The following is a 239,287-nucleotide window of genomic DNA, read 5'->3' as shown; positions in this document are numbered from 1 at the left end:
TTCGTTGTACCCAAAAAATGGCCATACAGATTGGGGTCAACCCAGTACCTTTTAAGAGACAGTGGTTTAAAATCCTTTTGCTTAACATAGTAAGTTGCAGCTAGAGTCAGACCCAGAGGAACTGACTCATCAAATCTTCACTGATTCAATGGCCTGTTTCTTCAAAGGTACAGGGTGGTTTGGCCCAATCTATGTGCCTTTTATTTGGGTACAGACCAGGTTTTAGGGCTTCTGCACACTCCTCATGTGCACGTATCATGGGTAACACAAGATGACACACACTGCCCCTGGGTCTGTAACATTATCTGTGTAATTCCTGGTCTCTGTTTTGAAGCAAAGGAAACACACGTCTATGACTGGGGGTGGGGAGCATATTTTGTGCCCTTATTGTGAGAGCAGTTGAGAGCATCCTTCCACACTCTCGCACACATACGTACGCAAACCTAATTGTGTAATAATAACAGTTCAGTTACCTTTAGTAAACTAAGTGGCCTGAGAGAATTCTGAAAACAAATACTCCAGAATACAAAAAGGAGCTCTATACGTCATTAGAATTGTTCTCTTCAGCCTATAGTTCTACAACATGGTTGGCAGAACAGCCACAAGTACACAAATACACACAAGTTTTGGAGTCATCAGACTGAGCCTTCTCTGGTACCTCCATGATTAGAGTGTCCAGGAATACCTGGGACTTCAATGAGAGTTCATCTTTCATTCATACCTTTGATTCTGCCACCAACAGCTCACTCTTTTCCCTCAGTTCAAATCACTGACCATCTTCCTAACCCTATGAATGGCTAACAGGGTATATAAAGGATCTGGTGTGTTGCTCCACCACAAGGTAAAGAACATCTCATTGTTCCATCCTGTAGTAACTCAGGAATTGCACAAATACAGTGGTGCCTCGCACAACGATTGCTTCATACAACGATGAATTCACACAGCAATGGGTTTCTTTGAGGAATTTCCCCCATCGTTTAACGATGTTCTCTATGGGGGAATTTCACTTAACGATGTCCCTTTTTCGCTCCTGTAAAAGTGTCTTAAACTGTTAGAAACCTGTTTTAAATGCTTGCAATCGTTAGCCCACCTCCCAAACCCTATGCAAACTTAATTTGGTGTTGTTCTGAGTCATCGTTAATGTTTGGTGATTTTTTGTTTTTCCCTCATTGAACTCTATTGAACTGTCCATCCAATGCATTTCAATGAGAGAGAAAACAAAAAATCACCAAAAATTAACGACGACTCAGAACAACAACAAATTAAGTTTGCATAGGTTTCAGGAGGTGGGCTAATGATTGCAAGCATTAATCTGTTCCAATTGGAACAGATTAACCGGTTTTCAATGCATTCCTATGGGAAATGGTGTTTCACTTAACAATGTTTTCACATAACTATTTTTTTTATGGAACCAATTAACATCGTTAAGCGAGGCACCACTGTACTCCTGACTTCATCTGGTTTTGCAGATTTTTCCAAAGACGGTGCATGTTTCTCAAAATTTCGCATTTTAATGAGCTTTTTTTCAGAATAGTTAATGGTTAATACTTGATGTTATGTTTCCAGAAAGTTTAACTGGTTTACAGCAAGTTGCTATAGAAGCTTACTGAAAAGCAAATAGTGCCTTACTCTTAGGGCAAATGTGCATAGGATTGTTACTCTAATTTTAACCATTCATCTCATTTCCTTGTGGCAGCCATTACTTTTAACATTAATCTTGGGCATTGGGGAACCGGAAAACAACATCCCCACCCCACCTTATGCACAAGATGGCTTTAAATTGTTAAATTTAAATTAAATGGCTTTAATTGATTTCCATTTTATGTTTATTTTGTCCTGGACACACACACATGCCCGCTTTTTGTGTGTTTGCACACACATGTCTGCACCTTCCATCATCACTATGAGTATAGCAATATGGGGGAGGTAAATAATCCCAATTTTATTGAGCAGCTATCTGAAGGTTTCAGAAAATGAAGCACTACAAAAAATGTTGGCAAAATTGGCAAAGAGTTAGCAACGTTTTTTACAAAATAACTCTTCCTTGTTCTGTTTTTCCCCCAGTGCCAGTCCCCACTCTACCCCCAGAGTATCTGAGTTTGTGTAAGAAGTTATGTGGATTCTTATTATAGTATTCTAATTTAATTGCTGTTTTTTTTTAAAAAAAAAGATTCCTAATAAGCAGTAATCCACAAATCCACATGGGGCAGGCATGTTTTTTTCCATAGTGTTTTCTAAGTCACACTAGGCTGTAAAGCAGAATTTTGCTTCTGAATATCCTCATTTTATTCATGCTTTTTCTTTATTGTAGTAGAACTAATTGTTACTAAACCAAAGAGTCATTCAAGTAACAAAACAAAATAAAACCCTTACTATTCCAAAAGTAAAAGCATTTCTCTAAGGAATGCTCAGCAGACTTATATAATTGACATTAACTACTTCTTCAATTGCAGTTGTTACTAGAATCGAAATACCTGATTCTGTACAATGATGAAGAAAATATAGAGTAGGAGTTGGTTCCTGGAGGAAATACTTCTATATACTGTATGTGTATTCCCAGATTTCATCAGAATTCATTTGTTCCGATTTTAAGAGCTTGAGGAAGTAGCAATTTTTTGGGGGGGGGGTATGTGTTTTTTTCATTTCAGTTTCTACTCACTATGTAGTACTTTATCCAGAAATCAAAACCTACCCAAACCCTCTTTTCTACTAGAAACTGACATTTTCACATTACTTTTACCTGCATCTGTATGTTAGGCTGGGGATAGTCAAAGAAGAGGAAATTGAGATAATGTACCCGTATTTTTCGCTCCATAAGACGCACCGGACGTTAAGACGCACTTAATTTTTAAATACTGAAAATTAAAATAAAATAAAAATATATAAACAGAGCAAGTCCCACACTGGGACTGCCAAAAAAAAATCACCAAAAAACAAAGCAACATAGAAACATGCCCCCCAGCCCAAATCTACCCTCCAAAACCCACCCAAAACATTTTTAAAAAAGTAAAAAGAAGCAACTAATTTTTAAATACCAAAAAATGAAGTAAAAATAAATAAACAGAGCAAGTCTCATGCTGGGACTGCAAAAAAATCACCAAAACACAAAGCAACATAGAAACATACCCCCAGCCCAAATCTACCCTCCAAAACCCACCCAGAACATTTTTTAAAAAGTAAAAAGCAGCACCTTACCGGTCAAAAGCCTCCTGGAGGTCCTCAGAAGCCAGCGATGGTGGTGGTGGGGGACTCCCCACGGGGCCTGCTGAGGCCTCCGGAGGCCTGGGAAGCCAGCGATGGTGCCTGGGGGAGGCCCCCACGGGGCCTGCTGAGGCCTCCGGAGGCCTGGGAAGCCAGCGATGGTGCTTGGGGGAGGCCCCCACGGGGCCTGCTGAGGCCTCCGGAGGCCTGGGAAGCCAGCGATGGTGGCATGGAGGGGACAGTATTCGCTCCATAAGACTCATGCACTTTCCCCCCCAGTTTTTTGGGAGAAAAAGTGCGTCTTATGGTGCAAAAAATACGGTAATCTGAAAGCCTGCAGCTGCAGAGAGGATGGAATTAAAAACTGTACTGTAGGCTGGCCACTGGAGTGGAAAGAACAGAAGACGGGCTTTATAAAGGAAACTTGGGATGCAGTAAATTGAAAATATCTATTTTAATACACTAAGGAAGTGGAGTTCTTGGGGCTGCAGCTCTCAAAACCCTGGGCAGCACAGCTGGTGGTGAAGACTTCTGGGAATTGCAGTCCAAGAACGCCTGGATTCCCAAGGTCAGGAACCACTGCACTAAGAGATTAAGGAGATGAGACCGTTAAATTCCATGGGCTGCCATGCATTTTGCAGGCAAACATGCCAGACCGAGACAGAGCACACACCTCTTTGTCTCTTATTAGCTTGTTCCACAGGAGTTCCTTATAAAGGCAGGCTGAAGGGGAGGTTCAGCATGCATGTCACACTATGCCCACACATTTTCCAACAAGATGAGGCCGGAGCAGTCGGGGAGGCAGCAAGTTCACTTACAATAATAATACATTAGTGGCACTAGATACCAGTATTGTGCTGATCTGCATAATAAAATGCTCCACAAAGAAAATCAGTATTGTCCCAGGAACAAAGGTGGGTGAATCAAGCACTACATTACAGATCCAATCCAAAATCTGGGTGAATAAATAAGCCTCCAGCTGACACCAAATTTTAAGACTCACTGCCAACTGTACAGTACCTGAAAGAGTTCTTTCTCATCTTTACTTTTTACGCTATAATTGGTGCCAATCACTTCAACTGGAAAAAAATTAAAAGTGAGTGTTCGCATCTAATTTTGAGCCTAGAGAGGCATTACTCATCCTTTCCCAAGATCACTTCGTCACCTGCAGACTGGCATACCTGGCACTTGGGCGACTAGCAGGGCAGCAAAGAAGCAAGTTCTAACACAATGGACCTCAGAGCCAGGTATAAACTCAGTAACACAGGAAGCAATTCAGACTACTGGTCCTCGGTTATATGGCAGCAGTCATTCAGGTTTTGAGAACGGGCTTTCCCACCCCTCAATGCTAGCTGGAGATGCTAGAGGTCGAGCCTTGGAAATTCTGCATGCCATAGACAGGCTCTGTCACTGAGGAAGCCTAGGAAAATACGTAAGGCTACATAATCAAGTCATTCATGTGTTGGAAGCAGGAAAAAGAATCATTAATATACTAGAGTGGTATTTGGCCCTCTTCCCAAGTTGCCTCTATAACAAAAAGGTTTCGAGCCTGATCCATAATTCAGTGATAGAAAATGTTCTTCTTCAGGGCCTCTGTTAAGCAGACCCTGGGTGATTCGCGCCTGCGAGGAGCCTCATCGGAAGATTCTACAGCTTCTGTGGTAGCAATGAACACATTAGAATATGCCCCTCCCCACCTGTACCTTGGCGCCAAGCGTCCCCTTTCAGTTTCTTTCAACCGCTGCGTTGAGACTCATATTTCTGCTTCTGTGAGTAAAAGAGAAAGAAAGCTTATTCTTGATTCCTTCCTGTTACCATTTTTTTCTTTTAGACTATTAGATCAAACTCTTTATCATCAGAGAATTTTCCTTTCCCCTCACTCGGCCTCCAGCCACAACACACACACCCTCCAGTTTTTCTCCTCAAATTATTTTCCTCAAATTATTTGGGGCAGTTTAAGCACTGCATTGTCTGTGATAATAAGATTCCACTTTCCGAGAGATACACTAAGTTCCTTTTCTGCTTGGGAGAACATCAAACTTCCTCCTGTACCCATTGCAAAAATTTTAAGCTCAGAGTTCTTCGATCTCGCCTCTCGAGGCTAAAACTCCGACTTTAGGAACAATTCTTACAACCAGCTCAAATGGCCCAACCTCCCTGTAGGGCCACTTCCCAAAGCAATGGAGAAAGCCGTTACTGAATCATCGAAACAACGCCCATTGGCTACACCAACTAATTCCAATTCTCCATCTGCCTTGTCTAAGACCTCGAAGACACACAAATCGAAACCTTCCATACTGAAGTCCTTGACTTCGAAAACAACCTCTAAACGTCAGAGACTGATTGAAGCTGCTCCAGCTCTGGAGCCTGTTCCTCCTAATCAAGCTAAACAGTCTAAGCCTACAGACATCCCACCATAACCACAACTCTCTGAATCAATTTTGGTTGGATCTTCCTCACATTATGACAGACTTCTGTCTCATCATCCCTATTCTCAGTCTCCAGAATGGGATGATAGAGTCGACTAACTAATGTCCTCTCCTCCCAGTCCACAACCTTCCATTCCTTCCAGCAATCCTTCGGTTATTCCATAGTCCAAGGATTCCCATCCTAAATGGCTTGACACCATTCCATATTTGATGCCCTCGGATCGCCCACCAATTCCTAACCAGGACCGTTGACATCAACAATCTTGACAGCTTGCTTCATCGCATGTGGTTCAAATCCACGCTCAGCACTTGCATTGCATTGCCATTTGCCCCAACCAGTGCTCTGCTTGACAAACTGCGCTAACTAGTCGACCAGATGTTTTACCCAGTTCGATAATGCCATCTAATAGTTGCCATACCTCTCGACAACCATCAGTATTGAAGCAGCCACATCACCAAGAGGTGACTATACGTCAACTTGCTTCCCATTTGGTATTTTAAAAAAAATAAACGGTTGAACAGATTTCATCTACACGTGAGGCTTTTGAAGCCCCAGCCTCCCGATACTTTCCTACTACAATAGATGACGGAAATCACTCTTCACGCTTGGTATCGACAGCCTCAATTTATTCTACTGCTATGCCATCACATCAGCAACCTCCATTCCAACATCACAGAGACACAGGCTCTGATATCGACGATCCTCGATATTCATGGATACTCGCTCCATCCTGTTACATCAACACAGTTCACGTCCGCCGGTAAATCCAAGTCATTGACCCTGGCACCATTATGACACCAAGCTCAGCACTGAGGTCCAGCCCTATCAATCGAGGTCCGTCAACGCTCAACCACCATCTTTCTATGTAGACGATCCTCGAGATTGACAGATGCCCATGGACATGCCGCCTCCATCTTTTCCAACTCATAACCGGCAATACTATGAGACCCAGCCTCTTGACACCAAAGTTGATCGACAGTCTGTCGACTCCAGACACGACTTTGATGGCTCTGACCGTGGATCTCGGCTGCAGACTCCATCGCTGTTACTTACCTCTCCAGAGTCGGACACTGTTGATACCAACCCACTGTCACCGGCAGAGGATTTCCAGACCTAAACCCAGCTTATTATTCACATGGCTAATTATGATTCCCTTGATCTGCAAGTACACCGACCATCGCCAGAACCAGCCGATCATCTACATGATCCAATCTCTAAAAAATACAATCACTCCAGTGCACATATTGATGTTACCATCTCTCCTTAGTACTGCACAGAGATCCTGGACAAAACCAGTTTCCTCCCATACCATGTCTAAGCGGATTGATAACCTCTATAGAATCCATGACCCAGGACCCATTTTCCTCCAAAAACAAACAGCTCCAAATTCTATATTTGTCGAAGCCTCTCAATTGAGATCTCGACACCGACAATCTCTCATACCATCAAATAAAGACACCTGATGAATAGATTCCATGGGTAGATGGCTCTACTCTACTGGAGCCTTCACCATGCAAGTCACTAATTATCAAGGAGCCATGGGAGCTTACCAACACTTCCTCTGGGACAACATGTCCACCTTTATTGAATCCCTGCCAGAGGATAAAAAGATACTAGCTCAAATCTTCCAATAAGAAGGTATCTTCGTTGCTAAACAACAAATGCTTTCCGCCCGCCACACCGTAGATACTACAGCCAAGTCCATGGCCATTTCAGTAGCCCTTCACCGTTTTTCCTGGATCAGAACGGCCAGCTTAGCCAAAGATGCTTGGGCACATATCGATGACCTCCCCTTCGATGGAGCAGGTACTTTTCATGCTGAAAGTGACAATATACCAGAGAACGTACAAAAGAAACATTCAGCAGCTAGGCGTTAAGAAGTTTACCCTTCCTACCAGCAATGTCCTCAGCAAAATCAATGGAAACGAACCTATAACTCGTACCAGAGGTTCCAACGAGACCCTCCACGACAAACCTCTTACAATCCATACAGTGGTGTCCCGCTGGACAATGATAATCCATTCCAGGAAAATCACTGTTAAGCAAAATCGTTGTCAAGCAAAAAAAAAAAAACCATTGGAATGCGCTGAATGTGTTCCAGTGGGGGAAATAACTCATCGTCCAGCGAAGATCCTCCATAGGGGAAGCCATTTTTGATCGCTGTCTTGTGAAAATAGGTCTGGAAAACAGCAAGGAGCCATTTTGCGAACTGCCGATCAGCTGTTTTTAATCGTCATCTTGTGAACAATTGGTTCGCGAACTAGGGACCTAGTTATCGTAAAGCTAAAAAAACCATAGGAATCATCGTTTTGTGATTGCTATAGCGATTGCAAAAAACTCGTCATCAAGTGGGGTTGTCATCAAGCGGGGCACCACTGTACTTCAAAAACGAAAGAGCCAAAACCCGGCAACAGTCTGCCACTAGGCGGAATGACCGGAAACCCAAACACCATGTTTGACATTCCTCTGACCGAGATCACCACTTACTCCACCAACCCTGCTCTCTGGAAACACTTGCCTGCATGGGAATCCATCACCACAGATCCCTGGGTACTCTCCATCATCAAAAACAGCTACCGCATCCACTTTGAACTTCCTCCGACAACACACGTCATTACTCCACCGTCACAACCCCTACAAGAAGAAATAACAAATTTACTTATCAAAGATGCCAAAGAATCCATCTATCAAAACGACACTGGGTTTTTCTCTCACTATTTCTCCATCCCCAAGAAAGACGGGGGTCTTCACCCTATTCTAGATTTAAGATTATTAAACAACTACATCGTCAGGGACACGACTTAACGACTAAACAACAATTGTCTCCTAGAAAGAGAGTCTCTAAAGAAAAACTGGCCTGAAGAGAAAGGTCTTTGCCTGACTGCAGAAGGATGAGAAAGATCGGGCTAGTCTGGCCTCCTCTGGAAAGGAGTTCCAGAGTCCAGTAGCAGTCACAGTACAAAATTTATTTCATCTCAAAAATATCATGCTGTGCACCTATGTCATGGTTCTTTCAAATAATGTATACTCGATGTAAAAATTTTGAAAACAGTAATATATTTTACAGTTACAAATGTTTGAGGGTGGTTTGGTCTTGAATGAGCAAACTGAATCTGTAATCAAAAATTTGCTTGTTCGTTTTTGACTACTGATCTACCTGCCTGCATTTTGGACTCTCCTTTAAGGAAGGACCTGCTGCAGAGCCCATCATAACCCTCTGCACACTTCCAAGTTTAGCACTGCATCACTGATGATAATACAGTTACAAGATCCTCTGTTCAACCTCTGTTGAATACAATAGTACTGTTTCCCTGAAAATAAGACCTAACTTGAAAAGAAGCCCTATTATGATTTTTCAGGATGCTCGTAATATAAGCTCTACCCCCCAAAATAAGCCCGTTAAGTGAAACCCTGCCCTCCATCGTTGTACAGCAACCAGATGACACAACTGAATAAATTGCTGTACATGAAAAAAATAAAAAAGCCTGAAAATAAGCCCTAATGCTTTTTTTGGTGCAAACGTCACCCCATGTTGGTGCAAACAAGATCCTGTCTTATTTTCGGGGAAACACGGTAGTTGTTTGGGGATTTTTTATGTGTGTGCATGTGGGTCTGGTCTCTGGGTGTCTGTGTAAATTTCGTTGTATGGGTATACTATGTATATACTCACAATGACCATAAATTTATTTGATTTTTGATTTATCACATGCTGTCTAGTAATTTCTAGTAACTTCTAGCGACCCTATGAAAGAACAATCTTCAATACGTCCTGCCCTCAACACTCTTGCTCAGCTCTTGTAAAGTCAAGGCTGTGGCTTCCTGGGGGGGGGGGGGGAGGCAGACCATCTCATATTTGGTCTTCCTCTTTTCCTGCTGCCTTCAGCTTTTCGCATCTTCAATGTCTTTTCCACAGAAACTTGCTTTCTCATAATGTGCCCTAAGTACAGTAGGACAACTTCCGTTCCAATGTTTTTGCCTCCAAAGATAGTTCAGGCATGATTTGCCCCTGGACCCACTTGTTTTGTCTTTCTGGCAGTCCAGAGTAATGTACCGTATCTGCAAAGCTCTCCTCTAGCGCCGTCTTTCAAACAAATCGTTTTTTCCCCCCTGTCAGCTATCTTCACTGTCAAGCATTCACATTCTACATAGTAATCGGGAAACGTGAATGATCTTGGCCTTGGTCTCCGTTGGTAACCCCCTACACTTAATAATCTTTTCTAATTCCTTCCTTGCTTCCCTTCCCAACCTCTATCTTGTTCTAATCCCTCATAGTCAACAGCAGTAGTTCTCTCTTATTAACAGCGGCTCCTCGAGGCCATTCAGTGCAGGACCTGCCCACGTCTCTCGAAAGGAAAGAGGCAAAGCAACCCGTCTCCCCGCGCCCGCGAAGGCGTTTGAAGGGCGAGCCGCGGCGCGTTGCCTTCTGGGCCTTGTAGTCTTCGAGCGGGTCGGAGGGGAAGTTCTGCGCAGTCACGGCCACCTTTGCTGCCGCTCCTCTCCTCCGCGAAGCAGCGCCGCCATTTTCTCTGGCGGACCATCGTGCGTGTTCGTGCGGCCGCGCACCCGGGGGAGCGAGTGGAGTTCAGCGATAGCCCTGTCGGTGAGTGTTTGTCTCTTGGCGGGGCGGGCGGGAAAGGCCGGGCGGAGTCAAGGGGGAGCCGAAGCCTCGAGAGGAGGGAACGGGCGTTATTTCTCCGTTGCGGCCGTCGGACCGCAGCCTTCGCGAGGCCCTGCGTGGTGCCTCCTTCCCTTCATTTGCTGCCGGGTGAGGAGGTCGCCATCACCTCCGCGGCGCTTCTTTTTCCCCCTCAGTCGTTTGCCGTTAACCGCCTCGTTCTCCCTCCCCCCAACCACCTCTCCCGCTTCTCTCCAGGTCCCACAGGGCAGGCCTCGGAGGCGCCGCCGCCGAACAGTTTAAAAGTCCCCTTCGTTCCCCTTCGTTTACAAGGTAAATAACCGGGAAGGCAGCGGAGCGAAAAGAACTATGTGTTCCTCCAGTTTTGCGTGCCGCCTTTTTTTGCCAGTGCTGTTGTAGACGTCTCTCTTCCTGGAGGAAAGAGAAATCACATCTATCTGCCTCCGTAGGAGATGCCTTTTATTTTGGCCTTCTGTTTCCTGCAAGCTTGGGAGGTATTTCGCGTGTGTGCGTTTGGCTCGTCACGACCACTAGGGCTGTACTTCTCTTGTACGGAGGGCATTATCATTCTCTGAGCCCCCCCCCCCCTTTTTGGAGGAGTTTGCCAATCTTTGAATTACACAACGCTTCCATATTTCTCACTCCTACACCAGCGGAGAGGGTATAAGGAATGGCATCAGGCTTAATTAGTTATTTCAGTAGGGTTGGTATTTGGCTATTTCTCCTGATGGTACATTGTATGCAGTCTTGTAAATGTAGATTCTTTATTTGCAACCCTATCAATGTGAATTTTCACAACCACGTTAAAAAATAACCCTGATGAGAGGGAGTATTGTAGAAAATTCATGTTTCATTACTTCTCTTGCCTAGCCTGCCTTAAGATCATTTGGTTTTTGGTATAAGTGATAAAACTAATAATGAGCACTACCAGTCTTCATTTTTTGCAGGTTGGACCAAGATGAGTGGCTGTCGTGTTTTCGTTGGACGCCTGAGTCCACACGCTCGAGAGCGAGATGTGGAGAAATTTTTCAAGGGATATGGCCGTATACGTGAGATAAATCTGAAAAATGGCTTTGGATTTGTGGTAGGTATATCTGATTTTAAAGATGTTTCCTTTTACCCAAGCAGTAGGATGGTACACATTTATTTTTATGTTAAATAATTGGAAATTTGATTAGATAAAAGCACAAGGAATGTTACACTTGCACTTTTTTCTGGATTTTTCAGTAAACAGTGCATGACACTTGCTAATTCGCTATTAGGAAAAGGAATTCCCAGGAAAAGCTTGCAGGTATTTCTTGTAGTGAAATACATTTGAAGGATAAATTAGGCTCTTCCCAGTGTTTCTCTTTACTCCTAAAAGCAAGGGAACAATTTCTGTAGACTTTCTCCTCTTTGTAAAAATACAAAGCAAGACAGTGTACTCTTTAATCATCTTTAATGTAGATTAAGTTATCCTAAATATGCACACATGAAAAATGAGAAATGCCCTATTGTCTTTCTTTCCTTCTGAAGTGATCCTCCAGTGGGCCATAGTTATTTATTTATTTATTTGATTTTTACCCCGCCCCTCTAGACAGTGTCTACTCGGGGCGGCTTACATAGGTTAAAACACATCAAAATAACATATATAAAAGTACAATTCTTACAATAAATTCTAAACAACACATTTCCAAGATGGCAAGACTCAAGAAGGGGGGGGGATCACTTAATTGGCTGGAGGGAAGGCCTGTTTAAATAACCAAATTTTTAACTGGCTTTTGAAAACGCTCAGCGAGAGTGCCAGCTGAATTTCAGTAGGGAGAGTGTTCCACAGCCGAGAGGCCACCACCGAGAAGGCCTGGTTTCTTGTTTTTTTCCTTCCGGGCCTCCCTCAGCGTCAGGTCCTTCAGCCATCCCTGCTGGCTATGTCGGGTGATTCGGGTAGATCTGGGTGGGAGAAGACAATCTGCCATATATTGAGGTCCCAAACCGTTTAGGACTTTATATGTAATCATTTAAACTTTGAAGTCAATGCGGAAACAGATGGGCAACCAGTGCAAGGCAGCCAGAGTGGGGGAGATGTGTTGATATTTTCTCACCCCACTAAGAAGCCTGGCTGCCGCATTCTGGACTACCTGAAGTTTCCGCATCAGCCTCAAAGGCAGCCCCACGTAGAGTGCATTACAATGGTCTAATCTCGAGATTACAAGCGCATGGACTAGAGTAGTGAGGGCCCCCCATCAAGATATGGTCGCAGCTGGGCAATCCACCGTAGATGAAAATAGGTGGAGTGGACCACGGACGCCACCTGGGTTTCCATGGTAAGCGCCGGGTCCAGATGCACCCCCAAGCTGCGGACCTCACTCTTTGCAGCAAGGGTTGTCCCCCCCAAAAGAAAAGGAATCACCTCTACCGCTAATGGAAGGGCCACCCACCTACAAGACATCTGTCTTGTCCGGGTGCAGTTATATTTTTTTGCACATTTCAATGCCATAAGGTAACTGTGGAAGTAATGCACTGGAGGCAAAGAAGCCAGCCAACTCTGCCTGGCTGATAAACAAGGTAGAGCTGTGGAACACATGTCCTATTCTTTTGAAATAGAAGAGGAGGGGAGGGGGAAAGGGAAAACTAGATTCTCTGCATTTGCTCATACAAGGAAATTCAGTGGAGCTTTTTAGTCTTGCTCTTCTATCCCACTACTAGAGAAAGAAGCTAGGGAATATGGCCAATTCTGTTTGACCAATTTGGCAAAGAAGGGGGGATCGGCTTATGGGCTAGAAGACTTCCTGCCTCCCCCCCCCCGTTCATATAGAAACTTATCATATTGTTCCATCTATATGACCCCCCCAATGTATATGACGACCCCCTAATTTTGTCCCTTGCCAGAGGCGCAGTCAATGTGCAGCTGCGAGGACAGCTCCATCTCCTTCTGCCTCCACCACCTGATTGCCGCCTTGTCCCCTGCCTGAAGAGCCCGTGAACGCTGGAGGAGGCAGTCTGGCGGCAGAGGCAGCAGGAGGAGGAGATGGAGGCAAAGGAGCAGCCATACTTGGCCGGCTCTCGCTGCTGCCACTGCTGTCAGATCACCTCCTCCAGCGCCCCTTGCAGGCTCCTGTCAGGCAGGGCACAAGGTGGTGACGTGAGATGGGGTGAGCCCTGGCAGGAGGAGGAGGCAATTGGAGGATGGCAGCAGTCAATGGGCAGCCACAAGAAGCTGCTGAGCGCAGCTGCTCCTTTGCCTCTGCCTCCTTCCATGTACAAAACGACCCTCAATTTTTCTTCTAATGGTTTTAGGGCAGGGGTGGGCAAAATGCGGCTCTCCAGATGTTGCTGAACTGCAACTCCCATAATTCCTAGCCCATACAGCCAATAGTGAGGAGATTTGGGCCTAGCCCACATAGCCAATAGTGTGAGGAGAGTTGGGCCTAGCCCACACAGTGAGGAATGTTGGGATTTGCAGTTCAGGAACATATGGAAGCCCGGGAGGCTGAGCCCAGCCAGGATGATCCGGTGGCTCGCCTCCCAGCGGCGGTAGCAGCGGCGGTGGAAGTCCAGGAGGCTGAGCCTCCCTTTTCCTAACCATTGGGGCGAAAGAGCTACAAAGAAGCAGCCTCTTCGCCAGTAATGGTTAGCAAATGTAAATTTCCTGCCCTTTTTGCCTGCCTTTTTTCATTCGTACGCTGAAGCTCCATTCGCAAGTAGAGGCAAAATTTTACAGATGGAGCTGATCGTAAGTTGAAATGTTCGTAGGTAGGGACGTTCGTAAGTAGAGGTTCCACTGTAATTGTACTGCATATGATGCATGGTCCTGTTCTTTCTCTTAGTGTATATTTCCTCCAACCTGGCAGATTTTCTGTATGTTCTATTTAAACATGAGATGGTGATTTTTTAGCCTTTAGGTTTTTTCACGAGGTCTTGTTTTCTGTTTATATGGTGGTATATTATTGAGCTCCACCTTCCACATGCAATGCAGTTGTAAGCAACAACTACCTTTTGAAGTTTTCAGGATCCACTTTCCTGTACATTGGAGTCTCGACTTATGGTCAGCTCCACTTACGGACTTTTCGACATCCGGACTTCCCTGGCCGCAAGCTTTCCAGTCTACTTGCGGCCAGAGAATCGACCTACGGACCAGAAAAGGGAGGCGGGGAAAGCGCCAAATTCAAATTTGGCGCTTTCCCCGCCCCCCCTTCCAGTTCGTAGGCCGCAAATCTGCCTCCGGATGCCTTCCAGGGCTTCTCCGCCACCGGATGCCTTCCAGGGCTTCTCCGCCCGGCTCGGCTCCCAGCAGTGGCGGCGGGGGACCTCAGGAGGCCTTTCCCGCTGCCATCTGAGGCCTCTCGGAGGTTCCCCCCCCCACACCTCTGAGAGTGCTTCGGAGGCACGATCAGCAGTGGCGGGGGACCTCCGAGAGGCCTCCCATGGCAGCGGGGAAGGCCTCTGGAGGTCCCCTCTCCCGCCGATGCAGGCTTTCCCAGGGTCGACGGGCCTACCAGGGGAGGGCTTCGCCTGGTAGGCCTGGTCTATCCGGCTTTCCCGGGTAGTAGACCGGGCCTACCGGGGGAAGCCCTTCCCTGGTAGGCCTGTCGACCCTGGGAAAGCCTGCATCGGCGGGGATGGGGGAGCTCCGAGAGGCCTCCGGCAGCAGCGCCAAAGCCCTTGGAGTCCGCTAGCAGCGGCAATGGCGGCAGCGGGGGACCCCTGGAAGGCTTCAGAAAGGTAAGGTTTTATTTTTAAATTTTTAATTTTGGGGGGGGATGAGGGTTTCTTCGGTGGGTTACGGATTAATGGTTTTCAGTGCATTTCTACGGGGAATGCATTTTTGACTTAGGGGTTTTTCGACCTACGGACCCAATTCCAATACGGATTAATTCCGTAGGTCGAGACCCCACTGTACTTAAAAGAAAGGACTTGAGAAAGCCAGAATATTCCAGGCATCACTTAACTAAAGAAAGGATGTGTTACACATATGTTATCTGCTTTATAACTGTGAATATCATAGATTATTATAGAAAGTAAACCCAGAGTTCAGATGTAAATAATGACAATTCTTTAAGGTAGACTGTTCACTGTTTCTCTGCATGCTTGAGAAATCTTGATAAATGCAAACTAGATATATTTTGGTTTCCCAGTTACAGTTTAGACTCTGGCAGTATACTTTTCAAGTCTGACCTTGCTTGGCTGGGAGTGATGGGAATGGAAGTTCAAGGCAGCAAGGGGACTGTATTGGGGAAGGCAGCCCTCCAGGGTTCTTCCCCAACAAGGTATAGAATGAAAAGTGAAAAATAACATTAAGAGCCCTTTTAAGAATTGGGAGAACAAGGGCGAATCATTGGCAACTATTTGAGCGACTTCAGTAAATGAAAGAATGCTGCTTTCTTGTATTGAGTGGGTTCAGTGTGTTGGCACAGAAGCCCCTGGAGTTAACTGCTCTTTCTCTGTCTTTCAATTCTGTCTTCTTTAGTACATGTTGGTATTTGTTGTTTTGCTACTTTGTTGTTTTATGTTAATGTTAATTGTAAACCGCCCAGCGTGGCCTTGGCTGCCAGATGGGTGATATATAAATCAAATAAATAAAATATAAGATGGTCTGTGATTTTAGTCAAAGTTATGTGGAAGGTATCAGTCTGAAAGGATTGAAGGGGAGGTGATTGCTAATGGGCAATTAAAATCTCATTGTTAAAGATTTGATTACATAACTATTTTTTTTTCTTTTCTAGGAATTTGAGGATCATAGAGATGCAGATGATGCAGTTTATGAACTGAATGGTAAAGAACTGTGTAATGAAAGGTAATTTTTAAAAATTAGTTCACAGATTGTGATTCAGTCTTGCTTTTACTTGCTTCCACCTGGTTTGCACTGATACAGATACAACTGTAAAGGTAAAGGTTCCCCTTGACATTTAGTCCAGTCGTGTCTGACTCTAGGGCACGGTGCTCATCTCCATTTCAAAGCCATAGAACCAGCATTTGTCCAAAGACAGTTTTGGTGGTCACATGGCCAGCGCGACTAGACTTGGAATGCCATTACCTTCCCACCAAGATGGTACCTATTTATCAACTCACATTTTTACATGCTTTTGAACTGCTAGGTTGGTAGGAGCTGGGGCAAGCAACGGGAGCTCACTTCGTTGTGTGGATTCGATCTTACAACTGCTGGTCTTCTGACCTTGCGGCACAGGTGGCGCTGCGGTTTAACCGGCAGCGCCACCACTTAGATGCAACTGTAAATGTCATTAAATCCAGCAAGTAGAAATTCTCTTTGCAAGAATCTTTTCACGGGTTTTAGTTGTAACTGCATAATGTTTTAGTTGTTTCCTATGAGAATGAAGAACAGAAAGTTCGCCCATTCTTGTTAACAGATTATTGCTCATTAGAAGTAGGCCAAAATTCTAAAAATTGATTTCTTATATTGAATAGCGTATTCTGACTCACCTTGCTTCTATAGGTAGGCATTAATGAATGTACAGCATGTTCTTTATGTCATCTTCCCATTTTCCAGTTTGGTGGGGAACATGTGGCCTCCAGATGATAATGGCTACCATCATCACTGACCATTGTCTATGTTTGCCTGAACAGACAGGTGCAGGTGTCAGTGGCTGAAATCCAGTAATAAGTAGCAAATAGAGTAGAATTCCATAGAATCAGTGTAATTAATGGAAGAGTTGACTCACCAAACCCTTGGTTTGGTGAGCCTAATCTAATTGAAACTACTTGGTTTCATCCAATATCTGGAGAGATACATGAATACTTTTATGAAACCAGAATTGTGTGTTTCATTTCTGTAGAGTGGAAAGGAGTAAGATTGATATTAAATAAATAAACTACCCCTATCCTGTCAAATTTTCAACAGGGAACTGTTTGTGTGTGTGTGTGCGCACACACGTGTAGTTTCGCTGCTGTTATCTCAGTCTTTTTTGTTTCATGTTTGCATACTGAAATGCCTGGAGAGATTGAGAAAGAGGAGAAATTCTACCTAATTTGTGGAAAAATATGGATAAACCGAAGAACATCAGGAGTCCCTCCTCCTTTCTTGCCTTTTCTCTTCCTGCCTTTCTCTTAAGCCATCTGTTCCTTCTCAAAGTCTTGGTGGTATTAATGACAAGCAAAATACCAAATTGGCTTTCTAATTACAGTGGTGCCCCGCATGACAATGATAATTCCGTTCTGTTAAAATCGCTGTAAAGCGAAATCGTTGTCATGTGAAAGTAAAAACCCATTGGAATGCATTGAACACCAGTTATGCGTTCCAATGGGGGGAAATACCTGCTCATTTTGCGAAGATCCTCCATAGGCGAAGCCATTTTCGATCGCTGTCTTCCGGAAATAGGTCCGAAAAACAGCGGGGAACCATTTTGAGAACCGCCAATCAGCTGTTTCTAATCGTCGTCCAGCAAAAAAAAACAGTTCCTGAAGCAGGGAACTATTCATCGTTAAGCGAAAAACCCCATAGGAATCATCATTTTGCGATCACTATAGTGATTGAAAAAAACTCATCTTTAAGAGATTTCTTTGTGAAGTGGGGTCATCATCAAGCAGGACACCACTGTAGCTTCACAGTCAGGTCCTGAATGAATACAGTTAATAAATTCCGAACTCTCAAGGAGGGATCTTTTAAGTTGTCTTCCACAGCTGTGTATGTCTGAAGAAGTTAAGGTTTATTGAAGAGGAGGATATATCTCATTAACGCTGATCTGAATAGCCAAGTATATGCTTTCATTTTCTTTTGTTTGAATGATTTAGAGGGGACATGCCTGTTTTCACTACATTCATTCCCACCAGACAAAGATCGAAGTACTAAACCAGTTGTTTTATCCTCCCTTCAATTAAAGGGTTACAATTGAACATGCCAGAGCCCGAAGAGGAGGTAGGGGGAGATATCCACAGCGATTCAATTATTACCAGTCCTATGGGGGTGGATCTAGGTAAGAACTCTTTTCTGTTGGCTTGTGAAATAAGTATATTATAATATTTATATTTTATCAGAGTGTTTGTTGGAATATTTTACATACTGAAAAACTGTTAGATATTTCACCTTCTTAATGCAGGTGTATCAGATTTCATTGTGATCAGCAGCTAGGTTTTTTCCAGCCCTCTTTAAAATTTTGTGTAGTGTCACTCCACATTTGTGTAATTATTGTCACAAGATTCTGAGCAATCTTCATTATTTGAATTACTGAGTTAAGCCATTTTAGTTTACAGTGTTATGTAGTATAGTTTCATAAAGCTTAAACTTTATAACTGATTTTTTCTAAATGTTTATAATACCCCAAATTTAGTAGAGCCTATAACAAAACAAAAATTGTTTTTGCAAACAGTGTCCTATAAGGTTGAGATTCTTTTAGAATCTACAGTAATTTCAGAATGAATGATATAGAATATATGTTTGTGGTGTTTATTTGATAGCAGAATGATATTGCTTGAAAAATGTTTCTTAAACTGTTAAAGTAGTTACTTAGAGCTAAATCTATTTGGTAGTCCCAGTTAAAGCAAACCCAAGGAGTCAGTGGGATTTGTTAGTCACCACTAATTTAAGTCCCTTTGAGTCAATGGATCTACTCTAATTGGAACTAACAGTTGGATTTAGCCCCGTAAATTACAAAACATTTGATTTATCTATTGCAACCTGCTATTTAGAATCATCAGTCCATGAGATTCTGAGTGTATTAATTATTGATTTGAAATACTTAGCATTTTTGTGTTTTGTTCAGAGGCAGCCTTCTTGTCATCCCTATGTTTAAGAAAAACATGGGGAACAGTATATTTTGCATATTGGAAGTATGCTGTTTAGATTCTCTTTTCTTTAGTGCAGTGATGTTGCTGCAGTAAGAGTGATCCAAGGTCCAGGCTAAAAGTGAACTTTTAAAGTAGGATATGTGACTGACGTTCATGGGCATCTGGCGTGGTAGTCACGTTCATGACATCAGGCACATGGTGCCAGACAAGAAGAGACTACTCTTTCCGGTAGTGAAAAGTGGGACCCAGCCTGCCATTTGGGGGATTCTGGAACTTCTGTTTAAATGCTGTGAAGATCTGGATATTCTGAAAATGTGGGGCATTCAGAGGTATGCAAATGAGATGAAGTTGCCTCTGCTTCAGTATCCAAAAAGAGATACATGTTGGTTTTTGCATTTTTATGATATAAAAGAGCTATCACTTGAAGTGGATTTTAACAGCCAGACTGAAAAAACTAAAGTGCTGTTCTTTTGTTCTTCATACTGTGCTTTATAATACTTGGGGTTTTGATGACAGGAAGCCAGATGTACTAATAGAAAATAGACTAGGTAGTATCTTTTCTCACTATAGCTTGTTTAAATAGCACAGTATTGTAAAGTATACACTTCACAACCTGATTCTTTTCTAGATTTGATTCACACATGCGTGTTCATAGCTTGATGTAGGTCTGCAGGTTGTATGAACTTCACTTTAAAAGTCTAACATCAGGTGATACTCTCAATTATGAAAGTTTTCTGTACTGGTGTTGCATACAGGAACATCATCAGCTGATGAGTAGCCTTGTGTGAGCTGACCCCTTTTTGCCCTTGCTTTGATGATTATGCGTATACTTAGCTTGCTTTTCCCAGGCTAAACAGCAAGCAACTGCCTGTTAGCTTTGCCCACATTTAGTTAGAGGATGGTCAGTTTTTTTAAAATGTATTGTAGATTTTTGAGCAGACAGCAGTCTTTCAAAGCAGAATGCAGTTAAATTTCTGCAGAGAGTGGAAATAAACAATAATGGGAATGTGTTTCTCTTGTAGCCAGTATGGTCCACCTCTTCGTACTGAACACAGACTTATAGTTGAGAATCTTTCTTCACGTGTTAGTTGGCAGGTGAGTTGTATCTGTTGTTAAATATCATGAGTTTAATGCAAAACATGTTTTTTGTTTGGTTTCTTGAAGGGTGCAGGAAAACTCAAAATAGAATATCTATTAGAACCAAACAGTTCCTGAAGTTCTTCAGTCTATACACCAATATATAAGTAGTATGCTTAATTTTTTTAAACTGAAGAGCTGATTAGTGTTTCTTGAACAACTATAATCCTCATCTAGTAAGACTTATGAAGAGTCAATTTAGACACCTAATCTTTTTAAATAAAATAAAGGTCTCACTCAATTGTAAGGTCTGCAGCTTTTTTCCAGTTTGTATCTGGCTTCAATAGAATGAACAGAATGGCCACATGATTGAATTATAGGATGTAGTCCTCATGCAAGAAATTTAATGAATTGTTTTATTTGAATTCTGGAGGGGGCTGTGGGTTATGTTTAGTAGTTAACATGTATTTGAAACAGTAATGAAGTTGTATATAAATTTAGGCATATGTAGTGGCACTGAAAGCTGTCAGCCGAGTCCAGTCTCTGAAACAGAAGGAGAAATGAAAATACTGAATGGGTCAGCTAATTGTGTTTTATGTTACACTTTGCAACTTTTCAAAAATGGATTAGGGGAAACTATACAGTTTTGTTTATATAATAACTTCTATATTTAGATGAACTAGTTAAAGAGCACTGGAATATGTTTGTGCTGTTTTTGTTTTTTTAAAAACAGTATAAAATAAAAAGCTGTACATACCTGTGAAGGGGACACCACCGACCCATCTACGAAGGACTGCAGTTATCCTTTGGGTTATCATAGGACAATGATATGCCAACTGATATCCTTACAGTATTTTGGATTACTGCTGTCATAAGGCCTGACTAACATTGCTAATAGGTAGAGATTATAAGAAGTGTAGTGCAAAATATCTGAGTGATACTAGATTCCCTGCCATAAGAAATAATTTGGGTCCAACTCATCTTGACTCAGGTTAACATAGTAAAAATGTACAATGTTGACTTTTCTTTGTAATCTTCTTTAAAGAAAATATGTTCCTGTTTAGGCTGCGTCTCTTCTATTGTGTCTCTTCTATTATTTATCCTAAATTTATTAATCTGCCTAAACATTTTTATTTCTGTTTTGCCCTTTTTTCCTGTTATTATTCTAGAATAATACAGTGGTGCCTCGCAAGACGAACACCTTGCGGGACGAAAAACCTGCAAGACGAATGGTTTTTGCTATCGCTTTGGTGCTTCGCAAGACTTTTTTTCGCAAGACCAATGCCTCGCAAGACAAAAATAATTCATTCGTCTTGCGAGGTTCCCATTGGAATGCATTGCAATACATTCCTATGGAAAACTGTTTTTTGCAAGACGAAAATTTCGCAAGACAGCGCTACTTGCGGAACGAATTACTTTCGTCTTGCAAGGCACCACTGTAATTATCTCAGTAGTTAAGTTGATTTTTTAAAATATGTTACACCAGTCACCCTTTTTTCCTGATAAGCTGGAACCATTTTCAGATTTTAGAATGGGAGATGTCTTGTATTTTCTGTATATGAGTAAATATTGTCAAATAGTATTTTCTCTAGCAACTGAAGGAAACAGTTGATAAGAGATTGGCCTAATTGCAGGATTCAAGAGCAGGAGAGCTATTGAGAGAGTAATTGGGGCAGTTTATTTAGCTTAGTGCACACTAATCTTACCTGGAAGTAAAAAAGCTGGGTGTGCCAGTATGAGAAGGAGAGAAACTAAAACAAAAAGGAGCAATGATTGACTGGCATAAAAATGATGGGTTTGTGCTGAGATGATGTTTATTTTTATTTAAAACATTTACCTCCACCTTTCTCAAGAAGGACCCAAGGTGATTTAAATTATTAAAAGGCAATATTTAAAACCTGAAAACAGTACATATACAAATATTTGAAAAGAATCAAAATACCACACTAGAAATAGTAAACAAAATCAACACCAAAAACAGATTGAATGCAACAGACTGAAATTGCAAGTAAGTGCTGTATGATAGTTTGCCCAGTCCTGGTAATTCACCTTGGGAAGGTGTATTCATGGAGGTACTGGTCCCATGGATACAGCAGTTCTACTGTACTGGGGAGCCATGGCCAGTGGCCAGTAAATCAAGGGAGCCACAGGTCAAGAAAGTTTGGGAACCACTGCCCTTATCTATGCTCACATGGGGATGCAGGGAAGCTTGGCAGAGTATCAGTGATAGAGTGTGGTACTAACTGAAACCTATCTGTTGTAGTCCACCAGTTTCAAGAATTCCCCCAATCCAGTGAGCTTCCAGTAGCATATATGCATTTTCTCCCCATGGTGGTTAAGCCCTTGCATGGAATTCACAGACAAAATGTAATTTGCAGCCATTATACTCTTGATTTATTGATTATTGCAGATTTCAGTAACAGTAGCTGTTCCACAACTGGACCTGTCAAATTTATAGCAGTTTCCTATGTATGTAAACTTATTAGGTATAATTTTTCATTGTGTGCTCCAAAATTACACCATGTGTGGCATGTCTTTCCAACACCTCTTCCAGATCTCTGATCAGTCTTGTTGGATGGTTTTGTGGAATAGTTTTCAGCAATAGGTTTTGTGGAAGAAGTTTTGTTTTGTTTTATCCATGTTGTTTTTGTAAACTTTAATATGATACTTTATAACCATAGGAACATACATATCCTTCCCCAGAGAAATGGTTTAAACTTAAAATATGCAAAAGTTGTGTATAGTCCATTGCAGGGACACATGAAGTTTTTCTTTAAAAGCACTGGTGATTGTAGTTGTTAGAAGATTGTGTGTGTTAAACTGTGCTTTTACCTTTGGAGCAGTATGTACAGTATGTCTGCCCAAGACCTTAGGTATAGTTTGCAAGTGATAAGATACTCTAAACACAGGATGATCGTTTGCTTTAGTCAGGTTTAGACTCGTGAATTGATTAAAGACACACCAAATCAAATTATCATGTAGTTGAGGAACAGTTGATTGGGCCTTTTTAAAAAAAAATATTATTCTTCAGTATATGTCTATAATTGCTATTCAACAACAAGAGTTTTTAGGGACAGCAGAAAAATCTCAATTGTATGTTTCAGCTATAGGGCCAGATAGGTTGCAATTAAGTGGCTTGTACTTGACATGTCTAGATGTCAGTTTTGAGACAACGTTGAACAAAATAGGCATGAAGTATATCGATCCTTATTCAATGCCCTCTGTTTTTGTCTGTGCATAGTCATTAAACCCCATATGGAAATAGCAATTTTTACTGAACCATATATTGAACCATATGCTTGATTTTGAAAAAGCGCACTTAAAGGTAGCCAGAATTGCTTATTAACCTACTTTGTGTGTCAGCATTGCACAGAGCAATCCCCAAGTGCTTCTGTTTTCAGTATCTATTGTGCTGTTCCTGTGTAAGTGAACTTAAGGAGGGCACATATAATATGACTTAATTTTCTGAGCAACATAAAAGCAGTGATATTTTCCTTGAATATTTTAAATACTCGTCTCTCTTATGGTTTTTGTGCGTTTTCGGGCTCTTTGGCCATGTTCTGAAGGTGGTTCTTCCTAACGTTTCGCCAGTCTCTGTGGCCGGCATCTTCAGAGGACAGCACTGAGTGCTGTCCTCTGAAGATGCTGGCCACAGAGACTGGCGAAAAGTTAAGAACAACAACCTTCAGAACATGGCCAAAGAGCCCGAAAAACCCACAACAACCATTAGATTCCGGCCGTGAAAGCCTTCGCAAATACTCTGTCTCTTAATTACTGCCTAGTGTAATGGCCCCGTGATTATACTTGCATGTCACCAATATAAAAATGCATGTACTTCTGCCTTAATACAGCTTGACATTGGTGCTGCAGCAACTTCAGCTGTTTTGTACACTGTTCTCCGTTTAAATTTTTATAATGTAGGCAAGAAAACACTGTATAAGAAGGCATCCATTGCACAAATTTACCAGTTTGTGACTTGCTTATGTCTCCTCTGACAATTCTATTGGACTGGATCTAGTATAACTATATTGTGGCCTGATATACATATACATAGTGGTGTGGAGTCCTCAGTTTGCAGTAAAGTGTAGTTCTCCTGTGCAACAGTAGAGGCTGCTCGTTATGCTTTTATGACATTGCTTACGTGGCAGTTTTCACGGGCATGTTTTGTACTTTGCCTGGCTGAAAAAAAGTGCATATAAACATAGCTTGATTAATTTATTAAACTAATTTGCATAGTGTCTTGCTCCATAGAGTAATGTCCAGGCAGCTTGATTTATAGTGATGTTCTTGAACAAGTGATTCCATCCTTAAAGCAACTCAGGGAAGGATATGCAATATGGCTTTCTGTTCTGAACAACATGCAGACAATGGTATTTTTAAATAAATTTTAAAAATGGCAAAGTAAAAATTTTCTGTTCAAATCTGTTTGGTTGCCATGATACAAACAACTAGCTGTTTTTATGGAAAAGTCAAGTACACTTTTGGTGTAGGTGAGATTACCAATTGTATGAGAAACACTAAATTGCAGCCATTGGCTTATCTGAGAGGTTATTTGGTGCTTGTAAAGTTTACAATATGCATGGAAAAAGCTGTGTTTAACTTTATGAGACTCTAGAAGATGTTGATGTCTGCCTTTTCCAAGTAGGCATGTATGTATGTATGTATGTATGTATTTATTTATTTATTTATTTATTGCTCTACTGCATCTGTATCTTTTTCTTTTATATATACTAATTTGTGCATAATGTATGATCATTTTCCCTTGCAATAGAAAAAGCTTAACAGGAACTGCAGAAATTTTTAACACTACTTTTCCCATTTTAACTTAACTAAATAAAGCATCTGCTCAAGCTTTTGTCCTGTAATATGTATTTGGGTTGTATGATGTATCTACTATAATTGAAGCCCTTTGGTGTTAGAGCTAGAGGAGGAGCAACAAAAGCTTTCTGGGGCATGGCATTGGCTACAGCTAAGCTCAGAAGTTCATTGGATTGTGTGTCCTGATGTTCAAGACTCTCTAATAGCATCCCATGAACCTAACATGTAGCTAAACAAGCTTTAAGATGAAACTATCTACATCTGCTTTTCAAAGATGGCACATTCTGATTTTTAAGGATCCTATTGATTTCAGACCCTTAAAATCTAGAATCCCAGTAACCCCTGATAGAGCATATCTGTTACTGCTGATTCTGTCTCCCTTGCAAGTTTTCCATGTGCCTATGATGGGGAAATCGAAAATGTTGGCTTTTTGTATTAATGCATATGTAATTATTTCGGTCCTCTGAAATGATTCTGACTGAATTCTACAAAAATAAATTTAAGCTGTTAACTTCAGTAGGGACATATTTTCCTGTATGCGTGTAACAGTAAACTTGCAGCAAGACAGTCAGATTCCAGATTTTAATAATCGGATTAAAAAATTTAGACATTGACAATCCAAGTGTACATTTTCTTATCCTGTCAGAACTAAACAGTTGTGAATTATACAGTGCTTGATGGGGATGATCTCCTGGTTTTGTCTGTTATTTGCTGTGGATATAATCAATGTGAAGTGTTTTTAACATCATTTTACATTATGTATTGTAACATTTGTATTGGGAGGATTCAGTCTTACAGATGCTAAGTACCCCAGTCTAGACTATAGAGAGCTCTTGTGCTAGCTGTGTGTTATAAGGAACTTCACAACCACTAGATCTTGTTATGAATTTGAGATGTACATATATAAATAAATATTCTTAAAACTTTTAGCTGGGGTGCTGTGTATATTGTAAAATTGATTCCTTCCATGAAGAAATAATCTGTTCTTAAGGCTTGTTTCATGTTAGGATACAGGTTCAGATTTTCAGATTGTTTGATTCACGTACTAATTTGTAAAGACTAAACTGAACTTTATTATATACACTAGATAAATTGAGGCATCCTGTATCTGTAGTTCAGTTTTAGGTTTTTTTGTTTGTATTTTTTTTCACAAATATATCTCTAACCAAGTTCATTTTGAACCTCTTTTAACAGCCTTGCTTTGGGTTAGCCCTCGTTTCTCTTGTGTGGAGGAGAAAGAACCCAAGAGGTTGGGGTTCCTAGTGGCTGAATTTCTAGGGCTTGGCCTGTTCAGAATTTTCCTTTTGGTACCCATGACACACCTATCTTGGCGATGTAGATCTTGGTTGACCCACAGCTCGATTGGCTAGCACAGGTCAACCTCAGGTTCTAGAGCTGCTTCCGGAGACTGTGTTCAGTGCTTTCAGGGTCTCTGGTACATCCCCCTGAAGCACATTGCTATGATCCATTCCTCTGCCCCTCCCATGTAAGGGAGATCCTCTTGGTCTGCTAGGCAATTATTGGACAAGCGACTCTTTGCTTAAGGTACCTGCTTATTTCATCTGACCTCTTGGGGTATATTGTGGTAAGTAGCCTATGGCTATAAAATGTCAGCTATTATTTGGGGCACTTTGTAAAGGTTAATAACTCATAAGCAACTGGTTTTTTAAAATGTATAGCAACTAGTTGTATAGTGTTGCAACATAGACTGAGTCTCAATTACATTAAATGCAAGTCTCTGTTAAAATAACACTGAGGTTGTGACATGGACTGACAAAAGCCAAGAAGCTTGTTACTACTTCCTTTTGGCAGCTTGTGACAGAATCTTAGCATTAACTTAATAAAGACATTTGTGTTTAATTTGTATGGAGGAAGAAGAAAGGAAAATGTTTGTAAGCAAACAGTTAATTGTATAAGTCAAATGAGACTTCAGTTTTGATCAAATGCTTGCATTTAATAACACATGTATGATGCAGTTAAAATATAAGTGGTAATCCTTTAAATGGTACTTTATATTGCCATATCTCAGCTATGTGATTAGCTTAATTTTGCTCATTATAGATGTAATATATGGGATTTTAATGTAATTTTTTAACCATAACAAGGAGGCCTGTTTAACACCATATTGTAAGTCTGCCTTCACATTGTAAGCTGAACTGTAACATTTACTGCAGGATTTGAAAGACTTCATGAGAAAGGCTGGAGAGGTTACTTTTGTTGATGCCCACAGAAACAATCCAAATGAAGGGTAAGATAATGTTTTGTATCCAGTGTAGTGAATGGTTCCAAACCTGTTTGAAACACATTTAGTGGTGGGTGGGTATATAGACCCGATGGCATAGAACAACCAGCTTTTAAACGCTGTTACAGCAAGGATGGGCAAAATGTGGCCAACACATCTGGGGTCTCCAGCTTTCTCCCCCCCCCCCAAAAAAAACACATTTTAATCGTTTTCCTGGGAAAAGAAAGCTTTGTCCAGAAGCTCCATTTAGGCATTGAGGGACTTTCTGTATTTTGAGTGTGATCCTGGCACTGTGGAGAGCACCATACTCCCAATATAATTTTTTTAATTATTTCTCGAGGGGCACTAAAAACTTTTTTCCATTTCAAGAAACCATTTTTAAACAAAAACCTACTTTATTAACATTTTTCAAAAAAAAACCTGCAATGCAAATTAGCCTCTTTGAAAGACATCTCTCAGCTCTTCTGAAGTGTCCTTGCCCTCTGCTATACAGCAGAGTGTGCTGCTGCTGAAATTCAGAATCCCAATATTTTAGGTGCAGAAACGTATTCCTATCATTCATATTGAGTGATCCAAACAACATAAGAGGGTTATCTGTTGTTGCAATATATAAAAGCTCCAAAGAAAGAAAAGTTGCTTACTTTTGTGTCTTTATGTTTTAAATTGAGTTCTCTAGAGAATGATGTCAAACTTTTTTACTAGAAATACAGAGCTTATGTGGAATTTTTAAAGGAAGAAAGAGCATATTTGCTGTTCTCTCAACACTTCAAGCCATACTCTGGCATTCTTAATGTAATATTGCAACTTGTGAGCATTGGGAAAAAAAGTAGGATCACTCCTAGTCTAATTAGTAAAATAAGCTCTTTATAATTTTTGAAACTTTAGTCAATGCAAAATATTTCTGTTAATATAAAAAATCTTTAATGGCTGTAGTGTTGTGGAGTTTGCGTCATCCAGTGACATGAAGAGTGCATTGGACAAGTTGGATGGCAGCGAGTTGAATGGGCGCAGAATTAAACTAATTGAAGATCGCAAAAGACGCAGGTATGTTGTCAGACAGCAACATTTTACAGCTGAGAAATAAAATGTGAGCATATCACAGGGAAAATGTTAAATATTTGAGAAATATTGTTGCCCGTCCGAAAGGATGATCTGAATAAATGTCAGCTACAGATTATCTGTATCCCTCTTCAGGCATTATCTAATCTAGTGTGCTGTCAAAATTGGGGGGGGGGGGTGACTACCCCACCCTGCACTTCCTCTGCATTAGCAGCAATAAGTTTGAACAGGAGAGGTTCTTGCTGAGGTTTGTTTTGTGGTCAAGCATTATTTTTTCATAGAGCTGGTCTAGAGTATTACCAGTATTAACAAATGTTTCCTGACACTGGGAAGATGCAGAAGAGAGGAGCGTAGGCATAGGCTGTAAGAAGGGTGAAAAATACTACCTTTGAAAATCAAAGCATCAAATATGAAGCATCTGTGCAGTTACATATAATCATTGTCCAAAAAGCTATTGGATTATTTTCTCACACAGTCTTTCATCCAGCCCTCTCTCCAACATTTCGCTAATGTGTGTGGTTATGACACCATTCTGTGTATCTTATAACTCTTGCAGAGTGGTAGTTACCCCCAGTGTGATACACCATGAACTTAGTTTTTTAATTGATTCTGCCTATGAGAATGTACAGCAGGACAAGAAATATGTAATAAATTGGAAACTTTTCAGAGGCAACTAAACAAATTTGTACCTTGCTGAATGAGAAATTAAGCTTCACAGAAGGTTTAAACATAGAAATGGTTGCATAATTTTTCCCTTCACTCCAGTTTTGATTTGGGAGAAAGACTTCATTTCCATCCTTGCTCACAGGAAACCAGCAGTATGTGCAGCTAGCTATACAAAAGACACACAGTCCAGCAGTCAGTCATTCAACAGAAAAATCCATGATGCTCAATTAACCCTCTCATGATGCTTTTGTTTTTTCCCCTAGCACGTCCCTCTGGGATAGAGATGGGAGTGGGGGAAATAGGGCTACCTGGCTCAGTGGAAGGGAGAAGTGGGATTTTCAAGAATTAAGCTTGCTCACTCATCCTGGAAGCACTTGTAAGATATCATACAGAGATCAGCTGCATTTCACACCTTCTCTTGAGAGGCTCCACTCAGTTCTGCAGGCAGCACAGTTTGCCCATCTGTGGCTGCGGCTAGTGTAGCAGTGCAAACAGCAGGAGGCACCAGCAAAAGCAAAGGGGATCTTTCAGGTGATGCGTGGGAACAAGCACATAAGTTCTTGCCTGAGAGAAAGATCCAAATATTGGCTTCTTCATGACAAGATGGTCTCATTAAAACAGACCAGCTAAGTAACTCAATGGAAGTTGAATCAGCAATAGTTAGATCTGTGGTTTTTAAAGTGCAGTAGATAACAGGAGCTAATGCTAGATAGCTGCACTTTGAAGGTCCAGTTTGAGACACTTACTGTGCTTAGTACTGATGAAGTTACAAGTGACAATGAGGGCAGGTTCTGCACACTCAGCTGTGTTTTTTTTTTAGTACCCAGCGAACAGTCTACAGGTCCCTTCAAAAGCTCAAATTAACAGCAGGTTATATCAGAGAGTCACTCTTTAAGCGTCGTTCTTTGCTCTTGAAGGTGCACATGGATTAAAGCAATAGTTGGGTTGTCGTCCCCAGATGTTCTTGAACTACAGCTACTAGTGAAGGCTTCTGGGAGATTTAGTCCAGGAACATCTTAGGACCCAAGGTTGGGAAGCACTGCACTAAAAGATCACTTTGAATCCAAGCTCTAATTCTTCCTGTGGCTAGAGCAAGAAATGGGAAGAGTGGAAATGGAGGAGTCTGTCTCTTTGTGCCTACTTCTTTTTTTCCAAAGATTTGCACGCCAGCAAGCAATAAGTACAAGGAAGGGTACGAAAGAGACACCTGTGTTCTCAATATTTTCAGTAAAGATGGGGTACTAGAAATGTAGCTCAACTGAAATGATCAATGTAGGCGCTTACTTAATCTGTTGGGATAGGTGTTAATAGTTTAGTAGACGTTTATCAAAACATTTAGTGAATGTGATGCTGGATATAGACTGTCACATAATGGTTACTTTTTAAATTTGTTCAATCTGTATTAGGAGCAGATCTCGTTCCCGAAGCTATTCAAGATCTCGCAGCAAGTCAAGATCTGCAAGGTCTTCTAAATCAAGCAGCAAATCTCGTTCTCGAAGTCGAAGCCGTACTCCTGAGAAAAGGCGCTCTCGAAGCCGCTCAGCTGAAAGAAAGTCCAGTGAGAAAAATCAACAGTCTGGCCCACAGAATTCCTCTCCATCTCCACCCCCAGTCAAGAAGAGGTCTCGTTCTAGGTCAAATTCTGCTGAAAGCCGTAGTTAAGGTATTTTGAGAAGTGTATAAATACTTCATTTCTAAGTCAGATTTTCTACAAGCTTGAGTATGTTGCAAAAGGGGGAGGGTTAAATTGTTAGGTGGATATAAATTTGCCCTCCCTCCACTCTCAACAAGCAAATTGTAACCAATAATAATTGATGAATATAAAAAATTAAAGTGGCAAATTATCATTGCCCAGATGCACTGTGTACTACTGTAGGTGAAGCATCGCTGACTAAAGCAGCACACATTGGAGTTTTGTTTTTGAACATGATGATGAACTGAAAAATGTAGAGTGTGGTACCACTTTTCCAAGTCCTTTGGCTGTGCTTCTTGACTGGATATAGATTTCCTTCTATTTGGCAGTAAACAACCATAATGATCTGGCTGTTAATACATAGATTTGAGAATCTCCACATAGCATTCCCAATACAACTACAATAGTATCAGGAGCAGGTTTTTATTTTGAATGAACAATTTTGCTTATTCTAAACTAATATTTAGATGAAAAGTAGCATTCAAAATACAGACAGGGAAGCTGTATAATATTTTTCTGATTAAATGTTAGTTTAGAATAAGCCATAGTCAATAAGTGTGCCTCTGATTGGAGTTTAATCAAATGGTGTACCTCTGATTGGAGTTTAATTCAAATGGTTCACAGTGTTTTTCACAACTCTGTTCCTGTCACAAATTATATGAACAGAAGAATACGTTCAGTGCAGTAGATTATTTAACCTGTTACCAGGGAAGGCCTCATTTTATAGAGGAGGCCCTTCAGAAATTATAAAGATGTCACCTTTACTGAAATTTCAGGTTTTATTTTAACATTGCAAACAGCATCGTTATATATAGCCATCGGAGTGTGACACTAAAAATTTCAGGTACTGTACATGGGGTAGCAGAAGCAGTAAATTTTCAAATTTAATAGGCAAGGATTATTTCCAAACTGTCAAGACAGTTATCCAGTAATAGTTTAATGTGATGTGAATTTATTAATGCTAAAGCGCAAAAGGGCATTTCCTTTAGGTTTACCAAACATGTTTTAGTTTTATTAGTATGTAGTATTTTCCTAATCCTTTGTGATCATTAGACCATCTGGCTTCCACATACCTGAAATGAGGGAATTTGCTTAAATTTTTTGTAAACAGCCGAAAATGTCTAAATGTTATTGATGTGATACAGTAAGTACAATAAATGTTTCTCCGCTGCTTACTGCAGCTTCAGCTATCTTTCTGTGTTGCATATTAAAGCTTAAGTTTGTAAACTTATTTCTTGTTAGCTAGTTTTTATTTTCAATAAAATTGATACATAATTAAATCCTAAGTGGTTGATCATTGTTCATTCACTAAAAACAGAACTCCTGGCCGGCTCTAAAGCAGCTCTAACAATGACAAGTTTCACACTAGGGGGTTCATGCGGGGGAGGGGGAATCAAAAATAAAACTATTACTACCTACTATCATCATATTGTTACATAAATCTGTAGTACAGCCACATCTCAAATATTTTTATAAATATTATCCCTTCAAAAAGGGATTACTTTCTCCCCATATAAGCACCACAAAATCTCTGAAATCTTCAGGGGAAGGCCTTCTCTCAGTCCCTTGCCATTGGAGGCACATTTGATGAAGACCTGAGAAAGGGCATTTTCAGTGGCTGCTCCCAGTCTATGAAATTCCCTCTCACAAAAGGCTAGGTTGGCTCCTCCTTAAAGCCCTTCCACCAACATATGAAAGCCTTCCTTCTTCATCGTGGTCTTCTGTGAATGCACACAAAAGGGTCAAGTCAGCGCCAGCATCAGTCCCTTCAGAATGTTCTCGAGCTCTGTAGAAAAAGCAACATAGTTTAATACTGCCTATACTGCGCATGCTCCGCCCGCTCAAGCCTCAGTTCCATTTCTCCGCCGTGCGAAGTGGTTCCTTTCGGCTTTAGCTCTTCTAAATTCTATTCACTGTTTGTTTTACTGGGTTTTTTCGATCTTGGCGTGCTTGTGACTACTCTTTCTGCCTTACGGACTCTGTTTGGGTGTTCCGTTTTTTTCCCCCGTTGCTCTGGTGGGGGTTTACCCTTTTCCCACCATTTTTACCGGCTGAGTCTTGGTTCTTCGGTCTCTGCCTATGCCCCTCCCACTATCTGGCCCCTTTAGCCGGTGCGTGGTTTGCTCTGGAAAAATCCCCTACCACAACGGACACGACACCTGCCTTTTTTGCCTTGGGGAATCGCATTTATCTCAAAATTGCAAGCACTGCAAGGCTTTTACTAAAGCTGCTTCAAAGGCACGGCAGCAAAGGCTAAAGTTGCACTTGTGGGATTCTGCTCTCTGAGCTTCCAAACCATCCGCTATGGAGCTCCCGTCTCCCACGCCTACCCCCCCGTGCTAAAGGTAGTCCTCACCAGTTACCTGCAGTTAATCCTCCTGAGGCATCTGTTGCCAAACCATCTAAGAAAGCTGTGGCTAAGAAGACGTCTTCTTCTAAGGCTGCTTCAGTCCCAAAGTCTGCAAAACAAACGAAGACCAAGCAGTCAGTCAAAAGTAAAGATTCTGCCCAGCAGCTTGCTCCCATTTCCTCATCTCTCCCTTCGCCAATTTTGGAGGACTCATCTAGGGACAAGGATTCCATGTCGGAGGCAGCCCCTTCGCTCCCTCCAAGGCAAGCAGAGCCAGTGATAACCCTTGGCACTCCCTCTCCGACGCCAAGCCAGCTTGTCCAGGTTACGGCAAGCTTGGGTTGAGCCCTTGAGCCCTGTTTCCACTGGGCGGTCATCTTTGGCTCACTCTGTGTCACCAACTCCCTCCCGTCCAACCTCGCCTCCGCGAAAGAAAGCGGAGAAAAGGAAGCATGTCTCTGGCGATCGACATTGATCACCTTGCAGGGACGGCAAAGGGAAACATCGTTCTCGACGTCGACATAGATCCTCTTCGGATGATTCATCCACCTCGGGATCAAGGCACAGGAGGCACAGACAACGTCGTAGAAGGAATTCTTCTACTTCCTCTTCAACATCATCAGACCATGGTCGACGTCGACATCATGTTAAATACATATATGTCTCATCTTCATCTGCATCGACCCCCCCCCTCCGCAAAAGCATCAACGTTGATGCCAGGAGGAAGCTGAGAAATTCCCTCATATAGCCCCAGTTGGGGTTAAACTAGTGAATCCCCCTATTGTTTCTGCTTCGATGTCAACAGCACTGCCACCTCCACAGTGTGCTACTACTGCGGCGCTCGACGTCAAGCCTCAACATCAGAATAGGAGCCATGAGGTCTGAAGATGAAGTACCATTCTCTTCTCAAGCCTCTGATTCTGATGGTGACCTGCCTCAACAGCCAAAGACTGATGAGTTGCCTGTGGGAGAGACGGTCGAATCTGACACTGGTCATCCGCATGATTCCTCGCCATCTGAGGATTTTTCTTCCTACTCCCAGATGTTATCGAGACTAGCGAAGACTCTTTAAGTTGCATGTGGACGAGCCCCCACTTCCGGAGGAGGATCTTATATTTGGGGACATTAATAAGGAACGCTCCCCACCTCCTAGTTTATCCTATTTACCAGCTTTGTTGGGACTTATTAAGGAATTCTGGGACCATCCCTCGGTCTACCTAGACGCACTGAGAATATGTACAAGATCATTGGTGTTGATGCTAAATTTCTTCTGAAGCATCCAATTCTGAACTCCCTGATAGTTGAGACCAGCTGTACCAAACCGACTGGGAGAGCTCATGTTATTCCAACGAATAAGGAAGGGAAGAAGCTAGAGATGATAGGCAGACAGCTCTACTCCCTTATTTCCTTCATCCTGCAAGTGGCTAATTACCAGACTGCCTTAGGTGCTTACCAGAAGCAGCTATGGCTGAAAATTCTCCCAGGTTTAAAGTTGTTGCCTGAAGATGTTAGGCAAGGGTACCTCAAGACCTATGAGGAGGCCCAAACTGTTTCCAAGCATCAGAGAATCGCCACCAGACATTCGGTGGAGGCGGCTGCTAGGATTCTTGTATCTGCTGTCACTCTTCGCAGACATGCATGGCTTTGGTCTGCGAATATTCTTGATGACGTGAAGACCAAGGTGGAGGACTTACCTTTCGATGCCTCGGGTCTTTTTAATGAAAAAACTGATGGTCATCTTGAAGAGCTGCACAAGGCCAAAAAGATGGCTAAATCCTATTATATTCAACCTCAACCCAGATTCAATAGATATCAGTGGAAGAAGCCCTCTGGCCAATATAATCAGCCTTCTCAGCAATACAGGCAATTTAAAGGGCAGTCTCAGTTCAGGTCTTCACAAGGTACCTCTTCAACCTCTACTTACCATGCTCAGCCTTCCCAGCGACGTCAGTCATACAAGCCTCCTGCCAAGAAACACAAGCAATATCTTTGACTTGGTAGCAATACTGCCACTCCCATGACAAGACTACAACCATTTATTCAAAATTGGTCCGCCATCACAAGAGACTCATGGGTTCTAGACATCATCCACTCCGGCTACCGGCTAGAATTTATAGAATATCCTCCTCTAGGTCAGGTAGAACACACATCATTTGACCCTGCCCTAGAGGAGGAGGTTCACTCTTTGTTGGAAAAACACGCTGTTCAGAAAGTGCCAAAAAGAGACATTGCAAACGGTTTCTACTCAAGGTACTTCGCTGTTCCCAAAAAAGATGGAGGAAGAAGACCTATCATGGACCTAAGAACCCTAAATACTTACCTTTGACCACGCCGGTTCCGCATGGTGACGCTGGAGTCTATCATCCATCTGCTGAAAAGAAAAGATTGGTTCGTCGTCATAGACCTGAAAGACGCGTACTTTCACATAACGATTCATTCCTCACACCACAAATTCCTCAGGTTTGTCTTTCAGGACGTGATCTACCAGTTCCTGGCTCTTCCGTTTGGCCTGGCGACGGTCCCCCAGACGTTTACGAAGTGCATGGCACCTGTTGCTGCTTACCTGAGGTTAAACGGTGTCCATGTTTTTCCGTACATCAACGACTGGTTGGTGGTCTCCCCGTCCAGACCTAGAGCCCTGAAAGACACAAAATTTATTCTACATGTGCTTCGGAACCTAGGTCTCAAGGTAAATTACAAAAAATCTCATTTGGTTCCCTCAAGAGTCGTAGAATACATTGGTGCCACAATAGATGCTATCAAAGGCCGCATCTTCCTTCCACAAGAACAGATCCAAAAAATTCTGAAATCTGTACAGAAGTTCAGGGCATGAGCTACAGTGTCCGTGCTACATTCTCAGCATCTCCTGGGTCTCATGGCGTTGACAACTCCAGGCTTGGCTGATGCTCGACTCAAACTCAGGTCTCTACAGGTGTGACTTCTTTCCCTCTTCATCTTTGAGTCACACCAGAGCTGGCACAACAGCTACAATGGTGGAGTTTTGTGCCGCACCTACAAGTAGGACGTCCATTTCAATCTCTTCACTTGACTGTCCAAGTCACCACAGACGCAAGCCCCACAGGTTGGGGGGCGCATTGCGGCCAACATTGCATACACGCCCGGTGGTCAGCTCAAGAACAGATTCTCCACATCAACCACCCGAAGATTCTGGCTGTCGTCAAAGCACTCAAAGCTTTTTTCCCCCTAGTACATGGTCGTGGGGTACAAATAGTCACGGACAATACCACGACCATGTACTATATAAACAAACAAGGGGGCACACACACTCACTCCCTGCTGTTTCTAACGGTAACGCTTTGGGAATGGTGTTACTGCCATCACATCTTTCTAGCAGCAGTTCATGTGTCGACGGAAGACAATGTGATAGCCGACGAACTGAGTCGACGCATGAGTCAGATGCACAAGTGGGAACTGAATACCGAGATGTTCGACAATCTGCCGTTGTTGGGGCACCCCTGCCGTGGACATTTTTGCCACTCGAACCAACAAGAAATGTCCGATTTATGCCTCCAGGGCAGGTTGGGGACAGGGTTCTATGGGGGATGCCTTCATGATATCATGGACTATGGGTCTTCTCTACCTGTTCCCACCGTTTCCTCTAGTCCAGAGGACGCTAGTCAAACTTCGGCAGGACTCTGCAGAGGCGATTCTGGTGGCACCTTTCTGGTTGCGTCAGTCGTGGTTTCCGACCTTGGAATAAATGGCAATAGACTCGGTGACACTCCCGCTTTTCCCTGCTCTACTCACTCAGGATGTGGGCAAGGTGTTCCACCTGGACCTCAAGACAATACATCTCACTGCGTGGAGCATATCCCCGAGATTAAGGAAGTCCTAGATAAGTCTAAAAGGGTGTCAGCTTCTCGGCTATATGGGTATAAATGGAGAAGTTTTCTCAGGTTTACTGAATCTAAAGGTCTCACTTCACGTCCAGTCACCCTTTCTACTTTGTTGCAGTTTCTGCGTTATCTGTTTGATTTCAACTTATCAATTTCTACTTTGAAAGTTTATATTGCAGCTATCGTTTCCTTCCAACCTCAAGGATCACCTGCATCTTGCTTGTTTTCTCATCCTACGGTTAAGGCTTCCTTAAGGGACTTACACATTTGCCGCAATGGTCACTTCATCTGGTGTTGCACTCCTTGATGCGTCCACCCTTTGAACCGATGGCCACACGTGATCTCAAAATGTTATCAATTTGGTGGCTATAACTTCAGCCCACAGGGCCAGCGAGCTGGCCGCCTTTCAAGCTGATCAACCCTTCTTACAGTTTTTTCGGGACAAGGTTGTGTTGCACACTGATGTCTCATTTCTTCCCAAAGTGGCCTCTGAGTTTCATTTGAGTCAACCTCTTGTACTGCCTACTTTGTTTTCTGAACCTGTCAATGACACGGAGCGCATGCTCCACACCTTGGATGTCAAAAGAGTGCTTGCCTTTTATGTTTCATGGACTAAGGAATTCAGGTTATCTCCTAAACGTTTTTGTGTTATTTTGGACAAAAGAAAGGTCTCCCTGCTTCGCCTTCATCACTTTCGACATGGCTTGTTTCTACAATACCGTTGGCTTATGAACTCCAACAGAAGGAACCGCCTGAAGGTTTACGTGCTTACTCCACCAGAGCAGTTGCCTCTTCTACAGCCCTCTTACGTGGCGTCGATTTGCCTGACATCTGCAGGACTGCCACTTGGTCTCAAGCCTCCACCTTTATCACTCATTACAGATTGGACCTGAGGGCTAAGAGAGAGACAGGGTTCGGAAGAGCTGTGTTGGCATCCGACCTTCAGTGACGGCCCGCCTTCCAGTGAGTTAGCTTGCTAGTCACCCTTTTGTGTGCATTCACAGAAGACCACGATGAAGAAAGAGAGGTTACTTACCTGTAACCATGGTTCTTCAAGTGGTCATTCTGTGAATTCACACAATCCCGCCCGGCCTCCCCACTTTCCGTCACTGAATATATATAGCTCATGCTTACTTATCTGTGGCGGATAAATGGAACTGAGGCTTGGGCGGGTGGAGCAGTATTAAACTATGTTGCTTTTTCTACAGAGCTCGAGAACATTCCGAAGGGACCGACGCTGAGATGGTTATTTTCACAATATTTCCATTTCATAGTATTTTAATATTAATATTTTAATTTACTGTGATACTAAGCTTATGTAGATTTTAACTGTTCTTCACTGTCTTGAGCCCCTTCTTTGGAAAAAAAACAGGATTAAATAAAGTACATTAATAAAAAGTATACTGTAGAATTGAAAAATATGGAAGAAAGCCAGCTAGATGATCAGAAGACTGAAACACTTCTTATACCATCAAAAGAGACACATTTTGGACTTTTTAGTCCATTAAAAAAGGCAAAAGGGGAGGGATCAGCATAGAGCATGAAGTCACATGATGTAAGAGTGGACAGAGGTGCAGGCAAGATGAGATGGTAAAAGAATGTATTATTAGGTGGGCACAAATATAGAACATAATATTGATATTGGTCAATGGTTGCAAATATGGAAAAATAACATAAAGCTCACAAAATCGGTAAATTTCAAGGAGAACATATATGTTTTATAGGTGGCATATGACTCCGAAAAAAATGTCAAAGATTTATACAGAGGTATCAAATGTTTGTTGGAAGTGTAAAGCACAAGGGGAAGCTTTTACCATACGTGGTGGACTTGTAGAGTAGCGAAGCAATATTGGATACTAGTACATACTGTACTCTGTTTCAAAAAAATACTGCTTTGTAACACCTTTGACTCTTTGTCATATTTAGCAAATCATTCCTGAGTGGTTTTTTCAGTGTGGCAGGGTGCACTCTCCTGATGAAAGACCACTGACATCAGGAACACTGTTGGCGTGAAGGGGTGTACATGGTCTGCAACAGTCTCTAGGTAGATGGCATGTGTCTAAATAACATCCACATGAATGCCAGGACCCACGGTTTTCCAGCAGAACATTGCCCAAATCATAAAACTGCCTCCACTAGCTGGCCTTCCCATAGTGCATTCTGCTGCCATCTTTTCCCCATCAGGTGGATGGCTGGGCGAACACACCCATACATCCACCTGATGTCAAAGAAAATGTGACTCATCAGACCAGGTTACCTTCTTCCATTGCTCCATGGTCCAATTCGGATCCTCACATCCCCACTGTAGGGACTTTTGGTGCTGGACAGGGAATAACATCTTGGACACTGACTGGTCTGCAGCTACACAGCCCCAAATGCAGCAAACAGTAATGCACTGTGTGTTCTGATACCTTTCTATCATAGGCAGCATTGTTTTTCAGCAATGTGAGCTAGAGTAGCTCTTCCATGTGATCAGTTGGGCTAGCCTTTCCCCACATGAATCAATTAGTTTTGGATGCCCACAACCCTGACACCAGTTCACTGGTTGTCCTTCCCTACATCACTTTTGGTAGGTACTTGTCATTGGGTTCTTCTAATTCTTTAGGCAACTCCACATTTTTGGCAGGAAATACAACCGGAGACGTTTTAACAGTACTCATGATGTGTTCTTTATTCTTTTCACAACTCTCAATTATATTACTTAACAGGCTGAAACATGTCAATTCTGGTAACAAGCCATAACTTGGAGATACAAACTCCCTCCCAAAGTCCAGAGAATTCACTGGGGTGCTCGGCCAAACTGTTCCTGGTTGGTAGGTTTCCGGAGAGGGGCACTCCAGACCACACAGATTGTGCCGCAACATGGGTGCCTCGCCCAATCACCTTCCTTAGGTAGTGTGTTGACTCTTTCGTCTGGCCAGATCACCTTTCTTCCTCTTCCTTGTCCCCGAGGGAATACAATGACGGTCCACTCCTGTGTCTCAAGCACTGATTCTTTCTCCCTGATCACAGGATCAGGTAACAGTCCTCCCACTCTTAAGTTAGGAAAGTTTTTCAATAATTCTTGTATCTTTCTATATTCTTGTTCTTTATGTTTCATCTCCTCTTTCCTCCCCCTTTCCAGTTCTGTCCCAAACCAACGTTCCCCTTGTTCATTTATACACTCCTCCGAAACACAGTTGTTGCTCCTCCCCTTTTCCCTTTGCACTGTCTACCAAACTAATCTCCACCTTCCCTCTTTTCTCCTCAGCCACCATCCCCTTTTGTTCCGCCCCCCCGTCATCATCTTTCCTTCAGTCTCTTCCACCTTACTGTCCTCTATTTCTGTTACCACGGATTCTATTACCACGGACGGCTCAGTCTCACTCCTTTCTCTTTCACAGTACTCAACACTGCATACCAGGAACATCCCATTTTGGAGATGCTCTGACCCATTCATCTAGCCATCTCTATTTTGCCATTGTCAAAGTCACTCAGATCTTTTGGCTTGGCCAAATTTCCTACTTCCAGCACATGAAATTCAAGAACTGCCTGTTCACTTGCTGCCTAATATATCCCATTCCTTGACAAGTGCCACTGTAATTATATAATCAATGCTATTCACTTCAGCTGTCAGTGATTTTAATGTTGCAGCTGATAAGTTTATATTGGTGCTTTTGTTCTCTTTTACCTACCTCTTTACTGCATCAGGAAAGATGCAGACTGCATTGGAGGTGTGATTTTAAACTTATAGCTGAGGAATGTGTTGATTGGATATCACTGGATATCACACACCAGTTTTTCAAACAATGAAGAAAGACAGGTTACTTACCTGTAACCATGGTTCTTCATCGTGGTCTTCTGTGAATGCACACATAAAGGGTTAATCCCAGCGCTAGCGTTGGTCCTCTCGGAATCTTCTCGAGCTGCAAGAGAAAAGTTACAATGTTTAGGACTACCCGTATCGCGCATGCTTCGCCCAACCGTCCCTCAGTTCCATTTTTCCGCCTGGCGGTTCGGAACCTCTCGTTTTGAGCTGCGTCTATTTTCTATATTTTGGCAATTTTCGGACTGATTATCGTCTTTTTGACTCGGATTGCCTCACGGACTACCCTCGCTTACTCCCTTTCACTTCAGTAACTTCTGACTCAAACTACAACCGCTTCAGATTTTCCCGCCTTTTTTTACCTATACGCGACTGTACTTTTCCACCTTTAGCTTTATGTCCCCCTCAGGACCATTCAGCAGATGCGTAGTGTGCGATAGAAAGATCCCCCATCAGGACGGACACGATAAATGTCTGTACTGTTTAGGAGAATCGCACATCGCTAAGTCTTGCCCGCACTGCAAAGCCTTCACGAAAGCGGCTCTTAAGGCTCGACAACAACGCCTAAAGTTACATCTCTGGGAGTCAACTCTAGCTTCTACAGAGCCCTCTGAGGGAGAGATGGCTTCGACTTCAAGATCGGGTCCAGTACAATCAGTCGTGTCGAAGGTGTCCAAGCCGGTGAAAAAATCGTCCTCCGCTAAGCCTTCAACTTCAACTTCGACGTCCGCTTTGCCTGCTCCTGCTCCTTCGGGGTCAAAGTCCTCCAAGCGCCCTAAGGGCAGGGCTTCCGCGAAATCGAAACAGGCTCCTCTTCACTTGTCTCCTATTTCGGAGTCGATCCCTTCCCCGATGCTCGATGAGTCTTCGAGGGATTTGGAGACTTTGTCGGAGGTGGCCGCTTCGCTTCCTCCTCGACAACTTGAGCCTGCGCTGCCGGCGGGAATACCTTCCCCGACGCCGAGCCAGCTGCTTGGAGTCACCACAGGCTTGGTTTCTGCCCCACATAGCCCAGTTCCTTCGGGCCAGGGGTCTTCTGCTCGGTCGCCCGCGTCGGCACGCTCGAGATCGAAATCTCCTCGAGACGACTGCCCTTCTAAGGAGAGACACCGCTCCTCGAGTCGGTCACCTTCCACCGACCGCTCGAGATCGAGATCGCCTCGGCGAAAGCGGTCCTCCAAAAAGAAACGTCGAACATCGACTCGTTCTGACTCCTCACACCGCTCGGGCTCGAGAGTGTCCAAACGTAAACGCTTGTCGAGGAAGAAGCACAGGTCGTCTCGGCGTCGAGGAAAACATCGACACCGATCATCTTCCTCCTGCTCTGCAGACTCGGAAAGACCGAGGGGCCGCAAACGTCATCGACATCGACGCGACTACTCCCCGTCTGATTCTTCGTCCTCTACATCTTTTTCCCGAGGTCGACACTATAAGAAGATCAGATACGTTTATGTTTCTTCGTCTTCTGAGTCGCCACGCCCTCGGCGTCGACGTCGAACTCGACATGTCGGAGTCGAATGCCCAACCTTGCCGATGGCTCCTCCGATGCAGCCGTTACCGGTGACACCGCCAACACAGCCGGTTCCGTCGACGTCGGCTTCGACGATCCCTCCACAACAACCTCCTCCAGCACCAGTAGAGGCCACAAAATTGCCTCCCAAGAAAAAGAGGGATGTCTTCTCTTCCGACCCTGATGGGGTGTCTTCTGATGTTTCCTCTGACTCTGATCAGGAGCAACCTACTCCTACTCCTCCGAGTGCGCTACCACAGGGAGATGTTGTCGGCTCTGATACAGGGGACACACACGCTTCCTCTCCTTCCAAAGACTTCTCCTCCTACTCCCAAATGCTCACTAGACTAGCTAAGACTCTCAAATTGGATCTTGACCTGCCACCCCCTCCTGGGGAAGACCTCATATTTGGAGACATTAAGAAGGACAGAACTGCTCCTCCTAGCATGGCTTTGGTTTCCGTTGTCATGGAGGCTATTAAGGAGTTCTGGGAACAACCCTCAAACACTCCTCCTGTCCCTCGCCGTACAGAACATTTCTACCGTGTTCATGGACCTGACACTAAGTTCTTGCTAAAACACCCCATTCCAAATTCCTTGATAGTGGAGACAAGTTGCTCCAGACCATCGGCTAAATCCCATGTCACACCAGTAGACAAAGAAGGGAAGAAACTTGAAATCATTGGGAGAAAGATATACTCTCTCATTACCCTTCTGCTACGGGTCATTAACTATCAGACAGCCCTAGGGGCGTACCAGAAGCAACTTTGGTTAAAAACATTACCGGGACTCAAACTTATACCAGAGGAATTTCGGCAGAGTTTCCTCAATACATATGAGGAGGCTCAGTTTCCAAGCATGAGCGCCTGTCTACTCGCCACGCTGCTGAAATTGCCTCCAGAGTACTTATATCTGCAGTCACATTGAGAAGACATGCCTGGTTACGGTCAGCAGACATCCTAGAAGATGTCAAGGCTAAGGTGGAGAACCTCGCATTTGATGCAACGGGCCTGTTTAATGAGAAAACTGACTCACACTTGGAGGATCTCCATAAGGCAAAGAAAACTGCCAAATCCTATTCGATCCAGGCCCAACCTCGACAAAAGAGGTACCAGTGGAGGAGATCTTACTCTCAATATCAGCAGTCCTCCCAACAATACCGACCTTACAAAAACTTACCACAGCAACGCTCCGGTCATTCTTCCTCTTCTGCTCCCAGCTTCAGAACTCGGCAGGCACAACGTCGCCAGTCCTTTAAAGCTCCTGGAAGGAAAGCAAAACAGTACCTTTGACTTCAGGCCACCCGCCTTACCCCATATCTCACCCACCACCCGCCTCCAACCGTACTTACACAATTGGTCCGCTATCACAAAGGACACTTGGGTTCTCAAGATCATCCAATTCGGTTACCAACTGGAGTTTATAAAATCTCCTCCATTAGGTTTTGTAAGTCACACAGCTTTCGATCCCATACTAGAAGACAAAGTCCTATCCCTCTTACAAAAGGACGCTATCCATTCAGTCTCACCACACGACATAAAGAACGGGTTCTATTCCCGATACTTCGCCGTGGACAAAAGAGGCGGCGGCATAAGACCTATACTAGACCTGAGGCTCTTGAACACTTACCTGCGTTCCAGACGGTTTCGAATGGTGACCTTAGAATCCATCCTCCACTTGTTGAGTACAGACAACTGGTTCGTCCTCGTAGACCTGAAGGACGCATACTTCCATGTTTCCATCCATCCCGATCACCGCAAATATCTTCGGTTCATCTTTCAGGACACGATTTACCAGTTTCAAGCTCTGCCATTCGGCCTTTCCACAGCTCCCAGGACCTTTACCAAGGTGATGGCTCCAGTAGCTGCCTATCTTCGCCTCAACGGCATCCATGTCTATCCATATATCGACGATTGGCTAGTGGTTTCTCCCTCGAAGGCGCGAGCCCTGAAAGACACAAAGTTCATTCTGCGTCTCCTGCCAAACCTGGGTCTCACAGTCAACAAAGAAAAATCACACCTTGCTCCGTCCAAGACAATTCAGTACATAGGAGCATGCCTAGACGCCAACTTGGGCCGTGTCTTCCTTCCCATCGAGAGGATCCACAAAATAAAAAGAGCCATCGCAAAGTTCCACCCCCACGGACGTGTCACGGCACATCATGTACAACACCTCCTCGGCCTTATGTCATCCACTACTCCAGCCCTCGCACACGCACGGCTCAAGCTACGGTCACTCCAGTCATGGTATCTGTCTCTCTTCAATCCTCTACTACACTCCCAGAACAAGCGCCTTCGTGTCACCCCAGAATTGGTCAAGCAACTCCAGTGGTGGACTTACACCCCTCATCTTATGGTGGGTCGTCCCTTCTGTCCGCTCAGACTGTCTGTCCAAGTAACGACAGATGCCAGCCCATCAGGATGGGGGGCGCACTGCGAACAACACGACATTCATGCCCTTTGGACACCACAGGAGGCGAACCTTCACATAAACCACTTGGAGTTGCTAGCTGTCATCAAGGCCTTCCGATCCTTTCTCCCCCTAGTGCAGGGCCGTGGCGTCCAGCTAGTCACGGACAACACCACCACGATGCACTATGTCAACAAACAAGGGGGAACCAGATCCCAGTCACTTCTGTATCTTACCATTCACCTCTGGGAATGGTGTTACCAACATCATGTTTACCCGGTTGCCATCCATGTGGCCACGGAAGACAACTTTCTAGCAGACACCTTGAGTTGTCTCCAATACCAAACACACGAATGGGAACTGAACCCTCTTGTCTTCCAGAATCTTTGTCGCAAATGGGGTCAACCGGTACTGGACGTTTTTGCATCTCCTCAAAATGCGAAGTGTGCCAGGTACGCGTCGACAGCCGGCAGGGGTCGGAATTCCCTCGGAGACGCCTTCATGATTCCTTGGAATCAGGGATTGCTCTACATGTTTCCACCTCTTCCCTTGATTCAGAGATCCTTGGTAAGACTCCGTCGTGCTCCAGTGGGAGCAATTTTCATAGCACCATTCTGGCCTCGACAAGTATGGTTTCCCACATTGGTCAAGATAGCTACAGCGTACGAGAGGCTTCCTTTGTGGCCCACTCTACTAACCCAGGACGACGGCAAGATCCTCCATCCAGACCTGGAGACACTCCATCTAACAGCGTGGAGGATCTCCCCGGGGTCAAAGAGATCTTGGATAATGCAGTAAAGCCTTCTACATCTCGGCTATACAGCTATAAGTGGAGAAGTTTTTTGAATTTCACTCAACAAAGGGAGTTGCTACCTTCCCCAGCCTCTCTGTCTACACTGTTGCAGTTTCTTCGCTACCTTTTTGATTTTGGACTTTCCCTCTCCACCATCAAAGTTTATCTGGCGGCTGTTGTTTTCTTCCAGCCAAAGGATTCCCCTTCCTCACGTTTGTTCTCACACCCTGCAGTTAGAGCCTTCTTGAAGGGACTCTCTCACCTGCGGCCACCCACTCGTCCTCCGATTCCACAATGGTCGTTAAATTTGGTTCTACATACTCTTTCTAGGCCCCCCTTCGAACCAATGGCCACCTGTGATCTCAAGGTGCTTTCTCTCAAAACCTTGTTCTTGGTGGCCATAACATCTGCCAGGAGGGCTAGCGAACTGGCTGCACTTCGCTCCGACCAGCCTTTCCTTCAATTTTTCAAGGACAAGGTCATGCTTTATTTGGATGTTTCCTTCCTCCCCAAGGTGGTATCGGACTTTCACGTGAACCAGCCGCTCATACTTCCTACGTTATTCCCATCTCCGACTAACGACATCGAGCGCATGCTCCACATGCTTGATGTTCGAAGATCCTTGGCCTTCTATGTCTCCAGAACCAAGGACTTTAGGAAGGCTAACAGACTTTTCCTCTGTTTCTTCGGAACCAAAAAGGGTTCTCCAGCATCGCCTTCAACGCTCTCTCGTTGGCTCGTCTCTACCATTACACTTTCCTATGAGTTGAATCATAGAGAACCTCCAGAAGGACTCAGAGCCCATTCTACCCGGGCAATAGCCTCATCCACTGCCCTACTCCGTGGCGTCGACCTTCCAGACATCTGTCGGTCCGCTACGTGGTCCAACGCCTCCACCTTTATCACCCACTATAGGCTGGACCTGAGAGCTAAGGAAGAGACGAGATTTGGGAGAGCGGTGTTGACGTCTGTCCTTCAGTGACAGCCCACCGTCCGGTGAGTAAGCGTGCTAATCACCCTTTATGTGTGCATTCACAGAAGACCACAATGAAGAAAGTGAGGTTACTTACCTGTAACCAGGGTTCTTCGAGTGGTCATTCTGTGAATTCACACATTCCCGCCCGACCTCCCCTCTGTCTGTCACTGGTATGGCCTAGCTCATGCTCAGGTACCTGTGGCGGATAAATGGAACTGAGGGACGGTTGGGCGAAGCATGCGCGATACGGGTAGTCCTAAACATTGTAACTTTTCTCTTGCAGCTCGAGAAGATTCCGAGAGGACCAACGCTAGCGCTGGGATTAACCCTTTATGTGTGAATTCACAGAATGACCACTCGAAGAACCCTGGTTACAGGTAAGTAACCTCACTTTCTTCAAGTGGACCTCTGTGAATTCACACAGCCTGCCCAGCCTCCCCACCGTCCATCACTGACTAGTCTAGGCCAGTGGTTCTTAACCTTGGGTTACCCAGGTGTTTTTGGACTGCAACTCCCAGAAGACTTCAGCACCAGCTGTGCTGGCTGGGGTTTCTGGGAGTTCCAGTTCAAAAACACCTGAGTAACCCAAGGTTAAGAACCACTGGTCTAGGCAAGCTCAGGCTATTGTGGCGGATAATACGAATTGTCATATTGACCAGATAGGCAGGGTATAAATGAATGAATGAATGAATGAATGAATGAATGAATGAATGAATGAATGAATGAATGGAACTGAGGGCTGAGGCGGGCGGAACATGTGCTATAGGGGCAACCTAAACTTTGTTACCTTTCTCCTAAAAGCTCTAGAAGATTCCGAGAGGACCAGCACAGGCGCTGTTTAACCCAAAAATCTAAATTGTATAAAGACCCATGAGTCTTTTGTAATGAAGGTGCAGGATGGTGGTGGTGCTGTTTCCTGGTATCTTCATAGTTCTGTTCAAATAAAAGAGCCTTGTGTGGTCATTGCACACAGTACAAATGCAGGGGTACTTTAAAACATTACTGAAGAATTCATATAGTTCGCTAGCTTTCATGAATCAGGGTCCACTTCATCAGGCTTGCACTGTAGTCTTGTTAATACAAAGAACTTGGAATTCCAAAAGCTCACGGCAGACGTATTTTGCCAGGTAAGTTTCTTAGATTACTTTAAAACACACCTCCAATTCAGCCTGCATCTTTCCTAACTTACATCTAAGAAACATGCCTGGCAAAATCCATCTGCTATGAACTTTCGGGACTCCTAAGTTCTTTGCACTAACAACATCCTCATCCTGAAAGCTATCAGACTGTATGATTTATTTATTGATCCATAAAGGTATTGCCTACTCCTGCATTTGTATTGTGTGCAATGACCACACAAGGCTCTCTTGTGTAAATAAAAGAGAGCAATATCTTTTTTATTTCAATGAAACAGAAAAGAGATTCTCACATAGTCATCCTGCAAGAAGCCCACTGGGGGGGGGGGGGGGCTTCAGTAAGTACAGTTGAAGGTCTGCCGTTTTTTTCAGTCTTCCATGCAGTATCTCTCAAACTTTTGATAACAGATACATTTTCTGTTTGACTGAAATAGAAGGAATTTTATGATCAGAAGTGCACACATATATTTCTGGGTAATTCTGTAGAACAAATGGATATGCTTCCTCCTTGCAAATAATCCTGACTAACTGAGACAGGCTCCTTCCCTGATAACTCAGGAGACTGATTTTCTGACTATGGTAGCATAGCAGCAATTCCTGCATGTTTATCAATACTAACAGAGGCTGCCACACAGAATGCCAGGACTTTTTATTTCCTTCCCTGCAGTCATATCATTGGAGATACTCTGGCAGACAAGATGACACATCAGTGCTGAGGAAAAGTCTCCCTGATCAGAGAAAGCTAAAGTGCTGACTTGATGGGATGACAAAATTTTCAACACACAGCAGAACCTTTAGCAGCAGTGGTAGTTTGACCTAATTTTCTCCAGACCCTGCTCTATTGCAATAGATGTGAATGGTCACAATTTGCATTCCACTCATGTAGATGTGGCCTGGATATAAAGGAGTACTGAGTACAATTCAGAGATCAGTCCCTGCTCACACCAGTATTGGTCCTCTTTGGATAGGTTTCAGGAACTGAAAAATCCTTTCTCCCATCCAACCCATCTCACTAAATTTCCACAAATAGTAATTTTTAGACCCAGTGTTATTTTTTGTTTGTTTGTTTTGGTGCAAGGAAGCCTTGTGCTTTTTGCTGAAAGAGACTGTTCTAATGCAGTTAGTGCCTACATTTCAAAAGCTACACATGAATGAATGGTAGGTAACATCCACCTTCAGCTTATTGCTCTCAGTTGACTTCATTACGCCACTAGAGGATGCCCTTGGTCTTTTCAAGTCAGAACATGGCCCAGTTGTTTACATATGCTAATCAGAGCTAGAATGTGCTGAATTCCAAAGACTGACCTGAAGTATATATATTATAGTCAACAACTGGTTTCAGAAGGAAAGAAGATGCACATGTCTTTGTAGGGCACTTCCATCTCCTGAAATCAAATTGCCAGTCATAGCACAGGAGGCCATTAACACTGGGAACCAGAGGTTGTAGCTACTACAGCTTTGCATTTTAAATGGAAGTCAGCTGAAGTTAAGAGCTTTTCAAAGACAGTCTGTGAAACAGAGCAGACTACAAATACCTTTTATAGGGGGACCTTGAGACACATAGCTGTGCCACCTATTCAACCTATTCATGGATGACTTTCACATCTTCACAGTTTTTTCACATCTTCACTCATTTTTGCGAATATAAACACCCCACTCCACACACACACACACACACACACAGAGAGAGAGAGAGAGAGAGAGAGAGAGTATTCTTATCCATCATGCACCTCAGCATAGACGAACATACGTTTTGTCTCTCAACCCATCTGCACAGCCTTCTCTTAACATAAGGTTTTCATCATAGTGTTTTCACCACACCCCGGCTACTACTAAATCATGTTGAAAAGCATATATTAGCCACAAGATGGCACCCATACTGCAACTGAAGGACTGGCTACTTTGCTAAGGGGGGAAAACCCTTAAAACTTTTAAAAATAGAACACAGGATATAAAGTTCACCTTCAGACAGCCATAATTGACAAGAAACAGATTTGGGTTTCGGGGGGGAGGGGAATAAAAACACATGCATCAGTTTTGACTGTGTGTCCCTCTGTGAATTAATATTCTCCTGCAATTTCAAAGATAAAACAGATTCTAATGTGTATTTGTGTGCTGGTACCTTCTAGACCAGACTTCCCCAATCTGGTGAGCTCCAGATGTCTGAAGTGATAATTTTCTTTGCACCTACTCACTGGTCCTGCTGTCTGGAACTGATGGGAGTTGTAGTCCAAAACATCTAAACTCTAGAAGATAGCAAGCTGAAAAAAGTGTGCCCAGGTAATAACATTTGTAGATTCGTAGCCTACTAACAGGCATGTCTCATTATGTTTAATCCTGTTAACAATTCTACCAAATAAAGGAAAGTCCCTTGGTATAAGCAAGTTGGGACAGGTGCCATGAGCATCATGTGGTGAATAGTGGGCTACAGCCAAGTAGTTCCAAGGACAAAACAGCATACCTAGTACTGATGGGGTGGGCAAAAAAATAAGGACATCTTAGAGGAGTTTCACAATATGAAGACTGAGTACATGACTGAGAAAATGCAACCAGTATCCAGTCTAGTAAGTGCTGTTTGTTTCTGAAGTTTACATCAGTACTGTAGATCATATCATCATGGCTCATTGGGTGAGCAAAGCCTCATATGTGGATAGTCTCAGGTTCAATTTCTGACCAATGTTAAAATAGAGAATTGTAATAGGGAATGTGAAAGGCCTCTTTTAGGGAGACTGGACAGAGAGGGTATGGCTCAATAAGAAGCTGACAGCATAAACTGTACCAAGATCCAGGTCTATAGAGCCTGTGTCCTGAGCACACTCCTGTACTGCAGTGAGTCCTGGACCATTTCTGCACGGCAGGAGAGGAAGCTGAACACATTCCATATGTGTCATCTCCGACGCATTTTTGGCATCATCTGGCAGGACAGAGTTCCAAATAGAGTAGTCCTAGCTGGAATTTTTAGCATGTATACATTACTGAAACAGCAATTCTAGGTTGGCTCAGGCATGTCGTGATAATGGCTGATGGTCGGATTCCAAAAGATCTCCTGTATGGAGAATTAGTGCAGGGAAATCGCCCCAGAGGGAGACCACAGCTGTGATACAAGGATATCTGCAAGCGGGATCTGAAGGCCTTAGGAATGGACCTCAACAGATGGGAAACCCTGGCATCTGAGCATTCAGCCTGAAGGCAGGCGGTGCATCACGGCCTCTCCCAATTTGAAGAGACACTTGTCCAGCAGACTGAGGCCAAGAGGCAGTCCCGAAAGCAACAAAATCAGGGGGCTGGACAGGTGACAGATTGCATTTGTCTGCAATGTGGAAGGGATTGTCACTCTTGAATTGGCCTTCTCAGCCACACTAGACAGTGTTCCAAGTCATCCATACAGAGCATGTTACCATAGTCTCTCGAGACTGAAGGATGCCTAAACTAAAACTAAACTAACATAAGGATCTACTTGCAGATTTCTTGAGGGATCTGTAGTGGATCTGCAAGAGTTTCTGTTCATAACAAGTAAGCCTGAAAGTGTTTTATAAAATCTTAGCCTGGCTGGCCTTGTGCTGATCACTGACCAGCCTTCCTTCCCAGTAAAGCATGGGTATTAAATAATTCAATATATTTTTGCCCAGCTCCATGGGCTACTTTGCATATGAATCACTAATCTCTAGTAAGTTAGTATCACATATATGTAGTGTTTAGCTGTTGGGCTGCAGAAAGTGATTCCACCATCTACTCCCAACCATTTTGCATCTGACTCTGAACTGTGGGGCAAAAAACATTATGTAACAAACTTTGCCACTTTGGACAGCAATCCCCAGTAGCTGGCTCAAGGTTCACTCAGTCTTCCACCCTTCCAAAGTTGGTAAAATGAGTACCTAGCTAGCTGCTGGGGGGCAATGTGTAGCCTGCAGAATTTACTTGTAAACAGCTTAGAGAGTGCTTCAAACATTATTGGTTGGTATATAAGCAGCACACTTTGATTTTCAGTTTGCATCCTTATGCTTGATCTTTTCTTGTTCCTTCCTTCCAAGTCTCAGTTTTCTGACTGGTTTCTTGGCTGCAGTCTTCATTTGGATTGATGACTGAATCGAGGTGTACAAAATCTTTCACAATTTCAATTTCTTAATTGTCAACATTAAAATCTTGTAGTTGTCCTGCATTCGTGACTTTTGTCTTTTTAATGTTCAACATCTGCCATTATGTGCCAAATAGTGTAACTTGGCGTGCAACAAAAATGCCAATACTAACTTTTTGCAACAACTCATCAGCAAGATTTATTCCAATTGCATTACACCAATAAGGTAAAGGTAAAGGTTCCCCTTGACCATTTTTGTCCTGTCGTGTTCGACTCTAGGGGGCGGTGCTCATCCCTGTTTCCAAGCCATAGAGCCAGCGTTTTGTCCGAAGACAATCTTCCGTGGTCACATGGCCAGTGCGACTTAGACACGGAACGCTGTTACCTTCCCATCAAGGTGGTCCCTATTGATCTACTTGCATTTGCACACTTTCGAACCGCTAGGTTGGCGGGAGCTGGGACAAGCGACGGGAGCTCACTTCGTCGCGTGGATTCGATCTTACGACTGCTTGGTCTTCTAACCCTGCAGCACAGGCTTCTGTGGTTTAGCCCACAGCGCCACCACGTCCCTTGTTACACCAATAGGTGCAACTAATTTAAAAGATTTTAGCTACATAGTCTTTTGTAAGAAATAAACTAACATAGGTCCTGTAAAAGTTGATGTAATAGCAAAGGGAGGGAAAGTGAATGTAATCATTGCTACTCTTCATCAAATGGCTTTTGGTACATATTAAATCTATCATTCATGACTGTCTCAGCAACTGTAGTTAGTAATTAACCACAGCTGAAGTCTCTCCCCCACCATCCAACCTTCCAACCCCCAATTTAACTCCTCAATTATTGGAAGAGACTAGGTCTTATCAAATGGTAAATAACAATGTGAATAGCATTCTATTACAACAGATTACTGGACTGTTAGAATACTGAAAGGAATCTATATGCAGAACGGGGATGAGCACAGAGCATATTTGTAATCTGGCAAGGTTACAGGAACATAGCTAGAAAAATATTTGGGTACTTGGCCCACTACACAGATCTCACACATGCAGAGCTGGGTGTTTTTTTTACTTTGTTTTGAAATAACAAAAACGGTATTAGATCATCTCCCCTTCCCCCATAAAACAACTTGTATTGGTAATCTAAAACATGAATGGGACTAAGCAAGTCATCCTTTTATCCCTTTTCCCCCTTGTACAGAAGGCTTTGGTGTATCTTCACCTGGGCATTTCACTTTTGTTTTAGAATAAATTGGTCATGATCTCTCTGAGGAATTTATGACAGCCTCATAAGATTGTCATAAAGCCAAGCATAGCAAGGTATTGCCAAACTAAAGCACTTGTAAGATCTATAAAAACAGCAGCAGGAACATCATTGTCAACAACACTGAGAGCCAGGCCAAGCCCTAACTCTTCAATACTCAGTGCAAGCACCAACATTTGAATGCATAATTAAGGCTGGTGCTTTTTTTAAATGCAGTGCTGGGAACTATGGTGTAAAAATGCCCCACCTTCATTCCAGATTGCTTTGTGCAGGTTGTTGCCCGGTTGGTTGTTTTGGCTCGTATTTGCTAGGGTTCTGCAAACACATTTCTTATCAAGTGTTGCACACAAAACATTGGGGTGGATTGAACCTTGTCATTTGCTGTCTTCAGATTTGTGTCCTATTAACTGTACCCAACTTTAAACTTAAGCGCTTTTTGTCACAGAGTCTAGAGTGGCCATATATCCTCCTTTAGGAACAGCTGTTCCCATTTGAAACTGTTCTCCATCTTCATGATGCATGTCCTTTTTGCTAACATGTAAGCAGCCACTCTGTCCATCCCTTCACCCCAATGCGCAGGTAGAGTAGAAGCTTCAAGCTTCCCTAATTTTTTAAGTAAAATGGTTCGCAGTGCATGTGTAGGATTTTGCAAGACAAGATATGAACCACACACACTGATAGAACTGCTGATGAACAGAAGGAATGATATCTTATGGCACATACATTCTGTATGAACTTCAGATGAGAGGTCAGTCTCAGGAATGGGCATTCCGAAAACCCTGTTCAGACCATTCCTCTGAAATAACGGATTGATATTTCAACAAGGTACAATGACCTCTATTTACTTTCTCTATACTGTATTGATTTTCAGTAAGCTGCAGAGAATACAAGGCACAAGCAAGTTCAGAGAATTATTAAGCACTACATCTGGTTAATTTTTTATTTATATCCCATTTTTCTCTCATATTTATTACAGTTATACCCTGTTTTCCACTAAAAAGCAGCTTAGAAACTTTTCAAAAGAATAGGAACAAGTAAAAACACATTTAGCTAAGTAAATACATTAAAATATTCTTCAATACTCTTCTGATTAGGTGACATTTCCATGCAGAGCCAGTAGCGTTAGACATCCCCCCCACAAGATAATGTGGGGGGGGGATGTCTAACGCTAGATAATACGGTTGGGAAACAATCTAAGGTAGGCTTTCCTTTAGTGACTGGCCGTCCAAGAGGATTTTTTAAAAAATAGATTGTTGTACTTTGTTGCTTTTAATTGTGTTTTTAGTATTGCTTTTATTAACCATTTTAAATATAATATTTTTAGCTTTTAAATATTATCTTTTTAATGATGTAAGCTGCTTTGGGTCCTTTTAATGAAGAAAGTTGGGGTTAAAATATCTGTAATCAAATGTTTAAAAGAGGTAAAATTGGGCTAAACCATGTACTGTAGTGCACTTATCTAATTTCAACATACCACAAAGTGGGAAGAAAACAAGGAGAAAACAGACAGGAAAAGCATGCTACCTGGATTTAGAGGACTTCATCAGAGCCCTGTAAATGATTTGTGATTATAAAAACGACACTGAAATGTTTGAAAAGCAGTCCAACACACTCACTTCCAACAGATAGTGTTGAACACATGGATGCCAGCTTTCAAACTGGAGTGAAACATTTCCTAAATGCAAAAAGGGCCACCTCTGTCCCTGATCATTGCTATCCTGTTTCCCATCAAGCTGGCAGCGGGGGTGGGGGGTGGGGAGGTGGCGAGGGACAAAGTTGGACTACTACTCCCATCAGCCTCATCTAGCATACTCAACAGTGAGGCATGCTGGTAGCTGCCGTTCAACATCTGGAGGACCACTCTTTGCTCACCAGAACTCTTGACAGAAATAATTGGCAAGGCTACCATATACAGCATGTAAACAGTGCCATCTTAGCACGTGAGACAATGGTCTGGAATAGCAACAGGGAGACCAAATCAGTACTTTGCAAGGGTGGAGGGGAGAGAAGGGATCAGCCTACCTCTTTTGTGATGTCTTTTGTTAGCTATTGTATATAGAAGGCCCATATTTGACTACACTAAGATGTGTGCTAGAAGTATGTGGGTTTACAGGCAGCCTCCCATGTACCCTCAACCCACCTGTTATTTGAGCACCAAGCTAAATTCTGAGTCTTCTCACCAATACCTGTTTCAAATCTAAAACACAGACTTTTTATGTTAGAAAATGTATAATTTGTTACGAAAGAGAAGAAAATTAATATCTGTGAAAGAAATCCTGTAGTAAGAAAGCTTAGCTTTGGAGTTAGAAAAACTGAGTATTTTCACATACACTCCCCTGACGTCAGGAGCTACAGTCTCTGGGCTATACAGAGCTCACCAAGAGCAACAATATGAATATAGTACACTCTAAAGTTTTTTAAAAGTCAGTCACCTATATACCTAGCACCAGTTAAGTCCATGCCTTGCCCCAAGGATGTCATGTGTCACAGGGTTAAATCTGCTATTTCCATTGTCATTTAGCCATCAGAGAGGCTGACTACACAGGCATTTAGCCCACTGTTTGCTCCACAGCAGGAATGGGCTGGTTTGCTCTTAAAGATGTCAACCAGACATCTTTGTTGGAGTGAACCAGCCAGTCCCCAGAGTGGTTCTATTGGCACCTTTCTGAGCCCGTCAGGGGTTTGTACTTTTAAGGTGCGGGAAGGATTGCTCTGGTTTCGACCAATTCCAGTGCATGTGATCACTGGAACCAATCCAAAGCAAGCTTTCTGGTTTGAATTTGCCAATAACATGAAGTGGCTTAATAAGCAAGCCCCTTCAGGATATTGGCAAATAAATTACTTCCTCTACTGTTTGGTGGGGGGGAGGGGGCAGGAGAAGTTAATTTTTTTATTTTTTATTTTTTGCATTTGGACTATTGCTGACACACAGCATCAGTTATTTTAAAAATTGAAAATATTTTCTTTGCCTTCTGTTAAAGGGCTGGTTGAGACACTCTTCCTGTTGTCAAATCAACGGTGGTGGCTTTGGCCAAGGATGACTTGAGCAAAATGGCCCTTCATTAGTACTCTATTCCCACTGCTTGGTCCCTAGAAGTCTTATGAATACTGAGGAGCCCTACCTAATATTCTAAAGCATTACAGTGCCACCTCAAAACCATAACAGCAGTCCAAGAGACTTTGAAAAATGATGTCCAATTATTATGTGAATACAGGTTTAAGAAATTAAGATAATTGGGGCATGCTGTCTGCCATTGGGAAGTTGACACATTAATAATCTGTCTGCTTCCATCCAGTAAGAATTACAGCATGTGAGTTATCTCTGGTGGCAGAGCACTGTTTGCCAGTTGAACTCTTTACTCCCTAATGACCTAAGAATTAATTAAGCTGCTGGCTTGGCACTACCTATTAATATATGTGCACAAGTGACACTTAGACACAACAATAATTAATGACATTCAATTTTTTTTAAAGGACAGCTTTTGCATTTCTTAAAACTGAAGATTTCCTGTGTATGGATATTCAGACAGCTTTTCACAATCCAAAAAAGTGCCTTTCACACCATTCCAGCCACATGGAGCAGGTAATCATCATGCTCAATATTACTAAAAGAATTATGTTTGAATTAATGCAACCAATCATTAAATTTGATTATCTTACTACCACAGGCATTGCAGCAGAGGTGCAGTTTTCTCTCTGTGTGCATCTCTCTTTTTATAGTTCTGACTGGTGCTTTCTTTTATCAGGGTCATTCTCCAAGAAAGGCAGCCCTCCCTCTCACAGAAACCTTTCTGCTGGATCATCTGTTGCAAATTCTTTGCCCTGGCATAATGTTAGATGGCATCCCTTGCCCTGCTCAGGACTTCATTTGTCTCCCTCATAACTTCCAAGCCCTGCTCTATTCTTGACCATTCATTTCAGGCAGCGATGGGCACTGAGTGACCCTCCAGATGTTGTTAGAATGCAACTCCTGACAACCTTAGTCAATCTACTTTATGGGGAAGAATACCAGGAGTCGCAAGGCTTATGACGGCTGTGTTTTGTCCACCCTGACCTACAGTGTCTCTGCCAAAACTCCTGAATGAGACTGTAATACTTACCTCTTGTCCCACTCCATTTTAAGCAAGTGCTTAGCTTATTTCTTGCATAGACATTCTCTTCACTCAGTTGTCTCTCGACCAGGGTGGCTGGTGTATGTCTGTCTCCATGTTAACTTAATTGTATGGTAGTGTTTACAGACACCATAAATGTATTTTGAATATGCAATAAAGTTGGGAGGAACCAAGGCTGCTTGAAGATGGGTGGCTCCTGGTGCTAATAAGTAATTGTTCTTTCACTGTAAGAGTTGCACTTGATTTTCCACACCTACTGGAGAAACTGCACTTTGTACATCAGCTTTCTATATTCTATTGAAAACATGGGCATAACACAGCTGCTATGAGAGAAGTAGAAGTTTGCCATAGCAGCCATTTGAAACAAATGAGTGATTTTTTTAAAAGATCATTGAACACTGATTGCTTATTACTGTAAGTGTCTAGGAACAAATTGTTTAATGCTTGCTTTAAACTGGAATGGTAGACTGTATTCTGCAAACAGTATTCTGTTTGCCCTCTTTCTGCATACAACTGTCCCTTGCATGGGTGGTTGGGCTTTTTCTGACTTTCCACATGTCCACTTCCACAGTATGGCCAGCAGTAGGGACAATGCCAAGTCTTGGGGTCTTCAGGGCCATGGCATTGTGGGACATATGCTACCTTTAAGGAGAAAAACACACTGTTGTTGCCATCTTCTCCCTCCCATGACTGTTGATGGGTGGCAGCAGGGAGGAGGCCTTAGGCAGTGTGAGTAAATTATGTGGAATATAAAATTGCTGAGTCCAGTAATGATAATTAATGACCAACCCCAAGGATTAAAGTAATGATAATGACCAGCTTCGTGGTGCAGTGGCTACACTGCAGTACTACAGCTAAGATTCTGCTCACAACCTGAGTTCAGTCCTGATGAGCTGAGGTAACTGCTCAGGGTTTACTCGGCCTTCCATCCTTCTGAGGTTCGTAAATTGTGTACCCAGCTTGTGAGTTGTGTGTGCGAAGTGTAGCGTGCACAATTAAAACTGTAAACTGCCAGGAGAGTGCTTTAAGCATTATGGAGTGGTATGTAAGCAGCACATTTTGTTTTGCTTTAAACAGAAGACAGCAGGATGAATCCTTTTTTGCAAGAACATTCCAGACTCTGATTTTGGCCTTCCCTCAGACAGCAGCTGCTGCTTGAACAGCTTGACAGACTCCCTAGGGTTCTCTTGTCTACCGTGCCCCTCCACATTAAAACAAGAACAGAACAGAATACTGTACATTGGATCAGGGAAGAAGATTCAAATACATCAAACCTGGCTCAGATTCTGGGCATGAGTCCTGTGTGGCAAACTTTAGAGACCCTCATGCTTCTAACACTTAAAAGTTCCCTACTCACTCTAGCCTTGATTTATATATCTTCTATTTTCCCCCTTTGCCCCATCTCCTTCAATCAAAACCATGTCCTTCTAAATGTCTTTTCTGGACAGATCATTCTATATAGCATATGTGCCATCTTTAGATTACCTCTATTCCTGTTGTCTCCATTATCTGGAACTCTCTTCAACATTCTATTGAACATGATTTTCTTTGGCCTCCTTTTCTTCAGAAATAGTTCCCCCATAACCGTTTTAACTATCCAAATCTAGTCCACCTGCCCCTGGCTTTCTTCACACTTACCATGCCTTATACTATCTTGCCATGTGCTTTCATGTCACAGGCCCTATGAGAATGAATCACAAAACTCTCCACTGCCCGGGCCTTTGGGTTAATGATAAATAATAATAATAAAAAAAACCCCACACAGTAATGTTTCAGATAGCTATATAAAGTTCATTGGCTGAGAGTGTTTCTTGAGAGTGTTTCCCAATGTAAAATGTTCTAACACCACCACTTAATACTACAGTGGCACATGGAGTGTACAGTGGGTGTAGCAGGATTATCATGAAATGATAGCCATCATCACATTCTGCGTTTTCCTCTCTTAAAAGGAAGACAATACACAGTAGTCTTCTATTCCTATTCTCGACTGAAGCACCACTAGATAGCTTCTGGACATTTACTTAAACTTTTCCTCAGGCCCACACAATCTGCACTGCTGCCGTGTGGTAACTCACCTGCAAATTAGTCCTCCCAAGGCAGCTAATGAAAAAAATGACTTTATTAGTCTGCTCCACCCATTTCTCTGAATTACAAATGTAATTGCTTACCCAGCTTTGGTTTCCTTCAAATAGAGGTCACTAGAGGCTTATCACACTTGGTTCTATTTATCTTTATTTACAAATATATAGATTGAGCACAGACTTAGGCACAAGGAATACTTCAACAAATAACCATACTCAGTGCTACATATCAGGGACCCAGATGCACATAACTTATAAAGCACCCCTCTTAACAAAACAAACAAAAACTGGGGGAGAAGCCCTTTTTAAGGGGCTTTCTGCCTTTCCTCCAAACTGCAGGGTTTTTTTTTTATGTCAAAAAATTACATTATCCTTAGCTGAGAGGAGTGGTGGGAATTTTTGGCCCCTTTTACAGGACATCAGCTAATAATTAGTTCACACTGAAATGCCTCAGCTATAATATCTATGAAAAAGAGGTGTTTGGTAACTTTGCCTTGGACCATTAAGGAGTATTTAGAATAAATATGAACCATTAATACTCTCTTGTGCAAACCCCTGAATTTATAGCATTATACTAGTTCCATCTAATCGACATACCATACATTGCCCTTCACTGCTGTTCTGGGACAGAAATATTAGCACATACACTCATCTGAGATATTCTGTGATTATCTTGTTCTGCCAAAGACTACTGTTTTACAGTCACTCCCTCTAACCGACTCATAGTGCAGCTGTCAGTGGCTTCACAGAGTTAATGCCCACAGATCCTTATGTCCACTTTCACTTCTAGCCCTTACCATGAGGTGGCCTCTTGTTTGTTGCACCAAAGGTCGTAATCAAAGATGCAGTTTGCATCTTTGTACACAGGGCATACCAGAGGTCACTACACACCTCCTTAAGCAAACAGAGATCCACGCCAGTGGATAAATCATTGACAGGCAGAAGTCAGAAACGAAGAGCTAGAGATTAACCAGGTCACTAGGTGTCCTGGGCAAATGACACGTTGGAAGAGCTGAAACAGCAGATCGAAAGATTGTAACTAATGTGATCCTCATGGACGGACTGAAATGCATGTGAAAGGAAAACACATTTCAGAGATTGATATAATAATTACTGCTAGAATGAATTAGCAACTTAAGTATGCAGTTTTCGAAGACCAAAGTTTGGAGACCAAAGTTCAGATCTTTGACTTGAAAGGAAATCACTAATGATTTTGTTGCCCTGTTTCGCAGCCTCTGTTTCTGATATACAGATTAAAATATCTATCATTATAATGGGAGGAAGATGCATTCACAAGGAATCCTGTATGTCAAAAGCCCCGAAATAATGGTGGAGACGCTACATGACACGTGCTGAGTTAAGAGGAACTCTTCACCTTGGGGTAACTTTTCAAGCTAAGTACAATCAGGAGTGGACAGATGCTTCTCACCCAGTTGCATTCCAATGCCATAACAACCTTGCTTAGATCCTCTAACCTGTGGCTAAGTATGACTAACATCCATGACTACTGCAAAATAATGAATCAAAGTTTTTATTAAGGTGAATCAGACAGCTGCAGGAGTAGTTGCCAGCAGAGGGAGAAAAACCTATCCATTTTTCTCTCTGTTGTTTCTTTGATGTAATTATAATTTACTACTGTATCCTTGGCTTCTGCTTCCCCATTTAGAGCCACATCAGCACACCACGAGTGGACACAATGTAACTGGAGAAATGCTTACCACCAGCTTTAAAAGAGAGCACTGTACTAAGAACTGAATATTTGTGGAAGAGCTGTAGAATACAGGCTCAAATTTTAGAACATTTGCACAGAAAGTGCTTCATTGCTTCAAAAGAGACCTTGCAAAAGCTCTGGATTAGAGATGGGGGTCTTTGTATACAAATACCCCTGCACAGGTGGCGTTAACGAGGGTCGAGCCCCATGGAGCCGGGCAGCCCACTAACCAATCCGCCGCGGCCACGGACAGCACAATTCTATGAATGGCTCTGCAGCACACAATCTGCTCACCACTCTTTGACTTTGCAGTGAGGCTTGTCCTCCCACTTCCTGCCAGGAGTGGCGAGTGGATTGCGCACTGCGAAGACATTCATAGAATCACACTGTCCACGTCGGATCAGTGAGTGGACTGTCCGGCTCCATGAAGCTGGACCCTCGTTAACGCCTCTTCTGTGGGGATATTTGCATACGAATACCCCCATCTCTACACTGGATTTGAAAACGCTATTGGGTTAAATACATAGTATTTATAATACAAATGCAGGAATAGGTGATACCTTTATTAAACCATTAAGAAAATAAAGCAAAAAAAAGCAAGCTTTGATGACAATTCATTTTCCTCAGGCTGTGCATCAACTTCTCATGGGTAGTTCCCAAATTATATGCCTTTCTAATATATATCTTAGACATAATAGTTATACTTCCTCCACACCACTTTAGAAAAGACAACCATAAAATATGATAAGACCAACTTATTAAATTACTTTGATTCTTGCCATATAAACTTTTATTATGATATATCCCCCAGCCACCATGATTAGTCCCAAACTTATTGGGAGATCTATGTTTTCTGCAGATTCACCTGGAGGAGATGTAGATTTCATCACATGAGCATAAGACAGCATTAATAGTACTGTTGTTGTTACCATCATCGTTGTTGTTGTTGGCATTCTCATACATTTAGTGCAAACAATATGCACAGAGCTTAATCTTCTGAAGTTTATACTATAACAGAGACAGTTACTGCCTTGCACCATGACGAGCAACGTCTAGGAACCCAAACCTACTCCAGCTCCTAAGGACCAAAGGATGCTATTGGGATCCTAGAGGAAACTGAAGTGCCCAAGATATATTAAAGCAGCCCAAAATCTGTAGATAGGAAACACAGTCATTTGGAGGTATTTTTCCCCTCATCTTGAGGCACAAATACAGTATGACATAAGAGCTAAAATACGAATCTAGAGGCCGCCAGTGGAAGGAGAGAGAGAATACCATCTTTTGCCTTTCTGAGGGTAAGGAGCCTTTTGCTTTATTTTGCTGTTTTAGCTGGTTGTTTTTTATTTTGGTGGATTGAGGCACTTTGCTGTTTTTATAGGTACACACTGCCCAAAATAGTGTTGTTCACTAATGAGGTGATATACAAATACATTTTATGTTAATAGCTTATGAAACAGATACTCTGGTCAGCAACATTGAGTCAACCAAATACAGTATTGGCTGAAATTCTGTTGCTTAGCGTAGTAAATTGCAACTATAACAGTAGGCCCATTGAGTCAAGGGAATGGAGGAGCTGACTTACCAAATTCTCACTAATTCAATGGGCCTACTCTAGTTGCAACTTATTATGCTAAGGAACAGGATTTCAGCCACAGTGTATCTGTTGTGTTTTCAGCAACGCAGACAGTACTTTGCTGTCAAGTACTGTCTGCTGCAAAGCAGATACTCTGGTCAGCAACTGTGAGCCAGAGAAACAAAAGAGTATTTGTTGTTCACCTAAGGTAATGCCCAGTCTCCTAGTTAAAGAGTTACTGGACTTTACCTGTTTTTATCCTCTTGCAGTGCAAGGAGCAAAGGGCTTAATAGGTTACCTGGCTTGTGTCCAATTGCAATTGAAGCGGCCCACTCAAGAAACATAACTGAACTTTTCTTTTAGATCTTTGTCCAAACTCTTTTAACTCTAAAAAAAATTGCTACCATGCTCTTTTAATTAAACTAGAAAACAATAAATCTTTCACAGCCTAACTTTTGTCAAAGGGACTGAATTAGCCTTGCACAATTTTTCCTAAAATGACGAACAACTGGTGGGCAGCCTTTCCCTCAAATGTCTGGCCCACACTTACTTCTACTGCCATATATTGATGTGTTTGTGCCAAAATATAGGGGGAGGTGAAGAGAGACACACTACTGAGCTACACATTTAATAATTAGATTTATTTTATTTTATTTTAAAAAGCTAAAATATCCTATCAGGAAACTGGAAGAAAAGCAAACAAAATTCTCTAGTCCAGCATGTGCCTGTATACTAGGGCTGAGCAAAGTGTAGGCAGATCTATACGTATAACAGCTGCCAGAGACATTTTTTGGTCAGGGAGTATTTTTTCAGAGTGGGCTTCAAAAGAAGAAAAAGGAGAACAATAATCCCTGGCATTAAAAAAATGTTAATTGTGGAAGTCCTCCAATAGGTCACAGACCACCCTTTAACCAGGCCACACAAAATCCCCACCATACCATTATTACAAAAATGGAGGGAAACTGGGGGGAAAAACCTGGCTCATCTACACAGGCTCATTTGGAGGGAGCTGTGGCAGGCTAAATAGGGTCACTAGAGGGTGTGAAGAGATCCAGGATTGCCATCTGGTACAATTCTAGCATCCAAATGGCATATGGATCTCAAGCAACCCTAATTTGGTCTGGCTCCTTCCACTGGTAATTTATGGTAACGTGAAGTGACTTTAAAAGAGAGCCACCACTTCAGGGTACATGCAAATTAAACACAATCTTATCTTTAAAAAAAAAACAGATTGCATTAGGTGATTGCTGATGCACTGTATCACTTATTAAAAAAATGCTCTCTGTCTATTTTAAGCAACTTCATGATATTGGAAATTCCCAGCAGAAGGCAATCTGAAAGCCGAAAGCTCACCTTGCTTCGCTTCTAGCAGTCAGATGTGCTGGAACCAAACTTAAGTAAAGCCATCCCACCTGCAACAAAAAAAGTATAAGGCCCTGGCATGATCCCAGAAAGGTGCAGATAGAACTTATTTCACAAAATATAGCAAAACAGCACACATTTCTGTACCACCGCCAAAGCTACTAATGAATTTATTATGACATACCATATTTTTCTGTTTATAAGACCCACACTTTTCAACCCCCAAATTAAGAAAACTTAGCTTTGAGTAGTCAGCCTCTGGGCTCAGAACACTCAGACATTAGGAATCCCCGTTGCATCTGAGCCTATAGGCTCCACCTCCAACGAGGTGTGTTCCAATTGGTTTGTTCAGCATCAGCTGACATGAGTTCCATAAAGCTCATGATTGGAGGAAGCTAAGTCTCCTGACTATAGGAAGCTAAGCTTTGTGATTGAAGGAAGCCTGTTTACAGAGGCAAGGTGCGGGTTGTTTTGTTCTCTCCTCAGCTTACTTCTGTGTGTAAGATGCCCCTGAATTTTTAGTGTAATGATTTTAGGAAAAAAGTAGTATCTTATACAAAGAAAAATACAGTAATTTTTGTCAGATGTAGTAAGTGCTCTGGGAAGGCTACTGCATCTGTGTTATGAATTTGTGGGGTTTCAGCCTATGAAAGATTATACCACAATCAATTTGCCAAACTTTAGAGATCTATAGGACAGTAATGTTTAACTGGGCCATAACTATGAATGCCAAAGCTAAGGGTTATGACTCTTCCCCCAGACTTATATGATTGGCTCAGCAATGTGGTCAACTGGCATAGGAGAGGTAGAACAGGCCTCTGAATTTGATTAAATGATTTTCAGCAAGGCACGCAGCCTGTAGTCCAGACTGGTGGGGAGAACAGTGGAAAGGTGATCAGTATAACGGGCACCAACAAAGGAGCAGCAGGCAGATCTATCCAGGGTTTGGTAGACCAAGACTCTGGCCTGGAAGAGGTTTTATTTATTTATTATTGGATTTATATCCCGCTCTTCTGGACAGGAGTCTACTCAAGGTGGCTCACAATATATTGTGGACAAACAATAAAAACAACAATTAAAATCTACAATAATAATAATATGATCAAGATGGGAGGATAAACAACAAAAGCAAGAAACTACAATCAAGAATTGACAGGAGGGAAGGCCTGCCTAAAGAGCCAAGTTTTTAATTGACTCTTAAAAACACTCAGCGAGGGTGCCAGGCAGATCTCTTGTGGCAAGCTGTTCCAAAGTCGAGGGGCCACCACCGAGAAGGTCCGGTTTCTTGTTCTTTCGTTTCAGGCCTCTCTCGGCATCAGGCCCCTCAGCCGTCTTTCCTGGCTCTGGTGAGTGATTCGAGTAGATCTAGGTGGGAGAAGGCGTTCTGCCAGGTATCGAGGTCCTAAACCATTTAGGGCTTTATAAGTCATTAACACTTTGAAGTCAATGCAGAAACAAATGGGCAGCCAGTGCAAAACAGTCAGAATGGGAGAGATATGCTGGAATTTTCTCACTCCACTAAGTAATCTAGCTGCCACGTTCTGCACCATTTGAAGCTTTCCGAAAAATCAAACCTGTACCAAGGTTAGCCTAATTAATATATGCACTGCTTTGGCAAGATGATTATTCAGATGGTGGGCTGATCTACCTAGATTATGTGGGAAGACCAGGTCTCCATTGTCAAAAAAAGTAAGGCCACCCAGGGCTTCACAGATCTTTGGGCGAGACAGTGAAGGAAGTCAGCTTATTAAATACTACTACTACTACTACTACTACTACTACTACTACTACTACTACTACTACTACTACTACTACTACTACATGTCATCAAGTCAACTCTGACTTATCACAATCCTTTTCAGGGTTTTCTAGGTACAGAATACTCAAAAGTAGTGTACCATTAACCTCTTCAGGGGTGCCTTGGGATCATGTAGCTGCCCAAGGCCACACAGGCTAGTTCTTCTCCTACGAGGGTCAGTGGGGAATCAAACTCCTTAATCCTATCTCTGCAACCAAATGCTCTGAGCTACCCAGCGAACTTATTAATATTCATGGTTGATTAGCACACTATATATGCTAAGCTAGATAGTTACAGATATAGATATATATATGTATATAGATAGATAGATAGATAGATAGATAGATAGATAGATAGATAGATAGATAGATAGATAGATAGATAGATAGATAGATAGATAGATAGATAGATAGATAGATAGATAGATAGATAGATAGATAGATAGATAGATAGATAGATAGATAGATATATGTAGCTCTGGCAGTGCTGCTGATCCCCCTGTGGAGATGGGAAGATGCTGGCTGAGTGTTCAGTGATGTAATTACTTCTTGTATTACTTTTACATCATGGATTGCAAAGTTGATTCAGGGGACATTTTGCACTGCTTGCCCTGGGTACCAAAACTGCTAGTTAGGTCTCTGGTTTGTAATATGTAAGAACCTCATAGAAATATCTTAAATATAAGGATGCTATAGTTGTAAACATAAAAATTTTAAATGATAAATATTGAACTTATTTTGTCTCTTCAAACTGTCCTTAAAGCACAGTCACCAGATTGGATCCAGACTTAGTTGTACTGAAATCAGTATGACAAATTTAAGACTTATGAAATGTCCAGAAGTCTACTCTAACTACAGCTAGATCTGGTTTCAAACACTGCACATTTTCCTTAATGTATAATACACATTTACAATACAATTATAACAATACAATTCATGTTTATATAATTTTTTCTACATATTTGAAATCTTGTAGGAACATGTTTTCAATTATCCCTCTTCTGTTGAGAAAAATCAAACCTGTACCAAGGTTAGCCTAATTAATATTGCTTTGGCAAGATGATTATTCAGCACAAGTGAAAATAAATAATCATGGACCATGTAATCTGCCCAGAGTAGTCCCTCGGCACCAATGGGTGTGGTATATAAACACACAAACTTCAACCTCTCTCTCTCATTTATATCCCACATTTTCTTCAACAAGCTCATGGCAACACACATAGATTTTTCTCTCCCCATTATTCTTATAAGAACTCTCTCAGATAGGTTAGGCTCAGAATGAAAGACCAGCCCATGACCTAGGGGGAATTAGAACTCAGATCGCCCAGGTCAGTGAGCTCAGCAAGTTGTGTAGCTGGCTGCAAACCCAGAGGCTGAGAGTTTGATTCTCCACAGTGCCTTGCATGAGAAGTGTTGGTCTGTGTAGCCTTGGGTAAGCTGCACAATCCCAAAGGGATGGCAGAAGAAAGAATTGGTAAAATAAATTCTGTATACTTAGAACATCATGGAAGAGTTGACATATATCACAGTCAACTTGATTATGTGCAGCTGTAACTAATTATAGTGTGCCACCTGTCAAGGGCCCATACTCTTAAGGGACCAAGGAAAGGGGCCTCCTGTACTCCTCATTTTCATCACTGTACCCAGATTGTTTATCTGCCTCTCGCTCTAGCACTGACAAAGCTGAAAGGAAAAAAAGGATCAGTATATGCCCTTGCCTGATTCTCATTGACTCTCCACCCATCAAGCAAGTAATGGCAATGATGAGAAGGTGGAGCAATAACAGCATCTGATGGCCATGGAAGTAAGAACCCCCTGGAAGAAGGCGCAGTGGTTAAAACGCTGTACTGCAGCTAAAACTGTGCTCACGACCTGGGGTTCAAATCCCAGGTAGCCGGCTCAAGGTTGACTCAGCCTTCCATCCTTCCGAGGTCGGTAAAATGAGTACCCAGCTTGCTGGGGGGGCAATGTGTAGCCTGTATAATTAAAAAATTGTAAACCGCCCGGAGAGTGCTTGTAGCGCTATGGGGCGGTATATAAGTCCAATAAATAAATAAATAAATAATAAAATAAGAAGGGAGGCTCACTGAGCGAGCCCATTGAATGGGCCTTGTCCAAGGGGCAGCACGGATCCCTCTCACATATAGGCATCCATGATACTGATGGTAATGAAACACATTAACTCTGGTCATGAATGTGCTGAAACATCTGAAAAGCAAAATATGCATTTAAAGTGACCCTATTGTGCCAATCCTCTACACACTGAACTGATCGCAGATAGCAGCTCAGTGCAAAGCCATTTTTGTTTGTATAATTTTTGAAAATCAGACTTCTGTTATTTTGCTACCATAATATAAGGCATTTGCACTACCCCAGATCGCACAAAGTTACTTCATTTGATGAATTCTGAGACATTTAAACAGGGCACCATGAGTTCATGTTTTCACTTCCTGAAAGGGAAACCAAACAGAGAAGTGAACACTTCTGAAATAAGACTCACGTTTATAATGGAAACAGCAGAGGTGCAAGCCACATCCTGCCTCACTGTGCTGTTTATAGCTAGTAAAAGTCCCTCTCAAATTAACCTTTCACAGTACTCACTTTACCCAAACAGGAACACCGTTACCTCTCTATCATTAATAATTGCTGCCTCTGCTCCATCAATCCCTGTGGCTCAGTGTCACCATGTCCCATGGGCACAGACTGCTTGTTCCAACCACAGAGGGAATATGGAGCCAGTAGAGGCTTCCCCCCTGGAAGAAGGCAGAAGAATAGTGGTTCCCTTTCCCTGTACAGCACCCAGCATCGTCTCCATCACTGTTCCTGGAAGACCTTGTCCCCCACCCCCACCCCACTTCAGAACAATGTTTCAGGAGTCACATCACTGTTGCAGGGGGAGCAGGGAATCATTAGCAATGCCCTCATCCTCTGGCATTAAAGGAACTTAACTGAGGGAAATTTGGATCCAATTCAATCTGTTAAGTAAAAAGTAATATATTCTCCCACTTGGTCAGTTGCTGTTATTCTTGCATAAATTATGTGGGTTTTAGGCGCTATGTAATAAGAGGACATCAATCTCCACCTGTACAGAGCTTTATGCCACTGACACACACTTGGATAGAGGTCTATGATTAATTTCATATACCTTTTGGAAACAAAACACTCTAAATACTTTTAAACAATAAAAAATTACAAGGAGCTTACCAAACGTCAGTATTCTGCATTTTACAAAGTTCTGAACGTTATGAGATATGGTAAAATTGGTTGTCAGTTATTTTGTTTAAAGCAAAGCAAATTGTGCCACTTGTCTACTGCCTCATAGTGCTTGAAGTCTCTCTGGGTGATTTACAATTTAATTATGTAGGCTACACATTGCTCCCACCCCCCAGCAAGCTGGGTACTCAGTTTACCAACCTCAGAAGAATGGAAGGTTGAGTCCAGCTCGGACTGGTCACCTGAGCCCAGGATCGAACTTAGGTTGTGAACAGAGTCTCCACTGCAGTTTTAACCAGTGCGCCACAAAGCTCCTTTAAGCCAGTGTTAATCTCAAGGCACAGGCATACATGCTCATGCCACCCAATCCTACTCAAGGCCTGTCTTCCTGCCCTGTTCTGGATCATCTGGAGTTCCCAGACCATTTCCAAAAGCAGCTTCACTTACAATGTGATCTAGTGATCCAGCTTAAAGGTTACCAGAGAATGAACAACTGCCACAAAGATCTGTCTTAGAGAGGTCACAGTTGGAATTCTTCGAACTCTGAAGGGTTGTAACCTTTTATGCCAGTCATTGTCCCCAGGCCTCCATCTGTCTTACTTTTCCCCTCTAAAAATATTCAACAGCTCCTCTTTCTAGGGGATGCAATAGGTCACAAGCTCTGACTTGCTTTAACTCAGGGAAGTCTTTATTGAAAATGGGAAGTGACTTGTCATCACTTCTGGTTTTGGGAAAATCTCTCTTCCCAGTCCTAAAACACGCAAGGCCTGCAAATGGCCTGCAATAGCCATTTGCTCCTCCACAGGCTGTTTTTATTGACCAAGTTTGTTTTTTGGGAGATCAGAAAGGTAAATCGAGGCTGCTGGGGTGTGTGTCACATTTTGCCCATCTCGATTTCGAAGCATCTGCAAACTGCATATCTGATACTTCGTGTTTTTTTCTAAACCAGCTGAAAAAGCACTTAACACCTGTCAACAGCTGTGCCATCTTGTTCAGTTTGAATTTGAGTTTATTGTCTCTCATTCAGTTCACCACTGCAGCCCAGACACAAATTTAAAACATCTGCTCTCTCACCTGAATTAGCCAACAAAGGGACAGCTGAGTTTGCTGAAAACCCAACTCAGTTGAAGTATCCAGTTTGGATCAGTAGATCTTTTTAACCTCAATACAGAGGTTAAACAGATCTGAGACAAGGCCTAGATGCCACAAGTAAGACTATCCTTTTCTGACGCCTTGAACAACACAACTCTTCCCCATCCCCTAAGTGGGACACATGTAGACAAATGTACCCTACATGTAAGCACTTTCAGATCAATTTCTACCCTTCACAAAATTAGAAAAATGTCTGCCCTTCACAAAATCACAAAAATGTTGCCCCTATCTTCAAAAAGGGCAAAAAGGAGGAATCCGGGAACTACAAATCAGTCAGCCTGACATCAATCCCAGGGAAAATTCTGGAACAGGTTATAAAGCAGTCACTATACAACCACCTAGAGTACAATGCAGTCATAACTAGAAGCCAACACAAATTTGTCAAGAACAAATCCTGCCAGATTAAACTAATCTGATTTTTTGATCAGAAAACCTCTCTGATAGACAGAGGGAATGTTGTAGACATAGTATATCTTGAGTTCAGCAAAGCTTTTGAGAAAGTGCCCCATGATATCCTGATTAGCAAGCTAACCAGGTGTGGGCTGGATAGATCAACCATCAGGTGGATACAGAATTATACTCAGAGGGCGATGATTAATGGCTCCTTTTTAAACTGGAAGAAGGTAACAAGTGGGGTACCCCAGGGCTCAGTCGTGGGCCTTGTGCTCTTCAACATTTTTTATTAATGACCAGGATCAAGAAACACAGGGAATGCTAATCAAATTTGCTGATGACACAAAATTGGGTGGAACAGCTAATACCCTAGAAAACAGAAACAAAATTCAAAGCAATCTGTATAGGCTTGAACACTGAAAACAACAGAATGAAATTCAACAGGGATAAGTGCAAAGTACTGCACCTAGGAAAAAGAAATCAAATACACAGTTACAAGATGGGAGATACTTGGATCAGCAATACTTCAAGTGAGAAGGATCTTGGAATCATCACAGATAACAGGCTGAATGTGAGCCAACAGTGTGATTTGGCTACAAAAGAGGCAAATGCTATTTTAGGCTGTATTAAGAGAAGTATGGTCTCCAAATCCCATGAGATACTAGTTCCTGTCTATTCGGCACTGGTTAGGCCTCTTTTTGAGTACTGTGCCCAGTTCTGGACACTGCACTTCAAGAAGGATGTTGACAAACTGGAACAAATTCAGAGGTAGGCAACAAGGATGATCAGGGAGCTGAGGAAAGACTGAAAAAATTGGGCATGTTTAGGCTTGAGGAAAGAAGACCGAGGGGAGACATGATAGCACTTTTCAAATACTTGAAAAGCTGTCAGAGGGGCAGGATCTGTTCCCAATCATCTGAGAGTGCATGACACACAAGAATGGGCTCAACTTATAGGAAGCCAGATTTCAGTTGCATATCAGGAAAAACTTCCTGTTTGGAGCAGTATGGCAATGGAATCAATTACCTCAAGAGGCGGTGAATGCTCCAGCACTGGAGATATTCAAGAGAAATTTAGACAACCACCTGGCAGACATCCGTTGATTTGTATTCCTACACTAAGCTGGTGGGGGTTGGACTTGATGGCCCCTTCCAACTTCATGATTCTATGATTAACAGGATAAGTACCTAGCAAGGGGGAAGAAGCAACCTTAGTCTCAGATCAGCATTATTTACATAGCTGTCAATACGTCTCACCCACTTCATCCTACACCTGCTAAACTGAAGAAATGAGAGAGAAGCATAGCAATTTTAAAGGATGGATGAACTCCTTGCTAGTTTGGTCAAGATTTAATCAGAAATGTCCCACCTATTCCATCCTAACAGCTTAAATCATAACTTAATGGGCTAATTACTCTATGAAGGCTTGGGACTCTCCCAGTGAACACATAGTCAAGTTTCAAAAATTATGAAAATCTCTGCCTCACAGAGAAAGACAACATGAAAAGAAAACTGGCCACAGGGGATTGAGGTTTATTTCTCTGCAAATGAGAAAGGAAATATTATGTACCAACTGTGACCTCGACGAGGAAGTCTAAACCAAATTCTATGGCAAACAATCATCCATTGTGAAGGCTGAATATCTGAAATTAACTCTGTGAATCATAAGTTATTCAGCTGCTTTTTCAAGCTTCGAGAGAGAACTCTTTTCACTACTTTTCAACATGTCATTAAAAAGAGAGACTAAACAGGTCCAACCTGGCCTATCTTTGTGTGATCTGTGTGAGTCATTCTTGCAAATCTTATTAGTGTGCTTCAAAGACTTTAAAGATGTAATAATCAGCTAGAAGGGGGGGTTGGGAGGTGCAAGTTGTACAAAACACTATTTCCTTTTCTCTTCTTTAGCATCACTTCATTTCATCTTGGTTACCAACTATACCACACCAGGTTTGGCAGCCTCTATCTAACTTGATTTAGCTTTCTTAAAGTGAATCTGTAGCATTCATTGCTTATCCGTAGTCTAATTTGACAACAACTTTCCAGCAAAGAAAACATGCCCTTCCTAAGTAACACACTTCTGTGGATCGAAGTGCACCTGGTTTTTTCCCCTTCAGTCAGCTTATCGAGAAAATTATGAGGTACTGTTATGTGCCTTCTCCCTTTACTTCCACAAGTAACCCTGCTAGCAGACATACAACTATATGGTCAGGGGACTGTTCAGTATATGAAGATGATGCTGTAGCCTTCCAGGATGAGGAAGTAAAGTTGCCAAACTGCAAATAAGGCTTCCTGCCTGCCTTACCAGGTTGCAGCCCTGAAATTTCACCTGCCACAGCCACTGAAAAGGATGCAGCTGTGCTTTCTCTTCCTCAAATCCCACTGCACCTGTTAAGAGCCCACAGAACTTACATTAAAGGTGCCGGAAATAACGGAGACCAATATGAAAACGGATGAGTGGAATCTCCAGTTTGTGACCTGTCAACCCCACAAGGATTTCATCCTTCCATCAATGACCCTTGGAGGTTACTCCGTAGAAAACAAAAAGAGCTCTGATAAGACCATCTGAGTTTTTGCTATCCTGCTTTTCAAAACAGTTGCCATTTTCAGGCTGTGAGAAGGCAACTTGGCTTTTCAGAGGTACATAGAAGGAAGCCATTCTGCTGCATGCAGCCTCTCCAAACAACCCAGTAGTGTGATGGGAAATTATACACTGGCGATAACTTTCTTCTCTTGGCAGTTAGCCAGCTTGGAGTCTAGAGTCAGCCATGACCATAAATGCAAGTCATGTGATACACATGGTACACTGTGAGTTCACACTATTCCCTATGCATTTTTCCCTTTTTATTAGCAATTTATACTGGCATTTGAAAAAGGAAAACAAAGTTCTCTCTCTGAATTTTCATACACTACCAATTCTATGGTTCTTTCATTGGCTTCTGTATTTACTTATTTTACTGAACATAAAGAATGCAGCAAAGCCCTGCTATACTGAGGTCACAATATAATCCTGCACAGTGTATGGCTTACAAAATTAAATGTGCCACAACATTTGGTAAATGCTATGTTGTAGCTGCGTCCTAGCACCAAAAATCAGAGGAGAGAAAACCATTAAGCACCTAGCAGGTCACACGCAATGCTTAATAGCTTGATTACATCTGCTTTATTAGTGAGTCAGAGCAGGCCTTGGTTTTCCTCTTTCCTTGTTGGCTCCCCCCCCCCTTTCACATATCTTCTTCTTTTGAGTGCATTGTTGCTTCATTGTGCAAGATGAATCCAGGTTGATATATTTTACCTTGCAAAATCAAGAATTTTGAATTTGCAAGGCCATAACACAGAATGGAAACAAAGACCACAGGGAGAAATGGAAAATGTACAGAAACAGGCCTACATCAATGTGAAGCAAGTAACCCATTTTAAGCACAGCAATAAATTGTGTATAATCTGAAATATGACAGAGGAAAATGTTCACAGAAAATTTCTTAAAGAGATACCTGTGTTAGTCTGTTTTAGCAGACTAAAAAAACAGGACCCCAACAGAATTCTAGAACATAGCTTCAAAACTAACTGATTTATTTCAGTGCAAGCTTTCGTGAATTATAACCCACTTCAGTCTGTAAAGGTTGCACAGAAATAATTCTGTTAGTCTTAAAAGATGTCAAATACTTTGGTTTTTGCTTTTGGTATTATTTTCTAAATTCCTTGTCTATAAAATTCCTTCCTTTACTTTTGATTTTATTGTTGTTTGCTCTCTAGGAATGTTTACGGAACGGCAGGGTACAAATGTAACAATGAACACATAATAAAACATTCCTGCTGAGACACTTCATACCGAAATTCTCACCCCAAAAGCCTGCACAAGCATTCAAAAGCAATTCCTGTCAAAGCAAAAGAAAAACATTACTGTATTTTGTGTGTTCTGAGGTGTGATATCAGTCAGTCCAACTTCCTATACTTTCTGCAATGTGTGTTGCCAAACACACACACCTTTTCCCTTCTTGGCTGAGCTACCAGTGACAACAGGCAGACAAGACATGGCCCCATAAATCCAACAGCCAGTTCCTGCAGCGGAGCAGAATCTTTCACAGATTATTACCCATCCAAATCCCATACAGTATATCCAGAAAATAAGCATTCAAAGGGCCCATGTCTCAAGACATGTGAAACAGAGCATAAGAACATAAGATGAGCCCTACTGGATCAGGCCAAGGGTCCATCTACAGTAGTCCAGCTTCCTGTATCTCACAGTAGCCCCTCCAGATGCCTCTGGGAGCACACAACACAACTAGATACCTGTCTCCTGATACCCCTCCCCTGCATCTGGCATTTTTAAGTACCTTCCTTTTAAGCCTCGAGATTATACATCTCCAGCATGGCTTGTACCATGCAATAGACTTTTCCTCCAGGAATCTGTCCAATCCCCTTTTAAAGGCATCCAGGCCAGATGCCGCCACCTCATCCTATGGCAAGGAGTTCCACAGATTAACAACACCCTGGGTAAAGCAGTATTTTCTTTTGTTTGTTCTCACTCTTCTAACATTCAATTTGAGTGGATGTCCCCAACAGAATAGAGCCCAAATGTGCTCTGAAGATATTTATTATCTTCCCATCATTTATGTGAACTGATCACTCATTAGAGAGGGAAGTAAAAACCCAGGTTCTTGACATCATTGCAGAGCAAACACATGCTGGCACAAGTACAAACCTGTGTGCTCCAATGGCTCTTTCTATGTGGCAGAGATAGCCACAGGTAATGTCCTTCTGAACTCCATCCATCACTTTAACTAACCCATGCTCTAAAGCTATTGTGGTGTAGGGAACAGAGTGTTACACTATGACTTAGAGATCTGGATCCAAACTCCCCATGATTATGAAATTACTTGGACCAGTCAAAACTCTCTCAGGCTGACACACCTCACAAGGCTGTTGTGAGGATAAAATAGGGAGGAGAAAAGCAGGATGGAATAAATTACACAATTTTTTTTGTGTAATTTAGTGTAATTTATCTGTCTGTCTATCTATCTATAAAATTATTGTTTATCTATTTATTATATATAAACAAAAATTAATATATTTCTGAGGTCATCCATCCATTGTGTTGCCATAATTCAGAAATGAATTAGTGGCATATAGCAACAACAACAACAACAGACTGAACTTAGAAAAAGTAATGTTTTGGACTATAACTTCCACAAACTTTGTGGGGATTCTGCGAGCTATCATCCAAATGAAGCAAAAGTTTTAAAGCTTTGGACATTGGTGCAGCAATTCCAGTGGCTGGGCCTGCTCTGGTTTAGGGTCGGGAACTGGTTTCCATGTCTGCAGAAACAAAGGAGTCTGACACGTGACTGTTCTGGGAGCTGGATTCTCTGCTCTGTTGCAGACTATCAACAGAGCACAGAGACAGCGTGTATGCCAACTTCAATTAATTGTTCAGCTTAACCTACATACACCTGAACAGAACGGTGCATAGTTGGTGCACTGCCAGTGTTCTGTTCTGGCCATGGATATTATTGTCATATGTACATAACTATTACTAAACAAACCAGGCTGAGGTTATTGACAGACACCTTTTTCTCAGATAGTCACCCAGCCCTTATTACAATAACAGTAATTATTATTATATACTCCCTTATTATGCTCCAGTACAGGTAGCCTTTTTCCCACACATCCGTTGCTCTGCTTGGCTCCTATGATTCACCCACACTTGTTTCCCAATGTTCCAGGAATAATCCCATATGTCCTCATGAAGGTTGTAGCTACTTTTAAGTAAAAGATACAGAGATAGTACGTCACTTTCATATCTCTATCATTTTAATGTGGTTCATATCTGAGTTAGTCGCTCATCTGCTATAGGCTACACAACCAGAAAAACAGGGGCAATGTAGCAGTCTATCCCCCCCCCCCAAATAACCAAATATTGAAATAAAAATTTATACCCATTTCTGGGCTATTTTGCCAGTGCATAAAGAGTTTGTCCCTCAGCAAAATTTTCAAAGTAGGATCAGTTTGGTTTAACACATACATACAGGATTTTACAGGACTAACAAAAGACCCCTCTCTCTCGCTTCCAAATTCTTCGATGCCATGTGTCAAAATCCTGCTCTAAGCTCTGAAGGCAGCACTAAACATAGTTAAGCATGCACAGGCCAGTGTCCTTTTGCCAGTCAACTCAGGTAGCCCTGAGATTAATAGATACGATTAATATGAGTATTGCTTTACCACTGAGCAATTGATTCAGTGAGCCTACTCTTAGTTGGCGCTAGCAATAGGATATTGACCATAAAGTTCAAAGGTATATAAAGACTGACAAAACTAACCTGTGTTTTTTGAAATCGATGCAGCACTCTTGCTGAAATATTTCAAAACTCATGTTACTGGTGAATATGTCTAGTATGGCCAATTCTAACACAATTAGGATAACATTTTGCAAGATGGAAGGTCCTACATGACCACCACCAAGTCTCTGTGGCATTGCAAGTTCATGACCATAGCTCACATTTATATCTCAGCACATTTTTGTGGCCTTCCAACACCAAAATATAAACTTCTTTTAAAAAATAGTGCTGAAATAATATCCTCCTGAACCTAGAAGGCATGGGGGCAATTTGATTATTTTGGCAGGTCCCCAGTATACGTGTAGCCCCCATCCTCCCATAATTTTGTTTAAATAAAGAAATTGGCCACTAGAGTAAGACTTTTTTTCCAGTTTAGAACAATTTATGCTAAATCAACTTTTCAGGTAAATAACACCTATTGCAGCAGCAACCTTAAGGTATTTTCTTTAAAATATGCAAATTAGGCTCTTAGGTTGAACTCCCTCCTCTTTTTACCACTTGCCTTTCAAGTTCAACTCTTGGACTGCCAACAGATCTGAAAAACAGCCCTTGGCTCTGCTGAGGTTGCCCACCCCACTCTATGTAGATAGAGACACCAGCTGAAATCTTATTCCTGAGCGTGATGAGTCAGAGTGGTCCTGTTTGACTCAATGGAACTTATAGAGGAGTTGGCTCAATGGGCCTACTCTAATGGGACTTACTATGCTAAGCAACAGGTTTCCAGACACCAATGACTTTCCTTGGTTAGCAGCACCTGCTTTTCAGTTTTCAGGTTTTGCATTGAAACTTCCATATCCAAGAGAAGGAACTAGTACTGTACTGCATTTCTAGTACTGTAATTAATAAAAGGGAGTCAAGCATGCAGAATTACAAGATTATTTATTAAAAATATAATATCCTATCTTTCAAGGTTGACAAATGTCCAAAGCTGGCTTGCTTGATAATGCCATCATCATAATAAAACAATACCACTATTTTTGAAATAATATTTTTAAAATACCATTATATTTGAAATAATTCTCACAGATGCATTCTGCAAGGTGGCTGATGGTGGAAAGCTTTTAGAGGGTGGGGAAGGAAATTGACCTGCTAAAAACTCTTCCCAGAAAGCAGCTGTTGGCACTGAGATGGAAGGAACGGTACAATTCAAGTAGGCTCTGGAGCAATCTTGGCCTAACATACTTTTTATCTTTTGGAATCTTTCCATCAGGGGGTGTCAACTGATGAGCTGGAAAGCAGCACGATGTATTGATGAGAAGACAGTGTTCACCATGAAGATTTTGGCTTAAAGCAAGTGGCAGCTTCTGGACTGAGGGGAAGCTTTTCATCTTGACATGGTGAAGAGAGTCACTTTCCCTGTTTAAGTCTACAAGCTGCTGATGTTTCAGTTACCAGCTGCACCTTTACAAGTCAGAAGGACTCACTGTGACTTGCAAGGATGCATGGCAGAATGAGTCCTGGCAAAGCCTGCTGCCATACACTCTTTATGGATGCAGCATCTGTCAGAACGTGTTCTTCCATGCACCCTTGCAAGTTGCAAGGAATCCTTGTGACTTACAAAGGTGCAGCTGGATGTTTTTCAGAGGGTGCGAAGAAGCGGTGCAGAAACAGCATGGAAATAAGAGGGCTGCTCTACCTCCTGCTGTTTGAAGGCTCCCAGTCCCATACTGAGTGGTAAAATATACCAGATGGGCGGGATATAAATCGAATGAATGAATGAATGAATGAATGAATGAATGAATGAATGAATGAATGAATGAATGAATGAATGAATGAATAAATAAATAAATAAATAAATAAATAAATAAATAAATAAATAAATAAATAATTCAGCAGGGGTGGTATTTTTTTCTAAAAAATCCTACCCCCATTCCCCATCACTGCCTATGTAATATCCTAGAAATGCTGGTCCATAAGTCCTTGGTTAGGTAGATTGCTGATCCACAACAAGGAGGAGAAGGTCTGAGCTGAGGAACCGCCGATTCCTACACATTCCATCTAGTGCTACTTTGGTGTCTCAAAGGATATAATATGTTGGTATGACACAGGACAAGTTACAACACCAATCCTTTGTAAGAATCTCATACTAGAAGGAACCCACAAATTTAGCTGACAACACATTAAGTGAAGAACACACGAAAGAGCTCAAAGCTACAGTTACTGGCTTTCTGCACTCCTGACACATTTACCCAGCAAGCTATTACAAGCCAGACCACCTTGTCCTTCCAGTTTTCCTTCAGGTTTTGAGACCTAAGAGAGAGCTTTTCCAAACATTATGTGGCAAGTGGTCTACAAGCTGCTTTTTATCATGCTCAAACACAACAGGCCCAAGGGGATCATGATGTGAAGAAGGATTTGTAGAACCTACAAAAGCAGCAAGGCTGTGCAGGGAGGGGCCAAAAGCTCTCTTATTGACAACAGCTCTGCTTCCAGGACCAGAAATGATCACACTCTTCTTATACATCTCCTGGAGGAAAACAACAACAACAGAAGGTGGCCTGAAGGAATTGAGCCCATAGTCACACTTTCCTGCAGTTAACTGGTTTCTTTTTCTGAGATGACCTATTTTATTGTTGCTATTTATTATCAAAAGCACTTATACAGCCCCATGAACTTGCACAGGGCTTGACTAACAGGAGATAAAGCAAGCTCCCTGCCCTGAAGCCTTTAAGGTTTAAATAAGAGCAAAACAAACACAAGATAACACAGGAGGACAATAATACCAGCAGAGCAGGGTGTGGGGATTATTAGCAATGAGGAAAAGGGTGTGTTCTCTGGGGAGCCCTCTGGGGAGGGGAAAGGTATGAGATTGAGATAACAGAACTGTTAAAGGCACAGAGCCTGATTCTTCAGAGATGTCTGAAGAACAGGTCAGAATCAGTACAGGAAGTATAAGAGCTCACGAAAGCAGTGCATTTTGTACTGTATTTACATGAACATGAACTGGTATTCATGGTAATTTAGAGTTTCGCAAATATTTTTTACAAAAGATCTCTCCTCCAAAGGAGAGTACTATCTAAATGCTGACAGCACTGAAGACAAGGAGGAAGGACAGTGTAACAAACGTAATTAGTTTTAGTTAATACTTGCATTACAGTTTTGGGCAAAAATTAAGTGGTTAGTCCAAAGACTTAATACAGTGGTGCCTCGCAAGACAATGTTAATTCGTTCCGCGAAAAATGTTGTCTTGTGAAAACATTGTCTTGTGAAATCTAATTAATGCATTCCAATGGGGGGAAAATCGTCGTCTTGCGAAAAAAAATTCTTGCGAAACGCGTTTTCCCATAGAAATGCATTGGAATCTAATTAATGCGTTCCTATGGGCAAAAAAAGTCAGAACAAAGTCAAATCAAAAGACGTTATAAATATCATAGAAAAACATTCGCCCCACAGAACTACATTGCATTACTAGATATACAATTATAAATACCTTTCTAAGGGATAGAAACAAAGCTTGTAAAAATTATGTTTTGATTACAACTCCCAGAACACTCAAACCAACAAGGCCCACTGGCCATGGTAGTAAGAGGATTCTGGGAACTGTCCAATCCCTGGTTCAAGGATCACAAATACTGGGCTGCTAATTGTCAAAAGGTTATTGTGAAGTCTTAGGCAGTCCCAAAAGTGGCACAGAAATTGAAACAGACAACTTGTTCAAACTATTAACAGATTTATTCATTTTTAACAGGGGAGTATCAATAACAACTTCAGTGGCGTAAACTTGATCCCAATCATTCAATTGTCATCCAAATTGCGTAACACTGTTATAACCAACGTCCTTTCTTATACTGGGGAGCCGGTGAAAGAGTTCTTTGTCCACAGGCTTCCTCAATGGGGCACTCCTTACCACGCAAATGGTGCCACAGCATGGGTGGCGAGCCCAATCCTCCTCCAGAGGTGGTTTGCTGTAGATGGGATCTGCCCCCTCGGGAAGACCACCACTGTCCATTCTGAAGTCTCTTTTATGGTCACTCCCTCTCTCGGGTATTGGGTCCGGCAACAAGCCTCCCACTTTCAGATTAGGAAAGTCTTTTAGTAGTTTGCTTACATGATCACGTTTCTTCTCCTCTCTCTCCTTCTTATTTGTCAATATCCAAAAATCCTACACGCCCATTCCTACTTTTATATCCTCTTCCCACACGTTAATTATTTGCTCCTCCTCCTTTCCCTTCCCTTCTTTTGTAAGACAAACCTCTATTTTAACCCTTTCTTCACCATCCCTCAGCTTTAACACATCCCTCTCCCTTTCCTTGACCACCACATCCTTGTTATCTGGAGGAGACGGCGCACTCTCATCCACCTTGCCTTCACAGTAATCAAGTTACATCTGTATTTACCTCGCAATACCCTTGAAGCTGGTTTTTGAAAAAAACTGGCAGATAATATAAAGAAATTGGCTACTCAGTGTGGTATAGTGCAGTGGTCCCCAACCTTGGGCCTCCAGATGTTCTTGGACTACGACTCCCAGAAGCCTTCAGCACCCCCTCTGCTGGCCAGGATTTCTGGGAGTTGAAGTCCAAGAACATCTGGAGGCCCAAGCTTGGGGACCACTGGTATAGTGGATAGAGTAATAGACTAAGAGTCAAGGGACTTGAGTTCGAGTCCCGAGCTCTGCCATGGAAACTCAACAGAGGGTGGAATTAGTAAAAATACTTAAAATATCTTAAATACTTCACTAACCTTAAAAACCCTATTAGGGTTGCTACAAGTCAGTTCTGACTTGATGACATATAATAAGAAAAGCACAAAACTGGATCATTACTGGAGGAACCCTGGGTCATATTTTTGTCAAGTTGCTCTCGGATGTAAATATGAGGCACAATGCCACAGTAGGACAGATCAAGAGGAACGCCAGCCATAGCCACAACTGAGTCAATAAAGAGAAGCATGCATAAGACAGTAAATTCTTCCTGAGTTAACTAGCAGTTTCAGCCAATCTCCTAGCAATCCAAACTACAAGGACAGTGTTGGCAATACAGGCAACACCAATGTCTTACTCAGTTTCTTTTGCAGGAGTGGGGTGGGGGTGATTTTTGGACCACAATACCAACAATCCCCTAGGCATCATGGCCAGTATCTGTATTTGCTAGAGATTTCAGAGAATGGAGTCTAAAAAGTAATTTTCCCAAGCTTTGAGTCTATCAAAAGCAAGATTTACAACAAAAAGTATGGAAAGTGTTTGTTCGGTAACAGAATTTTGTACAAATCTTGGAAATGTTTACTAGTCTAAAGGTTCCAAAATTTCCTTTCTGATAAGAATTAGGTACTGGCAAGTTAATTCTGACATAGCAGATTGTGCCAATTTTTTAGGGTATAAAGGACTCAGAACTGGTTCACCAATCTCTTCTTCTAGAGATGCTCTAGAACTGTGCAGCTTGTTCGAGGCTACATAGGCTGGCTCTTTTCGCAAGAGGCAATGTTAGAAATCAAAATTCTAACTCTGGCTCCACAGGCAGGTATTCCAAATCACTGAGTTACTATCCATTATCATATCATATAGTATCATATTACATTCTTTATATCATTATTTTTTCTTTTTAAAAAAGTCTTCATTTATAAGAATTACAAACATATAAACTGCAACACATTTAAAAAAACACAATGTTGACATACAGTACATCTGTTAAAAATAAAACACACACAAACAAACACTGAAATCCTAAAACCTTAAATCACAAATGTTGTAAAAATAATGGAAATGTTTTTTAGTTATTTAACGTTGCCTACTTGCTTGGGTTCTAATTTTAAGGTACATTTGAGTAGCCATAACGCTGTAAAACATTTACATGTGTTGCAGGTCATTTTATCCTTGGGTTAGCATTCTTGTTTATAAACTAATAAAGGTAGAACAAGTATTAATAAGTTTTCAACAAGAAAAATAAAACAAAACAAAAGCATCTTAAAAACTTACTGTTATATTTTCATGTATGCTTCATGGAACATGTCCACTTCATCAAACCTAAGAGTCAGCATACAGCAACCACATGGCAAGACATTCATGTAAGGTTCTAAGATAAAGGGAGAGTGCTGTTTGGTACTTCACACCTAGTAATGATTTAAGACCCCTGTTTGGTATTCAGTTCTTTTGAAGCTTGGATCTGTAAACACCAACAACAATTAAAGAAACAACTAGAGAATGACATACTTTATTTTTTGAGCCTGAAAAGGTGGGGTCTGATTAGTTGGGATGGAATGGGAAAATAACAGCAGACAACATTATTATCAATATTAAATAAACTTGTCAGTGTATGTTTGGTCCTTACTTAATTCTAGCTTCATGTGTTAATTTTCTGCCAAGAGCTAAAATTCATACCATTTCATATCAACCATTAATAGACACTAGGGTGTCAATCTTCCACCTTTTAGCTACAGTGATGCCTTGCAAGACGAATGTCTCGCACAATGAAAAACTCGCAAGACGAAAGTGTTTTGTGATTTTTTTTGGTGACTCGCAAGACAAATTTTTCTATGGCCATGCTTCGCAAGGCAAATAGGAACACATTAATTAAATTTCAATGTATTCCTATGGGAAACTGTGCTTCACAAGAAATTTTTGCAATAAAAAACGACTTGCGGAATGAATTGTTTTCGTCTTGCAAGGCATCACTGTATTTCCATTTTGGCAGCTATTAATAAAAAAAATTCTTATGAGAGTGGTCATCTTTTCATTTGTAAAAATATTTAAAAGGGGTTATTTCCAATTTAAAAACTAAATTTATGTTTGGTATGCTCTACTCTAAACTTGGTAAAGCATATATTACCTGAGGAATTTTATAGCCATGCACTGTATGTACGATTTTGGCCAGAATTACATACTAACCTAAAAAAACAGGGTGGCCAAAGGGAAAGGAAGACGAGGCTCCTGTATCTTTAATGACTGTATGGGAAAAGGCATTTCAGCTAATGTAGCTTACATAACTAAAAAGAGGCCTGAGGGACTAAATTTTAGAAATTATTATGCATTCTTAAACTATTATTTAAAAGGCAAATAACCCTGTCTTAGGAGGACAGTAACAGCCACCTGATGTTACTAATAAAAGCAAAATGCAATACAAATGTTGTAATATATTCAAACCTATTAACTGCATTAATAGTTCCAGTGGAATGGATAAGGCACCATCTAAGTTACATTTTTTAAAATTTGTAACATATCCTACTTTTCTTCCAGTGAGCTCAGGGCAGCATTCACAGCTCTCCTTCTCCCCTCCTCACTTAAACCTCACAAGAACCCTATTTTATAGACCAGATTATGCCTACATTAGAGTGGGTAATATATTTTATTGATTACTAAAAATCAAACAAATTGCAAGCTTTCATGGAGAATATTCCACTTCTTCAGACTTACCATAATCCCTTCATGGGTAGTGCAGAAAAACTGTAGACAAGAGTCGAAAAGTTGTCTGTGAGAGTTGATGTCAGTCCTCGGTCTCAAACCTCTTTGCAGCATGGTATGGAATTTTTACATCCTTCTGTTAGGATCAAAAGGCTACAGATTATGTCTCTGTATCTTCCAGCTGTACAGCTGCCACCATGCCATCACCATCACAAAGTGTTTCATAATACTGCTCTGTTCGGTTCTTTTCCAAGAAATCAAAATCTTCAGTTTGTGTCATTGTGTAGCAGCATAAGACAACCTAATATCTATACATATGCCATAATTCCAAAGGAGTAGTAAGTGGGTGATCTGTGTACTTTCCCTGAACTAAAAAGATTGATCCAAGATAAGATGGAAACTCTTTCTGGTGCCAGTTATCTGCCTGGAGCACAAAAGGGTAACCAGAACCAACCTTCCACTCTCTACACAGTTGGTGTTACTAAGAGGGCCAACCCATGCACTTCAACATGTGGACTGGATGGAAATACAGTGGTGCCTCGCATTACGAGCGCTCCGTTTTACGACGAAATCGCTTTATGTTGAAGGTTTTGCGACTGCAAAACGATGTTTCCTATGGGGGAATTTCGCTTTGCAATGATCGGTTCCCTGCTTCGGGAACTGATTCTCGCAAAGCGATGATTTTCGGCCAGCTGATCGGTGGTTTCAAAATGGCCGCCGGGTAAAAAACATGGCTCCCCGCTCTTTTCTGGGACGGATTCCTCACTGCACAGGCAGCAAAAATGGCCGCCCTATGGAGGATCTTCGCTGGACGGTGACTTCCAAGCCCCTAGGAACGCATTCATCAGGTTTTAATGCGTTTCTATGGGCTTTTTAATTTGGCATTACGTTTTTGTTCTACAGCGATTTCACTGGAACGAATTAACGTTGTAATGCGAGGCACCACTGTATGTCCATCTTGCTCCCTCACCATCAGTTAGAGCAATCACCATTCCAAAAATCCAGCAAAATGGGCCAGCATTATTACTCACATTTTTAGATGGAGCAGGGAAAGGTGGCTGAGACTTATCTAATTCCACTTTGTGAACCCTTAAAAGAGCCTTATGCCACAAAAAAGCCTAACTATGGAAATCCATGACATAAAAATTCTGGCCAAAAGTGCTAGGGAGGTATTTGTTGTTCTTTTCTGCAACAGACCAACTTGCAGGCCATAGTCCAGGATTGGGCAATTTATGCTACCCCATCTTGAGCTACAGAATATGAGCTGTCCCTGCCAACATGGCTACCCTTTAGAAACTCCAAAATTGTGACCTGGATTCCATTTAAACAAGGAACTCCTCAGCTCCTTTGGTCAGTCATTACTTAATCCTACATTACAGAAATACATTAATACAAATAAGAGACCGGGCTTTGCTGTTTCTGAGAAACTGTGAACCCTCTTGCAAGCAGTTGTCTTAGGAACATTACCTGTTAAGAATTTACGTAATCTTGTCTCATTCTAGATACTCTTGTATTATTCATCAGTGCGAAGCTAAGAGACTTCATAATGTTTGTCAGCTACTGTATGGAAGGATTCCTGCAAAGTAATGATACAAGTTACTCAAGTTCTGCAATGTGTACAAGCACATGCTCTCTCTCCTATTGCTTCATTTTTGGGTCTTTATAAATATCCTTTCATCTGCCTAGTGCTTGTTTATACTGTATTCTCTTTTTCTTCCCATAAAAAATAAGCACTTTTGCATCCTGAAAACAATGCAGTAACAACTAGAAGCCACCACGGATTTGTCAAGAACAAATCCTGACAGACAAATCTTATATAATTTTTTGATCAGGTAACCTCCTGGATAGATAGTGGGAATGGTGTAGACATAATATATGTTGACTTCAGCAAAGCCTTTGACAAAGTTCCCCATGATATTCTGATTAGCAAGCTAACGAGGTTTGGGCTGGATAGAACAACAATCAGGTACGTTACAGAATCATATTCAGAGAATTCTTATCAATAGCTCCCTCTGAAACTGGGAGGAGGTAACAAGTGTGGCACCACAAGGTTCAGTCCTGAGCCCAATGTCCTTCAACAGTTTAAAAATGACTTGGATGAGGAGGTACACAGAATAATTACCAAATTTGCAGATGACACAGAATTGAGTGTAATGGCTAATACCTTGGAGGAGAAGAACAAAATTCAAAAAGATCTTGATAGTCTTGAGCACTGGGCTGAAAATAACATAATGAAGTTTAACAGGGATATGTGCAAACAAATACACAGTTACAAGATGGAGGAAAAAAACAAATACACAGTTACAAGATGGAGGATACTTGGCTTACTAATACTATGAGCCAGAAAGTTATTGGAATTGTAGATCACAAGCTGAATATGAGCCAACAGTGTGATGTGGCTGCAAAAGAGGCAAATGCTATTTTGGGATGCATTAACTCTCAAAATCCTATCAGATACTAATTGCCCTCTATTTGGTACTGGGTAGGCCTCATCTAGAATACTGTGTCCAGTTGTGGACACTGAACATTAAGAAGGATGTAGACAAACTGGAACAAGTTCAGAGGAGGGCAACAAGAATGATCAGTGGACTGGAAAAGAAGCCCTATGAGAAAAGGCTGAAAGAACTGGACAAGTTTAGCTTTGAGATAAGAAGATTGAGTGGAGATATGATACCACTTCTGAAATACTTGGAAAATAGTACAGAGGAGGGGCAGGATCTGTTCTCAATAATTCCAGAGTACAGGAAAATAATAATGGGCTCAAGTTAGAAGAAACCAGATTTAGGCTGAATATCAGGAAAATCTTTTTTTTAACTGATAGAGTAGTACGACAATGGAACCAATTACCTTGGGAGGTGGTGAGCACTCCAATGCTGAAAGCATTAAAGAGAAAGTTGGACAACCATCTGTCAGATCTGCTTTGATTTGGATTCCTGCATTCAGGAGGGGGTTAAACCTGATGCCCCATTCCAACTCAATTACTCTCTAATTGTTAAAAAAAAACAAAAAACCCAGACCTTAGAAACTTTGTTTTTTGGGATGACAAAATTCAAAATCTCCCAATCAGTGTGATCAATGAACATGTTGGCTGGCTGATTCAAGGAGTTGCAGTAGACATTTCCAGGTTCTATAAAAATATAGAGCCTTTAAAAACTATTTAAGATCGTAAATAAGAGTTGTGCCTTCTAGCTTTACTTGAAACATACTTGCTGCCTAATTCATGAGAGTGTGACATTGTATTCTCGAAGGCTTTCACTGCTGGGATCTGATGGTTGTTGTGGGTTTTTTGGGTTCTTTGGTCGTGTTCTGAAGGTTGTTCTTCCTGACGTTTCGCTCATCTCCGTGGCCGGCATCTTCAGAACTGGCAAAACGTCAGGAAGAACAACCTTCAGAACACGGCCAAAGAACCCAAAAAACCCACAACAATCATCAGAGCGTGACATTATTTGACAAGTTGTATCTAAACATTTTGAACTTATGATCAGAGATGGGAAATCTTTTTCAGGAACAGAGTTACATTCTCTTCTAAAGATTCATGCTAGGGATAGGCAGTGCTATCCCGCCCCCCCGTGTCTTTGATGCAGACACATATCACAAACACATTCATTCTCATACCAAACACATACATTTCCATCATAAACAAGAACTTCCTTTCTCACACACAGAGAATCCCTCACATAACAAATCAGTCTTCTTAGAGGCCTCCAATTGTGCCAAAGTAGTTTTTAAAAGGCTAATTGAAATCTACTATAAATTAGTAGTGGTTAACAAGAAGGGATAAATAAAAACACAGGCCCAGATCATCTTAACGGGGAAATGATTTTCTGGTTTCCTCCTTTGAACTAGGCAACCTTTGGAAAGTCCCTGAAATGATGGTTTCAACAGACCACTAAAAAGGCCTTTGAAAGGCATTGATGCAGAAAGAAAAAAGAAAAAGCATTGGCCACAAATTCAGAAAACAGCTGTAGTGTTCTCCAATACTCTCACTTTTGGCAACAGAATAGTAGCTCTTTCTTTTTTTAAAAAAAAAGTCCAGAAGAGGAAAATAAGAAAAAGCCATTTTTGTTGGATTGGACTGTTGCATTATCGGTATGGATTGCAATAAGATTATGGGTTACAAAGATTAGGCGATGTTCTATTATTTTGGGTAAGTCCTGCTCCTGAGTCAGTGCAGACACCCAGCCTATTAATACAGATAATTACATGTAAGAATTGCCAACTGGTTATAATGCAATATTAAAATTCAATTTTCATCCATTGGCCAACTGTACAGGGCAAACGTTACAGAAGTCTCTAGGACATGGAGCCGAAAAACAGTACTTTACACTTTAGTCGTAGCTTCTTTTAATGCCATCTCTGGTGCAGCGTTAGCTCCGCGGCTGTTAAAATTTCCTAAGCCATTGCGAGCCTTTGAAATACTGCATTTCAATACAGTACTTTAACAGTATGCAAAGCCGCCCCAGAAAAGCCAGACTCACTGAGAAGATCCACTGAATCCAACTTCATGTTTGCGAAACTCAAGAGATAAAGTAATTACATTTTAACTCAGGGATCTCAGGCTAGAATACGCAGCTCTTATACTGGAATTACACTCTTTCTCTCGCTTTCCTTTTTCATGATTTAAAATAAATGACCAACTTCAGAAAACAAGTTACACCAAAGAGGGAGGTTCCAAGCACTTCCGGAGACAGAACGAGCTCCTCATTGGCTGGCGGCTTTTGGGGCGGTGCTAATAAAAAGGGGAGGGGCCACGACCGATATTCTTTCTAGCCTCCTTGACCTCCCCCCCGCCCGCTTCCGAAGTGCAGCGCAACCCTTTTTTTTTCTTCAGCTATTTCCTTCCTTTACGAGTTTTGTCTGGCGGAACGAGAAGGCGGCTGCCTCACCATTTTTGCAAAGCTTTCCAGCACACGCGCAAGTTAGAGTGAAATGAACGATTTCCGCGTCCTTCTTGTTGTTTTGTGTGGGGTTTTTTTTGCACTAACTTCTGGTTTTTAGTACGCAGAAGAAAATAGCACCAGCAAAGTTTCAGTGGGCTAACCCCGAAAGAGTTCGGCTGCTGTGGGTGGGCGACGGCAGGCAAACGTCCTTTTATCATAACCTAGGAGCACGTTTTTCGTCCCAATGCAGCCTGTTTCCAATGGTAGACTCGTACCAGTTGACAACAAAACGGGGGGGGGGGGAGCAGCAAGGCGGGGAGCGGAGGAAGAGGCTGTGAAGCAACAAGGCAAGCGAGTCAGCTTGCAAAAATGCCCAGGCAGAAAAAAAATGGAGGCAAGAATCCCATTTCCAGCCGGGAGCCTTTGCCCAAAACAATGAGCCCGGCTACGTTGTTTTCAGCAGCAGCGCGAAGGGAAAGAGACAAGGCAAAAGCCGGGGGTCGGTTGCGGCGGGGGGTTGTAAGCGGTTGCAAAGAGGAACCTCTCGCCCCGTCGCCCGCCAGCGGCCTCGTTTCTTCGCAATGGAAAAATGCAGGCGAGGCGCTCGGTTTCGTAACCGCCAGAAGCCTCCGTTGTCCCATAAACATCTGTGAGGGTTTGTGAGGGGGGGGAGCGAGAGCAACACGGAAACAGGGAGGAAAGCGTGTTATGTTTCCACTTCAGGCTAACTTTGCCTTCCACAACATAAAAAGGCAGCGGAGGCTGCCACGAGCAATCGCCTTTCTCCTCGGAATGCAAAGTACTGTCATGCGTGGGGGCCGCCGAAGCTCGTCTCGAAAGAAGCGAAGGACGAGGCCGCGAGACGTGTCACGTTCCGATGCATGTGACGCGGCGCTCTCCTCGCGTCCCGCCAAAACACCGAAATCGAGCTGGAGCAAATCGGGAAACCATCTGCTAAAATAAATGCAAAGACGAGCTGCGCCCGGCGGAGAGGGGGAAGGGAGGGGAGGGCGGGGGAGGGAGAGAGACAAAAGAGATAAATCCTAAAAATAAAAGCCCATCGTTTCAACACATACACTTCTTATCTTTAATCCCGTCGCTTTTGCTTGGATGCTATAGGAAACATCAGCGCCTGTTACAAAAAAAAAAAAGGCTGCAAACTAGTTCCTGAAAGCGGGGGGGGGGGGGGGGAAGGACTCAACCCCGAAAACCCCTACGAGGCTCGTTCTCTGGCAGGCTTGGGGAGGAAAAGAACAAGTCGCAGAACTTCCTTCGGGGTTGCGCCCCGTCTCCCTCCGCTTCTTTTAAGACTCGTCTGCAGCAAGTTTTACAGATCCTCTTATTGGGCCCAATGTCGTTGAATTTTATTTATTTTTTTGCCAAGGCGAACTGGATTATTTCTAAGGGGGAAATGAACTGGTGTTCAGAGTAAGGGCGACCCTACATGCCGTCCCTAACGTATATGCAATATTTTAGGATTCCCAAGTAATTCTCATATAACGTTTGCAAAATCTTCATACCACGGAAGCGTCCTTCGAGTTAAGCCACTTCCTGGTCATTGTGTCGGTAACGCAACCTATTCCTATTCTCGTCGTCTGTAATCAAGTAACTTCTGCTGAGTTGAGTTGGGTTTATTTCCAAGTAAGCGTCCCTAAACCTTCAACCCTGGCGAGCAACGATGCGCCCGCTCCCTCCTACGTGCTCGGAATGAACTAAAAATTAAGCTTACACGCTGCTTTATCTTCCTCCCCGCAACGTAAACAAAATAAATGACATAAGACCAAAGACAGAGAGGAAGAACAACTACGCGGGGTAAAACTGGCTCAGAGGAAGACATGCCACCATGACTTCACCCTCTCCAAGCCAGTTTCCCGCCCTCCGTTTTTTGAGAACATCCCAGAAGTGGAGCTCATTGATATGCTTTCCAAAGTTTGCAGACATTTTTTCGGCTCTTCTGGCTGGCCTAGCAAACATGACCCTTATCTAGATTTTAGATTTTTTAAAGAAATGGTCTTCACCTCTGGTTTTTGCACGGAAACAGTTGATCCCGCATTTAATTCGAAAAAAAAGGGGGGGTTAGGAAAAGGGAAGCAGGCCGGAGTGGGTGAAGCGAATAGCGTCACATGTTGCATTCAATCCCGACAAAAGAATCTTAAGCAAGCCCGTCCCTCGTTTTTTTCAGTAGAGGTAACTTCCAGAAACGCTGCGCTCCTAAAAATTCCTCCTTCTTCCCCCCCCCGCTTGCCCGCTCCACATTTCCAAACAATTGATTCGACCAGGGATTGCCTTTAAAGTTAGTGCCCCCCCCTTCTGTTCCGCTTTCTTCGCCCTCCTTGAAAGTTTTTTTTCTCCCGGAGGTGCGACCGCCTGCGTGATTCACTCCTCGCGTCAGGCAGCGCCCTCCTCTTCTTCTTCTTCCTCCTCCTTCCTCATTTAAATGAAGTTCCAGCTCCTCCCCTGGGGGCTCAGGGCTAAAACTTATAAATTGAGTTTACGGAAAGTTTTTCTGGAAGGAGCTGGACAGGAGAGTTGTTGGAGCTGGAGGGGGTCAAAGGAGTCTATCCCAGGGAAACTGGAGGCTGTGCCTTACAACACTGTGATCTATTTTATTTTATTTTTTTTCTTACTAGAATTATTTCCACTCGTTTCATCTCTCTTGCTTGCTAGCTGAAGATGTCTACCGCTCTCGTGTCTCCAACCATCTTCGAGCTCAGTGAAGTTTTATGCAAAGTAAGTGCCGTGCTACGTTCTTTGCGAAAACTTTTGAAAACTTTCTTTCCTGTGCGGGAAAACTAAAGCGGCTTCCTTCTCGGCCTCCGTCTGATCCGTTCTTGCCTTGTTTAGTTTTTTTAATCTCCCTAAGCACTTATGGAGTTGAAAGATTTGTTTGTTTTTTGTAGGGAGGACTATTAGGTGACACAAGGTTTCTGAAGGGTTTGGGGAAAAAAATTAGCCGATATTTTAGGGAGGGAAATCTATTTAGGAAGTGCTTAAGTCTTGCTCGTGGCGCGAAGTTTAGCAAAGGCGGTTCCCGAATTCAAGAGGGTTTTTTTTTCCTTTTAAATCGCCTTGACTCTTGCTTATCTTTATAAATTTGTTCGATTTTCTTAAGAGAATCTTGAAACAAGGCGGTTGTTTCTAGATTCTTAGAAACGGGCGCCATGGAGGGAAAAGGGGTAAAGTTTAGAAGATGGTTTCAGTGATTTGCTGGGGTTGCATGGCAGCCGAGCTGGAATGCTTTTTTTGTAATCCAGCTTCGAGTGGTTGCGTCTTCCTGTTCTTAAAGATTAGTAGCTATTCAAATGTTTGTGGAGCTGCTGTGTGTTTAAATCCGGAGAAGGGACTGCTCTCCCTTTTGCATGGTGTATGAAGTCTGTATTGGATTGCAGCTCTCTTGAGGACGTCGCCCTTCATGTTAGATTCTGTACTTTGCGTATGGCGTGTTCTTCTTCCTGCCCCCCCCCCCTTTGTCTTGGAATGCAAATAACTTGCGTTTCGGAGAACAAAATTAAACTTTAGAAATCACTGCAGCTCCTGAAACGTGTTGTCGAAAGTTTTCGGCTTACGATGACTAGCTGGGCCCTACATCTAACAGACTACTTTGGGGTGGGGAAAGATGGCTGTTTTCCACGACTTCTGGCAAGTGTGATCCGTTGCTGCTCCCTCCGCATTTATGGGTCTCTAACTCGAAGGGGGGGGGAATTGTGTGCGTGCCCGGGCGCGCGCGCATTTGTGTCTAGAGGGGGCGGAGGCGACCCGAGGCTTGAGGCTTCTGCAAAATAACGTTTGTAGGCGCACTCCCCGCCCCTCTTTGCTTCTGGTTTCGCAGTCTGAAGTTCCTTTACAGTTTGCTTTTTTTTCCCCCTTTTCTGCATTTTGACTTCGTTATCTCTCATCCCACTCATGTGGTTTAGTTTTTCTCCTTCTCGCCAGCTTATCTTTGTTTAGCCAAAGTTTGTGTGCGTTTTCATAAATTAAGCTTTGTTGGAGGAGAGGAACCGATTGGATAAAGCCGAACGTGGTGGGAAAGCCACGAATTAGATTCCAAGACAGTTCCTTACCAAGAAACAATAAAACAGTGAAGTTGGACTTTAGTTTCTGCATTTTTTCCCAAAACTGATAATAATTTTCACAAAAAAGAGACAATCAGGGTACATTTTAAGTTCAAGTGATCTGAATGTGGGCAAACAAGAGCCTCAAAAGGTCTCCTAGTATAAGCATGAAATACACCAAGTTTTGTGTCTTGGTTCTTTCCTCTTTTCTTGCTCTTTCTCTGATATTTTTAAAGTAGTCTAAAGGTGAGGCTGCAAAAAGCTGTTCTTTACAGCCAAAAGGCTAATTGCAAAAGAATACTTTCATGTGGTTTTGGATGAAATCTGCTGGGGATCACATGAAATGCAACTTCTGTGCGGGAGGGTGGGGCAAAAGGGGATGGGATTATTGTGGATTAGTAACTAGGACTGTTTCCCAAAGCCTTGCTCTTCTTTTCAGTTTGAGTCTTATACACTCCCCATCCCAACACAAAACTTCTGGGCTCCAGAAAGAGATTTGTTATAGACAAGAGACTGAGAATAATAGCTAATATGCCTGTCTTCTTTTGTTCCTCCAGCTTCAAAATGTTTAATTCTTTTAGGCTGAAAGAGTATTGGAGTTATACTTTGAATAATGTGCTGAGAGTTTTTGGAAGGAATTTTGCTAGGCCCTTGGGCGTACATTTTTATGGAAGTCGAAAATTGGGAAAGTAGTGCTTTGGAATATGGCTGATAGGTTGGTTAATGTTGTTTTTGAAGACTGGAATTGCAGTGGAAACTATTGAGTAGGACCAGGAGCATTTTGATGTACAGCTGTTCCATAACAGGCATAACCCTATGTTTGGGAGTTGTTCCTTCTGCTTTTAGAATCTTAGAACTGCAGAATTGGAAGAGGGACCCTGTGGATCACTGGATCCAGCCCCTCTCAGGGAGGCACAGTATTGAACTCCCATCTTTTGGCTCTGCAACCAGATACACTGAGCTATCCAAAATTTGCCCCTGGGTGGCAAGTTAAAAGTTCTTGGGAAAGTGAGGTTTGCTGACTCTTTTCTTCCTTGCTCCTTGCAGGGTAACAAGATGCTGAACTACAACCCCTCAGCTGTGGGGGGCTGTCTCTTGGACAGAAAGGCAGTGGGAACTCCAGCTGGCGGGGGCTTTCCCAGGAGGCATTCTGTCACCTTGCCAAACTCAAAGTTCCACCAGACCCATCTCCTCAGCACCCTCAAGGGGGAGCCAGCCCCGACACTGGGGCCTAGGGAGAATCGCTTTCGAGACCGCTCCTTCTCAGAAGGGGGTGAGCGCCTTCTTCAGCAAAAACAGCCTGGCGGCCAAGTCAACTCGAGCCGCTACAAGACGGAGCTGTGCCGCCCCTTTGAGGAGAACGGGGCCTGCAAGTACGGAGACAAGTGTCAGTTCGCCCACGGCATCCACGAGCTGCGAAGCCTGACCCGCCACCCCAAATACAAGACGGAGCTCTGCCGCACTTTCCACACCATCGGCTTCTGCCCTTACGGGCCGCGCTGCCACTTCATCCACAATGCGGAGGAGCGCCGGGCTGTAGCTGGTGGTCGAGAGCCTGCCATCAGCGAAAGACCCCGCCTCCAACACAGTTTCAGCTTCGCTGGTTTCCCAAGCGCGGTGGCTGCCAATGGGCTGCTGGACAGCCCCACTTCGATAACTCCTCCGCCCATCATGAGTGCCGATGACCTTCTGGGCTCTCCGACTCTGCCAGACTGTGCCAGCAACCCTTTCACTTTCTCCAGCCAGGAGCTGACCAACCTCTTTGCTCCCAGCATGGGAGTGCAGGTATCCGGTGGGGGGTCGCCCACTGCTTTTCTTCTGAGACCTATGTCTGAGTCCCCCAACATGTTTGACTCTCCCCCAAGTCCTCAGGACTCCCTCTCTGATCAGGAAGGCTATCTGAGCAGCTCCAGCAGCAGTCACAGTGGCTCAGATTCGCCCATCCTGGACACCTCGAGACGTCTTCCCATCTTTAGCAGACTCTCCATCTCTGACGAGTAACCTGGTGTTGCCTCTTGCCCTCTTCCCATTTTCCCTCTTTTACAATGTTAAGCTTGTAATCTCTCTCTCTGTTTTTCTCTCTGTCCTTCCCACCCCCAGATCTTAACATCTCTGGGTTAGATGTTAACACAAAGGTGGTCCACCTGCTCAGAGGCTACCCACTGGCTCAAAATCATATGTGCCAAATTACAGCAAAAAGTGATAATCGTTTACAAAAGTAGTGCCTTTTCAACATGTTCACTGTGACTGCGTTACCTCTCTAGCTGCAGAAGGCACCAGCAGCCTCCACAGACGTCTGCACATTTCCACATGTGTAGGGAATATCCAGACCCAACAGCTCTTATTCCTGGGCATGATACAGGATCTTCCTCTTCCTTTCCTAGCTCCCTTTCCTTTGGCCAGTGTTCTGTAGACAAGGCATGTGGACACCTGTTAACATCCAGCCCTTTCCACCTCTCAAAAAGACTAATCTTGCCTGAATCTTCTCAGGTCAGCCAGAAGAACAGCTCAGAATGGACAGTAACTGTAATATATACATGGGGGACTTGATGACTGGAGAGGAAAGCCAGATGGACAATGAAAGACTTGCTTTTGGTGCTACAGGTTCCCCGTGTGTACATGTGACATCTTCAGCAACAAAAATTTGGGGAGGGGGGGTGTCTTTAACGGTGTTCATTCCACACATGCAAGTTCTGTGTAAACAAAGTTCCAGTAGTCATAGCTTTAATGGTTTTGCTCTAGAGTACAATAGACCTATCCATAGAGCACTCACGCCAAGCTTTTTTATTTTTTTTTCCTGGGGTTTTTAATTTTGTATAACTTTTCAGAAATTGGAAAGCAAATTTTGCTTGTCACTGCACAACAATATAAAGCTTATTTAACTTATCAAAACGTATTTATTGCTGAAACCTATGCTTTTTTTGTTAATTTTGTTCATATTTATCTGGATGATGAATTCATAGAATATATTCTTTTATGTTTAAATTATGATCTTCCATATTAATCTTAAGATTGTGAAGTCTTTCTTTTCCCCTCCCCCACAGTTTAATATATTATACTACAATGACATTTTTGTAACTTTACACTTTTTTTGTTATTTTATTTTAAAAAAATGAAAAATTAATTTAAAAAAAATGCAACAGCTGTGTTTGGATTATTTATTTTAGATCGTTACCCTTTTTGTGTCAGACTGCAAATTGAGTTTAATGTGCTTCTTTGCCTCTTTTTGCCCCAACACGGCCTGTCCCAGATGGGATCTAATTCTGACCATGCTGATGTCATTGTAAGCTTTGTCATTGACTTCAGCAGGGTTAGGATTTTACTGCAGGCCTCTAGAATGTATGTGCACAAGCTGTGCTCTGAGATGATAAAAAGGAAGGTTACTTCCTTTTTTTTCCTTGTAAGTATTTAAAGGAGAAAAAAAATCTGCCCTTGGATTTCAAGTGCCTGTCTTAAAGACATTCCAAATCAGTTTGTCTTTGCATTTCTGTATTCCAAGAATGGAGTGTTTCCTCTTTTAAGGTAAACATTACTGGCACAAAGAACACATTGAATGTAATTTTTCCCATTACTGTTCACTACATTGTTTTTCTCTCTTTTCTTTGTGTGAGTTTATTTAAAAGAATCTTTTGTAACAACTGTTTGCAGTTTAAATCAATAAATCCCAAGTGTTTTTTCAAGAATTTGACAGTGAAACTGGTTTTACTTGGAAAAAAAAGCTGTTCAGAACAAAATCCTCCTGCAGTGAAACAAAACCTAATTTGCATACCCTAACTTCTTTAGTCTACTTGCACACAGTAACTTCTGAGATCTACGTGAGATTAAGTTGGGTTTATATTTGGCTTGCTCTTAAGAGGGACTATTTTAGTAAGTGCTTTTAGTATCTGAACTAGTACTTACTTGAGCATATTTGATTCTTGCTCTGACAGCATGTTGTACTGAGTTAGAGCAAATTAAAAAAGATTGTCAAAATGCCAAATAATTCATCTGGTTGTGCAGCAAAAGCACTAGGTGGGTTGGCCTGCAATCCAAACTTTATCTTTAGCTTCCAGGAATTGTTGAAAGCATGTCATTGCTTTGCTGAACTTTCTTCCTCTGCCAAACATTCAAGAGCCCCTGACTAAGAACTGTAATCTACCAATCGCCCCTCCCTACCAGCCCCAGGCACTGCACTCTCTTTTGTAGACTTCAATTACAATTTTTAGTTGCATGTCCTGAGAAAAAATTTACACTAACCTTATTCAGACAAAAACAACAATACACCCCCTTATTTCATTATGTATAAGTCCTGAATTGTATTAAATCTTCTTAAGCTGCTGGGAACCCTGCATTTCTAATGCAGTTAGAAAGGCTGCAGTCTTTCTTTGGCTAGGAGCGCGAAGGGCTGTATACAATACAAAGCAAACGTCGTACACTCACACTGATCTCTCCAGTAGCCGTGTGTCAAAGAGGCTGTTCCTGCCACAGTTAGCTTGGTTACTTTGACTTGGCTCAATACATGTAACTTGAATCTGGGCTAAACTCTACATTGAAGGTCTGTTGGTACATGTGATGGTACAACCCTCTTTGTGCATGGTTGAGGAAGCAGGGTTGTACCTGCTGAGTACGACTTCCTAGCCAAGGTACTCTGGCCAATGCTTCTGGTTGCTTTTGAGTATCTCATTGTGAAGAGAAGAGCCTATACCAAGCACAGTCGCCCTTTTTGTGTAGACTTGTGCATACCCGGAGTTATTCCACATGCTTAAATATCTGGCTGACGGGTTATGGTGGTGCAGCTACCACCATTTTATTCCTGCCCTGGCTGCCTAAGGTGGTAACATGTTACAATTATCAACACTCAATTAGAGAATTAGCACAAAAGGTGTGCAATTGTGGTGTATAAGGACAGGAGAAAGCCCATTTGGTGGGGACCAAAAGGCTTAATAAACCCCCAAGTACAGAGGAAGCTCAAACAGAGAGAGACTTACAGCTAAAAAACTCACCTAAGGACACATCATAAGAGATACTAGTCTGGACTCTGCAGGAATTGGGCGCCTTGAAAGGAGGTAAGCAATACAGGAAGGTACTAGAGAAATGAGAGGAAAGCCTGAGAAAAAAGGACAACATTAAGGAAAGTGGTATGAAGAAAGAAAACCCTTAAAACTTTCAGTGGGTTCTATATGTGACTGGTGGACAGGGTCAAGAGATAGGAAGAAGCTTCCTGGAGTCACTTAGGGAAGTGGCAAGAGAGTAGGAGGATGTGGGTTTAAAATCAGGAGATCTAAGAGAAAGGGAAGGGGGTACATGAAACTGAAGAAAGTGTTCAGCCAAAACAACCCACCTGCCCAGGGATTTGACTTGTACAAGTATTTGAGGCTGTTCTGTGGGTCATGGTGTAGTCAAGGGGCATCAGGTTGCTTTTAGGAGTTGTTGAAGGAAGCACCATGTTAATTACAATCTCTGCAGGCTGGCAAGCCTTAGGTGGGTGGCAACAGGCCACAGAGTGGACTCCAAGCAGGAGCCCTACAGGAACCTATTGAGAAGTGGATCTTTGGCACAGTTGGAAGCAAGCTCCAATTGAGTTCAATAGCATATGAGATGCCATCCTAAAGCAACCTGAAGTGAAAGCAAACCATTTACCCTTGGAAATGTTAAGTTGCAGTTCCTATCAGCCCTTGCTAGCACATACAGTGAGAAAGGATGATGGGAGTTGTAGTCCAGACCAGGTAGGGTGGTGGTCCCCAACCTTGGGCCTCCAGATGTTCTTGGACTTCAGCTTCCAGAAATCCTGGCCAGCAGAGGTAGTGGTGAAGGCTTCTGGGAGTTGTAGTCCAAGAACATCTGGAGGCCCAAGTTTGGGGCCACTGATGTAGAGGGCCAGACATTATCTACCCTTTTCCTAAATGTTACCAGCCTTGCTTTGCCTGAATATTAAGGGCATACTTGCTATTGATTTATAACTTTCCCTTCAAAACCAAAAAAGGAACCCTTGGGAGTATTTAAACATAGCCAAAGTGGTGGAGGGGTAGTTCTGCAACAGTTAAGAGAGGAAACAGGACTGTGGGTCCGTTGCCGCCAGCATGATGTGGTTCATTATGTTTCCTCATGGGTATAACAGAATTATTATTTGCTGTTTCTGTTTTAGAAGCCAGCCTAGAATGCACTGTATTAATTTCACTGCAAATGTTTTCAATTCCACCATTGGTTTTCATGTCCTCTTCTTAGTCAACCTTCCTGGAGCTACTATTACCAGCCAGTCTCTTGGAAATGGGCTTGTTCATTGCTCCTGCTTTGTAAAAGAACACTATGGAGAAGCATGAAAGCTCTTGCAACTTTGATACCTGTTGCAAATTAATCTATCAAAAATAGTTTAATTGCCTTTACCCTACTCCCACCACCACCACCTTGCTCAACACACAGAAGTGAAACCTCCACTCAACTGTCTCCAGATTTTCCAACTATCTATTTAACGTGTTGCTGACAATCTTCAGAACCACCACAGCAGTTACAGTGTGCATCAGCAATGGATGTTTTCTCATTTTCCAAATGCTAAGGAAATAATTGGAATTATTAAAGACATTGTGGGGGGGGGGGAGAGAAATCCCAGGCACCCCAATTTGCTCTCATCCTCAAAAGCATACATATTTTATGATGTAATTTTAGAAGAGGTAGTCATGGTAGTCTGTGCAAGTATATCAGACAAAACCAAAATGAAAAACGCAAAAACGTGGTGGCACTGTAAAGACTCCTATATTTTAATGTAAGTGTTTGTGGAACATCAACCACTTCTTCAGATATATCAGGTGGAAAATAGGGATCACACTAAAGTATTAAGGCTGGCTCTGGGAGACAGTGGGGCACGGTTGCATTTCACATGTGCAATGATTTGAGACTTCAGTTTGGTATTCAGTTCTTTTATGATGAGCTCTCTTAAGGCAATTTCCTTCTATAGCAGTTCTAGCTGTGGGCAATGTGCTAGCAATCTTTTTCAGCCATCTTCCATCATGCATGGAGATCAAATGTAACTTCTTGCTGAGAATTTCATGCAAGTTGAAGCTCCATGTTTTCTCTGCATAATTTCCTGCCTCCTCCTTACAGCATGCCTTATTCAACTAGAATATTATGTTAAAAATAAGGTACATACATACATCTTGCTCAGGTACTATGTTTGGAAGGACTGCCCATTTGTGTGGGGTATTTGGCCTTGATTCTAGGGCAACAAGACAGGAGCAATGTAGATCCCTCCATTTTTCCAAGTAACGTTATTTCAGATTTCCATGTGGTTCTTCAATCTGCAGTGCCTAGGCACAAGGCAACTGTTAAGGACCACAGCAGTCTTTGGATGTAACCAAATTTTTTTAAAAAGTCTCTTTTACAATTGAATTGCTTGGAAAAAGATTCATCATGTGTTGGCATAAGACCAAGGAATAGTTTAGAAGCCCTGTCCACCTCTCTGCTAACCCCACGCCCATCTTCCATCTCAGGTCCACAGGAAATATTTGCTTTGCAAGTGGTTATGACTCAGAGGAATTCATGTCAGCACTGGTTCACGAGGCAAAGCTGTGTTGCCAAAGCCAGAGATGCATTAGTACTGTGCAGCTAGGAAGCTGTTGTGCTTTCTGGAGGAGAAACTCTTACATATGTAAAACAGAAGATATATTATTTTTAACTATGCTTGTTTTATTTGCTTTAAGGCATCCATTTTAGCAGACATATTTGGGAGTTCCTTGTTTTCAGTTTTGTGGATGGGAAGCGTTCAGCAATTTTTTAAATTTAAACAACAGTGGCCTGGTTTTCCTAAGTTCCCTTCTGCTCCCAGTGACTACAGCAAAATAAAAACTTACCCTTTAAAAAATAAGGGGGAGCACTATATGTATTTGTGGAGTTGCCAACATACTGAAATGTCATACGCTTACATTATGAACTAATATGATCGCCAAGAGCTCTGTGTAGTGAATTAAAACCAAGAGGATGAATTGGGAGGAAGAGCTTATCTCAATCACGTGTTGTCAATTTGGCATCTCCACCCCAGTCTGTGAAATGTGGGATAATACCACTGGCTACTCTTAAAACTGGGAAGAGGAACTTTGGAAGACTATGTCTGCTGTTCAGTGGGGGGGGGAGCTGGGGGAAGGGGTATAGCATGCCATTCCCATCATCCCTGGCTACTGGATTTGTTATCTAGGACAATCCAACAGCATTTGGAGGGACACCTGTCCCTTTTACCTTCCACAGCAATTGCAAGGATTACAGAAAGAATGCATTGAAGCCCATTCAGCACTAGTGAAAAGAACTATATAAGTAGTAGATCATACCATACCACAGGCCTTTATTTTTATGCAGCTCTCCAATCATATCATATGCTCTAGGAAGTAGAAGGAGAGTCCCCTTTCCATTCTAACCGTGTGCCAGATCCTATTTCAGCTATTTAGTTATCATCACAAAACCCCTTACTTATCGTAAGCTTTCCTGGCAAGGAGTCTATCATATTCTCCCTGGCGCACTCATTTTCTGTGAACAAGGTAGATTTTTTAAAAATCTGTGAGACATTAAAATACATGATTTCAATTCCTCACATTCCTTTCCCAGGATGTTATACTACAGTTTGTTTGTTCCAGAAAAGTTTTTATAGTTTGGTATGTCCTCTGTTTTGCATTTTTACAACATCTAAATTTTGTTATTTTGTGCCATGAAATGTATAGCATAGACGACACACTCATTATGCCTTCTGCTACTTTATTTGCCAAAAAATCTCAAAAGTGAACTGTGATGACAAGTTGTTGACAGTTGTGAATGCTGGGGGGGGAGGGGAAGCACACCCAGCTTCAAAATGAGATAGTTTGCCTCTATGAAGCAAATTGTATCAAAATTTGTTTTTTCCTCATAATTACTGCCACTCTTCCTGCGTCTCACTTCCACCATTTTTGAATAATGCAATAATGCTAGTGCAGATATAATATTGCTACAAAATAAGATTTTAATCTATTGAATTAGGTAACAGCTCCACCTAGGACTGGAACAAAAAAATCATCTAGTGACTAGAATAAACTATGTAAAAGAACTGTGCCTTTATAATTCAGAAAACCATTGTCATTGTTGCAGGCAGCGACTAGAAGAGAATTTGACAAAGTCTTGGATTCACAACAAGGGTGTTTTTAAGATCTATGTTCAAACTCAGCATGAACCTTCTAAGCTCCAAATGTCCTCTTCTGAGTGAGCATTTGGCAGAGACAGTCCCATAATACCCTCTCCTGCCTCTGCATCCTCCCATGACGCCAAAAGCCATCTCTGCTTCTCCTTAGCAGGAGCAATGCAATAAGAAGATTGATCCAAAAGGGATTTCCCCCCTCTCTTCCCCTTCCATTGTCACCAGGCATCATTCAAAGCATGGTAGACTCAACTAATGTCTTACACGTGCAAGAAACAGCAGCCATTAACCAAACACTAAGGAGAGAACTTTCATACCACATCAGACAAAACATGGTCAGCTGAGATAATTCACACATTCAGTTGTGAGTCACTGGGTGACACATTCCATAGCTGGTCTGTTACAACAGAAACATGAAAGAACCCTGCAGTACACTAAAGATGGACAGATAGATTTATTGTAGCATTTTGTTGTCTGTTGTTGACCTCAGTCATTGCAGGACTTCGGCAACAACAAAGTGTAAGCTTGTCACGCCTTGTGTATTTTTGGGTTTGGTACAGAAATGTCATGGCTTTAGTGAGCCCCTCTCGTTTCATAGCCCTTTAAACTCTGCTGTTTGGATTTATTCCACCGTCTGCAGGTATCTATCTACGTATGTGTGCATATATGCATGCAGGTGTTTATGTGTTGGGGTGGGAGTATGTATGTATGTATGTATCTATGTATCTATTTATTATATACAGAGAGATGCACATGCATACTACCAGCTGAAGATAACAAAGAGATCTCAGTCTATACATGCTTATGCCATAATGAACCTCCTGATATTCAAGGTGTCACAGGATACTTTATTGAGTGATGAAATACCAAGCCATGAAGATGTGAATCAGCTCTTGGTGTTCTCATAACACAGACAAAGAAATGACTTGTGATAAACGTGAAGGCAAGTATCATGTTCCCAAGCATAACCACCAGGAATGCATCAAGTATTCATACTCCTTCTGGCTCACCTGAATACTAATGATGCCCATACAGCAGAACCCTTCTTCTACTTAGTAAAATGTGCATTGATCAGAAGGAAAGAGGAGAAATGACAGCAGTGAAAAGGAAAGTAAGAAAAGTAAGGGGTGGGAATAGTACAAAGTTAGTTCTTAGAAGGGCAGGCTCCTTTCAGCCAGTAATGCCCTACATGGGATTAATCTGTTTGCTGGATGTACTGGTGCTTCAGCACCAGATGGGGCATGCAAACATCTGCCTGCGCTGGCATATGTCCTGTTCCCACAGGTTAACCTCACCCTCTTTCCCATACAACACAGAAGCTGAAGCCCCTAACCCCCCCCTCCCGAAGTCACACAGAACTGCATGTTCTCCCGGGTGTTTTTAACCGCACACTTCCTCTAACCCGTTTATTTTGTTTCTGCACCAGAGTTGAGGCTTGACTGGTGCAGGAGGGTGTGGAGCTTGTGGCACTAGGACTGACTAAACACACCACCTCTTGAGGCCGAGTGCTGCTTCAGCAATCACATATTTTCAGTTGTTTTTCCTTGTAACCCAAGATGCAGCTGTCCCAGGGACAAATCTTGAGGGTAGCTACCCAAAGGCATTACAGACTAAGGCAAACACACACACATACACACACAAATAAAAAAACTGTTAGCCATTGTCTTTAATCTTCAGGCAATCATAGATAAGTGTAAATTGCTTACTCCCTGAAAATTAAACAAAAAAGAGAGCAATTGTGCAATGTTATTCTGTGGAAAAGGAAAAGAAAGGAATTATTTAGCCTGCAGAGAAAAAGATTTACCTAACGCAAAGTTTATTATAGTTAATTGCAGCTTTGGTTATAGGAAAATTGTAACTGGATTGAGATAGTCAGATGACCAAACGTTAATATATTTTCCCTCTTTAGAATAATTACTGAACAGTCGGTTAGGCTGGTAACCAATCCCTGGCCACAAGTGCCCTTATTTTATTTATTTTATTTATTTATTTATTCGATTTTTACCCCGCCCCTCTAGACAACGTCTACTCTACTACAAGTTAAAAAACATATAAAATGCATTTATACTAATTAGTTCTAAACAAAAGGTTTCCAAGATGGTGGTATACAAAAAAAAAAAAAAAAAGACAGAGAAAGAGAAAAGGAAAATGACTTAATTGACTGGGGGGTAGGCCTGTTTAAACAACCAAGTTTTTAATTGGCTTTTGAAAACCCCCAGCGAGGGTGCCAGCCGGATTTCAGTGGGGAGTGTGTTCCACAGCCGAGGGGCAACCGCCGAGAAGGCCTGGTTTCTTGTTTTCTCCTTCCGGGCCTCCCTCGGCGTCAGTCCCCTCAGCTGTCCCTGCTGGCTATGTCGGGTGACTCGGGTAGATCTGGGTGGGAGGAGGCGATCTGCCAAATATTGAGGTCCCAAACCTTAGAATTTGAATATGTTCATTTTCAGGAATTGTTGTAATACTAGTGTGCATCACTTCACAGACCAAAAGTTCTAGTTCAGGCATGGGGAATCCTCTGACCCTTGTCAAACTGGTCGTTTTTTTTTTTTTTTTTAAGGGCAAATCCCTCTCTGCTTATGCATTTCCCTCTAGCGCATCTTCCTTAGAGAGACTCTTAAGACTGGATAGAGTAGCCATGATAGAAAGGCAGCTTTCCGCCTCTGCCCCTGCTGACTCCTACCACATTGCCGGGAAAGCTACAGTGATTTCAACCATGGAAATCAGTAAAGACTGAATCCGAAAAACTTTGAATCAAAGCTAGTTTTCTTTGCTGTGTAGTCACACCCTGGGCTGGTATCCTATTTAAATTTAGATATCCTGGCCATCCTTTAAAAAAGTTAACAATTTACAACTTGCCTTTGGCATATATGGCATTTGACTGCTTCTCCAGCTGTTTTCCAAGTGTTTAATATAATGATTACTGCTGGTGCTGTTGAATAATTTCCATACTGCAAAGCCGTAGGTCTTGGAAATCCATTTAAAGCAGCTTTTCATGGCCTGTGCAGGTTTGAGAACTGGTTTGGTATATGAGAACCAGCCATTTTAGTTCTAGTACCATTTCCCCGAAAATAAGACCTAACCTGAAAATAAGCCCTAGTATCCTCGTAATATAAGCCCTACCCCAAAAATAAGCCCCAGTTAAGTGCAACCCCGCCCTCCACCATTGTGCAGCAACCAGAAGATGACATGACTGTAAAATAAAACATCCCCTGAAAACAAGCCCCAATGCACTTTTTGGAGCAAAAATTAATATAAGATCCTGTCTTATTTTCGGGGAAACACAGTATTCATAGGGAAATTTGTGACAGCGTGATATTTCTACAGCTGGATGGTTAAACATATGAGACCAAAACTTGTAAACCTTGTACTGGAATTGTGGAGGAAGAGAACAGAGGTGGAAGAAGGCAAATGGAGGACGAGATCACAGACGGGCTATCATTTAGCCAGACTTCAGCATTAGAAATAGCAACTGTGGAACTGATGTTTTTCTATTGGAACAAATAAGAGGAAATGTAAAGGTTTATATTCAAAGGAAATGTTACAGCTGCTTTTAGTTCAAGTCACTACCCTACCTTTATTATTGCCTTTTGGAGTCTGACCATGGGAAATTTCCTACACTAGGACGAACCATTCGCCATAGATGTGATCTACCATTCAAGGAACTTATTGCTTAGTAAACTATGAGTAAGCTGACCAATAGATCAATCACCCCGAAGAGAAAAGAAAAAAACAGGCCTCAACAACAATAATAAAAGATACAGAGACTGAGTAGACACTGTAGCACCTAAAACTGAGGAGGATGTCACACAGGAATATTGAGTGACATTCAGGAAAAACTTACGCTTTTGGACTATAACTAGGAGAACCAGGGAGTTGCAGCCCAAAAGAGGGACATTTCCAAGCTCTGCCTCCCTCCCTCTTCTATCCACTGATGGCTGTTTTTATAGCGCCCCCCCCTCCCGTGGCTTGCATTCTTAAAACAGCAGGCCTTCACCCTGCTGTTTTACAGTCTCTCGATGAGGCGAGCAGCACACAGTATCCTGAACAAACCTAAAATGTATTTTTAAAAGTCATCTCAGACAACGCATTTTATGTAAGCCTACTGGATAAATCTGTGTTCATTGTTATTTACAGACATTGTTTCCATGCATAATGTGAAGACTGGAAGGCAAACTAGATTCTCTGCCTCCACAATCATGAGATCCTAAAATGTGAGTCCAGTTCCACTAGCAATAAAACCAAATCAATTTAAATTTCAGTGAACATACAAGATGTGCACACACAGAGTAATGTGACAGAGGAGTTAATTTTTCTATTCCCACTCCAGAGAGGTGTGATGTGGAATTGATTCACTGAAATCAATTCCACATATGTGAAGGCTTGTTAGTCTATGTTATTTTTTTAAAATTCCTGCTGTCTGATACAGTTCTATACCAGATAGCAATAATTTTTTTAAAAAATGAAAACATCACAGTCTGCTTCCTGAAGACCTGATCAGCTGATTGGCCTTGTCTGGACACTGGGAAGAAAGCAGAGGTGGTGGTGACGAGGAACACATTGATCCAAAAGCCACATGAGAACCACATGATTTTACACCAAATTTGAAAAGAACAATCCCTCTCCCGATTTATTTCATTAGTGGAACCAAGTTCTGTGTTTGCTGAGATAATGTGGAATGGCAGAAGAGAGATGAAGGAGAACTTACAGTGGAGAATTGACACATGGCATGCACAGTGATGCTGTCCTGCACCCACCAATTCTCCTCCATGAATGCCTCTCTGAGGCCATTTCTCTCCCTTCCCAATGTGAGCTAATATGGTTGTGGAGGTGGCCTTTAGGGCAAATATTTTTAATTGACTGCATGAGTAAAACTGAGCAGTGGAAATGCTTGTGTGGAAGGAGAATTTAACCATTCCCTTCCACCCTCTCATCACTCTCTCATTCTTTCCTACAAATGTTTCCATGCCCCTCCATTAGGAATAGAAATAAATGATGGGGTCATGTTCCTCTCTGTAGTTTGACCCAAAATGTGTACGTTCTGTGATAAATCACCTGGCAGATGCTTTAATCACTGTTGCACATGTTGTCTAGATCTGGAAGCTATGGTTGCCAGCTTTGGAACACACCAATCAGGGTATAAAAATCATAGTTTGAACTTGGTTTAATATACTGGCTTTATTCCAAAGCTGGACATCATAGCATCGCAGTTTGGGTAAAATTGGAAACTGTGGTTAGTTAGGGATGCCATTTGATTGCTTGTACCACAAAAGAGGGAGTGGAAAGGCTCTTTGCATTTCAAAAACTGATTCCTAACTTGGATTATTAAACTGAGATATGATCAGCTGAATGTGGCTACTGTTAATCAGTCTGAGCTATTTACTGGTTTTAATGTCTGAAACTAGGTTTGAACTCGGGCGTCTATAGATTATTTAATATTAATTGTCCTGGTCTCATCTCTAACCCAACAAACACGCAACCTACCCTCAAAAACTACAGCTGTTTCAATTGTTCTGTTTCATCACTCCATAACTAAAAACAAACCTTTCAAATAAAATATAATAAAATGACTCAGAAACCAAAGAATTTGGCAGATGGAAAAAAAAATTGAAACAACGCCACTGAATTAGACTTTGCTCACATGTCATTTTATCCTCTAACACTCAGACCTCTTTACTAGACAATACTCTTTGTAGTATGACATTCTTATACATTTGGAGCTTCTCGGAAGTTTCCTCTAGAGCAGCCGGACTCAACCTTTTTTTTTTTTTTTTTTTTTGCCACAGCCATAAACAAAATATGAAAGAAATATAGGCTGACTCAGGATTGTATAAGTCGCATAATGAACCTTATAAGATGGTTTGTGAATAACTGTTTCCAGCATTTGTCCCCCTTAAAATGTGCCAGGAGCCCCCAAGGGGCCATATGGCCCCTGTTCAGAATGATTGCTCTAGAGTCTAGGAGGTAGATCCACCTGCTAAGTACTAAGAAGGTGTATTGTACTCACTCTGCACAGCAAGAAAGTGGTGGGGCCTCTGATGTATGACCCATTGCTTCAAATACCCTGCAATGGGCAGGAAAAACAGGATCGTAGCTCTGATGTCACTCTGCAGAGGGCAGGAAGGGTGAGATGATATCACATGGCCTGTTTCCTCTTCTTACAGCATGATTCCTCCAGGCTTGCAAGGCATCAGACCTGGAAACAACGCCATGCTCTCTCCCAACTGATTAGCTGAAGAACAAAATCAAACTGATTTCCAAATACTGTACAGGCTGAAGCCACCTCCCATTAGAATAATCAGACAATCTCACTTAAGGATGGGTACACTGCTGCTAGATGCTGAATCAGCATCTTGTCCAGTGAGCGGTCAGGTATTAAGAGAATAGCAGGAAATGCAGCAATAAACAGTGGATGTAGGCACACAGGGTCATAGTGTCTGGAGCAGAGCTTTTTTTTGGATTACATTTCCCAGAATCTCCCAGACATCTGGGAGGTGCAGCCCTAAAAATTACTTTTCAAAACTGTCCTCTGGAGCAGGCAGCCATGAACTTGAACTTAGTGGGATTTTTACAAAGCAAGTTTTAAAAAGCTTCTCATCGGTGCTTGTCCTCCACTGAGATTTAGAGTTAGACTTGTAGTAGATAACCAGTCTTACTGCTGCCGTTCGTCTTTCAGCATAACAAGGCAAGGCATCATCAGGCAAGAAGGAAGCGCTGCCTGCTTTCTAAAGACGTCTAGCCCCATGTGGCATTAATTAATTCCTTGAGGGATTCAAAAGTTGGAAATAATTTGTGTTGCAACAATGTGCTCATCCTGTGAGTGACTGAATTCTCTTTGTGGCAATTTGAACACTCACATTTCGAGCACATAGTTGCAACACAAAGTGTTTCCAATGTGTGGATATAGAATCAACATCAGGCATCTAGCAGCTAAGTCATCCGATTGTGGTCCTCACTTCAGCCCCTTTTATGGCCAGTGTGCCTGCAGTGAATTTACTTTTCTGTTTAGCTCTCTTTCTAAGAGGTGATGGGGCTGCAGAACAAGGCACTCCTAACAGGGATCTCTTAGTGTGCAAGAATGTTCTCAAGGCTTGTATGGCAATGCAGCACAATCATTCCACTCCCGGGTTGAAGGAGACCATATGATTGAATTAGTTCCAGCCCCTGCCATACTTAATCTTTTGGATTACAATAATTTGTTGTTTAGGATATGGTGGCAACTACTGCATGAATGGTACTAAGGTTCAGGTAATAGTGGTTTTACTTGCAGGGAAGAAAACAGTGGGGCCTGGACTATTGTACAACAGATGAAAAATGTATATATTCACGAAGGCTTTCACGACCGGGATTTAATGGTTGTTGTGGGTTTTTCAGGCTCTTTGGCCGTGTTCTGAAGGTTGTTCTTCCTAACGTTTTGCCAGTCTCTGTGGCCAGCATCTTCAGAGGACAGCACTCTGTGCTCTCCTCTGTGCTGTCCTCTGAAGATGCCGGCCACAGAGACTGGCAAAATGTTAGGAAGAACAACCTTCAGAACACGGCCAAAGAGCCCAAAAAATCCACAACAACCATCAGATGAAAAATGATTAATTTTATTCCAGAAGGATCAAACTGCTTATTAAAGAATAAATAACTCTTTAAATATAGTGTTTTAGATATACACCACAAACATAATGGGAACATGTGCAAAGTAGAATGCAGAAGATTCCGGAAACCTTTAGTCCATATAAACACAACAGGCTAAAGAACCCAGAACGAGGGAGTGAGGTTCATTTTCAACAATGTGTTAAAAATCTGCTGAGCACAAACAAAGGCCATTTTAATGCAATAATTTTCTAATTGCAGAATTTTTAATAGATTACTCATGTACATGACATTTCAGAGAAGCAATAATAGATATGTAAAAATGAGTATTACCATAAGAATGTTTTGCAAACATGTAATCCTAACATAGCTACATTTCTGAAATAGATGTAAAAATTATACTTTTGTTGGATTAATTATGTAGCTTTCGGAATTAACAATGATATGAAGGATAGATACAACTCTGAGAAATCTCATTTTATTATGAAATGAGAATTCCAGTATCTAATCATAAGTTAGCACAAACAAGAGCAAAATCATGTCATTCTGTATACTTGGCACTAGACTATCACAATCTGCAATGTTAAGGTTTCTGAACAGGTCTGTGCGCTTCCTGTGTTTCCATGCATTTTGTTAGCCAGGACACAAATCTTGATAACTATTTTAACAGCTTTCAGCATAAGCTGGAACAACAAAGCCTAACCCAATTTTTGCTAACAGGCAAAGGTTTACTTTGAATCAACTGCAATGCAGAGCACTCTGCCTATAAATAACATGTTTGCATCAAATTAAGAAAGCTGCATTCTCCCATCTTATAGAGCTCATTAAAGTTTTTCTGTAAGCTAAACTGCATTAAGATGCCCAGATCTAGTCAAAATTCAAAACATTCTATTCAAAGTGTGTTGGAATATGTCTTTCAAAGCTCTGCTGATCATAGTCAGGAGGAAACTGTTCACAACACATTGGACACACCTTCCAGTAACTTTCAACGTGTTCTTCAAACTTGCTCTGATCGTAGTTAGGAGGAAATTTCACATGACAAATGGGACACTTCTTGATGGGCACAAAACTGGAATCAAAACAAAATCCAGATCCATGTCTATGCAAGTGGAGGTTTGGTGGATCAGGAGCAGAAGGTGCAGTTGCCTCATCATCATTGCTATCCTCTGGATCTTCTAAACCATCAGGTCGACTAAGGTTGCGAGCTGGCTGGCTGCACACTACATTGTCTTCAAATTCCCAAGAGCCTGCTCTTACAGGTGGCCTCTGGATCTGATCAGGGTAAAAAGCACCATCTCTAGTTTCCTGGGTTGTACAGGTATTTCCATACTGCAGTATAAGTAGTCTGCTTGGCACAGCAGGAACTGGTTGATCATCTTCAGAACCGAGAACTGGATTGAGAAAGTATAATGCTTGCTGAGATGACTGTCCTTCAGTGATTCTTTCTGTGTTACTTCCTGGTCTCCTTCCAGGATTCTTCTCACTGGTGAAGATTCCCACATGGGATGTCAGTTCATTTATCTGTCTGTCCTTTTCAGCCAACTGAACTAAATATTGGTCTTCCATAGCAACTAGCTGTTGTTTCACAGTCTCATTGAGTTTCACTTGCTCCTTCCACTTCAGCTCCAGCTTGGCCAGTTCATCAGCTTAGGTGCTACATTTCCACTTTTCATCTGACTGTGCCTGCTTGTGTTTCTTATATTTCTCTGCTTCCTTATTCTTTTCACAATGTTGTTCCTTTTCTGAAAACTCCAGAACTGTATCAGGTGAAATGGGGCTAACGGGAGATGTAGACAACTTTTTTTATCTTTCACTTTTTAAGCCATCTGTCAGATTCTGCTGATTCCCTGCAACTGTTGTCTGCTCCATAAGTTTATTGACTTCTTTTTGCAGGTCTTGGCACTCCTTGAATTTCTCCTTGTAATGATCAACAGCCATTTGTAGATGGAGCTTCAGATCTTCAACATCCCTGTACAATTCTTTTTTTTACTATATTTGATGCTTCCTGTTCATTATGCACCAAAGTCATTTTTTTAAAGTTCAGACAGAGCATCAACAAGTTGCTTCTTTATCTTCTCATTTTCTAATTGAGCATCTTGAAGATCTGCCATGGTTTTATCATGAGCATTTACTGCATCACGTAGCTCTTTTGACATCAATAAAGCTTCCTATCTACTGGCTTGTAACTGATCCTCAGCTTTTCAAAGCTGTTCCTTTAAAATGCTTGCCTCTTCCTTGTTTGCAGAAGTCAACAAAAAGCTTTCTTCAGTTTGTCTGTCTCAGTCACGCACAGCTGTAATCGTCCAATCTCTTTCTTATAATAAGCTATCAAATTCTGTTTGTTTCCATCCAAATTTTTTAATGTCTGCATCTCCGATGCTGGCTTGGCATTTTCAATTTCTGTGTTCTTCAAATGTATCTTGTAGCGTTCCATGTACCGTCTCTGTCTTCAACTGGCATTCAAGCTGTTCTTTTTCAAGGCCTACTTTCTTAAGTTTGTCTTTTAAGCTGTCTAACTCTGTTTCTTTTGCAATAGCCTTCTGAGTAACAGCCGTGATATCTTCTTCCAGCTGGAGAACTTTGGAAGTAGTTTCATCATATTTTTTTTCTTGAGCTCTTCTCTTTCAGCTTCAAGAGCTTGTGTAGTTTTCAAGTTATCATTCTGCTTTATTTCAAGCTGATTAAATCTTTCTTTTTCATAATTAAGTTCTTTTTCCAGTCTCTCAACTTGATCTCTGAGCTGAATAGTTTCCTTTTCAAGAGAAGCAGTTACTTTTAATAGTTCTTTTTCTTTCATGTTTTTTTTTCCAATTTTGAACTCAAGAAGTCCAGCCTCAATGGTCACCACCAACATATCAGAATTTCCTTCGTCTTCCATTGCTAACAATTCTTCCACTGGAAATGATGTTCAAAATTGGAAAGGTGTGCTTGCTCCATGGATCTCACCCTTACGTATCACATAACAGAACTGGTAAAATTCACCATCATCATTTGGAAGATAATATCCTTGAAAAGACAGCACACAGTTAACTGTTGATCCTTCTATATAATTCTCAGGCATAGGTGACCAAAGAAAGGTGTAATAATCTCGTGCAGTACTCCATCCAGCCTTGAAAATACCAACCCAGTCTTTATGGTGGGGATGTATATGAGGAGTCAAAGTATAATGGCATTCAAGGTGCACATTAGGCAGGTAACCTTTTGTGATATTTTGAAAGATAGCATGGGCAAAATTTAAAAATCAAGTGCACTACTTGAAGATGGGACTTCTTGAAAAGATGTCATAGTTGCTCTCATAAGACGCTAAACGCTTCCACTCAAAGCCACAGCCGCCATTAAGGCCTCAGAGCCCCATCCCGTGCGTCACTTCCAGCCCCTGTGCACAGACCTTGGGGCCTGGCCTGCTGGAGTTGCCTCTGCCAGACTAGTTCCATTCTCACCACCATGTACTAGAGTGTGGCCTTCCAGGACACTTTCACAGAACCTCAAGACCCTGCAATGGGCCATCATGAAAAAAACAACAAATAAGCAGAGAGAAAAAGAGTAAACATTCCAGGATTTTCTGCTCCTGGGGGCTTCCATCATTAGAAGAACTGTACCAGAACAGACCCAGGGCAAATCTGGGCCCAACACTCAGTTTCCACAGTGGCCAGCCAGAGTTTCTCAGGAAGCCCACAAGCAGAGTATGATTGTGTTAGCTCCCTCTGACTTATGTTATCAAATTGCTGGTGTTGAGCTGCATGTGGATGGGCACTGTTGGAAACAGGATGTTGGATTTACTCTAGAGTTTGCATAAGGTAGGTTTTAGGACTACAGCTCCCCAAATCTTTCAGTCAGCTTGGCTACCACAATGCTGACTGAAGAATGATATGAATTGTAGCCCAAAGCATTAACTTTTCCAAGGTCTGATGAAGCCTTTGACCTGCTCTATTGGGGCTCTTTAACATTCTTAAGTTCTTCCTTGTGATTTTCATGGGGAGAGAGAATGCATGAAAAAAAGGGACAGCATTGTGAGCAAGACCATGTGCCAGGAAGTCCAGAGTTCTAATATACCCTCAGCCAGATGTGATTCCTTGCTTAACTTAAAGGTCTCTTATAAAGATGGCTGAGATAAGACACATAAAGCATTTTGACCACTATATACGGTAGATGTCATATGTGTATGTTATGCAATATAATATTTTCTTTGTTTCTGTAGCCTGTTAGACTAAGCCGCCTCTAGCTAGATCTCATCCTCCAAGAAGAGGTATCGCCTCTTGCTGGTTATTGAAGGTGTCTTGCACATTTCAGACTGAAGTATCTGTAGGGCAAGAACCCAGATCATTTTCTGTCAGGTGTACCTCGCATACAGTGTCAAGCGATCATGAAAGAAGCAAAACAGGGGTGGCAAGGCATGTGATGAAACAAATCTTTACATATATATTCTAAAGCAGGCTGCACCCAGCTGCGCAAGGCTGCTGTACAAAAACGTACATCCAAGACATATAGCTCAACTGTGGTAAGACAGTCCCATTCGATTATTCTGTGATGCAGAATCATTAGAGGTACGATTCTAGCCCTGACCCCTTATTTGTTGTTCTGCTCATGTGAGCAATGATGAGTCTGAAGAGGAGAGGCTTCTGCTCACTGTATAGATTTTCCAGTGTTCTTGTTTGATCAGTGGAGTCCCATTTCCAGAGATTTCACCTGAAACCAGACTTGACTTCTGATGGTGTCAAAGGAGCAGAGTGGGCCAGCGTTGGGAGGGGCGGTCAGAACAATTTCAGGGATAGCTGACTGTGGAAAGTAGCTCAAGACCCTCAACTCCCTGATTTCCTCCAAATTCCATGATAGGATGAAGTATGCTTACTCATTGGTTCTCTCCCCCCAGTGTTCTTCCTTGCTCTTGGGTTTTTGATATGCCAGTGTTGCCAAATCCCAAGACACGTGGAAATGTGTTTGCACTGAGTCAGTCAGCCCTGGTGACAGTTGAGAATTGAAAAGATGCCTTAAAGCTGCTCTCTCCAAACCAACTTTCTTTTCTTCCATTATTGTTTGCTTTGTGATCTGTCTTGCCACCTGGAGACTCAATAAAGCACAGCCATCCCCTGAGACTTTGCCCAGACTCCTGAGACCTGGCAAACATATCTAAGATTAACACGGCTCACCTGGAGGTGTGCACACGTACTGCTGCTATACTGGCTTTTTGTATCTCCAAGTTACTGGCAAAAAGCAAGAGGTTTCTTTAACCTCTGATGGGCTACCATACACAGCAGGTGGCCATGGGTCTGTATCAGTCACTGACGTACAGAGGGTAGCCAAAGGAGAAAGAACCCATTTTAGCGATGGGTCCCTGGTTGTAGAACTATCTTGCTGGTTAAGCTCGCCTTGTGCATATATTAGCATCTTTCTGGTACCAGGCAAAGACCTTGTAAGGCTTCCAGGCATCTTAACATTTTTAATATTACTGTTATTTGTCTCTACTTTTGACTGTTTTCAATATTAACTCCTATGAAGCGGCTTTTAGCTCTCTTTGTGATTTGACTATAGTTGGCACCTGTTTTGCACTCTGTATTCCTTCTGCAGCAGTGCTGAAATTGCTGTGTGTTGTGTTTTCACTTTATTTCAAAGTTATTGTAATCACCTAGACTAGCACTCTCAATATCGCACAACTATGGATAGAAAACATTCTTTCAGTCTTTCTCCATCTGAATTCTTGTTATGTTCTTCTACTGCAACATTAGTGTGTGCAGTAGTCATTACTGAGGAAGTGTCTGCCAAAAAAGAAAAGAAAAAGATCCAATACAAGGAATGAGGGAAAATGGAAAGAATGAACAATATAAACCAAGTGACAAAAAGGAAAGTTGGGAGGAGTGGTGGCAGCAGTGGCAATGATCTCACATGCATTAGTACTGCTTGCATGATATTGAATCCACAGTGGCTTTGAAAACAAACAAGGAAATGAACTTTTACCAAAAAAAAAAAGTTTTTCAAACACACTTCCCAAAATGGCATGGTGGGAAATGTGAGGGGTTTTTTTTGTAAATAAACATTTTAAATCTAACTATTTTGAAATGAAGCCACAATCCTATAACAATAAAAATAACTAAACAATAACAGTGATATGACAAAAGAAATTTGATAATCCTTTGTTAAATTACAGTTATAATGTCTCTTTATTGTTGGAAAGGGGAATTAATTGCAAGTAAATTACAAAAGATTACAAATGTACACATACCATGGTGCCATGTTCTTTTTAGAAAGAAGAGGCTTTCTCCTGGCAACCCTTCCAAACAAACCATACTTGTTCAATCTCTTTCTGATTGTACTGTCATGAACTTCTCAGTTTTGGCTTTATTTTTGTTAAGTAAATCATGACACAGTGTAATATGTCATGTGTTGTTCACCTCTGGTTGTTATCTGCCTGGTTTTCGGACATGCTGGGGACCAGGGGATTTTTGTTATGTTATGGTACTTAAAACCATAGAATTCAAAAAGAGTGTACTTCATATTCTCGAAGGCTTTTGTAGGGTTTTTTTTGGCTGTTTGGCTGTGTTTTGGAGTTTTTTCTTCCTAATGTTTTACCAGTCTCTCTGGCCGGCATCTCCAGAGGACAGGAGCTAGAACATGGTCAAACAGCCCGAAAAACCTACAACAACCAGAATGTACTTTTTTTTTCACATTACTATATATTGTGGTAAATGAATGTTTCCCAGAACCATTTTTCTAAGCTGGTGTTTGTTTTTATTCTCCCCATCCTTTGTGGTATGGCAAATGACAAAGGTTAATTTACCTCTGTGCAGAAACTGGTTTTTCCCCCCTTTATTTATTTATATATATTTTTGGACCATAGCTTCCTGCTGGCTAGAGGATGCTAGAAGTTATACTCCGAAAAGAGTAACTGTTTTCTGCAGTTGTGCATCCCCAAATTAACTTTCTTAAGCTCTACAGCAAATCTGATATTTTTAAATCGTCAGTGGTTTGGGGAACTCCCTCTCTTTTTTTGGGGGGGTGACTCTCACCACAAAGAATTTGGTTCACAGTCTGGGGGTCCATCTTGACCTGGCGCTTACCATGGAGACTCAGGAAGCATCCATGATTCGGTCTGCCCACTTGCACCTTTGGTGGATCACCCAGCTGCGTCCCTGTCTAGACACAGGGGCGCTCACCACACTGGTCCATGTGCTCGTAGTCTCAAGAATAGACTACTGTAACACTCTCTATGTGGGGCTTCCTTTGAGACTGATGTGGAAGCTTCAGATGGTCCATAACACAGCGACCATGATTTCACCATATTTCCCCCACTTTCAGCACCTTACACTGGCTACCTATCCACTTCTGCATTGATTTCAAGGTGCTAACTATTACATATAAAGCCCTTAACAGTTTAGGATCTTGATACCTGGCAGAGAGCTGCCTTCTGCCCAGTTCTACCTGTATCACCCGCTCCAGTCAAGCGGGGTGGCTAAGGGGCCTAACGCCAAGAGAGGCCCAGTGGGGAAAAAACTAGAAATCAGACATTCTCAGCAGTGGCCCCTCGCCTTTGGAACAATTACCTGTAGAAATCCGCCTGGCTCCCTCACTGTGTGCCTTCAATACTGACTTGAAGATATGGCTATACAGGCAGGCCTTCCCTACAGCCATTACCTATCCTATCGCCCCTTTTCTTTTTCTTTTCTCCTTCTTTTTCTTCTTTTTTTCTTTCCCATCTTGGACTAATTTGGATTTTATCTTAGTTTATTTTTATATTATACATAAACCACCCAGAGTAGACACATTCTAGATGGACAGTTTATAAATCTAATGAATAAATAAATACTTTGTTGTTGTTTAGTCGTTAAGTCATGTCCGACTCTTCATGACCCCATGGACCAGAGCACATCAGGCCCTCCTGTCTTCCGCTGCCTCCCGGAGTTTGGTAAAATCCATGTTGGTAGCTTTGATGACACTGTCCAACCATCTCATCCTCTGACGTCCCCTTCTCCTCTTGCCTTCACACTTTCCTAACATCAAGGTCTTTTCCAGGGAGTCTTCTCTTCTCATGAGATGGCCAAAGTATTAGAGCCTCAGCTTCAGGATCTGTCCTTCCAGTGAGCACTCGGGGTTGATTTCCTTTAGAATTGATAGGTTTGTTCTCCTTGCAGTCCAGGGGACTCTCAAGAGTCTCCTCCAGCACCACAATCCAAAAGCATCAGTTCTTCAGCAGCCGGCTTTCTTTATCGTCCAGCAACAGATAACAGCAACAGTATCTCAAAGGATGCTCACTGTATGGCAAGTGTGCATTTCGCACATTTAGAGACTATGATCTAAAAGCTTTAAGAAGAGAGAGATATTGACTAGAAATGGGTCCCTTCATCCAATATTTCTGAATGGCAGCATAACTGCCTTGCGAACCCTCCTCTCTCTCCCCCCCAGACCACCTGGTCCACTTACCTTGCATTGTGCACTGCCTCCTGCTCCAGTGGCATGCCAATCCAGGCAGGAACTCAGCTGGCCCATCCTCACCTCCCCCAGCACCTGACCACTCTGAAGAGGAGGTGGGAAAGGGATTCTCCTCACACAGTCGATGAGTAGTTGGCTGCTAGGGGAGGCTGGGACAGGTTGACTGAGCTCCTGCCCAGACTGGTGCATCACTAGAACAGAAGGGAACACAGTAGCATGCAACGAAATGCAAGTGGACCAGCCTGTCTGTGGGGAGGGGCAAAGGTCCACATGACAGCACAGAGATATTCAAATGAAGTGACCTGAACTGATTCTGCTCCCATCTCTAATACTGCCCAAAATCTTATTAGTTATGCCTGCCGACGTAAATAAAATAAGCATAATGCAACTGATGTAAATCTCACCAGTAAATTGCTGCAAGTTAGGAAGTCGATGTAGCTAGATCAGCAACTTCCCATTCCCTAAGTTTTCCCAGTGAAAAGCTGTGCTACGAACAGCATCAGGTTCAATTTAGGACATTGGGTCCAATTTGTGCTAATGTATGAGGGATCCATGTCCTTCTCAATTCTCACTTGTTGTGGGCAAAATGCATGGAAATTTTGTTTTACATTATTTAAAGACCACCCATTCTTAAAAATAATGGCCACAAAAATCACACTCCTTCACTGGTGCCAATATCAGATGCGAAACTCTAGTTTTTAACCAGCTTCTTAATTATTCTGAATTACACTACAATTCCTTCAAGGGATTAACACTAATCTACTTCCTCTTCTTTTCCTAATCCTTTTCTGACTTTTAAGAAAGGTTCTGCAGAGGCCCACAAATGGGAACTTCCCTTCCAGTAAGTTTCTTCTGCCATTCTCCCTGCAACTAATATCATCCCTGCTTCTTCATAAAAAGAAAGCTTCACCCTCACCTGCAGATCCAGAGCTTGGAAGTCTCCAATTACAGATATTAACTAGTGGTGGTGATAAGTTACTTCTTTAGTTTTTTAAAAAATTAAAGCACAACAAAGTTACATTGTACAAGTAATGTTGAAAAGCAGGAGTAAAATGGATTAGTTGGTGGAAGAAGTAACTTTTGCAGTAATTTTTAAATGACTTCTTTACAGGCATTTTAGGCATGTTTTTTGGGTTTTATGCCTCTGGTTGGCTGGTGTGTTTTAAGTAACACCAGAAAAAAAACAGCAGTGGAATAAGCATTGCAGTAAATTATATACAGATATTTTTTATGACAGTTTTAAAACACTGTAATAATTGGAACAAATTACTGTAGTTTAAAGTGTTGTGTAGGCACTGTATGTCCAAGTCTCCTATGTCACACCAATTTCTTTTTGGAAATAAATCAGTGCAACTTTCCAAGAATTTGGGAATTGTATTCTCGAAGGCTTTCATGGCCGGGATCTGATGGTTATTGTGAACATGGGCCGTGTTCTGAAGGTTGTTCTTCCTGACATTTCACCAGTCTCTGTAGCCGGCATCTTCAGAGGACTGGAGTAGGAACTCTGTCCATGCTCTGTTGCTGTTTGTTGGAGAGTTGAGTATTTATAGCTGTGGGAACAGCTTTCGTCCTTTTCAGGAGATAGGGTGATCAGCGTTTTTTTGGTTGTGAATGTATTGTTGTGATAAGTGGGAGAGATTATCCGTCACTGTGGTTGATGGGTGTCTTTAGCTGGTCTCTTTTGTGCAATGATCCCTGGTCCTTGTAGCTGGGTAGAGTTTGTTGACCTTCTGCAGGCTGTATTTTCCAGTGATGGAAGCTAGGCCTTGTTCAGTTTCAGACTTTCCTCTTTTTTGTTGAAGCTATGCTGATGTTTATGGATTTCAATGGCTTCCCTGAGCAGTCTAACATAATGATTGCTGGTGTTGTCCAGTACTTCAGTATTTTGAAATAGAATTTCATGTCCACCTTGTTTTAGGGCATGTTCAGCTACTGATGATTTTTCTGGTTGTTTTAGTTTGCAGTGTCTCTCATGTTCTTTGATTCTGGTCTGAATGCTGCGTTTTGTGGTTCCAATATATACCTGGCCACAACTGCAAGGTATCCGGTATATTTCTGCAATGGTGAGGGGGTCCCTTTCGTCCTTTGCTGACCATAACATTTGTTGTATTTTTGTGGTGGGTTTGAATACTGTTTGTAGGTTGTGTTTTCTCAAAAGTTTTCCCATGCAGTCCATGACCCCTTTGATGTACAGCAGAAATACTTTATTTGCGGGTGGCTGTTTTTCCTCTTCAGTTTGGTGTTGTTTTCTTGGTTTGATGGCTCTTGTGATTTCATTCTTGGAATAGCCATTCGCCAATAGGGCCCAATTCAGATGGTTGAGTTTGGTGCTGAGAAACTGAGCTTCACAGTTCCAATTTGCCCGGTCTACCAGTGTTTTGATTATGCCTCTTTTTTGTCATGGGTGGTGGTTGGAGTTTTGTGTAGGTACCGGTCTGTGTGGGTGGGTTTTCTGTAGACCTTGTGTCCCTGTCGGAGGTCAGTTTTGCATAGGACCATGACATCTATGAAAGGGAGTTGGCCCTCTATTTCTTTTTCCATGATGAATTGTATATTTGGGTGGATGCTGTTAAGATGGTTTGGAAATTCTTTCAGTTTTTCTTCACCGTGGTTCCAAATTGCGAAGGTGTCGTCCACGTATCGGAACCAGACTGTGGGTGTGAAGGGTGCCAAAGCGAGGGCCTGTTTTTCGAAATGTTCCATGTAGAAGTTGGCTATAACCAGGCTGAGGGGGCTCCCCATGGCCACTCCATCTGTCTGTTCGTAGAACTTGTTATCCCACTGAAAGCAGCTGGTCGTTAGGCAGTGTTGGAAAAGGGCCTTGATGTCTTCTGGGAATTCTGGGAATTTGGGAATCATTTTCAAACTCTGAATCAGTTTCAGTAAGCGGCCTTCCAGCATTTCAGGTAATGCAAAAGTATAACTTATTGTTTATTGAACAGAGAATTCATTTACACTGGGAGGAAAAACACATAAACCTTGTTACAGAAAGCCCTAGAGCAGATTTCTCTGCTTGTGCTTAAGACAGATGAGCAAGAAGAGACAGGAAATGACAGAGGAAGAAACCCCAGGAATACCAATGCAAACACAGATCTAGAAGAACAAAAGGGGAAAAGATATCTGCAGATCTCTCTTGTCTATTTGTCTTCACCACCACCATCCCCGTTTCCTTTATTCAGATCTTTTGCTTCATCTGAGCTGATGCACTGTTCCAGAAAGTGACTGGGCACATATTTATGAAAAGCCCTACTAATCTATGTGACAAACAGCTTTCTCCTGCCTGGCAGAGCAGGTGCTCCTCTCTCTCTCTCTCTTACCAAGGGAGAGAGAGAGAGAGAGAGAGAGGGAGGGAGAGTATATACCAGTGCCAAGCTTCAAATACAGGACCCAGCTTGTTTTTCAGATAAAGTAGATATAATAATTGGGAAACGTGTTTTATCTTGTGGATCATCATTTTATAAACTCCAGGCCCTTGTAGTTCAACATTTGCTCAACTTTCCTTGCATCCATGGTATCTGTGCTGCATCCTGGTGTCAACACAAGGTATGGTTTACACTAGTGACAACTCCTTGCTTTCTGAGTTTTTTACACTGCTGTGGGGTGAATATTTGTTCTGTGTCCCTCTGATTACCATTAGTGCACAGTATCTTTGTGTGAACCCCAGTACTATGTTCATGCATGCTAATCTGTCACTGTCAGTCACAACCACAACTTGATAAGGTTACCTTTTAACTACAGCTGCCAGAATCCAAGGGTTCTCTGATATACAGTACAGAAAAACAACTTTTCCATGAACAGACGCTACTACTGTAGTATGAAAGGTATCTGTTACTGAATACCTTCCCTCATCTCTGAAACTGCTTTTCTCCTGCAAAAAAGATTAACAAGCTACCATTCACATATAAGTAGTGTTTGGTTTGGTCTTGCTTACTTTAAAGCAGGGGTAAGAAATATACAGTTCTCCCAATGCAGATATACAGTTCTCCCAGCTCCCATCAGCCCTCACCAGTATAGACAACAAGTCATCTTTGACCTGATCCAAAAGAACTCTTCTGTTCTTATGAGGGATTGTATGTGGGACAGTTCAAAACTTTGAGTCCATGCTGTAGTCGTCAACATGCCCAGTTCCTGGATTGGCTTCAGTTGTTTCATCTGCATTTTTGTTTTTCCTTCCCAATTAAACTACTTTGATCAAGGGACAAGTCTGTTTAGCCATTCCAAAATTAGCCCGCAAGGCTGCATTTAGTGAGGAAGGGCTTCACCTTCAGAGGATTTCAAGAAAAACTATACTGCTGCTCAAGCTTTGTATGATCAAATGATATTAGCCTCTTGCAGAGCTTGGGAGAGGGCTGGGGAATTCTGGGAGCTGTAGTGCAAAAAAGTAACTTCAACAAGCTCTGATTTATTACGATGGTAGACGTGCTGGCTGCTGTAACTATTTGTTGGAAAGAGATCTAGAAGGAGAGAGATTGCGATGCATCTTGTTGTTGTTAAGTCGTTAAGTCGTGTCCAACTCTTCATGACCCCATGGATCAGAGCATGCCAGGCATCTTCGACATTCACAATTAGCATCTTAGACATTCACAATTTAGACAAGGATGTCAGCAGGGTATAACAGCAAGGTCTATGGGAAACCTGTAGAAAGCACTGCCAAGGATTTTGAACGTATCGCAGCTTATGAGGGTGTTTCAGAAGTAACAGCTGTTTCTTAAAAAATGACTGTTGCTTTGCAAAATACTCTTCTGCAGTCCATCGTGTGCCTGAGTTCCCTTTTCATATTTTGCAGGAAGTGGTGGAAAACAGATAGGGGCCTCTCAAGCGCTGGTTCTTCATTGCTTCTTGTTCTGTGTTCAGGAAGCCAAAGGCATTTGCCTTTTCCTCCTTCTTCATGAGAAGGCTAGACACATCATAGCTATTCTGGCTTTGCTTCAGCACTGTAGCCCCATGAAGGAACTTACTCCAAACTCTGGAAGAGTCTAGACTCGCCATTTTCAGCTACAGAAGCATTTCATATACTGGGGAATGATCCATCACTGCCTGATGAATCTGTCTTAAATTTTTAACATATTTTGGGTGATTTTGCAAGCCCATCTATACAGAGTTTCTTGCCTATTCAAGTCTAGATAGTTGGCTTGTTCACACCTGGGTGGAGAGACAGACAAACAAATATGTTCCAGTGGCTTTGTGTTAAAAAATCCAGTTTACAGGAATACATGTTGTGGTATTTCTAGTGAAATAATTCCTTGACCATAATAAATACCATTAAAGAAAACAGAAACAAATAAAGAGGAAGCTGTTTTCTCAAATTTCCAATGGGAAGGATCAACTTCTTACAACTCGGTATTTTAAATGAATTAATAGGAGCCTGAAATAATAGTTTTTATGGTTTGCTAATCACCTTTAGTTCTTTCTCTGGATTTTTAGATCTGTGAAGTTGATCCTAGCAGACTTTTATTTTCTCATTGTTTGTTTATGTCTTGTGGCTATTGACTTTACACACATTGAGTGTCCACTAGGCAGTTTGGTGGGTGGATATCTCCTTATGGTTTCTTTGTTTTTAATTGTGATTCTTAAGTCCTGCTGAAGTGTTCCTAAGTGTGTACAGCAAACTTGTAAGGAGGGAGGTTGCACTTGTCCTTCCCCCTCCATCCCTGGTTCTGTTCTCCCATACATGTGGATGAGGGACAAGTCTACAGACGAAAGACCTCTGCATCACCAGTGGCTCTAATTCATGTGGAAAGCTCCCACAGTCTTTCCTTGAAGGTTCATAGCTGTCCCTTGGTAAGGAGGTAAGAGAAGTGATACAGGAGGGGCGTGATGAGTCCAATCCTCTTTCTCTTACATTGTTCAACACAAGAAAAACACTTGAATATGGCTTTCATCTACATTTTGGCTCTAATCTTGGTGGCACTTGCTAGATCCTTTGGGAAAGAAAGCAGTGTTAAATCTCCACTGCTCTTTCTGCTAAAGGAAATCAGTCCAGGCAGCCCTGAAATGTTTTGCCATTTGAAGAAATGGGGGTAGCGCAACCGTATAAAGCAAGGTGGGCAATTTTGGCAGATTCTAGGGCTAATTCCTCCCAATAGGCTGCATCCCAACTACTGATATTCAGCATCAAACTGTACTGCCAGTTTCTTTGATTTGTTTGACCAAATGCAGCTGGGACAAAAAATTGGCCCATCAAATCTGTTGCATGTTGCCACTGAGATAATGGTTTGTCCCAGGCAATGTAAGGTATTGGGGGGGCGGGGGAGTCTCATGACATTGTTCAGCAAACCATGGTGCTATGAAGCAGAAATCGCACACTACTTATCAGTAGGTTGGCCTCATTCAGGAGGGACAATGCTGTTCTAAAGAAATACTAGTTGTCTGCATTGTTTCCCAAGCTGAGCCACATTCCTATTGGAACTAGAATTCTTTAGAGCCAGATAGGACTCCACAACTCACTCAGCTGCAGTTTTTAATAATCCTGATGGATGAGGGTTAAAGGGATGTATAGAGTTTGCCAGTGAACATTGGTAACGCTAGGATCTCATTTTCAGAGACATTACTATCAACAATGGGGGTTCCCCTGAGTCCTAATCAGACATTCACTGCAATAGCTTTGTGTCTTCTCCAAAACCCAAGAGTCAGCAAATGAAGTTTAGAATGATAAAGGGTGAGCTGTCAACATTTCTGGTAGTTCCTCCACTTACAAGTTTCTCTGTAGAAGTATCTCTTCTGACAGTTCAGCAATTTCACTTCCCTTTAAAGGCCAAACCGAGAAGGTGCAGTGCTGTGAAATGAAATTTAAAGTGCAGCAGTATATCTTCACACTTCAGAGAGCACTAGAAGCTGTAATTCAGAGATGTTTCAATGTGGCAAGGAACAAATGGCCAGGGAGAGTTTTAGTGGGAGGGTGTGTAGAAAAGCAACCTTAAGCATTTTGGAAACGTCTAAGGAAGGTAATTAATGTATTCTCGAAGGCTTTCACAGCTGGCATCTGATGGTTGTTGTGGGTTTTTCGGGATCTTTGGCTGTGTTCTGAAGGTTGTTCTTCCTAACATTTCACCAGCCTCTGTGGCCGGCATCTTCAGAGGAAGGTAATTAACCTACATTTAGATTCAAGCTACACCTGACTTGGGAATGCTGATTATTTCAGAAGAAAAATCATAGAATAATAGAATCATCGTAAGGTAGGAAGGAACCTTGAAGGTCTTCTAGTCCAGTGGTTCTTAACCTTTGTTACTCGGATGCTTTTGAACTGCAACTCCCAGAAACCCCAGTCAGGACAGCTGGTGGTGAAGGCTTCTGGGAGTTGCAGTCCAAAACGCCTGAGTAACCCAAGGTTAAGAACCAGTGTTCTAGTCCAACCCCCTGCCTAAGGCAGGAGAGCTCATACCATCCCGGACAGATGGCGGTCCAATCTTTTCTTGAAAACCTCCAGCAATGGGGGACCCACAACATCCGGAGGCAAGCTGTTCCACTGCTTAATGGTTCTCAACATCAGGAAATTCCTCCTCACTGTATTTCCAGATTGGAACTGGAACAAGTGGGGAAGAGGGCAGCTTTGGATTAAGAGAACAACAGAAGGAGTTCTTCCCCCGCCTCCAGTTCCCTGGCTCACCCTCTGTGGGAACACTTATATCTGTAGCCCTGCCTCCCAGCGGGTAATAGCAGCTTTGATGGACTATTTTGAGGCATTCTCAGCATATAACTCAGTGGGTTGGAGAGCCTGAGCCAGGAGTTCAAGTCCCCATTGTATCTTCCAAGAGAGGAGCTCCTGGAGTATGTGTGGCTGATGTTGTTGTGTGTCATGGCCTTTGTGCAGCTTTGAGAAAACTAAACAGTCCTAGAGCACTGTCAGGAGGAGGGATTGGTAAACCACTTGTGAGCAGTTTGTACCCGGAAAACCGTAAGAGGGTTACTGTAAGTCAGCACATACTTTCTGTTAGTGGGGACAAATTAAACTGCAAACCATTGTTATATCTAGTTAAACAAAACTCATACAATGGCAAAAAATCAGATCTGTCCTATTGGGTCACATAGCAAAAGCCAAGATGTCAATTCTGCCTAGATCTCTTTGCCTACGGGGATATCAGATCTCACCCTTAAATACTGGCAGACCATGTATGAATTTTATCTATACCTCCAAGAAATGTAGAATATCCCATGTAGTGAATTTCCCTAATAAACAAACCAGAAGCTTGAGGGTCCCAAATCTGAAAAACTATCATGTAGAATTCCAGTTAAAACAATTGTTTCATATAATTGTTGACCCTCAACCTCCCATATGGCTGTCACTGAGGAATCAGAAAGACCAAAAGGTTTTTTTAAACATCTCTCTATACAATTTAATGCCATGTCATTGATAACCAGCCCATTCACTGGGAATATGGTAAGAATTTGGAAGGACTGTCTAAATAAATTATTTTCTGCCCATCCCCACTGACCCATTTCCCTACTTATCCATATTTTATGAAGTTGACAAACTGGCTCAATTTAACTTTTGGAAAGAGGGTAATTTATATTTATGAAAAGATTTGTATAGCCATGGTTCCAAATTGGGGAGACAACTGCTGAATCAAGCAAGTTTATTATCTCACCCTCCTGTTTCAAATATTTCAGGTTGTTCATTTTTCTTCCTTTCAAGTATTGAAAGTACAGGCTGCTAGACTATGAACTTTATTTGAAACATTGCTGCTAGCCTCAGAAAATAACCAGTGGAGACTGGCTTCAAAACTGTATAAAATATTATAAAATATGTAAAGCTGTAAATCCGGTCCCAGACTGGTTTGGGAAAGTGATCTGGGGATGTCCATATCTGAAGAAAAATGGCATATACTATGGACCAAGGCTCCACTCAGTTCAATTTCAAGCATTCCATAAAATTTTTGCAGAAGGTGGTATTATATGCCATGTAAGCTACATCAATAAAGAAGCTAGTCTGCCCTGTTAAGGGGACATGAGGGAATATCAGTATGCATTATTACATGTGGTGGGTGTGCTTTTCAACCCAGTTGTGCTGCTTCAGGGTCTTTACAGAAATAGAATTAACCACACACACAAAAAAGGAAGGTCATTAGATCTAGTTCTTCTGTTCTTCTTTTCAGGCAACAACAAACAGCTAATTCATAAGTGATTGTCTTTCTCTGCATGGCATTATGTTTGGAAATTGCCACAATCTTGAAGGGAACTTGTGATTTAATTTTACATGCATGAAGAAATAGAATATGGCATAGTGCCCTAATGGAAAAATTAACTCACCAGATTATTTCAGCAACCACACTCTCAGAACACATGGTTTTCTTTTATTGACTATGTTAATAAGAATAACAAGAGTTATTTCCCCATTAATGGGCATAAAGTATTAGAACTCCACTCCACTCGCTCCAAACTTGAATTTCCGTTCAGAATCCAAGTCAGCCATTCTAGCTAGTTTTTATAGAATAGAAAGACAGGTTGGGAATTGCAGGATATATAAGTTATAGTTTGATCCTTCTTCACAGTAGTTTAATGGAACCACATATTGTGGGTTTAAAGTGTTATCACTTTTAGATTAGCAAGGGGAATGACAGTACCCCCCCACACACACACACTAAGCCTTCTTTCTTGCTCATCTGCAATCCTCATAGTAGCTAGGTTTTATTATTAATGATTGTTTATATATTAATTTTATTGTAGTAGTATTTTTGTTGTTAGCCGCCTAGAGTGGTCCTGACCCGACCAGATAGGCGGGATATAAATAAAATAAAATAAAATAAAATAAAATAAAATAGATAGATAGATAGATAGATAGATAGATAGATAGATAGATAGATAGATAGATAGATAGATAGATAGATAGATAGATAGATAGATAGATAGATAGATAGATAGATAGATAGATAGATAGATAGATAGATAGATAGATAGATAGATAGATAGATAGATGGGGTGGGGCTAATGTGTCTCCTATGGTGTGCTATGAAAAGAAAATCCTGGCGCACCTTGGGTTTGTTTAGGTTTTATTTATATTTATATATACTCATCCCTCTTCATGGATTTCTGCCTTGTTGTGGCGAAGGGGCTTGAGTAACTCAGAGAAGCTATGGGCTATGCCGTGCAGGGACACCCAACACGGACAGGTCATAGTGCAGAGTTCTTACTAAACGCAATCCACCTGGAGTAGGAAATGGCAAGCCACTCCAGTATCTTTGCCAATAATACCCAATGAACAGAAACAAAAGGCTAAAAGATATGATGCTAGAAGATGGGCCCCTCAGGTTGGAAGGCGTCCAACATGTTACTGAGGAAGGGTGGAGGACAAGGACAAGTAGCTTCACAGCTAATGAAGTGGTTGGGTCAAAGCCGAAAGGACACTCAGATGCAAACGTGCCTGGAAGTGAAAGGAAAGTCCGATGCTGCAAAGAAAAATACTGCATAGAACCTGGAGTGGAATATCTATGAACCTTGGGAAGCTGGATGTGGTCAAAGAGTGATGGCAAGAATAAACATTGACATCCTGGGCAAAATGGACATTGACAAAATGGACATTGACAAAATGGACGGGAATGGGCGAATTCAATTCAGACGATTATCATACCTACTATTGTGGGCAAGAATCCCGTAGAAGGAATGGAGTAGCCCTCATAGTCAACAAAAGAGTGGGAAAAGCTGTAATGGGATATAATCTCAAAAATGATAGAATGATGTCAATACGAATCCAAGGCAGACTTTTTAACATCACAGTAATCCAAGTTATGCACCAACCATCGATGCTGAAGAGGCTGAAATTAATCAATTCTATGAAGACTTACAACACCTTCTAGAACTGACACCAAAGAAAGATGTTCTTCTCATTATAGGGGATTGGAATGCTAAAGTCGGGAGTCAAGAGATAAAAGGAACAACAGGAAAGTTTGGTCTGGGAGTTCAAAATGAAGCAGGGCAACGGCTAATAGAGTTTTGTCAAGAGAACAAGCTGGTCATCACAAACACTCTTTTCCAACAACACAAGAGGCGACTCTACACATGGACATCACCAGATGGGCAATATTGAAATCAGATTGATTATATTCTCTGCAGCCAATGATGGAGAAGCTCTATACAGTCAGCAAAAATAAGACCTGGAGCTGATTGTGGCTCTGATCATCAGCTTCTCATAGCAAAATTCAAGCTTAAACTGAAGAGAGTAGGAAAAACCACTGGGCTAGTCAGGTATAATCTAAACCAAATCCCTTATGAATACACAGTGGAAGTGAAGAACAGATTTAAGGAACTCGATTTGGTGGACAGAGTACCTGAAGAACTTTGGATAGAGGCACGTAACATTGTACAGGAGGCAGCAGCAAAAACCATCCCAAAGAAAAGGAAATGCAAGAAAGCAAAGTGGCTGTCCAACGAGGCCTTAGAAATAGCAGAGAGGAGAAGGGAAACAAAATGCAAGGGAGATAGGGAAAGTTACAGAAAACTGAATGCAGACTTCCAAAGAATAGCAAGGAGAGAAGAGGGCCTTCTTAAATGAACAATGCAAAGAAATAGAGGAAAATACTGTAATAGAAAAGGAAAAACCAGAGATCTGTTCAGGAAAATTGGAGATATTAGAGGAACATTTTGTGCAAAGATGGACATGATAAAGGACAGAAATGGTAGGGACCTAACAGAAGCAGAAGACATCAAGAAGAGGTGGCAAGAATACACGGAGGAATTATACCAGAAAGATTTGGATATCCCGGACTACCCAGATAACGTGGTTGCTGACTTTGAGCCAGACATCCTGGAAAGTGAAGTCAAGTGGGCCATAGAAAGCTTGGCTAACAACAAGGCCAGTGGAGGTGATGGCATTCCAATTGAACTATTTAAAATCTTAAAAGATGACGCTGTTAAGGTGCTACATTCAATATGCCAGCAAGTTTGGAAAACTCAACAGTGGCCAGAGTACTGGAAAAGATCAGTTTACATCCCAATCCCTAACAAGGGCAGTGCCAAAGAATGCTCCAACTACTGTACAATTGCACTCATTTCACACGCTAGCAAGGTTATGCTCAAAATCCTCCAAGGCAGGCTTCAGCAGTATGTGGACCGAGAACTCCCAGAAATACAAGCTGTATGTCAAAGGGGCAGAGGAACTAGGGACCAAATTGCTAATATGTGGTGGATTATGGAGAAACCCAGAGAGTTTCAGCAAAACATCTACTGTACTTCTGCTTCATTCACTATGAAAAACCTTTGAATGTGTGGACCACAGCAAACTATGGCAAATCCTTAAAGAAATGGGAGTGCCTGACCACCTTATCTATCTCGTGAGAAGTCTATATGTGGGACAGGAAGCAACAGTTAGAACTGGATATGGAACAACTGATTGGTTCAAAATTGGGAAAGGAGTATGACAAGGCTGTATATTGCCTCCCTGCTTATTTAACTTATATGCAGAATACATCATGTGAAAGGCCGGACTGGAGGAATCCCAAAATGGAATTAAGGTTGCCAGAAGAAATATCAACAACTTCAAACATGCAGATGATACCACTCTGATGGCAGAAAGTGAGAAGGAATTAAAGAACCTCTTAATGGGAGTGAAAGAGGAGAGCACCTAAAATGGTCTGAAGCTCAACATAAAAAAAAAACCAAGATCATGGCCTCTGGTCCCATCACCTCCTGGCAAATAGAAGGGGAAGATATGGAGACTGTGACAGATTTTACTTTCTTGGGCTCCATGATCACTGCAGATGGTGACAGCACGAAACTGACTAGATATATTGACTAGGCTTGGGAAGGAGGGACACAGACACACACACATACATACACACTAGGTGAAGACAGAGAAGAGCACAGAAGGCATACCAGTGAGTGGTAAACCCCACAGACACAATTTGCACCAACAGAAGTGTTCAAATATGTCAAATAGATTCAAATTAAATCAATGTGACATATAAGTTAAAGTAAATTACCCTCTGGCGGAAGAGTAAAACATCTTGTTTCTGATCAAAACAACACGATTCCCTGTCAAAACAATCTATGCTTCTATGTAGATCACATAGTCACCTATTTAAAAAATCAATTTAAAACATGTTAAACATAATTCAAATACATTTTTCCCTAGTGTAATGACCATAGAAACTGTCTATGGACAAACGCTGGCTCTACGGTTTGGAAACAGGGATGAGCACCGCACCTTAGAGTCGGACACGACTGGACTAAATGTCAAGGGGAACCTTTACCTTACGTATTCTCTTTTCAGTGATTACATAAAATAATGGAAATGGAAACTCTAGTAAAATAGATAATTAGCGTAAATGTCCATGCTGGTCTTGTCTATCACAAATTAAAATGAAACAATAATGGCTAACTGTATAAAGCACAGGGAAAAATCTGTGGTAGCTGGTGCTAGTCTTAATCTTATAACTCTTTCTCCCATCCTTTGGCCATTTTTATTAAGCATGATGAAAGAACATTAGGACTACAGATTTTCACCATGTCATGTGATCTTCCCCTCTTGGTCAAGTTTTTCAGATAGTTTTTCAAACAATTCATGAAGAAAACACTAAAGGAATAATCAAGCACCAAGCTTCTATCTCTGACCTCTTAATCTGAAAAACAGTGGATGAGTCATTGATACAACAGGTAAAGTCAGTGTTAAGAAAATAAGTACAGTATAAGAATGTAAGTCTTCTAGTTTAGGAATCTGCCTACACATACCACTGAGCTATGTAGCAGTTCTTTTAATAATCATCTTAGAACTGCATAGCTGGAAAGGACCTTATGGATCATTGAGTCCAGTCCTTTTATTGTCATTGTCTGATGCCCTCCTCCAAGTGCCTCTGCCACACAGATAGAGTGAGTGGCTATAAGGTACAGGCAGGGTTGTATTTAGGCTGGAGTGACTGGGCCGTTTCCCCCAAGGCACCATAATCTCAAGGTGAATCAACTGAGCAATGTTAGGAAAATGAACAACAACAACACCTGATCATATTCACTTTCTCTTTCCCCCCATTAAAAGCATAACTTTTCCCTCTAGTGAGGGTTGCCACATTCTTGATTTCCTTTTCCTTTGTGGGGTGGTGCCTTATGTGCAGGTATCAGACAGAGTAGATGGGAGATGGTTCCCGGTACCTTGGGTGCCAAAATTGCTAGTGATGGCTCTGGAGAGAGATCCTTTTCTATGGCATCACTCCTTCTGTGGAATCCCCCCCCCCTCCTGTTACCTGGGTCATCATGATCTTTTTAACCAGGCAGAAAGCTTTCTTTTCTCCCTGTTGTTCTAAGAACTGTTTTAGTGCCTTTAGTATGTTGTTTTGATCTTTGCTGCTGGTTTTATTCTGGTTTTACTGATGTCAACTTTACCTAGCCCTTTGTGATTTTTTATTTTAGGTTATTTAACATACTTGGAAATCTGCTCAAAGAACAGTGGCTACTGGGCAGTCTAAAAGTGCACTAAATAAATAACTGTGCATATCCTTTTTTAATAGCGAGGATTGCTCTGGCTAGAGCTGCTATTACTTTCAGATGTGTTGGACTAAGGAAATGAGTCCTAAAATATACTTCCATTCTTGCCATAGGAATGACAGACTAATAAAGGCACTTAAAACTATGCAAATGGACAAATTAATAGATATGGCTTGTTAATGAAATTGACAAAGTAACTTTTGGCAGCTTTTAATTATTAAAAATTGCAGCCCTTCTTTATGTATTAGAATCAGCAATATAAATTAGAAAGACTTAAATTCCTTGGGAATGTTGTAATTCACTCAATAATAATTCAGTGTTTGGGGACTTCAGATGGTAGCATTCAGCACTCCTTTTGTCTTCTAGTGCTTTTTTAAAAAAATATTTTTCCGTGTTGCAGTAAATCTGTTAAGGGAAAAAGAGATGCAATAACTGCTTGTTTTCTTTTTGTGTACAGAGAATCTCTGTTTCCAAATACATTTTGACACCTTTTGTAATAAGTGCTTAAAAGTGATGCAGTATTGAAAAGAATATCAAGAAATACCATGTTCTAATTCACTGTTTCTCTTAGTACTACTGGGCTACCCTGTGTGTTGTAGTGGACAGAGTGATGGTTTAGAATTTAGGGGACTTGGGTTTGAATCCTTGATTGGCTATGGAAATTCACTGATAGGGGATGGAACTGGTAAAACCACTCCTTAAAAATCTTACTTGCCTTGAAAGCCCTATTAGGGTCATTATAGTTAAGTTCCAATTTGAACAACACATAACATATTGCTACTGCTGTTACGGAGTGGAGCAAGGCTCATTCCATGCGGCTCTAGCAGCCATCTGAGTAAACTTTATCCCATAGACCTGTTCTGAAGACAAAGTGGGGAGGGGGAATGATATGTACATCGTCTTGAACTCATTGGAGGAAATGCAGGATATTTACTAAGAAATAATACATTTTAAAAATGCAGCTACTAGGATAAACAGTGGATTTGACATGACTCTATACTTTGAAAGATGAATTCTTCTTTCTCTTAAAAATTGTTTCTCCCACGTTGTAGCAGAAGTAATCTCACGCCAGAACCTAGTACTGAAGCTAATGTAGTATAAGATCACAGGGCATCATTTTTTAGGCCTAAGTGTTTAGCTATTGCTTTCTCACTGGGATAATTTCCATGTTAATCTGCATGAGAAAAAAACCCCAAACACACAGGATTGGAACCGCAATCCTGCTTTTGTTGCTGTTCTTTCTCACCCATTTCTATCCACAGCTAATTAATGAGCCCCTGCCAACTTGTTGTCCAGAGTTAGGAGTTCACTCCCTGTTGCTAGGGCACACTGACATGCACCAGCAGCACTAGTTTCAGACTGATGCGGGGGATTGGAGAGAGAAAAAAGGCAGATCAAACACTGTGTGTGTATGTATGTTGTTTTTAAATCTTAACCTTTTTGGCAAGGCTCAAAAGTTCACAATAGGGGGAAAACCTGGGTAAACCTCAAAAAGCTCATTAATTTGAGACCAGATGAGCTATATAGGCAACTTATCTTATCTTCACTCAACATGGAAGACTTTCATCGAAGTGGGAGAGCATCCTTCCTTCATGCTCAAAAGACTTGCACCTCAAATTGTAATTACCTCCTGGGATTTAAATATACACAGAGAGAGGCTTCCCTGTTTCCTGTTTATTTTAAAAAATGGAAGCTGGAGGCTGTTGAAAGCGTTATACCAACAGTCTTAGGCTTGGCTTTAACTGCACAAGAATGAATAATAATTATTACATGCCGTCAAGTTGATTCCAATTTACAATGATATTTTCCAGGGTTTTCTAGGTAGAGAGTACCCAGAAGTGCTTTATCTTTCCCTTCTTCTATGGTCACTTTGAGATCACATGGTTTAACCAAGCCTATATAGGCTGGCTGTACTCCTGAAAGGCACAGTGGGGAACTGAACTCCCCATCTCTGACTGTCTAGTCAGATAGCTAACTCAATGTGTTCTTGGAAAAGGCCCATACAAGCATTTCAGAAATCTTTCATTAAAAGAGAGAATTCCTTAAGTGCTAAAAACATCAGATTCTCACAACAAAAACTGTTCACACCTCATGTAATTTACAAATCAACTTGCTTTATTTTGTGATTGGTCTTTGGGAGATAAGCACAGGCTTTGTTTGCAAATATAGTTGGTCAGTCATGAAGTTTTTTCCGAATCAGTTCTCTAAAGGCCAATGGATTTCAATGTCTAATTGTGCATTTTCTGTAATGTATAATTTGGTCCCTAAATAGGATTGTTTCAGGCATCCCTGTTTGTCAGATTACTTTTTACAATGGCATCACCTGCTTCTCAGTAACAAGAACGGGTCAGGTAGCTGTCATAGAAAACTTAACAACCACCTTTCTCTCTTCAGAATCTACTTGTTTGTACTCAGCACATCCATTCATTTGCATTTACACATGAGTTGCTGGGAGAAGCCACTCCAAACCTGTCTCTACATGGGGGTCTAGTCCACTCTCAAGTTCCCAAAGAATTCTGTTTTTGAACATAACAGAAAAGCTACATGTGCAGCTGAAATGCAGAAGTGCCTGACTTCTCTTTGAATGCATTTTACTTACTTTCAAGAAGTAAACTGAAATAAGTTTTCAGAGTTCAAATCTTTAGCTGTGCAACCCCTCCCTTTTTGTGATAATCCTGTCTTCCTCCCTTGCTCTTAAGAGTTTACCCCAAAGCCATAGGAACAAACAGCATCCCCTTGTTGCATGAGGAGGACAGGATTTTCCACATGACAGCTCAGCCTGAGAACAGCGCCTGACTGTTTGATCTTATTCAGGTATCACCAGACATCCCCTTGCAGGCTGGTGTAAAGCAATCCGTTCCAGCTGAAGGCTTTGCTCTGAAGGAGGATCAGTTGTTCGAAGGGACAAGCTGAAGCAGGGAGCTGGAAATAGCCAGGAGGTAAAGAATCCACTGGCATATGTGTATGCACGTGAGTGCATGCATGTGCTTTATGGGTATGCATATAAACACATGCAAGCAGACACACTTTCTCTAATCCACGCAGTTGTTCTCATAATTGTTCGTAGACTAATTAGGCTACCATTGTATTTTCTTTCTTCCTTTCTCAAGAGATTTCTCTTACACTTCAGAGGCAAACTTTAGGTTACAGTCACTTTTCAGTCCGCCTGTGCTTTTTGAGGTGTTTTTTTGTTTTTTTTAAACGTATCAATGGTGGCTGCTCAGAAGAACAAGAGAAGGAAAAGGCTTTTTTCTTTGGCAGGTGATTTTCCCTGTTAAACTCAAATCCCAAATATATATTTTCCTCATAAAATAAAAAGATCCCGATTGTTGCCTAATCTCTTTCCCTAGTCAAGTATCATTTGAATAATACGTGCCATGAGGTAATTTCATGGTGGGTCTTTTGCCATCAGTAACAGTGAAGTGGAATTGGAAGATAAATGCTCCTGAAGAAAGGAGCCACCCCCCCCCCCCCTTATGCCTTAGAAATTAAAGGAAAAGAGAAACAAGTTGCTCTGGAGCTGCTTAGTTTGGCTTGGTTGTTAGATGCACATTCTACTCTTTTTTATGCCTGTAGAACGAGGTAGTACGAATGTGGGGCTCATTAGTGTAAACTGTGAGATTTATAACTCTAGTGGTGTTATTTAGATAAGGGGATGAGATGTGTGTCCTGTCATCATGGTCCAATTTCAAATGCTGAGCAATTTAACAAGGTGAAATGTGTGTGTGTGTGTGGGGAACAAGCAGTAAAATGTAGTGGCACTCACAGATTTGTTTCATGGTGAGCTTTCATGAACTACATACACCAGTAAATGGGAATGAGTAGCTATTTTCAGGTCTTGCTGGGAGGCTTCTCAGAGGCCTGGGGCTCAAAAGAGAAAAATGTTGGAGTTTGTACTAATTATGAACCAATACGTTATGTCTCAGTACACACTTTTGTTTGTGGGCCCCAAATAACTCATAATTAGCCTGGATGTTTAGAAAACTTTAGAGAAGATATGAGATGGGGCAGGTTAACACACTTCATCCCCTTCACGGATTGCTGCCTTGTTGTGGTGAAGGGGCTTGAATAACTCAAGGAAGCTATGGGCTATGCCGTGCAGGGACACCCAAGACGGACAGGACATAGTGGAGAGTTCCGACTAAACGCAGTCCATCTGGAGCAGGAACTGGCAAGCCACTCCAGTATCTTTGCCAAGAATGCCCCGTGATCAGAAACAAAAGGCTAAAAGATATGACTCTAGAAGATGGGCCCCTCAGGTCGGAAGGCGTCCAAAATGTTACTGAGGAAGAGCGGAGGACAAGTACAAGTAGCTCCACAGCTAATGAAGCGGCTGGGCCAAAGCCGAAAAGACATTCAGCAGTGGACGTGCCAGGGAGTGAAAGGAAAGTCCGATGCTGCAAAGAAAAATACTGCATAGGAACCTGCAATGTAAGATCTGTGAACCTTGGGAAGCTGGATGTGGTCAAAGAGAGATGGCAAGAATAAACATTGACATCCTGGGCATCAGTGAACTAAAATGGACAGGAATGGGTGAATTCAATTCAGATGATTATCATATCTACTATTGTGGGCAAGAATCCCGTAGACGGAATGGAGTAGCCCTAATAGTCAACAAAAGAGTGGGAAAAGCTGTAATGAGATATAATCTCAAAAATGATAGAATGATGTCAATACGAATCCAAGGCAGACCTTTCAACATCACAGTAATCCAAGTTTATGCTCCAACTACCAATGCTGAGGAGACTGAAATTGAACAATTTTATGAAGATTTACAACACCTTCTAGAAGTGACACCAAAGAAAGATGTTCTTCTCATTATAGGGGATTGGAATGCTAAAGTCGGGAGTCAAGAGATAAAAGGAACAACAGGAAAGTTTGGTCTGGGAGTTCAAAATGAAGCAGGGCAACGGCTAATAGAGTTTTGTCAAGAGAACAAGCTGGTCATCACAAACACTCTTTTCCAACAACACAAGAGGCGACTCTACACATGGACATCACCAGATGGGCAATATTGAAATCAGATTGATTATATTCTCTGCAGCCAATGATGGAGAAGCTCTATACAGTCAGCAAAAATAAGACCTGGAGCTGATTGTGGCTCTGATCATCAGCTTCTCATAGCAAAATTCAAGCTTAAACTGAAGAGAGTAGGAAAAACCACTGGGCTAGTCAGGTATAATCTAAACCAAATCCCTTATGAATACACAGTGGAAGTGAAGAACAGATTTAAGGAACTCGATTTGGTGGACAGAGTACCTGAAGAACTTTGGATAGAGGCACGTAACATTGTACAGGAGGCAGCAGCAAAAACCATCCCAAAGAAAAGGAAATGCAAGAAAGCAAAGTGGCTGTCCAACGAGGCCTTAGAAATAGCAGAGAGGAGAAGGGAAACAAAATGCAAGGGAGATAGGGAAAGTTACAGAAAACTGAATGCAGACTTCCAAAGAATAGCAAGGAGAGAAGAGGGCCTTCTTAAATGAACAATGCAAAGATATAGAGGAAAATAATAGAAAAGGTAAAACCAGAGATCTGTTCAGGAAAATTGGAGATATTAGAGGAACATTTTGTGCAAAGATGGACATGATAAAGGACAGAAATGGTAGGGACCTAACAGAAGCAGAAGACATCAAGAAGAGGTGGCAAGAATACACAGAGGAATTATACCAGAAAGATTTGGATATCCTGGACAACCCAGATAATGTGGTTGCTGACCTTGAGCCAGACATCCTGGAGAGTGAAGTCAAGTGGGCCATAGAAAGCTTGGCTAACAACAAGGCCAGTGGAGGTGATGGCATTCCAGTTGAACTATTAAAAATCTTAAAAGATGACGCTGTTAAGGTGCTACATTCAATATGCCAGCAAGTTTGGAAAACTCAACAGTGGCCAGAGGACTGGAAAAGATCAGTTTACATCCCAATCCCTAACAAGGGCAGTGCCAAAGAATGCTCCAACTACTGTACAATTGCACTCATTTCACACGCTAGCAAGGTTATGCTCAAAATCCTCCAAGGCAGGCTTCAGCAGTATGTGGACCGAGAACTCCCAGAAATACAATCTATATGTCAAAGGGGCAGAGGAACTAGGGACCAAATTGCTAATACTGTATGTGGTGGATTATGGAGAAACCCAGAGAGTTCCAGCAAAACATCTACTGTACTTCTGCTTCATTCACTATGAAAAACCTTTGAATGTGTGGACCACAGCAAACTATGGCAAGTCCTTAAAGAAATGGGAGTGCCTGACCACCTTATCTATCTCATGAGAAATCTATATGTGGGACAGGAAGCAACAGTTAGAACTGGATATGGAACAACTGATTGGTTCAAAATTGGGAAAGGAGTATGACAAGGCTGTATATTGTCTCCCTGCTTATTTAACTTATATGCAAAATACATCATGCAAAAGGCCGGACTGGAGGAATCCCAAAATGGAATTAAGATTACCAGAAGAAATATCAAGAACCTCAGATATGCAGATGATACCACTCTGATGGCAGAAAGTGAGGAGGAATTAAAGAACCTCTTAATGGGAGTGAAAGAGGAGAGCGCCAAAAATGTTCTGAAGGTCAGCATCAAAAAAACCAAGATCATGGCCACTGGTCCCATCACCTCCTGGCAAATAAAAGGGGAAGATATGGAGGCAGTGACAGATTTTACTTTCTTGGGCTCCATGATCACTGCAGATGGAGACAGCAGCCCCGAAATTAAAAGACGCCTGCTTCTTGGGAGGAATGCGATGACAAACCTTGACAGCATCTTAAAAAGCTGAGACATCACCTGGCCAATGAAAGTCTGAATAGTCAAAGCTATGGTTTTTCCTGTAGTAATGTATGGAAGTGAGAACTGGACCATAAAGAAAGCTGACCGCCGAAGAATTGATGCTTTTGAACTGTGGTGCTGGAACAGGATCTTGAGAGTCCCATGGACTGCAAGGAGAACAAACCTATCAATTCTAAAGGAAATCAACCCTGAGTGCTCACTGGAAGGACAGATCCTGAAGCTGAGGCTCCAATACTTTGGCCATCTCATGAGAAGAGAAGACTCCCTGGAAAAGACCTTGATGGGGAAAGTGTGATGGCAAGAGGAAAAGGGGACAACAGAGGATGAGATGGCTGGACAGTGTCATCGAAGCAACCAATATGAATTTGACACAACTCCGGGAGGCAGTGGAAGACAGGAGGGCCTGGCATGCTCTGGTCCATGGGGTCACAAAGCGTCAAACAGAACTAAACAACAAACACACTTAGAGAAGGAAGCATAATCCATTATTGTAGAATAATGGAGATGCAAGGGGACTATAAAGCCATTGAGTCCAATTCCTCTATTATATACTGTATAACAAAGTATATAGGTGGAGATATCAAGAAAGAAAGGAGACAGAGTATATAAAACTTGATAGACTTGCAACAGATAAAATTATTGCTGATCTGAACAGTATTTTTTTTCACTTCTTAAAGTAAGGAAGTAAGGCTTAGCCAAGCATGGCATACACACAGCTGTGTTTATTCACAACTCTTCTTGCGTAGTCTGTCTCTCATTTTGCCATGCCACAACATCCCTTTCTTGCTTCCCTTATTGATGGGTGTACACTTCTTGAACATTTGGAGCTGCTTCATTTTAAGTATTTGTTATTACTTATTGCTTATAAATTATCCCAAAGAATAAAAATATTGAAAGGCAAGAGATGAATTGAAAACAAAGAGACAAGCAAATGTGGGATAAGACAATCATCCCTTTGATATAATAGTGCAAATTATGAAAAGAGTTGGGTCTACTTTTTTGGACCACAGTTCCCAAAATATTCTAGGTCAGCATGGCCACTGACCATGGTGGCTGGAAGTGGGTGGGTGCCAGAAGTGGTTCAAAAGGCACTGTTTCCAATTCATATGGAGCAGCTACTCTGCAAAGTTTCAGGCAGGTCCTTCCAAGATTTGACACCTCAGGGCATCTCAGCTAGTGATGTCAGAGATAAGATTTGAATCGAGAAGTTAGATTTTTTAAAACTGATCAGATAGAATTGGAGCTGGGGAGAAGGTTGGGCTAAGGCTGCAAAAAGCCACAATAAAATGGTAAGAAATCAAGGCTGGCCTGGGATGCTGTGTCATCTCCAAGCAGTTGTCACATCACCAGATCTGCAGCCCCAATGTCCTCACTGATATTTGGTTGCAAGGGTTCCTGGACAGGGAAGCATCCCTCAGGTCAAATCCTGCTTCACTGCCAGCCTACAACAACTGCCAATCAAGTAGTCACTTGTGCAGTCAGACCAGCTTCTAGGTAAGCCTCTTTATAGGATGCCAGGAACGATTACGACTAACCAACGGGTGGCTTTGCGAAGACGCTTAATATGGTCATGGCTCTGCTGGAAAGGTAAATAACAAAGGGGTGATTCACACAAAAGTTCTTAATGTGGTGAAGTCGTCCCATTAATTTACTTTTTGGCATGAAGTGAAGACTTGGTCTGGTATTAAGGGACATTCAGGAGAAGCCATTGTTTTATTTGCTTTATTCCAAACATAGAAGCTCATGTTTATATGAAAACAACATGCTTTGTAAGGTTCCAAAAATAGTCTTTGCTTTCAGCTGAAGAGAATGTATCAAAACTATTCCCTAGAAAGGGGGTGTGATCAGAGTTGTTTTTCTAATGATTCTTGGTGTGGCTGAGAAACTGGAACAGAGTTGTGGCTAGGCAGCGACGTGTTTTGCCTATCTCTTCACAAACTGTATTCATTTCATAGCAATGTTATCCTAGATAAGGATATTTTGTTAAAAAAATATATATGCCACACTGAAGTCTGCACTTAACCCATCACTACATCCATTATGGTGCTTTCCTGTCATCACCCCTTCCCTTCATAAAGAGTTGCAGTTCTTTTGTGGAGAAGATTTGCAAAGAAGATGCCACCTGGGCTTCAGGGGGAAAAACAGCAACCAAGCTATTTGGTACTGCAGGCCAAATCAGCAGGAATGCAATTGTTTAGTGACAAAGCTCCTGCCTTCCATGCAGAAGGTTTAATTCCTGGCATCTCCAGGAAGGGCTGGGATGAAATCCTCCCTGAAACCAAGGGAGCTGCTAATGCTAACGAGAGTTTATAATATGGAGTTGCATGGAGCCAATGGACTGACTCCTTATAAGGTAGCTTCCTAAGATTAAAAAAAAAAAAACATAAAAACAGGATGACCAATTTTATATCAGCCTTTGGTTCCCCCAGTTTGTATTTTACCCTTAGCAACACTTTCCTGGTCATTTCCCCTGTGATACAATAGAAAGGAGCACCCCCATATGTTCTGTTGCTTTTAAATGTGTTTTTAGTATTGATTTTAATTACTGCTTTTAATATGATACTTGTCTAATTATTTGTTAATATTTATATTCTTATTGCTTTTAAATATTGTCCTTTTAATGATATAAGCCGCCTTGGATTCTTTAAGGAGAAAGCTGAGGTAAAATGTTTTAAATAAATAGGTAGGAAGACAGGCAAGCATAAAGAGAGCTAAAATAGTACTCTTAGAAGGTGCATCAGTTTCTCCAAGACAACAGTGTGCCTTCAGAGATCCCCAAATGTCTATTCTTAGCAGGAGTAAAACAGTCTCTTTTTCTTCTTTACTTATGCAGGGGATGGATAAAGTGGACAGAGGGAAGCTGTTTTCCCTCTCACGCAATACCAGAACCAGGGGACATCCACTCCAAATGAGTGTTGGGAGAGTGAGAACAGATAAAACAAAATATTTCTTGACGCAGCGTATTGTTAGTCTGCGGAACTCCTTGCCACAGGATGTGGCGATGGCATCTGGCCTAGATGCCTTTAAAAGGGGATTGGACAGATTTCTGGAGGAAAAGCTCATCACAAGTTACAACTCATGGTGGGGATGTGTAATCTCCAGGCTTAGAAGGAAGGTACCTCAAAATGCCAGATGGAGGGGAGGGGTATCAGGAGACAGGAATCTAGTTGTCTTGTGTGCTCCCAGAGGCATCTGGTGGGGCCACTGTGAACACAGGAAGCTGGACTAGATGGGGCCTTGGCCTGATCCAGCAGGGCTTTTCTTATGTTCTTATGAAGTACTACTGGTATCATCTGCCAGTTACCATAAACCTCTCTACTAAGTTTCAGATTGTAAATGAAACAAAAGATTACAGCCATTTCATCTACAAAAATATTACTGACACAGTAAAATTGCACAACAAGAACAAAAAAAATAGAAGAGTTTGCATTGCAAGGACATGTACTCAGAACCAGTCAAGAATAGGCCTCTTTGTTCCTGAGGATGTTCTAGGAAAATGTGATTTATGGTCTCCTCCATGACCCCAACAGCTGATGAATCATGCCTCAATTGTATGAGCTGCAATGTCAGCTGAAATGTACTTCCTCTTTATTAAGGATGGGGATGACTAACACTTTAACAACTCAGTGGACCTCATAAACAGAACTTAGAAGCATTATGATTGGTTGCATTTTACCCCAATTATTAAGCCTTGCTGCTGACAAAATCTACCATATGCAAGAAGGGGATGGTTGATTTTGTTCCTTTTCACTACATAACACTAATTGCTCCTGTAAAATAGCTGGTATCTTTGAGGAAGGGGCCATAACTCAATGGTAGGGCATATGTTTTGCTTATAGAAGATGCCAGGTTGAGCATCCAGGGCAGGAAAATATCTTTCTCTATCTGGGGCCTATGGGGAGCTGTTGCCAATCAGAATAAGCAACCCTGGCCATAGCTTTAGGCTGGCATTTTCACCGTCCAGAAATTATTTCTTCCCCTCCCCACCTAAGGTCTGATAGATGGACATGGTGTAAGACAACTTCTGATACACCCAGGTCCTACCACATGTTTTTGTTATCAGTGTCTATGGAAAATGGCCAGGTTCCACAGAGCTACTATATACAGGGCTAAATTATTTTGACTTCAGCCTTGCCATGCTCCATCATAAAGTGCGTTTTGGAAGTTTCCTCAATTTCAAAACAAGCTTGGCTACTGTTTGAAAAAAGACCAGTTCAAAGCACTGGTGAGCAGGCAGAACTAGTTGTGTAGTTCTTTGGATCCAGGCCAGTAATAATAGTAACCCGGCCTGAAGACCTTGGAATTATTACTGAATGAGCATGAGTTTAAAAATAACCACCTTGTTCATGTTCAGTAAATGTCATAAAGAATTGAAGCAGAACTTCTCAAATAAGTTGAGCCTGTGGATTTGCCTTAGCACCTCACTGGTTCTTGTTAAACCCAGAGGAGCCAAAAACAACAACAGCAACAACCACCCAGAGAACACAAACCAAACCAAACCATGAGCCTTAATCAGGCGTTATTATCAGTGCAGAAAGATTGTGTGAAGAGGGAAGAACTCTAATCCTGCCTTCTCTGTGACACTTCCATCAACCATCTAACTCAGGGGGTAAGTCTACAGTGGTACAGTTACTTGCACCTATGTGGGCTCTCCCCAAGAACTTGAACCCTAAAAGATCAGGGCTCCAGCTTACAAACGGTGCATGCACAGAAGGTAGAAGATCTCTGTTTTCAAGTTGTCATGCACACGTTGTATAAGCTTTCTACAAAGTAAAAGTAAAAAAAAAGAGAAAAAAGCTTGGAGAGGAAATCTCTCTGAAGCTGGTTGTTTCAAAGAAGACTCTTTGAAATCTATTGTATACAAATTAGTGATGGCATCAGGTCAACAGGCCTACTGAATTTTTATAGACCACCATATTCTGTCATTCTTAGTTGCATCCAGTGTGCAAATCAGATGTGAGCTCACATTAGCCTTTTCCTCCCATTTGTTTCAATGTCAGCTCCTCGAAATACAAATTGCATTATTTGGGAATAATGTCAGAATCACTGAGAGGTAAAAAGGTTGAAGCTGCTCCTGTCTCTCATGCAAGGGATTGTGTTCCCATTCTGCAATTAGCCCTCCTGCCTGCAATTAGCTTTGTATTCCTGTTAGGGTTAAAATGCGACCCTTTGTTTGCAGCCATTGTAGGTCCAAGAAAGAGAGGCTGTGGGACAGATGAGAATCTGACGAAGACTACTCATCTGACCAAAGCAACTTGACTATTTCCTCATATGTTGTAGCATTTGGGCAATGACCAACATCACCCTGTGGCTTGTCCTCACAGCACCTCTGAGAACCATCTATGCGACGTGTTTTATGAGATTTTCTTGCCAATGAGGAAAGAATAGATGAGATGAAAGAAGACAATGAGAAATATGGTATGCATGTTATGCTTCAGTTTGTTGGTCTTGAACTCTCTATTCAAGCACCGGTTGAAACATTGACATCTCAGCTGGGTTAGATGAAAAGGAGAGGAAAAAACTGGGCATAATTCATTGATGAAACATCAGTCAACATCCCCAGATAACTTTGGTTTAACCATTGGTCTCTTTAGATTTCTAGTTTTTACAAGTTCCTGAGCTGTTTGCGTCAATAAGTATCTGGGACACTGAGATAAATAACAAGATTTGATTAGACACCTTCAGAAGATGGTTCTGGAGAACAAAATCACATGTGGGTTAATTTCTTTCTTGATGTTCCTGAGCTTCCTAACAGAATCTCCTTCCTTCCTTCCTTCCTTCCTTCCTTCCTTCCTTCCTTCCTTCCTTCCTTCCTTCCTTCCTTCCTTCCTTCCTTCCTTCCTTCCTTCCTTCCTTCCTTCCTTCCTTCCTTCCTTCCTTCCTTCCTTCTCTTTTTCTTTCTTTTTTCTCTTATTGACAAAGACAAGACTGAAACTAGAATTCCATTCAGCCAACAATACCAAGTATTGCAAGACCCTTTTCCAGCAATTCAGCCTTATTCCTTTGCACCAGCAGAAGCTGCTTTTAGGAAGGCAGTGGACAATGGGTGACGGATACCAAAGGGGAAATGAAGGTCAAGGATATTCCCCATGTGACCTTCTAGAACCATGTGTAAATTCTAATGTTTCAGCACTGTACTGGAATTGGCTAATCAAAGCAGCCAAGCCAAAAACAACAGAATGGGCCACAGCAATAATAAATGGGTCTTTCCTTGAGGGCAGGTTTCCCTCTGCCCTCAAGGAGACACTCATTAGGCCCATAAGGAAGAAACCTAGTTTGGCGGTGTACAAAATTGGCAATTATAGGCCCGTCGCCAATGTTTCTTCCATGAGCAAAGTGGTCAAGAGAGTGGTCGCTGACCAGCTTCAGGCCCACTTGGAGGAAACAGATGCCCTGGACCCATTTCAGTCAGGCTTCAGGCCGCGCCACGGTACAGAGATGGCATTGGTCGCCCTGTATGATAACCTGTTGAGGGAGGCCAACAGGGATAACCTGTTGGTCCTCCTCGACATCTCGGCGGCCTTTGATACTGTCGACCACGGTATCCTCCTGGGGAGGCTATCTGAGTTGGGTATCGGTGGCTTGGCTCTGGCCTGGTTCCGTTCCTTCTTGGAGGACTGCCCCCAGAGAGTGCAGCTTGGGGAGAGTATTTCGGCCCCGTGGAGTCTCAAATGTGGGGTTCCACAGGGGTCGATTATCTCCCCAATGCTGTTTAACATCTATATGAGGCCACTGGGTGGGGTCATCAGGGGGTGTGGAGCATTTTGTCATCAGTATGCTGATGACACTCAGCTTTACATCTCCTTTTCACCAGCTGCAGGTGATGCCATCCTGTACCTCCAGTGCTGCCTGGGGGCTGTACTGCAATAGATGCAGGAAAATGGGCTGAGGCTGAATCCGGACAAGACGGAAGTTCTGAGGGTGGGTGGCCCTGTGGATGGCGGCTTGGGTGAGTCCCTCATGTTTTGGGGGGGTAACCCTGGCCGCGAAGAGTGGGGTTTTCAGCTTGAGGGTACACCTGGACCCGATGCCCACCATGGAAACGCAGGTGGCGTCGGTAGTCCGCACCACCTTCATCCATCTTTGGCAGATTGCCTGGCTGCGACCCTACCTCAACACGGGAGCGCTCACTACCTTAGTACATGCGCTTGTAATCTCAAGATTAGACCACTGTAACGCGCTCTACATGGGGCTGCCTTTGAAGCTGATGTGGAAACTTCAGGTGGTGCGGAATGCAGCGGCCAGACTCCTTACTGGAGTGAGAAAATACCAACATATTTCTCCTACCCTGGCCATGATGCACTGGCTGTCCATCCGTTTCCACATTGACTTCAAAGTTTTAATGCTTACCTATAAAGCCCTAAACGGTTTAGGACCTCGATACCTGGCGGAACGCCTGCTCCCACCAAGATCTACCCGGATCATCAGCATGAGTCAGGAGGTGAGGCTGAGGAGCCTAATGCCGAGGGAGGCCCGGAAGGAAAAGACACAAAATCGGGCCTTCTCGGCGGTCGCTCTTTGCCTCTGGAATAACCTTTCTCCGTAGATTCATGCGGCCCCTACGCTGGGCACCTTTCAGAGACAACTAAAAATATGGATGTAGACTAAGGCCTTCCCTCCTGTCAATACTTAATCTTCCTTTATTCTTTCTTTCTTTCATTTTTATTTGTTTTTAGTACTGTATTTGTTATGGATTGTTTATGTAAAATCTCTGTGTTTTTATTGTATATATGTTCATTGGAAGCCACCCAGAGTGGTCGATAGACCAGATGGGCAGGATATTAAATAAATAAATAAATAAATAAATAAATAAATAAATAAATAAATAAATAAATAAATAAATAAATAAATAAATAAATAAATAAATAAATAAATAAATAAATAAATAAATAAATAAATAAATAAATAAACAAACTTCTTTTTCTTGCTCATGAAAGGAAAAAGTACAGAGAAAGAAATAAGAAATTTGGAGCTCTACTGAACCACTACCAAAGGATGTTGTCAAGTGATTCAAAGACCGCTGCATTAATTTTGAATGGATCAATAGATTGTGCTTCAATCCCAGGCCATAAACAGATTTTGGGCATAACCCATGACTGAAAGAGGAAAATTCTTAACTAATGTTAATGTCTAAATGTCATAGCATGAGCTTCTTTTACTCTTGTGAATATGCAAATTAGCTTGCTTTGGTTGGTAATTGGCCTTCAAAATTTAAGCACAAAATTCATTTGAAGTCTGATTTCACAAACTAAAAAAGGTTGCCTCACTCACCTCTTTGCAACATTAAAGTACTTTTGGCTCTAATTATATACTATATCTAATACCTGTTTCTAACCCCAAAAAAGGAGAGGGAACTTGCCTGTCTCACCTTTTATGCCTTTCTCCTCTTGCTACAGACTTCATACAAGGCTACAGAAGAGGGATTTTGGCTAAAATGGGTAAGAGCTGAAGATGGAGGTTGCAGAGGGTTTTTTAAAAGTCTTTAGTCTTGTTTCTATCCTCTTTCCAGAATAAAAACAGATTGTTGTTTCTAATTTCGAATGATTGCCAAATCCCACATTATTCCCAAGACCAAGCACCCTACCACACACAGAGCTATTTAGCGCTGTCCTTTGATACCTATAAAATCTATATATGTCACTGGAAATTCTAGTTTGGCCCTCAAAAAACATACCACACATGGAAATAGGCCATGTGCAGGAGAAAGCACTATATATTTGCAGATTCTGACATGGGCCTATATGAGCAACGTGCTAAATGTAGACAGTCTGCGTGCTGCAGAGAGCAAGAGATGATCCAGTGTCCTTTCAAGAGGAACACAAGAAGCTCAGAGAGGAGCTTGTTGATCTCATGTCAGTATCTGCTGCAGATTCCAGATTGTGAAATCTCCTCACAATGTGGGACAGATGTTGTGGCAAAGGAAATAAAAACAGACTTCAGGCTGGGACAGTGAAACGACACCGCTTGATAATCCCCTCCCTTCAGCTTTCGAAGTGGCTGGACCCGTGAGCAATTGCAGACTGAACCAGTCACATCACAAGGGCAATTGGAGGATCTGCAATCAATTCTTTCGAACGTTGACAGTGAGCAGCAGTGGCCAAAGGCAGGGGAGGGGAAAGGAAGGACTTTGTTCATTGCTCAGTCTTGAAAATGATCCTGACAATTTTCTGTCCAGAGCTCTGTGCAACAAAAAGGACTTGTGCGGATTTTTTAAACATGGCTTTACCGTGTTCACTCCAGTTCCTAAGGCAGGCAGTAAAGCAACAGAAGAAATAACTCTCTTTTGCTAAGGAAGTGATTCAAGATAAACGTAAGATAAGAACAGGGATCTATCAAAGAAAAAGAAGTGGAGACTATTTTCTTCCCCCCAGAAGATGCTTAAAGAAAATGGTAATAAGATGATCCACACATAAACTTCTATAAAAAGCTCTCAAATGTATTCATGCAACTATTATAATGGAAACTCTATTTCTATTGTGTGGCCTCCTCCCTCTCCTGGTTTGTTCTTATGCTTTAAGCATAGTAAAATGTATTCATTCATTCATTCATTCATCTAGGAAAAAAAGAGGCGTAGAGAACAATCAGTTGGGGATGAGGGAATATACCCCTGGAGGATGTTGGCTTTGGGAAGGCTGAACGAGGCTCTTTCTCAAGCAGTCCACCATGTTTTCCTGACTGGTTTGAAGCTGCTGCTAAGAGCAGTTTGGAGCTTTTCCTTTCCATGAAGAGCAGAGCCACAAAAGCACTGGACGCAGCTATGGAAAATTATGAAACAGAGGATTTGAGAGGATATGCAGGAAAGTTATTATTTTACCTGAGCTTGTTATTTCATCTCCCACAACAGCTTGTAAAAGCTCAACCGAAGGGTGATTAACTCACATGAGGGGAAAAAAAAACCTCAAACCATTCTTGCTTAACCTTTAGTATTACATAAAATATGTAATATTGAGAAACAAGAGACTTCAGTTCAAAACCAAAAGTATTTGGTTAAAATGATCCAATGTAGCCAGTGTATTCTGGGCATATTCTGTTTACGGCCCAATTAAGCAACGATCATTTCCTCACTGAGTAGGTTGTGACATACCACAATTTGTTTCGTTAATTGATTTTTCATCTTGGCTGCATTTCTGGCTTGATTGTTTAGTGTCCTCTATGGTCCTATCCACGTGAACACCACCAAGCTCCTTCCTCCAACATGGTTAATATATGCACACACACACACTCAATTTCAGCAGGCCCTCTGCCAGTCTTCCCCTACCATTCCAAGCTACCCCAACCAACTGACAACAAACAGACCAGTGGTTCCCAATGTCTGGCCTTCAAGATATTTTAGAGTTCGAACTCCCTGAAGCCCTTTTAATTGGCTTCAGGGACGTGAAGTCCAAAGCATCTGAAGGACCAAAGGTTAAGAACCACAGTCATATGCCATGCACAAGCATTTCCCCCCTTTTTTCTTCACCCCATGAGTTTTATTGTGTGGTGGCAGTGGAGAATGACTAGGTCCTCTGGAAATGGTCCGGCACTTGCATATTTAATTTAATTTAATTCTATTTAATTCTATTTTATATTTCACGTAGAATTGCAAGACAGTCCACATGTAGTTGCTGGGTTGCGCTGTTCAAGATACTCTGGATTATATTATAAATGCAATCAGCATTTTTAAGAGAAGAATTTCCTTTGTCAACAAAAAGACACAATGCTAAACAGGAAATCTTCAGCATTTGCTCAGTCACTGAGCAGACTGATCAAACAAAATTAGTTCTGGATTTTTTTAAAAAAATATATCTGTAGCACTACAGAGGCATTGGGCAAAATTGCATGATTCGTGGTATGAGTCTGGATAATTTCAGAGCATGTTGAGAATGGAGTTACCCAAAACCCTGCTCAGCTCTTGCCAGCATTTTGGAAAGGATGCAGTAGTATTTTGTTTGCCTTTTCTTCCTTTAGTATTATCACTCCATTGCTAACATAGTTGTGCTATGGTGTGGAAGATGGGGTGTTTCAGACCCAAGATCTCTGCTGATGTGGCCATGTCATTTCTTCTGTCCTCTTCCACAGTCTTTCTTTGTGCTATAGATTTGAAGAGAGGAAGCGTAGAAGAGTGTATGTGTGAGATCCAAGACTGGATCTCTCCTGTGGAGCTCTATCTTCCACCTTGGAGGGAAATACTAAGTCTTTCTTAGAGCCCCTGAGATACCATCCGAGAGCCCAGAAGGTTGTTTTTTTTTAATTGCCGCCTATCAGGGATGGGGATGCGAGTTGCGGGACTTGCTGTCAAGTCAGACTTAAGTTGCACCAGTGGCTTGACCTTGACTCTTTTTTTATGACTCAGCAATGTGTAGCCTGTATAATTAAAATTGTAAACCGCCCGGAGAGTGCTTGTAGCGCTATGGGGCGGTATATAAGTCCAATAAATAAATAAATAAATAATAAATAAACTTGGAACCAACCCACTCCTCCCTTTTTGGGGAGAAATAAAGCTTGTTTGCATAGGGACTTAGAGTTAGGACTTGGGACTCCAAACTTGGGACCAACAACTTGGATCTAGACTTCGGACTTGGTACCAAAGACATGCACATGTACTTGGGACTTGGACCTAAAGTCTTAACAACATCCCTGCCAGCTATACAAAATAAAACTTCTCATGGACAAAACACCAGCATGCCAGCAGAGACAAACCATTAAAAGCTACTGTTCAAAGTGGTTGGTTTTGTTGATAGCATGGGTTCCCAGCCTGGAAACCGTGGTTGTGAAGTGTTTTCTGGAGACAGGCTCACCATGGTCATTTTTAGTTTAAATTATTTCTTATATTTCTTATATTATATATGGTACACTCAATGCTGCTTTATTTTAATCCCCTTGGCCCAAAGATAGATAGCTTTAATCTAAATCATAATTGCAAGCAACCTAGAGTTCTTAGTTATTTTTGTGCTCCTTTGGGGAGATTTTCTTTTTATGCATGTGCATCACTCCTACCCCTTCTGAAAGAGCCACTCTTGCTTGTTTATTCCTGCTCCTCTGCATCCACCTTTGGAGAACTGACGTCAGCCCTTTGGACCCATTCATTAGCCCAGCCCAAAGATGCCTGAATAAGGTGAGCGCATATGCACACAAGAAACACTGGTGTCCAAGATGGCAGGAGTGGTGCATGTCACTCTACCTGAGTCTCCCGCTCTTCCGGGAGCAGCAATGGCAGCACAGTGAAGGGAGAGGGGACCTGTGAGGTGAGGTGCCTCCAGACCCCACCTAAGTCATGGAGGAGGAATGCAAGAAAAGCAAAAAGTTGAGGGAAGACAACCAGAGGGGTGGGTGGGGCATGAGGCAAGGCCTTTGGGTTTGACGTGTTTATTTAGGCTGAAGGGGGAGGAGATCCTCACTGAGGGGGCTTTTTTTGCCCAAAAATGTAAATTACATTCAAAGTATATTGGCATTTTTCCTTTTCACATTTTATCCAGTATAGGTAGGTTTACAGCCCCTCTGCCATAATGATATATGATTATATTAATATTAATATATTAGGTTAGAGTTATATTATGAAACATCTATTTTAATGTGCTTTCTTTAATCCATTAAAAAGCCTTTTTATGCAAGGGTGGTGGGGGTAGCAGGTTACTTGGCTATTATAAAAGGGGATTGCAACTTGAAAAAGGATGGGAAACACTGGCATATAGGAAGAGAAAGATAGAAATAAAGCATTTGAACACACAATTTCTCATCTGCATTTTGAAATGCTAAAGTCCCATGAGCTTGCTCTGAGAATGTAAATCATTTATCAGAATTACAGCACTGCCATAATAGGACTTGGAAAATATCTCAGGAGAATTTAGTTCAAATGTGAAGCAATGTTTGCAACACTTAAACCATTGGTGTTTATTTTCTCATCAGTGCCAATCTATAGCTTAAGAACTTCCCTAAGCAACACACACACCACCACACCCATTTCCATGTGCCAGTTGTTCCAAGTTCCTCTTTTACTCAGGAATGTTTATCTTTTTATCATGTTTTCTATTGTCCACTTTGTGTTTTTCTTAAGAAATAAAGCCTGAATATTATGTCTGAAGAATACAAAAAGTTAATTGTTTCTTAGTAAGTCCTAGATCTTATGTGTCTCTTAAAGCAGAGGTCCCCAACCCCCTGTCCGTGGGCCGGCGCCAGTCCATGGCCTGAGCCTGACCGGGCGCAGAGAAAGACCTCCCTCCACCTCCACACAAACTCCCCCACACACAGCCTGTTTGCACCTGTGTGCAAGCACGCACCTGCCTGCACGAGTGCTGTGCCACCTTTTGCGCATGTGCACAAGCATGCGCACGCACCCACACAAGTGCCACACTGCCCTTTGAGCATGCGCAAATGCGTGCACACATGCATGAGTGCTGCACCACCCCGCACACATGCATACAAGTGCGCACATGCACCTTTGCACATGCGCACGAGCGCAGGGGTGTGCCCTGCCTTCCCCAGCCGGTCCTCAGGGCTAAAAAGGTTGGGGACCACTGTGGGATCCAATATCACCTTTGTGCTTAAGGGGTTGTTTCTAATCATGAAGATGTCTCTGCCTTGTTGTTTATAGCTGCATATCATCATTCTGCTCCAATGCACTTTAATTTTCCCATTAGGCTCTACAGAGGGCACCTCCCCCCAAAAAAACTATGACTCCCAGAAAGAGCTGCAACTCCCAGGTAGCATCCGAGCATCTCTCTTGTTTTTTAAATTAGAAACAGATTGGAGAAGACAGGAATTTAAATAAATAACCAGAAAGCTGGTCTGTGGCTTGTGTGTCTGAGCTACATTTCCCTGAATTCTGCAGGGAAATTCTGTGGGTTGCAGTCCACAGAATTTATGAAATATATGAAAGAGCAGACCCCTACCCTTGACCACAGAGTCATGCTGGGTGGACTTCTGGGAGTAGCAGCCTGAGACCTCTAGAAAGCATGAGGTTGCCTATTCTTGGAAAAGGCAATGCTGCAGTGAAAGGTTCATGGTATGACGTGTTATAATATGGCTTCATAGAGTGCTCCTATTTAATGTTGCTGCTAAGCTCCTGAGTCTTGTCAAGGTTACCTGGTTTGTTGTGAACTGTATAAAAGAGCTGAATGTGTTCAGGTCCTCTCTGTGCTATTTCTATCAAAAGTATGTACTGTACCAAATTTAGGAAATATTGGGTTAATTTTATAAAAATACAAACTGATAACAGAGTCTGTTTATATTTCAAAGATTAATTAAAAAGAAACCACTGTTTAATATTTTTGCTAGCATGGTGATAGGGCTAAAAGCATGACTCTTCTTTTATTTTTACTTTTTATTAATGTCTTCTTGTCTCACCTAGATTTGACATTCCCGGACATTTAAGACTGACCCTATTACATCTCAACATCATTTCCAAAGGTCAATCAACAACATATATTTTTGTGAAGATATAATCATAAATTTTCAGGTGCCCATAGTCAGGGTTTATTGTGTTTCTAAACACGCAAGTACAACATGTGTAGATGTACAGTACACATATATCAGGTATATACTGTACTTCTGGTGGAAGTATATCTTCTAGTTGTTTGAACTCAGCACACAAACACACATAGACACCAAATCCTGCATCACTTTTTAACAGTTTTTATTTGATATAAATTTTTGTGGATTGCTGCCCACTTCAATAATCTGATTAGGTGTGCTGCAAATAAAAAGTGTTAGTCTTTAAAGCATTACAAGACTACTTGACATATTAGGAACCTAACAGTAAAGGAGGCACAGGGTTTTGTGGTCTGTCATTATATGTATAAGCTTCCAATGAAAGAGGAAAAAAGAGAAAATGAGCAGAACCTTTTGAAGAACGCATGGCATCTTACTGTTGTTCAGTTGTGGAAAGAGGAACTTGTGACTTACATAACAGAAGGCTGGGGTTTTTTTTGGGGGGGGGGAGAGAGATAGTTCCTCTTTGCTAAGTACAGTATATAACTTCTTTTAGAATTGAAAGGTACTATACTTACTCATTGCCTGAAGCATGAGAGATTGTCAAGCCTAACATTACCCCTTAAACAGGGATGGGCAAGGTAGAACCCCAAGATTGTAAGTACCTCTCCAGTTTTCCTTGCAGACCTTGGCTGTCTCTTTTCAGAAAAGTTATTCCGAATTCTTAGAAACTTCTAGGATTGATAATTTTGCAATAAAATGGGATACAAGGCTCCAATCCTCCCATGAAACTAGAAATTGACTCCTAGTAACATTCAATTTGGATTTTTTTGAAGAAATACTTTTTCCTGATCTTCAGGAGTAGGGCAGTCCCCAATGGGTTTTGGGAATGGAAAATTGCCCCCCCCCCCGAAACATAGTGGAATGAGGTCAGTCCAATGTTCTTCGAATCCATGAACCTATTACACTGCAGGTTGTAGCAGGATAGGATAACTAAAAAGCATGAAAAAGATATGAAATATCTCCTTGGAAATTATATTGCAAAAGGCTCAATGGATTTAATCCATCCTTCCTTCCAGAGGCCAAATTGCATTGCATGTATTTCACAGAAAATGTGATACCTAGTAAACAGAGACCATACATACATATAATGCTCAGAGGAGACAAGCAGTGCACTTCCCCCCCCCCAATAACATAAACAGTGTGATGCAGATTGTGTCTGAATGGCACAACCCTTCCACCTCAAGAAAGAGTATCTATGTGGATCTGCCACAAAACGCATGCACTATACTGTGTGCCCCATGCACTTAACACCCCACCATACATAACATTTTAATAATCATAATGAACTAAATTAACCCTAAACTTAGTGATGGATGAAGATGGAATATTTTTGTCTTGTCTTGCCCTCCTGCCTTTGTTAATCACAAAGCTTCTCTAATAAGTCAAATATCTCCATTACTTAGGCTACCTGTATGAATAAGCAAAAGTGCATTCTGCTTATATACTGCCCCATAGCACCTAAAGCACCCTCTGGATGGTTTAGAACTTCATTATGCAGGTTACACATTGTGTAATAAGTCAGGATGCAGCTTGTGTAAGTATTAATTAAACTGTATGTAGATGACCACTAAGGCTGACCTTTAAAGCACACCAATCAGAAGAAATCAAATGGAAAAACAAAGGGTAAGTGGCAGTGCCAAAGAATGCTCCAACTACCATACAATTGCACTCATTTCACACACTTGCAAAGGTTATCCTCAAAATGATCTGAAGCACAACATAAAAAAAACTAAGATCACCACTGGTCCCATCACCTCCTGGCAAATAGAAGGGGAAGATATGGAGGCAGTGACAGATTTAACTTTCATGGGTTCCATGATCACTACAGACAGGGACAGCAGCTACGAAATTAAAAGACACCTGCTTCTTGGGAGAAAAGCAACGACAAACCTAGACAGCATCTTAAAAAGCAGAGACATCACCTTGCTGACAAAGGTCCGCATAGTCAAAGCTATGGTTTTCTTCATGAGAAGAATCCCTGGAAAAACCCTGATGTTAGGAAAGTGTGAAAGCAGGAAGAGAAGGGGATGACAGAGAAAGAGATGGTTGGACGGTGTCACCGAAGCTACCAACATGAATTTGACACAACTCCAGGAGGCAAGTGTAAGGCAGGAGGGCCTGGCGTGCTCTGCTCCATGGGGTCATGAAGAGTCGGACACGACTTAACGACAGAACAAAAAAGGGAAAACAATATTTTGCCTAGTTTAAACTCAAGGTTAAGTGGGTGGAGAGTCTGGCTTCTAAGGGCTTAGAATTTCATTCCCCACTGTGGCCCCCAGAAGAGCCACCAGAGATCCCTTGAAGCTTGTGTGGCTGATAGGGTCTTGGGTCTCGCCACCTGTGCACTCTTGGGCCAGCTGCCTGGTCCCAAGTGCCACGAGAAGGAAGAACCCAGCAGGTAAACCACTCCTGAGTACACTTTGCCTCGATCACTTGGGAGGGTCACTGTAAGTTGGAAACAACTTGATGGCACATAATTACTGATGATTAAAGAGTACTTTTCTCTCTCTAATTAACTCACACCATTATAATACATAGTTCTGGGAAAGACTTTTAAATGTTACTCAACAAACATTTTGAGTAAAACATTTTTATTTCAGCAGGCTTTTCAGATTTTGCCAACCGAAGAGCTACTAACAACATCACCCCTTTATATTTAACTGCCACCTATTTTAATCTGTTTTTAAAATTTTGCTAATTTAGTTTCATTTAAAATTAGCTGCACTTTGATTATGTTTTTAATGTTATTTTAATGTTATTGCCATTGTTGTAAACCACCCAGAGTATAAAAAATAATTAAAGAAATACAAGCAAACAAACAAGCAACCCCCCCTCTTTCCCCCTCCCTCCCTCCCTCTCTCTGTTATATGTACTTATAAAGCTATTTGTCAAAATATTTGTTTACTACTTTAGAAATCAAAAATACTGACACTTTGGCGTCCATTCTTCCCCTCTGTACTTCTAGTCAGGCCATCCCTGATTAAAAACTTACAGTACTTAAAAATCTACTTTCAGGTACCCTTTGGGTCCTATAAAAATATGTTCCCCCAAGGATAAGATTCACATACAGCTTGGCTTGAAACATTTCTCACACACCCCCTTTTTTGGTGAGCAATTATCAAATGTGTCATTTTGTGACTAAATATATAACTCTGGGTACTGTAGTATGGAGAGAACTTGGACAGAGTACAAAGGGTGTGCTGAATAGAATAATCATGGTTGATAGAACAAGGATGATCAATGGAGCTTGTAGGCTTCTAGTTCAATGGCATGATTACATGGCAGCAGGGGGCAAGGAGCAACCTTCAGTAAGAGAGTCTGTCTAAACATTATACACAACAATGATCTCTCAGTTTTTTAAAGAGGCCACTTTAAATTATTTGGCCTGCCAGTCCTGGGATTATTCTAAATCACACACTGAAAAGCTAAACAAGAAGAAAATCCACCAGGAACAGCATTATAGTATTAAAAGAACAATACTACTATATGCTATTTTTGCAGCTTGGTACTCTGTATTTAGCAGCCTCTGGTGCAAGATAAGATGATGAGCCCTCCTAGTCCAAAGTGAGAGCCCACTAGAGAGTTGGTTGATGTTTCTTCAACAGCAGCTGCACTTCAAGGCAACTGGAGAGCTGAAGAACTGCAAGGTGGGCTGCACAGCCTTTATCCCCAAACATCTTGCTGCTATCTGTCAGCTTCTGCTTCCTAATGTAATAGCCCTATGCTGCCTGATGGCAGGACCATTCCTGACTACTAAGTAGGGACAGGCACTTGGCTTTGTTGTTGTTGTTGTTGTTGTTGTTGTTGTTGTTGTTGTTGTTGTTGTTGTTGTTGTTGTTGTTGTTGTTGTTGTTGTTGTTGTTGTTGTTGTTGCTTTTCCTGCATTTTTCCCAATACATGCCTGATACAGTATTAGATTGCAATCCTTCAGAATTTATCTGACTTCCCAGGATCTCTAAGAAATTAAATATTTAGGGAAGGGTCATCACTAGAGTTAAGGCATGCAGATGGACACCAAGGCAATACACCATGCACCTGACTATTTCACAAAACACAGTTTTTTTTAAATTACTAAAATACTGTGTCAGAACAAAGTGTTAAGCTGTACGCTATGGTCTAAGCAGCTCAGAGTAAATGAATATAGTTTACAGAAGTTGGAGCAAATCCTCCAGCCATCTGTAAATATAAGTGTGTCATCTTTAGCAAAACACATTTTGGGAGTGGGTGATATAATATTTCAGATAACATTCCTGGAATTGCCTCAGCTAGTGTGACCCTCAGCCACAGGCCTTGCTGACTGGAGGATTCTGGGAATTATAGTTCAGAAAAGTAACTATTCCAAGCTCTGCCTGAGATCATGAATTAAATGCCTTTGCAGCCAGAATGAAAAATTGGGTTATTCTTTATTTATTTTATTGAGGATGAGCTGCTTTTGTAACTCATAAATTGACAACTCCAAACCAGCATGGAAATAAGAACCCTTGTGGGCAGAAGACTAATTCATAAATATATTGCATTAATAAATAATACATAAATATTGTTACTAACAGAGAAGGCGTTGTGTATGTTAGTCAGGTAATAAGCACACCTTCAGAACACTATGGAAAAGTTAACATGGTTTAATGAGGTATTGCCTAAACACTCATGGATAGGGTGCCACAAATGCTTCTGCATATAATTTATAATGTATCTTCTGAAAACCACAACATTGTACATCCAGGCACAGTCTAATCAAATGAAAGTACTTATAACCCCAATAAAGTCAAGTGGGAGTCTTGTATTAAGTTGTATTAAGATAATATAATAGCCATAGCTGGGGTGGAAGGGGCGGGATAAAATATTTCACACATCCTTGCATAGGAGAATGATGTGTTGAACACACTCATTCATTGCTGTACCTTGCATGTTTAATCTTTTAATTTCAGATGCTACCTAATTATATAGGGTCCAGATCATATATCCTGTTCAGTCCTCTGCCTATTTGGTAGCTCTAAGAGAATGTGAAACAGATATATGCAGTGGGAGGGAACTTTCAAGACATGTCTGCTTGAACAGCCTTCCCAATTAGGTTCTGCCAGATTTATTGGACAACAACTCCCATCACCATGGGAATGATGGGAATTGTTGCTCAACCAAGGAGGAAGGCAGGTCAGTGATCTAGTCTCAATCACAGCTTGCAGGCTGAACTGGGCATGAAACAAAAGCCCAGCAGAAACAAATAAGACAGTAACCATTTCCTTCTTATTGAGAACAGCAAGACACAGCCATGTTACCTTCTAGAAGCACATTAGATGAGGTGTAAAATCTTTAGTGGGGCTGCCTATAGAAACTGCAAACTTCAGCAGGTCCAAAATGCAGCAGCCAGCTTGCTAACTGGGGCTGGTCACATGGACCACATAGCTCCCTTGTTACAGCCACTCCACTGGCTGCCAGTCTGTTTCCAAGCACAATTCAGTGTGGTGGTTCTAACCTATAAACCTGTGAACATTTTGGGCCAAAACTATCTGAAGAATCACATGTCTCTTTATGAGCCTGCTCAGGTATCAAGATAATCACGAGAGGCCTTCCTCACAGGTGTACTTGGTAGATACATGGGAAAGGGCCTTCTCTGTTGCTGTTCCCATACGTTGGAACTCCCTCCCACAAGAGGCCAGGCTGGCTCCATCTTTACTGCCATTCTGCCAGTAAGCACATACCTTTTTCTTTCTCTTCAGGCAGGCTTTCCCTTAGTGACTTGGCTGCCTTAACAGGGTGTTTTAATGGACAGTTGTACCTAACTTAATGTGTTTGAATGTGTTTTCCCATTGCTTATGTTTTTAAGCATAGGATTTGGTGGATCCTCTTTAGTATGGGTACACATTCTGTTGCTAGCTTTAATGTTGTCTTTTAATGATCTAAGCTGCCTTTGGTCCTTTTTAAGGAGAAAGGAGTGATAAAAATATTATAAATAATAAATAAATAATAGAGTAACTACCTGAAAAAGATTTGTTCACCCTTGACAGTTGGGGCAAATAGTCATTCTCTGGTAGTGGCCCAGCACATTCATTGGCCCAGCACATGAAAACAAGTAATCTGAAATGATTCTGCACAGAAAGTTAAGACTCTTACATGTTTTCCTTGTCTGCTTCAAAAAACAAATCATAAATCTCCCATTTACATAACCATGAACGTACACACTTATTTTTGGTGGCAGGTAAGGAATAAACTTTGGAACTCAGGAAAAGATTGCACCAAAGCATCCAGGAGCAGCTCGTACAGGAATGAGGTGCTGTTCTCTACACATGCCAGTTGTGCTGTCCAACAGGTCTTGTGTAGTCACTTACTCCAAACTTTGGACAGTTGTATGGTATTTTGTTAGGAACTCTGAAAATAACACCAGTCTAGAATCTCTGCTGTGGGCCCTGTGAGATGACATTCTCTTCATCTGTTTCTTAGATAAAAGAAGAATTGGCCATCACGTTAATTACTGGGTTCTCTTTTTTAAAACCAATACGACCCACAACCTGACTGTTTGATTCAGTTTGAATAATGGCTGCAACTGAGCAATGTATTCATCTCTCTCTGTTTGTGTCTCTGTGTGTGTGCATTTACATGTATGCATATCAACACACACACCCCTTCACAGATTGCTGCCTTGTCATGGTGAAGGGGCTTGAGTAACTCAGGGAAGCTATGGGCTACGCCGTGCAGTGGCACCCAAGACAGACAGCTCATAGTGGAGAGTTCTGACTAAACGCGATCCACCTGGAGAAGGAACTGGCAAGCCACTCCAGTATCTTGGCCAAGAAAACTCCAGGGACAGAAATAAAAGGCTAAAAGATATGACGATGGAAGATGAGCCCCTCAGGTCAGTAGGCATCCGACATGCTACTGTACTGAGGAAGAGCGGAGGACAAGTACGAGTGCTAATGAAGTGGTTGGGCCAAACCTGAAAGGACATTCAGCTGCAGATGTGCCTGGAAGTGAAAGGAAAGTCTGATGCTGCAAAGAAAAATACTGCATATGAACCTGAAATGTAAGATCTATGAACCTTGGTAAGCTGGATGTGGTCAAACAGGAGATGGTAAGAATAAACATTGACATCCTGGGCATCAATGAACTAAAATGGACGGGAATGGGCAAATTCAGTTCAGATGATTATCATATCTACTGTTGTGGGCAAGAATCCTATAGGAGAATTGGAGTAGCCCTCATAGTCAACAAAAGAGTGGGAAAAGCTGTACTGGGATACAATCTCAAAAATGATAGAATGATTTCAATACGAATCCAAGGCAGACCTTTCAACATCACAGTAATCCAAGTTATGCACCAACCACTGATGCTGAAGAGGCTGAAATTTACCAATCCTATGAAGACGTAAAACACCTTCTAGAAGTGACACCAAAGAAATATGTTCTTTTCATTATAGGGGACTGGAATGCTAAAGTAGGGAGTCAAGAGATAAAAGGAACAACAGGAAAGTTTGGCCTTGGAGTTCAAAATGAAGCAGACACAAAATGAAGCAGAGTGTCACAAACACTCTTTTCCAACAACACAAGAGGTGACTCTCCACATGGAAATCACCAGATGGGCAATACTGAAATCAGATTCATTATGTTCTCCTCAGCCAAAGATGGTGAAGCTCTATGCAGTAAGCAAAAACAAAACAAAACAAAAACAAACCTGAAGCTGATTGTGGCTCTGATCATCAGCTTCTCGTAGCAAAATTCAAGCTTAAACTGAAGAGAGTAGGAAAAACCACTGGGCTAGTCACGTATAATCTAAACCAAATCCCTTATGAATACACAGTGGAAGTGAAGAACAGATTTAAGGAACTCGATTTGGTGGACAGAGTCCCTTAAGAACTATGGATGGAGGCTCATAACATTGTACAAGAGGCAGCAACAAAAACCATCCCAAAGAAAAGGAAATGCAAGAAAGTGGCTGTCCAACGAGGCCTTACAAATAGCAGGGGAGAGATGGGAAACAAAATGCAAGGGAGATGATTCACTCAATATGTGAGCAAGTTTGGAAGACTCAGCAGTGGCCAGATGATTGGAAAAGATCGGTCTACATCCCAATCCCAAAGAAGGGCAGTTGCAAAGAATACTCCAACTATTGTAAAATTCCTCTCATTTCACACGCTAGCAAGATTATGCTCAAAATTCTCCAAGGTAGGCTTCAGCAGTATGTGGACCAAGAACTCCCAGAAGTACAAGCTGGGTTTTGAATGGGCAGAAGAACTAGAGACCAAATGCTAACATGCGCTGGATTATGGAAAAAGCCAGAGAGTTCCAGAAAAACATCTACTTCTGCTTCATTCACCATGCAAAAGCCTTTGACTATGTGGACTATGGCAAACTATGGCAAGTCCTTAAAGAAATGGGAGTGCCTGACCACCTTATCTATCTCCTGAGAAATCTACAGTATATGTGGGATAGGAAGCCACAGTTAGAACTGGATATGGAACAACAGATAGGTTCAAAATTGGGAAAGGAGGACGACAAGGCTGTATATTGTCTCCTGCTTATTTAACTTATATGCAGAATACATCATGCGAAAGGGACTGGATGAATCCCAAACCGGAATTAGGATTGCCGGAAGAAATATCAACAACCTCAGATATGCAGATGATACCACTCTGATGGCAGAAAGTGAGGAGGAATTAAAGAACCTCTTAATGAGGGTGAAAGAGGAGAGCGCTAAAAATAGTCTGAAGCTGAACATCCAAAAAACTAAGATCATGGCCACTGGTCCCATCACCTCCTGGTCATAGTCAAAGATATGGTTTTTACAGTAGCAATATATGGAAGTGAGAGTTGCACCATAAAGAAGGCTTGTCAGCGTTTCTTAACGCAAATCACAGTTTTACCAGAGTGATTCGCAGTCCAGGCAGTCCAGAAATAACTGTCACACAGTCCAGCAGCATTTCCTTCAGCAACGTGTATTTACATCAGTATTTACTGCAGTCTGGCAGCATAACATGTAGAAGTGATCTTCAAGCAGAAAGAAGATACAACTGACTGTACAATTCACACATATATACATATACAGGACCAATCAGATCACACATTGCATCATCCCTGAGTTGCATCATCCATGAATTGCATCAGCTCTGCTGAGTCATCCTGACTCAGTTTTATCACACCTGATCATTATGGATTCTCATTAATACACTCCATTCTGCTCAGGCCTGTAGATTTCCTTGACAAGGCTGACCACCGGAGAACTGATGCTTTTGAATTGTGGCGCTAGAGTAGACTCTTGAGAGTCCCCTGGACTGCAAGGAGAACAAACCTATCCATTTTGAAGGAAATCAACCCTGAGTGCTCAATGGAAGGACAGAGCCCGAAGCTGAGGCTCCAATACTTTGGCCATCTCATGAGAAGAGAAGACTCCCTGGAAAAGACCCTGATGCTGGGAAAGTGTGAAGGCAAGAGGAGAAGGGGACGACAGAGGACGAGATGGTTGGACAGTGTCATCAAAGCTACCAACATGAATTTGACCCAACTCCAGGAGGCAGTGGAAGACAGGAGGGCCTGGCGTGCTCTGGTCCATGAGGTCACAAAGAGTCGGACACAACTTAACGACTAAACAACAACAATATCAATGCACATAAGGGATCAGAATGTACGTTTTTTTTACCCACAGTCTCTGACATCCTATGCTGGAAAGATAGAACATAAGAGCCCTATTCAGTCAGTACTTGCCCAGCTATTATCAATATGCTTAGAAAGGAGTGACTACTTCCCTTTCTTCATCCTTGCTTTGTCCATATGAAGAATGACATATTCAAAGGAGAGAAACTCTGCTTGCTTGTTTTACCTGTGAGCAAAATCCCTAGAAAATGTGGGCTCTTTCTCACATATCAAGCCTGCACACAAGTAGGAGCTTTTTCTTTTTTAGACACATTGTGGTCCACATGGAGAATGTGATGAGTGAGAGAGGAGGAATTAGTTGTCTCTTTCTAGTTGTGTTATAACAACCAAATAGGCAATGACAGACTAAGCTGTGGACTAATGGATGATGCAATGATTGCATCTTGGATGAATGTGTCTGTGCTATGAATCTGTTGCACACAGCCGTAAAGTGAGCAGCTGTCTTGAGTGGGATAAACTGAGGAGCACTGAATGGCGCTAAGGAGTTAGAGGGCAGAGCTGTGTGTGCCCGACAGTGAGTCCTTCAACCTCTTATCTGCTTCCTGATCCCTGCCTTGGTAAGGACTCGGTCTTATCACTAGTGGTTGAAGTAAGATTTCATTGCTGGTTCAGCTGCCTTTTGTAATTTGAAAAAGGCAGACACACCATCAAATAATTCATCTCAGGGAGCAAAATGCCTGAACAACAGAAATAACCCACGCCAGATATTAGGTTGCTAACAGATGGCTAGTTGCTACATCACAGCTGTGTGGAAATGTGCTGTTTGTTGTCCTGGGGCCCATCGGGCCCATCGGGCCTTCACCGAGCAGGTTTTGCTAGAGGTGGGCACGGACCTTGGTGGTGCCGCACATTCCTTTCCCATACCTCCCTGGCCAAAGACCCACTCACCAGTCAGAGCGCGCTCCTCTCCTCCTCCTCTTCAGCTGTTCAAGCAGTCTCCAGCAGGAGCATGGAGACTGCTTGAACAGTCTTGCCTCTTGTCTGAGTGGGCAATCAGCCAAGGAGGTGGGGTAAGGAAGCCCATACTCCTGCCGGGGACTGGTCAAAGAGCCAAAGAGGAGGAAGAGAGGAGCATGCGCCAGCTGGTGAGTGGGGGATCCACCCAGGGGAAGGGAATGTGCAGCAACTGTGGTGCCATGTGTATGAACTAGCATGAACCTCTGAACTGAGGATGGTGCCCATCTCTCTAGTTTTGTCCCATGACAAAAGTATAATGCTAAGCAGCAATGGCAACTGGCAATGCAACTTCAGGCCTTTTACATTCCTGTGCGGAAAGGAGTGTTTCTGACCCACACGGAGTAGCAAATCGGAATTTGACATTAAAGTCATTCTGTGCCGAAGGTATAGAACAATCCCCCCACACAGCAGAACCTGAGTTTTTGAGTTCAATGGGTTAACATGGGATGTATGTGTAATTTGGCATGTGCTGTCCATAAACAGGAAAGGAGCTGAAATGACTGGCTGCACTTCAAGAGCATATACACTTGACTGAGAGATATTTGCCTCCAAAGACTAATGAGGTAATCTGAGTCATGCTGAGTTCCCTCCCAGGCAGAAAATTCCCCTACGCATCACAGCCAGCTTTATAATGCAGTGACAACGAAAGGCACATTCTCAGGGAAGTAGGAAATGTGTGACTCTGTCTCTCTCTCTCTCTCTCTCTCTGTGTGCATGTGTGCGTGTGTGTATGTGTGTGTGTACATGTGCATGTATATACAGTACGTGTCCACAAAGCAGACATGTGTCCAATATGCAAACAAGGCCCAGTAATTTTAGCTCACAATTACACTGGCATAGCAGGAATTCAGTACCTCCTCTTTTGTGCTGCCCTTATCACACCAGTGATTCAGCAGAGCAAATACATACGTTCCCGGGAGCAAATGCACTCTTAAAAGCCACTTTTCTTTGCACATATAAATTGTGTCAGTTATCCTGAAGTCCCTGGAATTCCTTTTTTAGTTTCTTTAGAAGCTGTCAAACAAAGGCAGAAAAGTTTTCTGAACTCATAACAGCATCTCTCTCTCTCTCTCTCTCTCCTTTTCTCTCTCTCTCTCTCTCTGGTGTTTGATAACATATCCCATTGTTTTGGATGTCCATAGTGAGAAACAGAGGTTGGAAAGATATTTTTTCATACTACAAGCCCTCGATTCCCACCCCCAGTGTGGCCATGGGACTGCGGAGTCTAAAAAAGGAAGCAGGTCTACACTTTGGTAGCAAGGCAATCAAAACTGCTGAAACAGGCCCAGCAGGTGGGTGCTGACACTTACTTCTCAGGGAAAGCCAAACAGAAGTGCTGCCACACACCTCTCAGACTGCATACAGTATTTTTGCTGAATTAAAATGTGGTTTTCTCAGTGAAGAGCTCTTTGTATACCTAGATGGCCATGCATTGGGACATCTACACACCAGGGAAAACCAGGAGTGGCCAAGGTGTTCACTAATGCGAAAGAAAGCCTACATGTCTGGGAGCAGGTTTTTTTAAAAACAAAAATCCACAAGGACCTCCCATAGTGATATGTCTGTGAAGATTGTCAGTCATCCAGGTGAAGTAATCTGGAAAGAAATTCAAGGCAATTGGACTTCTTTCTTATTAGGTTGAAACGTTTCGCTACTCATCCAAGTAGCTTCTTCAGTCTGAGGAGAGACCCCAGATATATCCTCCACCTTCATTTCACTTCCTATTAGATAAAGGATGGGGGCGGGTGAGTGAAAATCCCACTTCTGCAGTCCTTCTCCATGCATTGTCATGGGTCGTTAACAATCCTTAACAGTGGTCTTTCTGGTGGGTCTTTCTGGGGAAGGATGAAAGGAGGAAAGAATGATAAATAGGAGACAGGTCGTATCTAAGGTCTCCAGCCTAGTTCAGTGAGGGATTTTCTATATGTTCATGTATGGCCTCCCTGAACCCTCTTCCGTCTATCACAAAGTGATGAACAGAAAGTCAGGAGGCAGGCTGCTGGTGATGGGCATGGCCAACAGATGATGCCTCTCTCATTACCCACAACCCTCACTCCCTCACAAACAAAGCCCTTTCCTTGCACTTACACACAGACTGTCTCTGCCACTCTCTCACACAGACAGCACTGAAGAGAGTTGGAAAGAATGGATCAGTGCACTCCTCCGCTTTTCTCAGCAAAAATTAGTGGCATTCTTTAAGTGGGGAATGCAATATTCAAGGATGAGCCTTCCCATGTGTTGTCGTCTCTTCCGCTGTGGTTATCTGGGTGTTGCACTAGGATTCTGGACAAGTTATGTTTACGTTTCAACACAAACATGAAATTCACTTTGTTTTCAACAGTCTAAGCCTGACCCACATCACATGTTGTTGTGAGGATAAAGTGGGGAGGATAGCCATGTCCACTGCCTTGATCTTGTCGAAGCAAAATGGGGATAGGAATGTAATAAACGAACAGAAATAATGGTTGTTGTGGGTTTTTTGTGCTCTTTGGCCGTGTTCTGAAGGTTGTTCTTCCTGATGTTTCGCCAGTCTCTCTGGCTGGCATCTTCCTACTCCAGTCTTCTGAAGATGCCGGCCGCAGAGACTGGTGAAACGTTAGGAAGAACAACCTTCAGAACACGGCCAAAGAGCCTGAAAAACCCACAGCAACCATTAGATCCCAGTCGTGAAAGCCTTCGAGAATACATTGAACAGAAATAATGCTCCCACCGGTCCTCCCAGCAACTGTTTGGTGGTCTGGGTGGGCAGCAACTGTGCTGGAAAAGACAGGACACGGAGAAAGTCATCCTTGCTGTTTACCTTTGCACAGTCACACTCCTCCTACACTAGCCTACAAGTTGTGGCAGGCTGTTGATCAGCAGCAATAGAGCACTCACAGAAGGCAAGAGAGGCAATCCATGCCTGCCTTTCGTGCATATGTGCAAGTAGTGCTCTATCACATAAATGTCCCAAGGCTAACAACAATGACTTTGCAAGGGCTTGGCCGTCATGCATTCAGTGAATGAGTGAGTGGGCTTTTTTTAAACACTCCCTTTAAAAAAACGATTGGATTGCAACAACTGGCTTGAAGCAAATGTAGACTGGAAAAGGAAGAAATATGCTGGGAATTGGAACAGGACACAGAGGGCTATGACTTCTGGCAATTCAGAAAACATATAGCTTAGCAAGGAAGTTTTCAGAAGCTTTGCTTCATATTCTGTTCAATGAAGAGCTATGGGGAAAATTACATTTCAGGCTCCAGTACCCAGGATATCCCAGTCAATGTGGCCACAATTGCTTGATAGCCCTGACTGTGTACATGATGTGGAAGGTTAAAATACAGAAGACACTGAAAATGTGATCATACTAGGTTGGTTACTTCCAGTCTCTGGGAATGGCAGATATATAGAGAACACACACACACAATGCAAAACTCTTTCATCCCCATTTAAGTCACTTGATTTACTGGAAGTGTTAATCTGATGTGCTTACTGGGTGTTCTTGTGTTCATCGCTATCCATGATATCTCTCCAGACGGATACTAGACAGTAAAAAGCCAAGTTATTTCATGGCCACAGTGACATCTGAGCTTAGGTCAATACAATCTTTCAAATCGCTGGACAAATGGAGATCTTGTTGCTTCGTCCAAGTGCAGAAGCAACACTGGACTATATTCTGTCTGTGAGGGTGTGTTAGCAGAAGGCTAATAACAACACAAAATTGACAATCCCCAAAGGCTCCTTTCCCCCCTTTTCAGTTTATAAACCCAGCCCTCCTCCATTCCTCTTCCTCAACAGTCTTCCACAGCTGCTTTTTTAGGACGGTCATTTTTCATATTTCTTTTTTCAGACCAGGGTTGGATAAACCCTCCCCAGACAGATTAGCTAACTATATGCTCAGCCACACTTTTTGGAACAAAACTCAAAATAGTCTTCCCCCACCTCCTACCCAGACCATGTTGAGGTTTGTTTGCTTGTTAAATTTTGCCTCGCAGTTATATTTTCTTTTTCGGTTTATAACCCAGAGATAGCAAACACTGAAATGGCCTCAAATTAGGATTTGTTTTTGTGTTCAGATCAGAGATAACTGATTACCAAAACTCTCCCCTATGGAGCAAAAGCCATCTTTCTATCAATTGTGAAGGAGCATGGGATTTACTGAGATGTGGGTCCAAAATTCCCTTCAAGAAGCCACTTCTCTTCATTTTAGAAAATCTGTGAAAAATATATTATCTTTTTAAAAAACAAACAAACAAACAGTATTTAAGAAATTCTCTTCCCTTCCTGAGCTTCTCTTTTAGTTTTGTTTGTTTTTTTTGTCTCACAGTAACTGAAAACTTCCAACCAGCAGGCTGTGATCACAGCCTTGAACATTAATGGTAAGCACCATAGCGCTAAACAATGCCTCTCAAAACAAAGTGAAACTATTGCAGGAGGGATGAAAAAGCATGGGCTGTCATGAAAGGAGTCTTTGTACTAAATGAGACAGGAGGAATATCATGTGATTGGTGGGCAAAACATTGATAAAACCAGCCTAAAATTTGTTTGTTTGTTTGTTTGTTTGTTTTAACCCCCATCTTTCTCCTTAAAAAGGACCCAAGGCAGCTCACATAATTGTAATTTAGTACGTTAAGGAAAACAAAGGTTCCATCTGGAAAAGGTTAAAGCACATGACATGGGGAGGGGAGAGAAGGATAATAGAGTTTCTTTCCTTATCTGGTTTCACCTTAGACAACTAAACAGAGAAAAAAAAATAAAACCTTGGATAGGCTCTGATGATTCATGTTCCCTGTTTCCAGCAGGCATAGAGCAACTCAAGAGACACTGGACAAATTTTGAAGAAGGGGCTGAGCGAGAATAAAATAATTTCCTACGCCTAAAGAGGTGTTATGTGGGGCTATATGAGGTATCATCTTATCTTGTGATTTCCTTGGCATCAAGCATCTTATCCATGTATAGGCTACTTGGTCCCTGGGAGCTCAGCTTCACTACTGTTTTAGGTATATTCCCAATGCCTTGATTCTAAAAACATCCACATTACTCAGGTGAAGGAAATCAAGCAAAAACGAGGACATATGCAGCTGTAAATGGACTCTGCTTCTGTGTACCCACTAACTGGCTTGCCCAATCCTGTGCAACAGGAATGGGACGTCTACTATATACAGATACCTTGACTAGGCACAGCATTAAGGAGAGTAAACATCATGCTGGAGAGCACTATAGCTGTCAGTAAATACACTGACACTCCTTAGTATGTTGAGTAAAGATTGGGGGAAACCCCTACATAAAGTAAGCACAAATCACCCTAGCATTCCCAACTATTCCTATGCTATTTTCTGTGTTCTTGGGGGGTGGGCAACTTCCTCCAAAGCTGATCTTTTTTTTTTATGTTACTTTAAGACATTAGTTCATCTAGGTTTTGCTCAAATGTGGACTTGTAGCTCTCGTAATCTCCTCCTTCGTTTCCTCTCCTCCTTCAGACACCTCTCCCAGTCTTGTTTCACTGTTTTGTAATTGGAAAGGTAGATGCCCAGTGTGTTGTAGTGGATAGAGTGACAGACTAGGACTCAGGAGACCTGGATTTGCATTCCTGCTAAGCCATAGAAGCTCACTGGAACTGGAAAAGTCACTTCTTAAATATCTCACTTACCTTGAAAACCCTATTAGACTCACTGTGAATTGGTTTGGACTTGAAGGCACATAACAACAGTTGGGAAGGAAAGATTCAAGAACCTCATCAGTCTACATCTTTGCCCCTCTGTGCCCTTAACAGAGTGTACTTTTAATGCGATTGTATTTAGCAATCTGTAATTTGTTAGTAATCAATAATTTGCAGAGAAAATACAGACTCTAATATCCTGGTTTACTAGGTGAATCCTGAACCAGAGCTATCTATCTTCTGCCTTCAAATTTTGCAAGAGGCAATAGCTTGTTTGTTTTCTTTGTGCAATTCTATACCACCCAATAGCTGGCACTTGCTAGACAGAAAAATACTAAAAACATATCTATGCTAACATATTCTGAAGCCCAAGTCAATCTGAAATTCAAATAAGGAGCAGAGAGATGAATGCTTCACCTCAAAGGTGAAAAAAATCTCTGTATGTGGATGCAGGGTTGCCATCACAGCTCATGGACTGGGGTGGGGCATCTCACCCCAAACGTTTGGGGAGGCACCCCCTGATCCAGACAGAAGCCATCACTGGCTCAATGGCAAAAGCAACAGGAGCAATGTTCCTCCAGATCTGCAATTACTGTACAAGTCCAAGCACAAATGGAACTAATGTAATGAAGTGTCTCTGATACCCAACCCAGTCAGCTTACCCCAAATACCTGGGGAATATTGAATGATGCTGAGAGAAATATCTGTGGTCCCAATTCTTATATCTGCTATTCAAGGCTGCCACACCAACAGCATTCCATTCCCTGTGATTACAAGGAGGTGGGCTCTTCTCATGTCACAAAAGTGAGGCAGGAAATGTTTGGGGAGAACTGGTTGATTATCAAAAAGGGCACAGGGTAAGTTGGATAAACGGCAAAACACAGCTAACACAGCTAGGGGAGGAGTCAATGACCAGGTTGGCAGCAAAAGTAGCTGAGCATTTCAGGTATTTGGCACCATCCTGCTAGCGCTCACATCCCTGGTGCTCATGTTGCGTGAATGCTACACATACACAAAAACATTCACCCTCAGCTAGGGACAGAGTGATGAGGACTCAGCTTTCAAAGCCATCTCATACACAAAAATATTTTCCCTACCTCCTGTTGAACTGGAAAGCATAGCAATTCCATGAGACCTCAGCCAGCACCCTGAGGCCTAGCAGTCATAGCTGTAACTCCTACCCATTTCTTGCTTACATCCCTACTGTGATGTCCTTTACCTGTGTCTCCACTGGACCACTGGACAGCCACTAGAGGGACTCCAGCTGCCCCCTACCTCTGCCACTGTAATCACATTCATGCCATTCTGTTCATCTCCAGCTGTATTTGCACCTTTCTGGGCTTCAACAGCTGCCGGTGCAACCCACATTTTGTATATACAGTCAACGTTATATGTCTGCGTTTGCTTATTCTTAATTTTAGCTTCTGTCTTACTGCTTGATTCCTCAGTTCAAAGATGGTGGCAGAATATGGTTCCGCAATCCTGGAGCCGCTGCCAAGGAGGCCTTATTTGTTACGCCTGCCAGTACAACTGCCATTATTGCCAAACATGTGAGAAGTGCCTCCAAAGCTGTTTTTAAGATGCAAGCCAATTTGAAGAGGTGAAGACAGTCCATCAGCTATTACATCAGCAGTGTTGATGGTACCAGTTCTCAGTGCTGGGTTTCCAAATGCTGATGGACTGCAACTCCTGTCACTCATAATAATTAACTATGATGGGAGTAGTCCAGCAACATACTAAGGACCAATTGTAACTGCCCACATATAACAGTAGTCATAGCGAATGCAAATATCAGAGCAGGTAGAAGCAGCCCTATTGTCATTCAATTTTATTGTTTTCTTTAAGGCACTTTGGGAATTCATCTGCATTACTAAGCAGGGCAGAAATCAGATAAATATTTTTTAGAAAACAATACCTCACACAGTTATGTATGTATAGATTCTTGATGGAAGTTAACATCTCTTACCAAGGACACTGTTGTTTCCATATGAACTCCTTGACTGAGTATCATGGTACATTTGCTATATGCTGTCTCTATTATTCATGCTACACTTCCATGATGGAAATATGTATTACTAGCCAGTATTCTGTTCCTAACTTACACACATGTACCTCAGCTGGCATGCCATCAGATTGCCACAGCAGGTTCTATATCTGGAGTTCCATGCACACATAAATATTTAATAGGCTATTATTTTTAAATTTAAAATAATATTTGCAGCATATCCTTAATAAATACTTTACAACTACAGACTAACCGGTGCATATGCTCTCCCATCAGATGATCACAAGGATGTGTGTGTGTGCATTGTGCTCTGTCAGTCTTTCTCAAGCTGGTGCCACCTCAGAGATGTTCAAGTGCAACTCCCAAAAATTCTTACCCTGGTACACACATGAGAAAGCCAGGATTGGTTGTGTTTTCCTGTGCAATCTGTGTGTGCATGGTCACATGACTATGATGACCATGGGAGCTTTCCTTTATCCACCCAGGAGTGCCTTCTGTGTAAAAATGTTCTCTTGGGCAACGCAATCCTTTTTCAACAACACATAATGTTGTCTGCATGGGAACAGTGTGATGTTTCGCAAAGGATCTCCACTCTGAGACCATAAGGCTCATTTCCTTGCACTCCTTCCATGCTGCCTCACCCAGACCACGTCCACAACAAGGAGCTGTCTAGTCGCTGTTCTGCCCGTGCTTTACCCGTCTTTCCCACTTGAGGCCTCCCCCATTGGGCCACAGCTATTCTGCTCTCCTGACACAGTGCAGCCGAGCAAAGAACAGACTCCACAATTTGCTTTGGAGGAGGCGCCTGTTAATCCATACCACTTGCCCTCCCCCATCATAGTCCCTTCCAGCTCGTGATAGCAGAATGGCCTCTATGCGACCCCGGATTAATGTAAATATTTGGCTTTTCTTGGAAGGAAATGTAACATACATTGAAGATGGAAGCAATCCAAGATACTGCAGATTTGGGAGCCAAGCCTCTGGGAATGCAGACACAGTGGTGGTTTCTGAAAGTATTTCTTTTCTCAGCACTTCAAAATCCTCTCTCTCTCTCTCTCTCTCTCTCTCTCACACACACACACACACACACACACACACACACACACACACACACACACACACACACACACACACACACACACACACACACACACACACACTTACTTCTCCCTTGACATTAGGAAAGGGCAGCTTTCAGGGAACAGCACCAAGGCTCACCTTTTAAATGCTATGTTGGCTGCATTTCTGGGGTGGGCAAGGAATTCTCCATATGCTACCCAGACACAAGAACACTGTGCTAAACATAACATCTCTCACTTCCAGTTCCTATTGTCTGGGAAATGAGGATGGGCTTGCATGAACAAAGGCAACTGTTGCTTGACATTTGCGAGATACTGAAAGACATTACAGGACCATGTAAAACATAACAGCTTTCCTAGCACTGGCGGCACTAAAAGAGAGCACCCCACAATAAGGTATCTGCTGGCACAAGACGTTGGTACTACCACCACTAGTCTAGCCTTGTGGTTGCTCTACCACCAGCACTAATCATCTGTTTAGTTCAGCATCAGCACCAATTGGCACAGATATATAGCAAAGGCTCTGCAGATCATGGGAGTTACAGATGGGCTACACCTCCATTTCAATGTACTCTTTGTGTATGAGAATGCTTACTCCACCTTTTCCTTGCAAAGACATGCCTGTCCAGTGATATCGCAAAATACTTCCTCAGAGCTCTTCTATGCTTCACTTCTAAAGCATAGTGGTGCTCGATCTCCCTGGCACCCAAATCTGAAAGATAGCCATATGTCTTCTAAAGACCTCTTATAATTTCCTCTACACAAGAAAGCCAAAATAAACACTTCTTGGTTATATCTGCATCTGTAAGATTGCTTCAACTGATGTGCCTATATAGACTTCATGATATGCCACTTCTGCTGTGGTTTTTTTGTTCCTGTTTTTCGCAGATAAATTGCTTGCAAAAGTAATATATCTATATGTTTCTAGGTCTAGTTGGCCTTCTGGCTAATATACAGAATGAAGCAGTAATAATGGTGTTTGCTGTGAAGAGTTATACATAAAGAAGCAGGACAATATTCTTGACTCTGGAAACCCAAGAGCTCAGCAAAATTTGCAGTAATCCACAGATGCCTCATGAAATTTCGTGACGTGTGCCCTGACATTTTAGGGAATAAACACAATGAATGTTTAAACAGCTCATTGAATTTCCTCATGCTGCTCCCTGGAACCAGCTCATCATTTTCTTTTGCAAGCAAAGATATTTTAAACAGTTTACTTGAGTGGGCAGTAATGTATAATAATGATTGTTTTTCTGAGAAAAAAAAAAAAAAAAACACCAACACCCTCTTGGAAATTAACACCAAGAAAGATAAAATGATTTCTTTAAATAATTGTGATGAAACAATTGCATGAATTATTCAGAGGGTATGTAACTTTATATAAGCTGGCTGGATAGCTCAGTGAGTTAAGTATCTGGCTGCAGAGCCAGAGGTTGGGAGTTCAGTTCCTCATTTGTGCATCTCAGAAGAGCCAGCCTGTGTGGCCTTGGGACAACTGCACAGTCCCAGGCTGCCCCCAGAAGATGGGAATGGTCAACTACTTTCTAAGTACTCTCTACTGAGAAGTAGGGAAGTAGAAAATCTGGAAAAGGGTCACTATAAGTCAGAATTGACTTGACAGCACACAATTATGCTGACTAGATAAGTAGTTCAGTGTGTTATGTATTTGGCTGTGGAGTCAGAGGTTGGGGGTTCGGTACCCCACTGTGCCTCCCCAGAGAAGAACCACACTGTGTGGCCTTGGGCAAGCTGCACAGTCCCAGGGCACCCCCAGAAGAAGGGAACAGTAAACTGCTTCTGAGTATTCTCTATCTGGAAGTCAGAACTGACCTGGCAACACACAATTATTATCATATGTAACTTCATACTGTGCAGTAACTTCATTTCAGTGCAGGCTGATTACTATTTATTTATAATTTTGTTGAAAATGGTGAAATTCAGACTTTGGGTGACTTCAAAACATGAATGAAACAGCTCTGAAAAACATTACATTTTTTTGGATTCCAGCTCCCAGAAGGGCCCAGCTAGCATGTCTATTTGCTAGGCTGTCTGGGATCTAACGTAAAAAAAAAGAATAACTTCATAGAATCATAGAATCGTGAAGATGGAAGGGGCCTACAACCCTCTGCTCAATGAAGGAGTACAAATCCAAAGACATCTGTCAGGTGATTGTCTAAATTCCTCTTGAATGCCTCCTGCATTGGAGCACTCACTACCAACATCGAGGTTACTGATTTTATTGCCATTTTATCCCATCTCTGGAACAGCAACAGGCATATTCTTTTTCATTCTCTTGCTTTTTAAACTTGGAGTGCAGGAACTAGCTAAAATTAGCAACTTTTTTCTCAATATGATCTCAGAGGACATTAAGTACGGGCTTAATCTGGGGAGCTCAAGCATCAGTACCAGAGACTGATGTGACGGAAGGCAAAACATGACAGGCAGTTGCTGGTACATTGCTTTCTATATGTGCATAAATGCTTCTTTAGGTATCTGGTTTTGCAGAGCAACAGCTGGGACTTTTAAGATTTTGCAATCAGCAGCCACAGACGCATGGAGCCAAACTTTTTCATACCCTACATATTTGGCTTCTACAATACAGAAAAGGAAGGGAATGGCTGGATAAATGAAATGCATTTTCTCTCCCCCCCCCCGCAATTGTGGTGGGTGTAATTTCTCAGTCCGTATGAACAAAACATTTCTCTTCAGGGAGAATGCAATCATGATTTTAAGAGGAGTACTCAGCCTTGGGCAGTACTCAACCTTTAAGAGAAATCCTCAGCCTTCACACTGCTGCTTTGTGCTTTTGTGTAGTACAGTGGTGCCTCGCTTAACGAGCGCACCGTTTAACGACGAATTCACATAGTGATTGCATTGCGATGTTTTTAAACAGCTGGTTGGCGGCTCTAAAATGGCTGCTGCATCCGCAAAATGGCTGCCCACAGCATTTTCACGCCCTGCCCTCGCTTACCGGGCAGTGAAAATGGCGGGCGGATGGAGGATTCCCCGCATAGCGGTGAGTTTTCGCCCCAATAGGAATGCATTAAACTTGTTTTAATGCGTTCCTATGGGGTTCCTCCCTCTCATAGTGACGAATCCGGATAGCGACGTTAATCCTGGAACGGATTAACATCGCTATGCGGGGCACCACTGTAGTTTTGAGGTTCCTGCAGAGCTTACCACAGACCTGAATTAGGAGAAATGAAACAAAAAGCACATGAAAGATTCAGGCCCTTTTGGGTTTACCCAAAAATCCATGAATCGAAAGAGGAGCACATCAAAAGAACCCAAAACAAAAGCAAGCCAAACATTTCCCCCACTGCAGATCCCTAATCCAGACAACCCTACTCTAGCTTTCCTTTTCACAAGGGAGAATCAATTGCCTGGAAGATGCATAGATTACTAATGACAGGGACAGTTGTAGCATTTTGCTGCATGAGCTGAAGAACATAATAGTGCTCCCTCATCCCATTTCTGGTGCAAAAGCCGTCCAGATTGAAAGTTCGGTTTTACTTCACAACTGGAGGAAGGACAACATCTGCCAGCACATCTGATGGTAGCAGGATAGTTTAGGATACCTTTGGTTGGCCACAGAGCTCAGCCCTCCAATTTATGCCAACAAGTGGGCCGCTCATGGACCAAGCGGGAGGAATTCAAATTTCCAGGGTCCCCTGCTCTGCCCAGTTACAAGCCAACTGTGCCTTAAGAGCACTTCCTGTTCCACAGCACGTGACATCTGAGGTGGCTGCCTCATTCTGTCTAATAGGAGAGCCAGACCTGACTAATAAACAACCCTGTGAAAGGAGGACTGTGTACCTATTCAAATGATTTCCATCTCGTTATTTGCTCCAGGACAAAACTAAAAGGGGTCTGAAGTTGTCTGTTGACAAAGGAACATGCTTGTACAAGACGTCACAGAGTGTTGTTCTTTGTCAACACTTGTAAATCCAGTAGCAGGTATTGATAACATCATGTACACTTTAAATAAGAAACATTTCTAGACAGTGTATTGAACTTCAGTCTGTCCTGAACTCACAACGTGCAAGTGAACTGTACTTCTAGGGTTAATCATTATAGCTTGAATCCTATCCAAACATCCTCAAAGTTCAGGGGCTTTTAGTACTGGCATTTGGCAATCCCAAACTGTGTGTACAAAACCAGGCGTCAGCTATGATACTCAATGCCAGGCCCAAATGAAGAGTGCAGGGCTTTCTTTCACAAAATGTAACACTATTTGATGAAGGAAAGGTGGTGAGGGCCAGGCATGCTGGACAGCCGAACCCTGTATCCCAGAAATTGTGCTTCCTAGTCTCAGAGATGAGACACTATCTGTATATGAGGGACGTTCACAAGAGTGAACTTGCTTATTCATTGTTACTTAACTTAGTTCTTACATTGAAACAGGCAGCAGTCTTGATAATCTTTGGCTAAAAGGAAGTCCGCACACGGGTTACTTTTAAAAAAATGTTTTGGCTGTTTTTATAACAGAGGAAGTCACCTTTGCAGGTTTTGCATGGCCACGTGAGAATGCCTAACTTGTGAATGACATATGAGCATATAACTTAATTAGCAGGCTATACAAAGAGTTGAGCAAGGTCAAAAGCAGGCCACCTTGTTTGAAATGACTGAATTTCTTCATACAGGGTCCTAGAGTCTTGTGAGGAAAAGCCCTTTCTGTATCCCAAAAAAATAACTTTTTCTCCCAGAAACATTAAATTCATAGTACAAGGCATGGCCACTTCACAAGCTGTGACTGACTAATAACAGGTAAGGCAGACAAACTGGGTAAGAGGTGTTTGCTGAATGGAAAAGACACTCCCTTTTGTCCTTTTCTTCTTTCACTGTTTATCAACAGGATATAGGTGCTTGCAGACTGTGGTCCTTAAGGAAGCCTCTTTTCCTTGACAGAATTATAAGCAAACATGTCTTAACCTGCTGCCTGTAGGGAAATGGGTATTGTTATGGAAGGAGCACCCTGGACTAAAACAATAAACAGAAGAATGGCTGTGTTTGTTTTTCCATGTGCTGGAGGTGAGGGTGCAGCCATCACAAACCTCCCTTCACATCCTCTCCAACTGACAGAGGAGGGTGAGGCACAGACATGCAGACAGAGATACTTTCTTGAGGTTATTGAATGAAGCATGATATTCCTCAATCTGTCGCATATAGATGACCTCACCCTGGCCATAAAGAAATTACTAAGGCACATATGAACTTAGACCTCTATGGGCTTCCACACAGATAAAATGTGCCACATTTTTTAAACCATGCATCACATTTTTCTTGATGTCAATCCAGTTTACAGATAATCATGTAATAAACCCATAATAAAAATATAAACAGTAGGATTGATTGGAGAAATGACAAAAGCCATTGACTTGATTGCTCTTAAACATCTCCTCCCTCAAAGTAGAGCCAAATATGCTGACTTGTTTACTGGGGAGCTGATGGAGATGAAATGAGTGAGCCATAGATTTGAGTAATGATGGCAGAAAACCCGAGTGAATCTGATCAAACACAAGCTATGGCCCATTGGAAGGCCTATTCCATGGCAATGGAAATGGCAAAGAAATTCTTCTTCCCTATCACCGTCGTGTCTGCACAGAACCGCTTTTTCAAATGGTCAAGGGCCTGTTACATGCCCACCCCAGGAAGATAATGCAGACCACATTGTAGCACGCTGTGAAGAATTTGCACAACACTTTGCAGGCTAAAATGCTCAGATCCACTCTGACTTGGACACTGTAGTTGAATCAGGCCCTGTGAATGTAACTATGGCCCCTGCTTTTCCTATGCTAATGGGTGCGGTTCAGCTTCTGCAGCCTGATGATGTGGTCACTTGGGGAAGTGAGGGCTACCATGTATCTGCTGGATCCTTGCCCTTCCTGGGTCATAAAAGCTGCAAGAAAGGGACTGGGTGAGTAAGTAGGAATGGTGAATGCCTCATTGCAACAGGGTAGGATCTCATTGTGCTTAAAGGAGGCAATAGTAAGGCCATTGTTTAAAAAAGCCCTCCCACAATACTGAATAATCACCAACTAGTATCTAATATTCAATTGTTGGGGAAAGTACTAGGGTGGGTTGTGGCCTACAGAGGTTCTTGGATGGCACAAATTATTTAGACCCATTTCAATCTGGCTTCAGGCTCAGCTATGCGACAGAGACTGCTTCGGTCGCCTTGATGGATGACCTACGCTGGGAATTGGATAGGGGGTCTGTGTCCCTGTTAGTTTTGCTTGACCTCTCAGTGGGTTTTCAAACTATAGACCATAGCATCCTCCTGACCCGTCTCTTTAGAATGGGACTGGGGAGCATTGATTTACAGTGGCTCCAGTTCTACTTGGAGGAGAGAACTCAGAAGGTGGACGATATTGGCAATTATAGGTCCGTCGCCAATGTTTCTTTCCTTAGCAAAGTGGTAGAGAGGGTGGTAATATCGTGAACAATATTACTATTGTTGTTCTCTATTTTCTTATATTGGTTTTATGCTTTTTTTAATTGTTAGCTACCCAGAGTAGACCTGGGTGTAAATGGGCGGGGCACAAATAAATAAATAAATAAATAAATAAATAAATAAATAAATAAATAAATAAATAAATAAATAAATAAATAAATAAGGGGGTGTTGCTGTTCGACACCCTGGACACTGACCTGTGGGGTTCCTCAGTGTTCTGTTTTTCCTCCTGTTATTTAACATTTACATGAAACTGCTGGGAGAGACTATTCAGTTTTGGGGTGCTGTGTTACCAGTATGCCGATAACATCCAACTCTACCTCTCCTTGCCAACTAAATCTGAGGAAGTTGTTTCTACTCTAAATCAGTGTTTGGTATCAGTAACAATGAGGGTGAATAAACTGAAACTTAATCCAGACAAGACAGAGATGCTTCTGGTCAACCGAAAGGCAGATCAAGAAATATGGATGCAGGTGTGCAGCTTGAGGATACTCCTGAATTCATCTCTGAGCCTGGATGCCCAGGTTTCAGCAGTGGCCAGGAGTGCATTTGCACAATTAAAACTAGTGTGCCAGCTATATTCTTTTCTTGACAGATCTGATCTGGCTACTGCGATACATGACCTAGTTACTTTCCGGCTAGACTACTATAATGTGCTGTATGTGGGGCTGCCAATGGAAAGTGTCAGGAAACATAAACGGGTCCAAAATGCAGCAGCGAGATTGCTAACTGGGGCTCGTTACTGGGATCACATAACCCCTCTGTTACAACAACTCCACTGACTGCCAACCAGTTTTTAGGCACAATCCAAAGTGCTGGTTTTAACCTATAAAGCCCTAAATGGCCTGGGCCCACACTATCTCAAAGACTGTGTCTCCCACTATGAGCTGGCTTGGGTGTTAAGATCATAAGGTGAGGCCTTCTCTTACTCCCACCACTGTCACAGGTGCGTCTGATAGGGACACAAGAAAGGGCCTTCTCTGCTGCTGCTCCCAGACTTTGGAACTCCCTCCCACAGGAGGCCAGACTGGCCTCATCTTTACTGTACTTCTGAAAGCAGGCAACAGCCTTTCTCTTTAGGCAAGCTTTTTCTCAGTGACTGTCTACATGAGTGACTGGCCACATGGCTGGTTACACAAGTGACTTTTAGCTAGATTGTTATGCATTACTGCTCTGACTGGGTCTTTTGTGCTACTTGTGTTGACCATCTCCTAGAGTGGTATTTGTTTGTTCCTCTTTAATATTTGCATACTCATTGTTTTAGCTTTAATATTGTATTTTAATAATGTGAACCACTGTTCACATTATGACTCCACCTCCTGTTTTACTCCAATTTGTATGATAGACCTAAATGGGTTTAGCTACTGTGTTCTCCCCTGGTGTCCTACTCTTATGTCTACCATTCTGGTGCACTAGTGTTGCATCGGCATACCTTTAGGCTAAGCCAGTGAATCCTGGTGCCATCTGGGAGTGGGTGCAGGTGAGTACCGGTACTTAGAATTTAACCCCCCCCCCCCCGCAATACAATTTTCTTTTGCTCCACGACCACTCACCCTGCGATAATAACTCCTTCCCTAGAGACCTGGGGAAGTGTAGCAGTGCCCTTCGACTGCTGCCTCTGACCTGAGACTTTGCATTCCTAAGTCAAAATCTATCCAAGGGCCAACTTAGAGACACTGTATCTAGAGGCGGGGTGAGGTGGGAGTCCGTGCTGAAAAGCAAAGGGGATTGTAAGTGAGGAGTGTAGACCTTGGCCCCAGTGGCAGTCCCCTTCCCCGGTGCTTCTCCCTCAACTGCATCCTGCTACTAAACCTTACCTCAGCAGGGATATAAGCACCTGAGGGGAATGTTGTAGGGAAGTAGGCAATTTCAACAGAGGTTGATGAGGAAGAAGAAGAAAACATTTTGACTGTTGTTGACTTTCTATAGACATGTATTTCAGAGACACAGTTCCCTTTTTAATAGAAATCAAGGCATAAACAAGAATTTCAGAGGGTTAGAGAATCTGGTAGGCACATGGATGCTATGGTAGAATGGCTCACCATTGGCGAGTCTTGTACTTTGTACAGAGACATGTACCAGGGATCTGAGGCACTCTGGGACTTCCTGATGCAAAGGCTCATAGTAACAGTCACACTCTTGTTATTCCTGTTTGTGCAGGAGTATATGTGTGTGTGGGTTGATGGGAAGCAGCTGGAGAAGGATTTTTATTGGAGAAATGAAATAGAAAAACATTGCATTCACACCACAATTCTGTGTGTTTTCTGCTTCAAAATTACAGCTTTCCCTGCCTTTTTTTAAAAATCTATGGCTAAATGTATATCCTGCTTTGGAGTGCAAAGTTGAACATAAAGTCACTTAATAGAACCTTGTGGCACAGTGGTTAAATTGCTGTACTGCAGCCAAAACTGTGCTCACGACCTGGGGTTCAAATCCCAGGTAGCCGGCTCAAGGTTGACTCAGCCTTCTAGCCTTCCGAGGTTGGTAAAATGAGTACCCAGCTTGCTAGGGGGGGCAATGTGTAGCCTGCAAAATTAACTTGTAAACCACCCAGAGAGTGCTTGGGGCAGTATATAAGCAGCACACTTTGCTTTAATACTGAAGTAAGAAGAGAAAGATAAGTCACAGAGAAAATGAAATTAAAAAAAACACTCACACCATTAAAATTCATTAACGAGTACAACACATAGCCATTTAAAATCTTCCTTCAGCTGAAACCTCTTCAGTTGGCAAAAGCTCATCTGACTAATAAAAAACTTTTGACTGCTGGCAAAAAGACAGCTTAGCATACCTTGGTGAGGGGACAGAGCCTGGCAACAGCCACTGGTGAGGCCTTTTTCTGAGTCGAAGGTACTTCTGATAGGACCAAGCAGAGGCCCTCCCTGAAAGATTTTAAAACCTGAGCAACCTTATATAGGAGTATTTAGTTTTTTTTGAACAGCTTGGGAACAAATCATACCAGGTGTCACAGGCCATATCTATCACCTTAAACTGTGCCCAGAAATGGACAACAACATCAATGGCGACTGGTCTGTTTCTGGGCACATGCTCCCTACAACTGGCCATAGTCAACAGTCTGGCCACAGCATTCTGGAACACCTTAAGTTTCTGGGCACTTTTCACAGGCAGCTCCATGTAACTCTTTGCAATAGCCAGACTGAATATAACTAAAGTACACGTGACCACAGCCAGCATCTCAAACAATGAGTGCAATTAACACCCTAGATGGAGCCGTAAAAATGCATTCCAGGCAACCACTGAAACCTGTACCTCCAGGTTCAGGGCTGAATGGAGAAATTACACACAAACGGCCAATGTGCATCTTCAAGGGAGTGTTACTCCCTCCAACATAAGTGAAACCTCTGTTATCTGATCTGCCTCTCTGTCCATCAGCACTATTGTTTTGTCTGGATTAAGCTTCTGTGTTCTAACCCCCAGTCCAGTCCATTATCAAGAAACACTGATTTAGAAGTCAAATAATTTCCTTGGATATTGACAGAAAGGAGAGATAGAGCAAGTTGACACCAAAACCATCAGAATGACCTGTCCTAGTAGTTTGATATGTTAAATCAAAGGTGGAAATCTGAGGAACACACCAGTGTAATAACCACAGAATTGAACTGGAGTTCCACACATAAACTCATTCCAGTATTCCATGCCTGAATTTATTCCTTGAAGCTACAGGTGTTAAAGGCTCATCACTTGCTGTTCTTTCAGAGGAGATGTAAGGAAAGTACTCCATGTGTCCTACAGAGCTGGCCGTAGGATAAATTAGTACCTTGGCGAGGAGTGTCTTCAGCATTCTTGTCAGTTTTGCACTATTACAAGCTATTTTTACACTGGTTGTTGTGGGTTTTTCGGGCTTTTTGACCGTGTTCTGAAGGTTGTTCTTCCTAACGTATTGCCAGTCTCTGTGGCCGGCATCATCAGAAGACAGCACTCTGAGCATATAAAGGACAAAGGACAGGGCTGTCCTCTGAAGATGCCAGCCACAGAGACTGGCGAAACGTTAGGAAGAACAACCTTCAGAACACGGCCAAAGAGCCCGAAAAACCCACAACAACCATTAGACCCCGGCCGTGAAACCCTTCGCGAATACATATTTTTACACTGTTTAATGTATTGATTACTTGCTAGCATTTATACCAAGTGCATTGTAGTGGATACAGTGATGAACTTGGACTCAAGAGGGATGTGTTCAAATCCCTGCTCAGCCATGAAAACTAACTGGGGGGACAGAACTGGTAAAGCCATTCTTTAAATATCTCACTTACCTTGAAAGCCCTATTAGGATCACTATTGACTCACAGTAAAGCTTTGTTCTGCTTTTCACTTAGAAAACATAAAGTAAAACCAGAAAATGCAAAGGGAGTGTACCTTAGAACTCGTTGGTGAATTTCAGATTTTTCTGGAAGTTCATTTATGCAGTTAATCGCCAAACGATTTTTAGAACTTTGGGGAGGAAGAAGGGTTAGAAACATGGGTCAGCATCCTACTGTGCTTCCTCTGACCAGACTTCTCTTTCAGCACAGTAATGTAGGATTGCACTGATCACGCAAGCATTGCCATGGCCCCACTGACACAATAGTGATGCTTGCACAACAGGCCATTTCCATGAAAGAAAACACAGCCTTCTGTTTTCATAATGGCAATGCTTGTGCAAGCACACAATCTCGTGTTATTATGCTGGCAGGGATTTTTACTCAGTAGAAACTCATTAGGATACTGGCTACTAACTGGTACTTGCTGTTGTTTTGTTTTCAACATTGCCCTAGCTCACTGGAGACAGTACAATCCACAATGCTGAGCCATCAAATTGATCGTGCCCTCCGCCATCATCATCTTGCCATCCAGGCCAATTAACCAGTTTGCCGAACTCTAAGGCAGGCCCTGATCTTATACATACATTATTAGTATTATTATCAGCCATGCACAAATTAGAATGATATCTACTATCTGTCCAAGTAGTAGTAGTGAAAGTCAAATAGTTACGGTAAAATATTCCTCTAAGTTGAAATTTGCACAAATATCCTGATCTTGCACTACAACATGGCAGGAACATTACTTACTGATTGATTAAGATAACTGCAGATAACAATGTAGTAGAGGCTACTTCAACTGTACTCAGGAACGGAAGTCTCAAAACATACAATGTCTCTGGCATGGGCAGGTGAGATGGCGTTACTGTGTTTTAACTCCTGATTCATAACACCTTGTAAACTAAGTGACATTCTTGCTCAATTTAGGCAATAAAAGAATCTGCTCGCTGATATATGACCTTGGAAGTGCATTTTTCTTACTTAAAAAAAATACTATACTTAAGCAAATAAAGTCAAATGTTATATTGAATTAAACAGTATTCTGTCCATTTCATGAATGCAGCAGTTTTACTCATTAAATTGTTAATATCTAAAGATGCATAATAGGGGTGGGGTGGAGAACCTTAGTGGGAATTTGTGAGTTCAAGATATTTCTGCTTTGCATCATCCTCAGATTGTATGATGGGTGGGTTTCCCATGCAGCAAAGCAAGACTGATGGATTGATGCAAGATGCTCAGATGTCCGGGGCCTCCAACAGCAGGCACTACAGTTTATTTCATAAAGTCTTACATTCCAATGGCACTCAAAACTAAAGTTAGGACAGAACTTCTGGGAGTTACCAACTTTGGGCCAAATTAAATATAGTATATATCCATCCAGGGCTGTTACGTTTGTTTTAAACAAAAATCAGACTCAGGTGTTAGTTAGTTTGGGCAGAAGAACTGTGGAGCTGTTCATTCATTCATTCAAACACTGGGCATAAACAAGGGTTTCATTCTTCTTTCCTGTCCTTTATATGCTTTCCTGTCCTTTATAGGCTGAGCGTTCAGCCTGGAGGCAGGCATTGCATCATGGCCTCTCCCAATTTGAAGAGACCCTTGTCCAGCAGGCCGAGGCAAAGAGGAAGTCACAAAAGCAGCAAAACCAGGGAGCTGGACAGGGGACTGATTGGATTTGTCTTCAGTGTGGAAGAGATTGTCACTCTCAAATCGGCCTCCTCAGCCACACTAGACGCTGTTCCAAGTCCTCTATACAGAGCACGTTACCATAGTCTTTCGAGACTGAAGGATGCCTAACTAACTAATATGCTCATCTTTTCAGGGGGAAACCGACTTGGGGTCCCTGGCCATGCCCTTCTTCCTGTGTGACTAGAAAGGCTGTGTGTATGTTGGTGTGTGGAAGGAAGAGGTAAAGAGAAAGATTTTGAGCTGACCATGTTGTAATGAACCATATCATTGGGCCCTTCAGAGGCACCATCTGGAATGTCAGCCTGACAGAGAGGTGGCATGCTCTGTAGCAGCAAGCAGCAAAAGGAGACTGCCTTTCATCTCGAGTAACAACATGAGCTCACAGACTATTCTCAGCTGAAACTCCATATCCTTCCTTTGCATTGAACCCCAGAAAATCATTCTGGTATTTCAAGGATCAAATTCCAGGAGGCTACCCACTCCAGACAGTTCTATATCTTTTGAGTATGCCAGCTTTTTTAAAAAAGGGGTCTTCTTGCAAATGTCCATCTAGCAGCATCCAGTTTCCCATTCCACTTTTCTATATTGGGCCTTAACTACACATTACATGCAACTATTGGATGTAACAACCAATCTCTCAACAACTGCTTATTTAAGGAAAACTGTTTTAGGAAACAAGAGTTTGGAGCAGAGAAGAGGCCAGGAGGCTGCTTAATCCTTTCCATGTCACTGCTTTTCTGCTGCAGACATGCTTGTAGAGGGAGAAAGCACCTTGAAGGAGAACTGCTAGAAGAACAAGACTAGTCTTGGACATATTTCTACCTTGGACATCTTCCATTCCATGTGGAAAAACTCACTGACAGCTGAATCTTACTCCATCCATGGCATAGAGACAACATCCTCTACCATAGGGCAAGAAGCATGATACCCACAGAGCTGTGCCATCTAACACTTTTCCACTGCCTCCCCCTTTTGCAACATCTGGTGCCTAAAACAGCCGTTGTGCTCTGCCAGCCCTGGCAAGGAAGAAAGTAGTTGTTGTATTTTGGTGCATATACCGTATTTGCTCCATAAGACACACCTTTCTATAAGATGCACCAATTTTTTAGGAGAAGAAAACAGGAAAATATAATCTGTTTTCTTCGCTCCATAAGACGCACAGACTTTCCAACCTCCTGTTTTGTGGGGAAAAAGTGTGTCTTATGGTGCGAAAAATACGGTAATTTTTGTGGATGCAACTTGTAACGAATACATGAATTAGGCTGCAGCCTCTTATGTTGAACTGAGGCAGAGATGGAAGGCCCCCAGATCCTGTAGTAGGTCTTCTTGTGGATAATAGCTAGAGGGGAGCATTACAGATGACTCCCTCCAAACTGAGGAGGGAACGTTGAGTGTGACAAGCTATACATGAAGCAACTTGGATGTGCCCCCATATTAACAAGGCTTGGAACCCATCATGTATTGGCTACCCATATTCAATACAGTATCCACACCCAGGCAGCACTGCTCAGAGGAAGGGGGTGAGAGAAATTAAGGTATTAAGCCAAGAAGGGAAATAAAATTGAAAACAGAGATGGCCTATATCTTTTGTACTTGAAACAAAATAATTGTCTGGTTGCCTATGACCTGTACAGTTTCAGTTGTTTCTATATTTCTACTGTATGTGCATATGCTTATGAAAGAGAAAGACGTTGTCTAGAACTGTTCAACAGACTGAAGCGTTATACATAAGCAATTATATAAAGACTGCAAACAAGCAGTAGGTAATTCTTCCAATAAGTGAAGACTATGTTTCTACTTAACCAAAACTAAGTTCACATGAAAAGCTCTGATCTGTTTTGATAGTTGTGGAACACCCTTTTTTGTTTGTTTGTTTGTTTAAAAGCCAAAGAACAAACACTAAAAAATTGGGGTGCTATGTTGCTAGACCTTTATCATATACAGGGACTGGTAGCATGCAGGCCACAGGTGACATGCAGCCCCCAAAGTTATTTTAGCAAGCTTCTTCACTCCTAGGAGCCCCCTAGCTCCTACCCTAACTAAAGGGACCCTTTTTAAACTTAGAAAGTATCTTTTGTGCATTATAGAGCAAATCTGTCATTTAAACAGGCCGAGGAACCCAATGGCTCTTAAATTTTAAAAAAAACCTGGCCACTAGAGGGTGAAAGGGGACATTTTCTGTTAAAAAAAATCAGTTTTAAACATGGACCAATTTTTCAGTTAATAAAAATGTACTGTAACAACCTTTACAGCCCATGACCATTGCTTTAAATATGTTTCATTATCAAAAAGATTTTAAAAAATTCAAAGCAACCTCTTTAGTGAACTTGCTGCCCTTTAGTCCCTCCGTTTGTGAATCCTGCCCTTAGGCTGTTTGCCCTTTTGAAAAATGGCCCTCAGCCCCCTGAGATCACTCGCTACTCTGATGCTCACTTGCAGCTGAGAGAGACCTCCCCTAGCCTCACCTGCGATCCCTGATATCTTGAGGAACCCCCAGACCAGGCAGTTCCAGTTTCCCCCAAGAGCTTTCCCGGAGGGAACTGACTGCACCGTGACAAGCCCCGCCTCCCTTGCTACTGACCTAATGGCTTCCCTATACAGATTGTCATTTATCGTGGCTCATGCAATTTCTCTTGTCACTGGCCTTAACATGCTTTGTAAGGTGAGACTTCTTGATTATAAGAGGGTTCTCTTGATTTATTGGAATGTATCTAATTTCATCTATTTTGATTTCAGGGTTGTTTTGATGGAAGAACAATTATCTTTTGTCATTTTATTGTTAATTGCCTTGGGCATTCATTGAGTAGATGAGTCAAAAATATGTTAAGTAAATAATTACCAGCTGATGTTAAATTCAGTCTCCAGCTTTTACATGGATGAGGATGATGGCATGAAAACCTTTAAATCTTACTGGAAAAATGTGCTGGTCTTTGACCATAATAAAGCAAATTTGTTCAAACTGACAAATGTTTGATTTGGTTGCACTGAAGAAGGTTGTTTTTTTTAAAAAAATATAGTTGAAAGAAATTTCTTACAGCATCACATCTCTCCAAGACCTCTAGTGGGATAGAAAACATATGACATTCTTAGCTTGTTTATGCCAAATGTTTAAATAAATGAATGAACAGATGTAAAATTATTTCCTTAAGACAATAATTCTTTCCTTTCAATTTATTTCTCTAACTTCTTTGTCATATAGAAGTAGATGCCGGTATGAATTGTCTATATTCACAGGCATTAGATTATTCCACCACTGCCACCATGTTTTTATCTCTCTCTTCTTCAAGTCTTTCTGTTCCCCTTGCATACTAAAATGTTAGGAGAGAAAAACTCTGTCCTGTATCTAAGCTAGATCCACCTATACCAGATCTTTCCCTGATTAATGAATAAGTAAGCTCACTTCAAATCTGCATTTCCCTCACAATTCACCAGGGTCGCTACATGAGTGTCCCTCATTTGCAGAAAGCTATTTTATTTATTTATTAGATTTTACCCCGCCCCCTAGACAGCGTCTACTCGGGGCGGCTTACAAATATCAAAAAAATCATAAAATATAATAAAACATCATAATAATTAAACAGTTAAATCAATAATATAGTGTGTTCAAGATGGGGAATGATAAACAAAGAGACAGAATTCAAGAATTGGCAGAAGGGAAGGCCTGCCTAAAGAGCCAAGTGTTTAGATGGCTCTTAAAAACACCCAGCGAGGGTGCCATGCGGATCTCTGTTGGAAGGCTGTTCCATAGTGGAGGGGCCACTGCTGAGAAGGCCCGGTTTCTTGTTCTTTCTATTTTCTGCTGAATAATGTAAAGCTACTAAAACTTATTATATGCCATCCAGGTTGGAACCAACTTAAAGTGACTTTAATACAGTAGCGTTCAAGGTAAGGGAGATGTCTATGGAGTACTTTTACCAGTTCCTCACCACCAACAAATTTCCATGGGTAAGTGGAGGGTTTGAACTCAGGCCTCTTAGGTTCTAGTCTGTCACTCTATCCACTATACTGCACCACACTGGCTATCTTGCTAAAACTTACAGTACTTTATTCATATTGAGAAGGGATTTGAGAACATGGTTCTGGAAACGAGCTAGAGATGAACAATAGGAAGTTCCTTTGCTGTTGAGTATTTTCTTTTACAGAATGCGCTATTGTAAAGGCAATTTTGTCTTCCCTTTTGAAGAGTGAATTAGAGATTGGATTGATTCCCTGGCTGTCCAGGAAGAGGATAATGGCAAGCCAAGATACCTCTTTCTCAAACCTGTCCAATGGAAGAAAATTCTCCAAACTCATGGATGCTATCATTATAACTGCATGATAGTGCAGCTATAATGTACAGTAGAGTGAATCAACATTTTATAAGGCAATTCTAAAAATGGGGGGCAGCCAAAACAAAAACGTATAACTTTGAAACTGGCTTTTGGATCAGTACCAAATTTGGGACAGGTGTAGCAGACATTTTGCTCTTGTGCCAGGTTTGGGGAAGATTGGAAAAAGAGTTTTCAAATTATGATTTTTTAAAAGTAAAACTGTTTTAATCCTCTCCTGTTCAGAAATAGGTGACCCTAAACATCTCCAGATTTATCCCCAGAATAGCTCATATAAATTGAAAAGACCAATTTTGCTTACTTTAAAAAAGAATGGTTACCCCAGTCTTCATGTATTTTTTATTTGGAACATATCTAGACTGTGGAGGCTGAAATATTGATCCTCCAAAGAGGGCTTTCAAATAGGTAAAACAGTCATCTTGATATAAACTGAGCATGCATTGTACAAGCTTGTTGAGCAGATAATACAATGTATGCTATGAGTGAAGGAGAATTACAGGTCAACAAATGTTGATAATTATTATGGAAGGAGCAAAAAAAAAAAAAAAGAGTTTGCTTTAAAGAAAGTCATGAAACGACAGTCCTCCAGAAAAGTGGGGGAGTACTTTGCCATGTATCTGCAGGGAATTGGCATAGTTTGGTAAGGCATATTTAAAGTATTTCTACATTACAAAAGCACAGAGCAGTTGTGTTTGTTCCAGCCTTGATTGATTTCAGTAAACATTCTCTCGGGATTTCTGAGACCAGGCTCCTGATACAATTTTTCAAAGAGGAAATAAGCTCCAGATCCAGGACAAGTTGAACTTTTGAACCTGTCAATCAGCACCCAGTTGAATCTTTAGGTCCTTCCTAGCCAAACAGGGCTTTGTGCTGCAAAAGTATTATGTTTCTGGTTGAAACATGTTTTAAAAGATATTAAAAAAGATATTGCAAACCAACATCTCATATTAGGGTGTTGTCTTTTCCTACTACCCCCTTACTAACAATATTGTCTTTTCCAGTTAAGTGCTACGCAGGTAATGCAAACTAACAGCTATGGCTTCCTTCATTGAGACAATCTGTCTTTGGTTAGTTCTTCCTCTTTTCTTACTGCCCCATCCTCTTTTGTTAGCAATATTGTCTTTATTTTCATTACATGTGCATGGTAGAATAACTTCCTTGATTCATTTTTGCTCTAGGGAATGTTCAGGCTGGACTTGATTGAAAACCCACTTTTCTGCCTTTCTGGCTGTCTGTGGTATCTGTGTATCTATCATTCACACTTGTCGAAAAACCACCATGACCATTGCCTTGTGTTCGAGTGGTTAACTGATGAAAAAAGGAGTCTGCTTCTGGGATTTTCCCTTGCTTGGTGTCACTTTGTGAACAGGAGTAGGCATGAGAGGGTATCCTGCAGACCATCTTGACTGCTACCACTGGTGTCGTCAACATTCAAGCTGCCCCTTGCCATGTAAAGCTTGACATTCTTTTTCCTGCTGGCAACATGAGCATGATATTGTGCAGCAATACTGGGCCATTTCATGGCATTTTGAATTGTGGATATAGAAGCACAATATTCTTTTATAAACTGGATGTTTTTGGAAGAACAGAATATCATATATGTTCTTTCCTTTCTCCACTTATTGGTGAGAGAGTATTTCTCTCTCCTCTTTCTACTGCTTCAGATGTATGTTCTTTTGCTGTGTACTAACTTGGGTGGAACAACATTAATGGATACATGCACCATTGGTAAAAGCAGTTAAGTAAACAGTAGCAGCATTAACTACACCACTTAGTATTACAATTCTTGCCATATACTGTATGTTGGTCATGTGCAACTTCCACTGATACTGAAAATCAAATACTGAAATCAATTAAAACCACTGCTCCAAAGTATTATCAGTTCATCACCTTTGTCCTCCTTGAAGTATTGTAATAAAAATAATAATGAATTCGTAAATGTTAAGTTGTACTTTGCAAGCCAGGTATGCTTAGTTGATTGCTGTAAGTATTGAAAAAGGCAAATTGATAAAGCAGCTAGTGTTTTATGTGATTTCTCCCACTTCCTCCTTTTACCACTTTTAGAACACACGGACACTTAGTATTCCTGGGTGTTCTGCTGCTGAACTGGAGGAAATTATTCTGCACATATCTCAAGCTTTGACCACTTCTGGTCAGAAACAGTCTGGGATTGTATAAACTTTTTAATTGATTTTTCCTATATTTAATGTGCATCCATGATTTTGAATTGTGTAATGCTCTGATAGAAATATAGAAAGGTGACTACTTAGCTCAATATAACTAACCCATTATTGCCAGTCATTTCCCCTGTACCAGCCTATTTTGAAAGATGAGACAAACATAGTTTTCATGTAGTATTCTTCATATGCTTCCCAGGTTGGTAGAAGGTGCATTTGGATTATAACATAAATGGCATATGCAATGCATGAGCAGTTTTTGAATAAAAAATTCACTATGGCTTAGCCATATTTTATTTCCAAACCTGCTGTTTAAACACCTTCCCCAAAGAGTATAAAAATTGGCTGGATCCTCAAAGCATACATTGGATTAAGCATTATAATTGTTTATAATTTATAGCTATTCACATCCAGAAATATCCCTCAGAAATTCCAGTGGAACTAAGAGTGTTATTAGATGCCTGAAAAGGTGAGTGCCTGATGGCACTGGAAAGTATCACTCTCTACCTGGGGCTGCCTTTGAGGTTGATGCAGAAACTTCAGATAGTGCAGAATGCAGCGGCCAGACTCCTTACTGGAGGGAGAAAATACCACCACATTTCTCCTACCCTGGCCAGACTGCATTGGCTGCCCATCCGTTTCCGCGTCGACTTCAAAGTTTTAATGCTTACTTATAAGGTCCTAAACGGTTTGGGACCTCAATACTTGGCAGAACGCCTACTCCCACCAAGATCTACCCAGATCACCTGTGTGAGCCAGGAGGTGAGGCTGAGGAGCCTAACGCCGAGGGAGGCCCGGAGGGAAAAGACACGAAACCGGGCCTTCTCGGCGGTGGCTCCTCGCCTCTGGAACAATCTCCCTCCTGAAATTCGCGCGGCCCCTACACATTTAAAACTCAACTAAAAACATGGCTTTACATCCAGGCCTTCCCTCCTGCCAGCATTTAATTTAATTTTCTCTCTTTTGTCTATCTATTATCTATTATCTTTCGGAATGTTCTGTTTGTAATGATGTTTATGGATTTATATTATTTTAATTGTATCCATGTTGCTGTTAGCCGCCCAGAGTGGTATAATATACCAGATGGGCGGGATATAAATCAAACAAATAAATAATAAATAAATTTAACAGGAACAATCTCCCTTAAAGCAACCCCGTCTGTCAGGGAATAATTCCCCAAAAGTTGAGCCCCACAGCTGGCACAAAAAGGGCCCACACAGACACAGATCAGGGTGAGATAGGAGTGCATTTCTTGTGCATTGTGAGATCATTGGAAAAAGATAACACCAGATTGCTTCACAATCAGTCCAAATTATGATCTATTTCTCTGTGTGGTCATATCCTAAGTTGGTTTCAGTTATGGGATGAACCTATACTTGGCAAAACTGGGTTAAATGTATTCTGTTTCTTTGCTGCAAACGAGGAATAACAATGAACTACATCACTAGTTTGTTATGGGAGTGAGATAAATGAAAAAAGATTGGAAATTCACTTTCTACCAACTCAAAACTGCCTGTAGGAATTAATCAGTAAAACACTTCCAGATGGTTTAAGGAAGTGAGCAATGCCATATGCTGGGAAGGAAAAGAACACCAACACCTAAATATGCTGTTCTGACTTGAGAAGAAGCTTCCCTTCGGATTCAAAATATTCTCTTTTGTAATATTTATGTATTGAGGTTTTAGAGCCATTATGTAAAAAGAAAAGCTTCTCGAAGGGTGTTAATATTAACCTTTTATCCAAGGTTAGTACCACACTCTTTACTGCCTGAAGCAGGGCAATAAACATCATCCTCTGCCCAGCAAATCAGAGAACATAGTATTTCAGGATAGATTAATTATGTTGGCACTGAGCAGAAACCTTCCCAGTTTTCTGTGCATGTCTGGTAGCATATATATACCACGTTTCCCGAAAAAGAAGACAGGATCTTATACTAATTTTTGCTCTAAAAAACGCATGAGGGCTTATTTTCAGGGGATGTTTTATTTTTTTCATATAGAACAATCTATATTCATTCAAATACAGTCATGTCATCTTCTGGTTGCTGCACAATGGTGGAGGGCGGGGTTTCACTTAACTGGGCTTTATTTTGGGGGTAGGGTTTATATTACGAGCATCCTAAAAAATCAAACCAGGGCTTATTTTCAGCTTAGATCTTATTTTCTGGGAAACAGGGTAGCAATAAAAAAAGAAAACAACTCGACATCAGTGCCCCAGAAAGGACAGGAAGGATGAGAGTGAGCCAGTAGGTACATGCATTTTGATCCCTTGTGCCATTTGCAGCAAGGTAGGGTTAAAAGATGATGCTGTTAAGCTGCTACACTCAATATGCCAGCAAGTTTGGAAAACTCAACAGTGGCCAGAAGACTGGAAAAGATCAATCTACATCCCAATCCCAAAGAAGGACAGTGCCAAAGAATGCTCTAACTACCGTACAGTTGCACTCATTTCACATGCTAGCAAGGTTATGCTCAAAATCCTCCAAGGTAGGCTTCAACAGTATGTGGACCGAGAACTCCCAGAGGTACAAGCTGGATTCTTAAGGGGCAGAGGAACTAGATACCAAATTGCTAACATGCACTGGATTATAGAGAAAGCCAGAGAGTTCCAGAAAAACATCTACTTCTGCTTCATTCACTATGCAAAAGCCTTTGACTGTGTGGACCACAACAAACTATGGCAAGTCCTTAAAGAAATGGGAGTGCCTGACCACCTTATCTGTCTCCTGAGAAACCTATACGTGGGACAGGAAGCAACAGTTAGAACTGGATATGGAACAACTGATTAGTTCAAAATTGGGAAAGGAGTACGACAAGGCTATATATTGTCCCCCTGCTTATTCAACTTATATGCAGAATACATCATTCGAAAGGCTGGACTGGAGGAATCCCAAACCGGAATTAAGATTGTCGGAAGAAATATCAACAACCTCCGATATGCAGATGATACCACTCTGATGGCAGAAAGTGAGGAGGAATTAAGGAACCTTGCAATGAGGGTGAAAGAGGAGAGTGCAAAAAAGGTCTGAAGCTCAACATCAGAAAAACTAAGATCATGGCCACTGGTCCCATCACCTCCTGGGAAATAGAAGGGGAAGACATGGAGGCAGTGACAAATTTTAGTTTCTTAGGCTCCATGATCACTGCGGATGGAGACAGCAGCCACGAAATTAAAAGACGCTTGCTTCTTGGGAGGAAAGCGATGACAAACCTTGACAGCATCCTAAAAAGCAGAGACATCACCTTGCCAATGAAAGTCCGCATAGTCAAAGCTATGGTTTTTCCTGTCGTGATGTATGGAAGTGAGAGCTGGACCATAAAGAAAGCTGACCGCCGAAGAATTGATGCTTTTGAATTGTGGTGTTGGAGGAGGCTCTTGAGAGTCCCCTGGACTGCAAGGAGAACAAACCTATCAATTCTAAAGGAAATCAACCCCGAGTGCTCACTGGAAGGACAGATCCTGAAGCTGGGGCTCCAGTACTTTGGCCATCTCATGAGAAGAGAAGACTCCTTGGAAAAGACCTTGATGTTCGGAAAGTGTGAAGGCAAGAGGAGAAGGGGACAACAAAGGATGAGATGGTTGGACAGTGTCATCGAAGCTACCAGCATTAATTTGGCCCAACTCCGGGAGGCAGTGGAAGATAGGAGGGCCTGGCGTGCTCTGGTCCATGGGGTCACGAAGCGTCGGACACGACTAAACGAAACGAGGGACTGGGGAGGGCATGACTGTGACTCATTAACCTTCTTGTTGCAGCACCCCTGGCAGCAGCAGGCCAGGAGAAAATGCTCAGTGGTGACCCTTCCCCAGACTCCAGCAGCAACATACTACAGTATTGCATTAGCCAAGTTTTATAGGCATGAGGGCCCATGCTCTCATCTGAAAGTTCAAGCAACCCTGTGTGAAAATAAATTCACTCTATAGCAGTGACACCAAGTGCAACAAGAAGCAGTGGCCCTCCCTCTTGCCCTCTATTTCACTTCACTGCTGTTTATTTTCCCTCAATTCTTTTTATTTATTAGTACTGGATTTCACATTGCTGGTATCTGCCATCAGGTCACTTATATATATGCTGAAAAGGATCCAGCTGCAAAGTGACCTGATTAATTTTGGTAATGGTGCAGCTAAAAATATTGTAAATATTGGAAGAACATAGTATCCCCCTCTGTAAATATTATATATATACAGAGGGGGATACTATGTTCTTCCAATATATGAACATGGTAAAAAAATAGTTGAAAAAACAGTGCTGTCTTATCAGAAGATGCTAATCATTTCCATCAATTTTTCTAGCAAGGTTAATGATATCTAGGCTTCAAGATCAGAAAAGCAAGATATCATCTGAAAATAATTTGATATGCGTGCTTCGTCCATTTGAGCTTTTAACAGGCTTAAGTACTGTCCGACAGCTGCAGTTACCTCTGTAAACCTGGTCTCATCTTGCAAAACTGTAGAAATTCCACCAATGCTTACATGTAAGATGATGAGTCAAAGTAATATATATTTATTGTCAAAAAGCAGAGTTTTGGCCTTGACTTCTGTTTGAAGGCTGGGGCAGCTCAAGGCTGGGTTGTGCCTGAAACTGGTGTATGTGTGTGCATTCTGTCCTAGAAATGCACCAAAGATAGATAGATACTAAAGATATCTATCCACTCATAAAGAATTATTGGAAGGGAAAAGAAACAAAATGCTCCCTTTCAACATAAGGAGTAAAATTATGGCAAAATAAAGTTGTAACATGAAGAATAACAGAATTGTAGTCTCAGAACCAGACTGGGAAAATGCTGGCCTCATCCGCTGGCTTGTGCACAGAATAGAAAAGCTGTTGTGTGGTACATGGGAAAAGGTTTCTGAGGATAGGCATGCTTATTCCCTGATACTACCTAGTGTGGCTGCTATTTCTATGTAGGGCTGCACAGAAATCATGAAGAAAGATGTGCGTACTGTGAACAGGATTGTTTCAAGAATTATGAAGCACAACATGTGGAAATCACCAATGGAATACTATGAACATAAAAGACAGTAACAGAAATAATACTGCTGTGAATGCAGCCTTGAAGTTTGCAGACAAGGCCAGATTGTTGTCTAGCATCTCAGGCATAGAACTAAAAAAGAAGAGAGGGAGGACGTGAGGGGTGGGGTGGAGCTCAGACCTCATCCTCTTTCTGCCCAAAAACTGCCAACAACTCTGGGTGATTTCAAGGATCTCACTCACACTCTCTGTCTTCAAATACCAATACTTCATTTATACTATTAGTGAAGGAGGAGATAAAACAAAGAATTAATAATGTTTGCCAACACTCTAGTTCCTTGGGTAAAATCTCTCTGGGGAAAATGACTGAGGAAAATATTTTAAGCCCTTGTCCTTGCAAAACTATAACATTCTGACAGGGCACGCCATGCCTGCATTTTTATGTTCAAAAACACATAGAACAGGAATATACTATATACACGTTCTCTCTCTCCATTTCATGGCCTCCTTTTTTTTTTTTTTTTTTGGCTTACACAGACCATAATAGCTCCTTGGAGACCTAAATGTTCTCCCCTGGAATTTTCCTTGCCATTCAGCCTATTGTGTCACTGAAAGGTCTTGGGACTTAGCCATGTGATCAGTGTGTAGGGGCGGGTGGCGGAGAGAAGAACTATCCCTTTCTCCCCTACAAATGGTTTCCCAGATCAAATGCTGGCCTGTTTGATCCAGTCAAAGGCAGCAACCGCACTGTCAAACGATAGATTTTTTTTTAAAAAAAACTCTGGATGACCAGGCAGGTAACAGAGACCACAAGGAGCAGTTCCCTTACCCAAGATGTGTTTTGTTTTCTTTTTTCAATAAGTGGCTCACTGGAAAGGATGTTTCCGGTAGCTGTAGCAACAAGTTCTTTGTTGTTGGCAAAGAGAGCAACTGTGAATGCATGTTTCTCCAGGATTGATACTCTCCCATTTATATTGAAAAATATATATTTGCACCCAAGTTATGTCCCTAAAGAAAGATGGTTCTTTGCCAAAGAGCAATATGGAAAGCTGTTGCTACGCAACGGGAGCAATTTTGCAAGCAGGAGCTGCAAGGCCTGTGTGGGCCTGTCCCCCTCCCCCCTGCTTTGATAAAGCACTTTTCTGTTCATTTAAGAGCAGAGGCAGCTCTACACACTTATCTTACCTCATTTTCCTCTGTGTGGAGCTGTTCCCAACATTAGCAAGAATGGGAAACATCTTAGTGGTAAGACTGGAATCTGGATCGTACTGAATGGCTTTGTTTCCATATGGCTACTTAAAGTTGAAGACAAGCATATTTTATCACATGGCAGCTTAGCTACATTTTCAGTTCTTCCTCCTGTGTTGTGAGACCACTCAAGCTAGACCCAGACTTAGAGAGAACTTGTAATAAGAGCTGAAAATACATTAACTTTGAACTTTGCAGAAAAATGATCTGAAGCAGTGGGGTGGGGGTTAAGCAAAGAATCCCTTGTTTAAATTTGGAGGACTAATTACTAACCAAAGCAAGCTAATTTGCATAATCCTAACTGTGAGAAAACCTCTCGCTGTGACACCCAGACACTTTCATTAGTTAAGAATTTCACTCTTCCTGGAACTTCTCTAACATCTGGCCCCTGTGTCTTCTTTCTAAAGATGGCCGTAGTCTGAGCCAGGAAGAGACCTTTCTTATTAAGCATTGTTGCACATAATTTCAACAAACCTTTTAATTCACCCCCTTCAGCTAGGGAAACAATTTTGGCTAAATGTTTTTGCTTTACAGGAGCAGCCTGCTCCCTACATATGCGTTGTCTCGTTACATATCTATTTATTTATTTCATTTTTACCCCGCCCCTCTAGACCATGTCTACTCGGGGTGGCTTACAAAATAAAACAGAACAGTATAAAAATATATAAAATCATAAAATTACAATTTCAATTTAAAACAATTAATTTAAAGAGAGGATTACCAAGATGGAATAGCAAAGACAAGAAAAAAGGAGAATGCCTGTTTGAGTTACCTAACACCTACTGTGCCTTTTGTAGTACTATTGCTGAAAATAAGACAGGGTTTTATATTAATTTTTGCTTCAAAAACGCACTAGGGCTTATTTTCAGGGGATGTTTTACTTTTTTCATGTACCACAATCTACATTTATTCAAATACAGTCACGTCATCATCTTCCAGTTGCTGCACAATGCTGCGCAATGGTGGTGGGTGGGGTTTCTCTTAACTGGGGCTTATTTTTGGAGTAGGGCTTATATTATGAGCCTCCTGAAAAACAATACTAGGGCTTATTTTCAGGTTAGGTCTTATTTTTGGAGAAACAGGATAACATTCAAGCAATGTGTCATTTTCTCTGGAAGATAACCAGACTCACCACTGTACCATTCTAGTTTTTAATCTGGACTAAGCATTAGAAAAACCATCACTGCAGAATCTACAAAAGGTTCATTTAAGTGTCCCAAAAGTGCATGTACTTGAAAAAAATTGATGCTATCACCTGGTATATTTACTATATCAAAATTGTAATAACAATTTTAAGATTGTTGTGGGCAAAGCTAAGATGTAACTAGTTAAAAGTAGAATGGTTACCTAAAACTAGATACTTTTCAGGTAACAAATAGTACAAGTAGTAACTATAAAGTTACTTTTAGCTTGCAGAGCAGTACCTAAGCTACTTAGTGTGACAAATAACACCTGGTTATTTTCAGAAGTTGTTTTACAAGGCATTTAAGTGGCATTTTGATAGGAATTTTTTCAGATTTTTTGCCATTCTCTTATGAATCCTAAGTGAGAAGGGAAGAATTATTTATTTCCTTTTTTGTGTGTTTTTACAAATATTTCCAAAGTGCAACATCAAGGGAACTGGAAAGCAGTTCCTTGTACAGAGGAATTTTGACTTACGAACTTAATCCATATTGGAATGGTGTTTGTACATCGAAATGTTCATAAGTTGAAGCAAAATTCCCCATAGGAATGCACTGAAAACCATTTAATCTGTTCTGGCTGTTTTTGTTCTTATCTAGAGGCGCTGTTCACAAGTAGAGGCAAAGCCAGCTAATCCGTACTCTGCCACTAGAGGGAGAATTTTTTTCTTTTTTCTTCTTTTGACCCAATATGAACTTAGCTCAAAAAAAGGGCAGGAAAGGGGGGGGGGAAACACCTTTTAAACAGAACACTTTTTTCCATTTGTAAGTCAAAGCTCCATTCGCAAGTCGAAGCAAATTTTTGCGAACAGAGTGGTTCGTAAGTCGAAATGTTCATAGATAGGGACGTTCGTAAGTTGAGGTTCCACTGTATTTTTCTCATCTGTTGATTAAGTTAACACAAGACATTAATACCATGTAAGATAACTAATTGCTTGCTTGCTTGGAGTAACGCTAAAGAGAACCTGGCTATTGAGAAGCAATGAGTTCCTTTTACATTGTAACATTCTGACAGCATAACTGACCCTGATTTGCTTATCAAAATGCTTTCCACAATCCATTTCTTAGCATATATCCTGACCCACTGTGTTTTGTTTGGTACCCAGTGGATTTCTTGAAAAAATGGGTGCCTTTTCCTTGGAATGTCACTGCAGCATAGAAAATAAATAAAAGAGCACTTACTGAATTACCTCTGCTATAAATCTTCTTAGTGTCATTAAGCAGGTACACTGTTTCAGCCATAGATCTCAGTACTGCTTCTGGAGTTTTTCTATGTCCCAAGTTATTTTACAAGTTACTGATTTGCCTTTCTGCGGGGAGATATCAGTTTATTATGCAGTTGCTGCTTCAAGAATAGTATTACAGTTTTCCGCAATAAAAATTAAGCACTGTAATGGAATTCATGTTAGTATTTTGGATTTTGCTCTTGGCGTGCTTTGAAGATCAAATTGCACAGAGAAAGCTGACCAAATTCAACTCAAAAGTCTGAAACCTGGGTGGATATTTTTTTTCTGCAATTAAAGTAAACAGAGATCAATATAGAATGCATAAAAACGTAAGAAAACAAGGGACTATTTATTAACAATTTTGTTCATTCAACCTCAATCTGGAGAGGAATGAGAAGATTAATCAACAACAACAACAACAAAACCCAGTAGTTTACGGGATTCAAGTGTATTACCTTTGTGCTAATATAAATTACTGAAAATTGATATGGTTCAAGCCCCAGAATTTATTATCAATTCAGAAACTTCATGATCATGTAGAAGTTGTTCCATATCCAGAAAAGAGTAATAATATAAATCACATGTGGCCATTGTTCTTTGGGCTTCAGCATTTTCTTTTCCAGTTGCTCATAAGCTTACATATTGCATGTGCTGCTATAAACTATGAAATCTTGCTGGTGACATCAAGTAAAGCCATTTCTGGTTCATCTTTAAAGGTATCTTTCCTCACTTTTATTGTTTGCAGTGCAGGACTTATTTCTTCCCAACTGCAACATGGCTGGTCCTTTTGACTGGGTTCTGAAACACATAAGAAATAAAGCCCATTCGGTGACACCAGGATTACTGAACACATTTGTTTGTTTTTCAAATTTCATTTTAAAGTTTGAATAATGATAGGGAAGGATCCTTTAAAAAACAAGTAGTACTCAGTGCCATGTGGGGAAAAGTGCCATGTTCCTTCCTATCTTCTTATTTTACTCAAAGAATAATTATCAGTCATTCTTACAGTAGTATAATCAACCATTTAATATGCTTCTATATAGTGATTATTTGACAGAGAATTCACTTGAAATATACCTGAATGGTACTTGACCAGTACTGTAGTTCTCTGTTTTCCTGGATGTCCTTTTACAACTTTTAACAAAGACCTTACTAGGTAAGGAAGCAATCTTATGTTTCCTGGAAGGACAACTGAGGATTTTGTGGCATGCTGCTGATCTCCCTCGTTGTGGGTGGAAACGAAGGTTAACAAACACAGGCCTCCCTGCAGTGCCGTGATAGAGGGCTGGGCCACAATTGCTTACACATCTTTAATGTTATGGAGTGGAGGGGCCCAAAACAGGATGTTCCCGGGCATGGGAGGGGAAGCCTCGAATTTACAAGATCCTATGTAGCCTTTGTTCTCTCAATACATAGCCAAATAGGCCTAGACCTACTCCAGACCTAGTTCATTTCTTCCCATTTGGGTCAGTGGAAAGATAAAGTTTTCTCTTTCTAAAACTGACAAAGAAAGTGGCAAAAAGTTCCCTTTCTTACCACAGCTACTCTGAGTCAGCAGGCCTCTAGATGCAGCCATCCCCTGTAGATCCCAGCCCTAGGGGGTGCTCCTAAGAGGTGCCCGCATGATTGATGTCCATATTTAGCATGAAATAGAGTAAGATTTCTCATTACTCGTCGGGTGTTGAGCTTGAAAGAAACAGGGCAACAATCAAACTTCCCCACTCTCAACGTCCTATCCACAAGAGAACTTATTTGGGTGTGGTCTGGGAAGTCTCTATAGAAAGTGATAACATGTGTCTGACTTGAATCTGATGAGTGTATAAACCAGGTCACACTCACCACTTACGTATCTCAGCCCAGAGAATATAAGTGATAATGGGCAAAGAGCCCTCTATAGTAATCTATCAAATCTCTATTAAAGATTTTCTAAAGCCTGAAATATTTACTAAGGCTGAACAGAGCAAAGAGACGTTAAGCAAATTTATCTTGCAGCCTTTCATCAAACTGCTTTGGAACAATGTGCAGTATTTATTTGGATTTAATCTATCTCAAATTTTAAAAATAGTGGCCATGTTTGTATACTTGTTATTCCTTCATCTTCTCTTTATGGGCTGGATTGCACCATCTTTCCTTGCCCAGGGGACATATATCCTACCAGAGATACATAAGGGGGTGTCATGTTTACATACGATGTCCGACTTGCATAATATCCAATGCATGTGTGCCTGGAGGCCATATTGTGTGTATCAGTTATCTGGCATCCAATTTAGAGCTACACAGGTTGGATTTTACATGTACACAGCCTATTAAAATGATATGTCCATGCATGGCTGTCGAGTATCCATGGAGGTGGGCAGTTACGTAGGCAGAATTATTCCTCACAAGGCACTGATTGCTTCTTTCCCTCGTGTAAGAAACAGACTGGAGAGATATATTGCCAGAACCAGGCCAGTAAATACCCCAATTGCAGTAACAGAAGGCTACTGGTGATTACTTGATTATTATCTCCTGGGGAGCTACTGAAGCCTGCCCTAAGAGTGCCCACTTGTGCCTCCCCCAAGACCTCCAACCACTTCCCCTGGATATCAATAATCTCCTTTTTAAATTGGCTGCAAGTCTTCCTGTATTATTTAGAACCCCCAAAAGTCATTTTTCAAGACCAAAAATGAATCTAGTCATTTCCAGTTTCTTTTTCACCCCTTTTCACTCCTGTGTCTGTGAAGGTCCAAAACTGCAAACTGGCCCACTACATTTGCTACAGGCATTTAATTTCCTACAGACATTTGTTACAGGCAAATGTAGTGATAAAAAAAAATAACTGTGTAGCAACCTAGAATAGCATCCATGTCTTAAGGAGGAGAAAAACAGTCTAGGTGATAATGAATTGCTACAGACTGCATCTCCTTGTTTGGTAAAGAATTTAGACTAAAGGGGAATATTTGCTGCTAAATTAATTGCACGAAGAGGTGGCAGAGACAGAGGCAAATGTGTGTTTGAGTATGCTGGATTTCTTGTACTGATCGTTCAAACAAATTCCACTGTAGTGCTGAAAAGCAAAGTTTCTCCAAGGACCCCTACTGGGCAGAATGCACCTAGATGAAGAAATTGCTATTGTTCAGGAATACAGCAAAACTGAAGTCTGTACAGGTTTATATTTAATTATTAGGGCTACACATTGCCCCACCCACAGAAAGCTTTTCCCCACCCACAATTTACTGACCTCGGAAGGATGGAAGGCAGACTCAACCTTGAGCTGGCTACCTGAGCCTGGGATCGAACTCCGGTTATGAGCAGAGTCTTGGCTGCAGTACTGCAGTTTAATCACTGCACCATGAGGCTGTATAAGCACTGAAATATGTCAAAATAACCAGGAAATGATGCAGTGTAAAAGGAAGGGAAGGCAGTCAAGGAAACTATGATGTGGAGTACTATGTCAACAAGACAGTTGGGAAGAGGGCAGCATGTAGAAGAAAGGGAACAAGTCTTGTTTAAGAAAAGAAAAACAAAAGCATTTTCTCTTTTTTTTTCTTTCATACTGCTATCAGCCCAATATCTCACTCAGAAAAGTAGATCGTACTAGATTAACAAGTGATTTGCAAAAGTACCTAGAGTCTTGCCTGAAGTTCTCATCTTACTCAAAAAAACTGTAACTGAGATTAACCGAAACCTTTCAGCTCAAGAAAGTTATGTATCGCCAGGCTCACAAGGCTATGACTAGAACATGCAAACTCCCATTACAGCATCAGCTTGCACATGTAAAGAGGGAAACAACCCTGCAAATTTCTTTTCAGATCTCAAGTTGGATGCTGAGGTAAGTGAGCAGAACCCCGGCCATACAATGATGCTTTCTTGGATTCATTCCCTACTATAATTCACTGGAAAATTACTCCTAAAAGTTGATGGATCCCCAGGGCATGGGGATAACTGGAAAAGATAAGAGGAATTCCTTTGTATAAGCAGAACTGTCCTGCTTACCTATTACTGTCTTGGGGTCTGAGCCACAATGAAGGAATGTCACCAGAAGATTGGCAAAGATGTTGCACTGAACTAGAGGTGCTAACAATAACTTCTCAGTCCACTTCAATTTAGAGTAAACCTGCATTGTCTGATTACTACATTACCTGTTTCCATAAATATCACCAGTAGCTTATTGCTGGGCCTTGTATCAGATACTGTGCCCAGTTTGTACTCTGTTAGTTCCTATCCTGCAATTCTAACAATAGTTATTTAGACAACTCTTCTTTACATCCTTTAATTCTGGATGTTGTATCTCACCTATTCTGCTTTTATGAGATCTTTAAAAACTCTCTTTTAAAAAATAATTTTTAAAAGTTTTCATTAAACTAGCATTTTAAAAAATAATAACTTAATTTTGCACATTCCTATCAATCTGCCATTCTGCACAGAAATGTTATTGACTTCCTGTTTTTTTTTTAAATTTATATCTGTAAATATGGCTATGTTTTAACAGTACAATATAGCAGAACATTAGGAATGGACCTCAACAGATGCAAAACCTTGACATCTGAGCATTCAACCTGGAGGCAGGCAGTGCAGCATGGCCTCTCCCAGTTTGAAGAGACACTTGTTCAGCCAGCCGAGGCAAAGAGGCAGTCCCGAAACCAGCAAAATCAGGGAGCTGGACAGGGGACAGATTGTATTTGTCTTCAGTGTGGAAGGGATTGTCACTCTTGAATTGGCCTTCTTAGCCACACTAGATGCTGTTCCAAGTCCTCTATTTAGAGCACGTTACCATAGTCTCTTGAGACTGAAGGATGCCCAATGGAATCTAATCTAATAGCAGAACAACTTTTTAAAGAAAGCTTGACTTAAAACCAAAGAGCTAGCTTGATAATCATGGGATAAGAAAGTGAATGTTCACCAGTGACAGTTCGCATACAATTTGAAAAGTCAATAAACTCTTCTGTGCTGAGACAACAAGAAATAGTCAGGTCAGTTGATGAGATGTACCCTTGCTGATGTAGAGGATTTGGATGAAGAACAATGGGGAAGCTTAAATGCTTCCCTGGAGACATTTACTAGCCGCTTTGAGAACTGTTCTCTTAGAAGTCATCCTCTCCTTCTAGAATTGTTTGAATAAAAAAGATACTAGAGTTAAGGAAAGCTTTTTCAAAGCTTCTTTCTTGGAGAAATAGAAAAGTAAGTCTAGTAAATGAGAACCTAGCTTAGCATTTCATACAAAGAAATGGACACCCTGGCAGTAGTTGGACCGCAAGATGACTGTGTCTTGAATTCTGCAAATCAATGTTAACAGAGGCAGTGCCTACGTCCACATACCCTGGGTCTAGAATTTTTTAGCTGTACTTTAAAGTACATATTTGTGAAGACAGAGATACTTTTGTTGTTTAGTCGTTTAGTCATGTCCGACTCTTCATGACCCCATGGACCAGAGCACACCAGACTCTCCTGTCTTCCACTGCCTCCCGGAGTTGGGTCAAATTCATGTTGGTAGCTTCGATGTGGGATTTTGAGCATAACCTTGCTAGTATGTGAAATGAGTGTGATTGTACAGTAGTTGGAGCATTCTTTGGCACGGCCCTTCTTTGGGATTGGGATGTAAGATTGATCTTTTCCAGTCCTCTGGCCAAGTTTTCCAAACTTCTGGCATATTGAGTGTAGCAGCTTAACAGCATCGTATTTTAAGATTTTAAATAGTTCAACTGGAATGCCATCACCTCCACTGGCCTTGTTGCTAGCCGTGAGTTCTAAGGCCCACTTGATTTCACTCTCCAGGATGTTGGTTGTCCAGGACATCCAGATCTTTCTGGTATGATTCTTCTGTGTATTCTTGTCACGTCTTCTTGACGTCTTCTGCTTCTGTTACGTCCCTACCATTTTTGTCTGTTATCATGTCCATCTTTGCAAAAAATGTTCCTTTAATATCTCAAATTTTCTTGAAGAGATCTCTGGTTTTTCCCTTTCTTTTATTTTTCTCGATCTTTGCACTGTTCATTTAAGAAGGCCCTCTTGTCTCTCCTTGCTATTCTTTGAAGTCCGCGTTTAATATTCTGTAACTTTCCCTATCTCCCTTGCATTTTGTTTCCTTTCTCTTCTCTGCTATTTGTAAGGCCTTGTTGGACAGCCACTTTACTTTCTTGCATTTCATTTTCTTTGGGATGGTTTTTGTGGCTGCCTCCTGTACAATGTTGCGAGCCTCTATCCAAAGTTCTTCAGGCACTTTGTCCACCAAATTGAATTCCTTAAATCTGTTCTTCACTTCCACTGTGTATTCAAAAGGGATTTGGTTTAGATTATACCTGACTAGCCCAGTAGTTTTTCCTATTTTCTTCAGTTTAAGCTTGAATTTTGCTATAAGAAGCTGATGATCAGAATCACAATCAGCTCCAGATCTTGTTTTTGCTGACTGTATAGAGCTACAGAGATACTACTAATAGTAAATAATAGTGGTATTATTAGTTGCACATTTTCAGCTAAGCTATATTTCTGAAACTCAAAGGGAGAAATTGTTCTAAGTACAAGTCAACATAACATATACTTTAAGAAACTAAAATAGTCTTTTTACCTGAACAAAAGCCAATATTTGTATTTCTTTTCTTATTAAATTTAGAGACATAGTGTACCTTCTATTAAAGTAATGCAGCAGAGTCAACCCCTTTTCAAAAATAAACACATTCAAGGTCTGTGGTATTATCTATAAAGCATACTCCTCCAGTCACAACTGATATATTTTAAACAACACTCTGTTCTGCTAGTAATTCCCTCCACTTTAATGTGTGGTGTATTTTATGAGCAGGCATTGCGAAAGATGCAAGCTTAAAAGAGATGTTGGATTTCAGCTAGGTGCCATCAGATGCCTGTAATTATTGTTTGAGGAGAGGAACAAAAGTAATTTTCTGAACATGGAAAGCTATCTGCTTGTTTTAGATGAAAACTGGAAGAAAGCTTCACTGTCAAATTTCTTTCTTTTTTCTTAGCTGAGTTTGACTCAGGGAGCATGGAAATGATGTCTCAGCAGTTTACATAGTCGCAGAATCTTTCTGAGTAAAGAATTAATCTACAAGGGAACCTCAGTCTGCAATTCATTATTCTGGTAATCTGTTAACATCTGCTGCTCTGCTCCATACCTTGAGTAAATACAGTACATAGAACTGACAGACCATAAAACTCCCATTCCTTCACACAAAAAGTAGAACTCTGCAAATGATGTTCCCAATTCTAGTTCTTAAAATCCGTATGGCCTAATCTGAGTATTGTGCTCATTTTTTGAACCTCAGTTTGCATGATATAGGGATTTGTATGGGTTTTCCATCCGAAGCAGATAAAACACATTAAACCCCACTATAATCACACAGCTTACTTGGTCTCTTTGGGCCATCTTTTCACCCATATATATCTTACAGGGTTGTTTTCTGCATAAAATGGGCAGAGGAGAAGTATGTAAAGCAGCTATGTACATATTGCTGCTGCATATTAATAAAGCACAAATGACATTTTGCCACGCACACATGGGCCTCTGGTGATGTTCTCATTAAATGGCTGTTTTTTTTTCTTTTTTTTTGCTGTCAGTTTTTATTGGAACCATCCACAAGTGAGACACTGTCATCTGATTTCCAGGAAAAAATGCAAGAGAAAATGAGGGCAAATTTAGAGATTAGTGGAAAACAGAATGTGCTGTTTCCTTCGAAGACACAGATCAGTTATTTTATTGTAACTAGAAAACGTTCTAGGGCAGTTTGCTTTGCCATATTTGACTTCACACACACACATATCCATACACACACAAGCAAGTGCCAATCCAATGTGATACCACCTTCCTAAACCCCTACTTCATTAAACTGCTTTGTTCCACTGCTATAGGCTAGACTCTAGCAGGAAATAAGATGCATGACAAGCTCGAGATTTTATTTTTTGGACTTAGCCCAGATAGTCATTGACCATGTCAGCTTGGGGATTCTAGGAGTTCTAGTCCAGGAAAGTAACCAACCAACTCTGCTTCCTAATAATTGCTTATATATCAGTTTCCTTTGCACAGTTATTGAAGTCTAAGACCCATTTAAATTAATAGATCTGAACTAGCAGTCTCAGGAATGATACAATATCATCAAGGCAATTACATGTACCATTAGTTCTTTGAAAAAGATAGTGACATTTCTTTACTGGTTTTTGAAACCATTTTCCAGAAATTTAATATTCAGAATAACCATAAGCACAGTGTCAGCAACACCGTACACATATTTCTAACAAGTTATATGAAAAAACTCTTACTTTTTTTGCCTACTCTGCCTTTCAGCCAAATTCCAAAACCATTATGGAAGATAAAATGAAAATGTTATTTCTGGAAAGCCACAGAATAACAGACTCATAGAATCACAAACTTTAGAGCCCGAAGAGTAATCGTGTTCAACCCCTGCCAGAGCAGAAAATGCAGGAAGACCCTTTTGGCATAGGCTTTATCTTTTCTGTTGGGAGGGGAGAAGTGTCAGTGGAAGCTATCATACGCCAGAGTGGAGGCCTGGGATGTTATATTTGGTCCCCTGAAGGATGTTCTGAACCCTGGTTGTGACTGCAACTGAAAAGAAAGACAGGCCTTCTGTTCCTTTCAAGGAGTCTCTAGCTGTGACCACACAGAAGTTCTCCTTACCCCAGCCTTTCACAATTCTCACAGAAATGTTTAATTGCCATGGGAAGGTAAATTTCAAATGTCCACATGTGACACAGTCCCCTTCCCCTTCTCTGCCATCACCACCACCCTCCTACCTTCTCCCTTGGTCAGTATTCAAATTCACTCTTTTCCACCAATGTTTAGCAAGTGAAATAGTACTGACCTTAACAGGCATGGTGAGCATTTGAAATAGCGCTGTCTTAATTTAACACTGCAGCACTATGTAGCATTTGAAAGACAGTCATATGGAGGAGGGGCATGATCTGTTCCTGATTCCCCTCCCCCCCCGGGACGGCAGGATACATAATAATGAGCTCAATTTACAGGGAGGCAGTTTTTTTTACTGAACATCAGGAAAAATGTCTTAACTGTTAGAGGAGTATAACAATGGAACCAATTACCAATGGAGGTGGTGAGCACTGCAACACTGGTGGCATTCAAGAGAAAGTTAGACAACCATTCGTCAAACATACTCTGACTGGATTCCTGCATTGCGCAGGGGGTTGGACTCAATGGCCTTATAGACCCCTTCCAATTCTATCATTAGTTTCTTGCTTTTGGCTTATATGATTACCTGTATTGGTTTTCTGAAGCATACTCAAAAGATCAATACATTACTGATAATATCCACAATGGGACATGGTATGATAGTGAACCCTATTCTTTTTGCTTGCACAGATAAGGACTACAGCTGCAATGTACTATGTAAATTGTACTATTAAAAAACGGACAAGAAAAGACTGCAAAAGCCATTCACAATATTCACAATTGTTTATTGTAAGAGACTTGAAAATCTTGAGAGAATATACTCTAAATATGTGCATAAAAATTGGGGCACGTTACTCTAAAAAAAAGTGGAGAGCTTTGATTCTAACAGAGAGAAGGGGACAAAGAACCCAGTGCTGGAGCGATAATGTTTATTAACTATTCAAAATGCAGAGGTGTTCTGGATTCAACATTTTTCTTCAATGAATTGTGGAGAGAGGACACACAGCATTTAAAGCTTCAAGGGTAGCTGTTAGAAGTCGTTGGCAATCTTGTTTTTGATTCTGAATGAGGAATGTATTTGGGGGCTGCACCAGCCCCTCCTGCCAAAACCAGAAGTCACTTCTGGATTAAGAAAAACAACCCTACTTCTCCCTTTTAAAAACAGAGGAAGGTACATGTGGGCTGAATGTCTTGGTTTAAGAGAGAGCTACATGTCCTGGAACATGATAATCTATATTTTAACAAAACAAACAAATTGGGGGGCTCCAAGAACTGACAACATGGATAGGATATGATGAGACCAACATGCTGAATTTGACATAATATTATGCATCATAGTATAATTTGGAGATGATTTCAATGAAAAATAATTATGGAAAATGCATACAGGTTAATAGATCAAACTAGGAAGTAAGATATATTTCCTGTCTGGATTGTGCTCATGAATCGTTAGTATTGCCCATGCTAGATAATTAAACACTTTTTCTTTTTCTTTCATTTTTTCTTTTTTTCTGGCACAATTCCAGGAGAAGTTGCAGAATGAGATTTATGAGGCCAACTGCCTTGGGACTTGTTTAAGAAACTCCATCACAATGCCTCTAGGTAGTCTTTTGATGTTTGACAATAGGTTTTGGGTCAAGGTGGCATAAAGTAAAAAAGAAAATTACACTTCCAGATTCAGGAATCTTTTTGCACTGAGCTGCAAATCTACTGCTCTGAAAGGTTCCTTCAGCTATCCCTGAACCTTGTGTGTACTTATGGTTTAGCTTATCTTGAGCATACGTGCACAAGGATGCAAGGGTTCTTACAAAGTTTAGACAATGGCGTAGCTACATAATTTTAGATCCTGTGGTTAATAATGTTACACAGCCACCAAAAATGGATATATAAATCAGGAGCCTATCTGTATTATCAAGCATGAAGTCAAGAGAACTTAGTAAACGCCACACTAACCCTCCCTATTTCCATAGATCACACCGAAGCATACGTGTTTGTGGATTGGGTGCCTTCCTCTCCTTTGGGGGGGGGGCTACTTTCTCTGCTAAGGATGAAGTTCGCAGCTTGGGTGTACTACTGAACCCAATGGCTGTCAATGGAACCTCAGATAGCATCTGTGGTCCATTCCGCCTACTTTGACCTAAGGCGGATTGCTGAGCTGTGTCCTTACCTTGACACCGAGTCGCTCACCATGTTGGTTCATGCAGTATTAGTCTCGAGAATAGACTACTGTAATGCTCTCTATGTGGGGCTGCCCATGAGGCTGTTACAGAAACTGGAGCCAACGTCCATGGCCCTGCAGCTCCAGAAGTCTCTATATACAGAAGTTGGCTGGACTAGCAGTTGAACTCAACTTCTATATTGGTTAGCATTTTCTACCAGACCCTGAAGGAGCAACCTAGGTTAGGATGTACCAACACCTTGCCATAATTCTTTACCCTCTAAGTTGATGCATCCATGAGGCAGAGTGAGGCAGCTAGCTTTGGCAGAAGAATGCCAGAAGTGGCTAATAGTGTTTTCCTCCAATTCTGGAGGGCTTCTGGTGCTGTTGCCTTGCTTCCCTTCTTTCTGTCTCATGGCACCAACCCCTCACCCCTCTCTTCCTTCTCTCTCCCATGCTTTCCTCTATCCCTTGTGTCTTGAGATTGCTTCCTCCTTTCCATTACACTTTGTGTAGTTCTCAGCCTACCATCTGAAAAATGGCATTAGCTGCCAACGCTGGTTTAAACAGAGAAGCAGTAGACAGGCTACTGCTGTAATGTAAGGAGGAAGGAGTAGGGAAGTAAAGCTGGAGGGGAACAGAGGTGACATGGTGAGAGGGGACAATCAAACTGTGGGGTAGGTACTAGCAGTACTCTATGGGCTACCTTAGTCTAAATAGGAAGACTGGCCTTTTTTTCAGTACAGCATTTCTTCTTATATTTGTAACACTTTTAATTCCATTGTGTGCCCCAGTGCTCTGCAAATGTGTTGGGTTACACCAGTGGTTCTTAACCTTTGTTACTCAGGTGTTTTTGAACTGTAACTCCCAGAAATCCCAGCCAGCACAGCTGATGGTGAAGGCTTCTGGGAGTTGCAGTCCAAAAACATCTGAGTAACAAAGGTTAAGAACCAGTGGGTTACACTACTCATCAGTTCCAGTGAACATGGCCACTTTTCTTTGGGGATGATGGGAGTTGTCATCCAACACATTTGAAGATCACCATATTGGGTAAGAATATATTCTACAATTGAATATTTTTATTTCTAGATGATTTATTCCTCCATTGTCTCCAAGGATCTGTTATGATATTTGTTATGATGGATTTAATACGGTTTAACCTGTGGATGTTGTCACATTGATATTTCTCTTCCTACTGAATTCTTGTTGATATTGTACACATTATATTTTATGCAATTGTGGATTCAAATAATCCCTAATAGTTTGCATAATGTAAAATAAATACAAAAAAAATTCGACAAACTAAGTATGGAATTGTAAGTTATAAATGTAAATCTGCAGTTCCTGGAAAGCCGGGGTGGGTAGATAGATGCAGGGAGATACTGAAGAGAATGCAACCTATGAAGATGAAAAAATCCAAAAGCAATCAGGCAGACCCAGTGGTACCATATTCCACACGTTTGCCAACACAGTTCCTGAACAGTGCTTCCTTTGAACTGTGGTTGATAATTTCAGGCACTTTTAACAAAGTCAAAGAATTCCAGCTTTAAGAGCCTATGCTTGGATGCACAAACTGGCAGGCAACGCTTTCCATTTTAAAAGCTTCAGGGACATGGCAGCTTCAATTAACAGTCCTGAAGAGCTAACAGTTACTCCAACAGAGGAGGTCAGTAAAATGAGTGGCCAGCTCAATGGGTGTGTGTGTGTGTGTGTGTGTGTGTGTGTGTGTGTGTGTGTGTGTGTGTTGTGTGTGTGTGTGTGTGTGTGTGTGTGTGTGTGTGTGTGTGTGTGTGTGTGTGTGTAGCCTGCATAATTAACTTTAAAGAGAATGCTTTAAGTGCTATTGGGTCATATATAAACAGCACACTTTGCTTTTTGCTTTGCTTTAGAGGATTTCTAGGAGTTGAAATTAGGAAATAGTTAAGTAAAAGCAGGTGGAGTCCTGTGAGAGCAAAGCAGGAAATAGCAGAGTGTCTGAATGCACTCAAAAGAATGTTCTGTGTCTCTTCCCCTCAGCCCTTGGGCAGCTGCAGTGACTAGTTATCCACCCACTCCTCCTCCGCTGTCCTTATCTCTTTCAGCCCCTTGAAGGCCACAAACACCATTGGCCTGAGTAATCCTCAGCAATTCTCAGCCAGGCCCTGGGAGTATTAGGAGGAAGCTGCCTGGAAGGCAGAAGAAACAGCAGACCCACCCACTGCATTAAGGGATGAATGAGTAAGAAACACCCTGTAAGCACCAGGATCTGTAGCTGAAAGAAATTGCCTCATGTGATGCTAGATCTGCAAAATAAAAACCTGAGCAAATCATACAATGTTTTGAATGTAGTGTTTTCAGTCTCACTTCTGAGGTAAAATATTTGGGAATATACATTTGGATCAGGGGAAATCCAACTTCTCTCACCATACAGGGTGATATGATGGCTATCCCTTACATTACTGTACAATGGTTGCAGATTCAGGAATAATCCCTGACCAAGAGATGATGGCTGTGACATTTATATTTCACCAGGAAGAGAAGAAGGTGGCAGACAATGGTTGCACAGAGAGGGAAGAAATATATGCAAACATACCCCTAGCCAGAGGAGGAGAAGATATCTGCAGCCCCTGCCCTTTCCACTGGAGGAGGAGGTGACACAGACACCCACCCACCCAACTGGCTCTGGACAGAGGCAGCTATTTCCTATATGCCTTGTTCCCTCTTTCTTCAGCATTTTGCTCCTTCCTTGGAGCTATTTCAGCTCAGCCCAAGGAAGAGGAGAAAGAAAGCAGAGGAAGCACTGACTGTAATGGCCACAGGAGTAAGGAACTTTGTCCAGCACTGAGTAGGAAATGCTGCCTCACTCTTCCATACACAAACATGGTTTTCAAAGGGGCTGAAATGTGGCACCCCTCACTTTCATCTGCAAAGATCAAAAATTCTTTTCAGAGCAAGTAATTATGGGAGGGATGTCCAACTACGTTTTCAGGTCACTCTTCCTACACTGCCTGCCTCTGAAGACCCGCAGAGACATTCAGAAGCAGTCCACCGAACGTGTTTTGCAAGAAAGCTCCTCCTAGGGTGTGGAGGGATGGCAGATTTGTTCAGCTCCCTGAGTTTAGCTGAGCTGCAAACAGATTGTCCAGTGGAATACAATTCTTCTATTTTGATCTCATTCATGCAGTCTCCTTTTCTTTGATCTTTGCCTTTTCTCTGTATGCCTTCTGTTATGTCACTGGCAGATCTGGTCTAACAGGACTTCACAAGTAGACATGTCAAGGTTGTTGTCAGCATGGATGAACTCTCACTGAATACTGTACCTGTGAAGAATAGGGAGCTTGTGCCTTCCTATCTAACTTTGCAGAGTATAATGAATTCCAAGTGTTACACGCATGCTGATTCCCGCCCCCCCCCCCCCAGCTTCTGCAATCTCTCTCCATCTGACAGCCACTTAGCTTAGCTGCTTTAATATTCATGTGTACTGGGTAGATTACTGCTAGACAGCCAGAGGCTTAAAGGTTTATGAGAAGTATAAATAATTATTTTCTTTTCTGTTCATTATTTTACACCTTGCAGAAAAGTTCAAAAAGTTTAATGCATTTATGTTTTAATTTATTATATTTGTATCTTTGGTTTTTTGTATTTTGTGTAAACCACCCAGAGTAGACATGTTCTAAATGGGCAGTATATAAGTCTAATAAAATAAATAAAATAATAAAAAGTTCAACTCCATATAGAATCATAGAACTATATAATAATGAAGATGGAAGGCACCTATAAGGCCATCAAGTCCAACCCCCTGCTCAATGCAGGAGTACCAGTCAAAGGGTATCTATCAGGTGCTTGTCTAAATTTCTCTTGAATGCCTCCATTGTTGAAGCACTCACCACCTCTCGAGGTAATTGGTTCTACTGCCATACTGCTCTAATAGTTAGGAAGTTTTTTTCTGATATTCAACTGAAATCTGGCTTCCTGTAACATAAGCTCATTGTTGCATGTCCTGCACTTTGGGCTGATAAAGAACAGATCCTGCCCCTCCTCTGTATGACAGCCTTTCAAGTATTGCAAATATTATATCATATCACCCCTCTTGTCATCTTTCCTCAGTTCTTTCAGCCTTTCCTTAAGCAGCTTGGTTTCCAGCCACCTGATCATCCTTGTTGCTCTCCTCTGAACTTGTTCCAATTTGTCAGCATTCTTCTTGAAGTGTGGTGTCCAGAACAGGACACAGTACTCAAGATGAGGCCTAACTAGTGTCGAAGAGAGGGGAAGTAGTACCTTGTGGGATTTTGAGAATATACTTTTATTAATGCAGCTCAAAATAGCATTTGCCTTTTTTGTAGCCACATCACGCTTGTGATCTAGGACAATTCCAAGATCCTTCTCGCTTGTTATATTGCTGAACCAGGTGTTCCCCATCTTGTAATTGTGTGTTTGGTTTCTTTTTCCCAGGTGCGGTACTTCTCGAAGGCTTTCACGGCTGGGATCTGATGGTTGTTGTGGGTTTTCCGGGCTCTTTGGCTGTGTTCTGAGAGTTGTTCTTCCTAACGTTTCGCCAGTCTCTGGCCGGCATCTTCAGAGGACAGGAGTCAGAACTCTGTCTGTGCTCTGGTGCAGTTTTGTTTGGATAGCTGAGTATTTATAGCTGTGGGATCAGCTTTTGTCCTTTTCAGGAGATGGGTGATTGCGTGGGTGTATTGTTGTGATAAGACAGAGAAATTAACTGTCACTGTGATTGATGGGTGTCATTACCTGGTCTTTTGTGTGCAGTGATCCTTGTAGCTGGGTAGAGTTCGTTGACCTTTTGCAGGCTGTATTTTTCAGTGCTGGGAGCCAGGGTTTGTTGAGTTTTAAACTTTCTTCTTTTTGGTTGAAGCTCTGCTGGGTTTTGTGGATTTCAATGGTTTCCCTGTGAAGTCTAACATAATGATTGCTGGTGTTGTCCACTACAGTGGTGCCTCGACTTACAACCATTTTGAGTTGCGACCAGCTCCGGCTGCAAAATTTTGCTTCGACTTGTGGCTGGAGTTTTGATTTGCGACAGCAAAAAGGCAGGGGGAAAGGCAGGGAATTCAAATTTGCTAACTGTTGGTAGGTGAAGAGGCTGCTTCTTTGTAGCTCTTTCACCCCAACAGTTTAGTGAGTGCTTCGGAGGAGGCTTCGGCTACCTGGAGTTACTTTCTGTTCCTGAGTAAGTGCATTTACTTTGTTTTGCAGAGTGGGTTTGGGTTTGGGGGGGGCTATGTTTCTGTGCTGTGATGTTTTTTGTGTTTTGGTGGTTTTTCCCCCCAGCCCCATTGCATTGGGGCTGGCTGTGTGTGGGTTTTTTTTCCCCCAGCCCCATGGCGTTCCACTGGGGCTAATTGTGTGTGTAGATTTTGTGGGTTTTTCCCCAGCCCCATGGCACTCCGCTGGGGCTGGCTGTGGGTTTTTTTGTGTGTGTGTGTGTTTGTTTTTTGCCCCCAGTGCATTCTTATGGGGCTTGCAGTGTTTTTTTTATTTTTTGGTATTTTTTCCCTTCTGGAACGGATTAATCATGTTCCAGTGCATTTCAATGGGAAATTGTGCTTCGACTTATGAACATTTTGAGTTACGCCCATCTTTTGGATTATGGTTGTAAGTTGAGGCACCACTGTACTTCTGTCTTCTGAAATAGAATTTCATGTCCAGCTTGTTTTAGGGCATGTTCAGCTACTGCCAATTTTTCCAGTTGTTTTAATCTGCAGTGTCTCTCTTGATTCTGGTGTGGATGCTGCAATTTGTGGTTCCAATATATACCTGGCCACAACTGCAAGGTATCCAGTATACTCCTGCAGTGGTGAGGGGGTCCCTTTTGTCCTTTGCTGACCACAACATTTGTTGTATTTTTTGGTGGGCTTGAATACTGTTTGTTGGTTGTGTTTTTTCAATGGTTTCCCCATGTGGTCTGTGACCCCTTTGATGCATGGCACAAATACTTTATTTGTGGGTGGCTGCTTTTCCTCTTCAGTTTGGTGTTGTTTTCTTGGTTTGATGGCTCTTGTGATTTCATTTTTGGAGTAGCCATTTGCCTGTAGGGCCCAATTCAGATGGTTGAGTTTGGTGCTGAGAAATTTAGCCTCACAGTTCCGATTTGCATGGTCTACCAGTGTTTTGATTATGCCTCTTTTTTGCTGTGGGTGGTGGTTGGAGTTTTTGTGTAGGTACCGGTCCGTGTGGGTGGGTTTTCTGTAGACCTTGTGTCCCAGTGGGAGGTCAGTTTTGCGTACGACCATGACATCTAAGAACGGGAGTTGGCCCTCTATTTCTTTTTCTATGGTAAATTGTATGTTTGGGTGGATGCTGTTGAGATGGTTTAGAAATTCTTCCAGTTTTTCTTCAGCATGGTTCTAAATTGTGAAGGTGTCATCCACATATCGGAATGAGACTGTGGATGCGAAGGGTGCCGAAGCCAGGGCCTGTTTTTCGAAATGTTCCATGTAGAAGCTTGCTTCTACATGGGATTCCCCATGGCCACTCCATCTGTTTGTTCATAGAACTCATTATCCCACTGAAAATAGCTGGTTGTTAAGCAGTGTTGGAAAAGGCCCTTGATGTCTTCTGGAAAGATCTGCTGGATGAGTCCAGGGTGTCCTTTATCGGTACCTTGGTGAATAGGGATACTGTGTCAAAGTCTTTCCCCGGGGTTGAGTGCTGATCTTATGAAATGGCCTGAGTCTTTGATGTAGGATGAGGTTTGTCCAATGTGGGTCTGTAGGAGGATGGCTAGGTATTTTGCTAAGTCATATGTCGGGGAGCCGATGGCACTTACAATGGGCCTGAATGGGATAGAGTCTTTGTGGATTTTGGCAGTCCATATAGTCTTGGTGGGAGAGCTTCTGTCTTGCAGATTCGTTGAAGGAGGTTGGGGTGCAGGGAGGAACTCCTGATCAGCATGTTAGTTTGTTTAGTGATTTTGTTAGTTGGGTCCTGTTTTCTATAGGTGGTGGGGTCTAGAGTTTCCCTGATTTTGTCCTTTTATTCTTCTGTTTCCATGATTACTGTGGCGTTGCCTTTGTCTGCTGGCAGAATGATGGTGTCCGGATCTGAGTTTAGGGACTTGATACACTGTTTCCCCAAAAATAAGCCCTAGTACATTTTTTCAGGATGCTCATAATATAAGCCCTGCCCCCAAAATAAGCCACAGTTAAGTCAAACCCCGCCCTCCACCATTGGGCAGCAACCAGAAGATGACATGAATGTATTTGAATAAATGTAGATTGCTGTACATGAAAAAATAAAACATCCCCTGAAAATAAGCCCTAATGCGTTTTTTGGAGCAAAAATCAATATAAGACCGTCTTATTTTGGGGGAAACACGGTAGCATTTATCTCCTTTCTTGTACTTTGCATTTATCTCTCTTGAATTTCATTCTGTTGTTTTCAGCCCAGTGCTCAATCCTATCCAGATAATTTTGAATTTTGTTTATGTCTTCCAGGGTATTAGCTATTCCATCCAATTTTATGTCATCTGCAAATCTGATTAGCATTCCCTGTGTCCCCTGATCCAGGTCATTAATAAAAATATTGAATAGCACTTGGCCCAAGACTGAGCCCTGGAGTACCCCACTTGTTTCCTCTTTCCAGTTTGAGGAGCCGCCATTAATCATCACCCTCTGTATATGATTCTGTAGCCAACTCTATATCCACCTGATAGTTGTTATATCCAGCTCACAATTAGTTAGCTTGCTAATCAAAATATAATGGGATACTTTGTCAAAAATCATGCTGAAGTCAAATATACTATGTCTACAGTGGTTACCCAAACAAAAAAATGAGTTCAGATTAGTCTGGCAGGATTTCTTCTTGACAAATCTGTGTTGGCTTCTAATTATTATATAGGGTGGTGATCTATTCCCTTTTAAATGAGTGCAGAGCAGTTAAGAGTTCTCAGTATATGAATGGATGAGATGACAGTTGCTGTTTATAATTTGTTCTGAAGACATCGGAAATTGTTTTAGGCCCAAGTAGATGCGAGTATGCTTTAATAAAAGAGACATCCCTAAATTAAATATCTCTCTTTTATGTTTTTCATACAGTACATGGAGAGGAGGGATGATACAAATAGAAGATCTGATGTTCTCTTGAGAGATCTTGTGAGGATTAATGACTCCCGCAAGGGCAAAGCAGGAAAGCAGGACCATTATCAGCTCTGAAGAAATGCAGCTTTGTCAGACTTGGCCTCTTGTCCAGCTTCTCACATCCAGCAGCTGATTGCATGGGGAAGTTTTGACTGTGGTTTTGGTGCATATCTTTCCTGGAGTATGTGAACTGGGAGGCAAGTAGTTCCTGTACACAACTCCCACCTATAAACAGAAATGGAAAAAGGCAGCATCTGGATAGAACAACCAGAAGAATGATGATAAGGTCTACCTTGTATGCACGTTTAAAAATTAGAAACGTTAGATAAGTTATTAAATATCTCTTTCAGCAGTCAACCTGTCTTCTTATGTTCTTTCTCTCTCTGTGTGTGTATGTGTGTGTGAAGTCAAACATGGCAAAGAAAGCTAACCTAGAGCATTTTCTAGTAATAATAAAATATTTGATCTGTATGTATTCTCAAAGGCTTTCATGGCCCAGATCTGATGGTTGTTGTGGGTTTTCCAGGCTGTTTGACTGTGTTCTGGAGGTTTTTCTTTCTAACGTTTCCCCAGTCTCTGTGGCCGGCATCTTCAGAGGACAGGAGTTAGTACTCTGCCTGTGTCCTGTGTCTTTGAAGGAAACAGCACCTTCTGTTTTCCACTAATTTCTAAACTTGTCCTCATTTTCTCTTGCATTTTTCCTGGAAATCAGATGACAGTGTGACATTTGTGGGTGTTTAGAATAAAACTAATGGCAAAAACAAAAACCAGCCATCTCACGAGACATCACCAGAGGCCCATGTGTGTGGCAAAATGTCATTTGTGGTTTATTAATATGAAGCAGCAATATACACAGGCATTGCATGCTTCTCCTCTGCTTATTTTATGCAGAAAATCATCCTGTAATATATATATGGGTGAAAATATGGTCCAAGGAGACCAGGTAATCTGTGTGACTAAGCAATGTGGTCAATTTGCTTAAGATGGAAAACTTGTATAAGCACTTATTTAGCTTTAGAAAAAGATGCCAGAAATACTGGCCAGAGTCCTGTTGATTCTCTGCACAGGTGTGATCTTACTTCTTCCTTGAATTTATGCTACCTGTGGTCAGGCTCAGCAATTAATGGTACATCTTTCAAGGGAGATATGTTGTCACGTTGTGTTATCTGGCTCTGTATTCTCTTGCTATTCTTCTAGCTGGTCCCTTTCTACTTCTGTTTAGGGATGGATGACAAATTTGCTGGGTTTTTATTTCAACATGGAAATACCCATTTGATATGTTCTGAAACTGATAATAAAATGGAACTCATACTGGTAACTCATAAACTGCCAAGACTTGTGATGTATTTTTGAGAGTTCACACAATAGTTTGCAATTCATTTATAGGAAACTTGGTAAAAATGACTACAATTCTGGAGTGTGCCAAAACTCATTTTTATTAATGGAGAAATAAATACAGTGGGCAAAACTCTGCTGAATAAGTTATCCCTGCATAAGAGTAATACCATCACCAGCAAGGGAGACTGCTGAAATTAAGGTTCCTCCTTTGATCTCCTGGATCGTCTACAAATTACTCTCAATCAGTCTCCTTGTGGAAGAGTCCAGCAAATTCCAGGTTCTAAGTACAAAATCTTTAATTACCATCAGTCTTCCACTCCCAGATGATATTACTTGCAGCAGCAAATTACTGGTAATAAAAGAGTTGCTACTGTGATACTAGGAGTTGCTTCTGTTTGCTGCAATAAGATTGAGTGCAGGTGAATTGTGGGCAAGTTGGCTTAGCAGCAACTCTTTAATTACCATTAATCTTCCCCTACTAGTAACATCATTGCTGTTACACAGGGCTAATGTATTCAACAGGAGTTTGGCAATAAAAAATGTCATGTGTATGTATGTGTGTATGTATGTGTGTATGTGTTTGAAATATTAAAAATACAAATGAGTTTTCAGGGGTAAGATTCTCATAAAAAGATGCTGGCTAAAGACAGATCAAGAATACAGGAATAGGACTGATAGGAGACACTTATTGGTGCATCTGTGCATTGTCTTCTTTTTCTGGGTGGTCTGTTAAGTGGCTTGATGGTTGCACCTGGTGCATGAAATAGCAAATCATACAGCTGGAATCTGGAATTTTCTGCAGTCCTCTCTGGGACGCCATTCCTAGCTCCCTGGAGTCCTCTCAGAATTCCTTGTGGTTGTGTCTGGGACATAGTGCCTAGTCTCTATTCCCACTGTGCTTCCTTTATTTCCAGTATCTACAATTGCGGATGAGACTGGTACTCTATTGTTTCTCCAGTCTTTAAATGAGTACTGAAGAAGGGGATGTGGCTTACAGTTTACATTTAGGTTACTGTAGAATAATTACAATATGACTTAACTTTCGAGAACAAAAATTCGCTTGCTATTGCATAGAAGATGTTAACCAAGAGTCTATTAAAGACCGCAACAACCTTGCTTGCAAAAATATCTCAGATTGTGTTTGTGCACTGGGTGAGTTTGCTTTGTGTGTATCCTGACTTTCAACAGATGTTTGAATGCAACGGCTGAGAAAGGGTGGGAAATAAGAAAGCTACTCCTTGAATCTTTGCCCTCTTCCGAGCAGGGACTCTCACATAGACAGAATGGAAGATATGCATGAGCAGCTCAGTGCATCTGACCCTGTGACCTCTTAGTCCCTTATTCCAGGAAACGTATTCTTCCATTGCTAAGCTTTTTCAAAAACTTGTTTGTATTTACCAGTCTCCTCCTGAGATTCCCTTGTCTTTTCTTCAATGATCCTCTGTTGAGACTTTATGGGAACACCACTATTTATGGATCAACACTGAGACAAGCGTTGCAACAAACCTTTAATTAAATGTTTATGAAGCCTCCCACAGTTCTTCCAGAGGAAAAGCAAGCAAACATGCTTGGGTAATATGGGTGATGAAGGAGGTACCCATGTTAGTTTATGCAACAAAATCTTCAAGAGTCTGGAGGTACATAAAGCAGTAATAAGTTTGATTTCTAGAATATAGCCAGCTTCTTTAGATACATCCAGGAAAGTTTATGTCAAATAAAACTTGTTTTTGTGTAATGCAGACCCAGTCACACATCTGCCTGAGATCTGTGGTTGAGAGAAATATAATGTTGCATTAATGCTGTTTAAATTACCTGAGCCATTCTCAACCCATTATAACACAAAAGGTTTCATATGAACCTAAGCCATTCAAATCTCTGTTTTGCTATTTCAGCAATTTAAAAAATCTGCGAAATGAATGGCTGAGAAAACAACATTTGTTTAAGACACAAAGGGTATTATTAATATTACATGTCTTCCAAGAGGTTGACATATTCTTGTTCTTACTTTTTCTGTTGCACATTCAACAGGAATATATATATATATATAGTATATATATGTTCTATGAATTTTGAGGATTTCAGTGGGTGCCTATTATATTCTTAACAAAGCCTTCTGATGTGGAACCAACTCTGCTAAAGCCCAGCATGCTACCAGACATCATACCCTCTACTCCACCATAGATGGCACATTTTTATAATTACTAGAAGAGTTTAAACAACAACAATAACATTGGGATCAGAGAGCCTGGACCACAACCACAGCAGGTATATGGTACTTGAGAGATTCCACAACCCATTATTAAATTGGGGAATGGGGGTGCGGAATCTTTGGCTTGGGCTCCTTTGTGGGAAAGAATGCTAGAAGGCAGGAAAGATTAGCCCAGCCTACTCAACATGAGAGGCCCAAAGTAGCTCGAGACAGGTTAATCCTCAGCTTAGATTTATCAGTGGTTGGCCACAGTAAATATCTAGACCTCTGCTGGTGGCGTAGAACACATGATCCCCTATCTAGTCCTTCCTTTTATGGTGTACATGACTCAACCATGTAAGTTCCACCATTTATATGACAGCAACTATTCTTGAAGACACTTAAGATTATGTTCACAAACGTTATTCTATATTTTGCTTGGGACAAAATGAAGTTTTGAATGTATTCACATATGCTTTTAAGCTCCCTGTCAGTGTTGTTAACTCCAGCCTGAGAGAATAGTACTTGCATGTGTGTAGAAAATTTCTGGATGTTAGAGCTGAACATTTAACCCATGTGTAGGTGCATACAGTGGACCCTTGACTTACAGACGGCTTGACTTACAGACTTTTTGAGTTACAGACTTCTCTGGCCGCAAAATTTAGGTTTGACTTGCAGACTGAGATTTGACTTACAGACCAGAAAAAAACCAAAATGGAACAAAAACGGCCTGTTACGGGATTAATCGGTTTTCAATGCACTGTAGGTCAATGGAGACTTGACTTACAGACTTTTTGACTTGAGAACCGCCTTCCAATATGGATTAAGTTCTCAAGTCAAGACCCCACTGTATAATTTGTTATGGCACACAGAAAGACTACAAGCATCTACGTATATAGATCTACTGTTAGTAAACAGCGGAACCCACTGAAATCAGGGAGACTTAAAATTCCTTGTCCCATGAACTAATTCTGTATCCACCACAATCTCTTAAATAAAAGAAGGGAACAAAAGCAAGCTGCAAGCCAGGGAGTGTGTGTGTGTGTGTTGGGGGGGGGGAGGGCATGAGTGCACCAAGTGGAATGTCAAGAGTTAATCCCTGGTATATTACACTGGAGGCTAAATTCATGTTGTCAGAGAAACAGTTCATGTAAGATTTATGTGCTTCCCCACTTCTGAACTTTAAGGTAAACCTCAGCCAGGGACTCTTGCATTCCTCATAAACCCCTAGCACAACCCACTTCTGCTATTCCAAACTGCCTTCTCGTTATTCAATAGCACATTTTTCCACAGCGCCTTGCTCTTGTTTATACATGCTTACTAAAGTACTGCTTTTTTTTTAGCCCTACAGTAAAAACACCTGTATTTTATTAAGATTTGGAAATTGTGTTACACCTCCTCATTTTTCCTGCCTTTGGATTAACCCTTTAAGTAGTCTGCTTTGTGATGCAGTAAAACAAAACAGGAGCCTTGTGGTGCCTTAAAGACCAGCACATGTTCTTTTGCATAAGCTTATGTGGATCGCAGCCGATGACCTCCTCAAATGTATCCCCCCCCCCCTCGACAAAAGTTTATGCCAGATAAAAAAATGTTAATCCTTAAAGAACTCTTTGTTGGTTTTGCTAAAACAGAGTGCAGACTAACACAGCTACCCCTCTGGAAATTCCTATTTTCTTCTGAATCCAAGGAAATAATTCTCAAAAGACATTTTGGTGGTTGGAGAATACATCTTCGAAGAAAACAAGATGGGCTCCTTGTATCTTGACTTGCTTAGTGTGTTAGAATATGACAGTGGGAGTAAAAAGAATGTGCCATACTGTATATCCCTTTGCCTAGTAGTGGAAAGGCTACTCTATACCTTCTTTGTTTCTAGGAAATTGCTCCTGCCAAAGCAGCAAAGACAAGCAGGTGCAACTCCTGTGCAGATGCATCTGTAGTGCTGGATTGCAGGAATACTGGAAAAAAAATCCTTCAAGGTACAATGTGTCAGAGATGCAAATACATCAGGAAGCTCTCACTCCCACTTTCTTGACAGCTCAATGGATGTTGGTGACTGAAAATATAAATCTTAGTGATTTGAATGTTTCATTAACTTTACCATAGTAATATCAGAATGACAGGGTACAATTGGCCTTGGATTACTGGCAGTTGTTCCTCTCCCTCTCTGCTGTAATAACTGTCTTCAGGCTAACTAGCCCAGATTATGGAGTTAGTGACATTTAAGGAATAAATCACCACCGTTTACAAGTTTCTAGGCAACATTCTTCTGCAGGCATTCTACCTAAACAAACAAACAAACAAACAAACTGCAGTGGCATTATAAACTTCGTGATTTATACCAATCTGCAGAGAGCTCAGTAATAAGGTGTGCCTTAAAAATCTGCCTATGTAAATACTATGAATGTGAAGGAAAAATACCTCTGTTTCACTGTATTACACTTGAAAATGTGAGCGAAGAGAAGTTTCAAGAATTCACTCTGACTGCTGTCTTTGTGTACTCCATTGACTTTGAAAATGTAAAGGATTTCCATTTTTATTTTTTCCACTGTAAAGCAAAAAAGCAAAGTGTGCTGCTTATATACCGTCCCACAGTGCTTTAAGCAATCTCTGGGTGGTTTACAATTTAATTATGGAGACTCTACATTCCCCCACCCCCAGCAAGCTAGGCACTCAGAAGGATGGAAAGCTGAGTCAACCTTGAGCCAGCTGCCTCAGATAAGGATCAAACTCAGGCCATGAGTAGAGTCTTCACTACAGTATTGCAGTTTAACCACCGTGCCATGAAGCTCCTTTGTATTTTGTGATATTGTGCTAATTTTGTCTTAGTACTTCCCATAAAAAGCAATATGGTAGATACTGAAGCAAATGTTGTCATAAATGGACAACTTTCAATAATATAATTAATGAGAATAATTAAGGAAATAGTAGTGGGGTGAGAGGATAAGATGATGACAGAGACCCACTTCACAAAACTACAATATTGGCAGACAAGTCAGTTGCCTGAAATGAGCCAGTGCAGGCTGGCCACATGGATATCCGAGAAACAAAGCATCAACGTATAATACTTAAACTAGTAAGCCACAACCAAACTAAATAATACCACATAAAAGCAAACTACCATGCAGTTATGATATAAACACTATAATGAAGATAATTCAGTTAGTAAAGTCCTCCTTAGGAAACTAAGGAGCAAAAGAACTGAAGAAATCTATTAAAACCTTTCTCTTAGAAAAAACAAGAGAAACAGGAATCTGGCACAAAGGACAGGTCTCTACTCCTCTGATTGGATCACACCCAGGGTATTAGGGATACATCCTTTCTCTCCTAGTTGTGCTGCCAAGAGAAAGTTGGTTTCACCCATTCAGAATCCTGATATAAAAATTAATCGGGCCAGAATCCAAAGCAGTGCATGACTGGTCCCACATGTCCAGTGGAATTAAATTGCAGCCTTCTGCTCTGCCTGCCAAACCATTTCTGAGACTGAGGGACTTCCAAAAGCAGACTGTGATTTGGCACCAGAGGTAGTCTGCTGTTCAAAGAAATGAGTCCAAAAATCCCACTGAGGAGGTCTAAGCCCTTGGGTGTGCCTAAAGTAGCTCTTAGATTTTGGCCTCCATTATTTACTTAACTAGTGCATTTTTTTGTGCTGTATAAAAATAACGTCATAAAGCACAGGATAAAAAGAATGTCCTGCCAAGAAGCTCACAATCTTAAATTGCAAAACGAACATAAACAGGGCATGCCACACCCAAAATGAGCAAAACCAGCTTTGATGAGTTTTACCAGGTAGGAAATGATCATGCAGTTGATGGTACCAGAGTTTAAAGAGATGTTTAAAGTCCTGGAACTAAGTGTCTTCTTTTAGTGTCATTTGTACACATATGTCTGGAAGTTTGTATACATGTAAACAACCTTCCAAAGTACTTCAGTGTAACTTCATGGAAACATGACTTGTACTTACAGACATACACTGGTTCTCAAAGCTGTAATTTGCATTTGCTTATAAACTGTGGTTTGGAGCCATTACATATCAGGGTTATAGAATGTGCACAAATTAAGGATATCACATGGCATCACCACTAATATACATATAAATGTAAGCAGTCCCCACTCATGAAGCATGCAGAGCCTTGTTATTATGATGAGTAAACTGCAATGATTCGCCTCTTATTTATATAGCCACCCAAACAGGCCATTTTTCCCCTACTGTCATCCCATCAGATAGCGCAGCAAGGGACATAAGAAACTAGTAGTTGACATATGCTTGAAAATGGGCTCATAATCATTCTTCATAGGTGGCCTGGCCCTTTGCATTATGACGCGACTATAATGTAGGGTTTGCAAATTTCTGCTGTTGTGGTTACTGAGCCATGTGGCATTCTTTTTCACTAAGGTTAGAGGGAGAAGTGGAACAATTTAGGCCTCCGGACCATACCAGAGCTCTAAACAAGCCTCTTCTCACTTCTGGAATTATTTCAGGTACAGATGATTCTCTTGTCAAGCTTTGAGGAGGTAAGGGCTATTGTAGTAGCTCGTTTTACTCTATTGTGTAGTACCACTTTGAATGGTACATTTTCAGATATCAGCTAAAAGGACTAAGCCTCTGGGGATGTTTTAGCGAGTTGTTAGCTATGGAAGATAATATGAAGAATAAATGCAACCAGTCTTTTTGCCTCTTATTTTCCAATTGCTTACCACTGCTATACTTATTTTATGTATTTATGTCCTACTTCCCATAACATCGGCTTGGTTTTAGAAAATTTTCCTCTGTTAATAAATGCTGATATTTTTCACCATCACCTCCAATGAAATGTGATGTGGTTTTGTTTAACTAGATGGAAGAACAAGCATCTTGACACATACTAATGAGAAGCCAGGTTTAGCTTCTTCCAAAGATGCTGGCACAAACATGATTTCTGCCAGTTAAAATGGAAAAAAAATCTCTCATAATGGCTAGGAAGTGGGCAAGATAACTTTTTGTCAAGACCAGAGAAATCATTTAAAAGCTGGGTCTTTTGAAAATGAGATTAAGTTTTTTTAAAAAATATCTGTAAGCGGACTGCAAACAATAACAGAGGAAACAGAGATGTTGCAAAGTACAGAAAATATGCCCATATATTTGCACCCTAAATGATGGAACTTAACAACAATTGCAACCATCCATTACTTGTGTCCCTTGGGTATAAAGGCTACACTGGCCACTAACTTCAAGAAAATTCATTGGGATTTTAGAAAATGAGCATTACTCATTGCAATATCGACAAGAATTAAACAGGATACAACTAAAAACAGCAGAATAAAAAGCCACAGATTTCTGTCCAGATCATTTTAGAGAATAGAAGGAAATATTTGCTTCAGCTAGCCAACGTGCTGAGAAGCACGCTGTTTATTATTTGCCACAACAGTCTCTTGCACCCAAGTGGAACTAGGGCAGAAAAGATGCTTTCAGCTGGTGCATGAAAGTTCTTATGGGAAACACATTCCCTTAGTTATTCACACTGAATTATGTTCACTGTGTTCACTGGAGTCCCACCCATTCCCATGTCCTCCCCTAAACATGACTGGGATTACAACCTCAGTTTCTACTGTTGGTCCCAATCCTCCTCTTCCCATTTCTTCACCAGTTCAACTGTGTCTAAAAACATTTTCTGAGTCAGGCTTGAGATAGCATCTGCCTCTGAGGGAAACATGGAGAATATTCTGACACGTCTATCACTCTGGTGACCTACTCTCCTTCATAATTACATAATGGAAGGTGAGATCTATTGTAGTCACCTAGAAGTGGTTTGAATGGACCTGATGCTCCTTGGAGCTAGCTGAGTATAGGGAATGTGGATAGGCCCTATTTGGGTTCAAACTCAAAGAAGGGGTAAAGCTAGAACACTGTCACCCTTGGCCAGCAACTGCAGGATGGAAACAAGGTAGAAATAGTGCAGAGCTTGTATGAGATACATTACAAGTGACACAATTGCTTTTTTTGTAACAAGTATATGGTAATATTTTAAAAATTGTGCAGTGAATGGATATTATATTAATTATTTTGTATATGCCCAGTAATGTTTTGTGTTACAATAAAAGCAACTTGGGCTGAATTTTTCCAGGTTTTACACTATCCTCTCATTGGGTCATTTTTTAAAAACAAAAGTAGCAAAATAGTAACAAGGCATTGAGTCCCCCTCCTTCCCCCATCAGCAAGAGTTGTAGCAATTAATTACATTTTGGGGCTTTGTAACGAGGTCCATAATGAATTACTGGGAACTGAATCAGGCTTGAGAAAGCATCTGCCTCTGAGGGAAACGTGTGTGGACATATTCAGGTGTCGCCAGGGCAATGACAGTGCCCTGTTGGTTGATTATTCCACTCTGGAGGCACCATTGGATTACTTTTGACACAAAAATTATTACTTTTAAAAGTAATTTTCCAGTCTCCAGAAAGTGTGAGTTTGCACAGTCGTCACCCCTAGTGTACAGCACCCCATTCTGCCCTTGCTACTACTGACTTTGCCTTTCTTGTGAGAGCGCTGAAGAGAGAATTAGAAGCACTAGAAACAGTATGTTCCAGGAACATTCCCAGAGGTGCCACAACCCTATCTAGGCAGCTGAAGGGCCAAAAAGCAGCCACATTCATGAGCCTTAAGCCAGTAGGTCCATGAGGTCTCTTGACAGCAACTACATCTCAAAGGGGAAATCTCATATCCTTGGCCTCAAAACTCTCCTCCAACTAACTGTATAAAAAAACCCAGAACTACTTTCATATTACTCCTCTGTGACATGAACATGCTTCACTTTAGCAATCTTGTACTTAAATTCTTCTCAAATATAATATATTGTGGTGGCATCTGCGTCTGAGAACATGGTGACTGCTGAAGAAAACATGGTAACTGCTCAGACCCTTCTAGAATGACAGGTTACTTATCTGCAATTGTAGTTCTTCGAGTGGATCTCTGTGATTCACACTGTGGGAAATCAGAGCATGCGCGGAGCCTCATTAGAATATTCTAGAGCTTATGCTTCCCCCTGTCACACCCTATTTGCTTTATGCGGCACTTGATCTAACTGAAGGGAGAACCCTGGTGCCAAGGTACATATACCAAGGGGGAGGGGTCTGCACTAATGTATCTTTTTTGCTACCGCAGAAGCTCTAGAATATTCCGATGAGGCTCCGTGCATGCATGTATTACCCACAGTGTGATTCACAGAGGCCACGAGGAAGAGCTCTGGTTACCTCCTCTCGTCCTAACTACATAGTGGAAAGTGAAATGTAGGGATTCTCCAGTTCTGTGACAAAATATGTAGGGTTAGAAGTGGTCTGCGGAAAATACTGTAAATGAGCTGTTGTCTAATCTACACTTAAAGATCAAAGAATAAAAGCAAATATAATCTTTTTAAAAAGTCTTCTTATTCCTCTGATGCTAAGGCATTAGCAGATACAAACAAAACAAAACAAAACATAAAATAGGCACATTTGGACTTACTATTGAATAGGGGTTATTTGTGACAGGAAATGCAGCTGTGTGGCTAATAGGACTGACTTTCTCTTGGCTTCCTTCTTCCTTCAAAATTCTTGTTTACTGCTCAGGATCTTACACACACACACACACACACACACACACACACACACACACACACACACACACACACACACACACACACACACACACACACACACACACACACACACACACACACACACACACACAGACATAAGAGAAAAAAAAGGAAAAATAGAAAAAATAGCAATTTTCCAGGAAAAAATGGTCTGAGGAGAAAGTAAAGCAGTAAATCTTATGAAGAATCAGGGCTACAGAACTAAATATTCCTTCCAAGCTCCTTACTCACGTCACATCTCCCCCTGCTTTGTTCAAAACATATGTCTAGCAGATCCCTCTTTCCCCTGAGGGGAGAGGAAGCATATGAATCATATTTTGAGCATTTAACTCTGGAATTCCTGTCAGGAAAACTCACTCCTTCAAGGAAAAAAAAAAAGGAGATCCTCATATTTTGTACTTCCTTCAGTGCTGTTACTGGTTTATTTGTTCAGGAGCAAAAGCAGAGAAAGCAGGGATTGCCATAGTCACTGAATCCTGCTACAAAGTGTGAATGGAAATAGAACCAAATAGGATGGATGGTGGTGGTGGTGGTGGGGTCATTCTTTCAGGGGAGTTGTTGCAAGGAGCTGCAAATAGTTTTTTTGGGGGGGGGTTGGGAAATGGAAGACTCATTTTTATATGCATTTTCCCCCTGGTCATATGTCTGTAAGATCCACTAAGCATAAGCCAGCTTTCCATGGGATTTTCAATACATTAACAGGGCTGTTTTTCTGGCGCTTATTACTGGCCAGCTTCATCAAACAAATTATGGTAGGGAGTGGGCATTGCAAGCGGGAAGTCTGGGTTGAGAAGCAATAATCTACTTAATGGGCTAGTAGGAATATAGAAGAAAGTATGATTTTAAGATTGAAAAGTTGCCTTGCATCCTAGTTTTAAGAAGACAAGATTTAAATCAAATAATTTTTAAAAAAGGAAATAATCAGATTTACCCCTAGTTGATGCTGTTATTTGTGCTTGAGGCTACTGGAATGCAACTGTTCTCAACTTACTGCATGTGGCATGCGCTTTGCTATGTAACATGGGAATACAGATGATGTTACATGTGGTATTTTGATGCTGACTGACCCACATGTTTTTACTGATTTTATATTCATATACTGTATAATGTACTGGAAAAATGGAACCAAACTTGATTTGACTTGAATCAGTCTTTTTTGCCTGGCTGATTAATGCAGTATGTCCATCTTTTTAAAAAGTGTGTAACTGAAGTCTTAGATTCAAGAAATGAACACAAATAATGGAAAAACCTGCTCTTGGTAGAACATCAATGACAAAAAAGAAATTATATTTTTTCAGGCCTGTATACTCTTTTAATGAAAATGCAATGAATAAGACAAGATCATCTCTATTTTTAAATTGGCTCAGAATGTATTTTTTAATGCACCATCTAATGACAATTGTTGCTATGAGGTAAAACTGACTGATATTTATAGAACACTTGGCCACAAGCCATGATGGAAATTTAGAGCACTAAAACAGCCCACATGTCCTGCTGAGTGATGTTGAAGAATGGACATACGGACATAAGGTGATGCTCAAGCCTAGAAGTAAACATCATTATGCTTGGCTGTTGCTGACAATTCCTTCTGTTGTTTCAGCTTGAAAAGTTATTCTTTTTATTGTTGCTCTTTCAAAGAAATAGTAAAATACTGCAGTAAGTTGAGAACAGTTGCATTCCAATCCAGTGCTGGTTGCTTTTCTCCCAGCAGTTCAGCAGTCCAGAAGAACCCATCTGGTAGAAAACTTGGGGATTTTTTGAGATGAACTATGGTATATAAAAAACAGAATAATGCATTCTACCTGAAGTGTACAGAAACTCACACTGCCTTTAATCTCTTCTTGGTTTTGCTGCCATAATCAGACCTCAATTCCAGATGTTTTCCTTCAGGCCAGTTTGGCATATGACAGGGTTGCTATTTCCACAGAATAAATAGTCTGGGGTGTACGTACCATTACACTGCACACACTTCAATATGCCCATTCTTGGAGAACACTAACATTTCATTTCTTGCCGGGTGGTTAACATATGGGCTGCCAGCATCAGAGGCATGTTAGCAAGGGGCTGGATATAGCATTTTCCATGCCCTCCATACAGTGCAATGTATAGTAGGAACTACATTTCTAGGGGTTTAGCCACAATGAACTTTTAGCTGCAATTTTATGTTCATTTTCTTGTTTGAAAAGTCCCAGTCTCAATTTCAATTCAGCACAAGCTCAGGGGAAATAATCTGTCACTTTTCACATTTCCAATTGTGAGGTATTCCAGAAAGTTTATTCAAATAATTTTCAAAAATTGTCTTGGTTTCAACAATTGCTTAAACCTTAGCTCCATTCAGGTGTCCAAAAAAAGATTGCCATGTTTTTCAGTGTATATGACAACCCCATGTATGAGACCCTCCCCCCCTTAAGGTAATCTTAACTTAGCTTTGAGTATTCAGCCTTTGGGCTCAGAACACTTGGACATTACGAGTCCCTGTTGCATCTGAGCCTACAGGCTCTACCTCCAACAAGATGTGTTCCAATTGGTTTGTTCAGCATCAGCTGACATCAGTTCCATAAGGCTCGTGATTAGAGGAAGTTAAGTCTCCTGACTGTAGGAACCTAAGCCTCGTGATTGAAGGAAGCCTGTTTACAGAGGCAAGGTACGGGCTATTTTGTTCTCTCCTCAACTTACTTCTGTGCATAAGATGCCCCTCAATTTTTAGTGTAAAGATTTTAGGAAAAAGTAGTGTCTTATACATGGTAAAATATGGTATTAGGAAAAATATGGTATTAAGATTTTAGGAAAAAGTAGTGTCTTATACATGGTAAAATATGGTATTTTTACACTGTGAGCAAAGAGAGAGTTTTAACTCAGCTGCTATGTCTTGTTATCTCCACAAGGGGAATGACTGCCTGAAGAGGAAAACTTTTGAAGCACAAAAAGACTCTCCTTGAAATTGGGGATCCTGAAAAGTCAGAGATCTGGATATCTGGATGATTCAAAAGAGTTCCACACACAACAAACCAGCTCTCTAGGATTCCTGATTGCATGGTTCCTCCTCTTCTCATATAGCAGATTGTCTTTCTCACAAAAGCCAAGACAGCAAAGGGTTGTGCTAAAACTCTCTCCCTGGTCATGCTTTTAAATTATCTGAATAAGGCTCCTGTTAAATACTATCTTCTATGAGGGCAGTTACATTGTGAAAATAAATCGGAAGATGGATCAGAGTTTTTGAAAGCAGGTTAAATTCACATGGTATTTGGGTCCGTATTTTGTGCATCCTTTTGGGACAACTTGTAATTCATTTTTAAGCTGCATTGAATATCAGTTGAGGGGGCTACACAAGCTTTAAAAATCATTGCAATTCAGGCTTTGCCCTGCACTGACCCACCCTCCCACTAGCCACTCAATGCTGCTGCTGCTGTGAGATAATTTTTAATTTTTGTTTTAATTTTTTTTGTTTCTTTCAAACTACAGTGGACCCTCTACTTACAGAATTAATCCGTACTGGAACGGTGGCTGCAAGTCAAAAAGTCTGTAGGTCGAATCTCCATTGACCTACAATGCATTGAAAATGGATTAATCCCATAACTGGCAGTTTTTATTCTATTTTTGTTCCATTTTGGTTTTTTTCTGGTCTGTAAGTCGATTCTCCGGCTGCAAGTCGAATCTAAATTTTGCGGCCAGAGAAGTCTGTAACTCGAAAAGTCTGTAAGTCGAGCCGTCTGTAAGTCGAGGGTCCACTGTAACATATTGATATGCCAATATTAAAGCCTCCCCAGCGTCTAGGCTTATGAAAAAAGGAACACTTTCTCCTTTGGGCCAGCTGCCTTAAAAAAGTATTCCAAACTGGCATACTGCTGTATCAATATAGCAGAAAAAAAAAATAAAACAGATCAGATTGCAGCCCAACACAGGCATGTGGACAAACAGACAGACAGGTACGCACGCACGCACGCGAACATGCGCGCGCGCACACACACACACACACACACACACACAGAGGGAAAACTGTTGAAGAACACAGAAAGCTGCCTCCTGTGTCAGGACCTTAATCCATCTAGATCAGTACTGTCAGCTCTGACTGGCAATAGATCTCCAGAGTTTCAGGCAGGATTATTTTCTAGCCCTGTCTGGAGATCCCGTCTTGGGGATGTCCCATTCAAGAACCAAGTAGCTCCAGTCATGCTTAGCTTCCAAAATCAAGTACTGTAAGACAGTATGCTCAGGTTGGCCCAAACAAGCAAATAGCACAAATTAAATAAATTAAACTAGAATATACTAAAACATTAAAGTCAACTTAAGGACACAAAAACAAATTGAATTAGAATAAGAAAATGAAAAACTCTTTTCCTGTCACTGAAATGACAACAGGATATGCATCACCACCAACCGGGATGCTCGCCTTGATAAGGCCCTTTTGGCAGGAATCATCAGCTGTAACTCAGGTCATTAGTGAACTTGAGGCCTCTGAGACCTGAGAAGATAGCAAATTAAAGACAGCTTGGGAGTGGGGTGGGTGAAACAAAAGGATTTCATGCAGCTGGAGAAAACTGGGAATTGGAAAGCAAAGGAACTGATTAGGGCACAACGTTAGTGCTCCAAGAGGCTGGACTTTGCATATCAGACCCAGATAACCATCCAGATTTTGGCCCATATATAAAATGGAATGCTTGTGGTTTGTAATGTTTATTTGGACTTTTTTTTTTAAAAAATATTTACTATACTTGTCTAAAACATGCTTTACTTTAGCTTCCTGGCATCCTGTGACATACCTAACCCTCCTCGAGACAGCCCGTGCTGTGGAGGGCAGGAAGAAGCATAAAAACACAATGTAGAGCAAACACCAATCAATTATTCAGGGAGTACACGCTTTAGGGAATGAGAGAGAAAGGATATGGATTTAATTTCAGGTCTTCACATTCTAGATGCCCCCAAGGGGTATAAACATTTCCTATATAAAGTTCAGTCTGTTTGTAATTAAGTCCTTCTGCTCTGCTTACTTCTTGTTAAATTAAAAATAGTAAAATCAGGAAAACCTTGGACTTTTTGACATAAACAAGGCCACTGTTTCCAGAGGTATGAATATACTGATCAAGTTTATGAGTCTAAGAAGGTTGAAGTAGCCCTGAGAAGTTTGCATGTTGAACAAACGCTACATTTCAAAGAACTAATAAGCAGCTCGGTTTCCTTTTGAAACCTTAGGTCTTTTTCTCAAGAGAAGTTTTCTGTTTGAATTTCAAGTGTGTTTAGTGCTGTGCTACACTCCTGGATACTGCCCTCCTTTTTTTTGAAATGTGCCTCAAATGTTTCTGAAGTGCAGTTCTCAAGGTTATCAAAGAGATTTTCTGCACAGAATTTTTAAAACTTTATTTAAAATCCAAGGCAGCAAAGAGAGAGGAAGCTGAAAGATGATTAGTTGGGGCTGATAGTGGTAGACAACTCGAAAAAGCAGAGGAGGTGTAAAGGCCATAAAGGGCCCAGAAAAAAAGAGAAGACTTACGAAGCAAAGACAAGAAGAAACAAGGACATCAGGAAGGAAGTGTCAGTGGAAACAAATTTATCTACAACAGAAATGGGCAATCTTTAGGTGTCCTGGGGCTACATCCCTGGACCCTGGAAGCCTCTGTGAAACCCAATATTTTTAAATTATAATTTATTAAACTGGAAGTGATATCTATATGCCTTGTTTTTTGGGAACCAAATGTGCTGGGCTGCTCTCAAAACATGCAAAATTATGCCCCATGTTTCTTATAGCCAAAATTGTCTTTTTCAAAAAACAAAATGCTGTGGGATGGGGGTTAGGGATGCCAGGAAAAACATTAAGGATCCTGATAGATTGCACATTACCTATCCCTGACCTAGAAAAACTGAGAAGGTTAAATCATAAGTTAAAAGTAGCTAGATTTCCAAAAACATTGCAGCCATCTGGCTCTTGTAACCTGAGACAATACTTTTATTATTATTTATGCAACCACAGTTTCAAAGAATTTAAAATACATTTTAAAATCTATAGTTATGCAGAAGGTCTACACTTTCTCCCATTTTCAGGTTGCTTGACCTTCTGATTACCTCTGTGATAACATGAGCATTTTAGTCACAGCATCTAAAGAACAGATGGCAATATTTATTTGGAAGAAAAAGATACAATTAATATACAAGTGGAAAACCCAGTTTTGTACTTTGATGTAAGCAGCACCTTACTGATAGGAATGGTAAAAATGCATTGGCAAACTACAGGTACACACCCCTCATTTTCAGCAATTTATGCTGGCTTTCAAAGGGACATGGTGGCGCTGCGGGCTAAACTGCAGAAGCCTGTGCTGCAGGGTCAGAAGACCAAGCAGTCGTAAGATCGAATCCATGCGACGGAGTGAGCGCCCATCGCTTGTCCCAGCTCCCGCCAACCTAGCGGTTCGAAAGCATGCAAATGCAAGTAGATAAATAGGGACCACCTCGGTGGGAAGGTAACAGCGTTCCTTGTCTAAGTCGCACTGGCCATGTGACCACGGAAGATTGTCTTCGGACAAAACGCTGGCTCTATAGCTTGGAAATGGGGATGAGCACCGCCTCCTAGAGTCGAACACAACTGGACAAAAATTGTCAAGGGGAACCTTAACCTTTACCTTTACCTTATGCTGGCTTTCAGTGTGTATGTCTCAGAGTAACAGTGCTTGCAAGTGCAAGAAGAGAAATCCAGCTAGAAAGATCTTGAGGAAGGTCTCTGGGGACAAAGACCCACCCCCACTGTGCCAACTAGAGGAACTGTGGCTAAGAACTCCATGATTAAGACCACAAAGGAGGAGTAATGCATATCCATTATAACATCCTAATTATAGTATATCACCCTGGTGGAGGCTTAACTATAATTCAGTCTATCTCCAGTACATAAGAAGCTTCAAGCCACAGAAGCACCACTAATTCTCTAATTCTTCCATTTGTATTGCTGTCGTTTGAAAGCAGAACATTGAACCATGTAACCTACCAATGTAATCAATGTAGCAATGATACCGTGGGGCTCAAACTAGGCGTGGCACTCAAAGACAAGGAAGAAAATGGACTTCATTCTTCCTCAATATTGAAGTATTCTGTCCATCATACTGCAGACAAAAAGGATAGCATATGCACAGCAAAACTATGCACAAATATATTCTAATGAGTTTAACATTAACAAGTTTCCCCTCTCATCAATATGCAAATAACCTTGTAGTTCACTTGTAGATCACATAAAAACAGACAGACCCATTACAAGAAATAACAACAGTGAGAATACTATTCTATCTGCTTGTCACAGAGGAAGTGCCACCTTTAAGTAACATACAGTAGGGGCAGATTTCCATAACAGTATATTTAAAGAAATAGGTATTTTGGCAGCAAATACAAAATGATGTATTACTCAATACTGTATACAACATATTAAGATATGCTCATGCATATGTAATGAGGGAAATTAGTCTATGACTAATTTTTTTAAAGCCCGGGCCTGAACTCCAAACTGTGAAGGGTTTCAGAGTCCAAATTTTACCAGAGTTAAGGGTGTGAGGCTGTAACTACATTGATAAAAATGCAGGAAATGCTATGGAATTGGAATGGTCTGATCCATATTTTGTTGTTGTTGATGACATGACAAGGGAAAATGCAAATCAGCCAAGTCCTTCACCTCAAATCCAGTTTTTCCCTCTGCTGCTGGAGCTTCTACTTTTTTCCTTAATTTTGTGGCACAACTTCGCAGAGAATGAATTCACATTTCTCTCGCTTTGTAGCTGCATTCTTAAATAAAGCCAAAGCAAGGTGGCTGGAGAGAGTTGTAATTCTAACTAATCCAAACTTTTTCCCACCAAGCATATGAAGCACAGTTCAGGTCTATGCATATCTGCCCAGGAATAAAGACCCCGTGCAACAGCTTTCTAGGAAGAAACTACACGTTTCAGATAACTCACAATAAGTTTTTTTTGCTACTGGTTATCTGAAAATCTGAGTGCTCACTGGAAGGACAGATCCTGAAGTTGAGGTTCCAATACTTTGGCCATCTCATGAGAAGAGAAGACTCCCTTGAAAAGACCCTGATGTCGGGAAAGTGTAAAGGCAAGAGGGGAAGGGGACGACAGAGGATGAGAAAGTTGGACAGTGTCATCGAAGCTACCAACATGAATTTGACACAACTCCGGGAGGCACTGGAAGATAGGAGGGCCTGGCGTGCTCTGGTCCATGGGGTGACAAAGAATCGGACACAACTAAACGCCAACAATCTGAAAATGTATTATCTGAAAGCAGGCGTGAAACTGTTCACTTCACACATCTTGCTTTAATGTGAATCTTTATATTCAAGCAAGATATGGAGCTTCCAGTGACCCTGCCAGGGCTGGGGCAGCCTTGCCTGCTTGCCATGCAGGGACAAAGAAGCTACTGGAGCTGCCTTGCCCCAAGCAAAAATAATGTCATCAGCCAGCCTCCCTAGTAGTGGCCAGGCAGCAACACAGCTCTTGCCTGATGGGCAGCTTTTGTCATATGTTGAGCCCCAACCTGGTACTGCCAGTAGCTGAGAAACCGCCTGGCACTGGCCAGCTGTGGCAGAAGCAATGGGGAGGTGTAAAAATGGCACCAATTGGCACTTTTAAAAACCACACACAGGCTTGCGTCATGTGAAACAACCAAAGTTGCAGCAAAGTGCCTTTGATCCTTCATGTTGCGGCCCTAGTCTGCAAATGAGAGCTTAGATCTGTGCAACAAGTTTAAAAAGAGTCTTACCTGCTCCACTGACTGCAATTGTTGTGAAATAACAGAAGCAGCAGCTTGCAGGCTGGAGGAGGGCCCTCCACATCTGGGACCACATCTGGATTGTAAGAACGATGGTTTCCCAACCTTATTGCAAGCAAAACCTCCACTGTCGTCTATTCTATCACAAGTGGG

The 239,287-nt window shown here is 41.7% G+C and overlaps 3 protein-coding genes, 5 long non-coding RNA genes and 1 pseudogene across 37 annotated transcripts in view; 4 read left to right on the top strand and 5 right to left on the bottom strand.

Annotated features, from left to right (window-relative positions):
* Positions 1 to 2,199: 2,199 nt before the first annotated feature.
* On the bottom strand, positions 2,200 to 9,977 carry LOC144588219 (uncharacterized). Its single transcript, XR_013543660.1, has 2 exons — positions 9,648 to 9,977; positions 2,200 to 8,265 (listed from the first exon to the last, which is right to left on the bottom strand). It is a non-coding gene; the product is annotated as an uncharacterized LOC144588219 (long non-coding RNA).
* A 116-nt stretch (positions 9,978 to 10,093) lies between these two features.
* LOC110076419 (serine/arginine-rich splicing factor 5) lies at positions 10,094 to 31,820 on the top strand. Of its 3 annotated transcripts, none has more exons than XM_020788520.3 (9): positions 10,094 to 10,231; positions 10,505 to 10,579; positions 11,199 to 11,351; positions 15,970 to 16,040; positions 18,082 to 18,174; positions 20,008 to 20,080; positions 27,055 to 27,128; positions 28,056 to 28,166; positions 30,254 to 31,820. In XM_020788520.3, exons 3-9 carry the CDS (start codon positions 11,226 to 11,228, stop codon positions 30,507 to 30,509), a joined length of 804 nt encoding a protein of 267 aa, XP_020644179.2. In that variant the 5' UTR covers positions 10,094 to 10,231; positions 10,505 to 10,579; positions 11,199 to 11,225; the 3' UTR covers positions 30,510 to 31,820. The 3 variants fall into 3 exon arrangements, with proteins under 3 accessions (XP_020644179.2, XP_020644178.2, XP_020644180.2); XM_020788519.3 differs by having other exon boundaries at positions 10,100 to 10,231; positions 11,215 to 11,351; XM_020788521.3 differs by lacking the exon at positions 10,505 to 10,579 and having other exon boundaries at positions 10,103 to 10,231; positions 11,215 to 11,351.
* On the bottom strand, positions 31,390 to 89,312 carry LOC140705792 (uncharacterized). Of its 21 annotated transcripts, none has more exons than XR_013543636.1 (13): positions 88,250 to 89,312; positions 85,239 to 85,347; positions 83,784 to 83,907; positions 82,350 to 82,536; positions 63,541 to 63,599; positions 43,413 to 44,008; positions 43,241 to 43,324; positions 40,559 to 40,652; positions 35,454 to 35,528; positions 35,211 to 35,261; positions 34,815 to 34,854; positions 32,904 to 32,999; positions 31,390 to 32,326 (listed from the first exon to the last, which is right to left on the bottom strand). It is a non-coding gene; the product is annotated as an uncharacterized LOC140705792 (long non-coding RNA). The 21 variants fall into 21 exon arrangements; XR_013543638.1 differs by having other exon boundaries at positions 43,691 to 44,008; XR_013543644.1 differs by having other exon boundaries at positions 32,897 to 32,999; positions 43,241 to 44,008.
* LOC140703163 (uncharacterized) lies at positions 46,802 to 63,414 on the top strand. Its single transcript, XR_013543658.1, has 3 exons — positions 46,802 to 49,655; positions 56,185 to 56,293; positions 56,457 to 63,414. It is a non-coding gene; the product is annotated as an uncharacterized LOC140703163 (long non-coding RNA).
* Positions 89,313 to 89,549: 237 nt separating the features above from the next.
* ZFP36L1 (ZFP36 like 1 zinc finger CCCH-type) lies at positions 89,550 to 96,386 on the top strand. Its single transcript, XM_020788502.3, has 2 exons — positions 89,550 to 91,381; positions 93,751 to 96,386. Exons 1-2 carry the CDS (start codon positions 91,325 to 91,327, stop codon positions 94,702 to 94,704), a joined length of 1,011 nt encoding a protein of 336 aa, XP_020644161.1. The 5' UTR covers positions 89,550 to 91,324; the 3' UTR covers positions 94,705 to 96,386.
* LOC144588203 (tax1-binding protein 1 homolog pseudogene) lies at positions 95,484 to 124,707 on the bottom strand (annotated as a pseudogene). Its single transcript, XR_013543616.1, has one exon. The product of XR_013543616.1 is annotated as a tax1-binding protein 1 homolog pseudogene (transcript).
* Positions 124,708 to 196,595: 71,888 nt separating this feature from the next.
* Positions 196,596 to 239,287, bottom strand: part of RAD51B (RAD51 paralog B) — a 473,685-nt gene continuing 430,993 nt past the window's right edge. For 4 of the 7 annotated variants that reach the window (XR_012082526.2, XR_012082525.2, XR_012082524.2 and 1 more), the window contains 2 exons: positions 219,221 to 219,484; positions 201,065 to 201,189 (listed from right to left, as the gene is read on the bottom strand). Coding sequence is in view for 3 of the 7 variants with exons in the window: in XM_072986151.2 (XP_072842252.2) it covers positions 201,053 to 201,189 (137 nt within the window). In the remaining 4 variants the exon portion in view is untranslated. The other 3 variants (XM_072986151.2, XM_072986153.2, XM_078390499.1) reach the window with 3 other exon arrangements.
* LOC140703162 (uncharacterized) lies at positions 212,733 to 219,616 on the top strand. Its single transcript, XR_012082528.2, has 2 exons — positions 212,733 to 212,847; positions 219,218 to 219,616. It is a non-coding gene; the product is annotated as an uncharacterized LOC140703162 (long non-coding RNA).
* Positions 223,435 to 230,249, bottom strand: LOC144588193 (uncharacterized). Its single transcript, XR_013543600.1, has 2 exons — positions 225,204 to 230,249; positions 223,435 to 225,066 (listed from the first exon to the last, which is right to left on the bottom strand). It is a non-coding gene; the product is annotated as an uncharacterized LOC144588193 (long non-coding RNA).

Source organism: Pogona vitticeps, chromosome 1 (genome assembly GCF_051106095.1).
Source record: "Pogona vitticeps strain Pit_001003342236 chromosome 1, PviZW2.1, whole genome shotgun sequence".
Classification (NCBI taxonomy): domain Eukaryota; kingdom Metazoa; phylum Chordata; class Lepidosauria; order Squamata; family Agamidae; genus Pogona; species Pogona vitticeps.
Note: the sequence above shows the minus strand (reverse complement) of the source record. Positions and strands in the feature narration are given on the sequence as shown.

What these genes read in the sequence shown, in the direction of transcription:
- ZFP36L1 (XM_020788502.3), top strand. Translation starts at nt 91,325, where the DNA reads ATGTCTACCGCTCTCGTGTCTCCAACCATCTTCGAGCTCAGTGAAGTT. An exon ending in TCAGTGAAGTTTTATGCAAA is followed by an intron (nt 91,382 to 93,750) that starts GTAAGTGCCGTG and finishes TGCTCCTTGCAG; the next exon opens with GGTAACAAGATGCTGAACTA.
- LOC110076419 (XM_020788520.3), top strand. Translation starts at nt 11,226, where the DNA reads ATGAGTGGCTGTCGTGTTTTCGTTGGACGCCTGAGTCCACACGCTCGA. An exon ending in AAAATGGCTTTGGATTTGTG is followed by an intron (nt 11,352 to 15,969) that starts GTAGGTATATCT and finishes TTTCTTTTCTAG; the next exon opens with GAATTTGAGGATCATAGAGA. An exon ending in TCCTATGGGGGTGGATCTAG is followed by an intron (nt 18,175 to 20,007) that starts GTAAGAACTCTT and finishes TTTCTCTTGTAG; the next exon opens with CCAGTATGGTCCACCTCTTC.